The 288,358-nt window shown below is 38.0% G+C and overlaps 3 protein-coding genes and 1 long non-coding RNA gene across 5 annotated transcripts; 2 read left to right on the plus strand and 2 right to left on the minus strand.

The window, feature by feature from the left end:
* Positions 1-61,506: 61,506 nt before the first annotated feature.
* On the plus strand, positions 61,507-180,395 carry LIN28B (lin-28 homolog B). Its single transcript, XM_043593186.1, has 5 exons — positions 61,507-61,591; positions 62,516-62,569; positions 64,909-65,144; positions 118,032-118,216; positions 175,500-180,395. Exons 1-5 carry the CDS (start codon positions 61,507-61,509, stop codon positions 175,867-175,869), a joined length of 930 nt encoding a protein of 309 aa, XP_043449121.1. The 3' UTR covers positions 175,870-180,395.
* A 14,216-nt stretch (positions 180,396-194,611) lies between these two features.
* BVES (blood vessel epicardial substance) lies at positions 194,612-231,824 on the minus strand. 2 transcript variants are annotated; one of them, XM_043592026.1, is made up of 8 exons: positions 231,616-231,824; positions 227,600-227,835; positions 224,537-224,661; positions 221,286-221,473; positions 220,433-220,541; positions 214,522-214,689; positions 213,477-213,618; positions 194,612-198,521 (listed from the first exon to the last, which is right to left on the minus strand). In XM_043592026.1, exons 2-8 carry the CDS (start codon positions 227,823-227,825, stop codon positions 198,397-198,399), a joined length of 1,083 nt encoding a protein of 360 aa, XP_043447961.1. In that variant the 5' UTR covers positions 227,826-227,835; positions 231,616-231,824; the 3' UTR covers positions 194,612-198,396. The 2 variants fall into 2 exon arrangements, with proteins under 2 accessions (XP_043447961.1, XP_043447959.1); XM_043592024.1 differs by lacking the exon at positions 231,616-231,824 and adding an exon at positions 231,015-231,141.
* Positions 231,825-231,886: 62 nt separating this feature from the next.
* On the plus strand, positions 231,887-263,631 carry LOC122489807. Its single transcript, XR_006299011.1, has 4 exons — positions 231,887-232,591; positions 239,221-239,317; positions 245,164-245,260; positions 262,790-263,631. It is a non-coding gene; the product is annotated as an uncharacterized LOC122489807 (long non-coding RNA).
* On the minus strand, positions 248,886-267,579 carry POPDC3 (popeye domain containing 3). Its single transcript, XM_043592027.1, has 4 exons — positions 267,403-267,579; positions 252,112-252,848; positions 250,718-250,826; positions 248,886-249,702 (listed from the first exon to the last, which is right to left on the minus strand). Exons 2-4 carry the CDS (start codon positions 252,594-252,596, stop codon positions 249,421-249,423), a joined length of 876 nt encoding a protein of 291 aa, XP_043447962.1. The 5' UTR covers positions 252,597-252,848; positions 267,403-267,579; the 3' UTR covers positions 248,886-249,420.
* Between the last annotated feature and the right edge of the window lie 20,779 nt (positions 267,580-288,358).

Here is a 288,358-nt window from a genome sequence, read left to right on the forward strand (position 1 = left end):
TAAATAAATGAAAACTGCTTCAACAATAAGAAAATCATTCAATAAATCGTGGTATGTTTACACAATGCAATGTTTTGCGGCCATTAAAAATGGTGAGTATGAAGGGCACCTGGGTGGCTCAGTCGGTTGAGCATCCAACTTCTGCTCAGGTCATGATCTCACGGTTCATGAGTTCAAGCCCCAAATTAAGCTCGCTGCAGTCAGGGCAGAGCCCAGTTTAGATCTTCTGTCCCCCCCTCTCTCTCTCTGCCCCTTCCCTGCTTGTGCTCTCTCTCAAAAATAAATAAATCTTTAAAAAAAAAATGGTGCGTATGAGAAAAGGATAGCATTGATCCCAAGTTAAGGTGGGAGGGGGGCTATGGGATGGAAGTCTAAGTGACAAGGGCCAGAGATCACAGGGGGACTTATCACTGTATATATACCCTTGTAAATCTTTTTAATTTTGACTTCTATGAATTCTTTTTTTTTAAGTTTATTTATTTATTTTGAGAGAGAAAGAGATAGCACAGTGGAGGGGCAGAGGGAGAGGGAGAGAGAATCCAAAGCAGGCTCCATGCTCAGTGCTGAGCCTGACTTGGGGATCCATCTCACAACTACGAGATCATGACCTGAGCTGAAGTCGAGTTACATGATTAACTGACTGACCCACCCAGGTGCCCCATGACAATTCTTATAACAAGAATAAAAATCTCATTTAAAAAAATGTTTATTTATTTAGTTTGAGAAACAGAGAGAGCAGGGAGGAAGAGAGAGAATCCCAAGCAGGTTCCGTGCTGTCTGCACAGAGACCGGTGCAGGGCTCACTCATGAATTAGATCATGAACTGAGCTGAAACCAAGAATTGGATGCTTAACCGACTAAGCCACCCAGGTGCCCCTATGAATTCATTTCTTATTCAACACTGTGAAAATAAATTCTTATTCAACACTGTGAAAATAAACAAGTGAATAATTTAAAACAATAAGAAACAACGATATATACAAAAAGTATTAATAGAGCAGGCACTGTGGTTGCCCCGAAAGCTTTCAGTCTCCCCATTCTTTTATGAAAATCCTTATTTAACTTCTTTTCCAAAGTAGAGGATTTTTAAAATTTTATTAAGGAATATAATTTTACAAAAAAAATAAGGAAAATAGCAAAATAAAACCTAATATACTCATCATCCAACCAATCTTGTTTTGTCAATGTTCTCATTTTTACTCCCCTACCTTCACTCTGGATTACGTCTTTTTCCCCCTCTATGGGATTTTTGTTGGTGGGTGGGGGTGGACCTGGGTATCATCAAGTCCTGGGCACAGGAGCAGGGGTATGGGAAATTTTGGAGCACCCTCCTAGGGCACAGCCACAGAGGAGAGGGGCAGGCGGCTCTCATTGTATTCAGGAGAAAGTAATTTTGAGCCTCTCCTTCCCTTTGTTGAGTCTTGGAAAACCAGTTCTGGGTCTTTGCAGGAATGTAGCTCTGCTTGATGCTCTCAATGGCTGCCCAGGGCCTTGTCCTTCAGAGCTTTACCAAACTCCTTCAGCTTATCCAGGATGAGCTCCAAAGTGCTGGAGATTTGTGGGACTGCCTGGGCCAGGGCTGGGCCTTCCAAAACCAAAGACAGAACCACCACCCAAACCGGGAGTGACAGGATGAGACTCATGGCTGGGCTGGAGGGGCATACTGGATCAGCCACAGGACAGCATGGGGTCACACTGGATTACTTTAATGTACATTTCAGACATTCTAGCATTTTATCTGTAAACATTTCTCATGTATCTTTAAAAGATAAGGGCTCCGGGGCGCCTGGGTGGCGCAGTCGGTTAAGCGTCCGACTTCAGCCAGGTCACGATCTCGCGGTCCGTGAGTTCGAGCCCCGCGTCGGGCTCTGGGCTGATGGCTCAGGGCCTGGAGCCTGTTTCCGATTCTGTGTCTCCCTCTCTCTCTGCCCCTCCCCCGTTCATGCTCTGTCTCTCTCTGTCCCAAAAATAAATAAAAAACGTTGAAAAAAAAAGATAAGGGCTCCAAAGAATAGTTATACTACTATTATTATATATAAAATATTTGCCAAAATACATTGATACTGTCAAATATCCAGACAATGTTCAAATTTTCTCAATTGTCTTAGACATACCTTTTTTAACTGAAGTTTAGTTGACATACAATGTTATATTAGTTTCAGGTGCACAACATAGTGATCTGATAATTCTACACATTACCCAATGCTTGCCACTGATAAGTACAGTTACCATCTGTCACCATACAAATTTATTACAATATTATTGACTATATTCCCTATGCCGTACTTTTCATCCCTGTGACTGATTTTATAACTGGAAATTTGTAAATCTTAATCCCTTTCTCCTATTTTATCCACCCCCCACGCTCCCCTCCACTCTGACAACCACCAGTTAGTTCTTTGTAGTTATGAGTGTGCTTTCATTTTACTTGTTTGTTCATTTGTTTTGTTTTGTTTTCTAGATTCCATATATAAGTGAAATCATATGGTATTTGTTTTTTTCTGTCTGACTTATTTCACTTAGCATAAAACTCTCTCGGTCCATGTTGTCATGAATGGCAAGACTTCACTCATTTTTATGGCTGAGTGATATTCCATTGTATATAGATAGATAGGTATCTTAGATATTTTTAACAATTGGTTTATTTGAATCAGCATCCAAAAATGCTCACATATCATATTTTGTTGATATGGCTCAAAAGTCTCTTTTATTCTATAGGATCCTCTTCTTCTTCTTCTTTTTCTTTTTCCTGAACACTTATTTATAATTTATAATTTCATTCAGGTGTCCATACTTCTGCACAGCCATGTGCTGACTCCATCCCTGAGTCAAGGGGCATGTGGCTCAGGTGTAATCTCATCCCAGGCCACTACTGAGAGTCAATAGTTCATAATTCAGACCAATGAAAAATAAGCTAGCAAGAATTGTCAGGAAACTTCTTCACTTTTCTAAGGAAGCCTCCAGAATTCAAGCACTCGTGCATGCTCTCTCCACACCCCAGCCCCCTTCTCTTTCTCTATTATCATATCTATGGCAAAATATTCCTCCTAAGATCAGGAATAAGGCAAGAATGTTTGTTTTCATCACTTCTTTTCATTATACTAGAATCCTAATCAGTGAAAACAGTATTGGAGTAATTTGATACTCATTTGGAGAAAAAAAAGAAACCCAATCTCTATGTCACATCATAGACAATGATGTGACACATCAATCTGGGGAGGATCATAAATCTGCACACAAGAGCTAAAACTATGAAGCTTCTGCAAGAAAATATAGGAGACTGTTTTCATGACCTTGGAGAAGGCAAAAACTTCTTATATAGGACATTGAAAGCAAAAAAGCATAAAAACAAATATTCGATGCTAGTCTTCAATATTAAAAACTTAAGCTCATCAAAAGATACCATTATGAAAATGAAAATTTCCCATGGGAAAGAATACTTACAAAGCATATATCTCATAAAGAATTTCTTTCTTTCTTTCTTTTTTTTTTTTAAGTAAGCTCTGTGCCCAATGTAGGCCTCAAATTCACAATCCCAAGATCCCCAAGATGTCAAGATCTCAGTCCACCCCACATAAAGAATTTCTATATGGAAAAACTCCTACCATTTAAAATACAACCCAGGGGGATGCCTGGCTGGCTCAGTCAGGAGAGCATTCAACTCTTGATCTCAGGTTTTCAGTTCAAGCTCCACGTTGGGTGTAGAGCTTACTCAAAAACTTTTTTTTTTATTATTAAATAAAAGACAACCTGGTAAATTGAAGATGTTTGTGCTATAATACTCTCAGAAAATAGACATCATCCATGGAATAGAAAGACATTCTAACATCTCTTATGACACATAAAGCTAGTGACTTTTAACAAAGCAAGAGGCTTCTTCTCTAAGACTAAAATGAAATAGTATGGGGATAAGGTATTAGATGCTCTCCTTTCCAGATGACACTCATCCTTAATATATGGGGGAGAATTAGTCCTGGAAAACCCCAGCTGTATGTAGTAAAATAATTTTTTTGAGTCCCGAGATAACACACTACAAATATTAAAAAACATGTACATTAAAAATTCATACCTAACTCTATGAATTCATAGCACAATAGATACCATTCTCTTCCCACATATCATCCATGGGAAGTACATGCCAACATCAGCTATTCCTCATGGATATAAATTGCAAGGTACTAGAACATTCTTGGGAGTAGATTATTGAGAGCATGCATGACATTTAGGATTAAAAATGTATTTGCTCTTGGGGGAGGTGTAAATTATGGGATTTCCACAAATCATATAAATTGTGATTGTGTAAAGTAGGAGATTTTGGCTACGACTAAAATAATTTTTCAGTTTAAAACCTTCATAAAACTGTTACAAAAATTTCAAGGTTTATGCTAATATTAAAAGCAGTGCTATCTCTCCCAATGTGAGGCATTAGGATCTAACGGACAATGCCCAAAATGAGACTCATAGTGAGAATTTAAATTTTTTAAGCCTTTAAAGCATTTGCAGAAGTCTCTGAATTTCATGATAAATGAAATTGAAATCAATAGTCCTATGAAAGAATTTTCTGAATTTCATAGTAAGTTTAATGAGCTCAGTGATCACTTGAGAGCATGAAAGATCATGTTTCCGGGCGCCTGGGTGGCGCAGTCGGTTAAGCGTCCGACTTCAGCCAGGTCACGATCTCGCGGTCCGTGAGTTCGAGCCCCGCGTCAGGCTCTGGGCTGATGGCTCGGAGCCTGGAGCCTGTTTCCGATTCTGTGTCTCCCTCTCTCTCTCTCTCTGCCCCTCCCCCGTTCATGCTCTGTCTCTCTCTGTCCCAAAAATAAAAAAAATTTAAAAAAAAAGATCATGTTTCCTACCAAAAAATAATAGTGTCCAGAAAACCAGTATCATTGAACCTGTGTATATTTGAAACCATTTTACATGTATTGTTTTTTTTCCACTTCAGTAAAATTCTGCCTTTTTAAAACATACAGTCTGGGGTAGATAAAAGATTTTTCTGAATTCATTTCATCATCAGTAACTTAGTCCCAAATTCAATGTAAACAAATATTTACGTGCAAGGTGCAAGGTGGATATACAATAAAGAATAAGCCTTTTTCATTTTACTCTCAAGGAGTTCAACTTCTGGAAAGAATGTTCTGTCATGTAGAAATATGATAGTAACACATGGCAAACTGTGGGGAGCTCTTCACATTGTGTCAAAACTCTGGAGACATGAGGGGGAGAATCATTACCTCATAGAAGGGAAGGAGTGGAATCAAGGAAATGTTCATGCCTGAAAGGAGGTCACATTAATACACGAGGAATAGAAATAAGCAGGACAATCTGATTAACAACAAATAATAACAGCTGATAATTGTTGAGCATTAATCGCTGATTTAGCTGAGGCTTACGGGCAATTGGAGAATTAAGGGTAACATATGTTAGTCAGATTTTAGTTAGCCTTGATAGTGGGTGTGGGAGCTAGAGGCCAGTATCATGAGCAGTGAGAAACGATATAATTAGATAGTAGAAGAGAGTGGCAACAGCTGAATGAGTTAAGAGACCCTACAATTATATAGGCGAGTGGAAACAAAGGACCATATTAAGGTGGTAGTGAAGGAAAAAGATGGATTTGGACCGCCATGGATTGACAAAAGGCAGAACCAAGATCAGCAAGAGTTAAAGATGACTCCAAAGTTAGTGGTGGTCAGGAGTAAGTTCTTTTGAGGGAGAAAATCTTGTTCAAGAGTTAAAACTGGGGCGCTTGGCCAGCTCAGTCGGTAGTAGCGTGTGTGACTCTGGATCTCAGAGTTGTAAGTTTGAGCCCCATGTTGGGTGTATAGATTACTTAAAATAAAACCTTTTTTAATTTGTTTTTTTAACGTTTATTTATTTTTGAGACAGAGAGAGACAGAGCACGAATCGGGGAGGGGCAGAGAGAGAGGGAGACACAGAATCAGAAGCAGGCTCCAGGCTCTGAGCCATCAGCCCAGAGCCTGACGCAGGGTTCGAACCCACGGACCGCGAGATCGTGACCTGAGCTGAAGTTGGAGGCTTAACCGACTGAGCCACCCAGGTGCCCCTAAAATAAAATCTTAAAAAAAAAAGTTGTTAAAACTCTCTTACTATTTATATGCACATGCTGTGTCCTAACTCCAAATCATTAGACTGCAGAATCTAAAGAGCTTTATCAAGGCTTGAGTCTGGAATATGGGATGATCTTACGCTAGACACATTTAATAAATGCATCTGTCATTTAAGTTCCACATTCATATCAGTTGTGTTTAATTTACATAAAGTCACCTTAAATCACCATGAAGAAGAATTGGTTTGTTCAGCATTTCTTCAAGGCAAATCATGGAGTGAAAAGGTAAAAACTCTAATATGCCAGAGTAGACTGGTTTAAGACCGGGAATGGAGACATTCTAGTGCTGGCAATAATACCAGAAAACTGTGATTCATTCAAACTGTAAGGTTTCAAGTTTCTTCATCTGCAAACTGAGATTTATTGATCAGGCCTTTTTCAGTTTCAAATGGCAGAAATGTGACTTCAGCCAGCTTATGTTAAATAAAGAATTTATTAATACAATAGGATTATTGTATTGTGGACTGCCAGAGGAGGAAGCACCATTAGCACTTTCTCTGATCCCTATCCGGTTTATCTTTCTAAAGAACAACCTGAAACATATCACTTTCCACCTCATAATCTATGTAGTTTTCTCCACTTTCCGTAATTTGAAGTCTAAACTCCTAAGAATGGTGTTCAAAACCTGACGGAGTCTGTTCTCAAACAGCCTTTTCAGGGTTCTTTTAATAATTGCCTGCATGTATTGAGCCCTGACTGCAACCAGAATTTGTCCTAAAGGGAAACAAGCTGGGATTAGAATTCATGGATCAACCCCCTACTAACTGTGTGTCTTGAAAAAAACTTCCTTAGCCCCTGGAAAACGTCATTTTCATCATTTGCAAAATGTAAGTAATTATAGAACTGTCTTATTTCACTTATTTCATGCTGTATTTCACAGTAGGAAACATGGTCTCGCATCTTTCAGCTTTCCTTGATGGCTCATTTTCGGACCAGGGTGCAAGGCCAAGCTATTTAAATAGGCTGTTCTCTTAGGAACCATGTGCTTGAGAGATGTAGTTCCCCCCAAAATAAGATCCAAGAAATGCAAAATAATTTGGCCAATACAGAGGATGTGGACTTACTTATTTGACTGTAAAAGTCTGTGTCTGGAAGTAACATCTTTATTTGGCACCTCCTTGACAGCTATTCTTCAAAATGTTGTTAAATTTTTTTGCTTCTTTTGTCTGTACTGCCAGCCTGGCATTTACCTCCTGAATCTTTCTTCATTTTTAGGATAGCCACAACCCCAAGAATTCTCAATTAATTTAATATCTTAGCACTCGTTGCTTTTAGGAAAACAGGCAAGCTGAAGTGATCTAACAAATTGATCCTCCACCATAGCCACGGTGAAAGACTGTGCCCCCTCCCTCACCACTCTCCTGCCCCAAACTGGCCACTGGGGACAGTTAAGAATACTTGATCAGCCTCACCACCCTGAGCCTTGGGAGTCGTGGATTTCCTGTTATTTAAGGAAGAGCAGAACTTGATCTTACAGCTTCATTTTATCCAGACACATATCACAGCTCCAAAGTCCTTATTTAATCTCAGCTCCACCTAATTAACCATTGATTTCTGTGCCCCAACCTGCTTCCTACCTAATGCCACAGTTCTAGTTTAACACCTGCATTTCAACATTTGGGGTAGTAGTTCTTCAAACTACATCTATAACTTAGTATGCCCATAGCATTCACAAAGGCAGTGTTTGGCTTCATATGGAAATCCTGGCAGAAAAACAGTAAAGATTGTTGGATCTATCTTTTCTTCACAATTACTTAAAGTGTGCATACCTGGAAATGCAAATATATAGATTTAGAAACAGAAAGTAGCAAATCTTGGACATTTACCAGTGCTTTCTTAGCTGATCACGAAATCAATTGGAAAGGGCTGATTTTTTTTTCTTTCATCTTCCTAAAAAATCTATACAGAATCTTTAGTTTCTCTCTCTGAATTTCAACACAATACAGCCAGTTATGCTTCCTGGGTCATTGCCAAGAAAGATTTGATGGGGATGGGGGCAGAAAGCAGATAAAGGGGGAAGTGGGTGCTCTAGGGATGCCTGAGAAATAGTCGGGGGAGGGGAACTCATCTGCATTCTTACGTTCAGACTCAGTGACACTTCCTGTTAGAGGATTACATGGCTCTGACCCAGTCATTTTTGGAAGGAATTCCTAAGAGCATGAAGGTAGAAGAAGTCAGATTTTCACTGAGAGACCCACATCACCATGTACTACTTACAATGATACTCAGACAAGTGCCACTAGACTGACACTATTCTATTACAGTTATTCTATTATAATTACTGAATAGCTACTATCCTAGAGCTATACTAGCTAATCTGGACTATTTTTATAATTGGGTTGATTATAATTTCAAACATTTTTAGAAGACATTATCAGACTGTAAGACTAAAAGAAATAGTCTTTTATCTTTTTGACATCTCTTTCTTTCTCCAAATCCCTATTTTACCAACAGATGAAACAAGTGCAGAGCATTGTGCTTCATGCTAAAAGCAATCATGAGAAATATAAGTGTTATTCTAATCTATAAAAGACATGGCAAGTGAGAACTGGTGGTGGAGATAGGGGAGAGGTCAAATACATGTCAGAAGCCAGATTAAGACATGCACATTTTAGGGGAGCCTGGTTGGCTCAGTTGGAAGAGCATGCAACTCTTAATCTAGGGGTTGTGAGCTTGAGCCCCACGTTGGGTGTGGAGATAACTAAAAAAATAAAAATAAGAAACTTTTAAAATAAAGACATGCACATTTGAATTCACTGGACACCTTTTTATTGTTTATCTATTCTGTTCCAGGTGCTGTTCTAGGTACTGGGGGTATAGCAATAAAGAAGACAGATAATATCCCTATCCTAGTAGGGAAAACTGAAAATATGAAAATAAAAATAAATAATATGAGGGGCGCCTGGGTGGCTCAGTCAGTTAAGGGTCCAACTTCAGTTCAGGTCATGATCTCACAGTTTGTGAGTTCAAGCCTTGCGCTGGGCTCTCTGCTATCAGCACAGAGCCCACTTTGGATCCTCTGTCCTCCTCTCTCTCTGCCTCTCCCTGCTCACATGCTCTCTCTCTCAAAAATAATAAAATAAACATATAAATAAATAATATGATATGATATGATATTAGTTATTTAAAAGTGCCGAAAAAACGGCAGAAGGAACAAATAGAAAAGCCATTAAATGGAAATGCTCTTGGTGTTTGAAGAATAACACAAAGCCCAGTGTAATTAGAATATCGTGAGCTTGGGAGAAAGTACAGGAAATAAGTTCAAAGAAGTATTGGGGTAGGTAGACATAGTCTGATGAACCAAATGGTTTGAACCAATGGGGTGATAAAATCTCATGTATATTTTTTTTTTAATTTTTTTTCAACGTTTATTTATTTTTGGGACAGAGAGAGACAGAGCATGAACGGGGGAGGGGCAGAGAGAGAGGGAGACACAGAATCGGAAACAGGCTCCAGGCCCTGAGCCATCAGCCCAGAGCCCGACGCGGGGCTCGAACTCACAGACCGCGAGACCGTGACCTGGCTGAAGTCGGACGCTTAACCGACTGCGCCACCCAGGCGCCCCTCTCATGTATATTTTTAAAATACTTGTCTAGCTACTGAGTAGAGAGGAAACTGTAGGAATGCAAGAACACAGGCCAGGAGGTCAGTTAGGTAACTGTCATAACAATTCAGTAGAGGAATGGTGGTGGCTTGAACCAAGAGTATTTCAGTGAAGGTGGTGAGATATGGTGTGTTTTGAGAATTTGCTAGTGCATAGGATAAGGGGTTTGAGACAGAGAAGTCAAGAGTCTAAGATTTAGAACCTAAGGACTTTGGCCCAAGTTACTGGGTGACTAAAGTTGCTATTTATGGATATGGAGGACACTGGAGGAGGAGCTTGGTGGGGCAGGGAGGAATCAAGAGTCTTTTATGTTTGAGATGTTTATTAGACATCTAAAAGGAAATGTCAAGTAGAAAGCTGGATAGATGAGTCTAGCAATGAAGAAAAAGGTCAATACCAGATACATTCCATTTTTTACCATATTTACATTGTCTACCTCATCAGCATCGAAGTATTAAAACCACAGAACTGAATGAGACTCTTCAGGATATGACTTTAGATAGCAAAATTTGAGAAAATAAGCCATGCAACATTTACAGATAGGAAAGTATAGATACATTTAGCAAAGCAGTCTTAGAAGGAGCAATCAGTGTGAGTTGGTAGACCAGAAGTCAAGTGAAGGAAGTATTTAAGTTTCCCTGAGAGAGTAAGAAGTCTGAAAACTGACTACTGGATTAGGCAGCATAGAGGTCATTTGTGTTCTTGGTAAGGGTAGTTTCATTGGAGTGATGAGTGTGAAACCCAACTGGAATGGGTTTAATGAGAAAGGGAACGTCTTTCCTATATCACTGAAGATAGAGTTAATTTATATACCTCGTTTAAAGGACAGTTTTGTAATAGCAATCAAAATTCAAATGCACATATCTTTGACCTAGCAATTCAACTTAGAATTTATCCTGCAAATATACTTGGATATGTGCAAAATAACATACGTAAAGGTAATTTTTTTAAAGATTATAGTAAAATTTATGTAACAAAATTTACCACCTTAACTATTTTTAAGTGTATTATTCAGTGGAATTAAGTACATACACCTTATTGTGCAACCATCATCACCATCCATTTCCAGAACATTTTTCTACAGAACTGAAACTCTGCACCCATTAAACAGTAATTCCCCATCCCCCGCCCTTCAGCCCCTGGAAACACTGTTCTACTTGCTGTTTCTAGAACACAGAGATGTTTTTTGACTACCATCTTATATAAATTAACAGTGTTAAATTAATTAAACAAGGAAGCCATTAGACTGAGGTAGTTCTAATGCCTCAGCAGACTACCTAAGAAAACCAGATACTAAGCCTGTAAATGTCTCAAGGTTAAGAAATCAAAACCTAAGGACAACCAATCACTAGGCAACTAAGCTTTCCCAAATAAGGAAACCATTTAAGCTACAAATAAGTTCCTTGCTTTGCTTCTATGTCTTCTCCATAAAATGTCTCACCCCTCACTCCTGTCCGTAGAGCACTTCCAACCACCTCCAGTTGGATGCTGCCCAATTCCAATAGATTTTTGCTCAAATATACTTTAAAATTAGAGTACACTTCAATTTATCTTTTAACCGCACCCATCCAACCCCTCCTACCATTTTCTAAATCCTTTATCCTGTTTTATTTTTTTCTTATTATATTTATCTCCATCTGATACATGTAGTTACTCATCTGTCTCCCCCCTCCCCATTAGAATGTATGCTCCTTGAGATCAGGACATTTGTTTATTTTTGTTCGTTGCTATATTCTCATAACCTAGCGTAGTGCTTGGCAAGTGGAGGAGCTATATTCTCATAACCTAGCGTAGTGCAAGTGGAGGAGCACAGGAGGATATTTGTTGGCATGAATGAGGTTCAGGGAGAAAAGCATTCCTATTCTAATTCCTGGTCAACGGATTAGACCCTGACCCTAAGGATGTACATTCTCTAGGTGTTGAGCCTTTAGTCCTTTGCTCCTATTTGTCCCCAACTATCAGTTCTTTTTTTTTTTATGTCTTTATTTTATTTTGAGAGAGAGAGAGAGAGAGAGACAGAGCACGAGTGGGGGAAGGGTAGAGAGAGAGACACAGAATCTGAAGCAGGCTCCAGGCTCCGAGCCGTCAGCACAAAGCCTGACAGTGGGCTTGAACCCACGGACTGTGAGATCATGACCTGAGCTGAAGTTGGACGCTTAACTGACTGAGCCACCCAGGTGCCCCCCAACTATCAGTTCTTGATCAGCACAACTTTTTTCTAAATGCAACCTTGATACAATTTCTTATTTTTTGCCACATTTTAAATTCATAGTCCCCTTTTCCTTCCTCAATGACCTCCTGAAAACTGCTACTTCCAATTCATTAGTGTGTTCAAGATACATGAATATATTGACTACTTCTTCCTTTCTTTCCGTGTTTACTAACACTATTCTGAATGTATATACACTAGGTTCCTAGAGTAGAGACAGATTGTTATTATTCACTTAAAAGCAAATAACACCCCTAAATTGCCCTGTGTCCCAATTCTTTTTTTTAATGTTTATTTATTATTGAGAGACAGAGAGACACAGAGCATGAGCAGGGGAGGGATAGAGACAGGGGGAGACACAGAATCCGAAGTAGGTTCCAGGCTCAGAGCTGTCAGCACAGAGCCCGACACGGGGCTTGAACTCACAAACCGTGAGATCGTGACCTGAGCCAAAGTCGGTCGCCCAACCAACTGAACCACCCATGCGCCCCCAATTCTTTCCCCTAGAGTGATACAACAAAAGCCAGATGTGACTCTACAAACACAAGGCTTGTATTGTAGCAGAGGAATGCTCCCACATGCCAAAAAGAAAAAAAAAAAAAGAAAAAAAAAAGAATCTGGACATATATATAAAAGAGAGAAGAAGCTGTCCCCTTCCCTACTGAAAGTCTCCTTGGAGATGGGATGGAGAGGATCCTGGATTCTCTTATATAAATCTCTCAGACAAAAGACAAGACCATTGTCTTCAGCTTTATAACCCAGGGTTGTCTCTACCTTAGCTTTCACCATTTCCGCCCACCCCCCACAACTGTATATGTGTCTTTGTGAGGAAAATCTCTCTGGAGTCTCCCTGGAAGTCTCTCATTATCTAATTTGTCATAAGTTACCTTTCAGTGTTTGCTGGAACGATGTAACATTTGTTCAAAAAGCCTTGGCTGTGCAGAAACATAAAAATATTTTGTCTACAGCCCCCCACCATCTTACCCTCCAAGTTTGTTAGTATCCACTAAGGACCTTAATCACAAGCATCAGCATCACTCTGGCCAATTTGAGCTGAAGAGTCACTAGAAAGCACACAGCCAGGCTTGAAAAATAGGCAAGGAGGTTCCTGAATAGCAACCAGGGTTACAACCAGGATCACTCCACAGAATGAGTCTGACGTGACTGCTGATGAATGCCAGGCACCACAGCCACACAGCTACTATCAGCTGGATGCCACAGCAGAACTTCTGCTACCACTGCTATCAGAACAATGGATTAGAGAGTCCATTCTTATATCATCGGTTTTCAGTTTAAACTTTGAGGCTGGAGCATCAGATTGGCTGAGTCTGTGACATGTGCTTCTACCCTCACTGCAAAGAAGGCCAGGAAAGTGAGTCTGTCATATTAGCTTCTATGGTGGAAAGTGAGCTCTGACTGTAGCTAAGATTTTATTATGGGGAGTTGCCCCCTCAAAAGAAGGGAGTTCTGATGCTGGGCAGCCACAAAAAAAAAAAAAAGAAAAAAAAAGAAAAAAGAAATATCCACTGTTTGGCTATTTACCTGTGTTCTTTACCTCAGTCTTTATCTATATCCATCCAAATACATAAGCCAGAAATCAAGGCATCATGTTTGAATTGTTCACCCCTACACCCAATAGGTTTCATTGCACCTCACTGACCCTTGCCCCTTATTTCTCCTTCTTTCCCTCCTGGTTTATTGAGGAAAAATGATGTGTAGCATGTATTAGTTTCAAGTGTACAACATAATGACTTGACATATGTATATGTTGCAAAATGATGACTACAGTAAGTTTAATTAACATCCATCATCTCACATAGTTGAAAATTTTTTTTCTTGTGGTGAGGAATTTTAAGATCTATTCTCTGAGCAGCTTTCAACTGTACAACACTATAGTCACCATGCTGTACGTTATGTCCTTGAAGCTTTTTTCTTTCTTAAATTTTATTTATTTATTTATTTATTTATTATTTATTTATTTATTTTTAAAGTAGGCTTCACACCCAGCATGAAGCCCAACATGGGTCTTGAGCTCAAGACCCTGGGATCAGGACCTGAGCTATGATCAAGGGTTGGATGCTTAAATGACTGAGCCACCCAGACACCCCAAAGCTTTTTTGTGTGTGTGTGTAGTATTTTTTTCTGGAAGTTTGTACCTTTTGACCACCTTCATTATCTGCCTGCCCCCCACCAAACATTTCTTTTACCTGCCTTTTACCTCTATCCCATTACCATGGCCACAATTTGAGCCTGCATCATTTCTTCTGCAATATCCTCCTTGGATATTTGCTGCAGTGTCCTACTTGGTTACCCTGAGCTGGGCCTTTACCACCTCCCTCATCAGTCTTCCGCACTGTTACTACACAAATGTCTTCCTAATATTTGATCGTATCATTCCACTAACTAAAGTTTGTCAAGTGATCTTCATCACATTCAGAATAAAGTTCAGACTATTGGAATTGCCTACAAGGCCCTTCTGAGTCCCACTATCAGCTTCATCTTCTTTCAGCATTCTGCTATATGAAACCTTCACTTCAATCATGACAAAATACTTGTTCTTCAAATACAAAGTGCTTTCTCACACATCACATCTATTTATATACTATTGATTCTTCACTGAATGTCCTTCCAACCTCATTTACTTGCTTTGAGTACTACTTCTCCTGTAACACTCAGCTCATGTCTCCCCCTAGATGAGTCAGGGGCTCACCTTCTCTGATCACATAGCTTGTTCTATACACATATTTCAGGCTAATCATTGAATTTGTTTATTTTACTGTCTATCTCCTTCACTAAGTGATTTCTTTGAGGTAGAGTCTTGATGTCTCTATATCTTCATTATCTTGAATATTCAATAAATATTTGGTGATGGAATGAAACACACCACTGGAGGCCAAAAAGAAAAGAATTTCCACTGGACCAGATGAAACTGAGATACTAGATAAGTTTTCCAAAGATATATAGTTAGTTATAGCAAAACAAAAAAATACTTCTCTCTCTCTCTCTCTCTCTCTTTTTTTTTTTTTTTTGTAATGTCTAACCCCAACATGGGGCTCAAACTCATTACCCTGAGACCAAGAGTCTCATGCTTTACTGACTGAGCTAGCCAGGGACTCCAAACTAGAATTTCTTTTAAGTTTTTGTGGTTTTTTTTTTTTTTTTTTGAGTAATCTCTACACCCAATGTGGGGCTTGAACTCATGACCCCAAGATCAAGAGACACATTTCCTTCAGACTAAGTCAGTCAGGTACCCCCACAAAATAGAATTCTTAATACCTAACCCATTACTCACTCTTCTCTACTACAACTTTTATTCTACAAGGCATATTGCCTCTTATGAAAATCTCACTGCAGATTTGATTCTGGAAATTTGCCCTTACATATGGAAGGGGCATATATTACTTTAAGTAGGAAATATTCAAAGATATTGTCTCAAAATCAACTCTTATGAGTAAGAGGCTATATAGCACCTCAGTAAAAGTTACCCAAATTGTATTAATTTCATATACACAGACATACTTTCCATCATAACATACTTAAAAGTCATTATCTCATAACATTGTCAGCTGATCTGCCTTACAGATGTTTGAAATGATGGTTTATGTGAAGGCAAAAATTCTGGTTTTCAAAAAAGACAAGTACTGTATGATATCACTTATGTGGAATATGAAAAAGACAAATTCAAAAGAAACATAACAGAGCAGTGATTACCAGGAGTTGGGTGTAGAGGCTGCTTTTAGGCAATAGGCTTGAGCAATGGTCTTTGTTCTATAACTTTTATTAAGCAAATCAGATGACTGTTTATATTTCTTCCAGTGCTTAGATGTAGTGTAGTAATTGTCTGATCAATAAAAGTAACAGAATGGTGCCTGGCTGGCTCAGTCAGTAGAGCATGGGACTCTTAATCTTGGTTGAGATTGTGAGTTTGAGCCCCACCTTGGGTGTAGAGATTACTTACTTACTTAATCACGTAAGTAAGTAAGTTAGTTAGTAAGTAAGTAAGTAGTGAATACATAAATAAATAAATAATTTTAAAAAGTTAAAAGTAACAGAAAGCAACTGACAGGCAGCCAAGAGCATATGGATGACCCAGAACAAAGTTGTCAGATTTGCATGTGAGACTGTCATTATAAGATCAGAGCAGAATCCACCATGACTAGAAGTCTAATTGCAGCTCAGTACCATAGTTCCTGGAACATTGGAATTTTTCAAGCTGCACAAATGAATCTGCCACCTGGGTCCTCTTCACTCCCATGAAAAAGATGAGTTACCCTACATGAGATACTTAGACACTTTGCTTTTCCCCCTAGAAAATGGCCTCATCTGGAACAATCGTTTTCTTTTGCTAATAGCTTTTCTGCATCCACCTTTCTTCTTTTTTTTTTTTTAATTTTTTTTTCAACGTTTATTTATTTTTGGGACAGAGAGAGACAGAGCATGAACGGGGGAGGGGCAGAGAGAGAGGGAGACACAGAATCGGAAGCAGGCTCCAGGCTCTGAGCCATCAGCCCAGAGCCCGACGCGGGGCTCGAACTCCCGGACCACGAGATCGTGACCTGGCTGAAGTCGGACGCTTAACCGACTGCGCCACCCAGGCGCCCCTGCCTTTCTTCTATAAAAATTTTCCAACTCCTTGGAGCATCTTTCTACTTCCTAGATAGGCTGCTGCTTGATTCATAAATTTGCTTAATAAAGCAAATTAGATCTTCAGATTTACTTGGTTAAATTTTGTTACTTAACAGATGCAATACGTATTTTAAGTAGAGGACTATATACCTATTTAATGACTATTACTAGGCCTCAAATACAGTTAAATTTAAAAACCAATTGAGGGGCGCCTGGGTGGCGCAGTCGGTTAAGCGTCCGACTTCAGCCAGGTCACGATCTCGCGGTCCGTGAGTTCGAGCCCCGCGTCGGGCTCTGGGCTGATGGCTTGGAGCCTGTTTCCAATTCTGTGTCTCCCTCTCTCTCTGCCCCTCCCCCGTTCATTCTCTGTCTCTCTCTGTCCCCAAAATAAATAAACGTTGAAAAAAAAATTAAAAAAAAACAACCAATTGGCAGAAAAACATTGTACCATATAACATATACATATGCAATACAATTATATATTCATAAATTTATACATCAATATTAGTTCATTTTTTAAAAAGTCTACAGGGATAATAGCAAAAAACCTGATAGTGGCATCACCTCTAAGGAGGGACATATATTGAGAGAAGAAAAGTCAAGGTCATATGTAGCAATTTATACTTTACATGTCTCCATATATTCTTAAATTTTTTTCAAAAATATCCCAAGTTGTATTCTGTATTCATCTTGTCAGTTAAAACAACAAGAAGAAGCTTGTGACACAGCAGAGCAGATAAAATTTCCCATGCCCTTAATAGCTCTGTTACAATGACACAATTATATTATGAACATGTTTACATAATACAGTCTACAAGTAATTTAACATGTATCTAGTATTTTATTATATAGATACAGTTTAATTTTATTCAAAAGTCTTTTGTTTCAAACTATTTAAAACAACTTCAAAAACTTTTATTATGGAGTTTTCCAAAAACAAAATTAGATGGCATACAAATAAGGAACCCACAAGTATCCATAACCAGCTTCAGTGATTATCAATTTATGGCCAAACCTGTTTTCCTAAATGAAAACTTTACTTTCTCTACTCATATAACTTCTCTTGGTAATAATCTTTACCTAAGGATAAAGAAGAGATTTCATAAATGTCTGGATTCTGGTCCATTCACTATTCTCAACAACGTTAATTAACCTTTAGAATCATCTTCGATTAATAACATGGTTATTTATCAGAGTTTCACAACTATCTGGGGCAAACTTATTTAAAGTCTAAATCCCCCAAGATTTTCTCTATCCCTATGACAATTCAAAAATATAAAAATCCTGTGCAAGGAACTACAATAATTGTTTTTAAAGCTATCAGCATGCAATGACAGTTAAAGAGTTGAGAAAAATAGAGGAGTTGAGAAAAGAAAATAATTTGGGGAAATGATGTAAAAGTTTTTCCACACAATGTTTTGTCTTAAGCATCTCTTGGTTAAAGGAAAATAAGCTAGGTGGCAGATGCAAGCCCAGTTCCCTATTTTAGTGGCTCCACATTGCATCCTCCTGGAGTCCTTTGCAAATTAAAATAATGTTGTTGTTTAATGCAAGGCAAAGTAGAACTCAGAGGTCAAGACCATGAATTAGGCTGGAGAACTAGGCGAATTAAGTGTAATCACACTGTAACAGTGCAATGGTGATTCAGAACCATGGACAGTGGCACTCTCGCCTCCCTTCTCCCTGTGGTAGAAAGCTTGCTCCTACAAAAAAGCATCTGTTACTGTGTATCTGGAGTGGCTAGATCAAAGGCACAGATCATGCTCAGAGGCCAAATGCACAGGTCAATCTAGCAGCAACAGAGCCCAGGCAGAAGCATGGTGAAGGTCTTAAAATCCAAAGACAGATATGCAGGAATCACACTCAGGGAAATAACAAATGAAATCTGAGGTCAAAAAAGCAGGACTGGAGTATAAGCTAAGGCTAAATACAATAGAAAACAGAAGGCATTCAGGCTTGAGGACTAGAAACAACACTTTCAAGTACAGAAGCAGGCAACAAGGTTTCACAACAGTGCAACTAGAGTTAAGTCTTCTTGCATTTGGATCTGAATTCAACTCAATTCAATTCAATTCAATTCAATTCAATTCAATTCAAGTTCATTCAAATCCACAAGCACTCAATGCACACCAATAGTGAGACAATGGCTTCAGGCAGTAATCCTGGTATGGACAGATAAGAGCTAACAGATTTGCACTGCTCAGAGGTGTGAACAAGATTGAACAGATACTACTGATTACACCTGTGACCTAGGTCTTCTGGAGCCTCAAGGTTTTGACATCTGGAAGCAGTGCCTTACTTAATTCACTATCAATTCTTTTGCACTAACTCAGAGAAGATAAAGAAAAAAGAACAAAAAGAGGGATAAGGTCACTGGGGAAGGGGAAATTGATGCATACTGACATGATTATCCCCACCTTCTTATTAGGTATTTCATTTTAACATTTTTTTTTCAATCTCTCTAGACAAAAAGTGACTTTATATGGACGTCCTTTAGAAAGAAAATGATGTGTGTGTGTCTGCATGTGTGTATGTGTGTGTATGTATGTATGTATGTACATGTGTGTATAAATTGAGAAATTTTGTTTTTATTTTATCCAAAACAGATAAAGGGGTGCCGACACAATTGGGAGAAATAGACAATTAACCACAGTATATAAATACTTTTTCCCACTAAAGAAGAAAGCATCTCTTATTTAAGGGTAAGAGAATCCTTATACTGTCTTTTTAAATATATTAAATAAAGGACAGACTCATTAGATAAAACAAACCAAGAGTATAGTAGGTAAGATTCTTAACACCAGAGGTTCCTTTCTCAGAGATTGATAATGGTGCCAACTTAGTGGGAAGAAATTTTAAATAGAAGTTCAAGAGTTTGGCAATTAAACAAGCCAAAGTTATGGAGGGCCATATGCCCACTTAAATTTGATGCACCATTGGCATAATTATTATGGACGCAAATGTCATTGGGCACTAAGTTAAGTCTCTTCATCAGCCTTTATAGTAGATTTGGTACGATGTGACTACATGGGTATCCCTAAACTTCTTCAGTGCCCCATATGTACTTTTTCCAAAATTGTGCTTTGTTGGTTATAGAATACCTTCCCAGATAAGAGACTTATTCTTTGTTCAGAGATAAACAGAAAACTATACTTCTGCTTAAAGCACATTCAGGTCTTGCCTAATATCTAGGAAGATTAAGGGCCATACCTGGACCACAATGATTTTTCTTCTGTAGGTGCTATTAGCAGATTTGAGCCAACTTCTAGAATAGGGGTCAGCAAACTTCTCTCTGTAAAGGGCCAGATAGTAAATATTTTTTTTTAATTTTTTATTTTACTTTTGAGAGAGAGAGACAGAGTATGAGCAGCGGAGAAACAGAGAGAGTGGGAGACACAGAATCTGAAGCAGGCTCCAGGCTCCGAGCTGTCAGCCCAGAGCCCAATGTGGGGCTTGAACTCACGAACCGTGAGATCATGACCTGAGCCGAAGTTGGACGCTCAACCGACTGAGCCACCCAGGCACCCCCAGATAGTAAATATTTTTAGGCCTTTGTGGGCCACATATTCTTCTCCATCATATATTCTCTTTCATTTTTTAAACTTTTAAAAAAATAATTTAAAAATGTAAAAAACATTATTTTTCTTAATGTTTAATTATTTTTGAAAGAGAGAGAGAGAGACAGAGCATGAGCAGGGGAGGGACAGAGACAGGGACACACAGAATCCAAAGCAGGCTCCAGGCTCTGACCTGTCAGCACAGACCCCGATGCGGGGCTCGAATTCACAATCCATGAGATCATGACATGAGCCAAAGTCAGACACTGAAGCAACTAAGCCACCCAGGCACCCCGTAAAAAACATTCTTAGTTTAAACAGACTATAAGCCAGATTTGACCCATAGGACATAGTTGGCCAACTCCTGCAAGGAAAAAGTTCAGAAGAAGATTAGAGTTGCCTGACCTAAAGAAAGGTGTGGGATGAGGGCACATCAATGAAATCTGAAAAACATAAATAACTTTCTAAAAAAAAGTGACACTCTTTTTTTTCAAATGGCTATGGCCATACCATCTATGATTTTGTTTCGACAACTAAAACTAATTTACCCCTTGGAAAATGATATGATTTGTCCATTCCACACAAGCAATGATGTTCATAAGAGTAAACTACTAAGAAAGACTTCTGGGGGCTCCTGGCTGGTTCAGTCAGTAAAGCATGCAACTCTTGATTTCAGGGTTTTAAGTTGGAGCCCCATGTTAGGTGTAGAGATTACTTAAAAAAAAATCTTAAAAAAAAAAAAAGAAAGAAAGAGACTTCTGACAAATTCACGGGGAGTATTCACTACCCTCCTTGATTTTCTTCCTCATATCAGCTATATAAGCCACAGTTTCAAAGAAAACTTTCTCTCCATATTATGTAGAAAATACCTGTACGTGATATGTCGTGAGGGGGTGAGTATGGGGGTGGGGTGGGTGTATATATACATAACAGGAATAGATAAATAGAAATAGAAATAAAAATAGATAAAATGTATGTGCATTTTGGGGTACCTGGGTAGCTTAGTGGGTTAAACATCTGACTCTTGATCTCTGGCTTAGGTCAGCTGATCTGCCTTACAGATGTTTGAAATGATGGTTTATGTGAAGGCAAAAATTCTGGTTTTCAAAAAGACAAGTACTGCATGATATCACTTATGTGGAATATAAAAAAGACAAATTCAAAAGAAACAGAACAGAGCAGTGATTACCAGGTGTTGGGTATGCTCAAGCCCTGTGAAGGGCTCTTGCTGGCAGCACGTAGCCTGCTTGGGATTCCCTCTCTCCCTCTCTCCCTCTCTCCGGGTCCCTCCCCCACTCACGCTCTCCTGCATATGCACATTCTCTCACTCTCTCTCAAAAAATAAATAAATAAATTTTAAAAATATCTGGGCATGTTTATGTATGTAATAATGAATTCATAAATGTGTATATATAATAAATATATAAAAACACATTTATATATTTCTACTAGTTCATAGAACTACTTTTTCAGGACACTGTTTTTCATACATAATTTCAAAAGATATATAAGGGAACTAAAAGAGTATAATTGAATGAGTAGGAATGGTCACTGCAAGCCATCTAGTTAACTAGTTTTGTTTATCATTGCCTCCCATGCCCATAAAGTACTGGACATACACACTCATATAGCAAAGAGGCCTCCAGTGTCATTAAAAAAATTTTTTTAAGTATTTATTCTTGAGAGAGAGACAGAGCGTGAGCAGAGGAGGGCCAGAGAGAGAGACGGAGACACAGAATTCGAAGCAGGCTCCAGGCTCTAAGCTGTCATCACAGAGCCAGATGCAGAACTTGAACTCAGGAACTGTGAGATCATAACCTGAGCCAAAGTTGGATGCTTAACTGACTAAGCCATCCAGGCACCCTACCAGCATCAGCAATACTCATATATAGAATGAGGAGGGTTCTACACTTGCTTGATAACTGTTGCCAAGGTGTATCACACCCATTTCCACTTAATCAGCTGCTCCTCTTAAAGAAGGAAGTTTTTTTTTTTAATAAATGTATGTATTTAGATTAAATTTACTGTCAAGGAGGTGACACTGCCTGCTACAAATGATTCACATATGTGCTAATTACCTTACAGAACACGGAGCTATAGAGAGATTAGAGTAATGACTTGGATGGATGAACAAATAGGTCAGCTAGAGATGAGTGAACTGATTTGTCTAATATTAGAACCGAGCCCTACAAACCCCCTGCCTGACTAAATCATCCAATTGCTTCTGCAGTTTTAGAACGTAAAGTATGGTTTTAAACCTTTGGAGTTTTTAATTTGCATATGATTGCCAGTCTTTTGCAAGAATTATAGGAGATGTAAATATAATTACATCCTGGAGAATTATAAGAGATGTAAAACCACACTCTCTAACAAAACTGTGTTCCTAAAGGTTTATGATTTGTCAAAAGATTCTCCCATTCTGTAAGGCTTTCATTATTTCCCTAATATCCATCGTAGAAAGGCTCAGAACACGAAAACCCTCAACAACTACATGGGCTGCAGTCATAAACAAATACCAAAATGTAACATAAAGATGTTCCTCCATAATATTTATCAGCAGATAGGACACTATGATTTGAGTAGATAATACAAGGTGATAAGCAGCCAACACAGGGGTTTTGCTGCTCTAGGAGTTAAAAAACCCAGACTCTTAGATCATTTCTGCCTGAAGGGGCTTTGTGAAAGAAGACATTTAATCCCTCAGTGCCTCATTTTTTCTCTTTATAAAATTGATTTCACATGCTAGTATCTATGCCTCAATTAATAGTAAAGTTATGTAAAAGAAGGAAAAAGAGTTCTTTATTTTGTACTTCTCTTTGCCTTTCAAATGCACCCTTCTCAATCTTCAAAATAAAAAATAAAAACACTAGATTCAGTAGTAGAATAAGAAAGATCATTGATTGAATAAAAAGAGAAAGCTAAGCTATTGGGCAATATTATTCAACACTTGTTTTAATTCCCTTAGGCAACCACAGACCATCTCTCTATGTGCTGCCCTCGTATCTCATCTCTGTAATGAGAATCAGGTTGGAGAGTTTAAGTAAGACCAATTTTTACCACCATAGGAAAAATTGAAGGTTACTCACATGATTGGATGTAGTGGGCCCTTACTGAGTCAAAACTAGTATCAGTCGGAAGAGCATGCAACTCTTGATCTTGGAGTTGTGAGCTCAAGCCCCACATTGGGTGTAGAGATTACCTAAACAAACAAACAAACAAACAAACAAATTTAAGCCATTAAAAAAAAACAGCATTTACACGTGTCTGGACCTAATTTTAACTTGCTTTTATTCTTTTCTCCCCTGCCATTTCCTACATCTGCACAGCCTACTCCCCACCACACCCCCTCTGCCACCCAAGTCACACCCCAGAAGCCAAAGATGGAGAAAATAGTATATTGTGTGTCTTGCATGTTTTTCCTGGAGCTCAGATCTATTAATTCCTTTTTTTTAAAGTTTACTTATTTTAGAGAGGGAGAGAGAGAGAGAGAGAGAGAGAGAGAGAGAGAGAGAGAGAGAGAGAATGCACATATGGGGAGGGGCAGAGAGAGAGAATCCCAAGCAGGCTCCGCACTGTCAGTTCAGAGTCCGATGTGGGCTCAAACCCACAGACTGGGAGATTATGACCTGAGCCGAAATAGTCAGACACTTAACCAACTGAGCCATCCATGCTCCCCTCAGCTCCATTAATTCCTAGTGGAACACTCCAGAAAGAGAAGCCACAAAAAAATGCCAAGGAATACACTATATGATACTCTAGGAGCCAAGGGAACACAGCCGGATATAAGCAAGGAAGGGGGCATTTTCCACATTTTGTCACAGCACAGCATGACCTGGCATCATATTTGGCAGCTCTGAAAGCAATGAAAGATGGCACTTTTAACAGATTCAATATTACATTGGATGTGGACAACAAAGGAAGGCACCACTTTCAGGGGCTTCCTCATTCATGCAGCACATTAACCAGGTGACCAGAATTCCTGAGCATGTAAGAGGGCTTCCCAAGCCAATGTGAACATGCCCTGGGCAGTCAGAAGGAGCCTGGAAGCGTTCTGAGAGCAAGTAGGGGCACTAATGTGAAATTCGTTTGATCACTTATTTATGTCCATTTGTACCCACAGGCTGGTGACAACTGAAAATTAGTGTATATGTGTTTTCCAGTAAAATCCAGATTTCAAATATTCTTCCCATGGTATTCAAAAATCATGGAAATGCGGGGCACCTGGGTAGCTCAGTCGATTTGGGCATCTGACTCTTGATTTCAGCTCAGGTCATGATCTCATGGTTCGTAGGATCAAGCCGCGCATGGGGCTTCACTGACAGTGCAGAGCTCGTTCATGATTCTCTCTCCCTCCCCCACTCCCATGCACACGTGCTCTCTCTCTCTGCTCTCTATCTCCCTCTCAAAGTAAATAAACTTTAAAAAATTTAAAAAAAACCACATACATGGAAATGCACAAATTTCATCTCCAAACTATATGCCTGATGTGGGGGGCAGAAATATAGTTACCATATTCATATGTTATCATCAGAGGACAAACGTTTTCATTGATTGCTGAAGTGCCAGCATAAATAATCTATTCCTTTTGCTCAACACTACTAACAGCAGACCTGTTTCTTTATCAGGAGAAAAGGAGATGGAAAGGAAGTTGAGGGGTTAGTGAAGAAGTAAAAATTAGAAGAAATAAGGAAACTGTCTTATGCTTCACATTTTTTTTTTTGAAAGTACAAACTTGGAGAGTTTATATTGTTCCTAGTTTTACTTGTTCCACAGTCTTAATTAGTACTGTTCCTCTGGTTGGAAGGCAGAAGGAAACGGCCCTTTCGGTCTCTGCTTCAGTCCACCTTCCCCTGTGTGTCTCTCAGAGGTCTGTAGTTATGCTGGTGAGATGGGTGGCATGGTTTGGTGAAAGGAACACTGGATTTGGGAATAGGACACCTGGTTTCAGACCTGTCTCTCTAGCTAACAGGCTCTTCGGATGAGGGGGCGGGTTAGGGAGAGGAGTGGCCATGCTTTTTGGAATTTGCCAATTTCCATGATATAAATATTCCCAACATGACATTTCATACCCCCATTCACATGTCACATTCCCATCCACACATTTACTGCAAGGAAAAAAAGAAAGAAAAGAATTCTTTTTACTCTTTGGGTTTCATTATGGACAGTTTCCATTGTTATGTATTGAAGTTCACCAATGTTCTGTAATGTCGGGTCAGCTGTTAATCCAACCTGAGATTTTTTCATCTCAGGCACTGTAGTTTTCATCCCTAGAAATTCTATATGGGTCTTCATTCATTCATTCATTCATTCATTCATTTAGAGAGAGAGCACAAGCTGGGGAGGGGCAGAGAGAGAGGGACAGAGGATCTGAAGCAGGCTCTGTGAGCCCGATGTGGGGCTTGAACTCACCCAACCTGAGCCAAAGTTGGGTGCTTAACTGACTGAGCCACCCAGGTGTCCCTATATGCGTCTTCTTTTAGATCTCCCACGTTTCTACTTAAATGTTGGACACATGGAACATAGTTAAAATAAAAAGTTGTTTTACTGTTTTTCTGTTAATTGTAACCTTTGTATCTATTCTGAGTCAGTTTTAATTGACAGATTTTTCTTCTTGTACCTCCTGCTTTTCTGCTATTTTACACTCCTGACAATCTTAGATCGGATATTGTGAATTTTATTTTGTTGAGTGCTGCATATTTTTTTTAAATTTTTTTTAACGGTTATTTATTTTTGAGACAGAGAGAGACAGACCATGAACAGGGGAGGGGCGGAGAGAGAGGGAGACACAGAACCGGAAGCAGGCTCCAGGCTCTGAGCCATCAGCCCAGAGCCTGACGCGGGGCTCGAACTCACGGACCGCGAGATCGTGACCTGAGCTGAAGTCGGACGCTTAACCGACTGAGCCACCCAGGCGCCCCATAGTGCTGCATATTTTTATACTCCTCTGTATTTTCTTGAGCTATTTCTGAGATGTAGTTGTTACTGGAAAATATTTCCTTTTGGGTCTCAATTTTCACATTTTTTAAGGTGGGGCCACAGCAGCATTTAGTCTAGAGTTAATTATTCCCCACTACTAAGGCAAGACCCTTCTGAGTATTGCACCCAAATTATGAGCTTTTCCAGCTGGTGGGAACAGGCACTGTTTCAGATCATGTATTAGCACAGAATACTATTTCCTCTAATCCTTCCAGATAGTTATTTTTCATTCCTAAAGAGATTTCCTTAATGCAAGTGTTGGTAAGTACTGTGCAGAATGCTTTGGGGGGACCCTAAAGAGTTCTGAAGTAGTTTCTCTCTGCAACTCTCTCCTTTCTGGTACTTTGTCTGGAGAACTCTAGCCGCCTTGGTCTTCCTGGACTCTCAGCTCTATCCACATTCTCCCCCTTTGCTCCTGGCCTTGAACCTTTCTCAAGGAAGGTAAGTTGGAGCCAACTGTAGGGTTCCTTTGTTGTTTCTCATCTCATGGAGATCACTGTCTTTTGTTACCAAATGTCCAGTGTCTAGAAAACTCTTATTTCATGTATTTTGTTGAAGTATTAAAAAAAATTTTTTTCAGGTGGGCAAGTAAATCCATTTCTTACTACTTCATCCTGGCTGGAAGCAAAAGTGATTACCTTCATTTTTGGTATAATTTATTTCATTATAAGTTTATGCAATTTAATATTCAATAATGGTAGTGTAAATTACCTGCCTATAAAATCCTGCAAATTTAACAACTGGCTCTCAACAAGCTGGTATAGGCTAGCATATCTCTGCTTGAGCTTCACTTTCTGCATCAATTGACAAAGACACTATTTTATACAATTTAAGATTACTTCTAGTTTATCAAATCTAAATCCCATGACCTTAAGAACAACAACTCTGGTCAGAGTTATTTAACAATTTTTAAAAACAAAGCACATAAAATAAAACCAATAAATTCTTCTGGATTCAGACTCGGGATTCCATGTACTATACTACTCTTTTTAGTCAAGAGTCTCCTGCCTCTATGCATCCTAAAGCACACTTTCAACCCAGGCCTTTGTCATCTCTAGACTTAAGAAGTTACTGAAACTGGTATTTTTGCTTTTAGTCTTGTTTCTCTTTACTTCCTCTCTCCATGGCATCAAGGGAATGAGCTTTCTAAAAATCACAGATTTGAGGGGTGCCTGGATGGCTCAGTTGGTTGAGTGTCCAACTCTTGATTTCAGCTTAGGTCATAATCTTACAGTTCGTGGGTTTGAGCCCTGCATTGGGCTCTGCATTAACAGTGTGGAGCCTGCTTGGGATTCTCTCTCTCTCTCTCTCTCTCTCTCTCTCTCTCACTCTCTCTCTCTCTCTCTCTCTCTCTGCCCCTCCTCTGCTAATGTTCTTTCTCTCTCTCAAGATAAATAAATAAACTTAAAAAATTTTTTAAAAATCACAGATTTGATCAGATATTTCACAGTACCTGCAGGATGAAGTCCAAGCTCCTTAGGATACACAAGCTTTGCAATAAAATGAAAAACCAAAAGCCAGAAAAAAAAAACTAACAAAATACATCACTCCCAAATCTTATTCCCCTTGGTAGTATTATACAGCATACACCTGTCTTGGCTTCATGGAGGCATTTTGTGCTTTCCTACTCTTTGACCTTCGAGTTGACCATGTGGTCAGATTTAACCATTTGACCAATGGGATGTTATGAATGTGACATGTGCAGAGGCTTGAAAAGAGCCTGCATGGTTTGGCTTGCACTTCTGTCATCACTATAAGAGAGTGATAGCCTTTGTCCCTATATCTTGAGCCCAGAATGAGATATGTGGGCTGGACTCACAACATGAAGCAGAGCTCCCCAGCCAACCCTACAACAGCCAATCTGCCCTTGACCTACAGACCAGTGAGCATGAAAATGAATGCTAATTTTTGTAGGCCACAAAGATTTTTGTGGTTGCTAAGTATGCAGCAAAAGCTGATGGATACACTAACTAGAATCTGTTATGATTCCATGCGAGGAGGTTGCACATCTATTAGCTCATTTAACTTTCTCAATAATCTGTGAAACTGTTTTCTTGCATTGTATGGATGGGAGAAATGATATTTAGTGAGTTTATGTTATTTGCTTAAGTTTACATACTAATAAGAGTGGTGGATATGAGATTTGAACTCAGATTTGTCTTTCCCACTACACACCTTCATTTCCTACTTCTCCCTTAATTTCTATTTTCTGCTTCAGCAATAACATACATAAAGTACCATTTCCAACTCTAGCCTTCGCACATGCTGTGTCTAGGCATATAGTAGGTGTTCAATAAATATTCAGTAATACCTAATGAATAAATGTAAAATGCCTCTCTTTTGTCACCTGGTTAATTCAGTCTTCAAAACCTGTTTTATATTTTTAATTGTTTTAAAGTTTATTTATTTTGAGAGAGAACATGTGTGCATGGGAGTGCAAACAGGGGAGGGGCAGAGAAAGAGAGAGAGAGAAGGAAAGAGAGAATCCCAAGCAGGCTCCACACTGTCAACATGGAGCCCAACATGGGGCTTGATCTCACGAATGGGGAGATCATGACCTGAGCTGAAATCAAGAGTCGGGTGCTTAACCGACTGAGTCACCCAGGGCACCCCCAAACTCTGTTTTAGAGTTTTTTTCTTCACCTCTCTAGTAATTTCCTCCTTTCTGCTTTTCAATCTACCATAGTCAAAAAGTCTACCTATCATACTAAACTGCAATTATCTCATTGACACATTTGTCTTCCCTGCCTTAAAATTTCTCATTGTTAGGGTCCATAAAAATTAATCTTGTATCCCTAGGGCTACTCTGGGAATAGCACAAAAGTAATATGTGTATGTTTTCATTCATTTCATTTCATAAGTGTATCATTTCATTCTGATCATTTGTGATCACTGGAAGAGAGCTAGGCTTCCAGGAAATACCAATTAATTTAAACATTATGATCATCCCTGATGCTATTCACATTCATAAGCAGACATTAAAGAAAAACTTACAACTAGTTACATTTCAAGAGGTTTAGGAAACTCCTTGCCTGTACTCTAGTACCTCCCACTTCTCCTCCATGATCCTCTTGAAAGTCATTGCATGTAGCAGATGTTTTGATGGGAAAGCACTTCTGAATGCCATAGTTGCATGGGAGGAAATATTTGAAAATTCTATTTAATTTGAAGGTTTGAGAATGATTTTTCATAACCAAAAGTATTTGAAGGGCATAGAGTTTTATAAGGAGAAATAAAATTATTTAACGTTTTCAAGTAACTACTTTAAAAAACTTATTACGACAGAACCCACAGAAAAGAACCTGGGAAGTACTTTATCAAACAGGAACAACCACTAGATGTCAGCACTTAAGAACTGTAATCCCACCAATGTCTCTGATGTCGGTTTAATTTTTTTTTCTTTTCAAGATTATGATTTAAGATACAAGATAATTGGAAAACAGGTAAATGTTTGCTTGAAGTAGATAAACTCACATTTAGAAAACAATCTCAATTATAGTGACAATTCTTATAACAAGAATTAACATCTAATTTTTAAAAATTGTTTATTTATTTATTTGGAGAGAGAACATGAGCAGGGAGGGGCAAAGAGAGATTGGGAGATAGAGAATCCCAAGCAGGCTCTGAGCTGTCAGTGCAGAGCCTGATTCGGGACTTGATTTCACGAACCATGAGATCATGACTTGGGCCAAAATAGAGTTGGATGCTTAACCAACTAAGCCATCCAGGCTCCCCTAAAAATCTCATTTTAAGTGATCATTTTGCAAGCCCTGGATGTTCACCAACTGGTACTTTGCCAAAAAAAGACCAGGACGAGATTCTACATGCAAGAATCCCCTACAGGCAAATACCCTAACATCTCAAGAACTGAATAAGTGGGTTTTGAACCTATGTATTTGGGATTTCCTTCAGGTCATGATAGCAAAATGTTCTTCTTCGCAAAACCAAACTAGTTATGGTCCTGCACATACACTCCTATGCCGCTTCTTGCCAACCATCCATCAACTTTTTTCAGTTTCTCCTTTTAGATCTAAGCCATGCAATCACTAAATTTCCTTTGCTTTTGAAGCATATTCAACAAATCAAAATCAGTGCACTGACAGGCCACTTAAAAAGCAAACCTTCATTTGTTTGTTTGTTGGTTTGGTTTTTTCCTAGAACACAAAAATCTCTCGTGGGCTATTTCTGAATAGCATACAAAGTGAGATACACCAAGAGCAAGAAGCAGGCCAAAGGTGTGTCCATAGGGCGGGGTCTGTGAGCCTGTGGCTGAGAATAATGTAAGTCTAATTAGCTGCTTAATGAACCATTATTAAGCTGTCTGGGGTTGAGTGAGGAATGCACACACTGGGCTCAGCTGACTGGCATCATTTTGATCAGAGTCTGAAATGAAACAATAGAAATTTTTAGGCCATTAGATACTTTCATAGGTATTCTCAGAGATGTCTTCCATATCTGAAGTTCTGTGACACATGAGTCTAATTGAATAGCCCGTTTCTTGTACCACCTGTACATAGCTTTAAGAAAGTGAAAATTGTTCTTACCCTTATTTAAAAGTAAAAACATGATCAAACCATACCATGGAGTTAGCATTTCTAGTAGCTGTGTCTCATGACACAGAAGTAAAATAAGGCACCAATATTGCCTTCCATTTCCCACAACTTCAAAGTTTTGTTTGCATGCTCTGAGAATTTTGCCCTAGACTATTACAGTTGATTTTTATACACTAAGATTTTCTTTCAATAATTATAAGATTTATATCCTCCTTTCTATAATTGCCAGAGTTATTTAAACTTAACTGTGTTTATGTGAGTTAAATGTGTATTGATAGTCTTTTCCTACATGACTTGATCATTTATTTTCATTTTATTTTATTATTTTTATTTTTATTTAAAAAAATTTTTTTTTAAATATTTATTTATTTTTGAGACAGAGAGAGACAGAGCATGAACAGGGGAGGGACAGAGAGAGAGGGAGACACAGAATCTGAAACAGGCTCCAGGCTCTGAGCTGTCAGCACAGAGCCCAATGCAGGGCTCGAACTCACGGATCGCAAGATCATGACCTGAGCCGAAGTCGGACGCTTAACCGACCAAGCCACCCAGGCGCCCCTTATTTTTTAAAGTTTATTTATTTTGAGAGAGGGGCAAAGATAGAGGAAGAGAGAGAATCCCAAGCAGGCTCCATATGACAGCACGGAGCCCTATAGGGGGCTCCAACTCACAAACAGAGATAACGACCTGAGAGGAAATCAAGAGTCAGAGCTAAGCACCCAGGCACCCCTTCATTTACATTTTACAGATACAGAAAGAAAAAAGTCCCAAAGTGCTTTCGTTTACTGGGGTGCCTGGCCGGCTCAGTCAGTTGTGGAGTGTGCGACTCTTGGTCTCAGGATTGAGTTCAAGCCCTGCATTGGGCCCAGAGCTTACATTAAAACACACACACACACATTAAAACACACACAGGGGCACCTGGGTGGTGCAGTCGGTTAAGCGCCCGATTTCAGCCAGGTCAAGATCTCGTGGTCTGTGAGTTCGAGCCCCGCGTCAGGCTCTGAGCTGATGGCTCAGAGCCTGGAGCCTGTTTCCGATTCTGTGTCTCCCTCTCTCTCTGCCCCTCCCCCGTTCTTGCTGTGTCTCTCTGTCCCCAAAATAAATAAACGTTGAAAAAAAAATTTTTAAACACACACACACATTAAAACACACACAGGGGCACCTGGGTGGCTCAGTCGTTTGAGCATCCGACTTCAGCTCAGGTCATGATCTCATGGTTCATGAGTTCAAGCCCTGTGTGGGGCTCTGTGCTGACAGCTCAGAGCCTGGAGCCTGCTTCCGATTCTGTGTCTCCCTCTGCTCCTCCCCGCCACTCATACACTCTCTCTCAAAAATAAGTACTAAAATGAACATAAAAATTTTTTTAAACACACACAAGTGATTTTGTTTATTTGTTTCAGTCAAGATTATGTGGTGGGTCAGACATAGAGCTGGGGTTATCTGACATGGTCTTTTCTTATTTTGCAGAGCTCATTATTTTCTTTAAAATCTTTGGGAATCAAAGCAATTATGAAAAATTTTGTTCTTCTGAAGTGTGCTCTTCATCTGTAATATACATCTTCTGCTCCATTCTGTTTCTGTTCCAACATTTCTCTACAGGTACCATGTGAGTATTTCTTATTTATGTATTTATTTATTTATTTTTACCTTTTTTTTCCTAATGTGTATTTTTGAGAGACAAAGAGAATAGGAGCAGTGGAGGAGCAGAGAGAGAGAGAGAGAGAGGGAGGCAGAATCCACAGCAGGCTCCAGGCTCTGAGCTGTCAGCACAGAGCCCAACACAGGGTTCGAACCCACGAACCGAACCATGAGATCATGACTTAAGCTGAAGCTGGACACTCAACTGGCTGAGCCACCCAGGCATCCCCCATGTGAGTGTTTCTTATTATTTGTCATAAACAGTGTGGTAGAATTATCTTAATGCCTTTCCTTATTCATTTGGCGATCGTTTGAATCCTTACCTTAGAATGTGAGGTGAAGTTTCACTTTGATGCTATTTTCCTATCAGTTCCCTAGTTGCCTAAGGCAGAGCGGGTGTAAAAACCTGTGGCAGTAGGTAGCCACAGTGTTAGCGGTTTATGTTAACCACGCCACCAGTGTACGTTTATGCCGAATTATGAACAATATTTTCCTTATTCACTGGGATGTCCTTGGACACTGGTTTGTTCTGTAATTTAAGGGTGAGTTACAGAACTTGGTATGAAATTAGGTTAGCATGACACCTCATGGTTTGTTGCCCATTTCCTTCCTCGCTCCCTCTTTTCTCCCTCCCCTTCTCCCGGCTCTTCTTTCCTTCCTTCTCTTTTCTTTCTTTCTTTCTTTCCTTCTTTCCTCCCATTCTTTCTTTTGCAGGTAAAATTATCCTTTTCTCCATCCAATTGTTTGTTTCTCTGCTGCAAATTTGGTTCCCGATATAGAATCCCCTCTTATCCTGATTAAGGAGCCAGATTGGATAAACTTTTAAATGCTTGTGGCCACAGGGTCTTTTACAAGTGAACCTCTGCATTGGAGAAATTGCTTCAGGAGACCTGGTCTTTGCCTTATTGCCTCCCATGCTTTTAGCTTTGCATCTTCAAAACGGGGGTACAGTGGGTACCTTATTACCGTAACTTACTTTTTTTTTTTTTTTAACGTTTATTTATCCTTGAGACAGAGAGAGACAGAGCATGAACGGGGTTGGGTCAGAGAGAGGGAGACACAGAATCCGAAACAGGCTCCAGGCTCTGAGCTGTCAGCACAGAGCCTGACGCGGGGCTCAAACTCAACAGACCGCGAAATCATGACCCGAGCCAAAGTCGGCCGCTCAATCGACTGAGCCACCCAGGCGCCCCAACTGTAACTTCCTTTTGATGACATTGTATGACCTCAAGTACGGGAATGCTTTATTGATGCCATGGAAAAGAATATGCCAAACTCTTAACTCTGAGAATTCTACTTGTTACGTTATGTACCCTATCACGTTCTAATTTTTTCAATAAACTTATTTCGTTTCCATAATTTTAAGATTAAAGGTTTAAAAAATTAGTCAGCTTTAACATTGCAGCAAATAAAATTTAGAACACTGGAAATTTAAATATGGAATGGCTACATGTAAATAATAAGAAAACACTCCGTAGAAAAAGTAGATAAAATTATGATTAAAGAAATAGCAGTATTGAATTTTTTTTCTAAATGAAAATAAACATACTAGAGCAAGTACATGGGCTGAGGAAGGGAACTAATTTTATTGAAATGCAATGAAAATTGTATTCAGTGTAATCTAAATATCAATTTGAAGAAAATACTGAAGGAAAAGGGGTCCAGAGCTTCTTATTGAATTAACTGACTGACTTCAGAAATGTTAAAACATTTGAAGATGCTAGAAATGCTTTTGCATATAGAAGTGCTCTGATTTTCCCAATTATCACAAAAACTGTTTCAGTTCAGTAGGCCATAGGCATCAACCATAAGCCCTTGAAACAACTTCCCAAGTGTTTTTATGAAACAGTGATTGTATCATAGATGTTCTCTCACACACAGATATTATAATTTGAACCAGACAATTGCCTCACAATGCACTGATTGTTATTTAACCCCCTTCCAAGTCACCTATTCAGCTAAAGAGGGGTGTCTATGTTCCAAGCCCTTGGGGAACCCTGCAGGAACCTAGGAGACTAAGGAATTTGAGCACTTCCATACCACTCTGTATCAGCTGTTTATTTTGCAGCTAACTGCCCCACACTGTTTTGAAGATAGAGCATCACTATAGCAAGGTGGGTGGTTAGATAAAAACAATGTTTTATGAGTTAATAGCATAGATAATATTTTAGTCCCAATCCTGCTTATTATTTGTGTGAAACACTGCCCCAGTTGTCTCATGTTCATGTGTTTTATCATTGTCTGAACAACCCTTGGGATAATCATACCATCCTCTACATCTCTACCCAATGTGGTTTGGCATGGCAATGAGAATTTGCCTGAGCCTCTACCCACTATCAGGACTGGGTAAAGTCTATTCCTTTGACTAGCCCATGTGGCTCATGCTCTTCTTTGGTAAACACCGCAGGATACCGTTACTTAGAAATGCTTTCTGGGCTGTTTTTACTATCATCCTGATGTTGGCACATGTCTTTGCATCTCCAGCCACAATATTCTCCTGGTCTTTGTTGTTTTTGTCCCACAGTGGAAGACAGAGAGGTGATAAAGTGTTTTGTTCTTTTAATGATACTCTTTTGGTCTCCAAATACAACTCTTACTATGAAATGATTCCTCATCCTACTGAAATGTCCCCTTCACGAGGGCAGGCACCAAATCTTATCCGTATTTCTAGGATCCTTCCTGGCACATAGTAAGTCAATAATATTTGTTCAATGAATGGTCCAGGTCCCTCAAGGATTGGCTAGAGAGTACATAAGTGAAAACATTGCCTTTAAAAATATCCTTTCTGGTGGGCTTGTTTTTCAGACAAGATGGCAGAGACTTCTCTTCTTGTTCCTGCTAAGTACAGCTATAAACCCCGGAAATAACAAAAGAGGCAATCATAGGAGGACTTTGAAAGATGAAAAGGGAAAGGCAGACTGGCTAGGGAGCCAAGACTAGAGGAACACAGCGGCTAAGTATCTTAATTAGCCTTCTCACCCAGCAAAAGAAAGCAACCCAGACCCTGTGCCTAACCTAGTAGCAGAAGATGGCCCAGGTAGGCTTATTTCTCCCCTGGATCAAACAGAAGTCCTGCAAATAACACCAGGCAGGCCAAGTGGCACTGACAAAGGGGACAGAGGGGAAGTTCTTCTGACAAGTGGCCCTGGGGAACTACTCTTCATCACTGTGGGCTGAAGGCTTCCTTTTCCCATCTAGAGGCATGGGTGGCTTGGACTGGGGAAGTGCCTTTTATCCCCATAGGTGGCAACAGCAGAGACCAGGGGAGACCCGAGTGGCACCAAAGGAAGCAAGCAGACCAAAATAACACAGCAAAGGCTCCAAAAATTAAACTGTCATTGGAACCACAGTCTACAAGTAGACCATGACCTGCATGTTAAACCTAAACAGAATGACTGCCTGCTAAAATAGAAAATGTACATAGGACCTAGAATTTCCTAACACAACAGCCCAAGTGTCTAGTATACAATAGAAAATCACCTGCCCTACTTACAGCCAGGAAAACCACACCTTGAATGAGAAAAGACAATGAAATGACACCAACGCTGAGATGAATCACATGTTGAAGTTATCTGACATGGATTGTAGAGTAGCCATCATAAAAATGTTTCAACAAGCAAATATGAATTCTCTTGAAACAAATGAAAATGTAGAAAATCTCAGTAAAGAAACAGATGTTTAAAAAACGGAAAAGAGAAAACTGAAAAATACAGAAACCAAAATCAATAAATCACGAGATGGACTTAGTTGTATAATGCAGATGATAGGATAGAAGCAGTAAACTTGAGAACAGATAAATTCACCAAATCTGAATAACAGAAAAAAATAGACTGAAAAGAATACCCTTTCCTTGATGATCAACAAGAAGCTCTTTTGCTCTGCAGTGAATTGTTTCCCCTCCCAATGCATTAAACCCTATTTCCATCCAGCTGGATGGATTTCATCTCCCTTCTTTGTCCTAATTTCATTAGCACAGCGCCCTAGCTTTCAGTCCTAAAACTTTCTTGGGGCTCTTGGGACTCTAAGCAAAATGGCAATTTTGTAACCTGCTTCAAAGTTCACATTGGGTAGATTAACAACCAATGTCACTTTCCATATCCTTCCATCTCCCATCCAACAGGTATTTCTAATGGTTCCTCAGATAAGATAGCATTGGGCTGTCCCATCAGGACTCAGAAGCACAGTCTCCTAGCTGTAATCTATTTATGACAGTCCTGGGGCACCTGCGTGGCTCAGTCAGTTAAGCGACGACTTGGGTTCAGGTCATGATTCCACAGTTCCTGGATTCGAGCCCTGCATTGGGCTCTGTGCTGACAACTTGGAGCCTAGAGTCTGCTTTGGATTCTGTGTCTCCCTCTCTCTGCCCCTCCCCCACTTGTGCTGTTTCTCTCTCAAAAAGAAAAAAAAAAATTATGACAATCCTTTGAGCTCCAGAAGTTAGCTCTGTAAATTTGAAAAGTAAATGCTTATATGTAAATATATAAACTTTTACTGAGATATTATAAATGAGTTAGCTATTCATTATATAAAGTGATGAAATACATAAAAAGTGGTATAAAAGAAACATTTTTTAAGATACAAGTCACATCCCTTTCTGAGTAAATCTGAACTTCTATCAATGACTCCTTAATCTTTGGTTTTCTTTGCTACCTTTAAGAAAAATGTAAATTTTCTACTTACGGTATTTTGAAACTGCTCAGTTATGCCTGCTGTTTCGATTTGTGTGTTCTACTTTGGGAACAGTTTCAACATCTAAAGCCTTACTTTAGCTGTTTCAACTGCTTTGTAACTAGGTTTTCAGAGCTTAGGGGAAGTCTGTTGTTAACTAATTAGCTCTGGCTAATTACTTGCATATTCTAATTGCCCTAGCTATCTATCCCTGAATCCACCATAATCTCTGAGACCTGAATACTTGGTACTTCTCTCACTTGTCAGATTTGGCTTCATTCCGTTCTGAAGCTTGCCCGCAAACCCTCTCCTTCCTGTCTGTCTTCAGACCAGAAGATTAACAGGAAAAACATGGACTCAAATGACAAATCACAAAATGTGACTCCTGCCACTTCCTTCCCCCAAATTCGTGATAAGCTCATTATGGTTATTAAAAAAAAATTCAACGAGTGGGCTTATGGTAGTCACGGCAAGGTAATGTCTATTGAGAAAAGGGAACTGGTAGTAACCACACATAAGCATCTCCCCATGTAAGCCTCTCTTTCCGTCTGATCTACTGGGTTTTATGTTCATATTACTTTGCCTATTATTTTTCCCGAGTTTATATCCTAGTTTAAGGACCTAATTTCTGTATGTCCATGAGTAAACTATTTAATATCCCCCCCAACCAAGTCTCAATTTATGCACTTATAAAATGAGCATTATATTAGTACCGACATCACGATTCTGTGGAAAAGATCAACGGTGTTGATCAACAGTGCCTGGAATACAGTAAGCACTCAATAAGTGTTGGCTATTGTCTCTCTTCTTATTTCTAACATTGAAGTAAGTTGTTCCCATCTCCTTTATCTACCAAGTTACAAACTTTATGAGGTTGGGATGGTCGTGTTCATCTCTGTATACCATTTTGGGAGGCTCTGCCTGAAAGTGATTGACCCTTTTCATGGTTTCTATTGCAACCACCCACATTATCTTTACCATAGACTGTGTCACGCTTCTCTAACCAAAACTCTGCTACATGGCTTCAAAAAAAAAAAAAAAAGTCACAACAGCCTTCTAATTTGGTGGGAAACCCCATACTTTCTTAATATGATACCATCAAATATACCAGGAGGCAGCAGAGATATCCTGGGTCTGTATTTCTCAAAACCCCAATTCAAAGAGTCCCGGAGGATGTGCATTGAGTCTGGACATCTGCATTCTAATAGTCACTATGTGACTTCTTGAACCATGTATTAATTCCTATTGGATGATTTAGCATAATCAATTCACTTAATCATGATTCTATATGATTTTTTGAATCTGTTCAACCAAGGTGAATTTTCAAGCTAGGTGAACCTAGTAGGAAATCTGTATGGCAACATTTTATTTCTGCATATTTTCACAGGGAGAGAAGGCATAGACTAAAGGCAGTAGTCAGAAGTAAATGTTTCTCCCACACTTATTCTACCAGGCCTAGCATCTAGTTTCTGGGGCTAAAGTTGACTAAATTTTATTAGGTCCCCATTTTGTGGAGAAACTTGCCTTCATATGTATTTGTGTGTCTTCTAAATATGTCCCAATACAAAAGCACTAACACCTATACCTGACTTAAAACATGGCTCAAGGCTACTACTTGTCTTTGTTATGGCTCCCTGGGCTTGACATTTGAAGTAGTGATTCCAAGTCAGTGGGTGATTCCAAGGTCTAGATTTGGTGAGAAGTATTAGGAAGTCTGCTTGGTCGTTGTCCTAAGCCTTAGTTTTCAATCTAGCTTTTTTGTTTTAATCTCCATCTGTCTTCTTTCTCTGTACATATCATAACTGGTTCAGAACTGGGAAAAGGAAAATGGAGTATTGTTAAATGCCTTACCAAGCCACCATAAAATAGCGATAAACTCAAGGCACATCAATAAGAAAGTAGAAAAGATTATATTAACTAACTGGAATTAAAATTTTTAAAAATTCTAAAAATAAAAAAATAAAATTATATAACTTTATTTTAAAAAGAGAAACTGAAATAAGAAAAGCAAAATAAAAACAAAGAATATATTTTTAAAATAACTGTAAGTGATAAGAATGGTACTAGTAATTGCTTTTGGTGGTATTCCTGGCAGTCAATTGAAGAGACTGAGTAGACTAAAGTCTAGAATGTTGATCTCTTTCCTCTTTATAATGCTGCCTTTATTCACAGACAAAAAATTAGTATTTGACCATTGATAATACAGAAACATAACTATAAATATACAGATATTGGTCACTAAAGAACTTTATCACGAACAAAGGTAGATTAACTGATGATTCTAACACCCACCTATCAAAAAAGAAAACTTTCATGCATTTTTCAAAGTTAGTATAATTTATTTAGTTCATTGGTGTTTTGATATTGTTTGTTTTGTTTTAATTGTTGCCGTTTTTGTTCATTGGTTCTTGTGAAAGTATCCCAGAAATTATGATTCAGTGGAATTTGAATTGAGGTCCAGGAATTTAAACCTCTACTAAGCTCTTCAGGCAATTTTGATGTGAGTGACCTGTGGAACACTCTTTGAGAAACATGAAGTAAATAGCTTTAGAATCCTCCTCTATAAATGGAAATGATTATGCTCACTTCATGGGTTTCTTATGAGATACAAGTGAGGTAATGTACATAAATGCTTACAACAAAGTCTGGAACTTAGTAAGGATTTGACACATGTTAATTCTTCACCCCAAATCCCTTCCTTTCTGTTTTAGAAATTGTTTTCCACTATACAAGAAGGAAAAATGTTGAATATAATTTCCCCCTACTCAATATGACCACAATAAATGCATTCTGGTGTTCAGCTAGATTTATTTCTGGATAGCTTTACTGACTGTTTAAAACTGGTCTACCACCTGCCTCAGGTTATCATCCATTACACTATGCTCTAATAAATGAAAATCAAGATGGCTGTCACAATATTTTAATACTGTCCCATAATTTGAGCTAACTTGTTTGTCCCTATTTTAAACATGAAATATCACTTGGACTTTAACACTGTCTTCCCATGACTTGATCTGTAGGGCTAAAAGTACAGCAATTTCAGTTATTAAAGTAAAAACTAATAGAGAAAGTGACCCTGGGAAGACCACCAATTGGGAGTTCTTTACCCATCAACTCTATAATGATTTTTTTTAAGTAAACTCTACCCCCAACATGGGGCTTAAACTCAGTACCCCAGAGATCCAGTCACATGCTCTACCGACTAAGTCAGCCAGGTGCTCCAACTATAATGATTTTTTTTTGTTAACCAACCATTTAATACAATCTATGTTTTTTTTTTTTTTCAACGTTTATTTATTTTTGGGACAGAGAGAGACAGAGAATGAACGGGGGAGGGGCAGAGAGAGAGGGAGACACAGAATCAGAAACAGGCTCCAGGCTCTGAGCCATCAGCCCAGAGCCTGACGCGGGGCTCGAACTCATGGACCGCGAGATCGTGACCTGGCTGAAGTCGGACGCTTAACCAACTGCGCCACCCAGGTGCCCCTAATACAATCTATGTTAAAGCTAAGTAACAAGAAAAGGTATTTGTAAATCTGTAAAGTTTTGAGGCATCCTCCATTTTTCTTTTTTGACATTTTAAAATATGTTGCAATGAAATAAAACCAATGTCTTTCTTTTCTCAATAAATCTATTTTTAATGGACAATCCTTAAACTCTTTGGGAATTTTTGTTGGGAGAGAAACCCAGTATCTAAAATTTGAAAGTGTGCTCTAAAAGGTAGCAGAGACACCTTCTTCATGGCTATCACCACCTACAAACCCGATGTGGGGGAGGGTTCTCTAGTTTAAAAAAAAAAAGAAAAGCACTACAAAAATTATTTTATTTATTTATTTATTTATTTATTTATTTATTTGGAGAGCGAGAGAGAAGGCATGAGCAAGGGTGGGCAGAGATAGAGGGGACAGAATTCCAAGCAGACTCTGCACATACTGCAGAGCTCAATGTGGGGCTTGAACTCTTGAACCGTGAGATCATGACCTGAGCTGAAATCAGATGCTTAACAGACTGAGCCACCCAGGCACCCCTACACAAATTATTTTAAACATGGTCACCTAGGTGGCTCTGTCAGTTAAGCATCCGACTCTTGATTTCAGCTCAGGCCAAGATCTCACAGTTTCGTGAGTTTGAGCCCTGCACGGGCTGTGTGTTGACAGTGCCCAGCCTGCTCAGGATTCTTTCTCCCCCTTTCTCTGCCCCTCCCCCACTCACACTTTCTCTGTCTCTCTCAAAATAAACTTAAAAAAAAAACACCGAAAAACGTTTTAAATGTATTGTCTTGTATATTGCGTTTCTGACAAAACTAAAAGCAGATGATTCCAGGTAATCCTTTTGCAGATTAAACAATAATCATACAACAGAACCTTGAATCATATTGCCTCAGTATCTCTTATAATTTATATGTAGACCAAGTTCTGAGTAGCACTACTGAAGGGAACAATGTAAAAAGATGGAGGACCCTGAATTTATCCTTATGTGTATGTCATTCTTCAATCTTTTTATCAAATGGTCAGTGAGTCAGTAATAATTTTAGGTAAAGAAGATGGGCATGATTTGAAGACTAGCAAAGTATTCTCCATCTACGTTCCCCAAATACCACTCCCTACTCCTCCAAGTGACTCAGAACAAATTTGCCTGCCCTGGAAATTCTTCCCCAAAAGTCCTGGTTAGAAATCAAGATAGGAAAACTTGTGTGAGAAGCCACATAAAAATATTAGCCTATGATTATATGCACACAAAGTTTATTCACCACATTAGTTCTCATCAGTGAGCAGGTGGGTCTGGATGAAAATGGAAGAATAAGAAAGAGGCCATGCAAAAATGCTCTGCTGCACTTCTCTAGAAGGTGTGGATGAGTGGGTTTCCACAACCTGGAGACATCATATGACAGAAGCTAACCAAGGATCCGAGGATAAGAATTTCATACCAATTTTGCTGTGTAATAAACCACCCCAAAATGTAGTGGCTTAAAATTTCAAACACTTACTATTTCTTGTATCTCTTTGGGTTGGGTAGGTGATTCTTATTGGGAGAAAGAGTGTAAACTAAAGGCAGCAGTCAGAGGTAAATGCTTCTCCTACACTTATTCTATGAGGCCTAGCATCCAGCCCCTGGAACTGAAGTGGACTAAGTATTTGAAAAAATTTTTTTTAATGTTTATTTATTTTTGAAGGAGCAAACACAAGCATGGTAGGGGCAGAGAGATTGGGAGACACAGAATCTGAAACAGGCTCCAGGCTCTGAGCTGTCAGCACAGAGCCCCTCGTGGGGCTCAAATCCACAAACTGTGAGATCCTGATCTGAGCCAAAGTCAGATGCTTAACCCACTGAGCCACCCAGTCGCCCAGAAGTGGACTTTTACTTAGGTTCCAATTTTGTAGAAAGAGTTGCTTTTACATATATTCATATATATATATATATATATATATATATATATATATATATATATATACACACACATACACATATATATAATTTTTTTAATGTTTATTTATTTTTGACAGAGAGAGAGAGAGAGAGAGAGGCAGAGAGGGAGACACAGAATCCAAAGCAGGCTCCAGGCTCTGACTGAGCTAATAGCAAGAGCTGACATGGGGCTCGAACTCACAAACCAGGAGATGATGACCTGAACAGAAGTCAGATGCTTAACCGACTGAGCCACCCAGGCGCCCTTCAGATATATTCTAAATATGTCCCAGTATAAATGTATGAATGCCGCATCCTTGATTAATCTTTGTTCTGAGATAATTTAATCCATTTAGAGGATTTTGTTTAATTTAGGTTCACTCCAAGACCAATATTTAATCAGCCAAACATTTACAAACTCATATGTTTTACCATATAAGGTGAAAATGCAGATGCCATTCTAAATATTACAAGACCCTAGATTTCTGACTTTATTGTGGCTAGATCTAATAAATTCTTTTCTGCCTCAAGGCAGAATTGGAGAGAACTGGATGAAAGTAGTACAAATATTCATTTTTTCAGTCTATTCTATAGCTATTTATTGTTATACATTTATATAAATTTATTGTTATTATTTATTTTATACTCCAAAGTATAAAAGCAAGCAAAAACACCTATCCTCATGGGGTAAATCACAATTAAATTATAACAGAGGGAAATGACACTACTGACATACCATCATTAAGTCTTGGATTTTATTTTTCCAGAATAGGGATAAATTTCCTATTAATCTGCCCTTTTTCTGTTTTCATTGTGCCCTTAAGCAATAGTGGGGTAGGATTACAGTTGTGCACTGTCCTGGCATCCAGCCTACCTGGCATCCAGACCACCAAATCCAATGGTCTCCAAGTGGGATGAGCACACAAGATAATCCAATAAGGAACGGGAGATACATAATTACAATTGGCTTTTATCCCATTGGTTTAAATTTCTACTCCATATATGTTTAATAATGTACATGCCATATTATTTACAAATGTATATGCATACAATCTATAAATAAATAAACATATTGGAGGTATGTGGTCCAAATTTTTTTTACTAAAGTGGTGCAATACAAAAACCATGGCTCTAACAATTTAAAATATAATTAAACTTTAAAAATGAGCAATGATTCTCTCAGAAGTTGGAGACAGATGAGGAAGTTTGATTTTAAAAAGTTGGGGTCCGGGCGCCTAGGTGGTTCAACTTCCAACTCTTGATTTCATCTCAGGTCAAGGTCCCAGGGTGTGGGATCAAGCCCCATGTAGGGCTTGGAGCTGAGAATGGAGCCTGCCTGAGATATTCTCTCTCCTTGGCCCCCGCTTCTCTCCCCTGCTCATCCTCTAAAATAAGTAAATAAATAAATAGATAGATAGATAGATAGATAGATAAATAAATAATAAAATTAAATGTTGGGGTCTACAGATCTATCTATGACTGTGAATTGTAATAATAAATAGCCTTTCTGCCAAGCATTCCTTTTTTCCTGGTTGGTTTACTTGACAAGACTACCAATTCAAAGGACACTTTACTGATTATTTCTAGCCAACTGCCTTAAAGCCTAGAATTATGTAGAGTCCCTCAAAGTCAGGTATATTAGACATCAACAATTTTTTAGTGATACGTAATTTTTCAAAAATTTTTAGAAATTTATCTAATTTTTTAGGTAACTCATACAATTTAATAAATGCTTATGATTAAAAGAACATTAAAAATATGAAAATGTTCAGGGGCGCCTGGATGGCTCAGTAGGTTAAGCATCCAACCCTTGGTTTCAGCTCTTAGGTCATGATCTCACAGTTTGCGAGTTCAAGCCTTGCATCGGGCTCTGTGCTGACAGCATGGAGCCTGCTTAGGATTCTCTGTCTCCCTCTCTCTCTGCCTCTGCCCTGCTTGCTCTCTATCCCTCTCTTAAAATAAATTAAAAAAATTTTTTTTAATTCTAAAAAAAAAGAGAAAATGTTCAAATAGATAAAATTAGACTAGTATAGGGGCGCCTGGGTGGCGCAGTCGGTTAAGCATCTGACTTCAGCCAGGTCACGATCTCGCGGTCCGTGAGTTCGAGCCCCACGTCAGGCTCTGGGCTGATGGCTCGGAGCCTGGAGCCTGTTTCCGATTCTGTGTCTCCCTCTCTCTCTGCCCCTCCCGCGTTCATGCTCTGTCTCTCTCTGTCCCAAAAATAAATAAACGTTGAAAAAAAAAATTAGACTAGTATAATGAACTACCTTATACCTATTACCAAGATCAACAGTTACCAAGATTTTGCCACATTTCCTTCACTGATCCACACTGTTTCATTTGGGTGGGCGGGCTGTCATTTTTTTAACAATGAGTTTTCAAAAAATTGGAAAAAATTTTAAGAGTGCTTTCCATAGAAGTAGCATCAATAATTTGGCATGCTTCACTGTTTTTATTAAAAATGTTTTTCAAACTTTTTAAAAATAAAGTTTATGAATTTATTATTTTTGAGAGAGAGAGAGAACAAGCAGGGGAGGGGCAGAAAGAGAGAGGAAGACACAGAATCCAAGGCAGGTTCCAGGCTCTGAGCTGTCAGCACAGAGCCTGATGTGGGGGGCTTGAACTCAACAACTGCCAGATCATGATCTAAGCTGAAGACTGAAGCTTATCCTTTCAGGGCCACCCAGGAGCCCCCTTCCTATAGTTTAATATTCTTAAACTATTTTAAAAATTGTTTTAGAACAAGAGAACAAACATGTAAAGAACCTAGTTTTCAGTATTACAACATTTAGCACTTGTAATTCATAAGCAAAAGGACATGATACCTGGGATTTACTTTCATATACTCCAGTCATTTATTTTGTTTTTTAAAGATTACTTAAAGCAATCTCCACATCCAACATAGGGCTGGAACCCATAACCTAAAGATCAAGAGTCCCATGCTCCACCAAGTGAGCCAGCCAAGCACCCCTTATACTCCAGTCATTTAAAAAGGCGGGGATGAGACATAACACACTCAAACTGCATTCTGTTATTTTCTAAACGTCTTGCTAATTATTTGCTTGAAAATTTAAAGGGGTGCATTCTTATGCACTAATTAAAAACCAACATTTTTTTTCTGGGACACTTGGCCAGCTCAGTTGGTAGAGTGTGCTACTCTTGATCTCAGGGTTGTGAGTTTGAGCCCAATAGGCATTACTTAAAAATAAACTCTAAAAATTATTTTTTTTCTGAAACTAATATAATGCTGTATGTTAATTATACTTCAATAAAACAATAAAAATAAAAATACTTTTTTCACACCCGCTATGTGCCAGGCACTATTGCAAGCATTGGAGATAGAATAGTAAGATAGAGCCTATTCTCTCTGGGAGTAATTATCAGATATAATTGCAAGAGTAAAGCAACTTATCAACATGGCCTCAGGTAGAAAAATATATTTTTATTTATATTTATTTATTTATTTATTTATTCTTTTTTTTTTTTTTTTTAATTTTTATTCACTGTTGAGAGAGACAGAGACACAGCATGAGTGGGGTAGGGGCAGAGAGAGAAGGAGACACAGAATCTGAAGCAGGCTCCAGGCTCCAAGCTGTTAGCACAGAGCCTGATGTCAGGCTTGAACCCATGAACCGTAAGATCATGACCTGAGTCAAAGTTGACTGAACCACCCAGGTGCCCCGAAAAACATATTTTCAGAAAGATATTGTCAAGGGCCATACAAAACTAATGCATTCATTTGCCTTTAACTTTCTCTCGTAGCTTTTTATCCTTTCTTAATCATACTAAGATATTCTTTAGCAAGTGCTTAGTTTATCAAAGTTAATTATCTCCCCTTCCTGGCACCTGATATGAAATTATACATTAAATATTATAATGTCCCATTTTTCATTTTTGTGACAGCAGCATGATGCCATGATGATAAATAATTTGAAATCCAAAAAAAATTACCTCTGGATTTGCCTGGGATACCAACTCTAGGTTATGTTTTAATGTGTTTTTTCCATAACAAGTTTATTTTTTAAATGTTTATTTATTCGAGAGAGTGTGTCTGTGTGTGTGTGTGTGCACGAATTGGGGGCAGGGGCAGAGAGAAAGAGAATCCCAAGTAGGCTCCTCACGTCAGCACAAAGCCCTAAAATTCACAAACCATGAGATCATGACCTGAGCTGAAATCAGGAGTCGGAAGCTTAACCCACTGAGCCACCTATGTGCCCTTGTTTTAAAGTTTTAATTTTTATTTTATTTGCAATTCTTCTCAGGGCTTCACACAGGTATTACATAAATATACCTAAAGTCTAATAAAGCACCTAAAAAACACAGTTATTAAAAGAAAATAAAGCCCATTCTATAAATGCATCATTTGGAAGCTCTATTTATAAATTAAAAATTGCCATAGTGCTTTTAAGTCAAAGTATATCATATTTCAGATGGTGATATATAATTAATCACTGTTTTGCATTTCTAGTGATCAATGTCTACATCCTTTTCCACTAAGTTATATTTGGAATATAGTGTAAAGTATACAGCATTATAACAAATCCATTGCAATTGATTGATACAATGGTTATAACTAAGAATTGTATCTAAAAGAATCCTCTGTACTAGTCAGTAATGTAAGAAATACTTTCTGTACTTGCTAATGAAAAAGCATCTTTAAAGTCAGTCACATTCTACACAGACTCAATGGAAAGTCAGGCAGCCATTTAGGGAATTTGCCAAAAGTAGTCATTCTGCAAAATTCTTGGGAGGGGGAGTGTCACAATGGGCTTTTGCTTCTGCTCAGTTTGTCTGCACTTATATCATCCCCAAGCCAGAAACATTTTCTCTAGACCTTGGTTTTCCCTGACTGATGAACCGGCTTGCTGCTGCCCAGCATCAGGAGAGAGAACCCATAATAACCCTAGCACTGGAAAAGATCAAAATTCAAAGTTTTGAAGAAAGGTTTCTACTGAACCCCTATTGCTTTCGCATCATTTTAAAGTTAAAAAAAAAAAAATGGTTAAGTTAAATCATGTAAGTCAGGGACTGTCTGTAGTCTATATGGGATCAGACCAGATCCCAGATCAGAGGCTACGTGTCAGACAGTGGTCGACCAGGACTATTTGGTTCTGCGAGTTATGAAGAGAAACTTCGCCAAGAAAGCACTGTGAAGTCATGAAGTAGGAAACAGTAGGAGAGAAGGCTGTGACGTTTTGGGAAGATACAACAAAATGCATATGTCAGTATTTAGGGCCACAGATCTCTTGGTACTTTCCGAGATAATTAATGTTTGCATTCAATTTGAGGATGAGTAAGTAATTACTGTTTCCGTAAAGTACAATATGGAGTAGTTGACAATAGGTTCCCCAAACTTCTGACACGATGTAGGACACTCAGTGGATCCTGAGATACATACAATGACCACTTGGAACTGCACAGTTAGTAATTTGCTATTACGTGGAACCTGCAGAGTGTGTGTTAATAAAGCGGAAAACAACCCCGGCCGAGGACACGATTTGATACCTTCTTACGGTTTCGCTCCCGCCTCCCTCCAGGCGCACCCCAGAGACCGCCAGCTAAGGCTCTTCCAGGATCAGACGCTGCGCGCTGGGGGATCAGAGTGGCAGGCCCAGTCACTGGAAGCCTTCATGGGAGCAGCAGGCGGCGGCGACCGGCGCGCCCACACCCCGAGCGGGGACGCGCCCTCGAGACGGTAGGAGGTGGCGCGCGTCCCCCGAGGCCCGCGAGGAAAGCTCCACCACCGTGGTGCACGCACGCCGGGCCCGAGAATGAATGGAAAGTTCAATCTCGCGCGCTCGGCGCGGGCAGCCAATGACGCGGCCGGGAGAGGCGGCGGGCAGGTGTGCGCGTGCCGCCGCCTGACGCAGGGCTCGAGCCGAGCAGCCTGCCGCCGCCGCCGCGCCCCGCGGCCCCCCTCCACCCCCAGCCCGGCCCCCTCCTTCCCCAGCCCCGCCACCCGCCGGGCTGCGGCGGCGGAGCGGCGGCGACAGCAGATTCCGCGCCCGGCAGCCGAGCGCCGCCTTTGCTCTCCGGCCCCTCCGCGCCGCGTCCCCCCTGCGCGCCCCCCCCCCCCCGCCTCCGGCTCACAATGTGCTGACCCCTCCCGGCCCCGCCGCGCGCGTCCCGGGTCTCCGGTCGCCGCGCTCCCTCAGGAAGTGACAGACTCCAGGCCCCTTCCTCCGCCCCGTCCCCCCGGACTGAACGCCACACACGTACTCACACCCTCTACCCCGCTCACACCCGGGCTAGCGACGCGACCATGAGGCCCCGGAGGTAAGCAGCGCGCCCCGCGGCCGGGCGAGCGCGAGTGTGGCCGGGGTTGCGCGCGGGTGCGGACGCCGCTCGCGGCCCCGGGTCTGGCACGTGAGCAACGTCGAGGGGAGCTAGGTGCCGAGGAGCAGGAAGAAAGGAGGAGGCGCGAGCGCCAGGGAGGGGAAAGGACAGGGCAAGGTGGGGAAGTGACAGGTCTCGCAGCAAGTTGTCGTGCGGGAGCAGGAGCCGCATCCTTCCTTCGCCGGCCCTGATTTATTGCCCCAGTGCTACCACTGAGATGCGGGCGGTCGATGTACTTCCGGGTTCACACCTTTCTCTCCCCGCTCGGTGCCGCTGGGTCGGCGCTCGGTGCGGGCGCTGCGTCGCCAGCGTGGTCGCCCGGCCTCTCCGCCGCGGTCGCCGCCCGGCGGTCGGAGCCGGCTGGAAGCGGGAGGGCCGGGCGGGGAGGGGGAGCGGGCGACTCGGGGTCGCAACGCTACGGCGCCGGCTGCGGTCCCGGCGGTCGGTTCGCGCGGCCGGAGCTGGCGCCTCGGACACGCGGGGCCGCACCAGCAGAGGGCGTCCGCACCTGCCCTTCCCGCACTCCGCCAGCGGAGCTGCTTTGTAGCGGGCAGGCGTCGGGGATCCTTTTTGCTTCGGTATCGGTGGTGTAAATTCATGAATTAAAACGAAGAGTTTGAGGAGAACGGAGAAAAACGCACTTGGATGTAGGTTGCTTTTGAAACGAAAAAAAGAAGCGATGCATTCGCAGGAGCATTAACCGACTGCTGACTGGAACATCGGAAGCGGGTGCATTACGAGGATTTGTACTGCAAAACTTTTTTTTTTTTTTAATTGCACGTTGGTAAACATTGAATGTTTTCGAGTAACATCTTACAGTATGTATTTAGTGTCCTCATTGCGGAAATTTCTTAAATGTAAGTAATAGTCCGCCATTTTGAATTGTTTCATGTAACACAGACTGAAATCTTAGGTTCCTGTGTTTCCTTGAGTTCCTTTCTGTTCTTTCTGTGGATTTGTTTTCATCCACAGGTTTTTAAGGTTACCAGGTATTATTACAGTTCTCCAGTGAAGGTTTTTATATCTACAGTTGTTAACGCAAGGGAAAAATGAATTATATTTGTTTTATTGTTTTTTTTATTTCTTAGTCACAAACATTGTGGAAGTTAAAATTATACGTGGAAACTAATATTACAATGAATTTAAAACATTTTACAATGTTGTTGGAAAATGTGACTTTTAGGAAATTTTACTCTGATCAAAGAAAAAAAAATCCTCCTCTTTGCCTTCTTTGTCCAGATTATTACCAGAGTTTTACCTAGGTGATGACGCAAAAATGCTTTTTGAAATTCATTTGTTGTTAGAACAAATTTTTAAGTCCAACCATAAATTATGGCACATCACAATTTTATAAAAGATTTCAGGGAAACATTACAATTTAAAATTAAATTCTTGGAAATGTATGCCAGTTTATGTAATTTTCAAAATATTTGTGATGAAATTTATGCCCTTTTTTTTCTGCAGTGGACTTGCACGTATTTGATAGAGGAGTCATACTATAAGTTAAAAACAGAACATATAATAATGTTCCATGTAGATTAATAATTAGACCCTTGTCCATTTGGGGAGAAGTCTTCCCAAATTCTTTATCTCTGAAAGTATGAAATAGGACAATACAGCACGCCTAGATTTACTAAACACCTTCAGGAATTAAAATCACACAGGCCTCTTTCTAGTACTTGGGAGGGATACTACAAATGAACAAAATGCTTTATTTGAGTTTTCTATTTTATAAATAGGATCAGCTAATCATTGCTTGATAGGAAAATGTCAAGCACTTAAGTATCTGGATCAGCTTGTAATGAATGTTGGTTATAAGAACTGTGTACAGGTGCTTCTCTATTAACAGATCTGAAACCTAATGATTCAAGGATCAGTTCTTATTAATCCTTGTCCAGTTGTTGTATCTTATTGTATGTCTGTGCCAAACATCTTTCAGAAACAATGAAAAATTTATTGTGAAATTAATCAGGATTTAAATTAAAAAATCTGTTATGAGGGAAAATACAGTTAACTATACTTTGCAAGTGAAACAGATCGAGTGTTAATGTGGCAGTATTCAAAGTTAGTCTTCAGAATGCCTTATTTTAAAGTGTGTTGCACATGTAAATTCCAGAAAACACCAGGATTTTAGTAAACGCAGTGGATTTATTTAAAGTGTTTTTTCCCCCTATTCACTCTGAAGAAAGAGAAGATTAAACAGATCTTACCTGTCTGATAGTCTGCTATCTGATCATGTTACTCCTTTTGGTATTTATAACACACTGCTATCGAAATTTACAAACCATGATTAAAGGGAAAAAAATTTGTTACTAAATTAAACATATATGCGTAACAGTCCTCAGGTTTAAGATTGATGTCTCTTTAAAATGATTAAAGTGCTGTTCATAACTACCAAATTTGGTGACTATATTAGAAAGCCCCAGTCAGAAAATGATCTATAAACATTTGTCTTGATCCATAGTTGAGTCGATTTTTAAAAAAATGGGAAGTGGAGATTCACACATGGACCAATTTAGAAGTATTTCAAGCTATTGATTATTAAAGAGACACTGCAAAATTTGGGTCACCTAAGGAGTTTTCTTATTTGATAATTTTTAATGGAATCTTATTTCCTCTTAAAATTCTGTAAGTCCACAAATGCCCAAAGTTTTAATGTTTAAATGCTTAGAACCTGTACTTAATTTTCTTGCCTTTTAAAAAGAACTGTATTTTCTTTACAAATAAGTACTGTTGTTGATGTACCACAAGAGAAAAAATAATTTTTAGCTTGCCACTGAGAACAATGAAAATTCTTTACATTAAAAAACTTAGGATTGATTCATTTGAAGATATCTAGGAATATATGAAATCTAGAATCACGTTGGTTTGAGAAACTTGCCTGCTGTGTACGTGTATACTGTGTTGTAGTTCTTGGACACAATGACTCTCTATAAAGTCGCTGACCATAGTGCTGAACCAAGACAGCCATATTGGTCACTGCTAAATCTGACTGAAACCTGTACACAGAAATTATGTAAAGGTTTAAGTAGCATCATCACTGTAGGAAACATATATATTATATTTCACATATACGTTTTTATGTATTCTCTTCACTCAGCTGCAATTGAAATGAGCCAGAAATTGTGATAGAGAAGTGTTATTTCTAAAGTATATTAATTTACTGTATAAAATTGATTTTGAATAATGTCAGTAAAATCAATGGGATCAATGCTAGAGGTTTTCCCTTTCTTTGAAAGCTGCCACTTGCAGATGAAGACAAGATTTTAAAACCAATTTAAGCAGCCAATGATTTCTCTCCAAAACTACACTTATAGTTGATACCACTGTAACTTTGAGTAGGAACTTGATATTTATCATTTTTATTCAGGTTTATATTCTGGCACTATCAAAATCAACATCAAAACATATTATTGGAATTAATAAAGGTAGAAATCACTCATAAAATACATTCTTGGAAACAATAATAATATAAGCAATTTCTAGGTAAAGAGAAAATATAAAATTTGAAATGATAATGATCTTGATTTAGCACTTTGAAGAAATTTTCTATTGTTTGAAGCAGAATGAGCACCAGCGTGTCATTGCTTATAATATTACTATATTCTACATTATATGAAATGAACACTGGTGTGAAACCATTGTAGAAATTACCTGGAAAGGAAAATGTTGTAATACATTTAATATTTCAGTGAAAAGTACTATTTTAGGCATAGAACTTTGACATTATTTTCCTAAAAATAGAATGGGTCAATATGCAGGATCATCAAATTAAGGGTCAAAGGTGACAAACCAGGACAAAGGGCATGCAGCTCATTTTCAAGTAATCAGTTTCTAGTTTTTTCATGGCCGAACAAAAGCTTAATTATATAGAAAAAAGGACTTAGTGTTGAGTGACCAGTTCTAATGGCGGAAAAACATGTTTTAAATTTGTTACATATTTCAAATCACTATTTCTTATTTGTGAATGCAAGAGCCAAAAGGCTTCTTTTATATTTTTTGAACAATTCTTGTATGTAACATTTTTTTCAAACTCTGTGTTTCAACAAAAATATTTAGTATACTGTATAGGATGAAAACACACTTTTTTTTACAATTTTAAAATTTTTAAAAAATTATAAATTTTATCTTTTTTCATTAGTCTCTTGGTAAATCTCCTCTGCTAATTTCATTCCTATTATTTTTATTTAGTATTACATTTATTACACTATTAGATCACTGGCAGTGATGTAAGGGTGAGCAGCCTCTAAAACATTTCTCAATCTTTATTACATTAAAATGTTTATTGAAAGTATTTCAAATGCACCAAAAGTTCTCATTAGGTTGTTAATCTCTTGTGATATAAATTTTTAACATATTAATGTTGTATATTAAAACTCAGAATGTATTATCAAATAAAATTGTCTTGTTAACACTGTAATTAACTAGTGGTATTCAGCTTTATTTAGAGTCATTTTTGTTTATCCTATCAAGAAGCTACTCTGAAGTTTTCATCTTACAGTTTTGGTGGGCCTTCAAAGTGTATGTGATTAGCTTCGATAAGACAGGAATTTTGCCATTATTTTGACTTCTTCAAACCACTGTTGTTTTCATTTTTCTTTTATTCAGTGCAACCTCAACAGGGACTCACCTATGAGCTTTATTATGTAAAACTGTTGTTTCTTATGGTGAAAAATACAGTTTGCAATGGCAAAACCAACTGCTGTGCCTTAATTGTGTTACTACATTCATGTTCAAGTTAAAGAATTGTTTACCAAATAACATTTGTGCCTACATCAGTGCCTTTAAACAATCTTGACAGTTTGCCAGTTGACTTAAATTATTATTCATTGAAATTTTTTAGTTTTCTGGAATAGAATTTTTTTACTGTATTGTATTTGAAGAGAATGCTAGAATTTCTCATATCTTATGTGAAACCAATAAAATTGTAATTTGTAAAGTGGTTGAGAAAGTTAAATTCATCTCTGTGTTTCAGCTGTATTATAAATATTAACCTCTCATGTTAAGGGTTCACATAATGTATTATAAATAAAAAATGATGTATTATAAATTACTTCATAAATATAAAAATACAATTTAAAATGTTTTTCCTAAAGTAATATAAATTTTTTCATTCTCTCAAGATAACGTTCTAAATATTCTAGTAAATGCAAAGTTTCCTGTGTTAACATTCCAATACCTATGGTTTTCAACTGTTTAAAGTCACATGTAAATATTTGTTTTACTTTAAAGTAGATTGTTTTCTTTAACTTCTCTGTCTCTACATGTAGTTAAGAATATAGCATTTTCAGTTTTATCTATAATTAGAGTAGGATTTTCAGTTAAATTACAAAATGATTTCTTCTGATTTTGCTTAGGCAGCGTTTGAATTTAGTCTATTGACTTAATTTGCAAAAAATAATTATAATGAAGGGTTTTAATATATATTAATGTTCCTTTGGATGACAGAGTAAGAAAACATTTTCATAAAGCACACACATTCACTTCCAATGTTGAACTTCTACATCTAATATTTTATTTCATATGTGTATATGTTGTATTTAAGTTATAGCAAATGTAATAAGTATCTTGCCTTAGATTTTACTCTGATACTTGTGTACTGTGTTTGCTATATGATCTTAAGTAGTCATTTGGAACCTTTTCTCTCATATATTCTAAGACAGAAAAGTCATATTGTTGCCTATTTTGCTTTCCAAAAGATGTATTTAGTTCAATGATAATTGAGACATATTGTAAATAGACTAATTGGTGTTGTAAACTATAAAGTGAGTATTTAATTTAGTAAACTATAATGTACTCTACATTTACATTATTTTAGAAAATACTAATAGGAGAAACAATTTGTTATTTAAATATCTTTTTAAATGTTGAGAAATTGTAGTAATGAGAATAATGACATAATTTTACTTTTATGATAGTGAATGTTTTTTATTGCTAAATTACTTTTTGCCACCTTAAAGTAACTTGTTTTTTAGAGGTAAAAGCTAACATGTAAATTGAATTGAAATAAAGTTCTGAGTAACATGTAGTAGCATTTCATTTTTATTTATTACTACTCAATTCTTTGGGCTTAAGAACTTGGCAATTTTTAAAGAAATTACAGTGTATAATGCAGAATAGTAAACACTTTATTTTACATTGAATAGTTACAATAGTGGACTAACAGCAATGTGGAAAGTAGTTGAGAAGAATATGGTTACATATTTTAACAGGAGGAAATATGAAATCTAAGAGTGTAGTGAATAGAGTTTATAAGTTAAGTAATTTTATAATCGTGTACATTGAAAATAAAATTATTGAAATCACTTTACGTGTACATTTACATTTGCAGCAGTCAAATAATTAATTGCCTATCACATTCTCTTTTATAAAAATACGGTTTTAAGAAAATTTTGTATACAAGTCCACTTAATTCATAAAAGGCATCCTAGGAATAGTCAGCCAGGGTTCAGAAATTCATTAAGTCATTGGTTCATTAAAAACTATGTATTGAGCACTAAAGAATGCTAAGATCACAATGATGAGATAAATATATGCAATCCCCTCCATCCCCCACCACCATAGAGCATAGCATCAAGTTGGGATAGGGACCATTTTCATGGGTTATTACAGTCATAATTTTGGTATGGTATTATATGGAGAGGCATTATACTCGGTATGGAACAATAACAAAAGGAGATCTAAGCGGAGATTTAAATGATGAATAGTGATTGTTCTAGTGAAGGGGCAGAAAACCTTACTTTACGATATCACAGTTTTAATTAGATTTTTGTTTTCTAAAATTTACTAAAAATTATGGTATCAAATGAAAATACCCATGTATAAAATTACAAAAAGCTGTTTTTGGAGTAACCATGCATTTAAAGGCTTATTTTTTATTCTTTATCATTACTTCATGTCAAAATACAGTCACCTATAGTAAAGATATGAACATATAATATTTACCTATCTCATTCCTAAAATAGTTATTCAGTAATCATTGGGTAGATAGATTTTAATAACCATATTTAAACTTAGTTCTACTTTCTTTACCTAGTCTTGCTTTTGGAAAGTTTTAAACCGTTACTTAGAAATACATTAATGTCTATCAAATAATTCTATCTTTTTATTTGAAAGGGATGATAATATTAAAATTGTCAGTAACCAAAAAACATCATATGGTAAGTTTGGATAGTGAAAAATCTGAACATCTTTATCACTCAAATTTATAGTGTTATTTAGTAGCTAACTTTCTTACACCATTTGATTTTCACTTTTTTGAGTCTTCTGCTTATAATAATTTATATGAATTATTTGAAAAAAATTTTTGACAAATCCCTATTGACTGTTTTTATATTGGTTTGAACTTCTCCACAACTATAAGCAGATAGAGAGGATTAAGCATCTGCTGGGGCTACTAGAATAGGAAAACATGAGCTAGGGTTTTGCTGAAGTTTATATCTAATATTTAAATGCATGTCCACATCAACCAAATGTACAAAATAAAACAATATAGACTCAATATAAAGGACAGCTCTATTTCAATAAGTTTTAATGAATTTTGTTAACTTTAGGGTCTGTCATTGTCTTCTAGTTGTAAACACAGGATAAATGAAGGATTTAATGTATAGAGGTTCACGTGCCTTTTGTTGACAATATTCCTCTATTCTTTTCAAATCGAACTCAGTGGGATTGTCATCCTTTGTAGGAAGAATCTTGGGTCACCATTCAGTAGAACTTTACACTTGGAAAAGTCTCCATTTCATTTTGAGAAGACAATTAGATTGCACCTCAAAGAATTTACACATTATGTTTTATTTTTCGTGAGTTGATACAGTAGATTGAGCGTGTAAAACTTAGTTAAGGGAAGAAAGACAACCCTGGGTGGTAGCAGGTGAGTGGATGCATGTTCAAACTAATCTATTTTTCCAAACCTCAATAATTATGAACCCAGGATAAAAATAATTCAGTTGCCAGCAGGAGTTTCTCTTCTAATTGCTATACTTCATTACTGGGCAACCTCTTTATTGCAAGTTTTATTGTGTCATGACATCTGCCCATGGATATATTAGAAACATCAGTACTTATTCATAGTTTTGAAACAAGAACTGTTTTTGCTTTTTAAAATGTAGGTTCATACATGTTAGATACTGTTAATTAAATATACTTAATAATTAAGTGTACTACTATTAATTTTTTTCTCACAAAGCATTTGAATGTAATGGACCCAATATGAGTGGTATAGAACCACAATTAAAATCACACAATTTATCTTCTAAAATCTATCTGAAGAGAATTGTCAGTTAAGTTCATCAGTAAAATATTGTGTGTTAGGTTGATTTTTAACTGTGGTTTTAAAAAATGGGATTTTGGAATTACAGTGTAAAATTAAGCTTTAAAAATTTTTTAAACTGTATTGTTCATGAAATTGGCTCATCAACAATTAAGAGTAATCTTAATGGTCTTGTGTAAAATGTTTTTTTTAAACAAATGTCCTTTAATAGGAATGAAAGTCAAGTTTATGCCAATTGGTTATATGATTTTGCTAGGTGAGTCTTAAATTGTTAAAAAAAAGTTTACAGGTCACTTCACAGAGCCAAACACCTAGGCATTTTATTGCTTTCTAATAAGCCATTAAACTGAAGAAGAGGCAATTAAATAGGCAATTAATATAGTACTTACTTGAGCTCTCTGATTTTAGGTTCTTCAGAAGACGATGAGGTCATTCAACCAGGTTTCATCAGCCCCAGGTTAGTCTGTACTTCCCCCCCCCCCCCAATTAAATATTTAACTTGACTAATGTTTTAAAAAGATTACTGGAGACATATAAGAAAACTTGACAGCCTGCATCAATTCTCCACTTTGGCAAGATGGGTACCATATCCTACTGTACTCCAGATGATTTCACCAGAATGGCATGGATGAAGTAGTCTAACTCCTTTTCCTTCTGATTGGTAAACATTTTTCAGGGAATTTTCTTAATTTAGGAAGCTCCATTTATTTTGCTTCTCATGAACATGTACCAAATTTGTTCCTCATTATACTGCAAAAATAAATCACTTGAACTTTCAATAATTTAAACCTACACTGTAAAAAACATATATCCTTTTGTTTACTTAGGTGTACTGTAAAACCTATACTTTTGGTATATATTTTCTTGTATTACTGAAATTAACTGAAAATTTACAATACTTTTCAGTAACAATTCTATTTGATAATCTAGTATTTTAGCTTCTGCTCAGATGAATTTAGTGTCTTGGATCTACTCTTGATTAATACTGTTTTGAAAACACATTTAAGAGCTATAATATGACAAAGTTTGTGAGCATTAATAAGTACAAATGAAAAGATGTTATTCTGTTATTAAGCTTATTAAATATAGGACTGTAGGTAGCAAGAGGAATTAGTAGGGATCAAATTTTTAATGAGGAAGCCACTGAGAGGCTTTGCTATTTGACAAACACTTTGCTTTTTTCTAGAGTGAATCCTTTGACATGGAGATGATGCTCTTAATGAGTATCATGAAAAAGAAGATTCTGGAAAGTTACTACAATACTTTATTTTACCACCCAGTTGCCCCTTACTATTGATTATGTTTTTTTCTCCAGGGGCAGATGGGAGGCAGTCCAGAGACCTTTTTCTTTTCTGTTGGGAAATAATGTTAACACCAATGTGTTAAGTGACTGCAGTAAAGTTTCATGTCTGTGTTTCCTTGTGACTAAAAAAGGGCTGGCCAGGGAGAGATTCCACTTTGACCAAAAGAAAGGTTATTTCCAGATATTACATGGAAACTGAAAGATTTGAACATTGACTGGTTGGTCTCACTTTGCAGATGAGGAAGCTGAGACTCAGAGAAGCTCAATGACTGGCCTAAGGTCATAAAGTCATTAATAGGGGACCAGAACTCTGGCCTCAGTTTTCTTTTTTTCCCTCCTCTTTTTTTTTAAATTGTATTTATTTCAAGTATTCTCTCTACACCCAATGTGGGGCTCAAACTCACAACCTTAAGATCAAGAGTTGCATGCGGTAACTGTTCTAACCGACTGAGCCAGCCAGGTGCCTGTGGCCTCCAGTTAGATGTTTTCTTCTCCACAGATTTGCTTCCCACACAGACATCTTTAAAACCTGAAGATGTCTTCTCACTTGCCTAATCTTTTACTCCTGGTCTTCTTTTCCTTCTCATTTTCCATCTCCCTGTCCTCTTCTCTCAGATAAGCCCAAAGTGATGATATTAAGAGAAATAACTTGGAAACAGTCCACACTCTTATTTCAGCTGATTATTTGTTTTAATGAGATTAAGTTTTGAAGAATAAACTTTGATTCATTGCTTTGGGAGACAGGGAAGGAATTGTATGTTTATGTTATTTAGTGTCATTTCTACAGACAGAATATTCACTGCAAAAGTATCTTTATATTATGGAGACTACATGTTTAAGTTGTACAGGTGAAAAATATGAACTTATTTTTAAAATAAAACATGAAACTTCTTTTTGTGCTGTTTTGGGCAAAATAATGTAATGCTTATTACTGAATGATTTTTCTAACCCAATTGCTGTTCCATTTGAAATCATATAAGGAAATATTGAGCACGTTTCAGAAAATATTTGTTAGGAGTAACAAAAAAATTATATTTCTCCTTTTCGTTGGGAGAGAAGTATGTTAACAGAGTAGGGCTTTTTTTTTCTATTCTTTTTTTTTTTAAACGAAACTTTCTACAAAATGGTGGTCTTAAAATAATGCCCCTTTCTGAATTTAATTGCATTGCTTTGAATACTTTGCTGAAACATAACTGACCAAAAAGAAAGTTGCTTGTTTTTGAAACATGAAGGTAATTTGTCTGGAAAACTTAAAATTTATGCTAATCGGTTCCTGTTTTTCCATAATTTAATTATACCTGGGGAAATGTGTTAAGATATTTAAGGCAAAAGTTTAAGAGAGTTTTACAGCTGTGTAAAAGTTCTCAAATTGGAACAATTGTGTTTAAGCCAGAGCATTTTGCTTCCAGATAAGGAAATTAAATGAGAACGGAATTTTGCTTTTTGGAAACAAAAACAAAATACCCCCCCAATTCTGAAGTGCCTCTACTATAAGACCAGCGCACCCAGGCGAGTACTCTTTCATTTGACTCCGTATTATAAGAATTTGAGGAAAAGTTATTTGCCAGCAATGCCAGTGGTTTGCCGAAACGCAGCGGGTGGGAGGGATGAGAAACACTTTGCCCGACGTGTGGGTCCGCAGTTTTTGAGCAGGAAACCTCACCCCGGGGCCAGAGAGCCGCTTCCCTAAAATCCTCCGAGGTCGCCGCTCCACCTCCTTCCCCGCGGAATTCTTTTCCCGATCCTCTAAAGGCGCATTGCCACGTTTTCCTGGCTTCCCGAAAGGACGGCGCCAGGGGTCTGTCTGAAGACAGCTCCATTTTAGGTTTGGCCAGTTGGGGGAGTGAGGGTGGCGGTGGTGGTCAGTCCCTGGGGGCCTGGTTCCCTCTCCCCCTTGACCTCACTTCTCTTAGGGGAGACTCTGACCTGTCACAGATAAGGGACCAAGTTATAAATTTTATACATCTGGAAGTGCAGTAAAAGTAGTGGATTGTGCCAGGTGTTGCCTTCAAAATAGTGAAGGCAAGGGCTTCTTTTGTTTGGTGTTCTTGGGGCGAAAGGACAAATCTAAACGCCCCTCACTAATGAGAAATCACCAGCCTTCTTTGGAAGGTTTGACTTCTAGAGAGGGGGTGGTGATGTGATGAATAAGGGAAAGGTGACTGGGGAGGGAGGGTAAGGGGAGAGGAAGTTGCTGGGGCGGGAGGTGGAGGGAAAGGGCGGATCCGCGGGCCTGGGGGTCTTGGCGACCCTGGGAGGCTAGCTGGGCGGGAAGGCGCTCGGCTGCGAAGGCGAAGGCGGTGCAGGGGCTGCAGACCCCAGCCCCATTTGCCTGGAGGAGAGCGCGGGTGGAGTCGCTCACCGCAGTGCCACTGCCCCTCCTCCTAGTTTTAAGAAGAACCAAAGCATTGTTTCTGCTGTAATAGAAGTCACTGAAGTCACTCATTGCTTATAGTTGACAACGACGTTGGCTCAGGCACCTCTTTGGGCTCCTTGCATTGTACTCTTAGAGGTAAAAGAAAAAAGAAAAGAAAGGAAAAGAAAACGGTCGATGAAATGTGTACTTCGTTTTTTAAACGAAGAAATCTTAGATTGTCATGACCAACGGGCATGTGATAGGTTAATTCCTTAATTTTTCTCCCCAGTGCGTTGATGATTCTTTGTAGGTACCTGAACTCATTCTTAAAACATTTTGAAAGAACTATGGTAAATCAAACTACTAAACATTTGGCTTTCACAAATATAAAACATGCGTTTTGAGTCAAGCACAGGTCTTTCTGGCACTAAAAACAAGTAGGAAATGAGAAAAAAATTAAAACCAGAAGACTTCAGGAAGGTGACAAATTGGAAAGCATTCTAGGAGATTCATAGGACTATTTTATGTGAAAGAAGCACTCTAAGAGCTTAAAGAGATTATGGTCAGTTTTATAAAAAGGATCTTAGGCTCAAAAGATTGAGGGGGGGGTAGGCAGAAAAGACGAATCTATTGAAATGACAGTGCCATATCCCCAAAATAGTAGTATTTTTCTGTGTGTGACTGTGTCTCCCTTGTCAATTTCCTCCCCTCCTCTCCCTTCTCTTCCTCTTGTCTTTTCTACCCACCTCCCTCCCCCAGGTATGTAAATATATTTGACTTAAATTCCTTGTGAATGAATGTTAGAGGATTTCTCTGAGTTCCCAGTTGGAAAAAGCCTTCTACACAACTTGAAAGGCTGATGTCCCTCTCAGGAAATGAATGAGTCGATAACCTCTGACACCAGTGACCAGTCCAGTGAACCCTACCTTAATTCCACTAATACTGGAGGCCGCCAATCAGGCAAGACTGTGAATCTCCTAACCATACCATTCAGTGTAGTTCAGTTATGGTATTTCACACTTCTAGTATATATTTATATATTGATAGTTTTGAGTTACATCAAATTTAAGCATAAACAAGAACTCAGAATCCACCTATATGTTGTTTCTGATTTTCTAATTAAACTATTTTCTATTTAAAAATAAACAACAGATAAAATATTGTTTACCATAAATGTGTGTTGGTGACAAAACCAAACTATACTGCTCTGTGAATTTTATAATTACTTTCATATAAATAATAGCACCTCCCTTCAATTTACATGAGTACTTTTTTAGATTATTTTTCTGTTACCAGATGTTGATTTTTAAAAGTAATTCTTTTGTTCAGAATATAACAAAACTTATTTTGTTCAAAATATATAAAACTTATTTTAAATTTTTTCTATTTCCTATTATGTGAAATGTTTCCCCTGAAATGCCATCATTAAAGTTACTTCATTATAGGTCAGTGTAATCAGTTGATTTCTACTATTAAAATAGCGCCTAAAAATGTTTTGTTAGCAAATAATTTTTTTTGAGAGCTTGGAGCTTTTGTTACTCTTGCAAAATCATTTGGATTTTTACACTTTTGCTTTCTTCCCCAACCAACTGGAAGGTGGTTATTCTCCCCAAAGTAAATAAAATGAGAAAGCTTTGCCTCCTTTCCCGAGAAACAACAAAAGAAATAAACACGAAAAATCTTTCCAAATTGATCAATCTTGATTGATGCCTTTTACCACAAACAGCTGAAAAGAACATATTTACACACACCCGTTTATTCTGCACTAATTAGAATTTATATTTAGTTGTTTACTATGGGGAGGAGGTGTAAAAATAGGTGCATTCTGTGGATTTTCAAAGCTTTTAGATTCAGAACCCCTACCTTTTAGTTTGTGTGAAACAGTATTAGAGTTAGAGAAGTGTGGGCATGTTCGGAGATCGGGGAGGGGGATTGCGGGTAAGGTGGGGGAGGGTCAACCCGGTAGCTTTGCCGAAGGGAAGTGGTATCTGTACAGTTTCTCCGTAAACTGCTTGTTTAAGAAAATGGGGGGTGGGGTGGGGGAAAGAGTGGTGGTGCATTTTAATGTTTCAGAGACGGGGTATGTTTTGTATTTCAAAGGAAGTGAGGCATTTCTAGTGGATCTATAATATTTACTGTAGTATTCGATGAGGGTGGTGATATTGGCGTCAGCGTCCAGTCATCAACAATCGTTTGAATCAATTTGAAAGGTAAAGGGTAAGCGTTTTGAAACTGGGGCCAGCCAGAGAAGGGATGGAAGGAGCCTAATCCGTTATTAAATTTTCGCTTCTTCGACTCTTCTGTCCATTGGCGGTGGACTTTTTAAATGTCAGGGTCCAATCAGTATGATACGAATTTACCTTTTCTACTCCACTTGTCCCCTTTCTTCTCCCCTCCCCCCGCCCGTGCCCGCTTTTTTTCTCTCTCCCCCCCCCCCCTTCTCTGGCTCTGCTGCAGCCTGTGCTGGCGCTCCCCTCCCCCTCCCTGCCCTACGTCGTCTTGCTCTTGGGGAACAATCGCCACTGATTGAGGTTCACTCTATGTTAGGCTGGAAAACTGGGCTGTTATTTAGGAAGTCATTAATCACATCTCCTCCCCCGGAAAGAGATGGCGGAGAAACCTGTGAAGTACAATTCCCCGTTCAAAATGTACCGAAATGATGAACCAAAACATAAATTGAGTACATGGAAGTGCTAGCGATTTTTCCAGTAAGATCTAATTTTAAACCTAAAAAAATTTCGGGGCACGGTCAGGGAAATGTGTGCTTTGGTCTTATTGTAGGTGTATGTTACTATTATCTCAAGTTTCATGGAGATGTAATTAGGTTTAATTAGGTCCTTTGTAAATTACACATTTTCCTCTCAGAATTGAGCTAAATATGAATTTCTTTGCCCCAAGCAGGTTGACTGTTACGGAGCAGCTGACTTCTTAGGGGAGAAAAAGCGTAACATTGGTTGCTTTATTTAGAGGGCTTTTTCCCCCTAAATGAGATTATTTAGACAGGCTTGTGTGTAAGGCACGCGTGTGCACATATATGACCGTGCCGTTTTTTCTAAATCGACGATTCACAAGGACCCTCCATTGTGTCTAAGTAAAAGCACGAAATCAGCATTCTGATTTATCGCAAAGAAGCGTCCCAAATTGTCTTTAAGATAACATGTTTGAGTTTTTCATGTCCATTCATAAATTATTTTGATGTCAGCATAGATGAAATGGCGATTGGTTATCTCTTCCTCTTGCCAGCCCCTTAAGGATCCGAGGTGAAATTAGTAGCAAGAAAGCATGTAATTGACAAAGTCACGTGGCTCAGGGGGCCAGAAACTGGCGAGAGAAGAGAAAAAAATCAAAAGAGGGAAAGCACATTAGACCATGCGAGCTAAATTTGTGATCGCACAAAATCAAGATGTTAGATTGATTCAGAAGATCACTCCGTTCCAAAGGGAAAGTTTTCATCTCACGAGTTTGGAGCAGAGGGCCCGTGGGGCAACATGGCCGAAGGTTAATTTTCTTTTCTATTGTTTTACTGTGATTTTCTCTCTTCCTTTCTCTCCCCCCCTCCCCCTTTCCCACCCTTCTTTGCCCGTCCTCCCTTCCCCTTTTACCCCAATACTGGGCATTACCCCCACTCCCCATCGCGCAGTGGGGCTTTCTGCAACCTATTGTTATAGATCTCCAAAAATGTTTTGTACCGCCCACACTGATTCACAACTTGAAAAGCTTTCAGGGGGCTATTGTTTGAATTGTTTGAGTGTGATTAAGCGCAGTTTCAGTTAGTGAGCCCGAGAAAACTTTTATACACCTGCCCCCTCCCCCATTCCACCCCAACTTTAATTGAAAGTTATTGGGGGGAGGGGAGTGCACATTGCAAATAACCCTGGATTCACTGCCGCTGCATGTGTATTAACTAGCTCTAACCATCTTCACGATTTCTCTTTTCTCCTCGTGCCCGCCGGAGAGAATAGTTACGCCGAAATTTTCTTTTTGTAAATGGGACGAGTGTTAAATCAGCAATATGCAAGTAAAGTATCGCACGCTGTAATCGTAATATGTGGCCGAAAAAAATGGAGTTAAATGAAAAAGTACACGTATGTACAGAAAAGTGGAAGTTGATGTGATCGATAGAGCAGTGTGGCTCCCTCCTCCCCCGCTTCCCCTTTTAACCCTTTCATTTTAAATATTTTCTGTAGAAGAAAAGAATCAACCTTTATTGGAGTTTCTTTCTGTTTCCTTCCCCCACCCCCCACCCCCAAGCAGTTTTTTTCTCTTTCAGCGAACAGTTTGGGAATACAGACTAACTGACTTTTTTTTTGTCCTGTTCTACTCAGGCGGGGCAGGCAAAGGTGGTGGTGAAGGGCCCGGGAAGCTGCCGGAGCAGGCAGAGGAGGAATCCCAGGTTTTGCACGGAACTGGCCACTGTAAGTGGTTCAATGTGCGAATGGGATTTGGATTCATCTCCATGATAAACCGAGAGGGAAGCCCCTTGGATATTCCAGTCGATGTGTTTGTGCACCAAGTAAGCCAAACTTTTTCCCCCTCTTCTTTTACCATGTGCAGGATTTGGTCAGTAGTTTTGTCAGTGGTCATACGCTGAAAGACAAAATCTTCCTTGCAGTCAGGAGTTAATCCGGTATGTGTATGGTCCCCTTACTGGGTATCTTTTCCTAAACAGAAAATGAAATCTTTGAAATTTCACCGCTTGGCCGCTGGTTGACTTTATTAGCCAGTTCTCCTCTTCATTCGACAGCGAAATTGCTGTAGTGTAGCTTCCGGTGTTATCGGTTACAATATACTTCGTCGTCTGTGCCTAGTGAATGAATGGGGAAATGAATGAAGAAACAGGGATCACTTAAGTTTAAAAAAGCAAACAAACATACTTTTGCTATTGTAGGACACCTTTTAGACACCGTTAGTCACACCAGCCTCCCCTATTATATTTCTGCCTCCCTGGTAGTCATTTGTAGGTTTAAATAAAAATAATTTGATTTCACAGTAAAATAAGATAGAACACTATTGGTCTACCATGGATTTGATGAAATGCCCAAGGATAGGTTGGTTGGTAGTCAGACATTTAGAAATGTGCTCCCTCTTAGGGCATAGGTCCAAGGAGACTGTCTCTTTAAGAAACTGAACTCAAAAAAGCATGTGGCCAGCTGTGGCTCTCTAGCTTGTGTGTCTAAAATGTGCTAGTCTGCCACTTTGGGTAAATTTCCACCATTGCTTATATTGTGTTGTAATTTTTTTAAGATGCTTAAATACCAAACAGAATGTCATTGCTTATCATTTTCAAAAATTTACCCAGAAACAAATAAATTAATACCTCTTCCATTTTTACTCCTCTCTATTGCTTAATCTCATCATAGTAAAAAAAATATATTTATAATTTGCAGGTTTGATTATTGCATTGAAAGAAGTTAATTCTCTGTAATGAATCCTTAGGAGTAAAGGGATTTAAGACCAAAGAGGTTTGTTTTGGCTTGACATTTTAGTATTAAAAATTGAATGAATGGCATTCAGTACCACAGGTTGCCTGACAGATACATGGAGAAAATAGTATACTTGCATGAAAATTATATATTTTATTTGATACTGTATTGCCCCTTCCTGGTAATGTTTACAACCTCCTTTATCCCCAAGGAATATCATCTTAAAATTAAGTATATAAACAATAGAAACATATGAAACCATTCTGTTTTGATCTGTTGTCCTGTGGTGGTTGGTAGCTTCCTGACCTTGCTGTGTGGTGTATGTTTTCCTTTCCTAAAGGCCTGGCCATCATTATTGGCTGTTTACATGTGGAAGGATCAGCATAATCTGTGAATTGAAACAGGGTTTAAATATGTAAATAGTAGTCCATAGACAGGCTACTGGATTTTATGCCTCCTACTTTATATTGTAAAATGAACCTACATTTTCAGCTTTTTCCCTCCCTAGACTGAATGACTTGAAATCATTGACAAATTCATTTTCTCTCAGGCTCTGGCTTTCCCCACTTTGAACCTTCTTTAGGTTGTTAAATTGTTCTTTACGATCTCATAAATTTGTTTTATAGATGAATGAAAAAAAATAGCCCTTTTCTTCTTTGATCACACCTTGTTATAATTTGGTTTTCTATGTTTTCCTTTTAATACTTTCAAATGCTAGACATTTTATTAACCAATATTAATGTTGAGAACCACAAGACATCTAAATTTAAGGTATTTAATGATTATATGTTGGTAAACATATGTATGTCCACTGAATTATGAAATACCCTATTGTGGGAAAAGTTTTATTTATAGATTGTAAACAGTTTCTAGAGTACAACTATAGATTATTAACATTCAATTGCTTTAATCCTCTGTTACAAGTCATGTATTTACTCAAAAACGTATTAAAATGGGGAGATAAAATGTATTTTTCAGAAGGATATATCTAGATACATTCGTGGGAAGAAGTGTGTAAAAAAGTTGATAAAACTTAAGTATTAGCATTTTTGTGATGTAAAAAAAGAGCAGTGATATTCTTTAAATTTGAAATTAGAAAGTGATACTTTAGGGAGTTTTTTTGATGGCTACAGTATTCGTTTTTTGAAATATGTTTCACTTTTTTACTAGGGAAAATTATTGCTTTATTTTTTTCTTCTTGATTTTAGGCTTTGGGAGGAATTTCTGTCTTCTATTGGGACTTACACAAATTGCATATAAATCATATGAATAATTGTTCTGAAAAAGGCAGAATCCTACAGATTGTAGCCAGGCAATTTCAAGTAACAATTAGATGGTCATAAATGATCTGTGCAGGTATCTTGTCAGCATCACTTAACACAATCAGGTTGCAATTCAGGACCATTTTACAACAGTTTTTAAAATACTTTTAAAATCATTCTTTTATTGCCATTTTTACTGTATGAGAATTTTTGAAAGCATACCATATTAATGTATCATTCAAATTAATTTTTTCCCTGTAATGTCTATGTGCTATTTTGTTATGAAAGAATAAGCATTGTAGATAATTAGGAATTTTAAATGTTTAACTGTACAATATCATTATTTTAAATACATGCAATTTCTTTTTGAGTATTCAGAAGTACATGTGTCATTGGATTTTTTTAAGTATTATGAAACATTTTTAATAGTATATATTTGGGGAAATAAAAAAATAATTTTAGTTTAATATAATATTTAAAAATTTATGCCAAAGCTCCCAGGATTTTTTTCTCTTGAAAAGATATTAACTACAGATACTTCAATAATAAATAAATATATAAAAAACATACAATTAAATAGGACTAGCAAAAAAATCCTGACTGCGAAGAACTGCACATCAAAAACAATTTAGTTGCTATGAAATGAAGAGAAGATATGCGTATATATTGTTCAGTTGCTATGAAATGAAGATATGCATGTGTACTTTTAAAATAGAGCTGTACGTTCTTAGTTACATAATTCTACTTAAAGTATGTTTGCAAGAATACAGTCAAACTTTCTTCTAGTCTCTGTAATGTCACCAACTTCTCAAAAATAAACATATGACTTAGCTAATGTACCTTCCCTGTCCTTAATTGTTGATAAATGCAGTGAGGACTCTGCTGTTTGAGGATGGTGTGTGACCATTGGTGGTTTAAAATGTCAGTCTTATTTGACTTCCTAATATTGTGATTTAAATGGTCATATGATTATGGATTGGTAATAATTATATGTATTCTGACACATTAATATGGAAACCTGATAGTGTTTAATAATATTTGTAAAAACTTACAAGAATGTGTAAATATTTTGTGAATTTCCTTAGAGCTTATTGCTTTCGAGTTGTTCCTTAAAATATTTAATATTTAAAATTTGACAGTTTTCATGATGACTTATTTGTAACTAGGGTATATTTGTAGGAATTTCTTACTTAAGAATCCAGTGCAAAACACAGAGATTAGTCTTTCAATTGAAGTAAGAATATGCATACATGGTTAATACAGATTTGTAAGTCTAGGTTACTAGTAAGGTGATGTCATCAATGTACAGTTAGTGTGTAAGTGTTAATAATTAATAACTTCTATTAGTTTATTATTAACAGTTAAAAAAATTGCATCCACAGTTAGATTGTGGGATAACATGTTTAAATTACTTGGAAAGTTCTCTTGTAACTTTTTGAAATGTTATAAACTTTGATAGGACTTAAATATTTGATAGTATTTTAGATAAGTCACATGGTAATTAAAATGAGATCCTTTTGGAGAGGGGCAGTGTTACCCAGTAACTACCTGTTGATGTTTATTATAATTTATGTTTTCTTTACATAAATTTTGATACTTATTTCCAAATAAATATTCTCTCTCTCAATGAGATAAACTTTATTTTGTTCAGGGGAGCTGTACAAAGATAGAATCCGTTCTCCTTACTGCCCTCTCTTCAGCTCACTTGCATAATATTTTCTTTGTTTGTTAGTTATATATTTGGAATTCTTTGCCATCAATTATGGTATACAGAATTTTTAACATAAACGTATTTCATCTATTTCACTACTTATGTAAGAATTTCTTCTCAAAGGGAGTAATTTCAAAATGACTAATTCACCTACCATTACTTGATAGGCTTAAATACTTATTAATAATTTGGTTGGAATTCTTAATTTACCTTTCAAATATGTTGATATTTTCATCTTATGCTATCTATTTCTGGTTTGTAGTTTGATCTTAATGGAAAACACAATTGTCTATATTACGGCGATTTTATATATTTTATGTTCCTTTTATTACTTTGTTCAGAAAACATCTCAAAGTAATGGAAACAGAAGAAATAATTACTGTAACAGATAAATTTAAAGCATTTTTATTAATACTATAGGGTATAAAAACATTTGGAGATTAACAGTTTTTAAATATATGAACATTTGAAATATATGCAGTTCAGTTGATGTAGAATAGAGTTCATGTCTCAGTGATTAATTAATTATACAATTTATGAAAACATTTACTCCAGTGTGTTCATGTTCAAGGATTTTTCGTAGTATTTCATCACCAACTTATTAGTCATCTTTGTTTTTATCGTAGTTTGGCATGAAAACATTTTTCACATGTAGAATAGATATGATTATTATTATTCTTGGGACTCTTGAAAATGTCAGTTTCAAAAATTATTTAGACAAAGTAAAATCTTGGAAATTAAAAAAATGTCATATAACAGAGCTCATTTGTTAGCGAGTTATGTATAATTTCATATTTGAAAATGGTTCCTAATGCTACCAGGTTTTCAAGATGATTTGCCCAGTTGACCAATTTGGAAGAATCCCAAATGAAATAAAGCTATTTAATCATAAAATCATATTTGAAGTCATTTAAATCCAAATTTTATGACTTTTATGGTCTTTACAGATATTGGATACTTCTGATTTTCAAATGCTGGTCCATTTTCAAGACCCTTTTTTGTTTACTTCTAAAAAGATACTTTTATTCTAATTCAGTTTAAATTAGTATGAAGTATGAATTGGGCACATTTAAGACAGTCTTCATGTTAAATAGTATTGATGAATATCAACTATACTTCAATAAAAATGAATAAAGATCATTGTTGTAAGTCTTAGATATTTTCCTCATTTTTGATTTTTCTTTTTTAAAAGACTTCACAAAAAATGAAGGCAATAAATCAAAGGATTGTTTTTTAAACAAATACGTAAGAGAGAAACAGCTTACAAGTATTGTGGCATGACAACTTTAACCTAACTTTGACTGATCTTAGAATGCTTGGTTTTCATAAAAAGTGAACAACTTCTTTTTTGCCTGCATTCAACATGGTAGATAAAAAGTGAGTTTATTGTTGTAAATTTTGTTGTTTTGGGGCAGCAAGGAACCCTTATTATTTAAATTTGCCAAAATTCTTTCTGTTCAGAAATTACATAGATATTGCAGATGGTTTTTTTGTTTATCTTAACTGAGTAGTTCTTTTGGTATTGTGATTAACCTAAAAGTTTGGAGTTAAAAATATGGTGTGCTGTGTTTTTATTTCTAACCCAAGTATAACCTAAGCAAATAAAGTGAGGATATTTCTGATTAATTAAACTGGAAATGTATTACTTTAAGGTATGATATTCTTTGGACTTGATTTGGAACTACATGTGAAATAAAATACTTTCTTATTACCAGTTCTTTATATCTTGAGATATTTCTCACTGAATTTTAAGTAACAAGAAATTCAGTATATAGTTCAGTATATAGTTATTATAGGTTATGGCATTGTAACATAAACAGTCCATAGAAACATAAATGGTTTACATTTTTCTCTAAAATAATTTGATTATAACATCTTCTGATACTGAAAAGTTCACAGTAATATATTTAAGAAAATACATTGCAGATCAGTAAGATACATTTAAAAATTGTCTTTTAATGAGTACTTCTATTAAAAGAGTAACAAAAATATTTGTTATATTGCATTTTGATACATCAAGATTAATCTTACTTTCCATCTAGCAACAAATTGGAAAATTATCTGAAGATTACAGCCTCCTGCCCAGTATCTAAATATTTGACTGTTTGGAGATGCTGTCTAACATAAGACTCATAGATTTAGTCTTATCTTTCTTTCCACAATCAGTGGCAAATTGGAGTAATTAATACCTGACTTTTCAGGATGTTGTGAAGCATAGAGATACTGTCATATAATTTGCCTGGCAAGTGTGTTTAACAAACTAAAATGTAAACAAGTCCTTGTCACAACAAAATCACAGATAGGTTATTTTCAGTGGCATATATTCATAGTAGAAAATTAAATTGGTACCTTCTTTTATGTGCTCTCTTTAAAATTGGGCAAAATGTGTTGTATAATGTTAATAGCTTAATCTCCGTTGCAGTGAACTACAAAGCATTTTATTATAATTTTATGGCATAAAATATTGTGTAATATTGTTGAAAATACCAGGATATAAATTGAGATGTGGGAATGACTTGGTTACATAGATTGTTTTAATAGTTTTATCATGAGATTTTACCTGAGTATTTAGTTGTATATATCCAGTTGTGTATTCTTCAGTGTAAGCTGAGGGAAAAAATACTGTTTTAAGTAGACCTGCTGCAATAATTTAATACTTTTTGCTCTAATACTAATTATTTAGTCCTTGTGAGGTACTATACAGTGGCAGAGCTTCTAGTCAAAAAGATCACTGTTGAAATCCCAGTTTATTGTTTGTAGGGAAAGTGAGTAACCTTGTCAGTGTCTCAGGGTCCTGTAAAGGGAGGGGACAAAACGGTGACCACTTTAGTATAGGGTTATTATGAGGATTAAATGTTATTACACATGTAGAGCATTTAACACTGAGCCTGGCAGAGAGTAAAGGCTCAGTGATGTTTGTTGTACATAGTTAGCATTACTAAGAAGAGGTAGTGTGGTAGAGTAAGGGATAAAGCATCAGAAATGAAGGTTTAGATCTGGCTCTGCCACTTGGTGGTTTTCTTACTTCTGACTAGTCACTTCCTCTGAGCTTCAGTGTTCCCATGGGTGAAATGTGTTCAATAATATTTTTTCTCCCTATTTTTGTGGGTTAGGGTAAAGGTTCATTGAGGTAGTACACATGAAAATAATTTAAGAATTGTAACAATACCAGGTTTTCGTTTTAATCTTTATTTTGAGCACTGCATTTTTATTTATACCCTCATCATAAAAATTATCAGAATTTTTGAAAGATAATAAGCTCATGTCATTTATTTTATTTTTTTTGCCTTGTCTGCTTATTGAAGTATAATATATAGAATAAAATTCACCAAATTTAAGTATACAGTTAGATGAGTTTTGACAAATTATGTAACCACCACCACAGTCATTTCATCACCCCAAAAAGTTCCCTTGTGTCCATTTGTAGTCACCCTGGAAGACAAGAGGTTCAGTTATTCTATATGATTATTGATAGGTCATAGTAACTGGTTAACTCACCTGGCTCTTTTTGTTACCTTAGACCTAAGCTACAATTCAGTTATCAAATACAGTCTGAACTTATCTTAATTATGCAAATTACCTTTTTACTAGTAGTTTCTGTGTTTGTGAAAGTGAGATTAATTAGTATGCATTTCACTGATCTTCAGTCTTAATTTCATTTATCCTTATGGTACTTTTTTATGCAGCATAAACTCATTGTTTACCTAAAGAGCATAATTAGGTTTATTGATAGTCATATTTCTTTTCAGAAATTTAATGAATTTATATCTCAACTGAGTAAACATTCTTAGAGGCGTAAATTGACAAGATGGTTTATTGTATAAAAGTACGGACTTGTAAGAAAATGGTTACTCTAGAAAGTTCCTGGCTCGATATCTATTCAACTATTTTGTTATTGATCACATAGTAGGTGTAAAGCACTTTTGGATGATAGATTTGAGAGTTCTGCTCTCCAGGGGCACCTGGGTGGCTCCGTCAGTTAAGCTTCCAACTCTTGATTTTGGTTCAGGTCATGACCTCACAGTTTCTAGAGTTGGAGCCCCACGCTGGGGCTCTGCACTGACAGTGTGGATCTTCCTTGGGACTCTGACTCTCCCTCTCTCTCTGCCCTTCCCATGCTCACACTGTCTCTGTCTCTCAAAATAAATAAATAAACTTAAAAAAAAAAAAGAGTTCTGCTCTCCAGTTTGCTATATATTCTTTTTATTTTCTTCTTCGCAGAATCTTTAATATGATCTTTCAATTCTCATTCTTTTTATATGAGGTACAAAAGCAGTGGATCATTTTTTTCCATGGACTATTCACTTTCTTTTTATAAATCTAGTTACACAATGTCCATTTAATTTGGGGGAAAACTCTGATAAAACAGTAAATGTTACTTTTCAGATTTTGAGCTAAATACAGCGATTTTCATCAGTCTTAAAATACATAGTTTTCAGATTTCATATGTAAAAACTATCTTTATCAATGCTTAGAATCATTTTATTGTTCTTTTAATAATACACTTAACTTTTACCAGCTGCTTTACCCTTTTGTTATAACAGTCTACTTTTTTTTTAAAAAAAGCCCACTTTCATTTATTACTTTGTTAATCTTAAAGTTGTCATTTATTTCAAAGTCTTTTAAGTGTAATTTGCTAATAACCTTAAGATTTTTATTAAGTTTTATTGTGCTATGTATGTAAAATTCAAATTAATTTTACTCTGGCCACGATTTCTTCATGACTGTTTATTTCCTTAAGCTTTGTAAACAGTTGCGTAGGCCATTAATGATAGTAGCTAGAATGTTCCCAGATACTATATGCTTAAATTCTGTTATCTTAACATTTTCTTCATTCAGTTGAATTCTTTATCCTTAGTTCAGTCTGTAACAGAAGTCTGACAACACAGGTTGTATCTATTGCTTTAAATACTTAGTGATGATATCAGTGATATATTGTGGAGCTTGGAATGAATTCTATCAACTGTTTTTCCAAAGTAGGATTTTAATAATACATCGATTTGCTTATAGTATGGAAACGCTTATACTTGGAGACTAATTCCACCTTCAACAACGTCCTTAAATAGATTAAATGATATTAGAAACACATACCTAACACAGTTCTATGTAAGCCATACATTTACAAAGATAAATGAATAAATTTTTTTCAACTTTAACAAGTGAAAAAAAAATCTTCTCTTTTTGGGACTGGTTAAACTATGAGTCAGAAATTTAATCAGAGTATTGAGTTCATTTATTTAACTCTCTAATTAAAATTTTTAGTTGAATACTAAATGTAAGGACAGTTGGACTTGCACGTTTGTCCCTTTCACTGTTTCCTCCCCCATGCCATTGAAGGATTTTGAATGGTGAGGAATTTGCGCCCTTTGGCTCAGGTTGCAGACCCACTTGATCAAGCCAGAGAAGCTGGGGTCAGAACTATTCATTGCTTATCTTTTCCTTGGGCCACTTGTAAATCCTGCCTTTCTGCTCTGTAAAAAATCTCTTTCTATCAGACTTATAATAAAGCCTGGAGTATAAAAATGGGCATAATAGCTGATGCTTGATTGTGACTCTACGTGGGTTGATTTCACTAATTTAGAAGTTTTTCACTGCATTGCAGCTTATTTGGTGTGTATAATGTTATTTAAATATATGTTCTTTCATAAGATATTGTAAAAGCACGCCGTCAGGAACGAGTGTGATGATATGATATTCCCTCAGGTTGAGATTTTATGCCTTTGAAATGTAGTGATTATCTTTAAGTAAATTGAATTAGTTAATTTCAATCAGATCTATAAAAAAAAAATCCCAAAATATTTATTTTGTTTTCATGTGCCTAATTTCTAGCATTTATACTGACATTTAAAATTTGCTCGAATCAACTATAGTACAAGTTTGTTAACTTTATCAATAATGGTGTGAAGACTTTAAATATAGAGTCAGGTTTAAACAAACACAAAACACTTTGTTCTTATCTCAGCATCCCTTAAAAGTATACAGCTCTAGTTCAGGACCTCAGGACCACCCATCACCCTGGACATTGGATACTCCTATTTATTCAAGAAGCTTGCGAAGTATCTGTGTGCCAGTGGGGGGATGGTGTGTGTATCTGTGTAGGGAATCACAGTTAGGTGATTTTACCCCAACAAAAGCAGCAACATTGTTTATAAACTGAATTATGTCCCTGTAGAATTTTCTAGTTGTGGAAACTAAGTTACATTAAGTGCCTGTTATTTTCTGTAAGCTTTGGTTGCAATTTTCACATTTTTGATGCTTTCAGAAGGTTAAAGTGGGCCCCCATTAAGATTAACCTCAATCCATTACAGCTTTTTGGCTTGCAGGCCCCACCCATTGGCCTTGGATAGCTAATACCAAGCTTTTGTTTCTTCCTGTAGAAAGGAAAGGAAAGAAAACTGTTCTTTCTCTTTCATTGTGTAAGTCATGTGACTTCCCTTTTGGTTAGTTACAGATAGGATGGAAGTGAATCTCAAAATGAATAAGATATCAAAAGTTTTATGTTTGTATGAAATATTTGTTGAAATATTATTGAATTCATGTGTTTTATGCATTAAAATATTTGTTTTTGAACAGCTATACCTCATTTGACATTCATGCTGCTGTTTTTTTTTAGGAAGCCAAAAAAAGATATTAAATAGATTTTTTAAAAATCTACTCATCTTTTTATCTACATTGTGGTAGTTTCTTAGTGTACTTATTTTTCTGTTATCTTTTGGCATCATTTGGGGTTTCTGAATTGTAGCTTATCCTCAGAACTCACAGTGTAAAGAAAACAGGGGTGGTGTTTGGGATGATTTATCAAGGAAAAATTGCTGGTAGGAAAAGAAGAAAGAAATGTGTTACAGGACTGCATGTAAATGTAAGAAGAAATGAATTGGATATATTTTCTCTTGTTCCTCTTCCATTTAATCTCTTGCTAATAATAAGCAGTATAGCTGGCTGTTTGGGAGAAAATGCTATCGAGCTCTTAGGCTATGAATATCAATAGACAAATGTTTTACTATGAAGTTAGATAATATGAGGATAAATGTTGATATTTAGTTATAATTTGGTGATTTAGTCATGATGTTATGATTTAGTGTGAAACATTAAATAGTTAATCTTTAAAGTTATTTTTGTTTGTCCTTAAACTTAAATATTTAAATTATCTTTTAGTAAATAGTATAGCTGCCACCAAATAATAAGTAAAATGTTGGAGACAATGGTAGTTTTAAAAGAGTATCATCTCAAAGATTTTTAAAATATAGTGTTATTTGGCACATATTTCTAAGCACGTTAATACTTTTAAAAGACTTTTGAGAAGAATACTATTTTAAAATCTAGGATGCATTTTTATTTAAAATATTTTATTTCAATAAAATGTTCCAGGCTGTCCTTCCATAAAAAAAGCATTGTTTCTTACATTTTTATAGTGTCATAGATCTTAAAGGACAGTGATATTTAATCCAATGATTCTGTTATCAATCCAGGATGACTTGGTTAATTAGATTTGAAAATATGAAAAATTTGTAGAGATATAGAAAATCCTCTTAAGTTTCTATTAATAATGGTAGGTTATCAGCTTTTCAATAACAGGGATCTGGTATGAAGTCTGTAATTAATGTGTTGGTCCATGCTTTGGTGACATTAAAATTTATAGCAAGTGATTTATTTTGCATGTGCTTTGCAATTGAATATTTCAGTTTCTGTCTAATTAATTCATGTAAATATTTATTGACATTTTATTTAATGTTTCAACTGTCACTACAATTTTGCTTTGGGGAAAAGTTTAGGGTGCCTTTCTATCTGTGATCTTCCCTCATTTACATTTGGGTAGCAAGCTATTCATAAAACACCAAGGCTATTATTAAGTATTTAAATCTAGTATTGATATTTATTGTTGAAATAATCCATTTAGTGTCTTAGTGACACTGTAAGTTTAAAATAAAAAATAAAACCTATGTTTAAAAAATTGCTACTGGGTTTTTTTGTGTGTGTAATACATGCTTCCCCCCTCCCCAAACAAAATTTGGTATTAGAAGGCAAAAAGTCGAGCATTTTCCTTTTATAACTTTCTGGGTTTTTTTCTGCAATAATTTTTTTTTAACTTGTGCAGAGAAAAGTAACTTTTAAAATGATTTTATATGGCATTAAGTGACTTCATGTTTGTTCAAAATAAAGCTCATTTGTGGGATTAATGCCATTTGGGGTATTGTTACTTGTTTTCATGTGGGTTACTGTGACTATATGATTCTGGATTTTCTTTCTCTGAAAATAAACTTCATAGGGCCAAGTAAATATGGGCATTTGTTTCAGTACATATTCTTTATCTTAGTGTTGGGTATTTATTTTTGGAAAGACATTTTGATTTTTTTTAATGTTAACAAATAATGTTTGGGAAATTGTCTTGTTAGGTATTGACCACTTTTCCATCCTTTCTGCCTTCACTTTTAAAAGTATCTGATCACTATTAAACCATTAATCTGTATAAAAGTAATTCAGAATTTCTCGTGATATTTAGTGTTTGATATATATTCAATTACCCAAATTTACAGAATCCAAATGATTTTTGGAAAATCTCATAAAACATAGGAAAATGTTTTCAGAGTGAGATTTTAGTACAATAGAGTTCATTATTTTGACTTTTTTAAAAAAAGTTTAGCTGTAAATTGAGAAAAGAAATTACTGAAATTATTAAAGCACTATGTTGTTCCCAAATTATTCTCTGCCCCAACACATCATTTGATCTGCCACTAGGAATTATGAAGGCCCTGAGTAGACTCTCTTTAGTCTCCTTCTTCCCTTGTTTTTCCCCCCTCCCCCTCCTCTCGCCTATTCGGGAAGGAAGCCTGAGGCCCTAGCTCTTAAAGATACCAGGAAAAAGCAATCACTCAGCACAAAGTGTCTGTCTTTAGCAGAAGTATCATCCCTTGGAGAGGAGAATGGTTGAGAAAAGGTTAATTATAGATAATAAGAGGTTTTTCGAATTTATTCCAAGTCAATTTAAAATTTGGTTTTGGTACAGATGGATATTACTGTAGTTACTCAAAAGGAAGTCTACTTTGTCTGTTTAGGCATTAGCAAAGTCTAACCTAGTCCTTCACTTTTCTGTCTTTACTTAGCCTTGGTTAAATCCTTTATACTTTATCCAATGGCTATTGCCAGTAATTTTCCTAACACTGAGGAGGATGAGTTATAAACAAAAGCAATGGATGGTTAGGCAATATTAACATTTCTAAACAGTTAATGATATTTGTAGTATTTTCCTAAATTTCCAAAGAAAGTGTACATGAAATGTTTTACTCTACGTCACTTGTCATCTGAAGATAATATTTTTTGTGTGTAACATACTCTTGCCTAGAGGAAGACTTTTGAATCCACAAACTGAATCATAAAATAGGCTAGCAATGAAAATAAATTGATACTGATAGATCTAGAAGTGTTGTAATTATTTATTTCATTAGGTTGTTCACAAAACTCTTTTTTTCCCAAGGGGAGTAAAAAATGCAGTCAATGGGGTAAACACTATAAACTGTAAGATTACTGAAGGGCCCAGGTTTCTTCATTGTACTGTAGGTATTTCTGCTAGCACGTTTCCATCTTACAGGGTAATCCCTTACTTAGCTCCACATGCATTTAAGTCTCTTCTCCTTGTTGACCCTGGTTTGAAAAACTTAGGCAGAATGGTAATGGAATCTCACAATTAGCCTAATGAGGATTTTAGAAGTCATAATTTAGGGATGCCTGGCTGACTCAATCAGAGGAGCCTGCAACTCTGAATCTCGGGGCCATGAGTTCGAGCCCCACATTGGGTGTAGACATTGCTGAAATAAATAAGTACTTAAAAAAAACCAACTCATAATTTGTATCAATAGACAATAAAAGTAAATATTACATAATACATAGTTTTTAAGGAATGAACCAAAGATAATTTGAAAATTTTAAATATTATGTACTTAAAGTGCAAATACAAAAATATAATAGCAAGTTATTTAAGGTAACATAAAAATGGTAACTTTAAGCAATCTTTTGGATAGAATAACTTTAAAAATACAGTTAGAATGCACTTACATATTTCTTTCTATTGGTCCAACCCTTCTCCAGATAAACAGACATTTATGTTTGTTTTGTTTTGTTTTTTAGTTGCTTGATATTACTGATAAATTCCCACTACCGTATGCCTGGGGATACACTATGCCATTTGCCACCATTTGATCCTATGTCCCAGTCATCCAAAACCACTGGTATGCACCAGTGCTCCCCTCAACCCAGGCTTCTGTTCTGTCAACACAAGAATACTGTAGCAATGCTGGTAATCATACCTCAGTAACAATGGCACAGAATGGTAACAGTAGTTATCATGTAACTTTTATAGAGTGCTTGCATGTGCCAAGTACTGTACTAAGCATTTTGTATCCATTAAATTTTGACTCTGAAAAAAGAGTTACTATTAATTGTCTCATTTTTACAGATGAAGAAATGATCTTAGAATGGCAGATAGCCTAATTTCATGCAGTTGAACCAGCAGTGTGATTCCTAGAGCAGTGCTCTTAAATCTCTGGGTTCCAACATTTTGTGTCTGCTTAAATTTTATATTAATGTGCTTTTTTTTTTTTAAGTTTATTCATTTTTTGAAAGAGAGAGAGCAAGCAGGAGAGGGCAGAGAGAGAGAGAGAGAGACAGAAAATCCCAAGCAGGCTCCACGCCATCAGTACAGAGCCCAATGTGGAGCTCAAACTCATGAACTGTGAGATCATGACCTCAGCCAGTGTGTGATCAGGCAGTTATCCTTCCCTGGTCAGAGCTGTTTGTGAATTTCTTTAAAGTACTCATTCTCTGAAGCTTCATTGGCTGTTTGTTTTCCGAATAAACTTTAGATTTTTTAGCCAGGCCTCCAAGGTCTTCATGATCTGATTGATTCTACTTACAAATTTTTCTTATCATACTTCTTATTTAAATTGTCTGATTTGCCAGTTAGAATCTGTCACTGTAAACATACCCTGCATTTCTTTATCGTTTCCCCTTTGCGCAGATAATACTGTCTTTTCCCTAAATTCCTCCTGCATTTGCTTTCGGAAAGCCTGACCATCTTTCAGATTCCAGCCCCAGATTCAGGTCCTTCTGTCCTGAGGCCTTTCCTTATTCTAGCTAGTATTGCTGAGTTCCTTATAAACTCCAAAACTCTTTATAAATAATGGGGTCACTTGCACTGATGATCTTCTGTTATATATTCTCCTACTAAATTGTAAGTTCCAAGTGTTCTAAGTGGAATTGTTTTACCAAATTTTGTATTCCCTACAATACATAGGTGCATGCTTTTCATATAATTATTACTCAAAAAAATTTCTTGAGTAATGAAAACACATTACATTAGGGACATCTTCCTCCCGTCTTCCATTGGATAAGAAGATATGGTTTATTTAAAAAAAAAAAGTGGTTCAGCTTATAGGGAGCTAGCTGAATTCATATTGTCCGAAAGAGATATGCAAGCTCACCTCATTTGAAAGAAAATCTAGTGTTCAATTTATAGTCAGTTTGCTTTTTATGTCACTTACATGTTGATTCTACGCTGAGTTATATATGGTAAATGCAGAACACTTTTGGGTTTCTCCATTCCAGCCTTTAGCAGAAAAGATGGTGGCTTCTGTGCTATATTTATTATCATAGTTTATTGCTAAGTCTATAAAGTGTGCGCAGTTTATTGGAGGGGAAGGACTGACCTAATTCTCTTCTTAAGTCCAGAGAACACTGACTTGGATATTCAATAAATGTTTTAAGTGGCAATATCATTAGGGAGATGAAATGATACGAAATGCAAATCGTGGAGACCTTGGAGTGACATAGACCTGGGTTTGAATCCCAGCTCCCGTTCTGGCCAGCTGTTTGAATTTTGTCACATTACCTTACCTCAGATTTCCTATCTATAAAAATCAGGTAGCAGTACTAAGTTTATAGCGTTGCAAGGCTCTGAGTTAATGTATTCTAAGTGTCTAGTCTCATGCCCGAAAGGAGAATAATGGGTATCCTGACTGTTCTCTTTTTGTCTTTGTTTCTTAACTTTTTATTTGTTGGTGTGTTTTTTTTTAACTTATAAAATTGTGTGTGTATGTATATATATATATGTGTGTGTGTATATATATACACACACACATATATATACATGTATATATATACATATATATATATACACACACACATGTATATGTATATATATATATTCTGATATAATGCAGAAAAGGATATCTGGTATAAAGGGATGGCAGGGCCCAAACTTAGCAAATAAATGAGACTAACCACACACTATGAAACTTAATGGAGAAAAGTATAGTTATCTATATCTTAGGTAATAACAGAAGTAAAAAGTATAATGAATGCAAGTCAGTTCCTCAAGTGCAGGATGGGGCTAATCTCTCTTGCTATCTGCTTGTGTGAAAAAGATCTATGGTTTTTGTTGTGGAAACGGTTGGTTGCATAGCCAGCAGCAGTTCCTTCCTTTCTTCCGATCAGAACCCTGAATCTTTTGTTCACGTATTCACCTCTATCTTTCTGTGTCCCTGGGAAAGACGACTCCATCTCTAAGGTAGCTCTTATCTGTCTAAGCACTTGGCATTCTCCTCTGAACTGTTTCAAGTCCAGGAGCAGAGATGAGACCTAACTTGGCTTCTTCAGTAAGGAGAGGAGCAGTTACTTACATTTTACAATTAAAAGACTTACTGTTCTTTTATTTCTGTGACTCTACCTTCTCTCTGCCTCTGTTCTCTTCCCTTGTGTGGAACTTGCACTGGTTACATTTCCTTTTATAGGTACTGAGTTCCGATGTGGAGGACATGCCTCTCTCACCCTTTCCCATCTCCCACTTTCCACCAAATTGGGTTACTCAGATATGAGAATTTGGTGTCTTTTCTAACTCATGATTCTTCTTTATCCTTCATGTCCAATCAGTAATTTTTAAAATAATCTTAAAATGCCACACAACTTCCTGTCATCCATATTGGAGATCTCGATCAGAGTCTTGATAAGGCTGCTCTTGTGTTCCTACCTAGAAGAACATGGACCTGAACGTTAGGCAAATCAGATAAAGAAGCGTTGGCATTAAAGGCAGGCGTCTGAAATGACTTGATGTTAGGATCTTCCACTGGTGAGCTTCTGCAGGTAGATCAGTCCTCAAAGGGAATCTAGTGGTAGGCAGTCTAATCAAGACTTAGCTCCATCAGTTTATTCAGCAAAATTATTGAATACCTCATATGTGAGCTACAGCAGTGAGCAAACCAAAATGAAAATACCTGCCCTGACACCAACTCCCACTCCCCCCTCTCTTTTCTATCTTCTATCTCACTGTAAAAAATAGGAACACAGACTAACCACATCAGGTACAAAATCCAGCATCTTCAACTTTTAAAAAATCTCACGGTAATATTTAGACTCTGGAAATCAATTTCAGGGAAACTGGAACATAAGGAAAAAAGTAAAAGAATGTGTTTTCTTTGGGGGGAAAGAGAAAAGAAAATCAATGAGATAAGTCTAAGTCTGAATTCTAGAACATTCTAAAAATTATACTCTGGGGTGCATATAGTGGTATTTTTGAGGAGATACAGAGGTTAATGATCCATAGCAGGATTTCTCAACCTCAGCACATTGGGTCAGGTTGGACCTTTTGGGCCAGGAAATTCTTTGCTGTGAGGGGCTATCCTATGCTCTGTAGGACAGGTAGCAATATCCTTGACCTCAACCCACTAGGTGCCAGCAGCACACTTCCCCAGTAGCGACAACCAGAAATGTGTACAACATTGCTGCATGGCCCCTGGAGGCAAAATTACCCCATTTAACGACCTCTAATTTAACAACTTTGATAAGTGCTTTATCAAATATATAGTGCTTCATAATTAATATCTTACCATCTTTTCTTAAACAGAAATATAGTCCAAAATTATTTTAGAAAGCCTGGACGTTTGGGATGAGAAATTACCACCAAGTTCATATTTAAGTAACATAATGGACTAAAAGCTAATTTTGAAACATTTTAACCTTTTAAGTTTTAGAATGTTAATGTATTGCATTGTTCTGATTATAGATGTAGTACATATTGAGTATAGGAAATTTAGAAAAAGAAGAATATAAAGACAGTAATAAAAGTCACTTATTTCTGCTTGACTTTTAGTTTTTTAACTCTAATTCTTTTTTACTCCTTTTTCTCCATTTTGTACCTTAAATTTACTTTTTTCATTTACTTTTTTATGCTCTTTGTCTAAAAGTTTTTTTCAAAAAGGGAAAATAATTTTCAATTCCCTTTGTCAAATTATTGCCAGTTATAAATTAGAGGAGTTTAAAACTAATAATAGGAAAAATAGGGATTTACAAATTAATTTGGAAATTGAGAAAAGAAAGTATAAACCTATAACACTATGCATTTGAGTGACAGATTCTAAATAATATTTATTGATGAAGTGTAAATTTTTGGAAATAAGAGTAAATGTAACAACTTACATTATTTCTTACTTTAATCCACTCATAATTTCACAAATCTGAATATGTGATTTTTAAAATTTTTTAAAATTTAAATCCTTTGGAAAGTTTTGTCATTTGGGAAAAGTTAGGGAAAACAATAACAATAACATTAATATGTTTTTCTTTTTTTTCTTAAAAAAAATATTTATTCATGAGCGAGCGAGCGAGAGAGGCAGAGCGCAAGCAGGGGACAGGCAGAGAGAGAGGGAGATACATAATCTGAAACAGGCTCCAGGCTCTGAGCTGTCAGCACAGAGCCCGACCTGGGGCTTGAACTCATGAACCATGAGATCATGACCTGAGCTGAAATTGGATGCTTAACTAACTGAGCCATCCAGGCACCCTTGTTTTTATTTTCTTGTGCAAAATATAGAAAGGATTGGTAGGTGTTTTTATTTTGTTTAACATTTTAGGTCATCATTAAATCTTCAGCTAGTTTTTCAGTTTTATAGGCAAATTAATATTTTTTTTTACCTGATATGGAATTTAGTTCTGCTAACTATAGTTAGAGATGATCTTTACTTCTAAAATATATTACTTAAAATTACTTATAGTTGTCTTAAGTTTAATAAAATGCCATGAAATAATTGTTACTATAATTTATAGATTTATGCAAGTTTTGATGAATCTGTATGTATAAGCAGAGCATATCAACTGTCTTGTCTGTGCCATTTGCAGTTGAGAGAAGGTGAAGTTTTATTTCTTTCAAAAAGGAAGATGTTTGGCCACACAGCAAGGAGGAAAAGCATTCTGGGCAGGGAAAATGCAGGTGTTAAATGGGAGAAACAGCCCTTTGAGTTTAAAAATTTCATATGACAGGGAGTTCCCAGGAGCCCCCTCAACCTTAAATTCCCAAATTGGTTTCAGAGATGCACAAATGTATATATTCCTTTTTATGCACAGGTCATATGCTGACCTAAATTTAAGTGGCAGGTATGCCTTAGGTGCTGTCTTTCATTATAGAAAATAAAAAAGCTTTCTTAAAGGAAAAATTTTCATTTAATACGAAAGGAAACAGCCTTTATACCCCCTTTAAATGTTTTCGCAAGAGTGATTGACTCATTATCTGGTCATCCACGTACTTACCAGTTGTCACCCATGTGTGTTCTCTCTACACAGAAATTTCCCCTCTGTACTCAAGACTGCACTAACCTTTTGTATCATGTCCACTTAAACTGTTGACCGTCCTACTCATTTTCTCAACACAACCACAGCGAACAGACATCCCTAATCTGATATTCATTGTAGTCCTGCCATATATTAAAAGGTATACCTGTTGCTATCATTTTCTGTTACATATTCCATGTTACAGATTTTCTCTTGTCTCCTGGGTGCTTAGCCCATTCTTAAGATAATGCTAATTGGAATTGAGGTTGGACACCACAAGAGGTTCTGAAACATCTTATTTTAGCTAGCAAAAATACAGCATCACAAAGGATGCAGACATGTCCTTCCACACTATAAACTCGCCTCTGCCTGTTTCCTTTGTGTTATTTTTTATCTTTTCTAAAACACTGCTATTTTTAAGATCTTGCACTCATTTTGCTCCTCTTTCCACTATATGTGTGTGTATTTTTTTTCTTCTCTTTTTCAACTTCCACCCCCACTCTCTCTTCCCAGTGTAAAGAGCTTCTGTAGGAAATTGACAATCAGTGTCTTTCTGCTTCAGAGTCTTTAACAAGTGGAGCTGGCTGTTAAGAGAAATTGACCAGGTTCCTGTGATCCTTGTCCGTTTCTCTGATTAATCCATTTTTCTTTACCGGAGAAGCTGCTTTTAACAAAAGAAAAAGAGCTTGAAATTTCAATCGTTTGCCCATTGCTGCCTAGCTTACATATGCTCTTCTTTCTCTGTCACTTTGTTTTTATTATAAACTCTTAATTCTTGGCTTTCAGTTACCTCATTTGTAATGGACAATGAAGAGCTAATTTCACATAGTTCATATATCCTCAATAATCCCTACTAATTCCAATATGTGCACAATTTAATTTATAAAGCTGGTTCCTATTCAAAAGACAATAACTACAAATCTTATGAGTGCATTTCTTTCCTAGCTCTTGTTGACTTTCCTACAAAAACCAATGCCAAGCAATTCCAAAATGCTTAAAAGGAAATCATGCTATCATAGAATGAAATACAGTGAAATCCAGAAAAAACAGGGAGAGTGACTATAATGCTCTTTTAATAGGGATATTTCTTTAAGCATGTCAAGTACTGTTATATTAAGAAACAATTAAAAGAATGTGTCTTCAAGTCATGGGCAAGTTTGAGCAGCCAAGTTAGCCTGAAAATAAGGTTATAAGATCTAAAGAGAAAATTAACAAAGTGGACAAAATGTATTTGGAATATCCCTTAGGTATTATGTGAAGGTGTTTGCACATAGTGATACTAGATAATAGGATTATCATAGGAAGGAGTTAATTTGAATGGCCTTAGGTTCAGTAGTGAGATTGAATGATGGCTAATGCCCCAAAGCATATTTTGCAAATAAGTTGTTCGATGGTGTATTAGTTAAGTGTTCCTTGAACAGAAAAAAAAAAGCCCTTCACTAAGTTTGAAACATTCTTGGTTATACGAATACAGCCTGTTTCTTCATTTAAGATACGATTTTCAATCCCTTATTATACAGTAGTATGCCATCAGTCTCATGGGACGTGGTTCCATGGGGACAAGCGCTGAGAAACTCTTGGCTGATGGCCAGCAATCTGTGTATTGATCAATATTAACATCTTTACTCTTTAGCTCATAATTTATCATTATGTTAAAAGAGATTAAAGATCTTTTAAACATCTGCTAAACATTTTTAGTAATATATTTTTATTTTATAAAACCAAAGACAAATAATATTCAAGACATCTAGTAAAGCAGGAGGTGGGTGCTTGTGGTTCATCATCATATAAAAAATAACAGATGAGTTATAATCAGGGAAGTATTTAGAAAACATCAACCACGCATCTGGGCAATTTAGAGGAAGCGGAAGATAGCTCAAAATTGGTAAATGGTGGTTGTGGTGGTATTGGGAAGCTGAAATTTGGCCAGGGTAGATTCTGTGTCAGATGGAAAAGAAAAAAATTAGTGATACACAGTAGCCTTTTAGGGGGCAGCTTCTGGGAATAGCCTCTGGCCTCCGGTATGTGGCTGGGTTTTTTTTGTTGTTTGTTTGTTTTTGTTTTCTTGTTTTTTCTTGTTTTTTGTTTTTGTTGTTTTTGAGTAGCAGCCGAGTTTGCTTGAAGGTAGCTTACCCCAGTTACCCAGCAGGACAATGTCAAGTGTAATTTCCTGGCAAATGTTGGAGGCCTAGAGTGGTGGTTCCAAGCTTTTTTTTTTTTTTTTTTTTTAATTTTTAAAATTTCTGATCTGCTGCAGATATTTTCCTCAGGTTACATACTTGTTGTGGTCCAGTAACAAATAGCTTACGGACAGTACTGCTCTTTTGACCACACCAACACCGTTATTAGATTATCACCACTTTTACCTTGCTCTCAATTTGAAAATGTCTCACTGCTTACAACTACCTAAAATTCTTCCTACTGAGGATTAGTCTTTTATTCTACAAGTAGAGAAAAAAATTATTTAAAAGTATAAATGCTGTTTCTGTATCAGTGATTGTAATTTTGGTAATTTGTGGACCAGCAAACATTTCAAAAAATGTGGATGATTTGGTAAATGTTTAGTGACTAGCTTTCTAAAAATCATCCTGTGTGTGTTATGCATTTTACTGACATAAAGGATTTAGATAACAATTTATGAATGATAACACATATACAATGCTCTTTATTATAAATTCCATGCAGTCACTTGTTTCTCACAGAATGCTTTTATTGATTATTTTTCCAGAACTCTTATGTGTGTAGCCAAACTCTGATTGCAATTGATGAACAAGTGTAGTTTTTATATGAATGTTAAAGGAGTAACAACACACAAGTTAAACGACAAAGGTGTATGTCAGAACTATTATAAGCGACTTCTTTGCTGAATTGTATTAGTTTTTGAACACTGTAAGAGATCTCCTCAGTTTTTATGATATTTACAATGAAACAGCTATAGACCTAATACGCTGTTACATTTTATCTGCATTTATTAACAGTTTCTTCATCACTTTCCTAAGTATCTAGACAGTCAATGAAATAAAAAATAAATCTCTGGTTTGTAGCGTTTGCCGATTTCCGTGGTGTAATTACTTACACCGTGGCTAGTTTCAAGCTATCAGTGTGATGTCAGTGAGTGTGAAGTTAGGAAGAAATGTACACTGACACACCATTATGGAGTAATTCCACTGTGCAGATTGAATAAATGTAAATAACCTCAGGGTAATATAAAATGTGGCAAAATATTTAGGAAGTAATGAGTTTTCAGTTTGTTATTATTTTCATATAATTGTATATTTTTACAATTTAAATTTTTTAATGTTTATTTTTGAGAGAGTGCAAGCAGGGAGGGGCAGAGAGAGGGGAAGGGAGGATCTCAAGTGGGCACTGCACAGACAACAGCAAGCCCAACACCAGGCTTGAACTCACAGTGAGAGCACCACCTGAGCCAAAGTCAGATACTCAACCAACTGAGCCACCCAGGTGCCCCTACAACTTAATATTTAATAATGACTGTTTTTAACAGCTATCTCCTGGAATTCTTAACAAATTTAACAGTCTGTTCTCTTGGGCTGGTACAAGACAGCCTCAGCACACTGCTGTGTTGCCCGTTTTGCCATGGAAGGACATTTATTTGTAATTACTAATCATCTGTGTTATCTATTTAAAGAACAGACTCTTTTTTTAAGTTTATTTATTTTGTGAGAGAGAGAGAGAGAGAGAGAGAGAGAGGAGAGGAGGAGGGCGAGAGCACAAACAGGGGAGGGGTAGAGAGGGACGTAGAGAGGGAATCCCACGCAGGCTTCTTGCTGTCAGCGCAGAACCCAAAGTGAGGCTCCATCTTGTGAACCATGAGATCATGACCTGAGCTGAAATCAAGGGTCAGACACTTAACCAACTGACCCATTCAGGTGCCCCAATGGGATGTCATCTATCTCTGAATAAAAAAACCCCTAAGGAAGACAACTTACAAGCAATACCATTGTTCTTATTTTTTACATTTCTGTAGTGTTTTAAAAATGTCATTTGAGTTCCTACACATCGGTTTGGACACCACTGTCCTCTGAGTAGTGTAGTAACATGCAAATGAAACTAATTCTCATTTAGTGAATAAGTACCAGTGATCACTAGGATACTTTTGTGTTTTGTAGAAATAGTAGGTTAGCGTTAGTCTTGAGGACTTTTTTTTTTTTAAATTTTTTAACGTTCATTTATTTTTGAGAGAAAGAGACAGAGCATGAGGAGGAGAGGGATAGAGAGAGAGGGAGACACAGAATCAGAAGTAGGCTCCAGGCTCTGAGCTGTCAGCACCAAGCCCAATGCAGGGTTTCAACCCACAGACTGCAAGATCATGACCTGAGCTGAAGTTGGTCACTCAACCGACTTCAGAGCCACCCAGGCGCCCCTGTATTTAATTCTTAAATCCAAGTAGTAATTAGTAAAATAAACTAAAGAGACAACTTATTTTGAACATTACCTAAATGTTGGTTAAGAAGATAAGTGCAAAGATACCTAAACATTACCTAAAAATGAAATACCTAATACAAATGTACAAATGTAAAGCCTTCTGCCAGAACAGTCCAACTAATGTTTATTCAAGAAGAGGGAGTTTCATCAAGGTAGAGGGAAAAGCTTGAAACTCATAGTAAATAAAAATTCTTTATTGAAAAACCTGGCTTATGAAGGAAACAAACAAAAATTTATGGCAAAATTGACTGCGTCCTTGATAATGCAAATATGAACAAAAATGTATGAAAATCGGCCTATGGTTGAATTATGGTATGGCCATTCAATGGAACCATTCATCTAATACTTACTGGACATCTACTTTGTGCCAGACATTTTGCTTAGCGCTAAATAGAATAATAGCCATAAAAAGTCCTTCGAAGCATAACTAATGACATCATTATGGGATGTTAAGTGCTATACAACGTAATTTATTAAATATGATACTAGTTTTGTTACTGATATGGTAAGTTTTAATTTTTTCTGTTTTTTTCTTAATCATGATTAGAAAAAAGCTAAACACCTTCCTTTCTTAGCTACTCCCAATATTTACACTGTTGATCTATAAAACATTGCTGAGTTAATTTCACAGTGTTACATGTATGTTATGACTTGACACGTATTTATAAATTATATTGACAATATTTTTAATATGTTAAACTGCTGTAGGTTATAATGGTGTAATCTGTAGCATAGAATATTTTTCTGATGCTCAGGTTACATGATACTATGTTTTTTCTAAATTATTCAGAGAACAACTCTTTGAAAAAAAATGAAAAAAGGAAAATGTCCTTTTATTCAGAAGTGAGAGCAAAATTACATAGTGTGGTTGTCTTGTAGAAAGTAAAGGCCTGTTATTTAGGTGGAAGAAGGGGAGGGCACAGGAAAGGCACATCACACTTAGCAAGTGTCTAATAAGGGTCAGATACTGTATAACACAAGTTTGTTATTCTGTTTCACTTCATCTTTATGTTCATCTGGATTAGATATTATTTCATTTTAAAATGACAAGATTGGGGGCATCTGGGTGGCTCAGTTGTTGGGCATCCAACTTCGGCTCAGGTCATCATCTAACAGTTCATGAGTTTGAGCCCCACGTCAGGCTCTGTGCTGACAGCTCAGAGCCTGGAGCCTGCTTCGGATTGTGTGTCTCCCTCTCTCTCTGTGCCTCCCCCTCTCACCTTCTCTGTCAAAAATAAATAAATATTTTTTAAAAATTAAAATGAGAAGATTGAAGCTCAGAAGGTTAAATAAATTTGACTGAAGTCAGAACTAGTAATTGCCAGAGTTCGTATTCTCATCTGTGATAGCAGAGCCTTTCCAATTGAATTTTTAGTGGGTGAAGGGAAGTTTAATTGTATGCTTTTAATAGTTGTATAGTTTCAATGGTAGTACTTAAAAGGTCTTTTTTATAACCAAAGTACCTACCCACCCAACATCTGAGGTTGATATAATGGTGGGAGTAGAAAAGGAAAAGAACTTTACAAAATAACATAGACTTATACTCAAAGAAGATCAACAACTCATTAAGGTGCTAAAACTAGATGTTTTAGAGTATGCATTGTGTTGTGTTTCTACAAAGAAATATTTAGTGCTATGCTGTCCAGTATGGTAACTACTCATAAAGTATAGCTCTTTAAATTAATTAAAATTGAAAATGTAGTTTCTCTACTACAATAGACATATTGCAAATGCTCAGTAGCTACATGTGGTTGGAAGCTATCTTAATTGAGCGGTATAGATATAGAATATTTCCATTATCATGGAAGGTCTGTTGGACAGTGCTAACTTAGTTTCTTCATTTTTATTTTATAAGAAATAATTTCAGTTTGGTAGTTGTGAGCTTAATTTTTACTTTAAGAAATTTTTACCTGAGGTCACCTGGCTGGCTCAGTCAGAAGAGTGTACAACTCTTGATCTCAGGATCACGAGTTTGAACCATACATTGTGTAGAAATTACTAAAAAAAAAAATAAACTTTAAAAAATATAAAATTTTAGGGGCGCCTGGGTGGCACAGTCGGTTAAGCGTCCGACTTCAGCCAGGTCACCATCTCGCGGTCCGTGAGTTCGAGCCCTGCGTCAGGCTCTGGGCTGATGGCTCGGAGCCTGGAGCCTGTTTCCGATTCTGTGTCTCCCTCTCTCTCTGCCCCTCCCCCGTTCATGCTCTGTCTTTCTCTGTCCCAAAAATAAATAAACGTTGAAAAAAAATATATAAAATTTTACCTTTCTAATGAGTGTAGTCACACTATAGTTTCCCCATTTATATGGATTAAAAGTAAGTTAGGAATTAATTAAAACATTGTTTATTATCATTTTTACTACTTCAAACTTGATTTTTGCAGTTAATATTTTAAGATTATGTTATTGTATATAGGTGCAATTTCCATATTCATATATGGATATTCATGTATCCATAATGATGTCGTGTGACATTCCATTATATGAGTATGCTGTATTCTTTTTTTTTTTTATGTTTATTTATTTTTGAGAGAGAGAGAGACACAGTGTGAGCCGGGGAGGGGCAGAGAGAGACAGAGACACAGAATCTGAAGGAGGCTCCAGGCTCCAAGCTGTCAGCACAGAGCCCGACGTGGGGCTCTAACCCACGAACCCTGAGATAACGACCTGAGCTGAAGCCAGACGCTTAACCGACTGAGCCACCCAGGCACCCCTGAATATGCTGTATTCTATTATTAATTAATTTTTCTTTCTTTCTTTTTTTTTCAAATGTTTATTTTTGAGAGAGAGCATGAGCGGGGGAGGGGCAAAGAGAGAGGAAACAGGATCTGAAGTGCACTCTGGGCTGACAGCAAAGAGCCTGATGTGGGGCTCAAACTCATAAACCGAGAGATCATGACTGAGCCGAAGTTGGATGTTGAACGAACTGAGCCACCCAGGTGCCCCAGTCAAGTGATTTTTCAATGTGTTTGCTATTGTAAACAATGTTGCACTGACTTCTCCTACAAGACTTTAAAGTACACATATGCAAGAGTTTTTCTAGAGGACATAAGCTAGAAATAGAATTTTTGAGTCAGAAGACATGTACTTTCAACTTTAAGAAATGCTAAGTTATTTTCTACACTGGTTATATCAGTTTGTATGTACTCTGAGATTATAAAGCCGTGTTTTTTTGTTTTGTTTTTAAAGCTTTAACATATTTTCTTCCAGTTTAAGTCCCTGATTTTATGTGTTTACATTAGCATTATGAAGACTACTTTTACTATTGAGTAAGTAGTCATTGTTTAAGTTGTTTATATCAGGATTTAAAAGGTAGGATCTTAAATCTTATGTCTTGTGAGCATTAGCATACATAGCAATTCTGAAAGCAATAAACTGATCAGTTTGAAAAGTTACTCTTTCTTGTAGGATTTTACAAAGAAGTTTTTGTCATTAAAAACTATACCAGTGCTTAATAGAACACTTTTTGTTTTTAACCATACTTTTAGGTGAAGATTGGTGGCAAAATAAAATTTTTCTTTTGCTGTGAATTAGCAAATCAGTTATTTAACTTGTTTACTTAGTTCTGTTTTGTGCCAGGCATAGTGTTAGTTACTTTGGATACAGAGTTGTATTCAGTCATGGGCTGTGTCTTCAAGGACCTTGCAGCTCAGAATAGGAGAAAAAAATTAAATACAGAAGTATATTAAAATGATGTAGATGCTGTCAGGAAAGCTTGTACATTGGAATCAGGAGAATATGCTTGACTTGTCAAAGTGTTAGAAATATTTTATATGAGGTGAATATTAAGCTGAGCCTAATGAGAGAAGAGTGTTTGTCAGACATCTAGAGGAAGTGATTCTCAACAGAGGGAGCATTATACCCAAAGCCTGGCATTTTTTAAGACACTTCAGATCATTGAGTATGACTGAAGGGTGAGGTGGGGGAGAGGCCGAAGGTTTGGCCTTGAACTTAGTGATGATGGGGAGCCACTGAAGAATTTTAATGGATTTTAAGTCATTGAAGGATTTAAAGCAGGGAACTGACTTGAGCAGATTTTTACTCTAGATGGTTTCTGCTGCAGTGTTATATTGAGGATGGATCTGACACAGGTAAAAGAACAGCAGTTCTGGAGAGGTGAGGAGGGTCTTCACTAAGGTGATAATACTAGATATAAACTGGAAGATGAGAGATGTTAAGAAAAACATCAGAAATGTTCAAAACTTGGTAAACTGTTAGTTGTGGAAGGTGAGAGGAGGAAGTATGTGAATTGCTACTAGATTTCTAACCTGGGTGCTTGAGTGGTTGGGAGAGACACAAGGATGGAAGTTATAGCAAGAGAAGGACTGTTGAGTTTTGGGGGGCAAGATACTGAGTTTTGTTTTAGAAAGGGGGAACGTGAGGGCCCTGTGACCATCCAGTTGGATATTCATGTGAGTTTTAGAAGAGAAGTCTGGATTATAGTTATAGACTTAGATAGAAGTCATCAGCTGTACGTGGTTGTGAAAGTGAGGTTGGAGAGCATCATAAAGAAGGAAATAAGGGGGCACCTGGGTGGCTCAGTCAGTTAAGTGTCCTACTTCAGCTCAGGTCATGATCTCATGATTTGTGGGTGCAAGCCCCACATCGGGCTCTGTGCTGACAGCTCAGAGCCTGGAGCCTGCTTCAGATTCTGTTTCCCTCTTTCTCTGCCCCTCCCCTGCTCACACTCTGTCTTTCAAAATAAATAAACATTAAAAAAAATATCAGGGTGCCTGGGTGGCTCAGTTGGTTAAGACTCTGACTTCGGCTCAGGTAATTATCTCACAGTTTGTGAGTTCGAGCCCTGCGTTGGGCTCTGTGCTGACACCTCAGAGCGTGGAGCCTGCTTCAGATTCTCTGTCTCTCTCACTCTCTGTCTCTGCCTCTCCCCTGCTCACACTCTTTTCTCACCCTCTCTCTCAAAAATAAAAATAAAACATTAAAAAAAATGTTAAAAAAAGAAGGAAATAAGTGTTGAAAAAAATCCAGGAACAGAATTTGGAAAATACTAGTAAATAAAAGGAATTAGTGACAATCTGCAGCCTTCTTTATAGTGATAAAAAGATATAAATATTTGGATCCACAAGGAACTTACCATTTTTTTATTATTGAAGTAGATTTGACAAAAGTGTTTTATTAGTTTCAGTTGTACAATAAAATGATTCAAAAATCTTATACATTATTCAGTGCTCATTACAATGACTGTACTCTTAAGGAACTTACCTTTTTAATGAAATTAAGGAGTAAATGTATATATGCTTGTGATGGAAAAATTAACTTACTAACATTAAGTTATTAAGTTAATTAACATAAGTTAAATGCATGAAATGTAATATGAACTGTAGGAGTATATGCTTAAGCTAAAAAGAGCTTGGTGTTAGATCATAAAAAGAGACTTTTTAGATACGTGTTTTGAGGGGCGCCTGGGTAGCTCGGTCCGTTCAGCATCTAACTCTTGATCTCAGCTCAGGTCATGATCTCGAGGTTTGTTGGTTTGAGCCCCATGTTGGGCTCTGGGCTGGTAGCACCAAGCCTGCTTGGGATTTTGTCTCTCTCTCTCTTTCTCAAAATAAATAAATATACCTTTAAAAAAAGATATGTGTTTTGAATAAGATTGAAATAAAAATGAAACCACTGTAAGAGCTAATAGTATTATTAATAATAAACATATGTACAAAATGGCATCAGGAACATACCTGAACCAAACAAAATTGGGTTTATTAACTTTTGGCACTGGGGACATGGCACATGCGGAACCTTGAAGCATCTCAGTGAGAAGGTGTTAGGACTTCCAGGACTTGGGTTTATGTTAAATGATTTGGGGAAGGTCACAAAAGCAGGGGTTTGCGCTATCAAGAGGCAGGAGTAATTCTGTGATTGGGTATCTTAATAATTCTTATCTAGAAGGCAGGAAGAACATAGTGGGGCTAAAACTAGAATTGGTAAGGAAGTAGACGTATTAGCCAGAAAAGGGGAGTGTTTGACCATTTCTTGGTTTGGGCAGTGCTGGTTTTGTCTCTGTTCAGATAAAGTCAGAGTGGCCTTGTATGATGTTGGGTTCTCCGAAATTGTTTATGTTCCAAATATAAGTTATGTTATGAACACCCTGGCATAGCTCTGAGTGCCAAGTCAATTCCCAGCAACACAATACCTGACTGACAGTGAGGGACCAACCCCTGGTTGTCAGGAGCTACTTTTCGCTTTTCGTAGTCTGTAACAGCAGTAAGAGAATTCAGCGAAGCCTTCGTGGCAGAGACAACTGTTGGGTGTTGTTAGGAAGTGACCTAGTAAGTTTGTAGTTGGGATACAATAAGGAAAGTAATTAAGGGAGCTTGGGAAGGGTGGAAACGTAAGGAGAGACAAACCTGGTGAATGGTTTCTACATGATCAACTTTGCATATAGTTTAGGTAGATTCCTGACCCAGATTATGGTATGATGAAATTAGTGTTTGTAGACTATACAATCGCCTTTTAAAATTATTAAATATCTAAAAATGATTTTTTTAATTCTTAATTTTTTTTTAATTTTAATTAAGCTCAGCGCCTAACATGGGTCTCAAACTCCTGACCATAAGATTAAAATTCATGTGTTCTACCACCTGAACCATCCAGCCACCTCTCTAAAAATGATTTTATTGTATTTTATTTATTTAAAAAAAAAATTTTTTTTTTCAACGTTTATTTATTTTTGGGACAGAGAGAGACAGAGCATGAACGGGGGAGGGGCAGAGAGAGAGGGAGACACAGAATAGGAAACAGGCTCCAGGCTCCGAGCCATCGGCCCAGAGCCTGATGCGGGGCTCAAACTCACGGACCGCGAGATGGTGACCTGGCTGAAGTCGGACACTTAACCGACTGCGCCACCCAGGCGCCCCAGTTGTATTTTATTTTTAATGATTATTTATTTATTTTGAGTGAGAGAAAGAGCTCAAGCAGGGGAGGGGGAGAGGGAGAGGGAGAGAGAGAATCCCAAGTAGGCTCTGCACTGTCAGCACAGAGCCTAATGCGGGGCTGGAACCCACAAACCATGAGATCATGACCTGAGCCGAAACCAAGAGTCAGATGCTTAACTGACTGAGCCACTCAGGCACCCTGAAAAATAATTTTAATGAACATTTTAACTTGCCTATAACTCAGAATAACTATTTTCCTTAAAAGTACTTGTCCATATACTTTTTACATTGTTATAATTACTTTTTTTTAATATTCTGAACTTAAAAAAATATTTTCTTAATATACCATCAGACACTTTACTCTGTGTTTTTACCTTGTTTGAAGAGGATCATTTCAATAGTTATCTTTGAGGCCATCCATTTTCTCAGAAAGGGAAAAGCAGTAATATATATAGGAAATAACAGACATTTGGGAGAAAAAGTTAACAAGCATCTGTTACTGATGAAATGGAGTAAAGGAAGAGAAGAATAAAAAATTTTGAATCCCTGAAACTGACAAAATCAAACTATATCTATATGCATAGGTTCTCAGTTGGATGATGTATTATAATAAAATAACAAAAGTTTGTAACGCCCACCAACACTATTTCTACAAGATATCCTGAAAGTTGCAAAATATACCTGATTGTTAAAATGACAGGGTATTTTTAGGTTGAAAGTTTTGTCATGTGTTGACAGTGCTAGAAAATGAGGCATGCCTGGCTGGCTCAGTCACTAGAGCATGCAACTCTTGATCTTGGGTTGTAATTTTGAGCCCCATGTTGGGTGTAGAGATTACTTAAAAAGAAAATCTTAGAAGAGTTAAAAAAAAAAAAAAAGAAGAGAATGAGGGTAGAATTTGCTAGTGGTAAGATGTTCATGCTCATACGGAAATCACAATTTATAATCTGGATACGGCTGGCTTCACATCCTCTAAAAATTAGTCTGAATTAGAGAAGGCTGATACTTCTGGGTTTAAGATGCCTGGCATCCCCGTTAGTGCTGGTGTTGCATCAGAAGGACCACTAGCCTTTCATCCTTAATTTATTCCCTTGTGCCTATTTGATAAGGTTGTCTTCTTTAAATGCTTTTGAAAATACTGTCTTATTTATACACCATAATAAACTAAGAAGAGAAAGGTTCTATTATTGGAGAACCCTGATGGTTGAAAGATTTTTTAAACCTTTTATACTGTAAAATTTTTTTTTTAATTTTTTTTTTCAACGTTTATTTATTTTTGGGACAGAGAGAGACAGAGCATGAACGGGTGAGGGGTAGAGAGAGAGGGAGACACAGAATCGGAAACAGGCTCCAGGCTCTGAGCCATCAGCCCAGAGCCTGACGCGGGGCTCGAACTCACGGACCGCGGGATCGTGACCTGGCTGAAGTCGGACGCTTAACCGACTGCGCCACCCAGGCACCCCTATACTGTAAAATTTAAGTATCTTTATTATCCACTGAATTTGTTTAACCACATATAGAATAGTTTTAGGTATAATTTATAATATAAGTCAAATCATACTATAGCAGAATATTAAAATTAATATAACTAATTCATAGCCTGTGATTTTAAGAAATGTTTCATGTTATAAAACTCCATAAAAAAAAACACCTAGAAATGCTTGAAGTTCATTGCAGTGGACTTTAAACTAGCATATAATTGAAATCCTAAGAGTACTTTTCAGTCTTAAAGCATAAAGTGCAGCTAAAAAAGAGATGTAAAATTCATCAACATTTTATCATTTTATTTAGATTTTTCAATGCTAAATTTTAACCGGGAACATAATTAATAATGAACATAACCCAAATAATTTATCTTAAGATGCTTTACTTTTTCTAAATTTATTATGAGCATAATAGCTTAATTAACTTAAAATACAGATAGTAATAAAGTTATTATTTGTGACTTAAAAATTTTTGACCTTCACCATTTACACTTAACTGCTTTTTTCTCTCCAGACTTACACCAGCTGTGTCATGTATCAACTACATTTATAAAAAATTAATTTGTTCTTGCTTGTTCATTTCCTCTTAGAATCCAATATCATTAATCATTACTGATGTTGACACTTAAAGTCAATTTTATATATAGATTACCTATTACTTATAAAAGTAATGATGGTTATTTAATGAGTGAAATCTTTTATTCCAAATATATTTTAATTTTATGAAGTACAGTTTATTTACTCCACATCAGAGTTTCAGATATTTAAGTAAAGTGAGTATAGTATGTATAAATTAAATATGTACAGATCTTTTCATATTAACTATTTGTATCATTAATCAGGCTTAAATCACTTATAAAAACTTGTTAGGAAATTGGAAGGCATAGTGCAAAGTAAGAAAATTATTTAAAATGCATAGACAAAAGGTTAATGTCCTTGCAGCATAAAGAAGTCTTGTGAATTAGTAAGAAAAACAAGCATCTTTGTTGAAAATGGGCAAAGGACAGGAACATAGAAATTCACAAAAGTATAAATACAGAAATTAAAGAAATAGAACTTTAAGGCAGTTTAAAGCAAGTTATTATTAATATTATTTTAATAATAATACCTGATGTTGTGGAAGTTGCAGAGAAATAGTCTCCGCTGGCAGAGATATATACTGATACAAGTTTCTACAGTATAATTTGGCAATACACGTCAAAAGCCTGTAAATAGAGATGGATACACACAAAGAGTTTTATCATAGCACTTTTTGTAAAACCAAACAATTGGAAACAACGAAATGTTTATCATTAAGTGATTAGTTAAATTATAAACATCCATGTAGTGTTGCCAATTTTTTTTAAGTGATGTTTTTAAACTTAGATTGTTAAACTGTATTCAGAAGTATCCTTGATTTCCTTGGAATTTCTTTGAGGACCACTGGGAGAGGAGGAGGCTGAGCATAGCTCCATTCTGCTCAACCAGAGCAGCTTTGTATCGTTTTTTTAATATAGAAGTTTCAAATGAGAGTGTGCCTGGAGAAAAGGGTAGGAGGTGGTACAGTTGGCTGCTAAAAACATAGCCTTAACGTGTTCAGTACAATGGCAAACAGTGCAATGGCAGTTATCTTGCCAAATGAAAACTAGTAGAGTATAAAATAATGGGTATAGTTGGGTCTCAATGTTTAAGAAAAATTATATCTCCATCATCTATGCATATGAGAAAAATGGAAGTTTATGATAATAATTGCAACAAAATTGTAAAAAAAGTAGCAACAGTGATAGTTTTCAGGTGATTTTTACCCTTGGTTTTGTTTTGTTTTTTCTTTATTTTTATTTTAGAACAAGATTATGAGGAGCAGGGGAAAGGGACAGAGGGAGAGAGAGAAAGAGAGAGAGAGAATCCTAAGCAGGTTCTCCTCCTAAGCAGGCCCCCCACTCAAGGTGGAGCCCGACTTGGGGCTCAATTCCATAACCCTGGGATCTTGACCTGAGCCAAAATCAAGAGTCGACCACTCAAAGGATTGAGGCAGCCAGGCGCCTCTGCTTTGTTTTGTTTTTTAACTTCCTGTATTTCTTTTTTTTTTTTTAATGTTTATTTTGAGAAAGAGAGAGTGTGTGCAAGTGTACGTGAGCAAGGGAGAGGCAAAGAGAGAGAGGGAGAAAGAGAGAATACCAAACAGGCTCTGCACTGTCAGCACAGAGCCTGACACAGGGCTCTGTCTCACAAACCATGAGATCATAACCTGAGCCCAAACCAAGAGTCAGACACTTAAGCAGCTGAACCACCCCAGCGCCCCTCATTTTCTTTTTAAAACATATTTGCAACAAGTAATTGTTATTATAAGTTAAATTGTGATTCAGGATCCCAGGGTGGGGATCATCAGGTACCCTGGGAGAAGGGTGGAGGACAAGGAGAGGTGGGGTAGAGCCAGTTCACACCTTCCTAGCAAGTGTGCCTTCTGCTGAGAGGTCATCCTAGGCTGACACCTAGAATATGGGGCAGAGGGACTTGCATACATGGTGGTACCATTCACACGTGGAGACATCACCCCCTTTAGCAACCATTGTATTTTCACAGTGGTGGAAGTCCACGAAGTTCTGCCAGCAGTTCCTGGTCTGGTTCTGGTTGGGGAGGCACCTGTCTAAAAGGGTCAGTCCGGTACTTCTTGATGTCTTCTGCCATGGTGCTGACTCCTGGAGACACCACTGAAACAGCTCACAGCTCAATATCTGCCCTCTGTTTTGCTTATTTGTATTTTATAAAATGTACAGGTGCTGTGTGTGATGAGGTAGGAGAAAAGCAATAGTCACTACTTATAAATATTTTTATTTTATTTTTTAAAGTTTATTTTGAGAGAGAAAAAGCGTGAGTGGGAAAGGGATAGAGAGAGAGAGAGAGAGAGAGGGAGGGAGAGAGAGAGAGAATCCCAAGCAGGCTCCATGCTACCAGCACAGAGCCCCATGTGGGGCTCAGACTCCAAACCGTGAGATCATGACCTGAGTTGAAGTCAGACGCTTAACCAACTGAGCCACCCAGGCGCCCCATAAATACTTTTAAAATGCTATCACATTTACATGCAAAGTCCCCTTTTAATGTTGGTGTGGTCTAAGATTTACTACATGCCAACTGCCGTTCTAAGCAGTTGACGTACATTAACTCATCTGATTATTATAACAACCCTATTTAGGTATTATTAATATATACGGAGAGCTTAAATAATGTGACCAAAGTCATGTTGCTGATTCAGTCTACCTTGATGTATGTATCACCTCTTGTTTTCAAAGAATTCCATCTTATTAAACCCCAGCTCATATTACTAATTCCCATAGATTTCAGAAATAGTTTATAAGTGGTAGATGTAACAACATACATAGGTATATTGACATGTTTGTATATATTTTGCATTTTGTTGGTATTTCCAATTTTTTTTTTTTATCTCATCTTATTGGTAGCCTTTGACTTGCTGTTACTTCACTCATTGCCACCATCATATGCAGACAGGAAACAAGAGGATCTTCTAAGTTGATCAGATGCTCATCCTTATTAAAACATTTTAGAAACCTGTCTGTGGTAGCCCTGGTCCTGAGTTACTGTGTTTGTTTTTAAGCAAGCTGAGCCCCACGCACATAAGATTATGTATAGTATCTATGTGCTCTGCCTCTGGAAAACATATAAGTCATTTGCCCTTGGAACATACACAAATCACAGGTTTTTATACTTGAGGATGGTGTTTCTTTTGGTATTATTTCCTGGTCCAGACTTCTCACTGTCAGCAAGATTTATGCTTGACTTATTTATGGTAGTAACTGATATGTTGAGCTATCCACATATTCTCTTATCTGTGACCCTGTGGGCCTTCACAGAGGTAGGTGGAAAAGCTGGGAGGAAACTGAGTGCATTTAGAAACCAATAATCCCTATATATGTGCTTTTTTTCAACAGCAGATAGTTCATTTACAAAAAATATTGGTTAGGTTTGATCAGTGTCAGAAAAAATTTTTCAGGATTCTAAGAGAAAAGGGACATGTGAAAGAGAAAGGAAGAATTATTAACAAGGGCAATGAAATATGCTGAACAAATGGATGGAGAATACAGGAGAAAATAAGTATAAGGAAGTATACTAATGAAAATATAGAAATTAAAACAGCATTACTGAATGATGGCCTAATGACCTAATTAGGGAAATACTATAATATCCCTATGAATAAAATTATCCCCTTTCCACATTTTTGATATTAAAATAATCCATATCTCTAACTGGAAGACAGTTTTGTAGACAAGTATTTAAATATTAGAATATCTATATATAGCACATAAATCCATATGTTGTCATAAATTAATGAAACCCTTTCCTAAAACTACATGTGTTTCTTTTCTTTTTGGTTATTTGGTACAATTTGTAGTAATGTAAAAATTATTTTTTATAATAATAGGTGTAGGTGGGACTTTGCCTTACATGTATCCAGTGATTTATCCAGTGAAACAATTAGAGCTGAGTTGTGGAACTTGTTTCATGCCTGGAAAGATCCCCTGGGGCTTTGTGACCCTTCTGTGATCATTGGAGCAGGCTGGGCACTTGAAGAGATTCTCTGATTTTTTTTTTAGAGGACAAGGGTTTGTTCATTCTTTGCCCAACCTTGCACTAGCCATGAAGGTTTTCTCCCCTGGCATATAATATCCTGCTCTCTGATACATAGATTGGAAGATGAAGGTGGTCATGGAGTTAAAAAAAAACATTTCAAAATAATGTGATATGTCGGAGTCATTACTCTATGCTAGTTATTTTACATTAATATGACTGAACGGTAGAGAGATGTAATCTATTTCCACACCTTCTTTGCAAAGTACTTCTCAGATCTTTATGATATAACTCTAAGACTGTGTATCCAAGATGGTAGTCACTAGCCTGTGTGGCTATTGAAATTTAAATTAATAAAAATTAAATAAAATATTTGGTTCCTCAGTTGCACTAACAGTAATGTAAGTGCTCATTATTTGCGTGTGGCTACTTAGTAGCTACCATTGTAGACAGTTCAAATGTAGAACATTTCTATCATTGCATAAAATTGTATTGTTCTGTACTCCTCTACAGGAGATGTATATGTCTTTTGAGGAGGTCATTGATGTTTTATACATGTCTTTTAAAGTGTAAGTTTATTGAAGAGAAAGAACTGTATTTTTTTTCAAGTTGGTCAGAGGTTGTTCTTACAACTTTGACAATACGTTACAATGACAGTAGATTTGCAAATTAGCTAACTTTACTGTGAGGAAAGCTTCATTCAGGTTAATCAGTAATAGAGATTTACTGTCTTAATCTGTAAAAAACTTTTAAGTTGGGCTTCTGGGAAATAGCATTATGTAGTGAAAAAGAACACTCACTTTCAATATAAGAAACATGATCTTGTCCCAGCTTTGCCACTAACTAGTTGTTAGACTATTTTCCCTCCCAGACTTATTTATTTTATAACTGGAAATATATTTTACAGCTGCAGATTTTATAACTGGAAATTTATAATTGGAAATACTTTTTTTTTTTAATTAAGTGAGGTCTGTGCCCAGTGTGGGGCTTGAACTCATGACCCCGAAATCAAGAGTTGCGTGTTCTACCGACTGAGCCATCCAGATGCCCCTGGAAATACCTTTTGATCCCCTTCATTCATTTCACCCATCCCTTCCCCTGCCTTTGGGAACTATTAGTCTGTTCTCTGTATCTGTGAGCTTAGAGTTTTGTTTGTTTTTAAGATTCCATAGATAAGTGAGATTATATTTGTCTTTTATTATCTGACTTCTTTTACTTAGCATAATGCCCTCAGGGTCCATCCATGTTGTTGCAAATGGCAAAATTTCATTCTTTTTTTATAGTTCAGTAATACTCCATTGTGTGTGTACACATTTTCTTTAAACATGCATTTGTCAGTGAACTTAGTTTGTTTCCATATCTTGGCTGTTGTAAATAATGTTGCAGTAAACATGAGGGTGCGTATATATTTTCAGATTAGTGTTTTCATTTTTTTTCTGATAAATACCCAGAAGTAGAATTTCTGGATCATATGGTAGATGTATTTTAAAATTTTTGAGGTACCTCCATACTATTTTCCATAGTGGTTGTAACTATTTACATTCTCCCTAACAGTGTGTAAGGGTTCCCTTTTTTCCACATCCTCACCAAAACTTGTTATCTCTTATCTTTTTGATACAGCCATTCTGACAGATGTGAGGTGATACCTCATTGTTGTATTGATTTGCATTTCCCTGATGATAGGTGATGTTGAGCACCTTTTCATGTATCTGTTGGCCATCTGTATGTCTTCTTGGAAAAATGTCTATTCAGGTCCTCTGTCCATTTTTTAATCAGATTGTTTTTTGCAGTTGAGTTGTGTGAATTCTTTGTATACTTTGGATATTAGCCCCTTACCAGATACATGATTTGTAAATGTTTCCTCCCATTCAGTAGATTGCCATTTCATTTTGTTGAAATGGCTTTTTGTTTGTTGTTTGTTTGCTTGTGTTTTTTTTTTTTTTTTTTTTGCTGTGCAGAAGCTTTTTAGTTTGATGTAGTCTCATTTGTTTATTTTTACTTTGGTGGTCTTAAGACTTTGGGCATTTAATTATCCAAAGTTTATTTGGGATTCAATTTCTTCATCTCTAAGTTGCAGATTTAAATAAAATATTTTTAAAAGTCTCTTGTTGTAATAGTTAATTATGAGTACTTTGTTTTCTCAGATACAACTTTTATAAAAGACCTATGGTTTTGAATGGAAGAGATAAAGAAAAGGAAAAAAAAAAGCGTGATGAAGCTGCTAAGAGAGTCCTGCCCTTATTCAGAATTATTTTAAGACAGAGCATTTAGCTGTAGATATCACTAAACCGCTACCCAGGAATATGAGAAAGATTCTGTTGGTCTTAAGTTGTAATAGCCTATCATAAATATTGCTTTCATCATGTTCATTCCTTCTGCATAAAAACCATGACTAGCTTTGGAGTCACACAGATCTGAATTTAGATAACATTTCTCCGATTACTAGTTGGGTGGCATTGAGTGAGTTATGTAACCTGTCTGCCACAGTTTCCTATTGGATGGATGAAATGATGTGTTATCTTTTAAGAGCTTGCAGCCAATTCAGAGGGATAAACACCTTATTACAGTCATGGTGGGAAAATTTATTATAGACATATACCACGTATCATAAAAACAGAAAAGGACATTATTTAACTGAGACCTGGCCATGGTAGAGAAGGTAGAGAAGAGAGTAGTAGAAGGGTGTTCTAGGGGGAGTAGTATGCTCAGAGACCACCTAGTATTTGAGGTCTACAGCTAAAGCACAGAGAAGGAGTAGAAGAGGATGGTAAGAATTAAGCTTGGGAATATAGGCAAGGCCAGCAAATGAAGGATTCAGAGTTTAAACTTCATGCTGAGCACTGTGGGATCACACTGAAACTTTGAAGCCTGTATTTATGAGAAGGGAAATATGAACATATGGGGAGAGAAGGAGCAAATCTACTTTTGGATGTTCACTCTAGTGGGAATGTGGAGAATTGATTAAAAGCAAAGAGACCCATAGGAAGCTATTTTTTTCCAGTTTAGGTGAGAAACGATGAAGAATTGTATTAGGAAAATGGAAGGAAGGGAACAGATTCTATACGTGTTAAGGAAGTAAAGTCAGTATTAATTGGTTACTGGTTGATGTGGGTTTGAGGAAGATGGAGGTTTCTGTCTTACGTAACAGAATGGATGATGGTGACTTTTCATTGGGTAGGGAATACATTAGGAAGAACTGACTAGTGAGATAATATACTGTATTTAAGGGACTACACCCCTAAGCCAAACTGCCTGGTTTTAAGTCCTGGCTTTCCCATTTACTAGCTTTGTGGCCATGGGTGTGTTACTTAGTCTCTTGTGTTTTCATTTCTTTTATTAGCTTCGTTAAAAAATTGCTATTGAAGTATAGCTGACATGCATTGTTGTATTTCAAGTGTACAACATAGTGATTCAACAATTTTTTAAAAATTTTTTTTCATGTTTATTTATTTTTGACAGAGACAGAGCATGAGCAGGGGAGGGGCAGAGAGAGAGGGAGACACAGAATCTGAAGCGGGCTCCAGGCTCCGAGCTGTCAGCACAGAGCCTGACGCGGGGCTCAAACTCACAGACCAAGAGATCATGACCTGAGCCGAAGTTGGACGCTCAACCGACTGAGCCATCCAGGCGCCCCTCAACAATTTTTTTAATGTTTACTTATTTTGAGAGAGAGAGAGAGAGAGAGAGAGAGAGAGAGAGAGAGAGAGAGAAAGTACAAGTGGGGGAGGGGCAGAGAGAGAGGGAGAAAGAGAGAATCCCAAGCAGGCTGCACATTCTGCACAGAGCCCAGCACAACGCTGTATCTCACAACCCTGGGATCATAACCTGAGCCAAAATCAAGAGTCTGACGCTTATAAGCCACCCAGGTGCCCTGTGTTTTGACAATTCCATACATAATTCAGTGCTCACCACAGTAAATATAGTCACCATACAACATTATTATAATATTATTGACTATATTCTCTGTGCTGTACTTTTCATCTCTGTGACTTATTTATTGAATAACTAGAAGTTGGTATCTTTAACCCCCTTCACCTACTTCATTAGTTTCACTTACACATGAGTTAATGGGTGTAAAATGCTTAGAATAACTTCTGGCATGTAAGCACTGTATGTGTTTACTGTTAGTAGTAGAAGATATGGCTCAGTTCGCTTTTAGACATAATGAAGAAGAGTTGTATATGAAAATATGTAGGATGCAGTTAGATATATGAGACTAGAGCCTAGTAGAGAAGTCTGGGCTGGAGATAACATAAGGGAAGTTATATAAGTAGTAGTTGAAACTAAGGGAATATAGAAAATATCCCAGGGAAAACAGGTGCAGTGAAAAGGCCAAAATGGGACATTACGGAACATCAATAATTTAAAAAATAAGGAAGACAAGCTTATGGATGTAACTGAGTGGGGAGTGAATAGAGGCATAAAGAAGAATATTAGGCTTAGGGTCCCAGATGCCAAGAGCAGTGTGGGAGTGTTTAATGTCAAGTGTTATAAAGCTGATAAATATTATAAGATTGAAGAGTCCACTGGATTTGCACCAAAGAAGGTCAAAGGGTGACCTTAGAACACTTCTTTAAAATTTAGTACGAAGGTCACTTTACCAAGGACTAAGGAATAAATGGATCAGGAGGCAATAGAAATAGTGAGTTTAGATCGCGCTCTCTCTCTCTCTCTCTCTCTCTTTCTTTGATTCTGTTTTTTAAGTTTAGTTTTATTAAAGTAATAGTTTAAAAAAAACAAATAGTTCCATAAGGCTTAGAAGGAAAAAAAGAAAAGCAAACCTGTGCCCCTTTCTTCCTATCTCTTTCTTTTTTATATTTGGAAGCCAAAATAAAATTGTCTAGCTTTTTTTTTATAGTATTTACTGCTGCATTCATAAACTACTAGGTATTTGCCCAAAGAATATAAAAATACTAATTCAAAGGCATACACGTACCCTGATGTTTATAGTAATATTATCTACAACAGCCAAACAATGGAAACAACCCAAGTGTCCATCGACTAATGAATGTGTAAAGAGGATATGGTTTATATATACAGTGTAATATTACTGAGCTGTAAAAAAGAATGAGATCTTGCCATTTGCAACAACATGGATGGAGCAAGAGTATTATGATAAGTGAAATAAGTCAGAAAGACAGATACTGTATGATTTCATTCATGTGTAGAATTTAAACAAAGCAAATGGGAAAAGGGAAAAAAGAGAGAAAGAGGCAAACCAAGAAACAGATTCTTAACTAATAGAGAACAAATGGATGATTATCAGGGGGGAGGATGATGGGGGGGGGGAGTTAAATAGGTGATGGGGATTAAGGAGTATATCTATTGTGATGAGCACAGGGTGATGTATGGAAGTCTTCAATTACTATAGTATTCCCCTGAAACCAATATAACACTGTATGTTAACTAACTGGAATTAAAATAAAAAACTTTAAGGGCACCTGGGTGGCTCAGTCAGTTAGGTGTCTAACTCTTGATTTTGGCTCAGATCATGATCTCACAGTTCCTGGAATCAAGCCCCGAGTCGGGCTGCTTGGGTTTCTCTCTCTCCTTCCCTTTCTGCCCCTCCCTTACTCATTCCCGCTCTCTCTCTCTCGCTTTCTCTTTCAAAATAAAATTTAAAAAACTTTAAAAACTAAAAAAAAATAAAATAAAATAAAAATTTGTATCTTTTACATCACCTCTTTTCCTTTTTTCTTCCTTTTTTAAATTTAAATTTTAGTTGACATACAGTACAATATTGGTTTCAGGAGTAGAATTCAGTGATTCAATCACTTACATACAACACCCAGTGCTCACAAGTGCCCTCCTTAGTACCCATCACCCATCTAGCCCATCTCCCACCCACCTCCCTCCGTCAATCCATAGTTTGCTTTCTTTTTTTTATTATTACTTAATTTTTTTTAATGTTTGTTTATTTTTGAGAAGGACAGAGACAGGTTAGGGGCAGAGAGAGAGGGAGACACAGAATCTGAAGCAGGCTCCAGGCTCTGAGCTGTCAGCACAAAGCCCAACGTAGGGCTCGAACTTTTGAGCTGTGAGATGATGACCTGAGCTGACGTCAGATGCTCAACCGACTGAGCCACCCAGGCACCTCTAGTTTGCTTTCTATCAAGAGTCTCTTGTGGTTTGTTTCCCCCTCTCTCTTCCCTTATTCTTAAAAAGAAAGTTCACAATTTTTGGTTAAATTAATATTTGATACTTTATTGTAGCTACACATATGTTTACAGAGGAATGACAGTATATTGTGATTTCTTTAATTTTTTTTAAAACAGCTTTTATAGTTGATAATTGCCTTTTATTTCTTTATTTTTGCTTAATTTTCTATGTACGTATTATTAACATGTCTCCAGAATTTCAGCAGTACTGGAAGGTTCCTCAGTAGCTTCAAACATCCCAGAACATCTGCCAAATTCTTTTTTTTTTTTTCTTCCCCTTGATGGATCTCTCCTAGAGCTTACCACAGTGTTGGTCTAGTGTAAACCTCTGTTGTTCTGTACAGGCCTGCTGGAGAACTATTGTACCCATGCATTCCTTTACTCTCATCTTGGGAATTTTCTTTCCTTCTTTACTATTTCTGGATCTCATATCTTCATCTTTCTTGGTTCTCCCTGTTTTGATGGAGTACCTTCTTAAATGCTTCTTATAAATGCTTCTTAAGAAAGGGGGTACTAAGGAGATAAAGTTTTCAAGACTCTGGGATAGTTTGGCTAGATATACAATTCATATAGAAATGCTTTCTCAGGGGCGCCTGGGTGGCTCAGTCAGTTAGGTGTCCGACTTCGGCTCAGGTCATGATCTCCAGTTCGTGGGTTTGAGCCCCGTGTTGGGCTCTGTGCTCACAGCTTGGAGCCTGGAGCCTGCTTTGGGTTCTGTGTCTCCCTCTTTCTCTGTGCCTGCCCTGCTCACACTCTGTCTCTCTCTCAAAAATAAATATTAGAAAAAAAAAAAACAAAAAAAATGCTTTTTCATCGGATTTGAAAATATTTTTTTTCTATTATCTTCCAGTGTTCATTGTTCCTGTTGAAAAGTCAGATTCTGTCTTGATTCTTACTTCTTTTTATAAAAGTCCGCCTGTTTTTCTTTCTCCTCAGAAGCTTTTAGGTAGGTCCCTTTCCCCCACCAAACTTCAGTTGTTCTGAGGCTTTACAGTGATGTGTGATGGTTTTTAAAGTAATTTTTTAAATGAGTTGATCTTTTCAATGTGAAAATTTGTGTCCTCTTCTTGGAACTGTTCTCAATAAAGATAGTCTTTTCCTTTCTTAATTCTTTCTTTCTTTAACTCCTACTAGTGGATGCTGTATTTTATTTTAAGCCTTCCACTTTTATTATTACCATTTTTACCTTTGTGCTCTTTTTGGAATTTGCAATCAATTTTCTAACACTCCTATTGAATTTTTTCTAATACTGTATTCAATTTTGAAGAGCTCTTTCTTGTTTTCAGGAGAATCCAAAGTGGTTTTATGGATGCAGTATAATCTTTTATGTATCGGAGGATGTTAATTGCAGTTTCTAATGATTTCTTCTCTCTACAACATCTTATTTCCTCAAGGCTCTTTTTTGTTTGCTTGTTTTGGCTCTTTTCTTCAGTGTGGAAGTTTCTGGTGATTTTTGGCTGCCCATTTTTAAGAGAGACTGAGATGTTTTGTTATGTGACAGTTTTACTAACTAGGGTTTGCCATCCAGCATAATTTTCCTTCCACATACCAACCTGTAAGAAAATGCCAGATATTTTAAGTGTTGGGTATGGCCACAACTCACTTCTAGATTCTTTTTGTCTGTTCCACCCAGGACATTTTAGGTTCTGTTTTGGCAAAAACAATCTGAAATTTTCAGCAGCATACACAGGGGAAGTTTTCTCTCTCTCAGACTACATGTACAATGTGGTCCACAGTGCCTTCTGCTCATGATCCTCATATCAGGACTCAGACAAATGGAGGCTCCCTTATGAAACTTGCTTGTAGAATTGTTGAGGCAGGAAAAGAGAATAGGGCAGATTGTGTACTATCTCTAAAAGCTTCTACAAAAAAGTGTCCATGCCATTGATACTCACATTTTCGTTTGCCAAGGCAAGTCACGTGGCAATGCCTAATTTAAAATGCAGAGTAAAGTGCAGGCCTACCATTTGCCTTGGAGGAGAGGGAAACCAGAATATTTGTAGCATCTGTAATGGTGACCACAGTGGCATTCCACTTATGCGTGTTCTATAATTCCTTTATCCTCTTGCTATTTTATAATATTTGTATCTTCCAAGAATGAGATGTCTAAGTGCCCTTACAGCTACAACACCTATGGCTGTATGACCTAAACACTGCCACTCACCCCTCACAAGTTGTTGAAAATTACTATGTTCGATAAGCATAGTGAAAATAAAAACAATATTCCATAAAAGATGGGAGCTGGTTTTATCCATAGCAGTTTCTTTTTTACAAAAAGTCTCAATAGCTTGACAGAATTCTAAGACATTTTTGTTTCTGTGTTGAATCACTGGCAATATTTAAAAAGTACTTGCATACTTGAATTTATAAATGTCTAATTAGGAGGTTTTAGATGGCCAGATACCTCCGCTCTCTTAAATGGTATTCTTGGTTGAAAATGAACATGCATATTTTTAAATATATCTTAAAGGTTTTTTTAAGTTATTCTATGTTGTCATTAAAAAAATACTTCAAAAAGTCAGTACCCTTTTGTCAGATAAAATTTCAGTTACACTTACAGGTGCCTGGGTGGCTCAGTTGGTTAAGTGGCCAACTCTTGATTTGGGCTCAGGTCTTGATTTCACAGTTGTGAGATGGGGCCACATGTTGGGTTCCACACTTAGCATGGAGCCCGCTTGGGATTCTTTCTCTCTCTCTCTCTCTCTCTCTCTCTCTCTCTCTCTCTCTTTCTGTCTGTGTGTCTGTCTCTCTCTCTCTCCCTCTCCCGTTCACGTGCTCTGTCTCTCAAATAAAATAAAATAATTCAGTTTCATTTCTTTTATTTTGTGCTTTATGTTCATTAATTTTAGTTTTATTGTTGACATTAATTTTGTAAGCCTAATAACACTATAAAAACTGTGTTGCTAAATCTAAACTTTTTCTCTGTCCATACCTCTTTTCCTTCATATTCAATTTAGTAGGTTAATTTAATTTAACTTTTTAGAATTTATTTTGAGAGAACAAGCAAGTGGGGGAGTGGCAGGGAGAGAGGGAGAGAGAGAATCCCAAGCAGGCTCTGTGCTGTGAGCACAGAGCTGGATGCAGGGCTAGAATTGATGAACCACGAGATCCATGACCTTAGTCGAACTTAGACCTTCACTGACTGAGCCACCCAGGCAACCCTAGTAGGTTAATTTTAAATGATATAATTTTATATTCCTACCCACTAAGTAAATTTTAATTTTAATTCTTTGTATTTGAAAGTGACATTGACTCATGTCAGCAATCATGCAGATACCTTGCTTAATTTCATTATTTGAAATACATGAATGTTTGAAACTTTTTTTTAAATTTATTTATTTGTTTGGGGGGGAGCAGAAAGAGAAGGAGAGAGAGTAAATCCCAAACAGGCTCCACGCTGTCAGTGCAGAACCCACTGGGGGGCTTGAACTCACAGAACTGTGGGATCATGACCTGAGCCAAAACCAGGAGTCAGGCGCTTAGCCGACCTAGCCTCCCACGAGCCCCTGAAACATTTTTATTTTCAAAAAGAACCACAACAGGAAGTAATGCCATAGTATTTGCTTGCTCTTGTATGATGATTTTATGCAGAAGTTTTGGGCTACATAGTAGAAACAAGTGAAGAATTCATTATTGTTAGTATAATGGAACTTGTTTTACCCTGAATTTAATGACTCAGCACATTATCTAAACTGTCCTGCTTTTAGTCAAGAAATGGAAAAGTCTAGGGGCGCCTGGGTGGCTCAGTCAGTTAAGCGACTGACTTCGTCTCTGGTCATCATCTTGTGGTCTGTGAGTTCGAGCCCCATGTCGGGCTCTTTGCTGACAGCTCAGAGTCTGGAGCCTGCTTTTAATTCTGTATCTCCCTCTCTCTCTCTGCCCCTCACCTGCTCATGCTCTGTCTCTCTGTCTCTCTCTCAAAAATAAATAAACATTGAAAAAAATTTTTAAAAATAAAATAAGTGAATGGAAAACTCTAGCTTTAGAGGTAGTTGTTTTCATTTCATACATCTACTGATAATTCAGTGAATGATTCTCAAAGTAGTATAACAAAGCATATTATGTGTTCACTTGTTATTAAAGAACTGATAATTATATTATGTGCCTGGGTCTTGCCACATTTGTGTATGTCACATGTGCCCTAGTAGTAATTGCCCTTGTTTGATTTTTTTTTTTGTAAGTGGCCATGAGCAAGCCTGAATCTTTAATGAAAGAGCAATACAGGACTGTAGTATTGTACTGTAAATCAAAAGCACAGATTTTAATATACACACTGAAAGATACCTGTAGAAATTTCTGAAACCTGCACGTCCACACGTAGGGTAACATGTTAGGGTTTCTGCTGACTTACTTTGCAGTATAATATACATGTTTTATATTACAGATTTTAAGGTACTTTAAAAATATTCTTAAAATAGAAATTTGTATAAATTTCAGAATCCTTGAAGCATTTCTCTGAACTCCAGAGTTCTTTAAATTTGTAAAAAAAAAAAAATCTAGTTTAAGCATCACTCTTTTGTAGGGCTTCAGATGGGGGCAAGCAGCTTTAGTTGTGGAAAGCTGAGTTTTTGGTGATTTTTTTTTTCATTGGATAAAATCAAAAAGATAAGCTTGGAGTCTTTATTATATGTGTGGTATGAGAGGTTCCTAATTTTTTGCTCATTTCTAAAAGGGAAAGTGGGCACACTTCCCATTAGTTCATGTTCCCTGGACTTATCCCCATCACCAATCATTACAACAAAGGTGAATATCATTCTGTTCTCAAAGCTAAATCAGCCCCAAGCAGAAGGTAGAAATTGCCTGGGAGGAAAGGATCAAGTATAACTCTTCAGAAAATACTCTTAAAAGGAGAGCAGGATCTGAATATCAATTGTTGCTTTAGTTTCATGATCTCTGCTCCCATATGTTGTTCTCTAAATCACCTGCCTGCTGCCTAATTCAAGCATCGTCCCAGCATTCCAGAGTATACAGTCTGAAATTAATTCTGCAGATTCTCTTTGTAGATGAATATAAGAACTTTATTCATTTTTCTTAATTCCATTCATGTTCATTTATTACTTCTTATTCAACTCTCTGTCTTTCTGTCTGCTCCTCCACCATTCACCTTTTCCCTCCTTTCCAATTATATAAGTAATATAAAATGTCTGATTGTAAGTCACTAGCACATTTAATTTTTTGAGATTTGTTGGTAATGTCCAATATAGTGCCATATACACATTGGTCTTTACTAGATAGATACTTTTATAAATAATGATAACTTCAATTTCAGTTTATTACTTTTTTAAAAAATGTAAGTATGCCAAGATATCTCTTACCCATAGTGTCTCTCTGTCAAAGATATGTTTTTACAATATTTTTAAATGAAATTTTTGAAACATGCAAAGACGTTGATAGAATTTTAATAGTGAACACCATTATATTCAATATCTAGATTGTATAATAATTTTCCTATGCTTGTTTTTTCACATTACTTTGCCCGGTTCTCTCTCTGTGGATCTATTAATCCACTTTTTTTTGATGCATTTCAAAAGAAGTTACAGATATCAATACACTCCCTCCTTAAATCCTTCAGCATGCATATCATTAACTAGAATTCAATATCTTTTTTTGAGGTAAAATTGATAGATGATGAAATGCACCAATTGTAAGTGCACCTTTCAGTAACTTTAACAATGTCTCCACTTTTGTAATCTGAACCACTCTCAAGACCTTGAATATTATCATTCCAGTAAGATTCCTGCATGTCTCGCCTCAGTCTACACACCTACCCCCACGCAACAACTATTCTAATGTTTTCCTACCATAGGTTAGATTGGTGTGTTCTAGAAATTCAAACAAATGGAATACACGGTTTGTAGTCTTTTTGTATAAAGCTGCTTTCACTCAGTATTGTTGGAAGACAATTTTCCCTAATTCTCTCAGATTGCTGCATGTCTTGTGAGTGAGGCAATGGCTCTCCTTTGTTCTGGGCTACCTTTTCAAGGATGTTTGTATAGCAAACAACCCTGGAACACAGAGATAGTGTTTCCTTGCAGAGTAAAGGGCAAGCATACTTACTGCCCATTATGAAAAATTCAGCTTCCCTAAGGTCAGTGTTCCTCTCTTGTAATGCAACACACTGTGTGTAGGTTTCATTTGACCTTATTCCTATCACCCTGTGGGAATAAGGGCTTGTGGAACCAGCACAAAAAATGCTGATTACCTGTTTCTACTACTGCTCTGAATAATAAACATCCTTTGTCTCTGAGTTTGTAGTACTGTGCTTTCTACCAAAGTCCAGAGGATACTGACTCCAATGCAAATTTGTGGATTTTTTTCTCATACCACCAAACAATTCTCCGATACCAGCTAAGTATTCTATAATTGCACTCATTTCTGACACTATCTGCCTGGAATTGTTATCAGATCCCACAGGTTAAGTACAGATCCCACAGGCTTAGTACAAGACTGCTCCCCATCACCCGCTTCAGACATTACTTGTAAGTCCCACCTTGTCACATGTGCTTCTGACCTAATGGCTATAGATTCGAGGTTCCAACAACCTTCTCCATGGGTTTGAGTAATTTGCTAGAGCTACACACAGAACACAGAGAAACATTTTGTTTACTAGGTCACTGCTTTATTATAAAAGGATATAACCTAGGAACAGCCAGGTGGAAGAGATGCATAAGGCAAGATATGTGGGAAGGGCACAGAGCTCCCATGCCCTTCTAGGCACGTGATTCTGCAGTATCTCCACATGTTTACCAACTTAGAAGTTCTCCAAACCTCACCTTTTTGGTTTTTATGGAAGTTTCATTACAAAAGCTACATTGACTTACAAAACTTACATTGAAGATTGGCAATTAAACTCAATCTCTAGGGGTGCGTCAGTGGCTCAGTCGGTTAAGTGTCTGACTCTGGCTCAGGTTGTGATCTCGCGGTTCATGAGTTTGAGCCCCGCGTCGGCCTCTGTGCTGACAGCTCAGGGCCTGGAGCCTACTTTGGATTCTGCCTCCCTCCTCTTGGAGCTGGGGTTGGGGTGGGGGTTGAGACCCATTATCAACATCCTCTGGTAGAGTGGTATATTTGTCGCAATTGATGAACCGATAATCCATCATAATTACCCCACAGTCCTTTGTTTATATTATGGTTCACTCTTGGTGTTCTGTGGGTTTGGTCAAATGTGTGATGACCTCTATCCGTTGTTATGGTGTCATGTGGACTATTTTCACTGCCCTAAAATTCCTATGTGTTCTACCTACTTCTCTCTCTTCACCCTCTGCTCCACCCAATCCCTGGAAACCACTGATCTCTTTACTATCTCCATAGTTTTAACTTTTATACAAAGTCATATAATTGGAATCATACAATATATAGTATAACTAGAGGTAAGATTATGGATGGTCTCAGTCTACAGTCTGGGAGAGGTATTGTAGAATTTTGAGACAGGAGACTAATAGGCTAAGATTTATTCTGAGAGAATTTGTAGATATGGAAGATGTTATGGAGTAAGGAGGAGACTTGATGCTGAAATGCCAATGAAGAAACAATTACAATTACCCAGGTAGGAGATAGTCAATTATTTTTCTATTATTATGAGTCTGAATTGCCTTATATACTAATTTTGGGAAGGAGTAATGTAAGATAGAGTTAAAAAAGTTATTCTTTAAGAATACCATGAAGAATAGCCAGAACTTAGTGGTCTACTAGAGTAGAATTTTACTGTAAATTTGGAGAAACAATTCACTTATAAATGATACCTATCAAAAATTGTAATAATAGAAGGTGAAATACACCCACATACTAAGAACTGTGAGGAAATAAGCGATAGAATTTATATTACATCAACAAAACATGAGCATACGATAGCTCTAGTTAAAACTGCTGTCCCTTTATTCTCTTAATTGCTATAGTTGACCTGTGTATGCTCCACTTCATCTGATTTGATAATCTGGACTTTCTTGACTGGGGAGCGAAAAAGGAAATGAAATCAAAAGAACTATTTATAATTAGTGAGGAGAAAGCTTGGGGGGGGGGAGGGAAGATTTGAAAATACTAAATAAAGCTTTAAAAACAGTAAATTTTTTTTTGTTATTTTAAGGAGTGTAGGCAGTTGTGAGTTTTCCCCCTTAACTTCTGCATGACATCAGACAGCAATAAAGGTGATGCCAAATTGCAGACTTCCACATGAAGGAATTTGAAGCATCAGATGACTGGTTAAAAACCGTGTTTTCATGTGTCCTATCACTTTCACCATGAATAGTCTCCCTTTGCCTTGAATTTTGAAGTGTTGTTTTTATTTGTTCCATGTAATTGTTTGGTTGTATGTAATTATTCAGCTGCCTTTAGAGTCATGGACTCAGGAGGGGCAAAGACTTTCTGGTCCGGTATTTCCCTAAGTGTGCTTGTCAACTGTAGTCATAAACAAACGGCTCTGAGATCAATTCAGTCGGGAAATTGCTGGGTTAAATAAACACAGTCAAACAAAATTTTTATTTAGGGAGTGGAGAGGAGGGGTATGGAATCTCGGAGACTTTAATATATGCTAATGTGATTCATCTAAGGAGAAACAAGGTAGAGCATTTTACAAACTTATTTGACCACAAAATCCTTTTTTCATGGAGTCTTTCTTGGAACCATTCATTGTTCCTTAGAATACACGTGGGGAAACTCAAATCCCTTAAATTTACGGATAAACAGAAAAGAGATGAAATGGCTCTTTCAAAGCTGTGTAGCTGTTTACTTAAAGAAATGGACTTGACCCAAGGGCTCCCATCGTATTTAGTTTTGCTTCCTTTTGCCCCCAAATTCATAAAAGTCTTTGAAAACTACATGATATTCCAAATTAGACCCATAAAATACACACAAAAGCATTTGAAAACATAAAACTAATGATTTAATTATTTTTAGTTATTTTGAATTGGCACATTGACTTTGATGAAAAGAGATCGAAAAAGCCAATTAATATTTGTAACCAAGGTTACACTTTTGCAATCGGGAAACTTTTTCCCCTCCACAGAAAGCCACTATATTTCAAACTGTAAAAATCTATTTCCTTTCAAATTACAAAAAACAAAAACGTACAATAATGTGTATACCAACAAGCTTTCCCACTTTCCGAAAAAAAGAACTGAAGAAAAGAACCTCCTCTCTATATAAATAAACATGTATGTTTTAAAAACTTCTTTACGTAGGTGGTATTATGGTATTCTTTTGTAACTGGAAGCCTGTTCCTCCCACTGCCCTTCACCCATTTCCCCCCAGCCATCAGTTCTATGTATTTATGAATCTGTTTCTGCTTTGTTTGGTTTTTTAGACTGCACATATAAGTGAAATTATACAGTTTTGTCTTTTCTGTCTGACTTACTTCACTTAGGATAATACCCTCTAGGTCCATCCATGTTGCAGATGGCGAGACATTTAGATCTTTTCATGGCTCAATAATATTATATAGCTACACTCTAATCTGTAAAATTGGTTTCCCATTGGTGGACATTAGGGTAGTTGTAATTTTTTTTTAACAGACAGTGCTGCAGTGAATTTTGATATAGGTCTTCTTCTTTTGTTTTTGAACCTTTGTGTGTGAGTATGTCTGTAGGAGAGTCCTTGAAGTGGAATTAGTGGGTCAAAGAATATGCACATTAAAATTTTTGTAAGTATCACCAAATTGCCTTAAAAAATGGTCTTAGTTTATCTCCCATTGCCAGCATTGCAACAGGAAACCTTAAAATGGTGTAACTTTTATTGAACTTAAAAAAAGATTTCATACTTTGTAATGGCTAATAGTGAATATCTTGCTCTATGAATTTGAAAATCATAGAGAAAATTTATAAAACATTGATAATCATGATCTCTCTTTCTCTCTGTCTCCCTCCCCTGCTCTTTACAGAGCAAATTATTCATGGAAGGATTTAGAAGCCTAAAAGAAGGAGAACCAGTGGAATTCACATTTAAAAAATCTTCCAAAGGCCTTGAATCAATACGGGTAACTGGACCTGGTGGGAGCCCTTGTTTAGGAAGCGAAAGAAGACCCAAAGGGAAGACACTACAAAAAAGAAAACCAAAGGGAGATAGGTAATCATTTTACTTTGTTAGTTTATGAGTTTTGTATTTGGAAAAAAATTCTGAAAATTTATTTGTATTTTCTATGTTATTGGGCTTTATATATTCTAACCAAAGTAAATAAAATGCTATTATTGTGTAGTTGAATAAACTCTATCAGGAATATAGGCTACCTTGCAGTTTGAACTCTCTGTGTGCACTATTTCCACCAGACTGTTCTGAGATCACAAAGGAGGAGTCAAGGTTCCCAACAGATAGTGTTGTCCCTCGGTACATCGTAACACCTCACCTGTTTTCTCAAAGGAAAATACATTTATTGTTTCATTTGTTTTTAAGAGATAACTCATATATAAAAAATATAAAAAAATTGTAAAGAAATCAGGAAAAAAGTCATTTGAAATCCTAACCAGAGGTGGGAATCATAATATATATGCAGTATTTTTGAAACTTGCATTTTTTAAATCACTTAACAGTATATCATGTAGCATTTCCTATCAGTCATAGAAATACCTGCATAAATTCCCACTGTGTGAATGTACCAGAATTTATTTATTTATTATTATTTGTGTATTTATTTTTAATGTTGGTTTATTTTTGAGAGAGAGAGAGAGAGAGAGAGAGAGAGAGAGAGAGGCAAAGAGAAAGGGGGACACAGAATTCGAAGCAGGCTCCAGGCTCCTTGCTGTTAGCACAGAGCCTGACGCGGGGCTCGAACCCACAAACTGTGAGATCATGACCTTAGCCAAAGTCAGATGCTTAACCAAGTGAGCCACCCAGGCGCCCCATAATTTATTTATTTTTTGAATGTACCAGAATTTGTAAGCATCTGACTTCAGCTTAGGTCATGATCTCACAGCAGGTGAGTTTGAGCCCCACATTGGACTCTGTGCTGACAGACCAGAGCCTGGAGCCTGTTTCCAATTCCGTGTCTCCTCTGTCTGCCCCTCTCCTGCTTGCACTCTGTCTCTGTCTCTCAAAAATAAATATACATTAAAAAAATTAAAAGAAATGAATGTACCAGAGTTTAAACAAGGCTAATAAACTAATTTGTTAAATTTAAGCTGTTTTGAATGCTTTGACCTCATCAGTAGCATTACAGTGGGAATCCTTATATGTACATTTTTGAAAAATTGTCTGATTATATCCTTAGGATAAATACCTAATAGTGAAAAAATTGGATCAAAAACAGTGCATTTGAAAATTTTTGATATCTAGGGGTGCCTGGGTGGCTTAGTTGGTTGAGTGTCTCTTGATTTCGGCTCAGGTCATGACCTCATGGTTTGTGAGAATTTGTCCCAAGTTGGCTCTGTGCTGACAGCAAGGAGCCTGTTTGGGATTCTCTCTTTCCCTCTCTTGCTTGTACTCTCTCTTTCCCTTCCCCACTCGTGTGTGCTCTCTCTCTCAAAATAAATAAATAAACATTAAAGATTTTTTTTTATTATCTATTTCCAGGTTGCTCTCCAGAAATGATTAGGGCCAACATACAACCCCTTCAAAAATGAGACTGCCCGGGGTGCCTGGGTGGCTCAGTCAGTTATGCATCTGACTCTTGATATCAGCTCAGGTCATGGTCATGGTTCATGGGATGGAGCCCTGTGTCAGGCTCTGCACTGACAGTGTAGAGCCTGCTTGGGATTCTCTCTTTCACCCTTTCTCTACCACTTGCCCACGCTTGTGCTCTCTCTCTCTCTCTCAAAATAAATAAATAAACATTAAAAAAAGTGAGACTACTCATTGAATGATGTCATTTTATTTTATGTTAAGATTTTATTATTTTTGAAGTAAACTCTACACACAATGTGGGCTCAAACTCCCAACCCTGAGATAAAGAGTCACATGCCTTACCAATTGAGCCAGCCAGGTGCCCCTGAATGATGTCATTTAAAAAATATTTTCCAATGGTTTAGGTTAAGAGGTAACAGCTCATTTTTTTTCTTTGCATCCTTTGATTATATTAGAGGTTAAATATATTTTTATTTTTTCAGTTTTTACTTCTATGAATTATATGTTTCGTGTCCTTTTCTCATGTTCCTATTGAGGTGTTTATTTGCTCTTATTGATTTGTAAGTTCGCTTTTTAGGAAAGAACTCAATTTTCTTCTTTCCTACTATGACAAACCCAGTTCTTCCCTACTATGTTTTTCTCTTGTGTGTCTCCTTTACTTTCACACGGCATTCCATTTCTGACACAAGTGTGTGGCGATTTTACCCCCACACCAAACAGTTCTCCACAACACCAGCTGGGTGTCCTACAGTTTAACTCAATTCTGACACATCTACCAGGAGATAGAGTCAGTTCCCAGGTTAAGGGCTAAGTCCCACAAGACTATATCCCTCCACACACTTCAGATGTCATTCCAAGAAGTGGGTCTGGAGGTTACCCACAACTTCTGTTTGGCTGTAAATCAGAGGTTCTCACAACTCCCTCCTCAGGTTTGATTAATTTGCTAGAGTGGCTCACAGATCTGAGGGAAACACTTACATTTACCAGTTTATTAAAGGATATGGTAAAGGATACAGAATAACAGCCAGATGAAGAAAACATAGATTGAGGTCTGGGAGGTCCCGAGTACAGGAGCTTCTGTCTAGGTGGAGTTGGGGTGCGTCACCCTTCCATTGTGAATGTGTTGGTCCATCTGGAAGCTCTCTGAACTCCTCACTACTGGGATTTTATGGAGAATTCCTCACATAGGCGTGATTAATCATTAACTTCATTTTCAGCCTTTCTCCCTTCTTAAGAGAATGGAGAGCAGGGCTGAAAAATCCAAGCTTCCAATCATGGTTTGGTCTTTCTGGTGACCAGCTCTCATCCAGAAGCCACCCAGAGTTGCCTCATTAGAATAAAATACACCCCGGTCACCCAAGGAAATTATAAGAGTTTTAGGAGTCCCGGGTCAGGAACAGGGGTCAAAGACTCCTGTTAAAATAAGAGATGGTCCTATGTTAGAACAAAGGAGACGTTAGAACAAGAGATGATTCTAGTGGTCTTCTCACTTAGGAAATGATAAACATTTTAAGAGTTCCTGCTAGGAACCAGCTAAAGAGACCAATATGTATTTTCAATTTTCTCACATTCTCTTTGTATATTTGTGATGTTAACCGTTTTTGCAAACAGATAAATATCTTTTCAGCTTGTGAAATATAATTTAGATTTAATTATAGTAACTTTTAAAAACAGTTTTAAAGTTTTGGATTTGTATACAGACAAGTCTGTCACTGTGCCCTTGATGCTGTCCAACTTGATTGCTATTTGCCTTTACAAATTACAAAATTAATAATATACTATATCTATCTATATTTTCTTTTTTCTATCTATATTTTCTTATATAATTTTTATTAATTTATCTTTTACATTTAACTATTTCTTCTCTTTGTGTATAATTTGTCTTTGAAGAGGACTATTAGGATCTAGCTTTCCTTTTCTCCAAGTTCATAGCTAGTTATCTCAATAGCACTTATTATTGCCTGTCCATATTTTACCCTGGTTTGAAAAGCCATCAGTAAGACAATAAATTCCGTTTTCATCTGCATTTTTAGGAGCTTATTTTTTATATATATAAAAAAAAGTCCATGAAAATGTGTATACTGGTACACTTACCTGTTAAAGTAGTTTTTCTGCCCCTGAAGAGAGAGATAGTATATATATATATACACACAAAAAAGTCAAGTAAAGAAAAATAAAACAAAGTCCTTTATTTTTCCATGTCTTCTTTACATTTATTTTTTATTTTTTAATGTTTATTTTTGAGAGTGAGAGAGAGAGAGAGAGAGAGAGAGAGAGAGAGAGAGCGTGAGCAGAGAGAGAGGGAGACACAGAACCCCAAGCAGGCTCCATACCCTGAGCTGTCAGCACAGAGCCTGACACAGGGCTCGAACCCATGAACCGTGAGACGATGACCTAAGCCAAAGTCGAATGCTTAACCAACTGAGCCACCCAGGCACCCCTTATCATGTCTTTTAGATAAAAGTTTAACTATAGTTCTGGAATGTTTTACACATGTGCTAGATTGGACTCAGGAAGAGAGGGAGAGTAGTAGAGGTCAAGACTAGAGAAGGAAGATAGCAGGAGATTCCTGTAAGACTGTCAACCATTGTAAGGACTTTGATTTGAAGGAAAATGGGAAGTCATTGGAAAACTTCAAGTTGAAAAGTAACATGAGCTGATTTATCTCCTTAAAAGTGTCATTCTGGCAGTTGTGATGACAGCACAAAGTGGAGGGGCAAGGATGAAAGCTGTGAGATCACTAAGGAGGCAGTTCCATTTATGCAGAAAAGACATAATGGTGGTTCAGATTGGGATGGTAGTAGTAGAGGTTGGGACAAAAACCCTGACATTGTGAACGTACAGACAGACAACAGGATTCACTGTGGTTCAGAGGTGGACCGTGAGACAAAGTAAAACATTCGGGATGACTCCAAGATTTGTTTGGCCTAAGCAACCAGAAGGATGGAGGGACCATTTATTTACCAAGAGGGAGACGACTAGGGAAGGAGCACGAAATCAGAAGTGTGATCTCAGATATATTTAGTTAGAGATTTATTGTAGACATCCAAGTGGAAATCATACATTAAGCAGGTAGATGCATGAGTTTGGAGTTCCAGGGCTAGAGATAAAAACTTGGCAATATTCAGCAAATCGACAATATTTGCAGCCTTAAGACTGAATGAGATCACCATCAGAGTGAGCCCTAGGGCACTCCAGCATTTAGGGATCAGGAATTGTAGGAGGAATAGCAAAGGGCACTAAGTTAGAAGGAGGGAAATAGGAAGAAAACCAAGAGAGGGTTTTATCTCAGAAGTCAGGGAAAGAGGTATTTCAAAAAATCCATTTTGTGAAATGGTGCTGACATGAAATGATTAAGATGTCCACCCAGACTTTTTCTTTTTGTGATTAATCAGCAATTTGTGGTGAGATACTTTTAGGCCATGTAAATATCTCATTCTTTATCAAACTTTCCATTTTTCATTTATTATTTCAATATGGATCATGAATTTCTGGGTTTTTTTTTTCAATAAATTGTATTATGTATTTTAATGCTCAAATTTCCCAGATTCTCTCACTAGGAGCCCCTTCCAGCTGGTTTCTGTGTCCTTTTGACACATCCTATCATTTTTTGAGTATTTCTTACTTATCGGCATAAAATACTTTCAACTCCTAGCCTACAGAGTATTTAAAATAATGGTATTAAATAATTGCTTTGGTTTCCTAAAGTACTAGAAAGCCAGAATTCCAGTTAATTTCTATTTTTTTTTAAAGTATTTTGAGAGAGAGAGAAATCGTGAGTTCCGGAGGGACAGAGAGAGAGAGGGAGAGAGAGAGAATCCCAAGCAGTCACCACACTGTGAGTGCAGAGCCTGATGTGGGGCTCAAACTCATGAACCATGAGATCATGACCTGAGCTGAAGTCGGTCGCTTAACCGAAAGAGCCACCCAGGTGTCCCCAGTAAATTTCTATTTTAAAAAGTAAGCATTGGTATATTTCTGGGTTTTTTGTTTGGTTGAAGAGTTGTTTTTATTTTATTTTTAAGATTGTGATATAGTAAAATTAACTTTTTTCTTTTGATGTATACTTCTGTGAATTTTCACACGTGTTCATGTAGCTACCATCATACTCTGGATTCACAACATTTCCTCATCCTCAGAATTTCCCTTTATCTTTTTTAACTGTGTCTTTTGTAGTCACTCCTCCACCTAAAACTCTTGGCAACCACTGACCTATTCTCTGTCACTATAGTTTTGCCTTTTCATGAATAGAAGTGGAATTGTACCTCCCCTCCCCCAGTTTGATTGAGATATAATTGACATACAACATTGTATTAGCTTAAGGTGTTCAATATAATGATTTCATATATGTAAATGATTACCACACTAAGTTTAAATTAATACCTATACTTCACATAATTAGAATTTTTTTCTTGTGATAAGATTTTCAACATTACTCTTAGCAACTTTCAAATACATGATACGTGGGGCGCCTGGGTGGCTCAGTCGGTTAAGCGGCCGACTTCGGCTCAGGTCATGATCTCACGGTCAGTGAGTTCAAGCCCCACGTCTGGCTCTGTGCTGACAGCTCAGAGCCTGGAGCCTGTTTCAGATTCTGTGTCTCCCTCTCTCTGACTCTCCCCCGTTCATGCTCTCTCTCTGTCTCAAAAATAAATAAACGTTAAAAAAATTAAAAAAAAAACCAAATACATGATACATGTTATTAACTTTAGACCATGTGCTGTACATGAAACCTTAGAACTTATTTGTCTTACAACTAGAAGTCTGTACCTTTTGATCACTTTAACTTACTCCCCCCAGCTCCCAACCCCCACCTCTGGCAACCACCAATCTCTCTGTTTCTGTATGTTTGGTTTCTTTAGATTCTAAGATAAGTAAGATGATATGGTATTTATCTTTCTCTAGCTGACTTATTTCACCTAGCAAATGCTTTCAGGATCCATTCAAGTTGTCCCAAATGACTGGATTTCCATCTTTTTATGGCTGATTAATATTTGTGTGTGTGTATCTCACAGTTTCATTATCTATTCGTCAGTAGATTCTTAGGTTGTTTCTGTGTCTCAGCTATTTATTGTAAATAATGCTGCAGAGTACATGGTGGGGGGTAGATATCTCTTCAAGATAATGATTTAATTTCCTTTGGATATATACCCAGACGTGGAATTGCTGGATCATATGGTAATTCTGTTTTTAAATTTTTGAGAAATCTCCATATTGTTTTCCATTTTGCCTGAAATGATTTACATTCCCACCAACAGTGGGACAGTTGGGTGCAGAGAACCAGGAGGAAGAAGATAGCAATGTAAACTTCCCAAATACTTAAAAAACTGTTCAAAAGGAACTGTGATAAATATAGGACAGCACAATGCAAGTGAAAATAAGGAGCAGCAGTGATAAGGGTCTGCTGTAGATGTGGTCTCCCTTCCCTTCTGTCAGCGCACAAACATTCCCTTTTCTCCACATCTTCACCAATGCGTGTTATTTCTTGTCTTTTTATAATAGCCATTCTAACAGATGTGAAGTGATATCTTACTGTGCTTTTGATTTGAATTTCCCTGATGTTTAGTGATGTTGAGCACCTTTTCATGTACCTGTTGTCCATTATATAGTTTTCTTTGGAAAAATATCTATTCAGTTCCTCTGCCTATTTTTAATCAGACTATTTGTTTGCTAATGAGTTGTATGAGTTCTTTATATACTTTGAATATTAACCCTTCATCAGATACATGATTTGCAAATATTTTATCCCATTCTATAGGTTGCCTTTTCATTTTGTTAATGGTTTCGTTTGCTGTGTAGAAGTGTTTTATTTTGATTTAGTTTCATTTGTTTGTTTTGCTCTTTTGGTCAAACCCAGAAAATCATTGCCAAGACTGATGTCAGGAAGCTCACACCTTATGTTTTCTTTGAAGAGTTTTGTGCTTTCAGGTCTCCCATTCAAGTGTTGAATCTATTTTGAGTTAGTTTTTATATATGGTGTAAGATAGTGGTCCAGTTTTGGGTTTTTTTGCATGTAACTGCCCAGTTTTCCCAACACCATTTACTGAAGAGACTGTTCTTTCTTATTGTATATATTCTTGGCTCCTTTGTCATAATTTTCCATATACATGTGGGTTGATTTCTGATCTTTCTGTTCTGTTTCATTGACCTATGGGTCTGTTTTGATGCCAGTACCTTATTGTTTGATTACTACTCTTTGTTAATACAGTTTGAAATCAGAGAGTGTGATGCCATCAGCTTTGTTATTCCTTCAGGTTGCTTTGGCTCTTCAGTGTCTTTTGTGCTTCCATTCAAATTTTAGGTTAGTATGTTCTATGCCAGTGAAAAATGCCATTGGAATTTGATAGGGATTCCACTGAATCTGTAGATCACTTTGAGTGGTATGAACGTTTTAACAATATTAGTTCTTCCGGTCCGTGAGCACAGAAAGCTTTTCATTTATTTGTGTTTCCTCACATTTTTCCATTAATTTCTTGTAGTTTCAGTGTATAGATCCTTCACCTTCCTGGTTAAGGTATTTCATTATCACCTCCTAAATATTTTATTCTTTTTGATGCAATGTAAATGAGACTGTTTTCTTAATTTCTCTTTCTGATAGTTTACTGTTAGTGTATAAGAACCCAACTGATATTTGTATATTGATTTTGTATTTTGCAACTCTACTGAATTCATTTATTAGTGGTAACTATGTTTTGGTAGGATCTTTTTAGGCTGAATTGTATGTGTGTGTGTGTGTGTGTGTGCATATCATGTCATCTACAAATGGAGATACTTCTTCCTTTCCAATTTGAAAGCCTTTTAGTTATTTTTTTTCTTGTGTAACTGCTTTGGTTAGGGCTTCTATTACTATGTTGAATAAAAGTGGCAAGAGTGGACATCCTTGTATTATTTCTGATCTCAGAGGAAAAACTTCCAGCTTTTCACCATTCTATAATTAATGCTAAGCTGTGGGTTTGTCATTTGTGACCCTTATTATATTGGTGTGTTTCCTCTATACCCACTTTACTGAAAGTTCACATTATGAATGGATGTTGAATTGTGTCACATGTTTCTTCTGCATCTATTCAGATGGTCATATGATGTTTGTCCTCCATTTTGTTAATGTGATATATTTATTGATTTGTGGATTTGAACATCCTTGTAATTCTGAAATAAATCCCAGTTGAAGTGAATATGATCCTTTTAATGTATTGTTGAATTCAGTTTTTTAACATTTTGTTGAGGACTTTGCATTTATGTTCCTCAAGGATATTGACCTATAATTTTCTTACAGGATTCTTGTCTAGTTTCAGTATCAGGGTAATGCGGGCCTGATAAAATGAGTTTAGAAATATTTTCTTCTCTTCTGTATTTTAAGTGTTTGAGATGGATTGGTATTAAGTCTTCTTTAATTGTTTGGTACAATTACCAGTGAAACTATGTAGCCCTCAACTTTTCTTTGTTAGGAGATTTTGTGTTACTCTTTAGTAGTAATTCGTGTACTCAGATTTTCTGTTTCTTCATAATTCAGTCTTGGTAGGTTGTGTGTTTCTAGGAATTCATCCATTTCTTCTAGGTTGTCCAATATGTTGGTGTATAATTGTTCATAGTAGTCTTTTTTGAGCCTTTGTATTTCTGCAGTATCAGTTATAATGTCTCCTCTTTAATTTGTAATTTCGTTTATTTGAGCCCTCTCTTTTTTCCATAGTAAGTCTAGCTAAAGGTTTTTCTGTTTTATCTTTCCAAAGAACTGGCTCTTGGTTTCACTGATCTTTCTGTTGTCTTTTTGGTTCTATTTCATTTATTTACACTCTGATCTAAGAAACTGCCCAATTTTTTTTTTTTTTCAGAGTGGTTGTACTCTTTGGAATTCCCACCAACAATAATATGAATAATAGGAGTTCCAACTACTCTACATCTTTGTCAGCATTTAGTATTGTCAGAATTAAAAAATTTAACCATTCTAAAAGATGCATAGCAACATCTTATCATGGTTTTAACTTTCATTTCCCAGGGCGCCTGGGTGGCGCAGTCGGTTAAGCGTCCGACTTCAGCCAGGTCACGATCTCGCGGTCCAGGAGTTCGAGCCCTGCGTCAGGCTCTGGGCTGATGGCTCGGAGCCTGGAGCTTGTTTCCGATTCTGTGTCTCCCTCTCTCTCTGCCCCTCCCCCGTTCATGCTCTGTCTCTCTCTGTCCCAAAAATAAATAAAAACGTTGAAAAAAAATTAACTTTCATTTCCCTAAATACTACTGATACTGACATTTTTAAATATTTTTGTGTCTCTTTATATCTTCTTTGGTGAAGTGACTGTTCATACCTTTTGCCCATTTTTACTGGATTCTTTTCTTGTTGCATTTTGAGAGCTCTTTGTATAAATTGTGGATACTAGTCCTTTGTCAGATATATAACTCACAGATTTTTTTTTCTGAGTTTTTGGCTTATTTTTCCAATGTCTTAAATATCTGTCACAGAGCTAAAGTTTTACATTTTGATAATAACAGTTATAATCTTTTATTTTATGTCATGTTTATTTGATGTTATGTTTAAGAAATTATTGCATAATCCTAGGTCACAAAGATTTTTTTTCTCCATGTTTTTTTCTTGTAGTTTTATATAGTTTAATGTTTTATATTTACATATCAATCTATGTAGAATTAATTTTTGTATGGGGTTGAGGTTTAGACCCAGGCTTATTTTTTGTGTATGAATAATATGAATTGTTCAAACACCATCTGTTCAGAAAAATATCTTTTTTCTCCTGGAATGTTTTTAAATTAAATTACAAAGTTTAATCTAATTTCTGTCCTTTCAGGTTGAAAAATTACAACTCTATAAAGTTTTTATTACATGGATTTAATATATTTAACAAATTCAAAATTGGGTTCCATCACTCAAAAGAAAGTATTTGTTCAATTTATATATATATATATATGATAGAACCATATTTGTGAGGATTTATGTCTTTGTGGTAAGAAATATAAAATAATTTTAAGGATTTTGTCTTAATTTTACATAAACTGTTTATAAAAGAAAGTGGGATTTTTTTTTCATTCTGTCTTAAAATTCTGCTGAATTTAGCATACAGTTACCAGTGTTCAGTTCAGTAGCAGTGTGTTATCTTGTCTTATTTTAAGTCCTCCACATTTAAATGTTTTTTAAAAAATTCACATGAAATAATTTCTGATTTATTTTTGCTGTTTATTTTTTAGTGTATATTATCAAAAGAGGAGAGATTTAATGACCCCTAAAAAGCTCTCTTTAGAATGAAATGAAGGTGGTTAATATAAAATTTTAAAACTCCATTTTTCTTCTCAAAATCTGGTAACTCTTTATTTTTTATAAGACCACAATTTACTTTGAAGTAAAAGAAGTAACTTCTAACAGAATGAAATTGTGGGGGAAGATAATAGAAGGATTATTTTATTTACCACTGTTTGTTTTTAGTATTTATATGGAATAATCAGGTCAAACTATAGTATGCAATTAAATATTTCATGTGATAAAATTTTAGTTTATATTAACAAATGATTAGTGTATTAGTAAATTACAAATATTAGTAAAAATGATGTGGACTGAAACAGATGGTCTGGAAATCTTTTTATAAAGTTGAAATGATCTTAGTCACTTATATAATTAAGGAATAAAAATACATTTAAGTTTTAAAAACATTTGAAGTGCATATACATACAAGGTAGATATATATAGGATGTATACATGTAGCTTCATTTTTTTATTGTTTATGGTTTCTGTTTTTACCTCCTTTTTCATTCTAAGTTTTTTCTAGGGTAGTGACTATTTTCTTTGTTCTCCTTAACCTTCCACATCTTTGACCCAGCCACACAGTCCAAGAAGTGCTGTTCATAATAGTGCAGTTCTTTTCAACAATGTTGACCTGAAATTTTTAAAATAACAGAAAATAATGCCAATGTTCTATTGTTTTCATTCCACTTCAAGCAATATTTTATATGCATCACTGCATTGACACTTGATTAAGCTTTTTTATTTTCTACATGAGTTGAAGTTTTAATATGTTTTGTTTAGAAAGAAGGTTAATTGTTATGATGTTCAGTATTACTGCTTTTGGCACGGAAGTGTGGGAAATTCCTTCCATTTGATCATATTAAAAAGACTTGTTAACTTATCATTTTTAAGATGCTCTTCATGTAGACTTAAAAACTGATTATGAAATTTGACATTCTTTATAGTCAAGTATTAGAATGGCACATTATGATGCATTTACTTACCATTTATGGTCAGAAAGACCAAGTGAATATAAACAGAAACTCATTATATATGTCTAATTTATTCTCAGCTTGGAAGAGCTAACTTGCTTTAAAAAAATAATAAAAGTAAAAATGTATGATAGTAAAGTTATTTTTACAGGGCCAGAATTTTTTGGTTTTAAATTCCTTAAATTTGCAAAAAGGTTTTGGAAACCATAAGATTTTTTTTTTTACTCTACTGAGGCTTTTCTCATTGAAGGACTGTATATTTTCATTTGTTTATTAAAAAGAAAAAATATTTAATGCCCTCATTCACCTTTAGAGCAAGTGAGCTCAAAACTAACCCTCTTCTATCCTTTCCCCATCCACCTCAGCAGTATAATGTCTTCCTCTCATCATCTTTGTGGTATAACTTAAAGTTTTTCAGGTACTTTATAGTTAGGAATTATAGTGCTGTGTTTTTATTCATTTGGAAATCTACATACCTAGCATCCCTGAAAATAATAAATCTGCTTAAGTTTATGATGCCATTTTATTAAGGGTATCTGTTTTGCATTAAAAGTTCTTCAGTGATTTTTTTCATACTTATTATATCCCAGAATTTGCTCCCAAAAGAAAAAGGAAAATGCCCTTTAGATGCTGGAGATGTTTGAAAACTATAAATCAACAAATTCCAATAAATAACTGTTTCACCCTGATACTTGTGTGATTAGATTTAGGAATTTGCTGTTTAGTAGGTTCCTATTGTGGAAGAGAAATCTCTCAGGCATGAATTGATAGTCCAGATCCTTTGAGGTCTGTCTATTCTGACCTATGACCCCTATTCTTACAAGGTCAACATCTGAGGGCAGGAGATTAAGGCAGTTTAAAGACTGGAATGGTAAATGGAATGGAAAAATTAGCCAGCACATTTTGGGTGCAAAACATCAAAGTCATCAAATAGTTTGCTTATTTTAAACCTGGCTTATGGGCGTAACAAGCTAATTTTACTGGTTTTTGTTGGAATCAGAAAATTTTAATAGCCATAATTGAAGATTCTATTTATACAATAAATTTAACTGTATAGTACAAATTAAGTTCATGCTTTACCTACCTCAAAATATCCAAAAATACAAAAATAATTTGTCCGTTTCAATACATTTTAGTCTTGTGTCTGTCCAGTTTGGATACTTAATTAAATTCAAATTGTAATAACGTTTACTTTAGTTTTTACTCTGAAATAATTTTAGTTTATCACCAATGTTGAATAAAATACATGTGCACCTATGTTGGCTAATAATTTCAAAGTGACTGAGGATTTAATTGTGATTTATACTATTGACTTTTAAGAAAAATCTATTTTTAAAAGGTAAAGGTAGAAAATAGAAGAAAGTAAATTGATTACACAGAAACAGTTTCTCCTTTGTCTTTCTTAGACTTTGCTCTTTTATATTTCACTTTTCCCTCTTAAATGTTTCTTTAATTGTATGTGTTTCACTGTAATTTCAAAATGTAGACTTTAAATTTTAGTTCCTATGTTTTGGTCCCTTGTAAGAAATTCTCCATCACCCTTTATTTCACATTTTTTTGTATCCTGGACAGCTGTGGATTTGTATCTTCTGCTTCCTACTAATGACTGGCAAGGGCTGGAGCTGAATAACTGAACTATTGCATCGAAGTTGCCATTGGTAAAACCAATGGAATACCTGAGTTTCCTTAATTCTTTAGCATTTTTTATTCTACCCCAAATTTTCTTATTGTAGACTTAATTTTAGGTTGGTTTCTCAAGTCCTTTCTTCTTGTGATCATTTTGCCAGAGATCTCTTAATGAGGCAATTATAGTTGTTTCCTTCATTCACATTATCTTAGCAGATGCTCTCCCTGCTGTGACCTCTGTTCAGACTGGGCAGACAATATGCCATTCTCATCACCCTGCACAAGACATTGTGTGAGGCTGAGCTTCATTTGGTGCTGCATAGGTCTCCCAAGATGTCTGATGAGAATGGTCAGAATCTAAGTGGCAGATAATCACAATTTTAGGTCGATTTTCTGATTGCTGTTTTATTTTCAGCAAAATGAACAGTAAATGATGCAGAAAAGGGTATTCATTCCAGAAGCAACTTAAACAATATTTCAAGTAGGAATTGTGGGTTTAACAAGTAACTTTATATAACTTTGCTCCTTTAGACTGTGGTCTTGGTGAAGTGAGATCAAATATTCATAGTATGGTTTCAATACAAAGAGTTACAAGAATTGCCTAATATTTCAAAATTTGGAGGTCCTTTCAAAAAAGGAAATTAATTTAGCCTTTACTACTAACTGTATATTTTTAATGAACATATGACATTGTTCAGAATAACACTTTTAAACTTAAAGCATAAGTCCTCATGTTTATATCTGCTATGGTGTCCACTCTGTTTCTGTGTGAATCCAATAAGGACTAATTAAGATGAAGACTAATCAACAAAAAAATTTCCATCCTTTACACTTGCTAAATCCCTCTACTTGAAATACTAGTGTTAAGCCTCAAGCCTAAGTAACAATCCAGGTAATTATAAAATTGTTAGCAGCCTTGAGCTAGCTTTTCTTTATTCTCCATTAATAAGGAAGTATAAGTCAAATTTCGTTTTGCTAAGTTTGAAGAGCAAGGTTCTTTCAAATTTATACTAGAATTTTAATTGTTTGAAATCTGGTTGAGATAAACAGATCAAGAGTTATAACTTGAATTGTATTCATACTCCAATGAGATTTTCTTTTGTTGGTGTAAATAGGATTACCTTATTTATATAATAATTTATAATATGTACATTTTAATCTGCTTGCACTTATCAGTAAAAAGTAGTAATTTAGTAAGTCAGGTTCTAATTTAGAAAAATCAGATTCATAATTGGTTTTATATAAAGTAATACTTTTAATAGATACATTTTCACATGATGAAGGACCATTTTTAAAGTGTAAGGCCTTTGGATATAAGCAGAGAATAAATATTAAATTTAGAAAATGTTTTGCAAAGGTAAAAAGCTCTTGTGATCATCTTCTCTTAAAAGAAAATCTCAATTCAAATAACCCAGAATTTTGGCCTCTAAAATTTTTCTTTAAATTTAGTCTTGTCTATTGTATGATTATTTTACATATGAATTAATAAGGAACAAAATCAAGTGTTTTCCTTCCTTTTGGGAAAGAAAGAGTTATTTATTGACTCTTAGAGGCGATAGAAAATGTTCAGAATCCCTAGAAATGCTAAACAGTTTATTTAGCCCTTCCATGAAGGCTACAGATATTATTTATAATTTTTATAATTATTTTTAAAACTCTCAGTTTTTCAAGGATCACATATGAAGGACAACTGTTTCCTAGCTCTACTCATGAATTGGGAAAGCAGGATATGGTCACAGAGGAGCCTAATTGCTGAATGCCAAATTTGAACCTGGTCTCTTTAAATTTGAACCTGGGCCTGCCTCCTCATTAGCCATTCTACATGGTCACAGATAAAAACTTATATGGATAGCAGTTTTTTAACAGGACCATTGTATGAAACTGCTATTAAGTCACTTCCTGCTTTTTCCTATTCGGCTGACTCAGGACTATATTCCCTGATTTGAGCATTTGCTTTTAGTCCCCTCAGTTTTAGTAGCCCGTTTAGAGTCCCCTCTTGGGTTTATTATTGAAAGTACTGGAGGTACTACCAATGCAATAAGAAAAGGAAACAAAACTGAAAATCTAAGGATTGAAAAAGAAGAAATGAAATGCTTTGTTATATATAACAGTAGGGTTTTATATCCATAATTATCTACAGATAAGTTAGTGGAATAGTTGGAATAAATGAATAGTTGGAATAAACAAATTTGACAATATTGCTAGTTACAAGTTCAGTACAAGAAAACTGAACTAAGAACAACTGAATATCAAGAATGCAAAAACAATTCTGTACCCCAGAAAGTTCCTATAATTCCAAAAAAGGTTTATTTTACAACTGGAACATTAACCATATTATACTATACTAAGGAATAAATCTAACACAATATGGCAGACTTCTATGAAGAAAATGATAAACTTATACTGAGAGATGTAAAAGCAGACCCAAATAAATGGAGAAAGGTATTTTGTTAATGAATGGAAAGGCTCAACATTTTAAAGAAGGTAATTCACCATAAAGTAATCTACAAATTCAATGTAATTCCATTCAGAATTCCAATAAGCTTGATTCCAAAACTGATTTGGAAGTTGATAGGGCCAATATAACCATATAGTTTTGTAGATGAGAACCAAAGTGTGAGGGCTCTTTCTACCAGATATCAATGTTTGTTATATAACAACCAGGTAGGTATATGGTAATTAAGTGAAGCAGTGGCCCAGTGAAAGACAAAGAGACCTTTGATATATGGCAGAGATGGCATTTCAGATCTTAGAAAATAATAAAAGTATTAGAAATGGTGCTGGGATTGTATCAGTCCATAGAGAAAAAGTAAAAATGGACCCCTACCTCATACCATGTTTAAAGACCTAAAAGTATAAAACAAAACTTTACAACTTTATTAGAAGGAAATATAGGAGAATATCATTGTGACCTTGGGTTTGGAAAAAAAAATGTACAGAAAGCACAGACCATAAGAGAAGATTAAATTAACTATTTCAGAATTTAAAACTTATACCTGGCAAAGGTTTCATTCAGGAAGATAGAACTCTAAGTCTTATGGAAATTGGGGATTTAGATCTTAAACAAATATGGGAGTTGCTAGGGAAGGGAAGAGTGAGTCTGTCGATGAGAGAAATAGTCATAGTCACTAACCACTCTTCACAAACCCTGGAGTAGACCGACAAATCAGACCTTGTAGGGAATTCCAAAAAGCCAAGCACATCTGGTATTGCAGGGGACCTGAGAAAAGGGAGCCTCTGAGGAGATCTATGGAAACTGCTGCCTCTGTAGTTAGAACCTCTCTAGGTTTACAGATGATGGTGGCAGGCAGCTTGCCCGTACAGGGCCAACATCAGGAAAAGAAGCTGGGCATAGAACACCAGATAGAATGAGCTGGGACCCACTGGGCAGATCTATGTCTGTCTGTTAACCGTGTCTAACCACAGTTACCCTCCAAGAATAATGGCTTCTGTTTCATTTCAGCCTTCCACATTTTGTACAAGTTTCTCTTTTTGGCTAACTCTAACCCAGAACCATCTAGAGAAAGAGCCATGACCAAATTGACATACAATAGTCCAGCACCACAATATAAACAAAGTTAGAAAATAGATATAGAGTGGGGAAAGATATTTGCAATGCGTGTAGTTGATGAAGAATTAATATCCAAAATATATAAAAGACTACAAATAAAAAAGAAGTAAAAACTCAATAGGAAATGAGCAAGTAAACAATAATTTATGAAACTAAAATATTCAGTAGACCAATAAGATGCTTAGCATTACTAATTTAAATGGGATACCTCTTTGCTTCCGCTAAATTAGCAGAAATTTCAAAGTCTGACATTATTATGAAGAATGTTATACAGTACTGGTCAGGACTCTTACTTGATACAACATGTTACATTTTTAAAATATTTATTTATTTATTTATTTTATTCTTATTTTATTACATTTATTTTTGAGAGACAGAGCACAAGTTGGGGAGGGGCCAAGAGAGAAGGAGACACAGAATCCGAAGCAGGCTCCAGGCTCTGAGCTGTCAGCACAGGGCCTGACGCAGGGCTCCAAGTCACAAACCATGAGATCATGACCTGAGCCAAAGTCGGACACTTAACCGACTGAGCCACCCACGTGTCCCATGTTTGTTTATTTTTTAGAGAAAGAGTGTGAGCAGGGTAGGAGCAGAGAGAGAGGGAGACACAGAATCCAAAACAAGCTCCAGGCTCTGAGCTGTCAGCACAGAGCCCGACATGAAGATTGAACCTGCAAACTGCGAGATCATGACCCGAATCAAAGTTAGACACTTAATTGACTAAGCCACCCAGGTGCCCCAATTGATAACAACAGTTTAGAGAGCAAACTGGCAATATCTGGTAGAATCAAAATTGTTTATATCCTTTGATTCCACTTCTAGGTGGATTTCCGAGAACAGTGTTTTTTACTATTACTATAACAGTTTTTACTAGTGGGTTGGGGCCCACTAGTAGTTTTTGTTATTAATTTGGTGGGTTATACCAGCATTATTATTTTTAATGAAATATTATAGAATAAAAATCAGAGTGCATTGCATGTAGTAAAGGTAATTGTTTCATAAACTTTTGGGTCATACTGTGCACGTTTGTGTGTGAGTATTGAGTCATAATGCAGAATGTTTTCTCAGTGTGGGTCATGGTCACATGCACACAAAGAATTTTACAAAAATGTTTATTGGAGCATCATTTGTAATAGCTAAAAAACTGGAAACTATATGTCTATTAACAAGAGAATGTTTAAATTATAGCATATTAGGTGGTACTGAGTTAAAATAAACAAATTTGAATTACCTTTATCAATCTGGATAACTTTCTTTTTAAAAGGCCTACTATACTGTTGAATAATAAAGCAAGTTGCAGAGTGATTTATGCAATATTTCATCTTTACTGATTTTTAAAAAGTATCAGGTGAGGGGCACCTAGGTGGCTCAGTTGGCTGAGTGTCCAACTTAAGGGTCTAATCATGATCTCACCATTCGTCAGTTAGAGTCCCGCGTCAGGCTCTGTGCTGACAGCTCGAAGCCTGGAGCCTGCTTTGGATTCTGTGTCTCCCTCTCTCTCTGCCCCTCGCCGCCCCCCCCCAGCTCATTCTCTCTCTCTCTCTCTCTCTCTCTCTCTCTCTCTCTTTCTCTCTTTCTCTTTCTCTCAAAAATGAATAAATGTTAAAGAAAATTTTAAAAACTATCAAGTGATATTATATATTATCTAAGGATCTTTATGTATGATAAAAATATAAAAACATGATAAACCCTTGTTCACAATAGTGCTTACTCTGGGGAGGCAGAGAAGAGAATAGGATTGGAGGAGCGTGTAAGCTGTGTTGAACCTTTTTTTTTTTTTTTCAAGCTATTTTCTGTCCTTCAGCAAGATTCCATACCTTCCTTTTGATGTTTATTCTTTAGTATTATAATTTTTGGTGCTAATGAATTTTTTTCCTCTAGTTTTAATTAGTTCTTGCTAGTATAGAGAAAAGTTATGGTTATTGGGGATAGACTGCTTTGACTCTTCTAAAATATTTATACCTATTACTTCATTTTCTTCTCTTAGACATTGGACTAGAATTTCCTAGACAATGTTGAATAGCGCTGGTGTCAGAAAGCATCCTGTCTTCTAATTTAATGAAAATGACTTTAACATTTCAAATTCAGTGTGTTTGCTATTGCTTTTCAGTGAATAATCATCATGTTTAATTGCTTCTTGCGAATGGCTGCTGGACTGTATCAAAAGTTTTCAGCATCTATTGACATAACTTGTATTTTTGACTTTATTTTATTGATAAAATGAATTACATCTGTAGATGTTATGAAGTTGAGCCATTCTCATATGCCTGGGGGTGGGCAAAACCCTTCTTAGTCATGGTATGCTCTAATGTATCTAGTTTCATAACTTTATTGGCCAGACTCTTTAATGTGTTTTCTTCTTCATGTTTTATTAGCATGGTTATTCTAGCTTTATGTATTAGGGAGTTTTCTGTCTCTATGTTGTGGAGTAATTTAATAAAGACAACAATTAAAATAATGAGCTCCAAAGTGGAAAGTGTAGACTCCAAGGTAGATAAGACAGTAGGTCAGTTTCTTCATACATGGAAAAAATATCACAACTTGTTTTTATATTTATTTACTTTATACTTTTTGTCTTATAATATACACTAGTGCACATCAAATTTATAAATGCAAATAAACATATTAGGATGAGGGTTTAAAAATATTTTACTGGTAAGTATGCATGGTCAGAATAATTTGGAACCCACAGCTTTGCAAAGTGATAATGGAACTAGGCTACAGACCATTTAAGCCCTTGTCGTTTTGTACATTTCCAGAGCCTTATCTTATCTGTTAGGTTTTTCTGCTTTCTGTTGAGTCATATTTGATATATTTTTCTGGGAAATTACTTACTTCATTAGGTTTCTCATTTATTGCCATAAAGTTGCAATAAGATTCTCATATTCTTTTAGTTTCTTCCATATATGCAAGTGAACCTTAATAATCTCTAGCATTTTACATTTTTATTTCCTCTTTCTTCCTATTTACGTTTCTCATAGGTTAGCCTTTTCAAATAATTAGCTTTTATTGTATCTGTGTTTTCTGCTGCTTTTGTTGTTCTATTTTTATACTTTCAGATCTTACTGTATAAAATCTTCTATCTTTGTTAATTTGCTTCTATTTTCTAAAGTTGAGTATTTAACCTATTTTCAGTCTTTGTTCTTATAAATAATGGTTTTAGAACTTTTCCTTTAAGAAAAACTTAACTGTGTTGTTGCACAGGTTTTGGTATAAATTTCTAATTATTTTCATTATTTTCTAGATAATTTAAACTTCCAGTTTAAATTTTCACTTAGCTTCAAGGGTTATTGTTTTTCATCTGACTGGAGATAATAGTGGTTACTAATCTTTCAGGTGTAAGTAATATGAACCAACTCATAATGGCTTAAGGCAATTATTCTCCAGCGTGGTCCCTGGAGCAGTGTCAGCATCACAGGGAATCTTGTTCAGAATGCAAATTCTTAGGCCTCATCCAGACTTATCCCAGGATAGGATCCCAGCAATTTTGTTTTTTTTGTTTTGTTTTGTTTTGTACAAACCCACCAGATAATTTTGTTGGACTCTGAAATTTGAGAACCACTGGCTTAAGGAGGAGAAAAGGAAATTTACTGACTCACTAATTTATAATTCCAGGAATTAGAATAGTTACAGATATATCTAGATTTTAGTGCTCAATCCAAGTGCCAAGGGGGATAGAATTGTGAGCAATTCTAACAAAGGTTTAGGATTGATTTTATTGATCTAAACTAGAATGGAACTCTCTGATTTGCTAGGCTTGAGTCATTTGCCCACCCTTTGAGCTGAGGGGTGAGGTGAACCCTAAAATAGGTGAAAGAATACTTTTGAAAGAAAATCGAGGTGTTATTATGAAAAAGAGAGATTGGATGAGGTCAGGCAAAGACCATTTTTGTTCATAAAACAGTGCTACACCAAAAGAGCCAGTATGCAAACTCTGTTTTCCAGCAACATAAGGAACTTGTGACATAATCGTAAATCAACTTGTTCCTTCGCTGAGAAAGTCTTGCTACAAAAACGTCACCTGTACTAAATAGTCATTTCGTTATCTTCCATTACTTGTTTACATGTTTCTTCTTTTTTTTTTAAGTTTATTTATTTTGAGAGAATGAGAGAGAGCACGAATGGGGGAGGGACAGAGAGTGAGAATCCAAAACACACTTTGTGCTGACAGCAGAGAGCCCAATATGGGGCTCAAATCCACAAACCGTGAGATCAGGACCAGAACCGAAGTCAGATGCTTAACTGGCTGAGCCACCCTGGTGCCCCTATGTGTTTCTTCTTTACTTGCCTCCTTTTTTCCTTCTGGAACTCCTGTTATTCAAGTGTGCTTCGAAATTGATCTTTGTTTCCTCTATCAACAGCTCCCATCTCCCCCGTAAGATTGTTCTTCTTGAACTTACAGAATATTGAGTTCTCAGGTGTGACTATCTCCCGTCACTGTTTTTTCTATTCAGGTTTAAAATTTGAAATCCTGTTTTTAGTTCCAGAGAGCTTTTTTGTTTCCTGTTCTAATCTAATTGGTTTATGTTAAAATTCTCTTCAGAGAATATCAGTGGGAGTCACATTTTCCAAAAGTGCATCTTTCTTCCTTAAGTTACATTGTCCTTATGAGTTACTGGTGTGTGTGTGTGTGTGTGTGTGTGTGTGTGTGTGTGTGTGTGTGTTTCTCTCCAATCATGGTTTTTCTTCACTTAGCAAGAATACAGACCTGGATTTTAGTGTTTCTTGGGCAGAGGCAAATCTCTGAACTGTGGAAGGTATAGTTTCTGCTCTTCTGAGCTGGCAGTAAACGAACTTATCAAACCATGACCCTTCTGCTAAGGGAGATAGGAGGATGGAGGGATGGATGGCCAAGGAAAGAATCTTTCTGTATCTTCCTCTGTTCACTGAAGAATATATTTAATTTACCAAAGGAACAAAAAAAATGAAAGGACTTAAGGATAAAGCTTAATAAGAGATATACATTACCTAAATGGAGAAAATGAAAACTATACATTGTTGATATAAAAGAAAAGTTAAGTAAATCTAAATACATGTATGAAGTCTGTTCTGAGGTATGTTATCTGTGTGTGTGTTTGAAAATGGGATTTCTGTTACTTTTATAATCTTATTTTAAATAGGATTGATTTTATATAGTTTTTTAAGTAGCCACCTTACTAACTTCTTTTGTTAATTTTAATTTTTAATGCATTTATGGTTTCCAAGGTGTAAAATATTTTCACCTACAAATAATTTTACTTCATGTATGATAATTTTAGGCATATCCAATTTTATTGTTATTTTCATTTGGTGAGTTCTTTCATTTTGTTTCTGCCTTTGTTTCTTACACTTCTGGTGATCTTATAAATATTGATCTATATGGGTTTTTTTTCTGGCTTATTTCTTTTAACTCCTAAATCCGTCTGAAATTTAATTTATAACTTTTTATAACATGAAGCTTTATTCTGAATTTTCTCATATGCTGTCTCTTATTTGAGCTCTTTCCAATGATTTGTGAAGTCTCTTATATAGTGATTTCTTCTATATAATAATTCTAGTATGTATGTTTCAGGACTCTCTAATTATGCATAGTTTGTCCTGCCTCTTCTTCCACCAGTTGTTTTAATTTTTATATGTTTGTAATACATTTTTGTACCTAGAAAGCAAATCTCCCTTTACTACCATTTTAAAATATTCTTGTAGCTACTCTCACTTATTTTTCTGGATGAATTTAAAAATAACTTTGTCAGGTCTTCTCATCAATATCAAAAGAATTCCATTGGTATTTTGATAGAAATTGGAGTTATTTTATTCATGGAATTCCTATGGTACAGTAATCCCAGTTTTATAGTTGATAAATCTGAGTACAGTACTATAGGTAGGAATTTATGAAGCCATAAGTCTAATCATATTTGTAAGCTATTACTTCATATAGCATGATCTATTTTTTCATGCTCTTAAGAGTTGAATTAATGTAGTCATTGCAAATTATTTTAACAGCAACAGTTTTTAGTTTCTATCCTTATTTATTAAAGAATTTATCTCTGGTATTTAATATCTTATAAGTAGGTAATAAGCAAAATTTAGATCTATGATATATTAGAAAAGTATTGTCAAGGAAGGGAAAAATAATGCTACAGGTATATGTATTTTGAATAGTCTAAAAGTTAGACTCGTAAGAGTAGTAATAGAAAAAGCAAATAAATAATCTCATCACAGACTGAGAATTATAGGAATACCCGAAGGAACTGTTTGTCTATTCTGTGTATATTTTATATCAGTGAGCCTATTTAATTCTCAAAAACTCTAAATGTGCTTTTTAAAAATTATATTTTCTTTAAAAATTAAAAAAACTGTTATGTCTGCATGCACTTGGACAAGGCTAAAAAACTACCCATTTTTGGGCTCAGGAAGGAAGTGTCTGATGTTCTGTAGTGCATGGCCAGGCTGCTTTTGAAAGTCCAGTTGGTGGAGTGCTGAGCAAAAGCTGGCCAGAACTCAGAACTATAAACCTGATCATGTCTTTTTTTGTCAAATGAGCAATATATGATGTACAATCTAATGCCACTTTTTAAATATATATGTGTATGTGTGTGTATACATGTATATTTTTCTGTTTTCTGAAATGGCGTTTTTATAGTTAGTAATTTTAATTGATATTAACTGAAGTGTTTTAAAATTACTTTATATTTTATATTGTCAGGCCAGTTATAGACCTCATTAATTTTCTTAATTTTTTTCTTGTTTAAGTCACATCACCAAAATACCTAAGAAATGTTGATTTTGGCACTTTATTAGGAAATTAAAGGCATGCTATAAAATATTTAAGACTATTTTACAAATGATGCTGTAAAAGGTATATGAGGCTCACTGAGGCTAAGTAAATATACCTAAGAGAAAATCAAGCGTAGTTGTATTGGAAAGTTGCTGAGAGAGTAAATCTTAAAAGTTCTTAGCACAAGAAAAAAGCTCTGTAACTATGTATGGTGACAAATGTTTACTAGACTTGTAGTGATCATTTTGCAATATATACACAAATATTGAATCATTATTTTGTATGCTTGAAGCTAATATTATGTATGTCAATTATACCTCAATTAAAAAAAAGGAAAAGTGCATTTATTAACAAAAGAAATAGGTATCCAGAGGACACCAAGTGGTAATTGAATTGTTAAGGAATGTTGTGTTCTAGCTCTGTTCCGTTCTCCCAAAGGAGTTTTTTAAAGTTTCAAAGAAGTATTTGTATTAAAAAACAAAACAAAACAAAACAGTAGGCCATGAGACCTATGATCTGAGGTTTTTCTTGACATGTGAAATCCATGAGGACAGTATCTGGTCTTCCTTATTTATCATTGTATATCTAGCTCCAAACACCTAGTGTGGTACATAATAAGTCCTCAGTAAATTTTTCTTGAATGAAGTAGCTGTGACCTTGGGCAATTATCTTTCCCTGTGCCTCAGTTTTCTCATCTGTACAATCATTAATTCCACCAATTTTTGTTGCTTACCCATTGTGTGCCAAACACTGGTCCAGGCAATTAGCATATAGCAGAAAATGAGACCTATAAGGATTTTGCCATTCTGGAGCAAACATTTTAGAGCGTGAGGCAGAAAGACAAACATACACAAATAAATGCATAATGTAAAGTCAGGTAGTAGTAACTGCTGTGAAGAAAAATATAGCAGGGTGAGGTGCCAGAGGTTAACTATAGGACCACTTAGGTCAAGTGGTCAGGAAATGCCTGTGGAGTTGCCATCTGAGCAGAGACCTGAATAAAGAGATAGAGCAAGCCTTGTATAGTTCTGGAGAAAGTGATTTCTATTCAAAAGGATGGACCTATGTATGCAAAGACTCTAAGGCAGTAATGAATTTAGCTTGTTTGGAGGGGCTGTAGGCTGGTAGGTATGGAATTAAGCAACTAATGGGAGAAGTGCAAGATGAGGGTTGACAAATTGTCAGGGGCTGGATTATATGTAGCCATAGTGTCCATGTTCTTTATGAAGTTTGAAAAACACACCTTGGTGAGGAAAGAGCAGAAGCAGAAAGACCAGTTCGGAGGCTGTTACAATAATGCAGACAGGTGAGAGGTGATAATGGCTGGGACAGGGAGGTGAACTTGGGAAGAAGTTGTTGATTCCAGACATAATTTGAATGGACCAACAAGAACTTCTGTTTGACTGGCTTTCTAGCCCGAGGGAAAGAAAAGGATTAGGGTGACTCCCAATTTCTGGTATGAGCAGTTGGGTACAGTTTACTGAGGTGAGGTTGGGGGTAGGCAAAGTTGGAGAGTCAGGAGCACTGTTTCAGACATACTACTTTTGAGCTGTCTGTAGAGCAGAGATGTCAAATGCGTATTTGTTTTGGGGTACCCAAATGGGTATTTGAAGTTCAAAGTAATGGTAGGGACTAGAAATCTAAATTTGGGAGCTATCAATGTATTGACAATATTAAAAGACATGGGGATAGATGAGAGCACTTTGAGGACAGAAAAATTTAGAAGATTAAAAGGTACAGCAAGGAAAGAGTGGGTAGAAGGGAGGAAAATGAGGAGAGTGATTCCTTGAAAGCCTTGTCTGAAAGACAGAGTGATTAACTGTGTTGACTACACTGCTGAGAAGACCAGATAAAAAAAAGCAGCCATTTGGTTTGGCAGGATGGAGTGGTGACTTTAATAAAGGGGTGTTTCTAGTGCTTATAGGCAAGAGAGTAAGATTAGATGACTACTTCCTTATTTAGCAAGAAAAGTCACTTTAATATTCATTTTTATTTATATTCTATGCAGTCTTTTATTCTTAATTTGAGGGGAAAAGGAGAGATTGAAATCAAAACAAAGTATTATCATTTAAAAGGTCACTGGATTAGATGACTTTTCCACATCCTTCATCTTTCAGATTTTTGGTGTTAATATTTAAATTTTCTCAAATCATGTATGTAGTATACATAATACTTCATTTAAAAAATAGTAGCTCAGGGCACCTGGATGGTTCAGTCAGTTGGGCTTCTGACTTCAGCTGAGGTCATGATCTCACGGTTCATGAGTTCAAGCCCTGTATTAGGCTCTTTGTTGACATCTCAGAGCCTGAAGCCTGCTTTGGATTCTATGTCTCCCTCTCTCTCTGCCTCTCCTCCCCCCCTCAAAAATAAACAAACATTAAAAAATTTTAAAAAATAAAAAATAGTAGCTCTGTTTTATATGCTCACAATACCCAGCCATCTAAAGTTAGCATATATTCCTATTTAGCATGTATTCCTATTTATAAACACATTCCTTTCTCTAACCCCCAGTTTGTATGCAGCTAGCTGATTACAAATGTATATTCTTTTTACATGAAGGATGGCATTCTATAACATACTCTTTTGCCCTTGCTTCTTTTTCAGTTTGTTTTTTAAACAAACTTTTCCAGGCAATACATAAACATTATATAAAACCTAGAGATATACACAAGGTGAAAAAGGGAAAAGATCATACTCTTATCAGAGTACCAACATGAAAACTTTCATATGTAGTTTTCTATCTGTGTGTGTGTTTGCATAAGTATGTGTTTGCCAAAATGTACAGTTCTTTTATAAAAAAACCTTTTTTTTAATTTGGTGTAATAACTTAAATATTTTTAGTATTACTTCTGCCTTTGAGTATTTTCCATCAAACCATAATACATAGAATACTGGAAGGCCTAGGAACCTCATGCAAATGTGTAGGCTATGCTTCAAAAAGTTTTGCTTCTTAACTTTATAAATTAGTAGTAGTAGTATCCATCATTGTTGCTTACATGCTTACCAGACTGTATATTCACTACTCTTCCATCTCTGATCTTCATTCTGCAATCATTTTCTTTTTCCCCAATATATATCTTCTCAAATTTTCTGTAAAAACATGTGTTTGTGGCAAATTCTATTGTTTTTATCTGAATAACTCTTGACTCTACTCTTGTTCCAAAAAGCTAGTTTCACAGGATATGCATTTCTAGTTAACAGATATTTTCTCTTAAGTATTTCAAGATATTATTATGATCCTTGGCTTCCAGTTTAAGATCCTTGTTTGCAGTTTCATATGTCTGCCATCAGTTTAATTCTTTTTTTCTTTTCAAGTGATTTTTTCTATCTAGCTCCTTGTAAAATCCTTTTGTCCATTTTTACTTATCCTTCTTGGTATATATAATAACCCCTCTCTATATGTATGTTCAAGTTTTTTTATCCCTTCTGGAAAATTTTCAGCTATCATCTCTTCAAATAATGTCTCTCTTTTATTTTCTCTAGTCTCTTTCTCTCTGTTTCTCTCTTTCTCTATCTCTCTTTGGTTCTCTCTCTCTCTCTCTCTCTCTCACAGCCACACATACATATATGTATATGATGTATGTCGGACATTCTTGCTGTATAGTAATACAGCAACCTTTTTAACCTTTCATGTTTTTAATCTTATCAGTCTATTCTATTTCATGTAATTTCTTTAGATTTATTTTCCAGTTTACTAATCCTACCTTTAGCTGTATCTAAGTTGCTATTTACTAATTCCACTGAGTTTTAAATCCCAACAATATCATTTTAATATCTAATAGTTATATGGAATTTCATATTTTCAAATGTGCCTCAGTATTTTGCTGGTCTCTTGTTGGTTATTTTTTTTCCTTCATCTTTTATTTCTGTAAAACCTTTGTCTCTGTTTTATGGTTTGTTTTTGAATATGAAATAAAGGTTTTGGAAGTCTGAATCCATAGTTGTTTCTGCTGATCCTTACCTCATGGTAGTTTATTTCTTAGTGTCTTGTGATCTTTGATTATGAACTTATACATATTTGATTATAAGCTATGGAAATAATGCTGTTCTAAATTGAGAAAACTTTCCTTTTGAAGGAATTGCCTGGAACTGGGGGTTTCCACAGCACTAATATCAAGGATCCCTGTAACTAATATGAAGGATCTCTGACTTGATGTGGAAGTGAGTTTAGATGCTACTGCCACCATGACACAGTCTAGTCACTTGTTACAGTACTAATATTGTCATTCACCATTGGGACACCCCTGCCTCTCCTGTTTCTTCTTGTTCACTGCTCCTTCCTCTAATTTTGCCTCTAGGTTTATTTGAGGGGCTAATGCCCTTATTTTTTGCAACCCAGCAATGCGTGAAAATGTATGTTTTAGGTACCTGGTGTTCTTTAGGTGCCTGATTGGTCATACTGTTGTAAGCAGAAGTTCCTACCTAATATTCTCTTCAGCTACTTCTGGCCTGCCTTTTAAGTTATTGAGTTTTTAGTTTCAATTACTTATTTCTTCTAATTCTAGGTATTTTATTAATTTTTTAAAAAAAATCTGCTTGGTGATGTCTTAGAGTCTTTGTCTCCTGACCATATTTCAAGCCCTTGTTGCTATTTCTTTAAATCAATGTTTCTCAACCAGCATGGTACCATCACAAAGAAGGTGTTTGGAAATTTGTGGGGGAGATTTTGGTCATCTCCCCTACAAATGATGATCAGTGTTAGGAAAGGATAGTTACTGTTGTGTAGGAATGCTGGATAATTTCAGTGTATGACACGGTATCACAAAACTCACACATCGTCCTGTCTACATTTTAACTTTTGAATATTCATGGCAGCACTCATATTGGTGAGAAACTTGTTTAGAAATATCTGAGCATCAAACTACATTCTATTTTACATTTAAGTACAAATACTTTTTGGTCTGTTCTAATGTACATACTAAATTTTTTCCCCAAAATTGTTTACCATTCAGAAAATCATGTCACTAATAGCTATGCCACTGTTAGTATTTAAGTGACCAATATAGCACATCAGTAGCAGTGTGCATTTGTAGTTGGCATATGTAAATATGTTGCAGAGCAGATTTGAGACTTCTTTTAACAGATTTACATGCAAATATTGTCAAGTTAGCATATACCATGAGCAAGACCTGTTTTAAAATACTCCATATTACTAAAAATACTTCATATTATTGCCATTTCACATGTTTTTATTTTATAATTGAAGTAATTTTTACATAATGAAATGCACATGAGAAATGTATAATTTTATGAGTTTTGATAAAATATGCATCCATATAACAAATACAGCCATCAATATATAGAATATTTTTATCATTCCATGAAGTACTGTGTTCCTCTTTCCAGTAAGTCTATGCTTTCTATATGTAACTGCTCATGATTTCTGTCCCCATTGATTACTTTTGCCTGAACCTAACCTACATTGAATTAATAATGCAACATAGTTTTATGTCTTGTTTTATAAAACATTTGATTATGAGATTAATGTAGTGTATATTATTAAGTCATATTAATTTTAGTTAGAATGTAGTTTTTATATGAATTTACCACAATTTATATATTCCTTTACCTGTTGATAGACATTTGGCTCATTAACTGTGTATTGTTATGAGTTAAGGGGCCATTAACATTCTTATAAAAGTCTTTATGGACATGTATTTTTATTTCTCTTGAGTAATTACATAAAAATGGAATTGCTGAATGTTAGAGTAGTTTTTGAAATTTTGTAAGAAACAACCAGTTGTTTTAAAACGTTTAATGTTTATGAGTACAGTTTGTTCCACATCCTTTTCAGTATTTAAAATTTCAGTGTTTTTAGTCTTCCTACTTATTTTTATAGCAAGTAGTATCTCGTTTTGGTTTTAATTTTCATTCCCATAATAATGAATGAACATTTTTTCATGCACTTTAAACCATTTGTATTTCTTCTTTTGCCTGTTTTTTAAATTGAGTAGCTGTTTTATTTTTTATTTAATTTAATTTTAATTTAATTTAATTTAATTTATTTATTTTTGGCAACTTTCAAATTAGGGCTTTAGTAGAGAGAGATAATACAGACAGAAATAAAGGGGCTGGGTAGAATCAGTTCAAACAATATGTATTTATGCATGTACTTTTTTTTTCAGTTTTTATCTGTGACTATCTTAATTTCTACTTCATCTTTTTTTTTCATTGAGTAGCTGTTTTATAACTGAATTATGAGAATTATTTATTCTAGATACAATTTCATTGACAGACTACATACTGAGAATATTTTCTCTGAGCTTTATCTTTTTCCTCTTCATACCAGTCTTTTGATGAGCAAAAGCTTTTTAATTTTAGTATAGTCTAATTTATCAATTTTTTGATGGTGCTTAGTATATTCTAAGAAATATTTGCCTACTTCAAAGTTATGAAGATTCTCGTATCATCTTTTAAAAGTTCTGTAGTTTTACTTTTTATGTTTACAACTGTGCTTATAAATTAATTTATTTTGGTATGTGGTATTAAGTAGAGGATGAGGTTTATTTTTCCTCCATAAGTTTATCTAATTTTTCCAATGCCTTTTTGATGAAGTCTTTCTTTGTTTCATTCATTTGCCTTGGCATCTTTGTTGAAAGTTAGTTGGCCATATAAGGTGGCATGTTTATGGATTCTTTCTCTTATATTTAAATACCTTGTCTCTCAAAACACCAGTACCACACTGTCTTATTTATTGTGTCTCAGCTGGGGGGTGATATTGCACTATAGGGGTATTTGACAATGTCTGGAGACATCTTTGGTGGTTACAACTGACGGAGGGGTATTGCTACCAGCATCTAGCAAGTATAGACTAGAGATATTGTTAAAAATCTTATAATGCAGGTGGCAGCCTCTACAAAAATTATCCAGCCTAAAATGTCATAGTGCAGAGATTGAAAAACCCTACTGTAGCTTTACATTAAGTCTTGAAATCGTGTAATATCAGTCCTCCAGCTGATTCAAAATTGCCTTGGATATTCAAGTTCCTTTGCATTTTTATATAAATTATAAATTAACTTGTCAACTGGAAATTTGATTGGGGTTGCATTTAACCTATAGAATAATTTGGTGAGAATTTCCTTCTTAACGATTTTGAGTCTTCATATTTGTTAACCTGATATGTAACTATTTATTTAGGTTTTTTCTTTTTCTCGGCAATATTTTGTCGTTTTTAGTATAAAAAGTCTTCTGTACCTTTTAAAAATGTATTCTTGAGTATTTATTTAGATGCTATAATATATAATCTTTTTTTTTCTTAATCTTGAGAGAGAGTATGCACCAAGGATGTGAGAGTGGGAGAGGGGCCAAGGGAAGGGGGCAGAAGGAGAGGGGCAGATGGAGAGGGAGAGAGAGAATCTTAAGCAGGCTCACATGAAGCCCATCTCAGGGCTGCAGGGCTCGATCTCACGACTGGGAGATCATGACCTGAACTGAAATCAAGAGTTGGATGCTTAACCCACTGAGCCACCCAGGTGCCCCTGTATATAATCTTTTAAAATTTTGTTGATTGTTTGCTGCTAGTATATAAAATATAGTTGATTTCTTGACTACTGTATTTACCTGTTAATTCTATTATCTTCTGTAGATCCTTTATGACTTTACATGTTAACAATCATGTTTGAAAATAAAGATAGTTTTCCTTCTCCTTTTCCATCTTTATGCCTTTTATTTCTTTCCTTTCTTTATTGTTTTGGCCTGCTGCACTGGCTAGGGGCATCAGTAACATATTATTTAGAAATGGTAAGAGTGGATATCCTTGCCTCCACAGTCTTTAGGGGAAGGTAATCAGTATTTCACTATTTTTATGATGATAGTCCTTTGTCAGGTTAAGGAAGTTTTCTTCTGTTTCTAATTTCTGAGAGTTTATAATCATGAATGAGTGTTGGATTTTGTCAAATGCTTTTCTCTGGAGATACTGAAAGGACCAGATGATTCTATCTCCTTTTATTCTATTAATATGGTGAATTAATTGACTTTTCTGGTGGTAATACCAACCATTATGTATTTCTGGGATAAACACCAGTTGGTAATAATACATAATTCTTTTTTTATATTGCTGGAATCTTTTTGCAGATATTTTACTAGTGATTTGGGTGTTCGTGTTCATGCAGGATACTGGTGCATAGTTTTATTTTCTTATATTTGTCAAGTTTTGGTATTAGATTATTTAGATCTTATTAATAATTTCTGTCTTCATACTGACAAAGGTTCTGTAAGATTGTATCATTTGTTTAACTTTTTTTTTCTTTAAATGTTGGATAGAATTTACCAGTGAAAGCACTGGGCTTGAAGCTTTCTTTGTGATTTTTTTTTTTTTTTTACAAATTCAGTTTCTTTAATAGATGAAAGGTATTATAGACATCTCCAGGGAAACAGAACCAGTGTAATCTATACTAAAATTTAAGGATGCGTGGGTGGCTTCATCAGTTACGTTTTTTATTTTGGCTCAGGTCATGATGTCATGGTTTGTGAGATTGAGCCCCGAGTCTGGCTCTGCACAGACATCAAGGAACATGCTTAGAATTCTTTCTCTCTCTGTGCCCCTCCCCTACTCACCCTAGCACATATTGTATACAGTATAGTATATTATGTTATAGTGTATACACTACATATGTGCTATATATATTATTATGTAATTGGCTTGTGCTGTTGTGGAGATGGCAAGTTCAGATTTGCAGGACAGGCCAGGAGGCTGGAGACTTGGGGAAGAGTTGATGTTGTAGCTTAAATCCAAAGGCAGTCTGCAGGCAGAATTCTTTTCCTCAGGAACCTCAATCTTTTTCCCTTAAGACCTTCAACTGATTGGATCAGTCCCATCCACATTATGAAGGGCAATCTGCTTTACACAAAGTCTCTTGAACTAAATGTTAGTCACATCTAAAAATGGCCTTCACAGAAACATGTAGACTGCTGTTTGACTAAGAACTGGATAGCATGTCCTACCAGGTTGACACATAACATTAACCATCTTAGAAGGCAATTCAAGGGTGCTTAGGTAGCTCACTCGGTTAAGCATCCCACTCTTGATTTTGGCTTAGGTCATGATCTAACAGTTGGTGGGTTCAAGCCCTGCATGAGGCTCTGTGCCGACAGTGAGGAGCCTGCTTGGGATTCTCTCTCTTCCTCTCTCTCTCTCTCTCTCTCTCTCTGCCCCTCCCTCACTTGCTCTCTATCTCTCGCTCTCAAAATAAATAAACATTTAAAAAAATAAAAAGGCAATTCAGGTTTTGTTTTCTTATGTTGTGTTTTTCAAAGAATCATCCTTTTTTATCTAAGTTAAATGTTTTTTGCATAAAATTATTTATAATATTAGTTTATATCCTTTTAATATCTGTAAGACACATAGTAATTTTCCTTCTTTCATCCCTGATATTGATAATTTGTTTCTTGATCAGTCTTAGTAGGAGCTCATTATTTTATTTATCTTTTTAAATTAACTTTTGGCTTTGTTGTTTCTGTATTGTTTGTTTTCTATGTCATTGATATCTACTCAGTTATTTAATTCATATGACTTACTTTAGGTTTATTTTGCTCTTTTTCTAGAAAGCTTCTTAAAGTAAAAATTTAGATTATTGACTTTTTAAACTTTTCTAATTTAAACATTTAAAGCCTTAAACTTCCCTCTGGGTGCTGCTTTAACTGCATTGCAGAAATTTCAACGTATTTTGTTTTCAATTTCATTCCTATTATGATTTCTTCTTTGATCTGTGTTATTTAAAAATGTGTCATATGATATCTACAATATTTTGGGAGTTTCTGTCTGTCTTATTTATTTCTAAGTTTAATTACATTGAAACCAGAACACATATTTTATAGAATTTCAGTATTTGAAATTCATGGAGACTTCTTTTATGTCTATTATGCTATTGTGGACAGTGTTCACTGTGCACTTGAAAACAATGCATATCTGTATCTATTGAGTGCACTCATCTATAATGTCTTTTAGTAATAGTGTTGCTGAAAGCTTCTATAGGTTTACTGATATGTGTGTCTACATGTTGTATCAATTACTGAGAAAGGGATGTTAAAATCCAACTGTAATTGTGAGTTTCTCTCTTTCTTTTGAGTTCTGACAGTATTTGCTTCCTGTTCTGAAACTCTGTTGGTTAGCAGATAAGTTGCATTCACAGTGGGAATATTATGCTTCCTGATGGATTGACCCTCCATGTTTACAAAATTTCCCGCTTCTTCTATATATATTTCATCTTGAAGTATCTTTTGTCTGATACTAATATAGCAGCACCAACTTTCTTATGATTATCGTGTGCAGGGAGTACTTTATGTTTCCTTGTAATTCCAACATATTTATGACTCTACATATAGTGTGTCTCCTATAGTCAGGATATAATTAGATCTTTTTTTTTTTTAATCAAACTTGACAATCTCTACTTTTTAATTGGAGAACTGAGTCTATTTGTATTTAATTATTGATACATTTAGATACAGAGCCTACCACTTTGCTATTTGTTTTCTGTTTTTCTCATTTCCCCCCCTCTATTCTTTGTTTTCTGCCTTCTTATTGGTTAATGATGTTTCATGTGCTATAAAATGTAAGAACCTAACAAAAGTATAATTTCATTTACCCCAGGGTCATCTTTTGTCACTATTGCATTGTACATTTACTTCAACATAACTTACAGATCCCACGAGTTAGTGTTATTAATTTTGCTTCACCTTGATATATATCTTAGAAGTACTTAAGAGTGGAAAATAGCATTTTATGTTGACGTACATATCACCCATCTCTAGTCCTCTTTACTTCTTTTTGTAGATGGAAGTTTCTGTGTGGTAACATTTCCCTTGAGCTTGAAGAAATTTTGTGTTTATAGCATTTCTTCTTGTGGAAGGCTGCTGGCCACGGGTTCTCTCAGATATCTTTATTTCACCCTCATTTTTGGAAGGCAGCTGTGAGATCACTGTACCACCAGTGTGCTATCTTACCCACATTTTTGATGGATATTTTTGATAGGTTCAGAATTTTCAATTGAAAGGGTTTTTTTTTGTTTAGCTTTTGTTTGTTTGTTTGTTTGTTTTTACTACTTTGAAGATGTTGTTCATTTATCACCTGGTCTCCATTATTTCTGAGAAGACATTAAATGTCATTAATTTCTTTGTTCCATGTTGTATATTTTTACCCCATCGTCTCTTCTCCTTCTGAGACTCTAATTCATTTTTAACACACCATTTCCTATCACCCCACTGTCACAGAGGCTCTGTTCATATTTTTTCCTTTATTTTGTCTGTAATCAGTTTGAATTATGTTTTTTTGTAATCTGTCTTTAAATTTATGGACTCTCGTTCTGCAGTTTCCATGATGCTGTTATCTAATCAGTGCAATTTTCATTTTAGATATAGCTTTCTGTTCTAGAATTTTCAGTTGACTTATTTTTATTGTGTTTAGTTTTTCCTGCCAAGATTCCCCATTTTTCATTCATCACGTCCTTCTCTTTTATGTAGTTGAACATATTTATCATAGCTGTTTTGAACTCTTCTATTTCTAACATTTGGATCTTTTCAGGGTTTTTTCTGTGGAAGACTACTTTTTTCCTTGAACGTGGGTTGTGTTTTCCTGGTTTTTTACATGTGTAATAAGTTTTTGTACTGTATGCAGAGTATTGGGACTGATAAGTTGTAGGGAGTCTGGGTTATTATCTACTTTACAATGCGTTGAGTGTTATCTGGCAGGCAGTTGAATTACTGGTAGATATTTATTCTTCCAGCCTTGTTTTTATTCTAGGTTAGTGTAAATCCATTTTGATTTAAGGTTCAGCCCTTCCTCTAGGGCATGGTCCTTAATTTCTAGGGCATGAGCTTATTGGGTTCTCAACTGAATGCCCAAGGTGCTGGGTTTAGAGTCCAGCATGGGCTCTCCACTCTAGTGGGTAGAACTCTATAACTGTCAGTACCATGTGACCTTGGGTAGACAACAAACAACAGCCTCTGTCTGCTATGCTTTGTGGTCTCACTCTGTGTATGGCAGTAGCAGGTGCTTTTTTACATAGCCCTCTTCTGCCTAGAAGTCTGTGCCATGAATTCCAACTGCTTCATAAACCATGAGCTCAGATCTATATCTCTTGGGCTCACCGACACCACCATGCTGTGCTTAGGTTCCATCTCCTTGACCCTTTGTCCTGAAAGCCTACACAGGCCGAAAGTGGGTCAGACATGGCACTTACTTTAAATGTTTTCCTTCTGTAAAACATCACAGTTTTCCACTGACTGTTGTCCCATCCACTGCCTATTGCCTCGTATATCTTTTCCAGTTTAATAGTTGCTTACTGAAGAGCAAGTCTAGTAACGATAAGTCTGTCATGGTCAGAAGCATACTAAACCTATGTATTCTTAATTTTTTTATATAATATGGAGGTGAAATATCTATATTGAAAAATCACAGGGGCACCTGGGTAGCTCAGTCAGTTAAGCATCTGACTCTTGATTTTGGCTCAGGTCATGTTCTCACAGTCATGAGATTGAGCCCCATGTGAGGCTCCGTGCCGAGCATGGAGCCTGCTTAGGATCCCCCCCCCTCCCTCCCCTCCCTCACTCATGCTCTCTCTGAAAATAAATGAATAAATATTGTTAAAAAAACAAAAATTGCAGGTAGAAATTATTTATTTGTGGGTTACAAGTTGTTTTTTCAGCCTTATTGTGATACTGTTTCCAGAAATGATTGCTTCATAATGTCTTTTTTATATTTTGTTTTCCAATCTCATCAGCTATTTTTCTCATCACCTATTAAAAGATATGGTCTCCAAAGTTTTTTTGTATGTATGTATGTATTTATTTATTTATTTATTTTGAGAGAGAGTATGAGCAACTGAGGGACAGAGAGAGAATCCCAAGCAGGTTCCATGCTGTCAGTGCATACAGGGGCTCAATCTCATGAGCTGTGAAATCATGACCTGAGCTGAAACCAAGAGTTGACGCTCAACTGACTGAGCCACCCATGTGCCCCTCCATGGTCTTTTTTTATATGCTTGATAATTCCATTTATATCTCAGCCTGTGGTAAAAATAAAAGGTACATGGTATGTTTTCTACTGTACTTCATCACTACCATCTACTATGTTGCAACATGGGGAATTAATAAGACACTACACTTATAAGTGAGGTCTGGATCATTTGAAGAATGTTGTATTTTCTCATTTTTAGATGGTCAGTGTTTATGTTTTGACGTGTTATGCTACTTTAAGGTGCCTTTCCTTTTTCTTAGTGTATATTGGTATACTCACACTAATTTTTATTCTAGTATTTCCTTGTACCTCTTCTTTTTTATTTTCATGTATTTGTATGGAATGGCTTTTCTTACATCCAAATTTATTTACTATAGACAATTGCAAGCAGTGTCTTCCAGTGTGGTTTGGTTTCTGCATTTTTTGTTAAAATATGTTATTTTAATAGATATAAAATATTAATAAGTTATTAATATTTATTATATTATGTATTATATACATTATAATATGTATTATATTACAAGTAGATGGTAGTGATAAATATTATAATAAATATTTATTAATATGATAAAATATTATTTTACTATAAATTACTTTTTTATATATTATAAAGAATATATATTATATATGAATTCATGTGTGTGTATGTAGATTATATTATTTTAAATTTCTTTCAGCATACAAGTAGGACATTAAAATATTTATTATAAAATGTAGACGTGGCCTGAATGTTAAGAACCATTGCTTTAAACATATCAAAACTTATTTATTTTACAGTCTGAATCTGATCAACCCAATTTCTGAAGTCTTTGGGTCTGACTCTACTGTCTGTAGTTCATGGTGCCCTATTTTCTTTTGTCTTTTTTTTTTAACATTTTTTTCTTTAACGTTTGCTTATTTTTGAGAGACAGAGCGCAAGCAGGAGAGGGGCAGAGAGCGAGGGAGACACAGAATCTGAAGCAGGCTCCAGAGTCCAAGCTGTCAGCACAGAGCCTGACACTGGGTTCAAAGACACAAACTGCAAGATCATGACCTGTGCCAAAGCTGGATGCTCAACTGACTGAGCCACCCAGGAGCCCCTCTTTTGTCTTTTGCAATTTTTTTAACCAGTCATATTTCATGGACTTTTTAAAAAAAATTTTTAATGTTTATTTATTATGGAGAGAGACAGACAGACAGACAGAGCATGAGCAGGGGAGGGGCAGAGAGAGGGGGAGACACAGAATCCGAAGCAGGCTCCAGGCTCCGAGACGTCAGCACAGAGCCTGACGTGGGGCTCGAACTCACAAACTGAAATCATGACCTGAGCCGAAGTCGGTCGTTCAACTAACTGAGCCACCCAGGCGCCCCTCATGGACTTTTATATGTAAGAATTCTTTTGCTCCTGGCTTAAAAGTTGCATTTTTTCTAGAGATTTTTTTGTTTGCTTTCTCATGTTCCTGGAGGCACTGTTACAACTGGGAACCATTTTATAATAAATTCTCAGTGTATGCTATATGCCCACTTGAACTGTGACACTATATACAGTCTGGGTTATAGTTATCAGTTCTCAAGGGAGATTTGTTTTCTCTTCCTCTCAGCACCATGTTGGGGGTAGAAAAGTTTCCATGCCATCCCCGTCTTCTGGGCAAGTTTATTTTCATTTATCTTTACACTGTGAGTGCAATTTGGGGGGTTACCAGCTCTGTGGGACAAGATCCTCCAATAAGACTCCCAGTGTCCAGACAGGTCCTGGACTTTGTTTCCTGACCCCTGTGCTCCCTCTGACCACCTCCTTACATGGTCAAAGCTTAAGGTTGACAGTGTTCTCTGGTGCCTCCAGGGTGAGAGTCTGTTTCAGTGCTCCACTTACTGCCCTAGTTTCCTGCTTTCACTTCATTTTTTATTTCTAAGCATTCCTTACTTTGTTGCCTGATCAGTAATGCGTTTCAAAAGATGTTTTAAAAATACTTTATCTAGTATTTTTAGTTGTTTTCAATGGTATGGTCAGAGTATTTTTATATGCTACTTTGAAAGGCATATAACTCATTGATTTTTTTCTTTTGTATGATTGAATTTTTATTTTTTGTTTTTGCTAATTTTGAGTATTGGAAAATGTCAGTTTTCTTTCTATATTTGTGAATTTCCTGTTTGTGTCTTTTGAGTGCTTTTCTATTGGACTCTGGTGATTTTCAAAAGAATATGACATGTACAGCTTTGGAAAGGGCTTTCTGAGGAAGTGAAACTCCTCAGAAGACCTATTTCCTAAGATATGCATGTTGGACTTTGAGGAAGTTAAGTTTGATACTGACACTGCAGTTCAGTTACATTCCTTAATTCTTTTGTATGCAATGTATGTTTTACCTGAGGCTTCTTAATACCTCCGGCTTGCTAAATCCATCAACCTATTTTAATACATCTTATTTAATCACTGTCAAACACTTTCTCTAATACCAAACTGCAAAATGCATCATCTTTTTTTTTTTAAGTTTTTTAAAAAAATGTATTCCTGAGAGAGAGAGAGAGAGAGAGAGAGAGAGAGAGCGAGCACATGAGCATGGGAGGGGCAGAGAAAGGGAGAGAAAATCCCAAGCAGGCTCCACACTGTCAGTGCAGAGCCAAGACAGGGCTCAGAGTCACAACTGTGAGATCATGATCTGAGACAAAATCAAGAGCTGGAAGCTCAACCGACTGAGCCACCCAGGTGCCCCCCATCTTCTTTTTTAACTAGGGCAATGCCTCTTTTCTTGCTTTCCTACTACCTCTCTGACCATTCCTTCTTAGATGCCTTTTTCTTCCACCTGAACGTTATTAAATAGAAGTATTTCTGAAAACTTTGTCTGCATTCCTCTCTCACTCTTCACAGTGTGTTGGCTGACCTTCACCCCCTGGCTTTAACAACTGTCCTTTCAGTCATGCCTTTCAGATCTGTGCCTTCCAAGTTCCAGACTAGTGTCTCCAAAGATGCGCATCAGAGAATAGTTAACTTTTAGTTTTCTCCATTAACTACTTCTTTGAAAACTCCCTAAATAGTGATCACTCACACTTAGCCAGAAAGTAAAAAAGACCTTTCAGAAGATGACTAGATAAAGGGAAACTGAGTTGATTTTGGCGATTTTTGCCCAGTAGATGTGGCTTCTGCCATAGGGTTATGTGATAGCTCAGTGAGTGCCTGTTACTCTGTAATATTGCCTAGAGTCCATGACAATAATATTCAGTACAAAAAATATGTTACGTGAGAATTCATGCTTTTATTTCTTACATTAATCACAAAACACCTCTCTCACTTTAATGATACTGGCCTTTTGGTACTAAATACTCTACTTTTCACCCTTGGGCTCCAACAGCCTATAATAGTTTCCCTTTTCACTGCTTTTATTCTTCTATTACACATTTAAAAAAATAATAATACAGCGTGGGGCACCTGGGTGGCTCAGTCAGTTGAGCATCTGACTCTTGATTTCGGCTCGGGTCATGATCACAGAGCCGTGGGTTTGAGCCCTGTGTCGGTCTCTGCCCTGAACGTGGAGCCTGCTTAAGATTCTTTCTCCCTCTCTCTCTCTGCCCCTTTCCCCTGCTGGCACACCCTCTCTCTAAAAATAATAATTAAAAAAATTATACAGGGTGGCTGATTTTATAAATTTTTTTTCATTTATATTAATTGAGGTAACACTAATATGGTTATCACTGGTTGGTGATTGAGTAGGCCAAGTGCACTGATGGATATACCTGAGGTATCAGCATGACCAGTGTTTGTTGTGGCATAAAGATGGAGACCTGGGGCCTATCTCCAAATGGATAAGAAGTTGAGGAAACTGTTCATAGGGTTTAAGAGAGTAAGCTTTATGTTTCCATTTTACTTTTAAAGGACAAAAAGACAGTGAAGATTTTATTTATTTTTATTTGTTTATTTATTTATTTTGAGAGAGTATGCACGAGCGCGTGTGAGCAGGGAAGGGGCTGAGCGAGAGGGAGAGAAAGGATCCCGAGCAGGCTCCGTGCTGTCGGGGCAGAGCCTGATGTGGGCGCTCCATCCCATCAACCGTGAGAACATGACCTGAGCTGAAATCAAGAGTTGACCACTAAACTGACTGAGCCACCCAGGCACTCCAAGACATTGAAGATTTTAATAATTTCCCTTTAAAAATGTTTGTTTATGTATTTATTTTTGAGAAAGAGCATTCATGCACACACCCCGGTGAGGGGCAGAGAGGGGGGTGACAGAGAATCCTAAGCAGGCTTCAGGCAGTCAGCACAGAGCCTGATGTGGGGCTCGAACCCACAAGCCATGAGATCATGACCTGAGCCGAAGTCTGATGCTTAACTGACTGAGCCGACTGAGCTACCTTTTCCCTTTTTTGAACCAGTGAAATAATGTAATAGTAATCACTATAAATGCAGTGATGAATGATCGAACTTCTAGGAAAATCCATCAATATTGGAAGAGACCAGAAAGTAGGGTCGAAATGGCCTTGAGGAGATGAGTTGAGTTTTAGATTACAGGAAGACAACAAGTGGGAATAATTTGTGAGTGATCAGCATTCAGAAAATAATTTGTTAAGGGAAATGGATCAGATTTTCAAAGGGAAGAGGGTAGACAAGCTTGGTGAATCCAGGAAGTTACTGAGAATAAGATAGGAAAATAATGTCAAAAAACTAGGGGGTAAAACAACAAAATAGAGTATCCTGAAAGCCAGATAAAAGAATAGTTTATAGGAATAGTGAGCAAATTCCCCATACATGAAACTGTGTGATACACAGATTAACATATTTATATAATTTTCTTTTTTTTATAAAGTTTTCTGATAAGAGATTATTAAAACAAAGGAGATATGATTTTTAAGGACTCCAAAATATAATGCAGAAAAATACTGAACATTTTTAAGTGACCTACGTACAGGAAAATATGTGTGGCATCTGCAACAAAGTAAATGAATTTACAAGTATTTCATCAAAATGCAAGAGTAGGAGATGGTAAAGAAAATCCCAGTGAAACAAGGAGTATTAAATATAACTTAATTATAGAGCATGTATAAATATGCAAAATACCATTACTAGGCTGTTTAGTTTATTCTCTTTACCGTTTTGGAAAGCAGAAAGTACTTTAAGCTTTTCCTGTTACTTATTTTTGCTCTTCCTCCTCCGCCCCCTAATTCATGAGAACTTCAGCTCTTTTACCATTAATTATCTTACCATGAGTGGGGTGGAAGTGCTTTGGATATAGAATATCCAAGATTAGGGAAAGAGATTGTACCTACTATTTATATAGAGCTTTGTAGTTTGCAGAGTATCTTAAAATATTTATCTCATTCAAGACCAGAGGCAATCACATGAAGTAAGTGGGAATTATTATCATTTTTAAAAAGGATTCCTGGATGATGAAACTTATTTACGGATGAGGAAACTCAGAGAGATTAAGTGATTTATCATGGATCACTGCAGTTGTAGGCTGAAATCTTGGGCTCTCCATTATTAGGTTTGTGGTCATGAACAATGTATGTATCAACTTCAAAACTCAATTTTTTCACCTATAAGATGACAGGGTTTTAAAATAGTAAATTATAAAATATATTTAATATTTTCAATAATCTTGGTTTCCATTTTATTTTCCAAGTTACCCAACTTGCTTTCCTAAACGTATCTTCTAGTTATCCACTTCTATCTTCTTACTCATGCCACATATATTCTGGCATGTTTTTCTTTCATCTGTATAAACCTTACTCATTTTCAATAAATTTTACCTAGCTTGTTTAGCCAGGCCAACTTCTTTATAAAACCATTCCTATTCTCAAAGACTGTGATTATATCTTCTCTTGAAAACATATAACACTTTCTCTTACACCATTTATCAAATTCTACATGTTATTAGACATCAGCACACCAGGAAGAATAGTCATTACCATTTACCATCTGAGTCCAAGAAGCCCTTTTAAAAACACATTTTGAAGTCATTTTACAAATAATTTACAGATACAAAAGTAAAGGGATGTTGTGAAAAACAGCAGTATTAAAAATTACAGGAAAACCCTTTATTTCATATTTTTTTTTGGTGTGAAGATATACATATCCAAAATAGGCAATTTCCTTTTAATACAAGTAATTGCTAATGGATAAGCCTGGAACACACTCATCTTATAAATATTGATCCAGACTTCAAATGTATTTGTAAGAGATTCCAGCTTTATATTACCTCTGGTTCTTGCACTTATATCCTCAAAATGCAATGCTTTGAAAACTTTCCTGGCTCCTAGTTTTGTTGAAGAGAGGAAGGTCGTTTTCTTCAGACTGTAATAGCAAAACATCTTCATTTTAGATATTGATTAGAATGATCAATCTTTTTTCATTTCTATGCTATTTATCTCCTTTCAGTCAGTGCCTTCAGCATTTGCCTACTTATGAACCATAGCAAGTAAATTTCCTAGTACAGACTTGATAAGAGGTGAAAGAATACTTTTAACAGAAATTTCTGGTCAAAAAAATTTTGCAGGATGATGCCCTCCTCCCTGTAGAATGACTAACTGAACAACAAATTTTATTGTTGTCCATGGAAATATACTGTTCACTCAGCTCTTCTTCAATTTGAGAAAATATACGTAGGGTATTAGCTTGTATAATAGCTCATAATCTGAGGTTTAGTTTATATAGTTAATTTTACCTTCATTATTCGTCTGGAGTACTGCTGTCTGGTTTTTGGTGTTTTGTTTTGTTTTGTTTTGTTTGTATTTGTGTTCTTACTCATCCAACAGTTGTAAAACATCTTTTGTCATTTTCTTCTCTTTGCTATTATGGACAGAAGATGAAAAATTCTGAATTCTCAACGGTGTTCAGTGAAAGGTTAAAAAGAAAAAGACTACAAAAATTCTGTCTTCTGAGTTTGGGCAGTGCAGTAAGAAAGCTGAAAGATGATGAGATACTGATGATTTATTTCAATATTTTATCATCCTTCTGGATGTATTATATACATTATTTAAAGAATTTTTTCAGTGAAAGCCTTACCTTCAAAATGGTATTTCCCAGTTATCAGATAATTGTTAAGTTGCATAATTAATAGAATATTATGGAGGCAGTGCAGAATCAGTTAAACTGATTAAGTTCTGTGCAAACAGTTTTGAGGCAGTGAAGTGATGATATATATAATCTTGATTCCAGATGAACATGTCGCTTAATTGATACTAGGTTTATGAAATTAGAGAAGATTGGGGCTATTGAGTCTGGATTTCAGAAGTCCTCTGTCCCCCCCCTTTTTCCCCCCCATTATCTGAGTTCCTTCTGGTCTCAGTTACCTCTCCTCCCAGCTTGGACCAGCTCATTTCAATGATGCTTTTACGAGCAAAGTTACCCCATCCTCCTCCTATCTTTTACCAGCATCCACCTTACCAGTAGCAACTCTAGATAAATTTGGGTCTCTTCAGACTCCCATTGCCTGCTCACTACCGGGCTGGTGAATATTCCTTGGTGAAAGTTATAAAACCAGGCTGAGCTGCTCATTATAGGGTAGAGAGATTCCAAGATCTTTGTTCAAATTGGGAGAGAATCAAGAGAATTCAAATACTAACACCGTCTTGCAAGGGAGATAGAAAGTTAGTTAGTATTAGAGCTAAGAAGAAGAGCCAAAGATTCCTGACCTTTGTTTCAGTGTTTTCCACCATAGTGAGTTGAAAAGTCAGCAAGCTGAGGGGGAAATTATATAAAATATGAGATAAGAGAAAAAGCATTAAGGTGGCATGAAGGCCTGTATGGGAAATATTTTTTCTCCCCACCTGCCAGCTTTACTGTGGTCTAATTAACAGATAAAATTATAAAATATTTACAGTACATCATGATGATTTGATATACGTATGCATTGTGGAAGGGTTCTACCTGTTCAGTTAACTACCACATTCATCACCTCACATATTTATCTTGCTTTTTCTTTTTTTGGCAAGGACATTTAAGTTCTACTCTCTTAGGAAATTTCAGTTATACAATACAGTGTTATCAACTATAGTCACCATATTATCCATGAGGTCCTCGGACCCTATTCATCTTATAGCTGAAAGTTTGTACACTTTTACCACATTTTCCCCACTTCTCCCTGCCCCCAGCCTCAGCAACCACTTTCCTATTCTCTGTTTCTAGGAGTTTGACTTTTTTTTTAATTCCACATAAGTGAGATGATACAATATTTGTCTTTGTGTGTGTGTGTGTGTGTGTGTATACACACACACCACATTTTGTTTATCCATCCACCAGTGAACGTTTAGTTTATTCCTATGTCTTGGCTATTGTGAATAATCTTCAGTGAACATGGGGGTGCAGATGTCTCTTTGAGATAGTGATTTCATTTCCATTGGGTATATACCCAGAAGTGGAATTACTGGATTATACGGTAGTTCTGTTTTTTATTTTTTTGAGGAATACCCATGCCGTGCTCCACAGTGGCTGCACCAGTTTACATCCCCCCCCCCCCCCCCCGCAGCAGTGCACAAGGATTTCCTTTCCTCCACATTCTTGCTAATACTTGCTTTATCCTTTATCTTTTTGGTACAGCCATTCTAACAGGTGTGAGGTGATAACTCATTGTTGTTTTGATTTGGATTTCCCTGATAATTAGCAATGTGGAGCACCTTTTCAGGTACCTGTTTCCCATTTATATGTATTCTTTGGGAAAATTTAAATTTTTGTATTACTTTAAGCTTATTTTTAGCTAAGTTGAAATTCCTGGAATTATGAAAGAGCAAAATGTTTCAAGGTATAGGAAAAATAAGATCACTGAAAATAAACACAACAACTAATATTGGACTCAGTAACCCTGAGGACTAAAGTTAGTTGTGCATTTATTTTCTCTCTTTTCTAGGTCTTAGGTGCTTAATGAGTAAAGTCAGAATGATGTCGTAATGATCTTTGCATCTCAACCAGTGGCTTCTGTGGTTGTGTGTTTACTGTATAAGAATTAAAGGATAATTTTCAAAAATGGTAATATCATGACTCTGATACAGATATAAAATGAACAAGGGTTAAAGATTTTGTTTAATTCAATTAAATGAGGAAAACAGGCAATTGTAATAACCTCTTCAAAGGAGAATCTAAAGAACAGAACAGCGATGTGAGGCTCGAGCTCACCCTTTGCGCGGGGCTCGAGATCATGACCTGAGAGATCATGACCTGAGCCAAAGTCAGATGCTTAACCCAATGAGCCAACCAGGCACCCCAACAGCCATTTCTTTTATAACCATGGCTATGTGTTCACAGGGTCACAGACTTTAAATGTTCCATAGGGAAACAAGATTCCTTAAGGGATCAGTGACCAGAGAAAAGATCTTATAGATGCCCTAGCAGCTTGACCATCAAGCTTTAGTCATGTAAACAGCTGGGTAACATGAAGAATGCTGCAACCAGTAAGGAGGAAAAAAGAAGTCTCCATGAGGCCAAGGATACCTTACATGGCTTTACGTTAAGTTTTAATTTTCAGGATGAGACTTCTACAGAGAGGATGTAATATCACCGTTTTTGGAGGTTATCTAAACAGTAGCAATTTTCCTTATTCAGATTTCACCTTCCTACCTACATGGTGAACACTTGAAGAACTGCTGGTTCTTTGCAAAAGGCAATAAAAGGTAGATAGTCACAGGAAAACCAATTGGGCTGGAGGGGAAGTGGACAGAGAGCATCTACTTCGCATCTGTACCTCATCATTTTCCTCAGCAGTGGCTGGTGCTGGAACAGGAGATCAAACTTATTGATCATTAGAAGCCTTTCATTGGTGATTTCAGCAGAATAGTTTTAACTCTTGATTCCCAAGTAGTTATAGAGATGGACATGGTTTAGCACAGTCTACTTTTGCCTCCTGCACATGAATTAATCTTGAGGATACATTTCGGTCAGATCACACCAAGCAACGTGCTCTAGAACAACAGGCCCTCTATAAATACGTTTAATGCTACCCATATAAACATTGTCAAAATCGGAAGTTTACATGTAGTTCTTACTAATTCAGTAATATAGCAGTAACTCATTGTTAATGTTAATTTATTAATACAACAATTGGAAAGTGTTTAAACTCTCTTATCTTCCTAGAAACTCAAATACATAGATACTTGCACCAAAACAAACAAACAAACAAACAAACAAATAAACATCGATACTTGCACCAAAGGTAACTCAGTCTCAGAAACTTCAAAGCTTTCAATAACCCATTTGGCTACATAATAAAAACTCACTTGACTAAAACTAAGCATTTTCTTTTTTTTTATTTTATTTTATTATTTTTTTTTTCAACGTTTATTTATTTTTGGGACAGAGAGAGACAGAGCATGAACGGGGGAAGGGCAGAGAGAGAGGGAGACACAGAATCGGAAACAGGCTCCAGGCTCTAAGCCATCAGCCCAGAGCCTGATGCGGGGCTCGAACTCACGGACCGCGAGATCGTGACCTGGCTGAAGTCGGATGCTTAACCAACTGCGCCACCCAGGCGCCCCAAACTAAGCATTTTCTAATCTAGCCCTCTTATTGCCTCCAGCTTGCAAACACCCAGCATAAATCTGAAACTGTTATCTAACCTTCTCCTGTGTAGTTCATCACTCATGTCACTGAAATTGATTCTTGACCTCTGTACATCTCTCTTTCCTTTGAAATTTCTCATGCTGTCTCTTCCTTCTATATTTTAACAGAGAGAACTTTGACAAAACATGAGCTAGTCACTTTTATTTTGTAGTCTTTGTTTATATACCTTAAGGTATTTTTATTGTGTATTTGAATTCTTTTGTATATTGTTTTGACGTTTACATCCATTTCTCTAGATAACAAATTACTGCTTCCCATATCAAGTAATCATGATGAAACTACTCTTAGAATTGCTTGTGCTTCTGGCAACATGTTTAATAGTAAAAAAAAAAAATTCAGCATACACATAAAGAGAAAGGTATCACTTCAGAATGACTTGTAAAATAACATCAGCATAAAAATAAGGCTGGTTTACAGAGCCAAAGAAAGAAATCATGCTATGTGCAAGAAAAAAACATTTATAAAAGTTGACACAAAAACAGTAGTGGAATTGTATTCGTCCAGGCTGAACCCATGCTTATTTACAGCAGCTGTCACACCTCTGATGCTAGTGATGTGAAATGGTCTAGTGAAAAGCAAGCAGCCCTGGGGTTTTAACTTTTCAGGAAGACTGCTGTAATAGATAAATGAACCAGCATTTTCAGATTGCATATTATAACCTGATTCTCCCATCTAAGCAGACACCCAATTTTGACCATTTCTGGTTAAATATTGAATGTCTTTCTTTTCCTTTATATATGATACCAGCAGTAACCTAAACATACTCCATACCTAAAGGTTACTGTGACCAAATATGGTAGATAAACTGACCTTGGTTCTAACAAGGATGAATTTAATCTGCCGTTTGGAGAGTTGGCAACGCTGCCACTATAGAACTGCTTGTGGCATGTGCACGTGTGTGAGTGTGTGAGTGTGTGTGTGAGACAGCGAGAGAGAGAAAGATTGTGAGAGACAGAGAGATAGAGGTCCTGAGCAGGACACTCTCCTTACTTGGGTTGGATCATAAAAGCAGTGTTGGCAGAATGTCCACTGCATGTGAGGATTGGGTCCTATTTCATAACAGACTGCTTTTACTCCCAAGAAATTGGAAAGCATTAAGTTATCTGTGTTTAAGTACATCTTTCTCCTTGTTTTTTCAACTTTTCCATTAGCCAGAACAGATTACCTGTCTGGAATGTTGTTTGTTACCCACAAGAGAGATAGCGTTTGTATTTCAAATACAGATTTAACATATGACCTGGAATTCATTATTATGCTCCTTCTCAAGCTATGGTACAAAGTAGCAGACTCTGAACAAATGATTATTGTTCTGTGGGATTGCCACAAAATCTACCAAGTACTTCTGCACATAATGGAATGAAATACCAAAATGTCTGGCTTATAATTATACCTGATTGAAGTGCCCTTACATGAAAAAGGCTTCCTTTGTGCCTATTTCTCCTATGATTTCCTTCCCCTTCCATGTCCTTCTCTCTCTTAAAACTGCTACGTGTTCTGTCCCTGCTTTGCTTGAAACCCATTCATCACATACCTGCCCCCCACATTTTCCATCTTGTCGTTTTCATAAGATGATGAAAGGTTGGCAAATAGAGCTATTACTATATTTTAGCTGGTTTTCAAGGTACTTTGGTGCATTTTTGGCTGGCATTATGATATAGACAACAGACCATGGCATTAATCAGAGTGAGTGTCCCAAAACTAACAAACATGGCAGCCAGTCTGAAAAGCAGTCGGAAGACATCAAACAGCATAAAATATGTACATATATAAATCTTACCATTCAGCTATTTACATACACTTCACTACTATCTAATACAGAGTTGTGCTGCTTTTTTTTCAATGTTGGAAGTGATTTCGTCCCAAATGATGAAGGTATGTTTTTATTTTCTTCTTGTTTCCAGTGTTAGTCTTGAGACTAAAGATCATCCAATTTTCATTACTGTTGATGAAATTTTCTTTAATAAAACATTGTTATAATCTGATCCCTAGTTCTCTGAGATATAATTGAAAAAAATTTTTTTTAATTTATTGCCCTGGGAAATTTGTCTCCTTTTCATTCTGGAAATTTATATTCTTTAGTCTGGATTTCCTTTTTAATATTATTTTTCTGATATTTTTCTCCTGCACATAACAGATAGTCTTAAGTGCTTTCTTTGTTTTTCATTTCAATTTATGAAAATGATTACATAGGTATCACAAACAGTTGAACTCACTAAATAGGCAAGGTATCTAGATAATTTCCCATCATAGAACCAGGTGATAAAAGAGGATAGAATAGTAGTTGGTAAGTAAAAACTACCCTCTGAACTCAGTGCAAACCCCAGATCAGTTTAGTTAAATGTTCTGGAAACTGAGGTTCCGAGGATGCCTAGAGTATTTATTTCTACCACCAGCAGTTTTTTTATTTTAGTTTATTTTTTGTAGTAATCTGTACACCCAACGTGGGCTCAAACTCAACCCTGAGATCAGGAGACATGCTCTTCCAACTGAGCCAGCCTGGCACCCCTCCACTGGCAGAAGTTTTAGAGTTTTGAATTCCCATTAGTTCTGTGCCACAGCAGACTCACTCTTACTCTCACTAGAAGCAGGCAACATAGAGCCATCCAGACACCTGCCATTTACTGTGCACCAGAAAGAACTGAATGGAAATTACACTGACTAAATTTTGCTTTTTAAAAATAATACTGAAAACCGACCCTTAGGGTGGTGTAACTAGCCAGTTTTCTTTCAGCCGTCTATCACCTGAGAAGATTTCAAAAAGTACCAAGGCCGGGGCCTCCGCCCTCAGATATTATAATTTAATTGGTCTGGAGTAGTGCCTGGGCATAAATATTTTTTTAAAAGCTTCTGAGATGGTTCTAGGACTGCTGGTATACAAGTTCACTGTTGGATGATGAGCATTAATAATGAAGGTCAAATTACAAAATGGAGATGGAAGTTTATAATTGCTTTTTTTCTAATTACACAAACAATATATAAATTCTTTATTATTGTTTAAAAAAGAAACTGTATGGGGCGCCTGGGTGGCTTGGTCGGTTAAGTGTCCGACTGCAGCTCAGGTCACGATCTCGCAGTCCGTGAGTTCGAGCCCCGTGTCGGGCTCTGGGCTGATGGCTCAGAGTCTGGAGCCTGCTTCTTATTCTGTGTCTCCCTCTCTCTCTGCCCCTCCCCTGTTCATGCTCTGTCTCTCTCTGTCTCAAAAATAAATAAACGTTTAAAAAAATTAAAAAAAAGGAAACTATGAAAATTAATATAAAAATGAAAGTCCCCCTTCACATTACCTCTCTTCTCCTCAGATGTAACCCCTGTTAATTTATGGTTTATCCTTCTAGTAGTTTTTCCATGCATTTAAAAAAATGCATACAATTACTTATAACCATGTACAGTGTTTTTGAAGCATAAGTTGGATTATACTATATTTGTGTGTTATCTTGCGGTGCTATTTTTACTTAATTTATCTTGAGATATTTCCATGTGAATACATACAGATCTACCTCAGTTAAAAATAATATTGTTTGGGGCGCCTGGGTGGCGCAGTCGGTTAAGCGTCCGACTTCAGCCAGGTCACGATCTCACGGTCAGTGAGTTCGAGCCCCACGTCAGGCTCTGGGCTGATGGCTCAGAGCCTGGAGCCTGTTTCCGATTCTGTGTCTCCCTCTCTCTCTGCCCCTCCCCCATTCATGCTCTGTTTCTCTCTGTCCCAAAAATAAATAAACGTTGAAAAAAAAAAAAAAAAAAATTTAAAAAATAATATTGTTTTACTTCATTTCTTTTAATAACTGTGGTGTTTCTCAGTGTATGTGGCTTCTAATTTCTTTTTATTTTCACATATTTACAGCTCAGTGGTAGAGAGCATTGACCATAGCAGACTACCTGGTTTTGACTATAAGCATTTATTATTATTGTTAGTATTCTTATCATTTAATTTTTCTATTTTTTTACCTATATGGGCAGCACTATATTAGAATACATTTATTTTTCTGTAATGTTTATTGATTTTTGAGACAGCACAAGTGGGGGAGGGGCCAAGAAAGGAGGACAGAGGATCCAAAGCAGGCTGTGCACTGGCAGGCTGACAGCAGCAAACCCAACGTGGGACTCGAACTCACAAACTGCAAGATCATGACCTGAGCCGAAGTTGGACACTCAACAGACTGAGCCCCCCAGATGACCCTACAATATATTTCCAATACAGTAAAATATTTCTGTAAGCAAATTTTTAAAGAGTTAGCACTGTTGGGTGAGAGGATATATGCATTAACATTTGAAATGTACTGTCAAATTGCTCTCCAAAAGAGGCCCTCTCAATTTACATTCACTGCAACCAATAGAATCTCATTCCAGTATTTATTTCAAGGCCTAAACAAATCATTCATGTTGTAATATGACTTCTTGGGATAACTAAAATGTCAGGGTCTTTATTTTGACTGGAATTTTATTGAGTTGGTTTGATAGCTCTGATTATAACAGGTCATCCTGAAGTTCTGACTTCACAGCCTTAAACCTATGGTTAAAGAAAATGGAAAAATTATTTATTAATTTGTTAGATAAAACTTTTCAGCCTATGCAGTACAAGAGGCATAGAAATAAAACTGGGCATTGGCATTGAAGAGTCTGGACTGGATTAGCTCCAACCTTCATTGTATAGGTGGGACCATTCAAAGAAGGGTGTTCATATCCACCCCCCATCATAGAGATAGAGCAGTAACCTAAATCTCAAGAAATAATCTACTTCAAATCTGTGTGTGTGTGTGTGTGTGTGTGTGTGCGCACACATGTGTACAATGTAGATGTTGTAGTACCTCATAGGGTTTGGGGGAGGATTAAATTATATATTTGAAACCTGTTGCACAGTGTCTCTGGAACATAGTAAGATTTTAGTGAATTGAACCTCATTATTATTTCTATTGTTATTTTAATTCTGTTAACAGTGTGTTCAATCCTACTCTGTATAGATCATTTTATTTTTAGCATGAGTTAGAGGTACCTGGGTGGCTCAGTCGGTTAAGTGCCAGACTTCGGCTCAGATCATGATCTCACAGTTTGTGAGTTCGGGCTCCGCATCCGGCTCTGAGCTGACAGCTCGGAGCCTGAAGCCTGCTTCGGATTCTGTGTGTGTGTCTCTCTCTCTGCCCCTCCCTTACTTGCACTCTGTCTCTCTTTCTCAAAAATAAATAAACATTTTAAAAATTTTAAAAAAACAAATGCTTATTTTTAGCATGAATTAAGGTAATTTAGGGGGATACTGGCTTCTGTATTTCAGAAGATACAAATAATTTTTTTCTGGTGTTAAATATGTATTTGTTCCAGAAGAATCTTTTTAAAAATCACAAATCACCACTAACCACTACTTTTTATAATCTCAATGTTTTTACCCACTGTACTTAAGAAAAATATATAAAAATTAACCTTACTAAAATGTTTTATTGCTTAATTGGCTTATAGTCTTAACAGTCTAGATATAAGAATGAAATACAAAGAAACAGATTCATGTAAAGAACAGATGCTTTAATAGAGGTCAGAAAATGTGTGCTCTATAGAAAGGCCTTTCTGACTCTGTGATTCATCAAAGTTTTCTAACTCTCCTCTTGGTATGTTGGGGCAGATCCTGTGAAGTGAATAAACTATACCCAGTATAAGTTAAGAATGTGTGGACGCCTGTATCGAAACAAATTGGGCCTTCTGGAAGAAATCTGTGTCTCTTACCCTCAGGAGATACAGGGTGGGCAGATTGCTTCCAACAAAAGCTACATGCCTTTTCTTTAGCTCTCTTGAGTTCTTTGATGGCATTTCTCCTATCCACCTCCCTCCTACTGTCAGACTGGTATTGAGCAATCCCAGGTGTTTGGGTTGGTCAGCACACAGTTGGATTAGCTATCAAGTATTCAGTCGTATTAATATAGAAAACTGTAGATTTGAATGTCATTGGTATCATTTTCGGATTTTAGTTGGACTGTATCAGGATAAACAGTGACAAGCAATCTCTTCAGACTCAATTATCCTTTCTCCAAGTTAGTTTCTGGAATTCTTTCTAATCTGTGACTTCTCTGGTCTCCCATTTGGAAATTGTATTGATCGTTTTCCACAGAATTCTTTTCCAGGGATTTGTATGTCCTCTTTTCTGCGTTCACCCCTTCTTCCTGCCCTATACCTTGCACTTTTTTTTCCACTCTATTCTTTCTCTCTCCTTGATACCACTGTACTTACTGTTGTTCAGTATTTGTTCCTGAGAAGCTTACAGATCACTGTATCCTTATCTTTAATGCCCCTTCCAACCCCCCAAAATGTAGATTTATTTTTCCATATAAATTCTGTTAGTTAGTTAGTTAGTTAGTTAGTTAGTTTATTTAGGAGGAGAGAGCAGGGAAGGGGCAGAGAGAGAGGGAGAGCAAGAATCCCAAGCAGGCTTTGCACTGTCAGCACAGAGCCTGATGGGTCTTGATCTCAAACCATGAGATCATGACCTGCACCAAAATCAAGAGTCAGACACTTAACCGACTGAACCACCCAGGCACCCCTCCATATAAAGTCTTATTAAATTAGCACTTTGAAATACTTAGAAGTGCCTAAGTTATATTTTTCAAATTTGCCTTTTAGGCAAAGCTGGCTCTATGTGTGTGGTGTCACCCCTCTGCCCAACTTTTTATCACTTTTGGGATCCAGGGGGAACATACGATTGGTGAATTATTTCATCTAAGGCATTGAGGTATCATTTAAAAATTAATGTCTATATTCTAATCTACTAGTTTTCAGTCGGATTCTGTTCTATAACCATTGTTACCATTATCATTTGAAAATATAATTAACTTATTCTGTGGTTAGATCCCAAAAATGAGAATTTTTCTAAGGGTCATAGCAGATCTAAATTCTGATTTTAGGGGCGCCTGGGTGGATCAGTTGGTTAAATGTCTGACTTCGGCTCAGGTCATGATCATGCGGTTCATGAGTTCAAGCCCCACATCGGGCTCTGTGCTGACGGCTCAGAGCCTGGAGCTTGCTTCGGATTCTGGGTCTCCCTCTCTCTCTGCCCCTCCCCCGCTTATACTCTCTCAAAAATAAGCAAAACATTTTAAAAAATAAATAAATTCTGATTTCAGAATCAGAGTTCTAATTTTGATTTTGAAATCCTCACTACTTTGCATATGTTTTGATTAACTTATTAACTAATGTAGTTTTTTGAGCTTAATTTATTAAGATCCACCTAATGACATTTCATAATGTAATAAAATATTTGTAAAGCCCTAAAGGATTTCTTTTTATTTATTTTGCCATTGAATGTGCTTCTATCCTACTATATCTATTGTTGGCATTCTCGTTTCATTTAAAATTTTTAATCTTATTTTGATAGTCTTTTAAAAAATTGGCTTCAATTTGATTGTTATTTTCCATCTTAAAAAGCATCTTAAGTAAGAGGTAGTATTTGTAGAATGTGCTAGCTCAGTAGAATTAAAGTATTTATAATTTTATAAGAACTTGATAGTTTTAAGACTAATCTGAACATTTTTATTTTACTTTATGTTTAATATGTGAGAAAATGCCCGATGTGCCATTGGTTCATAGTTTTATAAAATACTTAACCATGAATGATTTTACTTTTTATGGTTGGCTATCAGAATGTATAATGAAGTGTGATTATAGTTTTCTTCATATATAGTCTTTTGCTTGTGGATCTAGGTCTTTATATTAAGCATGTAGCCATACAAGGGCACACATGCCATTTTCATTCTCACATCAAATGTAAAATTCATTCAAACTAACAAAAGCAAGCTGATTTGGAGAGGTGTGGACAGTGAACAAAGGAGACAAGTACCATGTAGAGCTTGTATGGAGAGTGTGGTGTGGTATCATTTGTGTGCTAAAAGGTAGCTGAATATTTCCATTTTGGTGTCAGTCCCTTGGGAAGGACGGGGTTTCATAATGGGGTGTGATCTGCCCTCTTAGTAAGAGTGATTGACATTGAATGATTAAATAGAAGAGGAGAATAAATACCACTCCTCCCCTTTTAAGACTAAGCACATATACACTGAATGCAAATCTTTTCAGTGTAGAAGACAGTCTGGCCTAATGATAGCACATACTGAAAAGCTAGGAGAGTGAATTAACTGAGCAGATCAAAATGCAAGGAAACCCAAATTATATAGTGTCCTTAAAAATAACTTTTAAAACCTGAAGGTAATGGTAAATGCACATACAGAATATGATGGAAGACCCCATTTGTAAAAGTGGAATCCTGACATTAGCTCTTGGTAAATGCATGGGCAGAATGGTTCCCTGAATTGGATAACACAGTGCATACCACAGTGACTGATGAAATTGATGTGTCCACAGGAAAGCATGTTCTATTACTGAAGGCTTTAACCTATTTTCTCCTCTTCCACAATGAGTTCCTGAGTGGATGTTATTCTCAAGGAAGTGCATTTAATTCAAAAGAAGATATTTAATAGAAGGGCAGATTTAATTTAATTTAAGAATTCACTTATCTGTAGAAAAGAGAACTCTGTGGGAAAACATTATTATAAGTGATATGGTTATATATTTCAAAGATACCATTTTTAGTGTGTTATTTGGGGGACCTGAACTTCAGTCATTCATTGGTAATATTATTATTATTTAATTTTTCCATTATCTCTTAGAACACATGGCTAAAACAATTTGCATCTGGATCATAATATTTGCTTTATTAATTTATTATATTAAGGTGTATAATTGCACAAGAAATAATCAGAAAAAGTGGTTTCTTGGTTCTTCCCTTAAATTTTTGAAAATATGATGCACTCCTTTTCCCTGGGATACTTGTTAATTATTGCAAAGAATAAAAGCCCATCTTGTGAATCCATTATTCTAAAATCTGAAAGGTAATATTGGTAACTGAAGAAACAGTCCATAGTTATCTTAGTATTTGCCAGGTAAAAAACTAACCAAACAAAAAACACCCTCTGTGACTTGTCTCAGAAAATAGAATACTAGTGCTCAGTAGGTTAGTAGGAGCTTAGTTTGTCTTTGAAATATATGGTAGTATAAGTTGTTAAGCTTGCTCTCCTTTTGTTCCCCCCCCCACACACACAATGTAATCAATTATAATTATTTTATTGTCAGTATAGTCTTAAGTTGATGCTCACAGTTACCACTTATTTGCTATCTTTTTAAAAAATTTTGTGACCTATTGTTTGTGCTTCATATTAAGAATTATGGGGTCATAAATGTATTTAAAAATAAATTTAAAATAGAAAGCTCTTAAAACATTTCATTTGGAGACAAAACAAGCAAATTCTATACTCAACAAGTGGATTAAAAACCTTTATAAATGTACAATATTATGTTCTTTATATTTTTTGAATGTAATATATTCAAAGAAAATCTGACGAAAGCTGAGCAAATATATGTCTCTCAAATAATTGACTTGTTCAGCTTTTAATTTTTTTAATGTTTATTTATTTTTGAGAGAGACAATCTAAGTGTTTAGAAGCTTTCTTCTATAGCTTCTTCTGATTCAGATACTTACTATATTGCTCTAATATCACTTCATAATTTGCTAGATATCACTCACCATAGACATCTGACTTCTTATATATCAAATTTCACCACATTACTTAATATGTACAAAGGAAAAAATTCTTCCAGTTCAGCTGGTTTCCACAGTCAACATAATTAACACCCAAAGAAATGTTAAACTAACAAAATTTAATTTGGTCTATAATTTTCTCAATTGCTGAGTGCATTGCAGTGCATATTATTATGTTAACAGCTTTATTTTTTAATGGACTTCTTTTTAAAGCTAGCTGGTCATTTTTTGTTGACCATTGGCTGCCCTCTAGTGGACTACAACTGTTCTTTTAAAATGACCTCTCAAACCTAAAAAAAAAAAAAAGTCATTTCTGTATGGAAGTGTGACTAGTCTTTCATGTTTTAGTACTCTTGTTTTTCATTGACTATTATGCTTAGCACAATTAGCTTTATAACTTTGTTAGAGCATTTTGCCAAAGACAGTCTTGAAAGCAACTGGCATTAAAAATAGCCATTCCATACTCATTAATAAGGACATGTTAAAAGAGGCTGATCTCATTGATAGTGTATTTTGGCATTTTTAAAAACTGTACAATGTGTTTTATGACCCGTGCTCCCTGCTTCTAAGACGTTTTCCTTGTTCTTGTTGCAGATGCTACAACTGTGGCGGCCTTGATCATCATGCTAAGGAATGTAGTCTACCTCCTCAGCCAAAGAAGTGCCATTACTGTCAGAGCATCACGCACATGGTGGCCAACTGCCCACATAAAACTGTTGCGCAGCCGCCTGCCAGTTCTCAGGGAAGACAGGAAGCAGAATCACAGCCATGCACTTCGACTTTTCCTCGAGAGCTGGGGGGAGGGCATGGCTGCACGTCGCCGCCGTTTCCTCAGGAGGCGAGGTTCGAGATAGCAGAATGGCCAGGCAGGTCATCTCAAGAAACTTCCCTGGCGAAGTCCTCTGCAGTGCCGGAAGAACCAAGCAAAAAGGGGCCTTCCGTTCAAAAAAGAAAAAAGACATAACCCTCCTTCTGAAATGTTACCGATTTCTTTCCCCAGTTGGGAAGTCTACCTCATGCAAGTACAGGGGAACAGTATTTCACAGCAGCAGCTGATTTGGGATTTTTAACTACTGTTGAGGAACTGTGAATTTTTTTAAACAGACAAATCACTCTAAGCAAATTACATTTGAGCAGGGTGTCATGTTTTATGTGACTCAGAGAATGAAATACTATGTATATCTATATGTGCATGTGTGAGAGGGAGAGAGCCTGAGTCCGTATGTGTGTGTGTGTAGGAGGATTTTCTGTAGGAATGTAGACATATATATAAAGCGGGTTCGTCTTTATATATGTGTGTATAGAGATACAAGCACACACCCTCCCTCACAGAATTGGACATCCCCAAGAATTGCAAACCCATATGAAGCATTTTAGATGGTTTCAGAGATAATCCCTGGAGATTTTTCTTCAAATACCACTCCCTTTATATTACATGAAAATAAACACATGACTGTTACCTTTTGTGTGAACCAAAGGCTACTTCAGATCTCAGAGCTGCCAATCATATGGTACTAAAAGTTTTAAGTCATCAGTTCTCCCAAGTATGGGATTGCCTCTCTTTCCTGATGTCTATAGAGGGTCTCCCCTACCCCAACGCCCTTTGAAGGCAGTACCTTAACTCCATATGCCTCCGACTGCCATAAAGCTCTTTTGAATCTGGGATCCATAACTCCAGAAAAGACGATGAATGTGTAATTACTGTGCCGATATTTCGATGTTTTTAATTCATGTGTTTTGACTGTAAATTAGATGCCTACTAAGAAAAATGAAGGGGGAGGGCAATGTACAAATGTAGTGACTTGATTGTTTTCCATGATGTTTTGATACCAGCTCATTATCATCTTTCACATGTCGTGAAGTTTTTAAGGGATTGTGGCAACAGCAGCTTCCCTTGACGGAGTCAGTCCGAACCATCGCGTCGAACAGGGGGGCCTCCTCGTTTACTACTGAAGACCTTGGAGGAAAACTCCAGTCGTGCGGTGTTGGTGTGGTTTTTTTTGGTTGTTTTTTTTTTTTTTGGTGGCTTTTTTTATTCCCCCTAGAGAGTTATCTAACTTGTCTCTAAAACCAGACAGCACAGGTAAGAATATAATCCTGGGGTTGAGAACGAAAAGTAAGTGGATGTTCACAATTGCCCACTACGGTTGCCCTACAGCAGCGTGGGGTGGCAGACAACTAGAGTGGCGTTCCTGGGGCGGAGTGCGGAGCCTCTCCTAGGGAGAGCTGCAAGGATTTTCACACGGTGGCATTGATTTTACGGAGGTTCCCTCCATTGCTCATGCTGGAGTCACCTGCACGGCGGGTTCAGGGCGGACGTTCAGGAATGGGGATAGAGACGCTTCTCAGGTTGGTCCCCAGTTAGGTTATTAATAAACTGGCTGGGGACCAGTCCTAGTATCAGTCCCTTTAGGTTTCAGTCATTAAAAAAAAACTGTTGGTGTCCTCCTAGTTCTATATGTTATGGCTAACTTTCTGAAACATCTACAAGAAGGTACCAATTCATTATAATGCTTTAACATGGGCAATAAACAACGTTTTGTGTGAGCCTGTTGGTGTAAGCTCAGATAATCAAAAAAAGAGAATAGCATGAGTCCATTGAGACCTGTTCTGCTGAGCAGCTCTGCCCCCTCCCCAACCTATCCTGGCCTGGGGGATGTAGGCATTTCCTGCTGCTTCAGCAAGCCAGCATCAGGAGAAAATGCCACAGGCTGGGTTGACGGTCCTTTATAGCTCAGCTTGAATTCCGTGACAGTGTTTGTGAGATTCTCCGTGGTTTATATGTCCGTGTGCTGTGATGCAAAGCTTACCTTTGACGATATTGAATGTGGTATATAGCTGTAGAGAAGTACTTCCTTGCCTTATGTGAGGATTGTAAGCTTATTTAAATTATGTAGACAAATCAAAGTGGCATTGCTTAATTTTTAGCAGGCATAATAAGCAGGTTAACAGGAAGAATGCAAAACATGGTAAGTCACTTTGAAAATTCAAACCAAAGTTCCTTGACCTTATAGAAATAGGAAATTATGGACTTGAGAATTGGACATTCCCTGTTTACATATAAAAAGTTCAGAGCTGAGATCAAGATTTAAAAAAAAAGCATTTTATAACTGGACCTTATGGGTGCAATTTAAAGTCATTTTAAGCATCTTACCAGACTGAACTAAGAGCACATACCAAACCTATCTTATGGTTAAAAGCTGGGGTTTATTTTTTATATAAAAATATTATCATTATTACATAACATACTCAGGACAAAGAACTTTGCTCAGGGAACATACCATATAATGTTGTTGTTGTTTCTTTACAGAATGGTCTACAGTCCTGCTTACTCAAAACAAACCAAATAACTTAGACCTTTATATAAGTATTATGTACTGATGCTAGTAATAACTACCTCTGAGTTTGACATAGATCAAAATTTTCAAATATCAGATATCAGCTTTCCTATTTTTATTTCCCATGCTCTAAAGCAGAATTCCAAACTCCTTGCATATGTGAATATCACTGATGTGAGCACAGTGTCCATTCACATGGGTGAAATACTCTGTTTACAGCAAAAGGCTACCTCATAGTTGATGCATAGCACACCTTTATGCTGCTCCAGCCTTACAGTGGCTGATAATTCTCTGGTACAGAACCTTTTAATCTGTGTTATAGATAGAATTCACAACTACATGTTTCTGACAAACACTTGTGAATAATGAAGCATCTCATTTAGTTATTAGCAACGTCTCCGGGCATTTCCTTGAAGTTATCATGTATTTAATTTAAAGACTTATGGGCACCCTTCCACTTAAGCAAAAATACAGAAAACACAGAAGCAATCTTGGACATAGCTGCTTTGCCCAGAGGTCGGGGTGGGAAGGGGTAGCAGGAGGAGAGGTTGGTGTATGAGTGTATTCATGCTGGGCAAAAGTGTAAAGGATGCCAATCTCCATTTTTGTGTCTGTGCTGCCCTAAGGCCAAGCTTATTTCAGCATTACTGTCCTAGGCACATAACAAACTAGCACTGGCTTGCCAAGGAGTGAACATAGAGTAAACGTGCAATGCCATTTCTAGCTACTGAGGAGAAGGGTCTGTGTGAAGCATCAGTTTACAGGGGTTACTAGTAGGTTGAGCAGGAGGACTGTAACTTAGTTGCCCCTTGACCTCACCCCCATGTCAACACAATTGTAATTCCTAAGAAAGATGCACTTACCAGTCTCTTAGCCCTGAGAGCTATTCATTGCTACATGGCAGATTATAGTAGAAACCTTTTTATACTTGCATTTCTAGTCTTTACTGGAAGACTTTGGATGTATTTTTACAACTGAAAAATTTTAAAAGATTTTTACCTGCTTATAACTTGGAAGTCTGGCGTGCAATGTAGGGAAAAAGATCAAGAAACATCAAAGTATTTAACATCGTTCCATCTACAAACATAGGATTTTTAATGCCAATATTTTGAAATATTCTGGCTCAGTTTTGTTTTGCACCAGTGTGGCCCCAAGTTACTGCTAGTTGTATTTAGTTTGTGAATAGAAGCCCATAAGTGTTAATAGACTTTGTAACATTCACTGTAAGATGAATTATACAGGACATGGGAAATCTCATTAAGTCTTAAAGTTAATTTAAATTAATTTATCTGTTTTCTCTAAGAAATGTTTATCATAAAATATATATGTGTATTTCCCCTTTGGTTATACAGTTTGGGAAAGTGTGTACAAGTGCAACTGACTTTAATTTCCTAGATGTCCTAATGAGATTTATTTGTTTTAGAAAAGAACAACTCGTGAAGAGCGTCAAGTTCTGTCTTAACCTAGCTGTCAGCAGCCTCTTTTAAGATGTGGTGGTTGTGTGATCTGTGTCATAGATGTTCAGTTAGAGTGTGAGAGGTTGACCTATGAATCGTTTTTAAATTTTATATTTGGAACAAAGCTGCGAAGTTATGGTAAAGTACTGTACTGTGAGAAACTATTATGCTATTTAATACATCTGTGGCTTAACACTTGTGAGTGTCACCAGCTTGAAAATGATGGTGTTGACTACCTCTTGAATTACTTAGTGTCTGTCAACCACTGGCACCCACCACCAAGCTGGCTTTAATTAGTATGTGTTGCTTTTTGGTATTAACAACTCTAACCATCCTAGAGACCAAAGTGAACACTGATTTCTGTATGTCTTTAATATGGTGTTTTACCTAGTGTTTTTAACTTATCATGTGTAGTGTTTAGATTACCTCATTGTCCATTTTGGCTCATGTTGTTTACAAGTGAAAATAACAAACACTTGAACTATGTGTGTTTAAAGGACAAAAAAGGAGTAGATGTTTGGAATGGCATTTCACTCGTGTAATCATCTTGATGGACTAGAATACTGTTTGCCTTTCTGCAGACCACGGACTTTATATTCTCATTTCATGCCTGATGTCTTATTCTGTCAATTATGGATATTTTAAGGTTTAAAAATTACTTGATTAAAAAATAAAACATATAACATTGGCATTTATGATGAGTTTGGGAGATTTTTCATGATTTGTATGATCATTCAATTAAAAGAATGGATAAAAGGCCAGTTAACTAGTGTTTACACCAACCTGAACATAAATAGCTTTAACTTATCTTCAGATATCGGTGATTATAGAAATGGAACTTATGACAATACAGGTGGTGAATAAATTCAGTCTAAACGAATGAAGAGAGGTAGGTCCTGTCATCATAAGGAATCCTCCTGTGTTAGCGAACATGGGTGATGCAGGCTTGTGAGTCAAGATACATACTTCATGTGGTCGTGAAAAGTGGTCTAAAAAAACAAAAATGCTCAAACCCTTGGAGAAACCATCTTAGACTTTTTCCTCAATAAGTTTAAAGTATTTAAAGAAGACAATCAAAGCCAGGTTATACCAGGACCAAGTATCTAAAATGTGAATGCAGATTATCAAACTATGTATATAGTATTGGCACATTATGAAAACAATTTGATAAAACTATTGTGTTCTATAAATTGACCCCGTCTGACAATTAAACTCATTTTCATTTCCGTTCTACACCTGGATGCTTCACTTTTTCTTTCTTTGTGTGTGTGGGGGGCGAGTGGGGGGGGTCTTACTATGACTCTTTTTCCCCCCCTATGGTAATAAAACACATAATTTACCATCTTAATCATTTTTTTTAACATTTATTATCAAGAGACAGAGCAGGAGCATGAGAGGGGCAGAGAGAGGGGAAGACACAGAATCCGAAGCAGGCTCCAGACTCTGAGCTGTCAGCACAGAGCCCGATGCGGGGTTTGAACCCACAAACCATGAAATCATTGCCCAGAGCCAAAGTCAGACGCTAAACCGACTGAGCCACCCAGGCGCCCCCCATCTTAACCATTTTTTTTTTGTTTTTTTAACGTTTATTTATTTCTGAGACAGAGGGAGACAGAGCATGAACGGGTGAGGGGCAGAGAGAGAGGGAGACACAGAATCAGAAGCAGGCTCCAGGCTCTGAGCCATCAGCCCAGAGTCCGACGCGGGGCTCGAACTCACGGACCGCGAGATCGTGACCTGAGCTGAAGTCGGACGCTTAACCGACTGAGCCACCCAGGCACCCCTCTTAACCATTTTTAAATATCCAGTTCAGCAGTGTTATTTCACCTTGGTGCAGCAGTGATTTCAGGATGTGAGGGTCTCTATCATGAATGTTCATGCGAGAGTGATTGTATAAATGTGTCGTTGGTAATTATTTACTTTCATGGGTAATTCTTATTTACAAGTGAATCTTTGCTACAAAAGTAGAGTTGTACTTTACCATAAAGAATATGGAGAGCCTTGAAAGATAATTAAAATAGTACATAATCCCACCACCTGGAAATAACCATGAATATTTTTTCTTAATTTTCTTCTGATTTCTTTCCAATAAAAATACAAAGGTTTTTAAAATAAAATTAGGAGGGGCGCCTGGGTGGCGCAGTGGGTTAAGCGTCCGACTTCAGCCAGGTCACGATCTCGCGGTCTGCGAGTTCGAGCCCCGCGTCAGGCTCTGGGCTGATGGCTCAGAGCCTGGAGCCTGGAGCCTGTTTCCGATTCTGTGTCTCCCTCTCTCTCTGCCCCTCCCCCGTTCATGCTCTATCTCTCTCTGTCCCCAAAATAAATAAACGTTGAAAAAAAAAATTAAAAAATAAATAAATAAATAAAAAGAGAAACAAACAAAAAAACCAAAACAATTTTATGAATGCATCATAGGTCAACCGAAGCACCCAGGAACCTTTCAGACATCCAGCTTTGAAAGAAAGGAAAAGCACAGGCAGCGAGCACCCCATTTAGCCTCAGCGTTTCCCCCCAGGGCACCTCCAGCTACCTGAGGTGCCAGAGAATGATAAAAACCCAAAAGGAAGTGGCCGTCTTTCTGAGCTGAGGAAACAAATTCAGGACTGTCAAAACAGAAAATGGAGAGGCAAATCCCAGAGAGGAGGGATCACAAAGAAGCGATCTTTCTATAGAGTCTTTTCAAGTCATTGAGTAAAAAAGACTCCACAGAAAACCACAGCTGAGATCAAGGCCACAACTAGGAGGAGGCAAGAGGTGCCCAGAGTAAAATTTAAAGAGGTGCTTATGATAGAGTGTTACCTAGCCCTAAGCACCTCCCTTGTCTCACCCTAGTCCAGCCCCTGGCTGGGAAGCTAATGAAGTTAAAGGTGTTCTCACCAACTAGTGCTAGAGAAAGAGAGATTGAATTTCAAGCCTCGTAAATGGGCTTTGGTAAACACCTAGGCTTGGTGTCCGGATTTCAGAAGGGCTAACCCCTAGGAATAATGGTCATGTCCTAAGAGTACAGTTCCTACACTAGGGAAAGGGCAAAATTGAAGTAGACCAGCCCTAACAAAGCCTAAAATTAACCCTGCATGGACCAAGGTGACAGTTGGTACATCACCTACCTACCAAAAGAAAACAACCCTCCTTGGAAGAAGATAGCATCCAGAGCCTCTACAGATTTTCATCTAGAAAGTCTAACTTGCAATTAAAAAGTATGAAGCATGCAAATAAACAGGACCATTTGGCTAGAAACAGGAAAACAACAGACATCAAAACACACAGGTAATTCGGCGACTGCAAGTATACAGGGACTTTAAAAATAACTGGTAAATAGAGAAGATAAAAAGTCAAACAGATTTTAGAACCAAAAATTATAGTAACTGAAAATAAGAATTCAACAGATGGGTGTAACAACAAGTTGAAAGCAACAGGACAAACGATTGAAGACAAGTCAATAGAAAGAATCCAGATTTATGAACAGAGAAATTGTAATGGGGCAATATAGGTGAAACCCAATTACAGTGCTCTTTAAAAAAAATAGCAACACAGTTGATACCATTTCTTTTAAATGGAAATGAAGAGGACAATAAATGCAATGCAGCAACTAGGAAAGGTAAAAATTAAGAATTTTTCAAGATAGGGGCGCCTGCCTGGGTGGCTTAGTTGGTTGAGTGTCCCACTTTGGCTAACGTCATGATCTCGTGGTTCATGAGTTGGAGCCCCACGTTGGGCTCTCTGCTGTCAGTATGGAGCCCGCTTCAGATCCTCTGTCCCCTCTCTCTCTCTGCCCCTCCCCTGCCTGTGCTCTCTTTCTCAAAAATAAAACAAATATCTAACAAAGAATTTTTCAAGATAAAAAATAGGCTTTTTTGTTTACTGTCTTATTTTATAATGGGGAAATTGACAATATAGCAGAAATAATGAATGTGGAAAATCTACAGGTGTTGACAAAATTATTACAAAGTTGTTTCCTTAACAAAATTATTACAATGTTACACAGCCTTGCCTTCCAACTTTCTCGCTAAAATGGTAGCTAGAAGACCTGTTGGACTTCTGCTCTTTGTTTTTATCCTTGAAGGTGGATATCTTTCACACCTCATTGTGGGTTTGAAACCTAGTGAATCTGATAATAAAACAGAGAGGCGGAAAGACAAGATAGACTGATTCTAATACCAGGGAAAAGCAGCTCTTTGCCTTCATACCTTAATAGCATCTTCTCATGATCTGTCATTTACCCTTAAGGATACCAAGTGCACGTTTGAAGGCAGAGGGAATCCCATGAGGAGAGAGATGGAAGCTTCCAGAAGATAGCCTAAGAATGGAACTACTTTCATGAAGGAACATGGGGGACAGGAGTTCTCACCATTTCTTTTGGTTGCCATTTTGAAGGGCTCTAGATTTTAGGGAGGGGGGAGCACAAAGATAATTTTCGTATGACAATAGAGCTCCCTAAACCATCATTGAGAAGCTTGGGCTTCAGGCGACCTGAATATTTATAAATGGTTAGCAACACACGAGCACTTCATGCTGGAACACCCACGTGCTGGTTTTGGAGAAGCCTGGTTCACTACATTTGTCCTCTCCAGGAAGTTACTGGGGAAAAGAATATAGTGCTTCACTGATAGGACACTGACAAAATATAGGGAGTCCAGTATGCTTCCTTTTCTTTTTTGTAATAAAGAACCAATGTAAGGTCCATTCAGAACAATAGAAGGTCCCAGAATCAATCGTAGGCTTTCCTTATGTATACACAGAATTCTACATTTGTACTACCTACCCATTTTTGCATCTTATACAAGCTGTTCCTATTACAGTCTATCATTTTGTGATAGATTCTGGTCCTGTTTTCTTGTTATTTTCATGAAATTGATTTTTTTTCCTCTCAAAAACTATGGGTTCTCTTGTCTGCTTTACTTACTAGAAACAACTGAAATTTAAACGAAAACCTTTTCCTGCTATTCATACAATTTCTGTCATCTTCAATTTAGAAATTAGCATATGTCACCCTTTATAATCCCCCCACCCACCCAACACACACACACACACACACACACACACACACACACACTTTCTGAAGTGGTTTCAAGTCCCTGGAAAATAGTCAATATTTCTGAGGTTGTGTGTTTCTTAAAATATCCACTTTAAAAGTTTCTTATCTGGGATACATGTGTGTACTTTGTTTCTAAAATTAATCAACATTTTTGGGGGCACCTGGATGGCTCATTTGGTTGAGTGCCTTGATTTCAGCTCTGGACATGATCCCAGGGTTATACCAACTCCAGCCTTGGGGGTTTTGCTAAGACCCTAAATGACATAGTTAATTTTGCTCTTTTGTCAAGAAAACTGGACTCCCACCTAAGTATGATGGCAGCCGCAATGCTGCAAAGCCAGTAAAAGCAAAGACAGCTTAAGAATCAAACCATGTTTACATTTGAATTGGTTCAAATAGATGTATTATTGATATGTGGTCTTTCTAATCATGTTTTCTTCTAGAAGTGTGCCCTCACTATTAGCATGTCAGATAGTTCAAGTTCTATTTATCACTTGTTTCACTTAGATAACCATGTCCCATATTCAGGTCGTTGCAGTGATCTCTCTACATTGGCTCTTCAAATTCTCTTATTTCTTTGTGAAAGTAATTCTGTGCAAATAATTTACATCAGCTAGCCCAGATATAAATTTAGCTACTCCTGTGGTAAAGTTGCTTTTTCCACTCACCCAAAGCAATCCATTTAAAACAACATAATCTAATTGTGATCATAATATACTTTCTCAAGGTAGAATATTTGGAAAATACAAAGGAGGGGCTGAAATATGAGGAACTGTTGAAGCATTCTGGAGGTGTCCCACAGGCCTCTCTGTTCCCCTATGTTGGCATTTTCTTTTTGTTTATAAATACTGTACAACATTTATAAACTGATGAAACATATCAGATTTCTGGGGAAAATTTAACATAGAACCAAGTGGTTGGAAGACACCCCAGAATATCATTTGGCCCCATATTCTGTCCTCATCTAAAATTACAACAGATTATCCCAAGTAGTTTAGTCCCAAAATCTGCCTAAGATTCCACATACTCCATTAGATCCCATCACAGTGTCTAATGTTCCCACACAAACCCAACCCTACCCAAAAACAAAACAGAACAAGCAATAATAAACTGTGGGCCAAGATCTAATTATTTAAGAAATCTCATTTGAAAGTGCAATGTTAACAACCTACAGTGTGGGGCACCTAGGTGGCTCGGTCAATCAAGCGTTTGACTCTTGATTTCCACTCATGTCATGATCTCACCGTTCATGAGATCCATGTCAATGCATCAGGCTCTGCGTTGACAGCATGGAACCTGCTTGGGATTCTCTCTCTCCCTCTCTCTCTGCCCCTCCTTCAGTCGCTCACTGTTTCTCAAAATAAATAATAATAAACATTTAAAAAAAACCCTATAGTGCTTCTTCTTCTTCTCCTCCTCCTTCTTTTTTAGAGACAGAGAAAATGCAAGCTGGAGAGAAGGGCAGAAGGAGAGAGAGAAAGAATCTCAAGCAGGCTCAGTGTTGAAGTGGACTCAAGGCTCTCAATCTCACAACTGTGGGATCATGACCTGAGCCAAAATCAAGAGTCTGATGCTCAAGTGACTGAGCTACCCAGATGCCCCATACAGTGCTTCTTCTTAATTAAAAATTATTTTGTAATGAAGCACTATGCCAACTAAAATTTTCACTAGGGTGTAAAAGATAACCCACACAACTCAGCACAATCTAAACAGCATGTCCTAATGAAGTCCATGGTACAATGGGTCTGTGGAAGTGTAAAGGATGAAAGTCGAACTTTAAGAAACCACAGAACTGTATGCAGTTCAATGATTCTGTGATTAAAGACCAACCATGATGCATGTCAGTTGCTTCACACTACCACCAGAGGGCACTCTTAACTAGCTTTCTGAAACAGTTTTACATTGCTTCATAGCAATTACTGGATTTCTCAATATTTCATATGATTGATAAACTTACCTAGGAAAATTTCTCCCAGGAAAAATATGCAGTTGTAAGCGATGAACTTATGGGCTTTTATGCAGAAGACAAAGCCTGCCAATGTAGAGTTCATGATGATGAAGGTATATTGATACTGGTAACTTGTCTAGGACAAAATCTTTTAAGCATTTCTAGGCCCTTTTGTCATAAGAAATTTCAAAACTGTAAGCACACATACTGCATTAAACATACATGCTATATTACTAACCCATAAGTTCCTCCCCACCTTCCAAGCTATAAGAAATACAAGACTTCTAAAATTTTTAGTTAGGATTTTATTCCTTAAAACTTGGATGTTGTTCTTCTGAGACATTTTAACAGGTCTGTTCCCCCATTATCTGAGAAGAAACTTATCTTGTTATAATGCTCACATGATCACACTCAGGTGTTCTGGGTTTTGGATTTGAATATTTGCACCTAGAAGCAAGGACAAATTAGATACAAGTTCCAAGAGAATTTCCAGGTATATTTTAGTGAAGAGATATTTCCTCTTAAGCTTCCACGTATGTGTCACTGGTTAATATAATAATAGCTTTCATTTTTATAGTGCTTTATAGTTTCCACAGTGCTTTAAGTATTGGGTTCTGACAAAGCCATTCTAAGGTAAAGATTGCAGATACTACTATTCCTATATTGCAAGGGAGTAAATGCTCAGATCACATGATCAGGCTTGGAGCTAGAAGAAACACCTCAGAATTCAAAGCGTTCTCTCATCCTGCACATCAGAACCAGGCAGGAAGCTTCCTTGTGACTCTGTTATTATTCAGGAAGCTACAGGGAGCCAAAGAAAGTGACCAAGGGAGCTTAACGGAGCAAAATCACACAACAACAGTAGTCAAAGGGTACAAAGTGCCAGTTATAAAATAAATAAGTCCTGAAGGCGTAATGTACAACATGGTGAGTGTAGTTAATGATATGTGCTGTATATTTGTAAGTTGCTAATAGGGTCAATCTTTTTTTTTTTTTAAGTGTATTTATTTATTTATTTTGAGAGAGAGGGAGAGGGGTCAGCGGCAGAGAGAGAGGGAGAGAATCCCATGCAGGCCTGCACTGTCATTTTATACCCTGATGCGGGGCTCAAACCCATGAACCATGAGATCATGACCTGAACCAAAGTCGGCCCCTTAACTGACTGAGCCACCCAGGTACTCTTAAGAGGGTCAGTCTTAAAAGGTCTCATTATAAGAAAATAAATGTGTAGCTGTGTGTGAAAAAAAAGAATAAGTGTTTTAAAAATGAAGGTTTGATATACACAGAAAAAATAAAACGACCCACCATTCAGACTGCCTACATTTGCTTTGGTCTGAATGTCTCCATCTATGCCACCCACATCTACCATTCATTCCTGAAACCACAAACTAGCCACTGCTACTCCTTTATGTTTGCTAAAGCAGAAAGCCAGACCAGGAAAGCGTTTGCCTACAATATCTGGACCAGCCTGCAGCTGTACCCAAATCACCTGCGACGCCTGGACCTTCCTCCAAACTGGAGATTCTCCCATTTACTGCCCACTGAGTCATCTGCAGAGCTTTTGAGAACGCCCAGAGGAATTACATCAGAATCTCCGATGCCAATGTGCAGCAGGGTTAAGAACCACTATTCTGGCTATACTGAGTACCTAAGAGCTCCTGGAGTATTCAAACTTGTTCCCTAAGCGATTTTTTAAATAAAAGATTGAAAACTATTGGTCTAGAGGGGGGAAAAACAGGTTGTGTTTTACTGGAAGCCATTGGGTTGTGAATGAGAATACTTGGATTTTAGTTTTTCTTGGGCTCAATTTTCCTAGGCATAGTCTCCTTATCTGCTAATAAAAGATTTGTACTAGTTAAGGGGACATCTAAGTGTGGTTGTCATAATGGCAGCATCCACACCATCGGGGAACTTGCTAGAAATGTAGCCTTCTGGGCCCTTCCCTAGATGGGAGCCAAACACTGGTTTGATTGGTGGAGCCTTTAAGGAGACTCCGGATGGCTCTGGTGCCCGCTCAAGTGTGAGAACTTCTGGTTTAGTTGAAATGTACCTACTCTATCTGCTCTGAAATTCTACAGTTCTGTCCCCTTTGGGGGAAAATCTCAATCACCACCATCCGAGAAGGGCTAAGAAGGGGTTTTTCAGCAAGCTGCCAGCTTTGATAAGAACTTTCAAGAACCCCTTTCAATAGTATAAAAGAAAACATTAAATGCTTGCTGATGAAAGGGCCCAACACAGTTGTGGGCATGGATAATGCTACCATGATTTCAACCAACACAGCATTTGTGAATGACAGGGCAGGGATGGGACTGCCCTGGATAGGAAGGACACCCAGATGGTCAGGCTGCTGCTGAGACGTTGCCTAACCCCCCAAATCATCCCAACCAGAAAAAGAGTCCTAACTCAGCTGGATGATGCAGGACATATGTAGCAAGGAGATACCACGTCAGCCTTTAAGGAGGACACACACTTGAAATTATGGACAACAGAGCTAGAAGAGTCCTCATCTGGTTTAGCCTCATTTTACAGATGAAACTGAGATCCAAATAGGTGACGTGACCTGCCCAATGTCCCAGCAATCAAACGGCAACAGGAATAGAAGTCTCCTGAGCATTTGAGGACTCTTCCTTCTCTCTCTCTGGGGTCTATATAAACTTCTTTCCACTCTTCCTATTGTCAAACTTGGCCATACTGTGTTTCACGCATATCCATCCCACCCGCTCACAGTTCTTCGATGGTCACCATGGAGAGACGAACAAGATCATTAGTTCAAAATAATGTGTTAAGTGGGGGTGTCTGGGTGACTCAGTCAGTTAAGCGTCTCATTCAGCTCAGGTCATGATCTCATGGTTCGTGAGTTTGAGCCCCACATTGGGTTCCGTGCTGATAGCACATGAGCTTGTGTGGGATTCTCTCTCCTTCTGTCTCTGCCCCTCCCCTGGTCATGCTCTCCTCTCTCTCTCTCTAAGTAATAAAATAAACTTAAAAAACTAACATGGTAAGCGTGGACACAGCTCAACATATTCTTCCTTCTCTTGGAGTAGAACCTCATGGAGAGCACCATTTAACCTCACACTGGTGTCTTCCACCTACAAGCCACCATAGAGAGGTGCCTACAACCTTCTTCCCCTGCCTACTGTTTTCTAGGGCTACTTTCTCAAGTCTGGATGGACTCTTCTCTTGCCCCAGCCAAATGTGTCCAGGAAGACTGCAGCCTGTGAATGCTGGGCTCTCGGGCGTTCATTATTTCTGCTGTAAGCAGAAGGGGCCATGGTAACTGTTCTCTGCCCTGCTTGTCCCTCAGGTCCTGCTGGCACTGACCCCTGGCTCTGTGGTTGCCAAGATTCCAGAAACCTTAAGGATTAGACTTGACAACCAAAGGAAAGAAGGAAAAGGGAGGAGAACATTTACTGAGCACCAACTACCTGCTGGGGAAAGGTCTAGTGTACATGTGAAGACAGGGCAGACTTAAAAAGCTTGACAACTTGCGTAAGATCACATGGTCAGAGACAATGTTCAGAACTGCTTTTGTCTGACTTCAAATCCACGTCCAAGGAGAAAGTGCACCACTCGGGCCAGTGCTTTCGAGCTCCTTTGAGCTAAGAGGGAGGTTGAGGTGACAACAGAGATAAGAAATCTGTTTGGCATAACATGTAACTAAGACCCACATTTTCACATAAAGGATAGATTTTTTCCTTAGGATAGATTATTTTGAAGGTCAATATCGGTTTTTTAAATTAATTTTATTTTTAATTTTTTACATGTATTTATTTTTGATGAGAGAGAGAGAGAGAGAGAGAAAACACAAGTGGGGGAGGGGCAGAGACAGAAGAAGACACAGAATCCGAAGCAGGCTCCAGGCTCTGAACTGTCAGCACAGAGCCTGACACGGGCTCAAGCCCATGAACCGTGAGATCATGACCTAAGCCGAAGTCTGTGCTTAACCGAATGAGCCACACAGGTGCCCCCGGTTTATAATTTTTCTTAAAAAAATATGCTTCCTGTATAATGTACAAAAAAATGTAAAGTATTATAATTATTCTTACCAACAAAACATATCAGTACTAATAAGGAGAAGCATTAAAAGAGATCAGATGAGAATAACAAAAATAGTGAGAAGCACACTGAAAAAGTTTAGCTAGGGGCCCAAGGTAACAGAAGCCATTTTAAGAGAAATGAATTCAGAGCAGATGAGTATCTGGTAATTCTGTTTTATGTGCAGTGTGGCTGGCCCTTTGGAGATTAGAGCCTGAGGTTTGTCCCCTGCCTGAGCTCCTTCAAAGGCACTGTGTTCCCCCCAGTCAGCCTCTGCAAAAATGACATATTTATATGTAACTACTAACAGACGCGAGTCGGTCTATAAGTTTTCATCATCTGTGGGTGGATAGCAGGAAGTAAATGGCTATAATCATTTTCGCCTCAAGGCTGCCTTCCTTATAAGAACCGTTTTATAGTTGTGGGACTTCCATTTATCAGATGTGAGGTAGCATAGCTTGGTTCAAATCACATTTTGTTCTGTTGGCCTGTCACGCAAGGAGTCAGCATAAAATCCCAAGCCACAGTGTTTCTTCTCCGGAGAAGGCCCTGGAGCTAGCCCCGTGATGCAAGTCCTACAGTGTATCATGCAGCCAAGACAAGCAAATAGGGGAAGAAGCATAGAAAGCCTTAGCTAAAAGCCGAAGGAGAGGAATTTTCTCATGACAGGAGGAAGGAGGAGGCCAGGACAGCTTCAAGTCAGTAGGGATACCTTCGTCCCTAGTAAACAGCAAGGAAAGATTAATGTAGTGTCTAATCTCCAAGATCCAGGGGGGCAGTGACCAGGAGGACACCGATCGAGGCAATGTCGGCACTGTGAAAATGGCCCCAAAGTGCAATGAGAACAAGGCCTAGGAGTAGAGGCCTTGGAAAGACACTACTTTTCCTAGTTGTCAGGTGGAACTAGGAACGTGCCCAGGGCAAGCACATGTCCTTGGATCCTGCCTGCTCCCATGTCAGCTGTGGAGCCTTTCTATGGAGAGTGACAGTTTATCCCCAGGGCACTGCCCACGCAGGAATGGTGGTCATTTCGGGCGGACGAGCCAGTGTGTGCTGAGCTCGAAGAAGGGTGCAGAGTCACCGCCCTGGCTAGTGTGCAGGGGAGGAGGGATTGGACCTGGAAGGGCTTGGTGGCCCCACTAGGAATGCAGGCTTTTCTCTGCACACAAGGAGGCTCCATAAGAAAGTGCTCGTTTCTGTTTGCAAATTTTCAAGTTACTCTGATGGTTAACACAAAGATTGGCAAAAGTGAGGCCCCAGTCAGAGAAAGACATTGGGGCTCTAATGCAGGAGCCAGGGGACAGCCACACAGGCCAGGTGTGGAGGCGCTCAGAGGATGGTGATGCTTGTTATTGTATTTAAACATAATAATAGGGGCGCCTGGGTGGCTCAGTCTGTTGAGCGTCTGACTTCGGTTCAGGTCATGATCTTGCGGTCCGTGAGTTTGAGTCCCACGTCAGGCCCTGTGCTGACAGCTCAGAGCCTGGAGCCTGCTTGGGATTCTGTGTCTCCCTCTCTCTCTGCCCCTTCCCCCCTCACACTCTGTCTCTCTCTCTCTGTCTCTCTCAAAAATAAGCATTAAAAATTTTAAAAATAAAAATAACAAAAACCTCATTACATGTTATTATAAACATTTTTCTTGAAAAACAGATATTTTACACAACAAAGCAAAACAAAAAAAAAACAAGAAGAGCATTGTTTTACACTTTTGCAAATCTCTTAAAAGTCTGACTTAATGGAACACAGAGCTGGATTTTCACACCTGCTTTTGCGTCATTTTGCTTCATTACATGAAGACAGTCTGGCCTCATGGAGGAGTATTTTAATATCCTTTAGAGATACTTGTGGATATTCTTGATACTCAAGAAGTGATCGTTTTTAAAAAATATTTATGTATTTTGAGAGAAAAGGAGAGCACAAGGGAGGGAGGGACAGAGAGGGGGGAGGGACAGAGGATCTGAAGTGGGCTTTGCACCAACAGCTTCAGTGCTGATGGCAGCAAGCCCACTGCAGGGCTCGAACTTGTGAACTGTGACATCACGACCTGAGCCCAGGTCAGATGTTCAACCGGCTGAGCCACCTAAGCACCCCAAAAAGTGACAGTTTCTTAAAGGTTAGTTGTAATACAGAATCTGAAACCGTACCAATGACCCCTTTCTGCTGTTACAGTGGTTGAGACTGCACTTGGAATGGATCTTATATCTACATGATATTTTGCAACATCCTGCATGGTCACTTAGAAAATATTGGTTTAAGGGCACCTGGGTGGCTGAGTTGGTTAAGCGCTTCACTTTGGCTCAGGTCGTGAGATCACGGTTTGTGAGTTCGAGCCCTGCATCAGGCTCTCTGCAGTCAGCATGGAGCCTGCTTTGGATTATCTGTCTCCCTCTCTCTCTCTCTCTCTGCGCTGCCCCCTTGCTCTCGCTCTCTTTCTCAAAAATAAATAAACATTAAGAAGAAAAAGAAAATACTGGCTTAGTGAATTACACAGATTTCTAAATATTAATACATCTTTTCAAAATAGAAGATCAAAAAGTCCCATTCATCACACACACACACACACACACACACACCTTATCAGAAAAATCTTTATGTATTGGGAAGCTGTCAAGCTCACCGTGCTATCTTTGATTCAGAAATCTGTGTCTCCAGCCCAGACCCCTCCACTGAGTTCCAGACTGACTTAACCAACTACCTACTTGCTGAGGCCCCTCAAACTCAGCATGACAAAAGTATACTTAGTCCTTCTCTCAAACCCAGTGCCATGCTATGTCCCTAGATAGGGAATCACAGTAGCAACTGGAGGCATAGATCTTTGAGAAGCCCTCTCCCTCATCACATCTGCTCCCTTAAATCCATACCCAAGGCCTGTCAAGTTTACCTCATGATGCGCTATACCCACATTTGTCCACAGGAAACCCCTAAGTGGACACAGATGGAAACTCTTAGGTGCCACATCACAGACTTAGGAAAGGGAAAGTTGCCCCAAACTTAGCTCAGCAGAAGTTCGGGGCTCGGCACCTGACTTTAGGTTTAGGTGACGTGGCTTATTGAGCAGCAGAATTCATTCCTTTTATGGCAGTATAAGATGCCCCTTCCATTTGGATCTGGTCTTGGGGCTGATCAGGACAAGTTTTTGGGTGCCAAGGACCTACTACGAAGGGCCAAGAGATGGGCTCTCAAATTCCCATTCCAATTCCTAGGACAGACGAGGGAAGACAATGTAGGTTCTTTCAAGAATAGGATAACTGGTGGGGCACGTGGGTGGTTCAGTCAGTTAAGCGTCCAACTTCTCCTCAGATCATGATCTCACAGTTCGTGAGTTCGAGCCCTTTGTCGGGCTCTGTGCTGACAGCTGGGAGCCTGGAGCCTGTTTCGGAATATGTGTCTCCCTCTCTCTCTGTCCCTCCCCCAATCATGCTCTGTCTCTCTCTCAAAAATAAATAAATATTAAAGTAATAACAGTAAAAAAAAACAGAATAAGAAGACTCGTCTCTCTTTCCCACCACACAATAGATCCAGGGGTGATTTTCTGCCTTCTTCATCTGACTCCTGTTGTTAAACCTTATGAAACTAGAAGAGAATGTTCAAATAAAGGGGAGGAAAATGTTAAAATCTGTATATCCCTATAGCAAAACTCTGAAGGCTTCTCAATTGCTGCATCTAGTCAACACTGTCATGCCACCTCTTTTTGTGGCCAAAGGGAGCCAAGATGGCAAAGCTTTGAAATTAAGTGGAACTGACCCAAGACCACCCCCTTTGTACATCTGCTCAGATTCCTAAACCAGAGCAAATCCCACGACCTGAAGGTAACTGAACCAATCCTCGCCCGTAGGCATGGAGTCAGAGCAAACCAACTACATGTAAGAGGAATGAAATAAAAAACATGCATATTTTCTAAGTAAGAAATTTATTTGATCAAATGACAATATATGAAGATATTTCAAACCAGAAGGCTCTATTCGGACAAAATGTAAATTGATTATAAAGTAAATGGCATCAATGTAAATGGCACCTAAAAACAGAAAGAGCGAGTTTCCTATAAACGTGTCTGTATAAAGTATTAATAAAATCCTCGTGTACTTTAAAACTAGGTTGCAAGTATAACAGAATAACCTGTAAATAGTACTTAAAAGCAGGTTTTTAAAAGGACACAATATATCGTCACACACAAGGTATTTGGGGCTTCTATGAGAATCGAAGAAAGGCTGTCAGTGAGAAAACGTATGTATCATAACTGGAGCAAAACTGAAGCCGTGACCACACTGCAACCTTGAGTTCCCTACACAGTATTCTATCCTTTCAGGTCCTCGGGAATTTGAATTGAACAGGTGAGAATTTCTAATCACTCTGGTTGGGAATCATGAGAAACAGAAATTGGGAAACCAGGGTTGGAAAAAAGGAAGGGAGGGGAAACCGAGGCATGGCAAGGTCAGAGGTTTCTGCAGAGAGGCTTTAGAAATGTCCAAAGAAATGGATAAAAGAAATAAATAACTGCGACCCCTTGAGGCTGCACTGTGGGGTCTGCTGGGAGGAAGGCACCGGGCAGGACGCGGGCATGCAGGGACTGACCTGCGTGCCGAGTGCTTGCTGGGCACTACCACACATGCACCGGCATCACAGTCTTCCCTGGAGGCTGGAGTCATTGCCTGGGTGCACCAGGGACAAGGCAGAATGTGTAGGTTACAACTCTCCCCGAAGACTTTTTCTGGCATCCAAGAAGCCCCATCTTTGGGGCCATGACAGGACCCAGAAGGCAGGAATTAGCAGCTCCGAGTTATAAAATCAGAAAAGCTTCAGACGTGTGGAAGGAGAGCCAAACATGAAGAAGGTGGCATCTGCCAGTGCGTGCGAATTAGCAGCAAAGCACAAAGGTGTCCAATGACGAAAGGACAATTGAACTAGATAGAGGGAGAAGTGGAAAAGATCTCAGAAAGCAACAGTTGGTAACTGACCATTATATAGCACCCATTATTACTAATTTAAGATACATAAACATCATTGAGTTTCTATCTAGTATCTCTGCTATTATTTTATAAATAGAAATATGAGGGCTTTCAAAACATTACAAATGACACATATATTCTGGTATAAATGTTACACTCCTGATTCATACAGTGGACTCGATGCTACAATTAAACATAGTAGATTTGGGGTTATATATAGAACAATTTTTGCAGATCATTTTCTGAACCTTGGTCACACAGCTAAGTGGACACCAAAAAAACACAGGAAGCATCTTAGTGGTGGTTTTGGCAGCAAACATGTTTTTTTGTCTATGTATTTATGCCTTATACAAAGATACGCTTGTTCACTTGTACAAATGAATTCAAAGTCACCCATAGGAGATCTTACACTTAACACTGTTCTGTTTTCTTATCTTGCTTCTTTGCTATCAAGTCTATGTGGGAGGGCTCCTCAGTGGCTTGCGTCTCCTTTTCCCCAAGCCTCACTGTCTTGAGAGGTGTGTATTTAAAAACAGTTTCATGTTTCCCATTCAGGCTAAGTGGCCCTTTTCAGATTCCTAAGCTTGAGATTACAATCTTTGTTTTCAATAACACGGATGTATGTGCACGCGCCCACATGGATTTTAATAAAAACAGCAAATGAATTCACATCATCTAATTTTTTCAGTGTGCCTTTAAAAATGTTTGTTTCCAGCTTCACAGGAAAAAACCTCTAAACACATGCAGGTTGATCATGAGAGATGACCCTTTCCAATGTCTGAGCTTGACCAAGTGAGATATACCTGAAGATGGGTCAGGCTAGGGAAACCCCAAGGTTCTGTGAATCCACAAGAACATTAAAAACACGGCCTCAGCAGAATCTAAAATTACTTTCTATTCAGGGAAGGATGTAATTTCTAATTACTCTATAGAGTGATTTTGTAAATGAGTCTTAGGCGTGTATAAACTAAATGGTCTACATGACCTTACTCTAACAGTTAGAGGAAAGCAGTTCTAACGCCATTACATTATAGTTATCCACACATGTGATCTCGGGCACCACAAAAAGACTTCACCCGAATGAATCTTTACAATCTTAAAGCCAAGGCTAAGTCGTTCATCTGTGCTTCTGTTCCCCAAAATAAATTCATAATGTAGAAAACTGACGAGGCCACTCTAATAGGAAAGTGAAATCAGCCTTTCTACTGTGATGTTAATAAATCAACATTTGATAAAGACGTTAGGAGCCAAATTCCCAGTCTGTGGAAATCTTCTTAGTGAGTGGCCGAGCATGTAAATTTAACTCCAGTGAAATTACTGAAACAATTAGCCTCAAAAAAATGGATTTAGGAAAATGAGGTGACCCCAGACTAGCTTATCTACCTTCTCTAACAGAAATCACCTCTTGGCAAGAGATGTTGTTTTTGGCTCAGCTCACTTGAACATAATTTCATTTGCAATTTTTCTTAGCTATTTAATATAACAGGGGACTGACTCAAGTTGGTTCTGGTGGATAAAATAAAATCAACATGATGTATGACATAGCATAGCCAATCAATGGGCTTCACCCAACTGAGTGCCACAGTCACACTGCCCTGTTTGACCAATGATTTCAGCAAACTTCTCATCTCCCACCATAAACGCCACTGTTTCCTGAAACATGATTCTAGTAGAAAAGAGAGATCTGGAATCAAAGCCCTCACTGCAACATCTAGGTTGGGTGCCCATCGCCTGGCTGATGGGGAACTTTCTGCCCCCAAAGCTGTGTTCACATTTGGAACCCTGGCACTGGGTATCTGGCAAACATTTTAAAAAGACATCGATTGCTCTGGAGGAACAGTCTGAAACCTCAGAATACCGACCAAAGAATAAAAATTCCTCCTTCAGTCACCTCACTCTGTAACATTTGCTTGGCCACTTGACTCCCTACCCCGAGAAAAGCATTCCCCACACCAGGGTGTGTGGGACAAGATGGCCCCAAATCACAGGTAAGTCGAGTTTGGCCATAGGTCAAACTGAGCTCAGAATCCTTCCATCTGCTCTCTTTCCAGCTTTGGGTTTCAGACCCGATTATAAATAGCATGATATAAGGGTAATGTGCAAAGTCTGAAGAGTTTTGTTCATTATGAAGCTATCTACACAATGCTCAAATAAGTAAGGGGATCTAGTGGAGTGATGTGTCTGACTTGGGAGGGGGAAAAACAAAAACGAAACACATAAAAAACACCAGTCAAATCACATCTTTCTTTAAAAATTTCCAGCTAAAAAATCAATTGAACAAGGCCTGAGAATCCCTGCTTTCTAATGCCGTCTCAACCTCGGTTTCAAACTTACACTTTCGTTAAAACTATCAAATAGACAACCCCATTGCCACAGTGGAGAAAAAAACGTGAGGAAAATGAACCACAACTTGGAGAAAGTAAGTGAAAAGGCATTTGCATTGACAGAGTGCTAAGTCAGAACAATAATATATCTAGAAAATACTGTGAAAATATATATCTCAAAATAGAACTAGGTTTAGTCAGAAGGCTCAGTAAAACAACTGCTTAAAAAGCTGATCAATAAAAAGGAGAGCGAAAATAACCTTTGCAGGTTTTGACCTTTCCTTACTTTCCTACCCACAGACCACCAGTGCTCAAGCAGAGTGATCAATGAGTCATGAAGAAGTGCTGGTATTTTTTAGGATCTCTTCAAGACAGTTTCCATCTTGGTAACTTGGCCCCGCTGTCTGATCAAGGCAACTGATGGATTTTGAATGTATTTGGAGACGCGGGCTCAAAGACCTCATCGTCATCTTCCACCCCTTCTTCTATTGGTTTCATCTTGGCAGAGCCCCGCTGGTGTGGGGATGGCACATCTGTCAAAGACACAGAGAGAAAAACCACTTAATGGACAGCCTGCCCTGATGTTGGTGTGATGTGTCAGTTATTATCTCCAAGTGGAAAGTAAAATTTCTGGGAATCTATAGTTGGCACCGGGAATGCAACTTCTCTACAGATTGTATTTGGGATTCAATATTTCAATACAACAATGAGGTCAAGAAATGATTCTCAGTCATGAGAACACGCGTGGAATGGATTCCACTACACATGCTTGGATGATATGAGCTTCTCAAACACACGCAGTTTCCAGTGGGCTGCTCTAATGTCTGATTAGGACTCAGAATGCATGTTTCTGCATTAATATCATACATGGTGACTTGAGTTCCTCAAAAGCTGATATAACTCCTAATTTCCATAAAGAATAGTTCCATCCTGAAGCTATGGAAGCTAACACCATCTAGGGCACCACCTAAAACAACAGTTCTTGCTACCACCTTCCCAGTCACTTCCTGGACTGATATGGGAGAGGGAGAGGAGGAAAGTAGATGAGAGGAGAGGGTGACAGGGACAGGGGAAGCAGATAGAAGAAAATACAATCTCAAGTAGCAGATGGGGCAGGGGCATCCCTAAAGCCTTGTAGGATGCCCTTACATCAAAGGAGCTAAGTAACAAACAACTCAGGAGTGCCTAGGTGGCTCAGTCGGTTAAGCATCCGACTTCAGCTCCCGTGGTGATCTCGAGGTCCATGAGTTCGAGCCCTGCGCCCAGTTCTGTGCTGACAACTCAAAGCCTGGAGCCTGTTTCAGATTCTTTCTCTCTCTGTCTGCCCCTCCCCCACTCACGACCTGTCTCTCTCTCTCTCAAAATAAATATATATATAAAAAAACAATAGTCAGTCCCTCATTTGTCCATGCATTTGTCAAATGTTCATTGAGCATTTACCACATAAGAGACACCATGAATGATGCAGAAAAAAATATGGTTTCAGAGTAAGAGTAGAAGTTACTACAAATAGGTACATAGACTTATCAAGGTGCTTAATGGACAACTCCCAGGACAGCATAAACTCCCTTCCACACAGTTTCCAAATTCAATGTCAGGATTTGTTGCATCAGGGTCTCATCGGCCCCACCCACACTCGTGTGGCCCTCTTGCTGTCCTCTAACGGGATGGAACGGATGGAACGGTATTCTGTCAATTAACCAATGCTGAACTCTGGCGGGCTGTGAGGTTGATAATGGAAGAACAATGGGTGAAACCTGACTTTCCAAATAGCTGGTATAGAGCAAGGGAGGATAATGGAAACTTGCTAAAACAGGAAGAACTGCGGTAAGAAATTTATCAAGATCAGCTGTTAATCCCTGGCAAGAGTCAGCAGCAGACAATAGGGCTGAGGAGGAGGGGCGGGGCCAGCAGAGCCACACAGCACAGGGGCAGGCAGCATGCATAGTGGTCAAGGCCCAAGGATCAGAAAACACGTCTGGGTTCAAAGCTCTGCTCTGCTCCTTCCTAGATGTGTGACCTGCACTCCATTACTAAGCCTCTCTAGGCCTCAGTTTCCATTATCCGTAGGAGGGGATATTCCCAGGACCTGCCTCATGGCGTTGTTGGGGGATGAAACAAAATAATCATGTGATGTGCTCAGCAGGTGCTGGGCACACAGAGAATGCCACTGGATGTTTATTATTAACTGCACAGTCCCAGTCATGCACTGGGGAGATGCCACTCCCAACAGCCACATCATCCAACATAAAAAAGATATTAATTACACTGGGCTGGACTTTGGTTTGGCTAATGTGTTTGTTGGACATACATGGAAACTTCATTTTCAAGCATTTACAGTCAATTAAAATACTAAGTTTTCTGAGCACCTAGCTCAGTCAGTAGAGTGTATGACTTTTGATCTCACGGTTGTGGATTTGAGCCTCACATTGGGTGTAGAGATTATTTAAAAATAAAATCTTTAAAAATAATAAAAATATGGAGTCTTTTGAAAGACAACTGCTGACATACACTGTAGAAAATAAGCCTCTATTAAAATGTTCCAGAACACAACTCTGTCATAGAGCAAGCCCGGCAGAATCTCCCAGGCAAGCTCTTTTTATCCTTTTTCATGCAGAGGACAACACAACCACCAAACATGAGCTTTAAATGGCATGTATATTCAGATGGCAATGAATGTCTGAGCTTCAAGTGTGAGCTTGGGCAAGTTACTTCACTTCTCGGTCCCTCAATTTCCCCATCTGTACAATAGGAATAATGCTATTAATCTACTTCATATGGTTGTTAAGAGGACTAAATGGCTTAATATAGTATATTAACTTGTATAGTATACATACAAGTAATAGTAATAGTAATATAGTATTTTAACTTGTATATAACGACTTGTGTAGTTCTTACATTAGTGCCTGGGATGTAATAATCACTTTGTCCACTTGTAAGTCAATAAAATGAGTGATTAATATGGTCTTTGGAGGAGAATGGCCTAAGGTAATTAGAAAACTTGCTAAAATTCATTATTGCCTCTAGGAATGGCAAATGAAAAGAAGTGGCTCTTGTACTCAAATAGGGGTTTGTGTTTCTCAATCTAAACTGTCCCGAGGGCAGTAAAATTGTCTTAAAAAAACTGGCCATGGCCTTCATCGTATGTCTAGCTTTAAGTAATGATCAAGCCTCATAAAACATTAGCTTAGGCTGAGTTTCCACAATCAGATCAAAACTCTCAGAGCAGGGGTGCCTGGGTGGCTTAGTTGGTTAAGCATCTCACTCCTGATTTCTGCTCAGATCATGATCTCATGATTCTTGAGTTTGAGCACTGTGATGGGCTCTGTGCTGATCCACGGAGCTATTTGGGATTCTTTCTCCATCTTTCTCTGCCCCTCCCCCACTCCCAATGTCTCTGTCTCTCCCAAATAATAAACATAAGAAAAATTTTAAAAAGATAGAAACCAATACTTCTTTAAAAAAAATTTTTTTTTAAAGACTTATTCATTTTTGAGAGACAGAGAGAAAGAGAGCACGAGTGGGGTAGGGGTAGAGAGAGAGGGAGACAGTATCTGAAGCAGGCTCCAGGCTCTGAGCCGTCAGCCCAGAGCCCAACGCGGGGCTTGAACTCAAAAACACAACATCATGACCTGAGCCCAAGTTGGATGCTCAACCGACTGAGCCACCCAGGTGCCCCATTTAATTAAAACAAAAAAAATTTTTTTAACAAGAAACCAAGACTTCTGATTGATACTACTCCCATAATAAGGCAGCTTCTTCCTACGGTCTCATTCTTGTCACTCTTTCTCTCTCTCTCAAAATAAATAAATAAACTTAAAAAACCTCTCAGAACAAACAGCAAGATGGCATATCTAAGAGTATTAACCAAATCAATAATGTAGAGCATGCGAATGTAACTGTATAACACACATAACAGAAACACACCCCGTGTGTTTTGACTGGGGAAGTAGGACTAATTGATCTGGTTTTTAAGCCCATCTATCAAACCAGGGGTGACATTCTATAGCATCCTGTGGCTGCTATCTACACGTGGGCCAAAATGTTATCTGCCCTCTCAGCTCCATCACCAACCGGTGCATTTTCCTACTGAGAGAGAATAAAGAGGGGACCCAACACAACTGGAAATGACCTGGTGAAAACCTTCTGAGAACTTTCAACTTCTCTGTGAAAGACTTTATTTGGTCCCCACTACATTCGCCTCAGCCAAGGAAGAGCTGGGGTGCTTACTACATAGCATTAAGAAGACAGTAATGCCGGAGTCACCCACAGTCCTGGGGTGACACTGAAATGTGTCCAAGTCGGGCCTCCTTCCCCTTCCAGTCCAAGCTCTGGCAAACTCTCTGCTCCCCAAATCCAACCCACCCTTTCCATGTTCTCCTCTTGCTCTTCTCCCTACCTGGAATGGCCTCTTCACTTCCATCTCTACCTGTCAAATTCCTATCCATCCCTCACAGTCAAGGTCAGACCCCACGTCCTTCCTCTGGAGTCTTCTGTAATTCCTTGTGTGGGGAGAGTCTATTCTCTAGAGAGCCACAGCCCTTCCACATTCTGTATTTCTTTGTGATCACAAGTACGTGCCTCTATCCCTTACTGGAAACCAAGCATGTCGAGGGCTGTAGACGTCTTCCCTCCTGCAGAAGTACCCCACACATAGCCAGGTCCTTGATGATTACTTAGTACAGGAGAATAATTACTTAGGACGTGAAACTCCACATGGGGCCTTCAGAAGGCTGATCCTGAGGATGAGGGAAAGATACACGGCCATCACCTTTAATGATTGATGGGTCAATTTTCCACTACACCAGTGGGGAACCACCAGCATTCCTCAAGCGCAGACTGGTCTCTTGCTACAGTAAAACCACACTATGAATGACTATATTCTGTGTCAGGATCCCTGAGGCAAATCATTTTCATATAATTGACTCAACAACAGTGCTTATAGCCCAGGTTATAGCACGTGCTTATAGCATGGGCAACAGTGTATATAGCTTGATTCGACAGTGCTCACAGCATGGGCAAGAGCACCATCCCCTCAGGTAAACATCAATAGGCTTGGTGGTATCATCACCTGCCACAGAGTTTTCATACAATCAGCAAGAAGAGCCCCTGAATGATGACAAGGCACTAGAGGCTGGGTTAAATGTTAGGGAAATAAAAATGGATCGGGTGGGATCTCTGACTCGATATTATTTTATTTCTCAGGAACTCAGTGCGCTTTTCAGAGCAATTCATGCTCACCACATCCATGCTATTTTTCTACTTTATACTCAAAAGGGAAAGTGAGGACAACCCGGACAGCCCGAGAAAGAAGAGTGGGGAGGCTGCTGTGGATGAACACCTTCCTCACCAGCAAGTGAACCCCTCGGCACAATCAGATTCTGACAGGATAAACCAGGTGGCCCTAACAGCCCTGCTCACATTCTTTTCACAGGATACTTGATAGACTCTCATTTCAGGCTTGGTGGCTGGGTTGGCGCCCACAAGCCCCTCTGGTCCTAGCACCGACCACGGTGCCCTGGAGCTCTCCCATCACCGGCAGGTGCCTGGGAAGGCAACAGGAATTCAGCCTTCCTTGTAGCTGCTGCAGGCTACCAAGTGCCAGCCGGACGCCTGAACCCTCAATAGGAATCAGGGTCGCAGAGAGAGTGCCCATGCTTTGTCCCAACCCCAGTTAGCCTGAGCCTCTTGTACCACTGAGGGCCAAGGGTGATGTTCACCCGGTCTAACTGCAGATGTGTCACTGTCACGGCCAGGAGAAAGGCAGGCTTTAGGGAGCAAGGAGCTCACCTGCCCTAGACCTGATGCTCTCTGACCTTGGCAGGAGACCTGCTGTTCAGTGGAAAGACTCAGTCACCATTACTATGCTGCTAGAAAGAATTTCTTTGTCCACTAATAAGTTCAAATCCAATCTGGAGTGTGAACAACAACAAAACCCCTAAAAACTATTTTAAAAAAACAAAAACAAAAACGAGGGGGGGGGGTGGTATTCTGCTTCAAGGGAACTATCTTAACATATCACAAGTTGAACATTAATAAATTCTTTCTACAAGTTTGCTTGGTTTTTCATTAACTTTATGCACTGATGTATCATCAGAAATTTGCCCAGAAGGCCCAACCTTACCTAGAGGTAAGAATGTGGGGAGAGGAGAGAGGAAGAAATGGAGCTTATCTTCACTTAAGTGCTTTTTCAAATTACTTTTGCCCCTCAAGGACATTACTATGAGGTACGTGACCTCTGTACAATGCTTTACTTTTCAATTTATTTCAAATTCTAGACAGGCAAATCATTCCATATCCATAAATTTTCCAGAAAACTGATTTTTATCCTTCTTCCATTAAAACCACTTTTACAGCTGGGAGACAGAAGTGGTTAACTACATCCTTTGGATTTTTTTATAATTAAGAAGAGATAATTAGCATTATTTTCTGCTATTAGCTATAATCATCTTCTACTTGGCTCTGGGTGCCAGTTAACACAATTTATTATAAAACTATGTAAAACAAATAGTCTCAGACTGAGTTGCAATCCAGATTTATCTGGTGTGAAATTGTTAAACAGTTATGTCAAGAGTTGCTGTTGCTTGGGGATGTTTCCTATTGCACCCAGTGGCAAAAAAATCTTATGTCAAAAAGACTTCTACACCCCTTCCGTAGATCCCAGTGCACCGAGAAGGCACAGTCAGTGGAGCAGAACTTCCTCTGAGCCGTGCACCACTTTCAATGTGTTCAGCTGAGAGAGAGAACGGCAACATCAGGCAGCAATCCTGAGAAGAAGAAAGAAAAACTCAAACTCAAAAATAGGGGCTTTGAGCAAATGTAGAAGATGGAGGTTTAGAAGAGCCCTGAACCAAACAGTGGCCCCTTGCACTCATGCCAGATCACGGCGGGTGACAACACTTGTGGAAGATTTGGATCTGGGAGGCAGTCTTTCCTCAGCAGACCTGTTCAGATAGCAGTCAGGGCCAGATCCTAGTTGAGGAGGACAGGAGTTTGCACTGAGGTCCACTGTGTATCCTGCAAGTATAAGCACGTCATGGGGCTTAGCCTGCCCCACCAGACCCTTTCCTGTCTAACATTCCCAAAGTAACACAGGAAGCCTTTTTACATCAGGACCAGGGAGATCTTACGTAACAATCAGTCAAATTCCGGTATCCAGAGAAGTGAAAAATTAGGTAAGAGAAATTCCTTTTGACAGAATTCTGTCCTTATTAAGCTTATTCTACTTCGGTGTGCTTCTAATTACATGAGGACCTGAGGGAACCTCTTAGCAAGTCAAAGTAAACAGACATATTTGTTGTTCTTAAATTCAGAGTGAAGGTCACACCTGTTTCAGAGAATGAATAAGCAATCTCAAGTTTGCTTTTCAAATAAACAGAATATCATGATATGAAATTTGTCAAGTGACTTTTCTCTCTGCTTAAGAGTTTTTAAAAAGAGAGAACACTTTTGTAAACTATCTAATATAATGTTATACGACTTTTTTTCCCTTTCTTCTGTTAACTTTCATGACATTTTCCTCGTTCCTTTCAAAGTGTTCTTATTTTTATTATGTTTAACCATCTGGCCAACTGCTTTAGCAAGTAATTAAAAACCTTACAAAGGGTTTAGAATTTTAATTAGATTATACAATTTTTGATGAATGGGGATAGGGAAGGATTTAATGGTTTCTTTGCTAGAGAGAATTATCATCCTGTTTCTTGTCTTGCTTAAGTATATCGTAGTATTTTTTTAAATTGAAGGATTGTGTTTGGATTGAAACTTTCTGAACAATAATGATGAAGGTTAGTATGGCTTTCATACCTAATTTCCCTTACAGAAACTCAACACCAGCACTGAAAACTCAAGCAAAGAAGTGTACAAATTATGGCAGATAGATCAAAGGAGGTTTCCATGAAGTTTTTTCTGGCCCAAGTGATCATTCCCAGATCAATTTCTAACTACTCACATGGGTGGTCAGGGCCTTGAGCTGCACGTTGTGAGCAGCCAGGGAACAGTGGAAGTCCTGTAGCCCCTTCTTGCTCACAAAGAGAAAGCTGTAACATCATGGTGATAGTGGATAAACTCAGAACAGGAAAGGCAGTTCCAGGATGGCACCTATGCATAGACCCAGGGAACAACCAGTCCAAAATGAGATTGGGAGGTTCTGTGAGGAAGGTGTCTGAGAAAAAGGTACACAGAATTGATGTACTGAGAGAGTAGAGATATAAGAAAAAAAAAAATACAAGAATGAGGAAAAAGAAAGGCAACTAGAAATATCTATAAAGACAGAAAGCAGCATGAAAAGGCATGGTTCAAATGTGAAACACCTACTCAGACTTTAAGAAGTAAATTGGATTTTAACTCAAAGACAGAATGAGCAAGAAGCTAGAAGATACTAGGGATATGGTGAATAAAATGGCCCCTAAGCAAGGCAATACAAAATCTTCGGGGGGGAAAAAAAAAGGAAGGTCAAAGTATGAAGTAAACTGTGATCGATTTATATGCTGTGTGGGAAAGGAGAATCCATTTGAACTTGTTATTAGAAACAGTCTCCTTTGAACAGGAATCATGAGATTGAAACCAAAAAGAAAGAAATGTAGTCATAGCCCACTATTTGGTTCTAAATAAAGCATAATAAAGTCAACACTGTTTATTTGCTTAAACCTTGCAAAAGAAATCACAGAGAAAGCAAGGAAGACCTTAGAATGGTTAAGATGGTAAATTTGATGTCATATATATTTTATGACAAAAATATTTAAAAAAATAGATAACAGAATATATTTGTTATATTTAGAAGTTAAGGAAGTTTTAGAAATGTTTAGTGTTGAGAAGTTAAGGAAGAGACTCACAACAATGTAAAGGTAGAAGGGGAAAGAATAAGAAAGGGTAGAGATGCTAATGTCCTCACCTCTAAAAATGCTTCAGAGAGAAAACAAAATGGAGGTTTAAGTGTATCATTTACTGTTACAAAGGTATATATAATAAAAGAATAAAAACTAGTGATATAACCATATTGGGCAGATGGGCAAAGGGAAGTTAAAAGTGAGCTCAGTTAGGGGTGCCTGGGTGGCTCAGTCGGTTGAGTGCCCGACTTGGACTCAGGTCATGATCTCGCAGTTTGTGAGTCAGAGCTTCCTGTCGGGCTCTATGCTGACAGCTCAGAGCCTGGAGCCCGCTTCGGATTCTGTGTCTCCGTCTCTCTCTGCCCCTCCTCTGCTTGTGCTCTGTTTCTCTCTGTCTCTCAAAAAATTTTTTTAAAAAGTTAAAAAACATTAAAAAAAATAAGCTAAGTTAGATTAGTAGATAAAGTTTAAGTGGATAAATCAATAAATAATAGGGCATTATTTAGCATTTTGGACAAATACTGTTCCAATGTGATTGCTCCTAGGGAGCAAATAGGTTGAAGGGAAGCAGTTCTTTTCTTTGCAACATTTTTTTTTAAATTTTACTATTTGTTGGGGCGTCTGGGTGGCTCAGTCGGTTGGGTGCCCGGCTTCGGCTCAGGTCATGATCTCGCAGTCCGTGAATTCGAGCCCCGCGTCGGGCTCTGTGCTGACAACCCAGAGCCTGGAGCCTGTTTCAGATTCTGTGTCTCCCTCTCTCTCTGACCCTCCCCCATTCATGCTCTGTGCCTCTCTGTCTCAAAAATAAATAAACGTTAGGGGCGCCTGAGTGGCGCAGTTGGTTAAGCGTCCGACTTCAGCCGGGTCACGATCTCACGGTCCGTGAGTTCGAGCCCCGCGTCGGGCTCTGGGCTGATGGCTCAGAGCCTGGAGCCTGTTTCCGATTCTGTGTCTCCCTCTCTCTCTGCCCCTCCCCCGTTCATGCTCTGTCTCTCTCTGTCCCAAAAAAAAAAAATTAAAATAAATAAATAAATAAATAAATAAATAAACGTTAAAAAAATTAAAAAAAAATTTACTATTTGTTATCTGTGTGTGTATATTAACTTGTTAATTTTTAATTTTTTACTAAAAGCTGAAAAATGTGCAATGGTATAAAATCACTTGGCTGTCATTTTACAGATGCGAAAACACTGTGTGAGGATAGAGGGCAGCGAATGGATTGGTGATGACAGGAGTTCAGGAGTCACAGAGCATGGTCCCTACTGGCTGGGGGACCAAGAAGCCAGAGAGAAGTGTCCAATTTCTCAACCCTAAGAGGGGAAAACACCACACCAACCTGATTGGGCGGTTGTGAAGATGAGATGAGAGCATGTATGAACATGGTCAGGACGTGGCGGCTGCCACAGCAGTGGGTGAGTACCCCTAAACAGATTATCTCTCCCAAATGGATATGGATATTTGTACGGTAAAAGGCAAAACAAGAACTTACAAAAAATTCAACAGGTCTTTGTTTTGGGGCTAGCCCAGTGACCTTGAGCCGGTTACTTAACTTTCCTAAGCTGCTCTTTACTTATGTACAAAGTGGGGGCACTGCTTTTCTCTAGCCCTCTCGGTGGATCTGCAAACTGTTCCCTGGGTATTCCTGCTGCCTGATCATATCTCCTCTCTACCTCTCCATAAAATTCATGGAAAGCTTGTTGTTTATATGTGCAGAGCTGTTCATAAGGGGAATGGAACACAAATTGAGTTGAACAGGTTATTTCATGAGACCAGCCTTGAAACTAAGAATTCTGTATCAGTTTTTTGTAACTTTCCGGGTAAATGAATGGGTAAGATAGCTGAAAGAAACTCATCATGTCAGATATGTTGCTAGTCTTTGCAGATAAGAACATTAACCAGATGCAAGCTAACTTAAAGCAAATTTGTGCAAGTAGGTCTTATGAAATTAGTAGATTGTCCAGAACACCATGTTGCTATTGATAACAACAAAACAATCTGAAAAGACTTGTTCTCAGTAAGAAATATCTCTCTAAATATGTTGTAGTATCTTTAAAACTCCTAAATTTATAAAATTATATTACATTATTAAAATTATAACTTCTGAAAAAAATACACGGTTTAAACTAACAAAACCTTTCAAAGACAAGTTCCAACAGACTGCATTGTCTATACTGCCTCAGAATTTAAAAAACAAACACACAAACCAAACAATAGGTTATTTAACCCCAATTAACAAAAACAAAGTTCTACAACTTTTAAGGAAGCATAATATGCTCTCCTGTTGCCATGACGATGCCTGTGCTCAGCGTCGCTCATCAGCGATGGACCTGCCCAGTACAATCGATCTGTGTGTATGTGTTTTCTACACCACGTAGGGAGCTAAGCCTCATAAGGAAGAGAAGATGGTGAGGCACGCTGAGGAGCACTTGATCCATGAGCAGAGAGAAGAGAGCTTCTATCCACATGAGGGCATGACATCCTTCCCACATGTCCTGGACGTCTTGTTTTTTCCTGTCCTTCTTTTCCCCAATCATGAGACAAGTAAATGAAGCAACAGGAAAGTGAAAACAAGTTAAGTTAATTGGATTATGGGCTACTGAATGAACAGGTAGGAAGCATTTTTTCTCAGACTATCTCATTACTTCACTTTCTTGTCTTTAAAGGATCATTTGAAGTGGAAGGCAGAATCTGTGTGGCAGAGTCGAGATCTTGCTCTGGACTTAGCATCATGTGACATGTGTAAAAATAGAGCGCAGCGTAAGAAATGGGATCAGCTGCAATTTTGTTTCGTGCCTTCACAGGAATCTATGCCGGCCTGCAGATCCACCTACCAGTAGATGGGAAATACAAGAAACATCTTAATCACCACCACAGGAAGGCAATCAGCAAAATTACAGGCTGTGGGGAGGGAGTCCTACTCCTCACTACTTGAAGTAGTGAGTAGTTCGGAGACCAGCCACATCAGCATCGCTGGGGCTCCTGTTAAACATGGGGATGCCAGGCCCCACCCCAGTCTGCTGCAACAGAACCCCTAATAAAATCTCCAAGTGATTCACATTCACATTTACATTTCAGAATCAATGTTCTACAGGACAATCAAAACAAGACAAAACAAACCCTCTGCCCTGAGTGGCAATGACCCAAACAGCAGTTGCTCTGTGGCGTCCCAGAGTGAGGAGGACACGGGTTTGGAGCAGCACCCTGTGTGCACCTGAGGGAGAAAGCAGTCCCTTCATCATAGCCAGAGATTTTGGAAATTGTTAGTGCTGCATCTTCTAGCAAAAGCTAGGATACGTCTCTATGCAGGATTACAGTGAAGACTACATGTGAGTATGTACAGAGAGTACCTGAAAAAATAATAGCTACTCTTGTCCACAAACATTTGCTCCCTTCTCCCCTCAGCATTCACGAAGCAGCCAGGACTGCTGAGAAGCTGCCATAAACGCCCCTTGTGCATGGCAGAAACCCGGAATGATAAGAGCATAGTCATTTGTTTTAGGGGCCTCACGTTCATGAAGATCTACCACATGCTCAAAAAGTGGAAAATTTTGTTATTTCAGCCTAATAGTCTTATGAGATTGGTACTGTGTTCTTTGTTTTACATAAAATGTAATCTGTAATCTGGAAGAGTAGATGGCATAGTGATGGGTCTGGCAAAAAGAAGGCCAAAACAAAACAAAACAACAACAAAAACCCAAAAAACAAAAAACTCACACTTCAGGAATTCTGAGCTAAAACCTAAGAAGCAGAAACTAGTTTTTGATAAATTACATGCTAGGATGAATTAAATAATTCATAGTATCAATGATGTGGTCGAGTACTAATGTGTTTCGTGAAACTGCGGGAAGTAAAGCCAGGAAACTCAGAACAAGGGTTGGTCAAAGGAAATTAGGTATGAGCGTGGCTTTGTTGTGCAATTCACATACACTCATGTTCAAAAATGTGCTCACACATGTAGCTACATACATTTGTATCAATATGAAAGATTCTGCATAATAAATATGAGGCTAAAATAAGCAACTTAAGCAGGTTGTACATATTTCTTTTTCTAATGCTTATTTATTTTGAGAGAGAGAGAGTGTGTGTATGTGCTCACAAGCAGGAGGGTGAGAGCAAGGGAGAGAGAGAGACTCTCAAGCAGGCTCCATGCTGTCAGCACAGAGCTGGCACAGGGCTCAATCCCAGGAACCACGAGATCATGACCTGAGCCAAAATCAAGAGTTAGATGCTTAACCAACTGAGCCACCCAGGTGCCCCAGGTTGTACATTATTTCTAATACAGTGAAAAATAACTAGACAAGGGGCCTGAGAAGTAAAATGCAATCCTGCAATCAAGGAGAACACACTTCTGTTCAAACACAGAAGTACCAATGATCCATGCAGGGAATGGTGGTTGTTTTTTTTTTTTTTTTTTTTTTTTTGATGTTTATTTATTTTTGAAAGAGAGACAGAGTGAGAGGCGGAGGGGCAGAGAGAGAAGGAGTCACAGAATCCGAAGCAGGATCCAGGCTCCGAGCTGTCAGCACAGAACCCGATGTGGGGCTTGAACTCACGGAGTATAAGATCATGACCTGAGCTGAAGTCGGACACCTAACCGACTGAGCCACCCAGGCGCCCCAGGGAATGGCTGTTTGGATTAAACTCATGATTCACTAGAAGGAAGAGGGAAGGAAACAGACCAGGAGCTGTGGCCAGAACCAAGCCTGTGATGAGATATGATAGCTCATGTCAGGTTGGGAAGGTTATGTGACTTGGAGACACCAAGTTCCAAAACTAATAATTACTACAGTGAGATTTGAACCCAGGTCTGTACGTACAACATGAGTGATCAATCCACCTGGAACGTAGATTTCTGGTGGCACAAACAATACAAATGTTAATCTCAAACACATGTTTTAATTCTATTTAAACAACATACTCTAGATAAACATTTTATAAAATGTTATTTTACTCCCCAAAGATTTAGATTATACAATAAAATACTACAGAAAAACAAAAATTTATTAATTATTATTATTTAATTCCCTTTCTGCTGACATTTCATACTATAGTAATCACTATACATGTAATTAAGACGGGTCCATTTGAAAATGCTTACTGACCGCCTAACTGTTTCAACAAGCCAGATAATGCATTTGATATGCTGGCAGATTGCAGAATTTGGTCAGCCTCAGTCAGTACTTGCAAAAGTTACTAGAATAAAATAAAACCATCTCCCGTTTTCCACTTGTATTACTCCTGAAATCTCCTTTTGGTTCACAACACATTTCTGTGCCTAGACTTTGCTTTGGAAGCTTATGCCTACATGGCTTTGTCAATTCCAGCCTCTTCTGACCATGCAATACTTCAAATCCTTAACCCAATTTATCTAAAGCATCCAAAGTTACAAGATCGTTTACATAAACATTTAGGGATTGTTGGATGTGTACCTGTATCTCCTTAAAAGTTAGTTTGGATTAACACACAACTGGAAATATTAATACTTCTTTAGTTTATGCAGTGGGAGAATCTGTCTGACTTGTTGCTACTTGAAATGAATTTGTTCACGAGGCACCTGGGTGGCTCAGTCGGTTAAGCGTCCAGCTCTTGGTTTTGGCTTAGGTCATGATCTCATAGTTTGTGAGTTCTAGCCCAGCATAGGGTTCTGCACTAAGTGCCCAGGGCATGCTTGGGATTCTCTCTCCCTCGCTCTCTGCCCCTCCCCTACTCATGCGTGCACTCTCTCTCAAAATAAAAGTAAACTTCGGGGCGTCTGGGTGGCTCAGTCAGTTGAGCCTCGGACTTCAGCTCAGGTCATGATCTCATGGTTTGTGAGTTCAAGCCCCACATCAGGCTCGCTGCCTTCAGTGCAGAGCCCGCTTCGGATCCTTTGTCCCCTTCGCTCTGCCCCTCCCCTGCTTGCATTCTCTCAAAAATAAATAAAAAATTAAAAAATAAACTTAAACAAAAAGTACAAATGAATTTGTTCAAAGTTCTTATACTATCAGTTTTGGGATAATCCTTACAATAATTTTAAGCATTAATTTTAAGCACTTAATTCTTAAAATAGTTTCTCTCATTTTACTTATTAATCTTCAACACCTGTGTCTTAAAATGTTACTTACTTAAAATGTTTTAAAACATTTTTAATGTTTCCAGTCTTGGAAAACTTGCCAAGGTGGGTGGGTATGTGAATGAGGTAACTCACAGGGGTCATGAATGGTCTCCTTCATCCTCAGGAATATTCCATAACCCGATCACCTGTTAACTCTTGGTGCTCACACTGATAACCAGTCAGCAGCAAAACATCCAACAGCTACTTCCTATCATCTTTAACACATTGCTGGGTCTAGGCGTTCACTTACATGAAAATCATGAAAACAAAATAGCCGAATATCCAGCAAACCATATGGACTCTTTCACATCATTCCAGTGAACCCGTATTTAAGAAGGGTGCATGGCAAAACAAGTGAACAATTTCTGAAAACAGGACTAAGAGTTCTAAAGTTGGATTTTAGCTGATGTGTGATATGCAAAAGGAAAAGCAAGACAAAATTATTGTTTTTATTGATAGATTGCCAAATAGTTACTTGCAAAGTTATTTTTCTGACCAAAGTTGTCATTTGTCTATTTCCAATGACATCCAGCAGAGTCCTGGAGTATTATCAGTTTGAGGTAACTTACGGAGAGAGGACATGCTGGAGGTGCCCCGAAGAAACTGGTGTAAGCCATCTTCACTGTCACTGGAGCTGGCTATACTGTTCCTCATTTCTAGCATGGAGATCTGTGTGCACAGGCTGAGCTGGTGTTCCAACTTTTTGGCCTTCTACAAAACAAAGTTTTAAGGTTTCAGAGATCTATGGGACTTAGGTCATACATTCCCTGTAAACAGCATTTATTTTTCCTTGAAATAAAAACTACCTGGTATATAGTAAGTGGCCAAAAAATGTTAGCTATGACCTTTATCATAAGCTATTACTATACATACATTACAAAAATTTAACATACTCAATAGCTTATTTATTAAACTGGAAAACAATAAGCACCAACCTAATTTGATAAAGGGCCTAGACAAGATGACTTTAAGAGAGCACACACCCATATGCATAGTTCCTGGAGAACACTACTTATCACAGAAACAACATTCTACAATGTCTCTTCTGTCATCATTTTAATTTCCTTCTAAGCAACTGTGGGGAAATGAAGATCAAATTGCAAATTTTTGAAGATCCACTCAGCTCTGAAATTCCTAACTGGATTGCCACACGTCCCCTCTCATCCCTCTCTTGTCACTTCTAAGCCTTCTGGAAAGGGGGTTGCCCAGGAGGATATATAAGACCGGAAGACACCAGGGTTAAAAGGCGAACTTCCTGTTCACCCAAGTTTGTGAGTGTTTCTCAGTCTGCAACCTTCCTGCTGCCCTGCCTTCCCTGGCTCACTCTACCCCACATACCTCCCTCCAACTCGCTTACCATCTTCCTGAGACTGATTGACCCTTTATGAGAGATCAGCACCACATCACCAAAAATGGAGGTCCCTGACATTTAGAGACACCTCACCAGGTAATGGCAAATATAATAATTACAAAATATTTCCACGCTCTTGAAAAATGATTCCCCTGAAGGGTCTCTAAATTACAAGCATCCCCACTTCACTCATAATTAATTAATGAAAATTCAGAAAAAATATATGCTGCACAAAGTGAGGTACACCTTAGAAAACCACTTACTTTATCATTTAAGGTAGGATCATTCAATGAGTAGAGCTTATTGGTAATGTCTTTTCCTATAAGATACCTAAATATTTCATATAGAAATGGTTCTGATTCCAGAAAGTAAGTTAATCTTTCTCTTGACCAGCATAAAAATCTGCAGTTATCATCTGCAATGATGGTGACCTGCCCAAGAAACAAACACAGAAAGAAAAAAGTACATCTGTGTATATGAATTACGACTATAATAATTTTGGGGAAAGGAAGAGTAGAATAAATTAGTGGATATTATTAAAGGAATGATTTATCATATTAGTTAAATTAAAATAAGATCTATACACACAAGCTTCTATAATTACTATAAAATCACGTTTAAAATCGTTAAAAAACCAAGAATTCTGCAGACGAAAAGCAAATTCTCCAAGTTTCATTGTTGTGCTGTTCTGTGAGGTCTGGTGTCAAAAGCACTGCCACAGAGCATACTAGACTAATGTTACAACTAGATATATAATTTATGGTTAAATATTTCTTTCCATACTGATGATTACAACAGAGGTTTAAGAATACAGCTTCAAGCAAGAGAACTGAGCTAAGATTCGTGAGTCAAGTTACAGATGAAAGATATCCCGCCTAGCCAACTCTGCAAACAAATACTAGTGAATGAGAAAACAGAGTCTTGTGAATTGGTTTTAGGGTCCAGGTTGTTACTGCGGAATATGGCTACTGAGGGTTCTTCTCTGGGTCCTTCTGTCAGAGGTAATTCTCGAGTGTGACCTTTCAGGGCTAGCTCCAGGGTATCGGGAAACCATACCTTGTTCTTGAGCATTGTTCCACAGCAAAGAGGGAAACACTGTAACTGCACTACATACAGCTCAAGTTTCTTTAAATAAATCCTTTCTCCAGAGTGAGGGGTTAAGCCCTCACAACTCAGTGTCAGGAAGCCCATCCCCCCATGGCAGTCCCCTTCCATCAGTTAGTACTCCTCCTCTGAGCTTCATGGGGCACTCATATCACCAAACCCACACTCATCTGTGGACACATCTGTCTCCACCAGGCACTCTGAGGGCAGGGACTATGCATCTTCATGTCTGAATGCCCAGCGTCCAACACAGAGTGGTGCTCAGTATACATTTATTATATGAAGAAATTAACAAATGAACACAAATAGTGTGGAAGGCAACAACTATTTTTATATCCTCAACATTAAACCCAATGCCTGTCCAGGTCAATTAATAAAGGGTTTTTGAATTGACATGAAATCATACCTGAGCATCAGAGCAAATATTTCCAATTTCCCCTTGGTTTGTCATAAAATTAAGCATATTTTGGTGATGAGGTGGTATTTATGTCTACTAAGATAGAAAATGGAAAACCCAGCTTCTCAACTAATACTAATAGCTGAAATTTGACCTTTAGCAAATTAGAGGGTTTAGCTACTTTAAAAAATGGGTCAATATTCCTAGAAAAAAATTTGCATTTATTTATCATATTAAAAGTAGGAATCTACAAAAACCCAATACATTTGGATTGAAGAAATGCATTACCAACTCTATGACTCCGTGAGACACTAAATTCTACTCTTTCTTTCAATGTGCATTACGTACTTACTTTATGCTAGACACTGTTAAAGGCACTGACATTACAACGTGAACAAGAAAGACAAGATCTTTGCCCTGGGAAATAAATAAAGAAATATGATACCCTCAGGCGACACTAAGTGTTTTGACAAATACACAACTGGGGAAAGTGGTAGAGAATCTCCAGGGAATGACAGTCACACATAATACCACTCACTTTATACATGCATTGTACTTTTAAACATTTAGGTGCTTTTACATCTATAAGTGGATCCTCAAAATTGTCTTTCAGATAAGCAAGTAACATTCTTCTTCATTTTTCAGATGCCAGATGAGAAGACCCAAAAAACTTATTGACGAGCACGTTACCTAGTGATGAAGTGAGTACTTCTGACTTCCAGCCCTGACATGATTTTCCCACCAGACCAAACCCTACCCAATGTGTCCAATATTTATGAACACAATCACATTGAAAGTAATTTTGTTAAGTGACCACAGGGTCGGCTCAGAGCCCATCAAGAGTTCCTCATACAAACAACCGTTGAACACAATGTCATGAAGCCTACACTCTAGTGGAGGAAGCTAATGATATGTAAAGATATGTGACAAAAAAAAAGAGTTATAAGAAGAGAAGGATAAGGTCAAGGCAGTACTGAGGAGTTCCCAGAAACACTAAGAGATGGGTAAATAAATGGAGGGCAACTAAATAATATTCCACAGGAGTAATTAGAGAAGGGTGGACAATGGTCCTCACTGTAGCACAGCCCTGCAACTGAGCACTGGAGAAAGGGTTAGGAGTTGGAGGTGCCTTTGTTTGGCAAAGAGGTCATCCGGACTTTGGAAAATATAATTCATGTGCAGTGGGGGAAGAAGTTAAAAGAGGAGTTGGAAGTCATCCAAGAGAAGACAAAGGAATTGTACCCAGGTGATGTTTAATACATTTAACTTCTCAACCATTCCGATAACCTCAAATTCCCACTGAGGCAATGACACTTCTGATACTATCATTTGCTTAGCAAATACATTTCTTACTGATGGTTGAAAAATACTGTGAACCTGTTTACATTGTTATTAAATTTAGACTTAATAACACTATTCAAATAATAAGCTATACTTAGAGAATGTATGAGTGACTTACAGATCTGTAAGCAAAGGCATTTAATTGGATGTGGGTAGTTAGTATATTGACTGAGGTCATTTTACATGATGGCTGATGCTTCATTTCTGCCAAATAGACATTTGTGTTTAATGATTTCCTGCCACAAGGGCCAAGTAAAACATATTTTAATGAGGAATTTCTATAAAGCAATATAAGATTTTTTAAAGCTTCCGTAAAATAAATTTGCTTCTTAAGTCATTAGGGCACCTCAGCAGTGCCATGCTTCAGTTCTTGTGAAGAAATAAAAGCAAACAGGGCAATGGAAGATACAAAGGGATTGCTTTCAGGGAGAGAACTGGACTAAGTGTTTTCAGTTGGTTTTGTCCTGATTATTTCAAGGCACTAGGCCTGTCCCTCACTTTAGACTGTACACCCTCACATTACACAAGAACAAGGGTGTCTGAGGGAAATACCGAATGTGCCACAATTGGAAACCGCAGTCAGACAATATGATGGATGAATATTCTCAGGGAAGAATGTGTTATATTCTTCATGTATTGTATCACATTTCACACATCAGGAACATGAAAATGTCCTAGGACTGGTCTGTTCAGCCAATGCTCAGAGTTCTCATGAGTACCAAAATACAGTAGAGTCAAAGCTTGTAGAGTAAATTGCTTCACAGCTTAACCAAAAGATTTACTTAATACAATAAGGTAAGATTTGATTTAAATACAGGTAAAAATTTAGTGTTCCTTTATTTCACAAAGGCTTGGATCTCCAAGACATCCTCCTTCCCTTCAAGTCAATAAAGCTTTGATTTTCAGGCTTCCCAGCACAGGACGTGCAACTGACTACAGCAGAGCAATAGTGGGACACAGAACACAAAAGATAAATGTGAAAATGGTAAAGCTCACTTGATACAAAGCAACTGCACAAAGAGAAAGAAACTAAACACCAAAGACGACCTCTACCTCTTACAAGAAAGATACCCAAGATTCTATCAATAGTTCTAAGCAGCAACTTTGGTGTGTAAGTACATAATGGCTGTAAGCATCTGTCGAGTACCTGTGAGTTCAGAACCTGTTTCTCATCCCTGTCACTGTGTCTGTCACAAGAGTCACACGTCTACCCAAATAACATTTTTCTGTGCAATCTCAAGAGACAGACATTGGGTCCACTTGCCTTTCTTTTCCCCTTTAACCTTAGTGAAAGGTACTTTGGTAGTAGCCCTACCAACGATGCATTTTAAGAAATACAAATTTGAGGGAAGTTTTGTCAGGATACTTTTAATGGTTCAGATTTAAAGAAAAATGAGATTAGCAGGAAAAAACCATGTAGATGGAGAAGTTGACCACTGACACTCTCAAATGTCCTCTGCTATGGGCACAGGTAGTGAGAGGTTGCAGCAAAGTTCCTCTGGGAACTTGCTTCACAAAGAAGCACTATATATTCCTACACAGACGTGCAGCAGCTATATTTACTCTTGAGTATCTGCCAAAGGGAACATTTCGTAAACAATCAAAACACAATCTCTCCCGAGGGCTTCTTATGATGGAGTCTGCTCCAATTGTACAGGGCACAGTTTCCATGATGCTACAGTAATTTCTTTCCATTGACCAATCAGAAAATGCCATACCACATTCCATGCAGACAAGAGATGACTGGTGTTGGAAAGGCTGAATAATATCCTTTACCAGCTACAGTACCTCGGTTTTGGTCATATTTTGGAAACTTCACAGCAATTATCAGGAACATTTCTCAGCTAGCAAATCCTAGTCCCTGGTCCCCAAGAAGAAACTGTAGCTAGGGATTAGAATTCCTTTTTTTGTTAACTTAATTAAAATATAACTTGAAGTCCAGTGGAAAAGATAGTACATGTTCATATCCCTGGATTCTCAGGGAGCATTTGCTTCTAGAAACAAATGGGTTTCAGTTTCCACCCCCTCGCCAAATCCCAGTCTCTTCAGGGTATAATGAGACTGAGTCACTGTGTAATACCACTTGCTACTATACACAGAGAAATGGATGAAACAGATAAATACACAGATAAGTGGGCTTTGGAAGAAGAAATGTAATAAGGGCAGAGGAAAGAAGGAGAGAAGAAATAAGTGGCCCTGCATTCATTTGTAGATGGTGGTGATTAAAGATACAGTAAGAACATTTAAGTCTCAGTGGACAGCTCACCCTCACAAACACAAGGTGAGAGTGTAAATTCGGGAAGCCACGATATAGCATTAGCTTTCTACTTCTGTATCTTAAGCTCAGCCACTTAATGAACTTATATGAGACCTTGCAGTAAATACACATAACTGTACCAAGTTGTGTGGTTATGCAGACCTGTTACTCAGGCAGAATGAGAGTGGGGCAGGGCTGAGACCATTGTATATAAACTAAAGTAAACTGTATGTCTGTAAATCTTCCCTTTATCTCCATGTGATCTCCCAAATTGTATGGAGTCTCAAAATGAAACTCAAAAATAATACTGGTCATCAAGAAACACTGACATTTCCTCCCTCAGGTGATAACATCCCTTCTATTCCATTTCCTACCTATATAGATTCACCCTCTTGCTCATAAGCATCCCTATTCCACAATTTATCTACAGGCTAAGATCAAAGGATACTCTCACCCATTTTCCTGGTTACTTTCCTATCAATCAAGAGGGGAATAAAATAGGAGGGCTGGACACTTACAGAAAGGATGAAAACAAACTGCCACATAATGGAACAATTTTTAACTATGAAGAACTTCATCCTTTGTCCCTAAAATATTCATTAAATATGAAATTGTAAAGCGACTAGGTTATTTCATAAGGATTAACAGGATATCTCTAGGGCAAAGCCAGTTTCTCTTTTTTCCCAATAAAATTTTAACCAATTACATGTTTTGGAAACACTGATTATCCACAACTGATATTTTCCTTTTTTCTCATAATCAAAGCACTCGATGTTTTCTATGAAAAGTTATAAAAATTCAAAGAAACAAAAAGGAAGAAAATAAAAAAGTAGTCAAACTCACAACCCAGAAATAACAGTGTTAACACTATGCCCAAAGTAGGATATATCTTTCTAGAGCTCTTAATGCATGTATATGCACTATTTTGTTTAAGTTCTACAAAAATGGGATCATGCTATATACACCATATGATAATCTCTTATTTTTAATTAATCACTTTTCTATTAATATCCTTCGGATTTTGAATGAGACATGAACTAGCTCCAATCTTCTTAAAAATCATGCCAACACATACCTGGAATTTTTCGCCTTTGTGCATCTGAGTTGATCTAAATTCTGGTGAATCTATAAAGGCACAGGGGTAAATGTTATGCAGAAAATGTCCTCGATAGGAAACCTTCATTCTGATAACAGAAATTCATGTTAATAAATGCATAATATTTCATAAATAACATGATGATCCTTAATCTTATAGTATTTTGTACTAAAGTTTTAAAGACTCCAAAGATGACAGACACAATTAAAAGCACTTTCTGAAACGCATAAATATTTACTTCAAAATAAATTTCATCAACAAGAAAAAAAAAAAAAGGACAGGTTCCAGTACTGAACACACACATGCCTTCCAATGGTTATTACTGCTTGTTTAGCTGGAGTGGCCATAAATTTATCACTCAAACTCAGATACTTTTGAGAAGGAAAGGATTGGTATTAATAATTATGCCAGAAAAATACACACTGGCTCTCTCCCCAGAAGACTGATATTTCTAGAAGTTACATTTTTGTGATATTCAAAAGATAATCAAATCACCTCTGAAACATGCACAAGCTTTTGGAAGTTTAATGCCCAACTTAAGCCTACGTCAATTTTGATTCATTAACTTTAAAAAAGGGTCAGTCAGGGTTCAGAATATTCACAACTGAAAATCTTAACATCAACAAGAACTGGAGTAGTCAATTCTACGTAACTCTAACATGTTGCTCTGTAGTATTCTAAAACGCAGTTGTAAAATGGAATTTCAGCACCAACAAACTCTGTGACCGTTTCCTCCATTAGCTGGTATCATTCCTCTCTAGTCATTCCCTTCCCAGGGGACATGAGAAGACTTAGGGCAAACTGGACATTTCAATTTCCATAGACCACTTACTTCCCCTTCAGGAGAATACTCAGACGGTCATCAACGGAGGTTTTATCCTCTGCAGCATAAGCCTGGCCCTTTTTTAAGGTTTGGATCATACAAAACTGGCCAGTTAATCTTCTGAACAAATCTGGAGGCACACGGAGTGGTTCGAACAATCGGCGGTAGATGCCACTGAGTTCCTTTTCAATCTTTACCTGAAACACAGCAATGACCACATGCTGTAGTAACGCAGCAACACTGAAACATTGGCTTCTGCAGTCTCAGTACGGTTTTGAGAGTAAACACGTCTTCAACAAACACCATGGCCCTGTATTTCAGTACATGGAATCTTATACAGAGACTAAGTGGTGACATAAGTTTAGATGCTAAAAGGGCACTTTTGCAGTTAAACAACTCCAAGAGCATATGGAAAAGATTTGCACTATTGATCACATCTCCTCCTAGGCGCTGGAAAGCGGCTGGGGATGTTTTGCATGTTATCACAACATGTACCTTCCCAATCTTAGCACTTCCTGTAAGTAACACAAAACCTTTTTGTCTTTATAACAGCTGTTTCACAGAAAGAAATTACATGAACTTTTAAATATTGTAGCAAAAAAAGAGAAACACACTAAATAGGAACCAACACAGAAAAAAAATTATGAAAATACATACAGTAAGCATTTTATCTATATGTATTATTTAATGCATCAGCATAGGAGAACAAATATTCACAGCTGCAATCATTGCTTCTGATTTATTTATTCTGAAGCAAAGTGAAGACAGTAAAAGGGTTTCAGTGTAGCAATTTCATCCTAAGCTACAATACTTCGTAGAATGAAGAACCTGCCAATTAACTCCGACTACTAGAGAAAAAAAGGGAAGAGCAAAACGGCTCAGTCACCTCTGCTGTCAGTCAAGACCCAGATCACAACCCGTATTTGGGCCCAGCATTAGTCTGGGAAAACTGTAAAGCATGTGAATGAACTTTGGGGTTCAAATGATCATCCATCCCCAAGAAATCTACGGCAGAGACAACATGGAGCTTATAGACCTGGCTGATGAGAGCCACTCAGATGTCACTATAGCCTTTGCAATGCTCTTGTCGTGTTCCATTTCAACAAAGAAACAGCATTTACATTAAAAAAAATAAGTTTATAATCTGAGAAGACACAAAAGCACAGATACTGTGTGAATGTGTTACTTGATGCTACTACCTCATGTTCAGAACTTGGGATTCCAACAAGTTCTGATATTCAGAAATTACAACCCTCATTATTACTACCATCTACCTCCTCCACTTCAGAGATCTAGTAACGAGTGTCTAAGATAATTTAGTCACAAATACGTCCCACTTTCAGGATACATGGTAGCCAACGTGGTATAGCAATGAACATATGAACTAAACAAATCTATTGACTCATATTCAGCATCTGGTCATTCTGCAAGTGTTAGCTCAAGTCCCAATTCCTTCATGAAGCCTTATTAATTCTTGTGAAAGCACTCACTCATCAAATATTTTTTTGAGCACTTGTTATGCGACAATCATGGTTGACAGACACATGGAATACAACAGTAAGGTGGCAGATGATGTTATTGTTCCCAACTATGTGCTGCTCCCATCCCCTGTAAAAGGATTATCCATCCCCTTACCCCCACCTATTCCCACATTATCACGCTTGGCCACGTCATTTGCTTTAGCCAATGAAATGTGAGCAAAGGTGACATATGCTCCTTCTGAGCAGAGGTTTTAAGAGACACTGGGTGTTTCTCTTTTGTTCTCTCATACTTTTCTCTCTGCTATGAGAATGTATATCTAAATGGAATCTGGTGCTTCAGCAGAGACTCTGAGATGAAGCCACAGAGCAGAATCACAACTGACACACAACTGCCAGAGTCCACGTATAAGGTGCGTGAGGAAAAAACAAAACAAAACAAAACACCTGTCACTGTTACTTGCCACTGAGATTTTCAGATTGTGTATTACACAGGATAACTTAGAGAAACCTAATATGGTAAGCAAAACAGACTGGGTCACAATGACGATGAGGTTACAGTCTAGTAGAATGCCTATTACATACAGCATCTGTATCATTCAAATTATAATTTCCTGTGAAATGTCTTGTTTTGGAATAGTTTTCTGTGTACATGTTTGGCTTCGAACATGTACAAGTGCTGTATCTTTTACCTTACTGGATAATTATGTGTAATTTGAATACTTAGTAAACACGTATGGAGTGATTTCTAGGAGCCATGATGTTTTCTTAATTCTATTTACATCTCTTTGTCTTAGAATGACCAAGGAAACACAAGATAAATCAGAATTGGGGAAAAAAAGTTAAATACTAAAGCTAAATATAGTGTTTTGGCATCACCCTCCCCAAATGGCGATTTCCTTAAATGAGTATTTTGGGGTAATGAAAAAAAATAAAGTCACCATATTTAAAAAAAAATAGCATGAGGGGTGCCTAGGTGGCTCAGTCAGTTAAGCATCTGACTCCTGATCTCAGCTCAGGTCATGATCTCACAGTTCCATGAGGTCAAGCCCCACATTGGGCTCTGTGCTGACAGTGTGGAGCCTGCCTGGAATTCTCTCACTCTCCCTCTCTCTCAAAATAAATAAATACACTTAAAAAAAATAAAAATAAAAAATAGCATGAACTATTTGTAAATCATTAGTATTTTCAAGGCAGTTGCCTATAGTTGATTTTACAACTAGGCAAAGATATTTCCAGGTGACATTTGAGTGTCAATAGACAAAAGAAATAATGAAGTTATAGGACTAAAATGACGGAGAATATGGACATGTTCTCTGATGTCTAAATTGCCTTAATGATTTAAAGAATTTAAAAAACTCCTATGTAAAACAAATTTCATGGTATTCAAATATTTCACTTTATATATAAACAAAATCAGAGAAATGATATTAAAGGGACCAAAGTTGTTTGATGTTCATTCTTAAGTCTGAACAAAGCATTTTAAAAGCTTTTTGGCTTTAAAATCCCTTCCTTAAGAGGTGCCTGGGTGGCTCAGTTGGTTAAGTGTCTGGCCTTTGGTTTCAGCTCAGGTCATGATCTGATGGTTTATGAGACCAAAGTTTGAGAGACTGAGCCCAGCTGTCAGTGCAGAGCCTGCTTGGGATTCTCTCTCTCCCTCTCTCTCTCTGCCCCCCTCCATCACATGTGTAGTCATTTTCTCTCTCTCTCAAAATAACTAAATCAATTTTAAAAATAAAATAAAATAAAATCTCTTCCTAATTAATTAATTTTAGTCATTACCGGTCTTTTCTTGTACAAAAGATATGACAGATGCAAAATGTTGACACCCAGGAACACAGAGTTCCAGATCATGATATCCAAGGCACATCGGTAGAGAGTGGCCCAGACAATATAAAGGGTACATCCTGTTGAATAACAAAGTTAACATGTTAGATGATTGGCATAGCATCAGTATGTAGCTTAATAAATTTTTTATCCTCTGTATACAAAAATAATCAAGCACATTTCAGAACTACCTAGGCCAAACATCACATTAACTTCCATTTTGTTTTTTGTCTTGTTACCACAAAAGGGAAATGTGCTCTATTGTGGAAAATTTATATAGCAAATATTTTTTAAAGGGAAAAATCCCCATAATTCTACTACTTAAAAAAAACCACTGTCGATATTTTATACTTCTTTACAGTGTTGATACATTTTTACCTGATGGCAAACCTACCATCTATAAAATTTTGAAACCCACTCTTTAACTTATTTTGCTTACTGTGGTAATTTCCCTATTTTGTTAAAACTCTTCATATACATAGTTTTCAATGACTGTAACTAACTAAATCCTAATTTATCTAAACATTTTCCAACTGATAAATAGATGAGATTTTGGGGGTGTAATTTTTGATACATCGCCAAAACATATTTCTACATTAAAAATTAATGTGTTTTTTTGTTTTGTTTTGTTTACTATTTTCTTAGAGTGGATTACCTAACAGTAAGTCAAGGAAATGAACTTCACAGCTTTTGATGAGACTAAAGAATTGCTTCTCAAAGGTATATAGACATTTGCAATCCTACTCGTCAGGAATGCTACTCTTAAGTTGACAATATTACAAAATTTGAAGTCTCTTCATTTGATAGTGAGGAATTACATATTTTATTTGATTTTGCATTTCCGTGATTATTGGTGAGCCTGAATATTTTACCAAATATTTAACCATGTAAATTTTCACTTGATGATTTTCCATTCACCTGTGGAAATCTTGCTTTTTCTTATCAATTCTCTTAATTTAGGAAAAATACCCATTTTCTTTTGATCGATGGATGGTGGGAGAGTCAATATATAATTTGAAATAAAATGATCAATATGATACAAATATATCAACAACATATACGCACATAAAAGCTAAACACCCGCATTAAAAAGTTGGTCATTTGCAATTTTTATTTCATCATAATGATTTGGGACACCTGAATAGGCCAAAATGTAAAACTTCATAAGTTCTTTAAAAAATATTTCATAGCAAATGTTGTTGAATTTTAAAACACTATTACTTAAAGAAGACAGGGAAGCATAATGCTTCAGCTGACTGGGAACATGAGGATCTGAATTACAGTCCTGGGTTAGCCACGTTCTCTCCATCTTAATTTTGGATGAGTCAGTTAACTTCTCCAGGTCTCTTTGTTTATTAAGTGTCGGACTAGATGATTTCCTTGGCCCGTCCCACCTCTAAAACTGTGTCTTAAAATTTATAATTAGCTTTTGCCTTTTTTGCAGGGTGTGGTTTGGTTTTGTTTTTCATTCAACACTCTGCAATGCCTGCTGCAATCCCTGCTTTACTCAGAGGTTACAGCCACAGAAGCCCACAGGCCACCTTCTAGCTTCCCTTCCAGCCTCTTATTTTATCTGTCTATCTATCTATCTATCTATCTATCATCTACCTATTTTGAGTGTAGTTGACACATAATGTTACATTAGTTTCAGGCGTATAACACAGTGGTTCAACACGTTTACACCTATATATGTTATGCTGTGCTCACCATAAGTGTAGCTGCCATCTGTTGCCACACAGCATTATTACAGTATCACTGACTATATTCCCTATGCTGTGCCTTTTATTCCCATAACTTATCCATTCCATAACTGGAAGCCTGTCTCTCGCTTCTAGGCTTTACTTTGACCATTCCTTGTAATTTTTCATGTATTTCAGGCATAATGAGCTACTCTCCACTCCCCCTAGATATGATGAACTTCCCTCTCTTCTGTGCCTTTTCCTGGATACCACACACACTCACACTCCGAGAAATCCTGTTCATCTTCCAAAAGCCAGCTCCAATGTCATCTCCACAGCGTGACCTTGCTCCACCTTCCTGCTGAGGCTGTCACCCTCTCCGTTTCTCCCTGGCACTGGGTGCACATGTGCATCACAGCCTCCAACACCTCACATGTGACTGTCCATCTGTGTCTCCCAGCCCCCCAAAAGTATCTTTTTCAAAAATGGACACTGCCTTCTTCAGTCTTTACCTGACACATTACAGGTGCTCAAAAATGCATCTGAATAAAAGAATCATCAAGGAAATAATCACATAGAGAGCAATTTGTCAAAAATCACTGCCTAAAATAATAAATTCAATTGTTCTGGTATTTTGATGTGAATCTGTTTAACCTGCTTCATCAGGATTATTGGAGCTCCCTCAAAAGTTTTATTTGAACTATTGTGTCTAGGAAACTGCTTTTGTTTCCAGTGTTGCATTACAGGTAATAAGTAAAAGCTTATTCAAATAATAGTGCTTACGACTGGATAGTACTTACTATGTACCAGGCCTGTTATAAGTCAAATATCGCACACACACACACACACACACACACTCTCTTACACACACACACAAACACACACACACACACACACACACTCGTTTAATTCTTCCAACAACTCTAGGGGGTAGTATTATTTTTACCCTTATTTGGCACATGGGAAACTGAGGAGTAGAAAAGTTTAAACACCTGCCCTAGTGTTAGCCCTACACAGTTAGCAAGTGGTGGAATCAGGATTTGAATTACACAGTCTGCTCCAAAGTCCACACTCCTATATACAAATGGGTTTTTTGATACCTGGAAAATCTAACAACATAGAAAACATACATGGTCTTATATAAAATAAATATGGAAAGATATGGCATGTAAAGGCCTACCTTGCAAGTTACCTGATACATGTACTGCTTATTTGCTGACGAAGATTTATATTTCTGGTATGCTACAGACCTGACAAGGAACAGTCTGAAGTCCCCAACACTGAGCCCATCTGATGCCAGTTATACAGAACTTAAATACATCTCAGTCAGGTATCTTACCTATAGTTAACATCCCCCTAAGAAGTATCATATGAAGATGAAGACTAGTTGGAATAACCAACCCAATTGTGAAAAAAATATTTGCTACATGAAAAACTAGATGATGTATCTCTCTCCAGTTTTCACATATGGTCTCATTGGAAGGCACAGGTATGACACTTTCTAACTCAGGTGTAAAACCTATTGCAGTTGATTCTGTCAATGGGCTTGACTCGGTATAATTCATCTTGAAAACTCTGTGAAAACAAAGAAACAAAAGGACAATCATAAAAATGGCAGCTGTATCTTACTACCCCTATAGGTATTATATCAAAATTATTTCTGTGAACTAAATATTGGTAAATAGACTTCTTTGGTACTTATGAATTGAAGCCAGGTTTGATCCCCACCAGTCACACACTAAGTGTATCCATTTCTTTATCTGTTAAACGATGATAATAATACCTCATTTAACTTTCTACTAAGATGAAATGAAATATATAAAATATTTAGCATAGTGCACAACTATTCACTGATATGTATATCTGTATATAGACATACATGGTGGGGAGAGAGGAATGAGGAATTAATTTGTCTAAAAGGCGATCACCAATATTCATAAACCATAGCAATTACAAAGTTTTCTATCACATTCCCACTATGACACTGATTCTGAACACAGAAAAAGTAAATGGAAAAACTGATTTTTTAAATAGTTTCCAAAAAATTAACACTCTCATATCTTTTATTTGAAGGCTTAGGATATTGAGGAGGCTCTATTTTTAACGGTCATTAAGTCATTATATCATACACATATACATTCCATATTATACTATATGCACATAATAAATACATTACTAATCACTTATACATACACAAATATAACATTTACTCCTTTCATCGTCCAGTTTAAGTCTCTACTTTCTTTCCCATAAAAACTCTACTTGATAGCACATCACAAATTAAAAAGTAGTAAACTTCTGGTTTACTTCTATGTAGGAGAGGTAATGAACATTCTTTCAACTATTTAATGTAAAAATCTATAGCGAATACATTTCAAAGAGTATACATTTTACACATGCTTACATAAACCTTAACACAAAGTGGCACTATTTCCTGACTAAATTACCTGTCCTCCTTCTCTGGTACTTAAAAAACTTTATCTATTATTAGTTATACAAATTGGTCCCTGACAAAAACCATGTAGGTTTACAGATTATATTAATTATCCTGTTTCAGAAATAGAATTCCAAATGGGAACCAAAAGTATCTTTAAATTTCATTCTAATGATAAGTATTTCTTTCCAAAATAAGGTCATATAATTAGCCATACATTTCCAATCATTTTTTTTTTATCATACCAAAGTACAGGTTTTAGGTGGTAGAATAATTAATTGGTATAGGTTGGGCATTCTGAAAGGATGTTATTAGACAAATCTGAAGGAATTCTACCTTCGTTAATATGATAAAAAAACATACACGCATTACAAACTATGAATGAAATGATCAAGTCAATTAAAGATCTCTTCATATAATTCTGACATAGTTCAAAAATATAAGAGAAATAGTTGACTTAGATGTTGATTTTCTGCAAAAAGGAAAGGAACCACAAAAATCCAACTACTTTCCAAATGTTTGAATCAACAAAAATATAAGCCTATTGGGGGTGAGGGGCATGATTATTTGAATAATTCCATTTATATGACGTTTGCTTTTAAGACCAAATCAGAATTAATCCTATAATTTCTGCAGGAGGGAGAATGAAATTAAAGGTCCTCTATCACTCATAAGCTAGTGTCAAGGTCTGCTTATGCATTAGCATTACCTAAACTAATAACCACATTTCTTCTTTTTTTGTAAATGTTTTTTCATTTTTGAGAGACTGAGAGAGCACAAGCGGGGGAGGGGCAGAGAGAGAGAGGGAGACGCAGAATCCGAAGCAGGCTCCAGGCTCTGAGCTGTCAGCACAGACCCTGACATGGGGCTGGAACCCACAAACTGTGAGATCATGACCTGAGCCAAAGTCAGATGCTCAACCAACTAAGCCACCCAGGCGCCCCTAATAAGTACATTTCTATGGCTTCCACCTCCATTGTCCTATTTGCTTTTCTAACTACCCTGTGCTCTCTATGAGGCAGGGGTGTTGTCATATTCATCTACGTATACCCAAGGCCTAGATTCTGTAGAGAATGCCAGAGCTGAAAGCCATACAGAAGGGACACAAACATGACAAACACTTTTAGAAATCATTTTCAGTCTCCCCAAACCTTAGAAGTAAAGACAGGAAAGTGTCCAGTGTTCCTGGGACTAAGAGAGTCAGGTTCTATACCAAAAGCCCTGGGGAGCCACAGAAGTCAGGGGAAAGTCATTTCCGCTGCTTGGGTCTGCCTCTTCCTGGGAACAGAGGCGGCTGGACTAGATGGACTTTGAAACACTTTCAAGTTTTAATAGCCTGAGGCTCTAATACACATTTATATAATAAGTTAGTTAAGACATATTCCCCCTCATATCCACCCAATTATACCTGTAATGCCAACTAGCTCAATTTCAGGCTTTTAAAAGTTCTTCAGGTGGCAATAAAAGTACCAACTTCTGCTCCAAGAGCAATAATAGGAAAACTATGATCCACTGATGCAAGAATCAGAAAAATAACAGGAATTTTTAAAAGGTGGGATCACCCTACAACATATTTTGATGCTCCACACCTTATTTAAAATGTATATTTTTAAATTCTCTCTATTTATTATAGCTTATAGAATAACATTGTATAATACATTTATTATATAATTTATTATTTATTTGTGCATTTATCTTTACATCAATTTTGAAATGCCAGTTACCTGTTGTCAATAATATTGATTAGACCTTACTGGTTTCAGCTTCTTTTGATCACTTTTAATGGATTTAAGTCGTTAACACTGAACTAGCCTTCTACAGACAATGAGTCTAAGGAGGAAGGCTAGACTGGTAAATTGGTAAACGTTCAGATAAATTTTGACTGAGTCAAGAGAAGTCTTCTTTCTTCTATTAGTTCTTCAGAGTCTAATTCCCTTAATTACCTGCTCTGGTAAAGTCCTGTTGTTCTATTGATTTTCAATAGCTACGTGTCTGCAGTATTAAACAGCTAAATGGTGAAACTAACATTAATCCTTCACCAAACTACAAAAATGAAAAAGATAGCAGCAATGAACAAAAGTCGTGCTGGCAGATTTAATCCATTCTGTAAATCGAACCGAACCTTTGCACATTTTCGGAATGGCAAAGGGCATTACGCTGCCAAGGGTCTTTTCGCACATATTCTTAGGTTAAGGCAAGCAGTTTCTGGGACGTGTCTGGCCAATAACACGTTCCCCAAAGCCTCAGAAACGAGGGCGCTGGTGGGTGGCGAGATTCACGGGTTCCCCAGCCATCGGTTCTCCCCAGGGAACCCGCTCACCTCGCTCAGTGTCCACTGTTCTCCTTGACCCGAACTCCGGGGCCACGCGGGGTGTTCAGTGAGCACCGCGCCCCACCTGGCACTCCCAGCGCCCGGCCAGGACAGGCCACACGGTGCGCCTGGCTGCCCGCAGCCTCCGCGTGAGAGCGGCGGCCCTACAGCGGGCGAGGACGAGTCGTGGTGGGTTAGGGGCCCGGAGCCCCGGAAGTCCAGCGGGGAGCGGAGATGCCCAGCTCACCAAGGGCTTGCCCGGGCCAGAGCGCGGGAACCGGCACCGGAAGGGGCTCGTGCGCCAGGGGACGCTGGCGCTGCCAGACCCATGTTGCAGCAGCTGGCACCTGAGGGTCTGTGGCCGTGAACCCCAGACGGGGGAGAAGGGCCGTTTCCGAGACCAGGGAACCCCACGAGGGCCCGGCCAGGGAGAGGGCGGGGCTCCCGGCGGCCAGGCTGGAAAAACCCGAGCGCCGCGGGGGCTGATAAAGTTGCTCCCAGTAGAGCAGGGATCCAACTTTCGCTTCCCGATTTAGCCCCGGGAGCTCGAGGCTGCAAATATCCGGGCGCGCGGGGGGAGCCGGCGGCAGCTACGCCTCCCGCTCCTTACCTGGCTCGTCCCTGGCACCGAACCTGGGCGGCGCTGGCCAAAGTTTGGGGCGACAGCGGCAGGGCGCGGGGGACGGCGACGCGGCGGCTCGACGGGCGCCCGAGGCGACAGCCTCGGCAGATCGCGGGTCCGGAGCCTCCTTGGCCGGTGCCGGGTCCCCGCGCCGGCAGCGGCTTTGACTAAAATAGGCATCGCGACGGTGGCTGCCCGGGCTGGGGCCGCACCGCGCACGCGCCCGCCGCCCCGGCGCCCCCCGGCGGGCGGAGCCCGGGGCCTCGGCCCGACTCCCCGCCGGGCTGCTCCAGTTCCACCGCCGCGTCTGCACCGCCGTGCTCAGTTTGAAACACCCGCTTATTTCTTTCCCCGTTTCCTCTCTACTTCTCAATTCTGTCCTTGTTTGGGCATCACTGTGGAGGGGGGCGGGGGGCGGGCAGCATCTTAGGACCAGCGGCGTTGGTGGCTCTTCTCCTTGGGGATAACTCGTGAACTCGAGCAGTAGGATCCCAGCAGGGAGAGAAATCAGGATAAAAATGAGAACTAGAATTTCATTCCCATCCAGGTCGAACGACCCACACGCATAACTCCTTTCTGGGACACTCGCTCGCATCTCAGCACCGGCAGGAAGGGCCGGGAGAGCGCGCAACTCCGCGTCTGAGCCTCGCGGTGGAGGCTGGCGGGTTGGCTCACACGGACGCAGGACACCGCCCTCCGGGACGCGGGTCGGAGCAAGCCAGCCTTATTGCTGCGGGTACCACGCGGGAGAGACTTTTGACACAAGCCACGTTTGGTTTCAAAGAAAAGAGGGTACTTACCCGAAATTTGCCCTCCCATGGCGGTGCAGGGCCCTCCGCTCAAAGCGGAGCTCCACCCGAATTTGACAAGTGAAGTTGGTAGACTTGGGACCATAAACTGGAAAACAAGATATGAAAGTATGCTCCAATCAATCTTTACTGTTCATAGAGGACAACCATTTGGGGTAAGAAATGCAGGGCAAATTAATGAAGAGTTGGCATGGGGGAGGGGGTGGAAGACAAAAGAGGACCGTTTGGTGGACCTTCAGTTTCCACCCCAAGTGTCCCATGTTGGGACAGAATTTGTGCCGATTATTAGAGTAGGAGGCCGTTCATGCGTGCCAGACATGATCTAAATATGAAAAAGAACACAGGTACATTATAAGGCAAGTACCTGGAGGTTCACACTTGCCAAATCTCTCCAGTGACGAGGCAGGGCAACATAGTGTCCAAGATCTTGGGGCGCAGTGCTGGACAGGCCGGGTTTGAAACCTGCCTCTACCACCAGCTGGCTGTGTGATCTTGGAAAGTTGCTTAACTTTTCTGTGCTTCAGTTTCCTTTTTTGCACCATGGGGATGGTGATGATGATGATGACAGTGATGATTGCACCTGTATCTCATCGGGGGCTTTGAGGACTAAATGACTTAATATATGTAGAAGGCTCAGAATGGTATGTGGTACACAGTGAGTTCTACCTATATGAATATACATTATACTGATAAAGCTCCTCTAACAGGTCTGAAATTTGTTATAACTATACAAGATTAATTTTCAAGGCTACTTCCTCAGAGTCTGTTTCTTTCTAGATGCTCCGCCAGCCATTTCGTAGCTACGACTGAATACATTTTAAGGTGTAGATACAATAATAATTGTGCACAAAGATTTTGCATGGATATGCATTGGAGGATGGCTTATAATAAGGAACATTGGGAATAACCTAAACTCTAATCATATGGAACTAAGTAAATTATAGAACATCCAAACAATCTTGTTCTCAGCAGCCTAATAATGATAATAATATAATAATAATAATAATAATAATAATTTGCAGAGGGGTGACTGGCTGGCTCAGTCAGTAGAGCCTGAAATTCTTGATCTTGAGATCATGAGTTTGAGCCCCATGTTGGGTATGGAGACTACTTAAAAATTTTTTGTAGAAATATTAGAAATATACTAATGTCAACTAGTTATATAGAACAGAGGTTGGCAAACTGTGGTCTAAATGCCCAGCCCACTGTCCAGTTTTGTACAGCCCATGAACTAAAATGACTTTTACATTTTTAACAGTTGAGGCAAAATTAAAAGAAAAATATATCATGATGTGTGAAAATTATGTGGAATTCAAAGTCAGTGTCCGTAGAGTTTAATCGGAAACCAGCCATCCTCATTCATTTATGGCTGCTTTTGTGCTACAAAGGCAGCATTAAGGAGTTGCAACAGAAACTATATGACTCTGCAAAGCCTAAAATAGTTACTTTCCATTTCTTTATTGAAAGACCTTACTATTCTCTCTTGATAAAGAGCATACTTTTGTGCCAGGCACTGTTATAAGTGGTTTGGGTATATTAAGCCATTGTATCCTCATAATGGACCCTCTGAAGAAATAGTTGCTATTATGATCTCCATTTTATAGATGGGAAACTGAGGTTAACAGAGAGGCAGAGTGCTTTGCACAGGGTCACACAGCGAAGGAGAAGCTGAGCCAGGATATGAACCAGACAGACTAGTTCCAGAGCAATCACACTTTTGTTCAATAGCTACAAGTTTCTGCCACCTTCTGTATCTAGCTACACTGCTTCCCATGGAAAGATGTTGGATAGAAAAAGGCTAAGTTACAAGAGTATGTAGAATATTACAAGGCATCCATGATGATAAACCCTAAAATACTTTCATTCCTTACCTCACAGTAGTGAGGTTGTAAGTGATCTTTCATTGTTTTCTCCTTTCTTCCCTTCCTTCCTCTCTCCTTCTTCTTCTTCCAACTCCTCCCACTCCTCCTCCTGCTTCTCCTTCTGCTAAATTTTCCTCAATGACTATTATATGGTGCTTTTATAATACTTTAAAAACATATTTATTAAAATAGTAGAGCCCATGTTCTGCCTTTTGCAGATGGGAAGGCCAGACTCCGGGTATGGTTATGGAGTCATCTGCTATAGGGCACACTCATTCCTTACCTTGCACAATAAAATGCCTGTAAGGCATTTAGATCATATAAATATTGTATATTTTTATGAAAAGAGTGGTAGATTCAAAATCATAAGACTTGAGAACTGGCATTTGATAGAGTCTGTGTTTTTTCTGAGTATGTGTTCCACAAAAAGAGGAGACTGAACGAAACCTAAGACCCTCACTATAACCCATCTAAGGATTAAAACATGATTTTATATTTAAGTTTCTTTAAAAAATTTTCAATGTTTATTTTTGAGAGAGATAGAGAGCACAAGCAGGGGAGGTACAGAGAGGGAGACACAGAATCCGAAGCAGGCTCCAGGCTCTTAGCTGTCAGCATAGAGCCCCATGCATGGCTTGAACTCATGAACAGTGAGATCATGACCTCAGCCAAAGTCGGCTGCTTAACCGACTGAGCCACCCAGGTGCCCCTGTATGTAAGTTTCTTATCACTAACATATGAATACTAGTTCTATAGAATTTAAAAGAAGAATTCTAGGCACAAAAGTTGGTTTGGGGAATGCCTTTTAGGCTCCCTGGTGTCTTCATGCTGTGGAGAAAGGTCAGATTGAAAGATTCTGAGCACTATTTGAAAACTGATATGATGCAAGGAAGTAACTTGCACAGAAGTATAGAAGGAAAAGCACACAAGGCGTAAGTATATGTATATGTATACTGTCTCCTCTGCCAAAACTCTGGCTAACACAGCTTAAATTGACATAACTGTTTCTCCCTTTATTTCTCTATGGGCATCCTAGTCTGCTTTTACTATTTGGACAAAGCCTCGATGAGATATCAAAATTCAGACAGAATAAGTTTTGTGAAAATAAAACAAGACCTCAGGGAGTCACTGGTTTTAGAAATGCATAGCCTTATCTATCATATCCATGTCTGCCATGGTTGACATCAGTGTAGACTTTCTTATTGTATGGAGACCATTGCTCCTTCTGTCAGGTCTCGAGGCAGACAGTTCTGATCAAACATGGATTATTAAACAAAGACTCAATTATATTCTTTCTATACCTAAGTTCCTCTCATTAAATGTTGTATTAACCTTTTCATTGATCAGTTTGACAACCAACCTGATTGACTTTTAAAATTTCTTTCTTTAAAAAAATTAATAAAAAACTTTTAATAATTAATAGACTTTGTTTTGTTAGAGCAGTTTTAGTTTTACAGGTGATTGAGCAGGTCGTATAGAAATTTTCTATACACCCCCTTCTCCCTTGCTCACAGTTTCTCCTGTTACTAACATCTTGCATTAGTGTGATACATTTGTCACAATTAGAGAACCAATATTGATACATTACTACTAACAAACTTTACATTACGATTGTTGTATAGTCCTGCGGGTTTTGCCAAGTGTATGATATCATGTATCCACCTGTGACATAATAAGAAATATGTATTTGGGTTTTTTTTCCTAGTTCCTCATACAAAGCTTCTAAAACCCTTATATGTAACATCCTGAGACCTAGGGGTTTTAGGGGCATCTTTTGTTCTAATATTTAGTCTTTGACCCTCAATTCCTGACATAGCACTTCTGAAACCTTTGTGATTTCCTGAGGGATGGGGATGATAAGACCATCTTATACAGAGCTCCTAGATCCCTTAGAATATCCCGTGTGAGAGGAGCATCTTTTGTTCTAATGAAATGACTCTGGGTAGACTCCTGCATAGCTTCTGGATGGGACCTGGTCACCAGCAAGACCCAAGCCATGATTAAAAGCTTAGAACTTCAACCCCACCCTCCATCCCCTGGGAAAGGGAGAGGGGCAGGAGACTGAATGAATGATTGATCTTGCCTACATGATGAAGCCTCCATAAAAATCCCTAAACTAAGGTGTTTGGAGAACTTCCAGGTTGGTGAGCACATCCACATACTGGAAGGGTGATGTACCATCATGCCACAGGGACAAAAGCTCCTGCACTCAGGAAACTTCTGGACCTTACCCTGTATACCTCCTCATCTGGTTGTTCATTTATATATTTTATTATATCCTTTATAATATACCAGTAAATGTGTTTCCCTGCATTCTGTGAGTCATTATAGCAGATTATCAAACTTGAGGACAAGGTCATGGGAACCCCAATTTATAGCCACACCAAATAGATTTGTGACCCTGGGGCTCACTGCTTGTGATTGGCATCTGAAATAAAGAGATATTCTTGTGGAACTGAGACCTTAACCTGTGGGAACTGCACTAACTCTGGGTAGTCGGTGTCAGAATTGAATTGTAGGACACCCTTTTGATGTCTAGAGAGTTGGAGAAATGGTTGGTGTGGGGAACACCCATCCCCCCCCCCACACACTTGGTGTCTAGTGTTGAGTAGAAGAAATAGACTTTCCTTTAGTAATGTCATGAACCCACCATTACAGTATCATACCAAATAGTTTCATTGCTCTCCTGTGCTCTAACTATTCGTTGCTCTCTTTCCTCTCCTCCCTAACTCCTGGCAACCTTTGGTATTCTTTACTGTCTCTATAGTTTTGCCTTTTCCAAAATGTCATATAGCTGGCATCATACAGAATATTGACTTTTCAGACTGGCTTCTTTCACTAAGATATATGCATTTAAGGTTCCTCCATGTTTTTTTTAAGTCTTAATAGCTCATTTTTAAAGTCACTGAATTATATTCCATAGGATGGATGTACCACAGTTTATCCATTTACCATTTTATGAGTATATGGTTTCTTTCAGATTTTGGCAATTATGAATAAATCAGGGCACCTGGGTGGCTCAGTGGATCAAGTGTCTGACTTTTGATTTCGGTTCAGGTCATGATCTCATGGTTCATGAGTTCAAGCCCAGCGTTGGGCTCTGCACTGACAGTGCGGAGCCTGCTTGGGATTCTGTCTCTCCCTCTGTCTCTGCCCTTCCCCTGCTCATGCTCACTCGCTGTCTCTCTAAATAAATAAATAAACTTAAAAACATTTTAAATTATTAATAAGTCTGCTATAAACATTTGTGTGCAGGTTTTTGAGTGGACAAGTTTACAACTCATTTTGGTAGATATCAAGGAGTGCAATTGCTAGATTGCACAGTAAGACTATGTTAGCTTTATATGAAATTGCCAAACTGCCTTCCAAAGTGGCTGTGCCATTTTCCATTCCCACCAGCAATGAGTGAGAGATCTTGCTGTTTCACATTCTTGCTAGCATTTGGTATTATCACAGTTTTTTATTTTAGTCATTTTAATGGGTATTTTTTTTTTTTACTTTTTAAACTGACTCAGTTGATTAATTTGTTCAAAATTAATAACCAAACCGGTTATGCACTGAACAGGTGTTTTATATCCTGGCTAAATAAAAAACAAAAAAACATGTCAAAGCGAAGGGATATGATCTTTCATATTATTGCTGCATTGTTGCATGACAAAGCTCACAGTCTTAAGAAATGGTTTAAACAGTGTCTAAGTATTTCTAAATTCATGGAGAAGCTCCATAAAAAGAAGTTGGATCACATTTGATTCATCAAAAAATGAGCTTTTACCCCAAAGGTAAAACTACTAAATGAAAAGTGACCCAGAACTTTAAGAAGACAGTGAATTGTGAAGGCAGTCAAAAGCGGTGGGGGCAAGGATTGGAATTTTGGAAACAGCAGCTGGATTTGAACCATGGTTTTATATTTAATAAGCTGGGTGAATTCAAATCATTTATTAAACTTTTCTGAGCCTCAATACTTGCCTATAAACCCAGGAAAATGATTCTTAGTTGACAGGATTATCTTGACCTTTAGAGACCATGTTTTTGAAAAATGTCTGACATCAAGTTTTTGGTAGCTTAATTGTACATTTTTTCCTATCCCCCTGATAGTGCTCTGCACATGGAACAGGTCCAATAAAAATTATTAGAATTTCAATCATCGAAACTCCCTAGCCTGATGAAATAATTGAAATATCTCATGAACACATGAAATAGCTAAGAGGTAGTTTTATATTTTTGCCTGTTTTAAGTAGATGGAATATAGCACACATACAAGACTGATGTTTCAAACAAAATTTGTAAACTGCAAGACTTTGGCACCTGCTAAAATTGCCAGTGGTTTGGGGTTTCCCTGGAGTAGCCAGAAATGAGATATTGGCTTCAAAAGCAAACTCATGAAATATGCAGTAGTATAGATTCTAGAAACCGGGCACTTGGCAGAGCTAAGTTACAGTAATTTACCATCGTGGGGTTGGCAGAAACATGCATACAGTGACTGTAATGTCAAAAACTAGAGGCCTGACATTCCTTCTGTCTATTCTTCCTCACGTCACTTTCCTTTTAAACTAGAAGAGTTGCATTTGTGAATTATTTGCTTTAAATATTAACAGCAACAAGTAAAGGCCCTAGATGAAACATGTCATAGGATTTCCTAATCTTTTGGGAAGTTATTTCAAAGAGAATGAATTTATTATAAGGAGCTAAGTGTAACAGAATCATAGTTTTTTAAAAAGTGTGAAAAAATGATTAGAGAAGTAGTTCTGAATTCACAATCGATTCCCAAAGAAACCTCAAACCGGGGCCCAGGTTGGCTTCTGAAAACAAAACTGGGCCTTGGGCCTGGGCAGATACCCCAGAAGAGCAGTTTCAGAAGACTGGTTCCAACTACCGTGACGACCGCTCTTGTGTTTTGTTCTTTCCCTTTTGGGACTTTCTAGAAATTCACAGACCATTGAACCTTGTCTCTGAATTCCCAGTTCAGCACCTCTACTTTTAGAGAAGAGAAACACAACTCTGAAGAGGACACTTTGAAAGGTACTGTTTTTTGTGGTGTGTAAATAACTTCTTTATGAGAGGCATTTGGTGGTTATAAAGGAAAAGTTGCTAATGATAGAAAAATAATTTCTGGGGGTGCCTGGGCGGCTCACTTGGTTAAGCGTCTGACTTCGGCTCAGGTCATGATCTCATGGTTCATGAGTTCGAGCCCCACTTCGGCTCTGTGCTGACACCTCAGAGCCTGGAGCCTGCTTTGGAGTCTGTGTCTCCCTCTCTCTCTGCCCCTCCCCTGCTCATGCTCTGTCTCTCAAAAATAAATAAATGTTAAAAAAAAAAAAAAAAACCTTGGGGCGCCTGGGTGGCGCAGTCGGTTAAGCCTCCGACTTCAGCCAGGTCACGATCTCGCGGTCTGTGAGTTCGAGCCCCGCGTCGGGCTCTGGGCTGATGGCTCAGAGCCTGGAGCCTGTTTCCGATTCTGTGTCTCCCTCTCTCTCTGCCCCTCCCCCGTTCATGCTCTGTCTCTCTCTGTCCCAAAAATAAATAAACGTTGAAAAAAAAAATTAAAAAAAAAAAAACCTTAAAAAAATAACTTCTGGCAACTCTTGATAACAATGTCATTCGTGGTATAGGTAAGATTTTGATGGACAGTGAAGCCATGCCTGACTTTTAATCTATATCTGGTGAAAGCGGAACTTCAGTCATAGAGTTTCTACTGCGCAGTATCATTCTGTTATGTGATTAATCCTCAAAAAGGGCTAGTTTTGGAGGCAAATGTGAGGTCCAATAATAGCCAGCCTGGTAATTGACATCAACTAGAAACAAAACCCAGAGCAACACATTATGAAGATGGAATAATAAAATAAAGTTGGGAATAATGACCCTGCCATCCGGCATTAATTGATTTGCAAAAGCACTCAGAGTTCTCGGGAGAAAAGAATCATATAAATGCAAATTATTATTATTACTACTACTTAAATTGTTGTCATCAATTCATGAAAATAAGACACTTCCTGAGTTTCATGCATATATAAAACCTAATAAAATATTTGTGATCCCACTACCAGCAGTTTTTATCATTTGGCATAAAAAATGGTAAACAACATGAAATATATGTTTAGTCCAAGATCAAAGATATTCGGTACAATCTAGAACCACACGAAATGATTACGATGGTATTTGACTTGAAATCTAGAGACCCTCACACACTTCCATGGGAGAAATGGTTGTGCTTTGACAAGGTAAGGATTTTAGAGTCACTGTGCCTCTGAAGTATGGGAAGGATAGAAATACTTTGGATAAGCACATTTTCTGACAGAACACCAATTTGGTTTACACACCATGTACAAAACTATTCTTATGCGGTTGTAATGCATGCCACCACAAAGGGATTTCTTAATTTTTTTTTTACATCAACGGCACTGTTTCAAGCTCTCTGAAGAGAAGTATAATGAATATATTATAAGCTCAGAAAATGGCATCTAAAAGCAACAAAGCATCTCAAAGTGACTCAGGAAATCTTGCAGATTACTTCATATAACTGTTTTAATCAACAAATAAAACTTCAGTACCTAGAAAATTTATGTTGAATAGGGAAAAAAATCTAGTATAAAATATTGCTATTAATGACTATTAGAAGATGCCATATGATGAAATCATTAAAAATGCCTTGGAATTTGGTACTTACATTATTAATGATTAATGTGTGGGTATGTGATTCTCATGTGTTTCAAAGTGAAATTACAGAAACATTATTCTGCAGAGCAGTTAGTCTCTATCTCTGTTATGGCTTTTGTTGCTTGCTATCTTTTGCCTATCTATGTACAAGTCATTTCTTCTTCTAAGTTGTAAATTTCTGGAGGGTACGAAGTGTGTCTGATTAATCTTTCACATCTCCATGGTACTCAGCACGTGATTTCCATGTACTTGGAACTCAGTAATTATTGGTTGATGGAATAATTGAGTGCATTTGTTTCAAGTACTATTATTCTCCAATAGAGGAAAGACTAAATATTTAAAAACGTTGATATTTGGAGCACTTGGATGGCTCAGTTGGTTAAGGCATCCAACTTCAGCATGGGTCATGATCTCGTGGTTTGTGAGTTTGAGCCCCACATCAGGCTCTGTGCTGACAATTCAGAGCCTGGAGCCTGCTTCAGATTCTGTTTTCCTTTCTCTGCCCCTCTCCTGCTTGTGCAGTTATTAATTTTATTAATAACTTAAGTTATTATGAATGGGGAAAATAACAGAAGAAATATATACCAATATGTTAATAGAAGTTGTGTTGGAGTCATGGAATTATTGTCTTTTTTTCCCATTCCAATTTATTTATAATATGGTCACATTATTTTTCTAATAAAAGGCATAAATAACCACAAAATGACGCTTAATGTTCTACTAGACTAGATCACTTTATTAGAATTATGGTGACCTCTCTGCCATAATAATGACACTTCATTCCCCTGCCCACCCTCATACTTCCCCCGCTACCTTCCTCTCCTCCGCCTTCCTGTCTAGCTGCTTTATGACGGGACAGGAACAAGTTGGAAAAGATAGGTTTGGAAGGAGGGAAAGAGATGGTGGCTTAACCCTGAGATGTATTCATTCATTCATTTAGAAACACTGAATGGTTTAATGGTGAAAATTGCCTGGGGTCAGGGTGCAGTGGAGGAAGAAGGCAGAGACATCAGTGTCAGAGGCAGGGGCAGGACCAGCCATACTCTTGGGCCATCAGCCCAGAGTCCTAGAGACCAAGGGGCCAAACAACATTGCAGTCCGTCCAGAGAGGACTCGGAAGGCAGAGAGAGGCTAAACATGCTCCTGCTCTGCCGGGGTGCCTTGTAAACTTGCTTGTGCACCTAGAGCAAGGAGAGAAGCAGAAAGGCCGATGGAATTATTTTAAATGACTGTTTAAAATGGGAAGAAACTGGGGCGCCTGGGTGGCGCAGTCGGTTAAGCGTCCGACTTCAGCCAGGTCACGATCTCGCGGTCCGTGAGTTTGAGCCCCGCGTCAGGCCCTGGGCTGATGGCTCGGAGCCTGGAGCCTGTTTCCGATTCTGTGTCTCCCTCTCTCTCTGCCCCTCCCCCGTTCATGCTCTGTCTCTCTCTGTCCCAAAAAATAAATAAGGGTCAGGATCAAGAATTTTCTGCCATCACGGGGAAGACGGTATGAGAACAGGATGAAGTCAATAACAGGCTAAAAGAAAGGTGTGTTGGGGCTCTTGGGTGGCTCAGTTGGTTGAGCGTGTGACTTTGGCTCAGGTCATGATCCACTGTTCATGAGTTCAAGCCCTGCATGGGACTCCGTGCTGACAGGTCAGAGACTGGAGCCTGCTTAGGATTCTGTGTCTCCTTCTCTCTACCCTTCCTCTGCTGGCTCTCAGTCTCTCTCTCAAAAATATATAAACATTAAAAAAATAAATAAAATAAAGGTATGTTTTGCACATGTCTGATCAATGTTTTCTCATTTTATATCTGCTGCATATTTTATTCATTAAAAATAATTTAATGAACACTTAATGGTTTTTGCACAGGAAAAGTATAATTAGAATAAAAGTTTGGAAACTGGCTTCAAGAGTGGTTAGAGGAGCTCAAACTATACAAACTCTATTTTTGAGAAACGTGAAATACAAAAACTGTTATCTTATTTAATGGAATTACTCTCAGGGGACACAATAATCCTTTGCATGTTTCTAACACCAAGAGTCTCTAAGCTAAATCAGCTTGCAGATTTTCAACCCATAGAGTGATCTTGGAACCTGAAAACTAATAACCGTGCATGGCTCAAACTCCCTTCAACAATATCAGCGGGAAGAATGTGGCTTTGAAATCATGTAAAGATATGATAGTTCTGTATCATGCAGAAAAAAAATGACATGTAGGAAAAAATGATATTATCACAGGTCTTTAATTTTATTTCTTGAGAAAACTGTTGATGGCACTGCATAGTTGAAGTCCAGTTGGCACGGGGAGTCAGTGTTAAAATTCAGATATGGATTCAGGGACAGATGCAATTACTTTCCCTCTACTCAACAAATATTTACAAAGCAACCACCATGTGCAGGCATGGTTCCTAAACAGATATAGACCAGTGGGGGAGTTTGTAAAGAAAATTCTTTTTTCTCAGAAAAATAGATATTGTGCTCATCCATTGGCTAAACTTTTATCTCAGATGAACCAATTTATAGCCCATAGTTATACCCTGTTCTTCAGAAACGTCCACCAGAAAATATCTTTTGTATCTTGGGGACCATACTGGCTACTATTTGAAGATGCTTCATTTTACAGAGTTTCACTGTACATAAAGTTTTATTCCATCTTAGAAAAGAGAGAGTGAAACAGCACTACAAGGGGACACTAAATGAATTTACCTGTAAGTTGGGGAGCTGGTGCATCAAGCCCTCTCCGTAAATTTCTGGTGAGATCTCAAATGAGACGTGGAAATATCTGAAGTGATATTGGACAGATTCAAAATTGCAAGGAATTTATTTTAAACTGCATCAAAGAATGTTGGCCATGCTCTTTCATTACATAAACATATAGCCATTTTAATAGAGTTATATTTAATTACACATTTTACTTGTAAACCACACTTAGCTCAAGCTAGTTGCTGATGTTTCTGAAGAAGAAAGGTTCATGTTTAGGTAACAGTCCCTGGACTATCACCAACAAATACAGCAGATGTGTAACTAGCATTTTGGCTTTGACTTTTCTTTCAGTTCAGATTGGGGGCATTTTAGTTGTCTTCAAATCACTCAGCGCCATTGGTCAGTGTAGCATGACAAATGCAAGGACACTGATTTGGAAGAACTGGCTTAAGTTGAGTGTCACCATTTACTGTGATTCAGCCTCTCTGCTCTTTTTCCGTAAAGTGGGATTCTCCCAAGAAACAAGCAAATGAAATCATATGTAGGCATGCTGTGTACACTATGAAGTGTTAAACCAATGTAAGATATTGTTTTGTAATTGTATAATTTGGGAGATAATTTTATATTGAATGAAAGTGGCAATCACAAGTTAGAGGGTTCAAAATATCTTGTGTTATATCAAGTGGAGCTAAAATCCTACCATAAAATTATGTAAAAACAAATAGTTTTGGAATCCAATAAATAAAATTACATTTATTAAGATCACTAATGGCTGAATTGAAATAGAGTAATGGGAAAAATTATACTTCAAGACACAAATGATCAGTTCTTCAGGGAGGAAAAAAATTCCCTGTCGATCTTTAATTGCTAGCAGATTTTAAAACTAGTCAAATTTAGCATAATAATAAAGCTTCAAATTACGTTGAAACCATGCTGATGTTATATGCAAATGCACAATCCAGCATTAGAATGATGGTAATACTCACAGTGAGATGACTGTAGGAGCTAAAGTAATATTTTGGTCTTGCCACATCTTTTCATTATTGTAAGATTTTTTTGAACCTGAAATAATATGCAGTTCTATCAAATTAAACCTATATTTTATTATCTATAGGATACTGGTGTATCCTATTATTTGTAATTTTTATTGTTATATACATATTGAAATTTTGGTAGAATGAATGAAAATAATGGAATTGGGCCCACTGATGGCCCACAGTTTAGTAAGCTGTCATTTCCTAAAAAATATTAATTTGGGAACACCATTTCAGAAAGATAATTTCTTCTATAACCATATGTAGTATAACAGTGTGGAACCCAGTTGGTACAATCCAATACCACATGTATATTTATGCCCTTGGTCAAACCAGGAGTCTCAAGTATATGATGTATAATGTATTTCTCTTATAATTTGTACTGTCTGCTTGGTATGTTTTTCTTATGGCTCTTGCCAGCTTAGCTGGGGGATTCCACTTCGTAACTATTCTGTCAAATCAATTCTGTCCTTCTGCTTCTGTGCAGTGTAACAAAATGACATCCAGAGCTTATCCAGATGAGCAGAGAGCAACTGAATTGCCTTCTGCTCCTTTGTTGAAGAAGAGAGAAAATTCTTCAACCAGTAAGTGCTGAGAGCGCATCATACTATGCTTTATGGTAGATTAATTACACCACCATGAGTTCCTAGGGGGTGCAGAGTCCGGGGCAAATCATATGGGTGCTTTTGTACAGAGGTCAAATCAAGTTCAGACGAGGAGCTCTCGGGGATAATGAGAAGCCTCCAAATATCCGGTTGAAGTGAAGGCTGTACAAACTGGGAACTTTTTGGCGACTGAGATGAAGGTGTTCGTGGGCTCATTTTAAGCCACTTCTTTACCCCCTCAGGCTACTTCTCAGGGTCCTTCCTGACCACAAAATTTAGGACAGAAAATCCCAGCCACCCTAATTCCTTTAGGTCACAGGGACAACCCCTGCCCAGGGCAAGCTTCATGGGCACACAAAGGGCGTCAGACTTGGAAAAGCCCTGCACTTGGTTCACTGGTCTACTTTCTTGGTCTTAAAATTCTTAATACTATACATATACAAATCTCGTGTACAAAGCCATAAAGCATTTTTAACAAAAGAAAACAACCAGTTCCTCATCTTATTATACTTTTACCAGTGATAAATGAATCAAAGGAATTTAAGGCTGGAAACAATTAGGCTGAGATTACAATGAGCCCAATTTTTAATAGAAATTAAAATTTAAATGCACTGTGATATTGCACTTCAGGGGTACTTTTATATATATATATATATATATATATATATATATATATATATATATATATCTGGCTTCTTCTTTCCATCTTTGCTGATCAGAGGATTTTGAGATAGTAAAATGTGCTTGCTAGACTTTCCAAACCAAACATGTTGAGTATCTATATAGAGGTTACTCTAGAGTTTTTGGTATTTTGTTGTTGCTGAAGTGAGAACAACAGAGTGTAAACCAAGATATTGGATAATAGGTTATCTGTTCCTACCGAGGAGGGCTGGTTCCAGCCTGACACACAAGTGTGAAGATGGTGATGTTCATCTCTGTACCTCCTCTTTCAACATCCCTTTATCCTGTTCTGTTTGTATTCCTTTCTCCTCATCCTAAACATGGTTGGATTTCTGGATAACTCATTTGTAAATTCTTCTTCTCCCTTCACCAACACGATTTGAGCCAAAAATTTACATCCCATTTCTGTGTGGCTTTGTTCCCAGTGGACTTTCATGGTTAGATAGCATTCTGATAATTAACCCCTGCTAAGTTATCTAGCTGGTACTAACTTAAGGTGTGGATTCTCCTTGGGGAGCTCTGGACTTTAATATTTGAGAGCCTTCAGTTGTACCTAGCAGAGGGTGGCTATTGTGTTTGCTTGTGTGATGGCTGCCCATGATGTCTGTGCATGTCTGGGAGGCAGAACCCCTCTGACTATTCTTTCAGCTCATGCTGAACTTAATGAGCTCAGTAGCTCATCCAGACTAATGATTCAGACCTTGTCACATCATCACACTTAAGGCAGATGCTAATGTACAGAAAAGTAACGTACTTTACATAACCCCAAATACTTCTTCCCTCACCCTCCTTGCTGACTTTGCCTCCTAGGTCACTGAGAACGTAGAAGTAATTATGAGAGAACTTTCACAAGCTCCCAGTACATCTCTCACTTGCCAGCAACTGTGCTCCCACTTATTTTCTGCCTGCTCTCCTTCCTAATGGTTGATTGTCCATGTTCCTATTTAAGGTCACTGGATCCTATTATCACTCACTTGTTCAAGGTCATCCCTCCAGCAATTTACCCCTCTTTTCTGGACCAGGCCCATCAGTTTACAAATATACTATTATTTCTCTTATGTTCAAAACAACAACAACAAAACGTCCTCTTTCTTGACCCCACTTCCTGCTCAGGAAGTTTCTACTTTCTGTCACATCAAAACAGCTTGAAAAGCTTACTTATACTTGCTCTTCCCACTTCTTGCCTCTCATTTCCCCTCAATCTACTTTAGTCGAGTGTTTGTTCCCAATCACTCCACTAAAATTGTTCCTGTCATGTTCACCAGTGACCTCCATGCTGCTCAACCCCGGGGTTTATTCTCAGCCTTCATATCACCTGACCTGTCAGCCACATTTGAGACAGTTCACTGCTCCCTTCTCCTTGAACACTTTCTTCACTTGGCTTCCAGGCCCCCAACGCTCCTGATTTTCTTCCTACCTCAGTAGCTGCTCCTTCTCGTGTCTTTTGCTGCTTCTTCCCCATATCCCTGTCCTCTGAACAATGGAGCACTCCAAGGAAAGGTCCTCCAACATTTTTTCTTCTGAATCTACACTTGGTCCCTTGGCCATCTCAACTACTTTCATGGCTTTAAGTGTCATCTGTAGGTGACATACTCCCCAAATCTTTCTCTCTAGCCCAGACCTTTCTCTAGAACTCTAGACTCATCCAACTATTTATTCTACATCAGTGTCTCGTAGTAGGCATCTTGTGCTTAACTTTGATCTCCCCTTTCAAGTCCACTCTTGTCCCCCTTTCCCCCAGGCTAGTCTTACTAGGCTAGCCAATGTAATTCTATTGAATAGGGCAGATCACACCATGCTTCTAGTTAAAATTCCCCAGTGACTTCTGGTCACTTTCAGAATAAAAGTCAAAGTCCTTACTGTGACTTGCCCAATTACCTCTTTGCCTTCTCTCCCTAGTGCTCATTCCGCTGTAGCCATCCTGGCCATCTAGCTGCTCCTGCTCATGTTTAAGGGTCTCCTCGTTTGCTCTTCTCTCTGTTTCCCACCGATTGCTCATTCCCCAGATGTCTGCATGGATTCTTCCTCTGCTTTTTTTCAGGTCTTTGTTCAAACATTACCTTCTCATTCAGGCCTTCTTTGACCATCCTATTAAAATTACAGTGCTCCTTCCCACCCACCTTCCCTAATTTATCTTTAGGACACTCTGACTCCAGCCTTTTCTGTTTTATTTTACTATCTGGTTCTCTCACCCCAAGAATGCAAGTTCCATGAGGGATGGAGTCTCTGTTACTTGATACATCCCTAGTGCCGTCAGCACCTAGAGCCATTGTAGGTGCTCAATACATATTTGTTAAATGCATGAAGATTTATCTTTCTACCTAACAACATGGCCTGCACATGATCTCCAGAAAACGAGTTTTCCAAAGATAGGGATCAGATTTGTGACTGAGGATCTGTTAGCTCTCTTTACAATGCTGAAGGGACTGCTGTAAGGCAGACTCCCGTATAGTTTTCGTTGTTGTTGTTGTTTTTACTTTGAGAGAGAGAGGGAGAGAGAGCAGGGGAGAGGGGCAGAGGCAAAGAGAGGAGAGAACCTTAAGCAGGCTACATGCTCAGCTTGAGGTAGGGCTTGATCCCAAGATCCTGGAATCATGACCTGAATTGTCACAACCTGAGCCAAAATCAAGAGCCGGTCAACCGACTGAGCCTCTCATGTGCCCTGGCAGACTCCCATGTTTGTGTGGTGAACAGAGCATTCACTGTGAGTCCCTCACTATCCAGCCAAACCACTTACTCCTGCCCGTTCGGCTAAGCATGTGAAATTGAAATACCACAGAACGCTTTTACTATTTGTTCATGGGTATTCTTTTTACTCAGTAATTATCATGCAGCTTTGTTTTTCATGAAATGCCTTGTTAAAAATATGTTATTGTAAAGACGAAGCTGATAGATTACTGCAGCAATAAAGTAGACTTCAAGATTGACATGTTATCATCTCTTGCATTTATTCTACTTTCCACTCATATTAAATAACTTTACATTTAAAATAAATAATTGCTGCCCACCACAAGATTACATCTTGCTTTCCTCAGAGGCTGTAGCAAAAAGTGAATTCTGGAAACACTGATGTGGACGGTGGCAACCTGCTATCATGCTGAGAGTATGTTCTGGCTGCTTCTTGAGAAGCAGTGCCTAACTCAATAGGGCAAGACATAAGATTTGAATAAATCTGAGGAAATATTCAAGAACGCAAAATTTCATTTCCCAGTTCTGACACAGAAAAGGACAAACTTCCCGTAGTTATTCATCCCCCCCCATTTATTCCAATAAGAAATACAGAGAAATTTGTAAACTTTATTCGCAACGCAAAAGTTGAGATGAATAAAGCAGCTGGCAGTGGCACCTTGCCTCAGAGTCTGAGTTATAAAAATACTGGTGAGCACAATTCACTGTATTTCATTTGGGGAATGATGAAGAGAGTCTTTTTTATAATTAAAAAACTTCACACTTCCAAGTCATTTATCACAATACGGTCTGGAGTTCCGGAAATGTTCTGTCAGGGGTGATTTGGGTAGTTTTGGACTTGACATTTGATAGAAGTTGGGTAACCGAATATCGTAGTGGTATGTTTTCCCTGTATATACTCTGTCATTCAAGGCATAGAGTTTATCTGCAATGTCACTTCCAATTAAAACTGAAAACAGGCGGGAGATGTAACGATGCTGAGCGAAGAGCAAATATAATTTCTTTCTCCTCCAAGACACATATCGACAATCAGTCTCTGCTGTGAGGGTCACCTACGAAAACGTAAGGCCACAGAGAAGACAAAGATTAGGAAGCAAGACAAGTTCTGCCACTTCTTTTTTGCCCCAGTTTTAAATAAATTTCACTGGCTGATTTTTTAGGTTAAAAAAGTTCACTGACCCACAATATATGGTAAAAACAGAGAAAAACTACTATATATATTTATACTACATATATATGTACATATATATATATATATGCACATATAATTTATAATGCAAACAATCACAATGTTGTGCCCATTTCCAATTTAACTATTTTAAAACCTGCCTTTTACTAAAGTGAGAGCTACCTGATGTGAAAAACTAATAAAGTTGGCTAATGGTTAGAGAAGTATTTCCAAGTCAGCCCCCCAAACTGCAGACATTTAACTCTAATTGTTTCTACAGTACAAAGCACAATGTGTTTACCTATTCTGCATATGTATATGATTTTATATTTGTATACACACATGTATGTTGCATGTATTAATCAATACACCATAATAGGTAGAATCCATTGAAATGATTACCTTTCAAAAGTACCAGACACAGTAGCAGAGTAGTGACAGTAAGGTTGCCACTTTTTTTCTCTTTTCTTTTTTGCTGGAGAATAACTGAAATCTATTAGCATTTAAAATTTTAAGCATCACTTACTTTGTAATAAGGGCAGACTTTTAAATTCTTGGTGTTTTTCTAAACCGTCAAAATGGCAGTGTTTACAGTCAAATCTCAATTAATCATATTTTAATCCCCATATATGCAGTTAAGCAGAAGAAAATTTAAGAATATCTATCATAGACTCCTTTCTGTCATATACAATGCCCATTCTTCTTTGTGTCACTGGACCTGTACAGGGACAGTCATCAGCAAGGGTCAAACAGAACCGGGAAGTCGTGTATCCTGCAAAGTACATTCCAGAGTTGGGTATAAATTATTGCTCTGTCACTTGCTGTTTTGTTTGTTTGCCTGTTTTTAAACAAACGTTTGGGAGAGGCAGTGTTCACTGTGGGGCCCAGTTATCCCTTACCTGAAAAATGCCTTCCTCTGTGGGTCTCAGGGAGTCCCACTCGGGAGAATCCAGGAACTGAAAGGGGAAAATGTAATGCAGAAATTCGCCGTCAACGGTCACTCGAATCCTACCCAAACACAAAGAACATCACTTATGAGAGAAGGAGAAAGCAAGCACATGATTGGGGGCAAGTGCAGAGTGCAGTATTTCAAATCTCTCATAACCTTTTTGCCTTTTAAAATTTCGTAGGATGAATCTTAAACTCATGCATGCTAGTAAGTGACAAAATCTGTAAGATTCATGGACTGATATTCCTCACACAGTTAGGATTCTGGAATATTGGTGAAATTCATCAGAAACTATGTCACGGTGTACCTTGATGACATGGGCCCATCTGTGTGCATACGTTATACTTCCAGAAAAAGTTTCAATGCGCTCAGTCAGATTTTACATTTAGTAGAACACTGAAGAACATAAAGGAGTACTACTGTAAATGCCTCTGTAAACTAAATGTTTACACTTCTTAAAGACATGAATCATCACATTATTGTTTCCTCCCCCAAACTTTGTTTTCAAAATTTACATACAAATATAACATATATGTGTATATATATATATGTATGTATATATATACATATATATACATACATACATATATATATACACACATATATACATACGTATATATATATACATACATATATATATACGTATATATATACATACATATATATGGTGCACCCCCTGCTTGTAAAAAGTGGACAATTCTATAATTCTCCGAAAAACATCGATCATTATAAACCTTAAATGTTCTGTATTACCTAAAAGAGCACCCTATCAGAGACTATTTAAAGTACTTTGCATGCCAACATAAGTATTCTGTTCATTCAAGCTGGCATCATCCTCTTCCTGACCCTCTGTGATTACCTTGGAAACAAACAGCACATGCAGACAAACCCATTTGTTCATCTTATTTCTAAGAAGAAATATTGGGGCGCCTGGGTGGCGCAGTCGGTTAAGCGTCCGACTTCAGCCAGGTCACGATCTCGCGGTCCGTGAGTTCGAGCCCCGCGTCAGGCTCTGGGCTGATGGCTCGGAGCCTGGAGCCTGTTTCCGATTCTGTGTCTCCCTCTCTCTCTGCCCCTCCCCCATTCATGCTCTGTCTCTCTCTGTCCCAAAAATAAATAAAAAAAAAAGGTTGAAGAAGAAATATTAAGGCTCTAGATTATATCCTGCTTCAAGTAAATAACAGCATGCCCTCTAAATGCCTACGTATGTGTCATGGGGTTTCTCGTACCTCCCTGTGCCACATATTATCCTCTGTTGAGATGGAAAAGTGCAGCAGAAAGAAACACCAGCTAGTAACTAACAGAGGAAATAACTGAGATAGAGCAAGCAGCAAGAGTACAAACCTTCCCGAAACAAGAAGGGAGAGCTTATCAATGGAGGTTTTCCCCTGCATGGCGTAACAGTGTTCCTTTTCCAAAGTAACCACTTCAGAGCTCAGAGCAATTGTTCTGAAGACAGGCAAAGAGGTCCCCAGAGGCTGGAAAAGGGAGCTGTACAATAGCTGGAATTCGCGAGAAAAAGTTATGCTGCGAACTTGATAGGCAATGTGGACAAACTGCATGAAGCAGATGACGAACAGTACAAAATTCCAGGAAAATATGTCGGCTGCACAGACGTCGACCCAAGCCCAGACGGCAGAGCAGAGAAAACCCAAACCCAGCAAACTGAAGACGTAAAGGAGCCCAAAGAATCCACTGCCACCCATGAAACCTACTACAAATAAAATACTGGCGAGATGATAAATGGCTCCTTCGGCCTCTTCCTTCCAGGTGCTGCAGATTGGGTGCTCATCTATTAGGTTCTTCCATAAGCTTGAATTTCTTTCCATGGCGGTACTACTGTCTGGTTCACTTTTCCGTTGACGTCGAATGATATCGAAGCAAGTAATTAAGTCCTTCACTTTTCCATCATCAGAGTTTCGCAAAGTCTTTAGAAAACCCGCGAAAGCCTGGGCAATGGAGTTGTAGTGATTAAGGGTTTTGTGTGTATGGATCTTGAGAAACTAAAAATCCCATGCTAGCTTCTTTAAGTTCGTTTGGGCTCCTGATTTAGATCTAGTCCACAAATGTTTTGTGGTTTCCTGGACAAGAAAAAAGGAAGGATCTAATTACACAAAAATCGAGAGGTATATTTAATGAATCACCAGCATTCAAACTGACACCCTATTTTCTGTGAAGTTGGAATATTTTAAGCATGAATGCTGTCAAATGTTAAGTTTCTAGGATATAAAATTTATATATTTAGGGTTATGCTTAATAATAATAACAAATTATTTACAGAATTTTAGTATTTGTTAGAATTAGCTACCCACATATTTTCCTAGGAAACTAGGTGCTATAATCAACTAGTCTTCATAATAATAGCTCGGTGTACCTCAGAATCACTTATGACAGTGACTAAAAATACAGATTCTAGGCTGTTTCCAGGCATATTGAGTCAGAATCTCTGAGGGTGAGGCCTATGTGTTGGTATTTTGACAATGCCCCCCACATGATTTTGATGTATCAACCCATGGCATTTCATGGACCACCCTTTGAGGGATAACTGTTTGACAATGTTATTTTCTCTTTACAAATGAAGAATTCAAGGCTCAGAGAGGTCAAGTAATTTATCCCAGGTCGCACAGTGGTTGGGGTAGAGCAGAACTTCAGCACATAAGATCCAAACATGTGGCCTCTCATGAAAGATATTTTAAGTTAGGCACTGTAAGGAGCCCTGATAAAACAATAAACATAAGAAACACATGATTAGGTGTTGGATTTTAAGAGCATAATAGTAGACTATGAATATGTTTAATGAGTTAGATAAAAAATATTTGAGAAATGTAAATTCAGTTCTACTTTACTGTGTTAGAGCCTGTCTCAGGTCAAAGGTTGCGTCCATGTAACTAAATAAATATTAAAATTCCTGCTACTTACACATTTATTTACCAGATGGTCAAAAAATGTTACCGACTTGTTCCTCTGTGCATATATTCTCTACCCTTTGAGCCATATGGTAAGAATGCTAATGTGTGATCTGAGTCAGGAGGGATTTAACCAGGATGATGGAGCTGTAGGATGTGCATCATTTACCACCAGGTTTCTTAACAATAAATAGTTTCGGTGTGAAGCATCCATTAGATTGAATTTTTAAGTCATAATAACATTCAGAAGCCTTGAACTTGAGTGCTATATTTAGTGTTTTTATTTTGGGGCTAGATTATCTCCAGAACACCTGTTAATGAAGTATCAGATAGCACAGATCTTGTCTCGTAGGAAAAAACAAAACAAAACACATAGACGTGAAAATGACTTAGCTGAAGTAAAAAAGGGAACCGTAAGTATGATCACCAATAGGACTGGAGATAGAAATAAAGGAGCCGCTGTTGTTGGTTTTTCATCTTGGACAGTGATTCTTTTCTCAGCAAATAACGACTTTAAGAACACTGCCAGGTGAATCATTACAAAAAGAAAAACCAACAAAACAACAAACCTATAACTTACACTGTTATTTTTACTTAAGCTACTTTCCAAGGCACTTTAAACATCCTGTGGCCCCTAATTACTGCCTCCCCCTGTCACTCTGTGAGATGATGAGGTTCGGGGCAGACCAGCACCCTGAACATGTTTAATTTCTCCTCTTTAAACACAACGCAAAATAATATATACTACTGGATATTCACAACAAAGAAAACAAATTTTTAAACACAATGAGCAGTGAGAACGGCAAAATACCAGACTGCAAATGTCAGTCTCCCTGCTGTTTTACTTTTAAAATGAGGGTGTTTTAAATTAATCAGTTCCTCAGGATACCAAACGTAGCCACTAAAGCCAATGTTAAAAAGCACTGCTGGCAGGGCTCTGAACTTCGGCTTGAACTTCCTTAAAAATTTATAATCCTCAACAAAAATGTTAAAATGATGCTAATGGAAAAAGGCCATGCAAAACCCTTGTGGCAATTCCGAAAGGAGCTTATGGGAATCTTGTGCCCTGAAGACCCTGACTTGGGGAGATAGATTGGGCCACCTGCATTCCAGGACCGTGACCCATTATGATCACAAGCACCGCGCTTCCGGCCCTTTCCAGTGGCTCCTGTTTCTAAAAGCTGCTACCAACCATCCTCCTATCCTTGACACTGTATCGCTCAACTCAGAGTGCTGACTTGCCCTGATTAAATTACTCCACACCCAGCCTTTCTCCACATGGTGTTTTTATTCAGTCACCAACACAGATGTATTTTATTAGAAGAGAAAGAACTGACAGGGGCAGGTGACGGGCATGAGTGTTCCTCTGACATGTGCCAGCAGTACTATAGGAACGCTGAACATGATTCATCAACCAGCTGCCTGCTTGAAAGGCCTGAAGGCCTTAAGTCATGTTTTTGGGTAAATAAATGCCGAAATGCCAGAGGGGCAAGATGGATTTCTCAGGCAAAAAAAGCCCATCTTCCCTGCAAAAGAAGCTAGCGCACGGACATACAAAATGATGGAGGCAACATTAAGTGCAAATAAACACAGCAATTCCAACCTGCCACTTTTCTACTCTTTAAATCGTATGGCCCTGAGTTATAAAGGAATAAGGAAATTTAAAGGAAGGTACAAGGGTGCTACCTGAAATGTGACATAAGCTTGGTGCCAAATGATTAAGACTAGCTCAGAAATTGCACGTATCTGTTCAGAACTCGTACATTTATTATCTCATTGCATCACACTTGTTGCCACGAGAGAAGCAGAATCTAAATCATCATGCCCTGCTTACAAATGGAAAAAGCAGGCCACAGGATTGTCTGAGTAACTGGCTTCAGGCAAAAGAGGCAGTAAGTCACAGCAGCAAGGGAAAAGACCCTCTCCACTCAGCTCCCTGCGCTCTCCACCAGGAAGTGCAGCCTTTTAAGGCTGTGATCCTGACATGAATGTGTTGGGAGACAGTGGGATATTCCGTCAGGACGGGTTTGCCAGGAAAATAATAATTCTAACAGTGAATATTTAAGATCTTCCGTATCCACTCGCACTGCTCAATCCATAATGTTTAGGGTAGAGCCAGGGAAATAGACATGGAAAGCCGCTCATGAAATAATTTGCTCTATTATTCAACATTGACTGACCGCCTCTCCTAGACTCTGAAATTCTTAAGGGGCAAAGACAAATGGTTTTGTATTTCTGATTCCTGGCATGCAATGAATGTTGATTGAATATGCTGGTTTCAAGGTGCAAGGACTCTGCCTTCTCCGTTCCTACTCTCTATCCAATTTAATGAATGTTGTAACATCTTCTGCCACCCAGGGGAAAAGAAGCAGGGAATATTTCAACATCCAAGACAGTTCAGTACAGAATCACTAAGGAATTGGGACACTACTTATTTAAATGTCTGGCACAGCTCCAGATTCATAGGGGAATCCTTTCGTCTTCCTACAAATTGAGTTCCTTTAGAGCAGCTGAATACTTAATCTGATTAAAAACAACAACTCTCATAGCTAGTGGTATTGAGTTAGTGTTGGTTGCTAGGCAACTCAGAAGATAAAAATTCCATCAATATTCTACCAATTAATTGGAAGAGGTCCTAACTTTGGCATGTGTTTCATATGCAAAATCATAATTTACTTAAAGCTGGTTTTCTCTACTTCTCCTCAAGGAGGTACATTTACTCAGGACTTATGTGCCAGACATACTTAAAAACTATCTCATTTAATCTTCACAACAGGGGCGCCTGGGTGGCGCAGTCGGTTAAGCGTCCGACTTCAGCCAGGTCAGGATCTCGCGGTCTGGGAGTTCGAGCCCCGCGTCAGGCTCTGGGCTGATGGCTCAGAGCCTGGAGCCTGTTTCCGATTCTGTGTCTCCCTCTCTCTCTGACCCTCCCCCGTTCATGCTCTGTCTCTCTCTGTCCCAAAAATAAATAAACGTTGAAAAAAAATTAAAAAAAAAATCTTCACAACAAGCCCATAAGAAAGGTATTATATCTCAATCTTACAGATGAGGAAATTAAGACTTAGAGAAGGTAAGTAAATTGTTCAAGGTCACACTGCTAATATTGGTACTCAAATTCCACCCAGTTCTGCCTGATTCTGAAGCTCACAGTCTACACCACATTTATTATTCTGCTTCCACAGCACCAGGATTTAGAAAACATAGGCATTAGTTTCCTCCTTGCCACCTAGGTGAACCCAGGCATGTTTATTCATTAGTAAAACAGAGGTAATACCACCTATTCTGTCTACTCTGACGGGTGTTAGAAGATTCAAATGAGAAAATCTATCTTAAAACTTCGTGGCAAATTTAAAAATAATATAGACATGGAATCACTGTACTTGTTGCTTATATTTTACAGAGCTGAGCCATTCGCAGAATATAGTTTTTAAAAACTTTCTTTCACCCAGAGGATTACAATTGAAGACAGACATACAAATGTTACTTTTGGCTGCTACCCAACTTTACATTTTAAATTCTAAATTTACTCATTCCTGCGGGGGCGATCTCTTATTCTTCTCTGTGTCCTGACCTCCTACTGCTGGTAGATGTAGTCCCATAACCAGCCCACCCTTGAGTCTTTACTCTCCCATGGCCAAGAGGCCAGTCTCTGGAAGCCAACAATAATCTGCTACCTATGATTAGTGTTTCGGGCTTCCCAGCAGGTATCCTCAAACCACTTACATCAGAATCACCTGGGTGGCCTGGTAGACTATCCCTTCCCTGGCCCCATGCCAGAATCACTGAGCTGGGAAGGACCTGGAAATACACCTTTCTAATAAGCTCCCAGTTGATTATTATGCACACTAAACTTTATTCTACATTCTACCTTTATTCTACATTGTTCCTGAATGATTTCTGAATTATTCTTGCTTGTTTGCAGGACCTCAGCTTTGTTCATTCCTGGCTGTGCTTCTATGCTGATTACTCTGTGTGTTTTTGATCCCTCACTGTCTGCCCAGGGTGGTAGTCCTGGTGTTAGGGCACCATTCTGTGTCTAGTGTGTTCAGTTAGCATTATTACTTAAAAGAAAGGTTCTAGTCTTAGCTGTGCCCCTAAATAGCTGTGTGACTGTAATCTTTCTAGACCTGTTTCCTCATTGGTAAAATGAAAGAGCTGGACAAAATAATGTGAGGTCCCTTTTAGCTCTAAAATAACATGACTCTAGATGATAAGGAATGGGAGACTTTTTCTAGCATGAGTTAAAATACAGAGCTGAGTGGTAGAACTGAATTAAGACTGTAGATCTTAACACCAGGGTTGTGAGAGGGGCCCCACTCTCAAATTGCTTACTTAATTACTTACAGCCTGTGCTGGGGCCCAGGCACTGGCATTTTCTGATGTACAACCAGGGTGAAGAACTATCAAGGGGGTTGAATGAGAGACACCAGAACATTCTGTGGAGCAAAGGATCTAATTTTAATTTGCTGTAAAGGCACATTTTCTCCTTCTGTGTTCTCATTTGCATGCTTTGCTCAGGTGAGGAGGCATTTTCCTTCCTCAGCACTCATCATTCCAAGAGGGCTCCAGGCTGGTGGATATTCTGCAGTAGCCTTTCCTTAACAGGGTGGCCTGAAGTGCACCTTCTAGCTCTGAATGTTTATGGCCTTTATTACCTGTCAGCATGGTTTCCATCACATGTTATATTGACCATTATATGTATTTCCTTTTTAAAGCATCATAATTTGTTTATTCTTTTAGTCGGGGTACATATTCAAGTAATTTTCTAAAAGAAGTAAACATAGTATTTTATTTTATTTATTTATTTATTTATTTTGAGAGAGAGTGTGTGCACGCTAGCACGGGCAGGAGAGGGGCAGAGGAAGAGGGAGAGAGAATCCTAAGCAGGCTGTGCGTTGACAAGGCACAGCTTGAACTCACAAACTGAGACAACATGACCTAAGCTGAAATCAAGAGTTGGACGGACACTTAACTGGCTACCCAGACACCCCAAACATTTTAAAATATCAGCTTTAATGTTTGGTTATTTTATGTGTGTGTGTGTATGTATGTATGTGTATATACATATATATAGAAATATATATGGAATTTCCCTCTGTCTAGAACACAGCGAGTCCTCAATAAATGTTCATGGACTGATAAGGACAAAAAAATGCTTGGGTATAAAAGCCGTGTTCGGAATACAGTTTTGGAACAAACAGGAAGCCCAGGTGAGATCTAACCAATACCTGAATCAATGATTTATTTGTTAGACTAGAAAGAAAGGAAAGCATGTATTATACTATGAGGAAGAAGTGACAGGAAGAAGTGTTTCTATTGAGATAGAGGAACAAAGAAGGGTTGAAGACCCTTTGGAATTGTAAGAGATCCCAAAGTTCAGAAAGAAATTAGAGGAAAGGGGAACACGGTTTTATCCTCAAGTAACCTAATACTCTTGGTCTAGCAACATAGTTCACAGCAGAAGATAAGGGGGAAGATGGAAGGATCTTTAGCAGTTACTATTACGCAGAACAATGCTTAAGAAATACTGGGGTTGGCAAGATTATCTAGAAAGTGAGTGCAGAGAGAATTGAGAGTTGAAATTAAATGCCCATGATCAGAGGGCTTAGAACTCTAGAGGTGTGCTGTCCAATATGGTAGCTGTTAGCCACAGGTGGCTGGTCTGAATTGAAATGTGTCATACACATGGATTTCAAAGCCTTAGAGCAAAGATAAAGAATATGTCATTAATAACTTTGATCTTGATTATATGCTGAAATGATAATGTTTTAGAAATGGTCGGTTAAATAAAATATCAAAGTTAATTTCGCCCTTGTCTTATTTTTCAATGTTGCTACTAGAAAATTTAATATTGTGGGATGCCTGTGTGGCTCAGTTGGTTAAGCATCCCACTATTGATTTTGGCTCATTTCACGATCTCATGGTTTGTGGGTATGAGACCCGCACTGGACTCTGTGCTGACAGTGAGGAGCCTGCTTGGGATTCTCTCTCCCTCTCTCTCTGCCCCTCTCCTGCTTGTGTGCATGCATTCTCTATCCCCATCTCTCAAAATAAGTAAACACACAAACAAACAAATAAATAAATAATACAATTTTTTGAAAAAGAAAATTTTAAATTACATATGTGGTTCACATTATATTTCTCTTGGACAGTGCTGGTCTAGAGCCTCTCACGTAACAGAGAAAGGAAATGAAAAAGATTTGGCATGACACCGTGCAAACAGTGCATATGTATAATGTATAATATAAGTGCATAAATATGGAAGAATTATCTAAGATTAAGAACAGAGTTGATATAAATGTAAATGATATTGGCTACAATATTCATATGCTACAGTCATCAGATGTTATCCATGGCATAGATATCACCATCTGGTTTCTGCCTACATAGGTGGCCAACCCCACTATAGCTCTTGGCCTCTTTATCCTACCAAGGAAGTCGCTACTTTTTCCTCTTGCCAAGCAATTCTATCACAGTTTTATTTTTCGCTGGAAATCTCAGACAGATAATCTCCTAAATTTCATAGTGGAGACTGAATTGTGGCCTTCTGGATTTCATAGGGTCCATACCAGCCTTTGCTTTCATATAACATATGAGTTTCTTCATGCACCATTAGGCTCCTTACGCTAGAGTATGCCTTTGACCTTCCATACCAATGAGAGGTTGGCTTCTCTTGAGACTTGAGAAAATTAGAAAACATCCCTACAGTCTATGCTGGACTTCTCTGCTTCTCACGTCTTATCTAAAGTCCATTGATTAACTCCATCTGTGTCTGATTTCTCACGTTATCACATAGGCAGAATTGTAAGATGGCACTCAAGATTCCTATCTCATTGGTGCACACATGCTATAATCCTTTATCCTTGAGTGTGGCAGAACCTATGAATGAGATGGGACAGATGCTTTCTTGATTAGATAACATGATACAGTAAATGATGCTGGAATAGTCACCTGCGATTATATTAAGTTACATAAGACTGTAGAACAGGAGAGGGACTGAAAATTAGAGATACATGTTCCTACTGGCCTGGAAGAAAGCAAACACCGTGTTGTGAACTGCTTATGGGAGCAACAAGACAAGGGATGGTTGGCAGGCTCTGTAAGCTGAAAGAAGTCCCCAACTAACAGTTACCAAGAAAATGGGTATGTCAGTCTTACAACTGCAAGGGGCTTAATTCTGCCAACCATCTGAAAAGCTTGGAAGAGGACCCCAGACTCTAAAGGGGAGTGCAGTGTGCCTGAAACCCGGGTTGTAGGCTTTCAATGCCCTGAGCAGAGGATCCAGTTCAGCCATGCCTGGACTCCTGATCCACAAAAACTGTGTGATATTGAGCGCCCAGGGTAGCTCAGCTGGTTAAGCATCCGACTTTGGCTCAGGTCATGATCTTGCAGTTTGTGGGTTCGAGCCCTGCATCAGGCTCTGTGCTGACAGCTCAGAGCTTGGAGCCTACTTCGGATTCTGTCTCTCTCTCTCTCTGCCCGTCTCCCACTCACACTGTCTCTCTCTGTATCTCAAAAATAACATTAAAAAAATTAAAAAACAATAAAATAAAATCTAAAAAAAATCCAACCCAAACTGTGTGATAATGGATTTGTGGTGTTTTCAGCCGCTAGTTTGTGGTACTTTGTTACGAAACAGTAGAAAAAAAAAAACAAAAAAAAAAACCACACACACACAATTATGAGTACTCACTATGTACAAGGCTTTTCATTAATCTAATAATCTACATTTTAGATGGAGTTGGAATACAGATCAATGGAGCAGAAGACACTCAATCCTGGCTAGATTTAAGTCTGGACAATCAGATAAGAACAGTAATACTTTTAAAGAATAGGGTGTGGAAAACAAGACCCTGAGAGATGCCCTGGGAATTACATTTATTCACTGTGGTTCCCAGGACTATATTATAGGTTCTCCCTTCATGGAATCAGATAGCCCCAACACTATAAAGCCTCTGGTCACATGGGCAATTTCCAGAATCATTATGTCATTCGTTCACAACCTCTAGAATTCCTGGAATACCACGCTTCCTTGGGTGACTTCCAGCTTCGTCAGTTCTTGGTCAACTTGAGCCATACATATGGACTTGATGTCTACAGACAGGGCAAATACTTGAGGTCTCAGACACATCTGGAGAGTCACACTCAAAAGACAGACTACACTCAGAGAGCTCTGTAATTCTTCTAATTGTGTGACTCCGCCAAGTTCAGAGGAGTTGAGCAATGGGAAATTAATGCAGTATCTAGTTGCCATCTCCTTTAACCTCATTTACTGCTATTACTACTACTATCACCAGCATCTAACAGTAAACCGAACACTTACTATGTGCCAGACACATTTCTAAGAATTTTAAAATATTATGAATATTATAATTTAAAATATTAAAATATTAAAAATATTAAAATATTATGAATATTATGAATTCCCACGACTTTTTGAAGTGTACAGCTTTATTGTTCCCATTTTACTGATGAGAAAACTGAGGTACAGGGAAGTTAAGTAAGTTGCCTAAGGATACACAAGTGATGCAGCTCAGATTCACTCCCAGGCAGACATGCAAATAACGCAACCATTTGCCCTTTTAGCCACTGTGACACACTGCTTCATGTACAGTTTGGAGTCTAAGTATCTGGACTTACTGGAACAAATCAAACATTCTTGGTTTCTCCCTTCTGTTCTAGATTCAATGAACTTACATATCTTCTTAAGAAATTACAATTTTTGAGCAACACAGATGGATGGGAAGGTGGGTCCTATGTTGAATCACTGTGTCCTATAACTGTTGATTTGAAGAAACAACAGTAAACCGATTCTTCTCACGTATGTCATTTGGTCCCTTGTAATAAACAATCCCCGGGGTGCCTGGGTGGCTCCGTCAGTTAAGCATCCGACTCTTGATATCAGCTCAGGTCATGATTTCTTGGTTTGTGAGATCAAGCCCTGCACCGAGATCCGTGCTGACAGGACACAGCCTGCTTGGGATTCTCTCTCCCCTCTCTCTCTGCCCCTCCCCCCACTCTCACACACACGCTCTGTTTCTCAAAATAAACATTAAAACAACAACAACAACAACAATCTCCATGCTCTGCTTCAAGCTCTTCTGACTTCTCCACAGGCTAGAAATGGCATGAGCAGGCCATCCCTTTCTGAGCAGCTGCTACCAAGTCAGGCAGAAGTTCACCGGAGATTCCTGATGAAAACACAAGACAAGCCGGACTCATGGATCCATGAAACAGTCTCCCCTTGATATGAATCAAAGGTAGACACTTCCCCTTCCCTTTCTTCCAAGTGACTTATATGCAACAAATGAACTCACTTTTCTTATGTTTATTTAGTTCAGGTCCTCATGTTTCTTCCTGGCAAACATGCCTATCAAGTTCATGTGACCCAGCTAAATGGCTATGGTCATTTTTTTCTGGCTAAATAAGCAGGTGGACCACACACCAGGGTCAGTGATGTTTGAAACCAAACCACCCACTACTCGTGCGAAAAGGAGCACGTGTGCAGGGTATGGTGATTTCCTTTCAAGGTGTTTACATGGAGACAGGAGCTTTCTCTTTGACTGTGGGAGACTGTTCCCTGTTTGGTCCTGAATCCACATGCTCCTTAATCTTTCCATTTCTTCTCTTTCTTTCAGCCTTGTTATTGGCTTTGTAATACTTGAAGTTATTCCAACCATAGAGGTCGGCACTGTCGACATTGTGGCACTGCCTGTGGATAAGCAATGTGGATTATTCCCTTATTTCTGCTGCTCAGGAAATACACAAATTCTCTTGATTCTTTCAGAATGTTTGATTATTTCAAGTTTCTCTTCAATATTGAAACTTTCCTTTTGCATGCACTATTTGACATTATGAATCAAGAGGCTTAGACATTCTTGGTATGCTAAAGGAGTGTTTTTTTTTTTAATTTTTTTTAACGTTTATTCATTTTTGAGAGATAGAGACAGAGTGCGAGTGCGGGAGGGGCAGAGAGAGAGGGAGACACAGAATCCGAAGCAGGCTCCAGGCTCTGAATGGTCAGCACAGGGCCCGACGCGGGGCTCAAACCCACGAACTGTGAGATCATGACCTGAGCCAAAGTCAGATGCTTAACCAACTGAGCCACCCAGGCGCTCCAAGGAATGTGTTTTTATACAGAAAAGTTCACAGGTGCAAAGGAATAGCAAAACACAGGATAATGTGTGGTGAACCAAGGTAGCTGCTAGATGTTTCAGGTATATGTGTATTTGTGTTTTGTGTACTCCTACCTAGCTTAGGTCAACTGGCTATAGCTTAATGCGTCCACCTGGTATTCTGGCTGAGTAAATGATGCATGAGCAAGCACAAAATGTGTGCTATGCTCACATTGTTCCCTGTGATTTCAACTGCATTGGCATTGATGCTTATTTTCAAAACAAACATAATTGTGTCATCAACTTTCAAATGGCCAGGAAAATATTAGGAATATGCAATAATTCAATAAATCCCTGCCCTCCCGGAGCTTGCATTTTAGTGAAATTCAAATGTTGCTACAATTTAAGCCTACTCTAAATTATGAGATCTATCTTAAATAGCTAAAAATATCTCTGATATGCAAATAAAATTAGGCTACTTAAAACTCATTTAAAGTCAGTTGATGCATACTAAATTTTTAAATAAATACTGTACTACATTTTAGGAGATCGTCTAAAGTCTTAAAAATCAAATGCAAACAAGCTTGTTTTTTAGAATATCCACCAAAGATTGAAAACAAACAAACAGGCAAACAAACCCTAGAACATTGTTATGTGTCCCTGGAGTAGCACGTAACACATTAATACATATGTATTAATTAATACATGATCGATATCCTTCTATTTGTATAAATGAAAATAAAGACATAGAACCATCTTAATGTCAAAGATGATGATTTCTGGATGGTGGGATACTACTTTACTTTTGTCTTTGTATATATCTGGATTGTCTTCATTCTTTATAATAATTTCATAAAACAATAAGGTGATTTTGTATTAATTTGAAAATTTTTAAATACAAAAATCCCAAATAATTAAAACCCAGGAACCCAACAACCAGAAGTAAAAAACATCACTGTCCTTTAACAAATCTTTTTTATAATAAAAAAAATTTCACAAAAAACTGAAGATCACCATGACTATTCTCAGGTACCATTCTCCACCCACTCACTCCTTATATATAATTGTGTTTACCCTTCCAGTCCATGCAAAATAATTTTAAAATTGCAATTTAAAATGAAATGCAAGATTAGAAATGTATTTTATGTGTTTTTTCCCAGATCCATACTTAAATTTTTTTTCTGATGAATAATTTTAAACATATATAAAAACAGAGAAAATACTATATAATAAATCTCAATACACCCATTACTCAGATTCAACAATTATCAAGATTTTGCTACAGAGTTTTTGAAATTAAAAGCAAAAACTGTAACTACTGTTTCATACTATAGTTTGCTCAGTCCATAAACACAACACCTACTGAGGGAGACAGGGAAAATGATGATTAATTGTGCTCATACTATGTGCCAGGCACTTTAAGGAGTCACAAAAACTGTGCAACTTTAGTAGTTGTATCAGCATTGCTGGGAGTGAAAAATGAGGCTCAGAGCAATGAAGATTTTTGCATAGGCTCAACCAGTTGATTGTCCTTCTAGAACCCATTTCATGGTGTGTGTAAGAGTCACCAGAGATTATGATTCTGTTGAAGAACACAAAATGAGAATATCTCACTTTGGGTCTGTGTGAATCAATCCCTGTATTCTTTGGGTTGGAGGAGGATCCAGCATTGATGCAGGGGCTTTAAGTCAGCAACTTTTGGTTTTTTATTTAATTTTTAAAAATACCTGTTAAAACTTTTACTTTAAGACATTTTCCTATAACTACTTAGATAAAAGAGAGAAACATTTCCCCCTTTCCTTTAAAAAGTCAAATTAATGATTCAATATACTCTTGTAAACTCTTACTCTCTATAGCTCATAATCACTGTTGACCAACAACCACAATCGGGAAAAACAATTTCAACTGCAATTTGCAGGCTTGCAGATCTATCATGGAGATTTCCAAAGCAGTTTTGAAACTTCTTGCCTGCCATGTTGCTTACGTGTTGTTACACTCATACATTACAGCAAACACTTCATAACCATCCCAACCATTCTTGAGCTTGATTGACTATTTTAAGATAAGCAGATGTGAATGCTCCAGTGGGTCAATGCTATTAGTCAGTCTTGCCATAAGAAGCATAAGAGTTTGGTTTTCCATGACACATTTTTATTTAATGGCATGGAATGTCACCGTTTAGAAGCACAGGATGCACAATGATTCAGCTATTTTGAGACACTGTGGAGACTGCAGAAACTCAAGTATCCAGTGCCTCCCAGTTTATGTGTATAAAATTTTAGGACAGAAACTGTCTTACTCTAGATTGCGATTTGTATTTGTATCCTAAACTCTCCAGTTTTGAAGGAAGGAAGCCTTAAAGATCATCTGGGATCAGCCAGACCTCTTCATTTTGCACATGTGGAGAGAGAGCCAATTTCTGTTTTATTTATGTCTTCTTTCATGTAGTCCTTGTTTGGTTTTCTTTTGCCACAAAGAACAATGCCACGTTACTGTAGTGTACTGTCACACAAGGGACATGAGCATGCACCAGTCCCTGGTAACAGAAAAGAAAACAGCCACCACCAAACCTTAATATAAGCAGAGACCAAGAATTTTTCAAGGCTGCCATAAGATGCAATTGCTCTGTCCAAGCTTACAAATTCAAAATACCTAACTACAAGAGTTAGAATAAAAAGTCTGGAAGGGAGACTTCCCATTCTTGCCGCTGACTAAATAAAAGCAAATTATGTTCAAAAGTGGGCTTCTAATTCTACTTTTCCATTTATTATTCACATGTAGAACTTTGTCACTTTTTGCAAATGTCTTCTGGCTAAAACCAAAAAAAAAATTTTTTTTTTTTTTGCCATAGTCCCATTACTGTGCCTTTAATCTTTTTCTAAAATACAGACCCTCAAAATGTATTATACCTCTGTAAACGACCTTGGTGGTGGGGTAATTTAGTGGTTTTGTTACCCCCCCTCCTTTTTTTTCTTTTCTTTTTTCTTTTCTTTTTTTTTTTTTGCAAGGAGAATCCCCAAATAGAGAAAACAGGTCAGCGTGACCTTTGATGAGGCAGCTTTCCAGTGTTCCCAATTCAGTGTGAAAACACTGACCCTAGTCGGGCCCTTTGCAGACGAGGGACAGGAACTCCCTACCGCTGCACGACGTCCCCAAGGTGAAGCCTAAGACGGTCAGGGATCCCCTTGGACCAGCTTTTCTCCCTCGGAAATGCGGTCTCTTTCCTTGGGCTCCAAGGTGCCTGGGGCAAGAGTGGGACCAACAGAAGATCCGGGGCAGAGACTCGCCCCCAGGGCAGACGACAGGAGTTCCCAGCGGCCGGCGCGCGCGGAGCCCGCAGCAGCGGACCCTCAGCCGGCGGAGCTGCGAGCGGCGCCGCCCGAACTCCCGGGCTCGAATTGGCTTGAGCGGGGCCGGGCGCGGAGGGGCGGCGCGGAACACAGCGCGGCGAAGCAAAAGCGCTCCCGGGGGTCGGCGGCCACACAGCCCACACCCCGGGGCGGGGCCGGGGTGGAAGCCGCGCCAGCAAAGTTGCAGCGAAGCGCGAAAGGTGCGATGGTGCGGACAGCTCCCGGGAGGCGGCAGCCGACGCGCCCCGTGGCTCCCCTCCTTACCTTTCCTTCCCCGGCCCTGCGCCGAGCTCCGGCCTTGCGCCCTCAGAAGTTTCCCAGCCGAGCACGCTGGGCCCGGCTGGCCGGCGCCGAAGCCCCGAGCGCCCGGCTGGCGCGCTCCTCGCCGCCCACCCGGCCGCCGCCGCCCGCCCCGCGCCGGGACGCACAGTGACCGCAGCCCATTCCGGTGCGGCGCGGCGGCGCGGGCGGGGGCCGGGCACGGGCGCGCGCCCCGGGGCGCAGGGGGAGGGCGGGGGCGGCGGCGGCCGGCGCGCTGGGGCCGGGGCGCCCGAGCTTCCCGGGAGCAGGCGGCGCGGCCACCAGCTTGTAGGACTGCCGATAGACCGGGCGGCCGTTGCGGACCAAAGTTTGCAAAGACGGGTTTCCCTAAGTGGACACTGATCACGGTTAGAAAATAAGCCTAGCATTCGCTCTTCTACTAGGCAGAGAGCGTTGGAATTGATGACTGGGATGAAAAGCAACTCTTTGTGTGCCCTCTCCTTCCCGCACGCCCCACCCCCCACACCACAAACAAGATGAGATAAATGACCACAGTGGGGATGGAAATTTGGGGTGTATAGGACAAAGAAAGGTTAATTTCTTTTTTTAGAATCAAGTTTATTTTGGGGCGCCTGGGTGAAGCTTCGGACTTGGGCTCAGGTCATGATCTCACGCACTCAGGTGATGATCTCACGGGTTTGTGGGTTCGTGCCCTGCATCAGGCTCTGTGCTGACAGCTCAGAGCCTGGAGCCTGCTTCAGATTCTGTGTCTCCCTCTCTCTCTCTGCGCCCTCCCTGCTGTGAGCTCTCTCTGTCTCTCTCAAAAGTAAATAACATCAAATTTTTTTTAAATAAAAAATAAAATTAAGTTTATTTTGAGAGAGAGATTGCAAGTTGAGGAGGGCCAGAGAGAGAGAGGGCAAGCCACAATCCTGAGCAGGCTCTATACTATCACATGTCAGGGCAGAGCCCAACTCTCATCTGACTGAGCCACCCAGGAGCTAGGGAAGGTTAGCTTCTTGATTCAAATCAGTGGGCTTCTCAAAAAAAGCAAATGGGTGAAAAGCATAGACAACCATAGAAGGAACAATTTAAAAATACAAATGATTTTTTTTAAATTTTTTTTTTAACGTTTATTTATTTTGAGACAGAGAGAGACAGAGCATGAATGGGGGAGAGAGAGGGAGACACAGAATCGGAAACAGGCTCCAGGCTCTGAGCCATTAGCCCAGAGCCCGACGCGGGACTCGAACTCACGGACCGCGAGATCGTGACCTGGCTGAAGTCAGACGCTTAACCGACTGCGCCACCCAGGCGCCCCATAAATACAAATGATTTTTTAAAAAAGTTCAAATTAGTATTAAACCAAATGCATGCAATTTAAGGCAAAGTTCAAATGTATTTTTCCTCCTATGAAATTAGTGAAGTTTTGTTTTGTGTCGGTGATCAAACCATAGGGTGGTCCGTGAGGGGCCAGCCAAACACATAACTTGCATAGGGATTTCTGGTCCCTTCTCTCGGCACCCTCACTTGCCCTTCGTATAACCACAATGGGGACAGTCATTCCAGAAACAAACATTTGCTGAATAATCAATGTCTCTTTCTGTCCCCAGAATAACTGCAAAAGTAGTTAATATAAACTGTAAAATTAACCTCCTTTAACTGTGCTGAAAGTGAGGGTAAAAAAAAAAAGCCATATTCCTACACACTATACATAGTTAGAAAGCAGTCCACTGCTATGTCTTTGCTCTTACCTTCATTCTAGAAATTTACTCAGAAATGTTGAAATAATAGTTGGAACTGGATCTAGTCCAAGATTTCAAATATGTTTATATATTTGAAATATGGCCAGGGAAGTGAGAAGGTCACAAGTTTACCAAATGTACTCTGGGCTTAGACTTCACTTCTTATTTGGTGTTGCACATCACATTTTTTAAGGATTATGTTCGATTTAAAAACTCAGAGGCAGCAAGGATGTGCTTGTATGACAGATGCTACGGTGGCCCCACGATTCCCGCACCTAATGGTTTCACACCTTTGTGGGAGCCCCTCCTTTTGAGTGCAGTTGGGACCTGTGACTCACTTATAAACAATAAGTATAGCACAGGTGATGGATGTCACTCCTGTGACTCATTTACGTTACAAAAGACTCTCATTAGAGACTGCCATCTCTGGCTTGATGAAATAAGTGGCCTTGTTGGGGAAGTCCATGTAGCAGGAACTGTAAGTGGCCTTTAGGAGCTAAAAGCAGCCTCCAGCCAATAGCCAGCAAGAAGTCAGGGCCTTCAGTTCTGCAAACACAAAGAAATGAATTCTGTCAACCATCTAAGTAACCTTGTAAATAGAATCTTCCCCAGTCAAGCCTCCAGATGTGAGCGCAGACCAGAGGATACCTTAACTGTGGCTTTGTGAAACCCTAAGCAGAGGATCCAGTTAAGTCGTGCCTGGACTCCTGACCCACCAAAATTGTGAGTTAATAAATGTGTGCTATTTTAAGCCATTCAGTTTGTGGTAACTAGTACAGCTTATATGTGTTGTTTAGATATTCAGCATGTTAGTACACATGGTATTGTGCCTTCCTTGGAAAATTTTGTGTTAAATATTGCTGCTCTTTTGCATCCTGATTTTTCTGTTTATTATTCCTTCACATACATATCCCTGCCTGGATCTTCATTGCAGAGTCTCTCTGAAACAAAAACTCCAATGAAATGATATCCTATAGATCAAGCACAGGTCTAGGGCTCCCTAGGATTTCCAGCTGCATTTTTTTTTTTATTTTAAAAATTTTAATTTAGCGTTTATTTATTTTTGAGAAAGAGAGAGAGACCGAGAACGAGCAGTGGAGAAACAGAGAGACAGGGAGACACAGAATCCAAAGCAGGCTCCAGGCCCTGAGCTGTCAGCACAGAGCCCGATGCAGGACTTGAACCCACAAACCATGAGATCATGACCTGAGCTGAAGTCAGTTGCTTAACTGACTGAGCCACCCAGGTGCCCCTTTCCAGCTGCATTTCTACTTCAGAGATTATGTGTCCACAATCTATAGGTTTCATCCCTTCAGGTCCTTTGGGATATTCTCTTGGCTAAGCCTCTGAGGCTGGACAGAACCACAGTCAACTGAGCTCATGCAACTCAGAGTTGCAACAGCAGTGTGAGGAATACTGTGATAAAGAAATTAGGAGCAGATTAAGTACTGAACCAGGATTCATTTAATCCACTTACTCTGGGAAAGCTTTAATAGGAGGCTTCCAGAGTCTTCCTCTTTCCTCCTCCTTGACCTCAAATTGTTCCTCTTCTGAACCTCAGTCCCTGAGATTTGTGCATTTGCTTGTGAATTGCCCCTGCGTCCAGATGTGAATCCAGCCTGGTCTGTTCACCAGCCCTGCTTCTTCCTTCCTCCTTTCCTCCCTCCTTCCTTCATTCCTTTCATCTTTCCTGCCTTCTTTCTTCCATGATTCTTTCATTTTTTAATCCCCATATAATTGTGCATAGTTCTCTTTCTCTATATCCTCTATATCCCTTATTTGCTTTTTATTTTATGAATCTTTCATTTTACAAGTAATACATTAAGAACGTCATATACTAATGTATATATATTGTGTGGCATCAAACTACATTTGTCAGCTCTCTTTCTCAGACAAAGTAATTGGAGCTTGTTTTTCCTTTCCTACATAATCATTCTTTAAAACTACTGCATGATTTTATCATATTATTAGTACATCACAATGTATCTATCCCCTTAACAATGTTGACCTTGTTGCTATTATAAGCAAATAGTGTGTGCGTGATTCCTTGGTCACATGAGTGATGATCTGCCCAAGGTAGATACCAGAAGTGGAATTCCGAGTACGATCATTTTATGTTTTAATTTCTTGTATTGAGGTATAATTGGCATATAACATGATGCTACTTTCAGATGTACAGCACAACGATTTGATATTTGTTTATTTTGTGAAATGATCATCACAATAACTATAGTTAACATCATCACCATACACAGTTACAGAATTTTTTCTTAGGATGAGAACTTTTAAGCTTTACGGTCTTAACTTTCAAATACGCAATAAAGTGTTATTAACTGCAGTCACCATGCTATAAATTACTGTGTCCATTCTAATTTTATTAACTACTGACAAATTATCCTCCAGTGTGGCCCCGGCAGCTTACACTCCTACCAACTATCTCGGAGAGAGCTCCTTTGTCCATTTTCTTTTTGGCACAGCCCCGCTGACACTTGATATTACCCGACTTAAAGATTTTTGCTCTGGCTCTCCTATTTCTTTTCTCCTCTCTATTTTCTCATCCTTTTCTTCCTCCTCCTTTTCTTTCTTTCCCTCTCTCATTTTCCCCGGCTCTTGTTCTCTCTCTCTCTCTTTTGCTCTTTTGTTTCCTCTTTCTTTTTAAACATTTTATAAATTTAATTTGTAATCTCATTTATTACTTAATGAAGATCATGAAAAGATGTGTCCGCAAATGTTCATTTACAAAGTCATTGTCAAAGGCTGCAGCATATTCTGTTTCACTGTGCCACCATACTCTGTTTTAGTTGGGGTAAAGTACCCATTACATAAAATTAACCATTTTAAAGTGTACAATTCAGTGGCACTTAGCACCCTTACAATGGTATACAACCACCACCTCTATCGCATTCCTAAATATCTTCATCATCCCCAAAGAAGTGGGTATGGGGACCCCATACCCACAGAGCAGTCACTCCCCATTTCTCCCTTCTCCCGGCCCCTGGCGACTACTAATCTGCTTTCTGCCTCTAGGGATTTACCTATTCTTGATAGTTCCTACAAATGGAGTCCACAATATGTGACATCGTATGTGTGCTTCTTTCACTTTGCATAATGCTTTTGGGGTGCATCCCTGCTGTAGAGTGTATCAGTACTCCATCCTCTTTATGGCTGAATAATGTTCCGCTGAACAGATATGCCCCCATTTGTTTATCCACTTACCAGCTGATGAATATTTAGGTTATTTTCACCTTTCGACCCTGGAGAATAGTGTTTCTATGAACATTTGTGTATAAGATTTTGTTTGTGAATATCTGTTTGTAATCCTTTTGGATTTATACCTAGGGTAGGAATTGCTAGATCATATGGCAATTTTTTTGTCTAACTTTTTGAGGAATTGCCAAACTCTTTTCTAGAGCACTTGAACAATTTTACATTTCCACCAGCAAAGTCTGAACATTCTTATATCTCCACATCCTTGACAACACTGGTTATTTCCTGTTTTTTTTTTGTTTTTGTTTTTGTTTTAATTATTCTAGCAGGTAGGAAGTAGTGTCTTGTTTTGAAATGTATTCCCCAATGACTAATGATTTTGAACATCTTTTCATGTGTTTTTGGCCACTTGCACACCTTCTTTGGAGAAATGTCTATTCACGTCCTTTGTTTATTTTTAAATGGGTTGTTTGTCTTTTTGTTGTTGGGTTGTAAGAGTTGTTTCTATATTGCAGATAATGGATGACCCCTATCAGATATATAATTTTCAAATAATTTTTCCCATTTCGTGGAATCTTTCCACTGTCTAAATGTGTGTGTCTATTGTGAGGCAGGGGCCCAGTTTCATTTTTTAAAAGTTTCTTTATTTGTTTTGAGAGAGAGAGGGCATGAGCAGGGGAGCGACAGAGAGAATTCCAAGCAGGCTCCATGCTGTCAGTGCAGAACCATGAGATCGTGACCTGAGCCCAAGTGGGACGTGTAACTGACTGAGCCACCCAGGCGCCCCCTAGCTCAAAGCACTTCTTAAAGATGTCTAGACTTCACCTTCTTACTCTTCCAGTGCTCTTCTTATAGAAAGTCCTCGAGGCTTCTCTTCTGTGTGCACATGTCTGAGTCAAGGCTGTCAGAGCTGCTTCCAGAGTTGAAAGTAGCAATGTTTTTAAGTGGGTAGGAGCCCACGAGGCCCTTGGGCAGCAACAGCTGGGCTGGGGATTTGGTCAGGAGAATAGGAAACATTTTGAGGTGCAGTCCTGCAGAGTGAGCCATCCTGAGTAGCTAGATGACCCCTCAGCACCCATAAGAAACCTCAATCCTTTCTGTTTCTGTCTGAAACAAGTGCTGTGTGGTGTGCATAGCCTGTTCTTTAGTTTGTTTTTGGCTTTTTTTCCCCCCTTTGTTTTTCCAAAGCTTTGTGAGTCATCTCTGTTTGAACATGCTGCTGGAGTCAGTTCCTTGAGAGATTTGAAAACTCCAGCTTTTAGGCAGAGGTCACATCTTGTCGAAGAAGTCTGAACATTTTTCCACCCAGAAGCCCTTAGGCTCTGTGTTTCATAGTGGGAATACCTGCTTGGAGGAGATTGGGGATCTCTGAGGCATTCAAGATTCTTACAAGTTTACTGAACACTGATACCTGGAGAGGCTCTGGTTAGTTTAGAATTTCCACCTTGAGATATTTCCTGAGACATGAACAGTGAACTTCTGCATGTCCCAGTGAGGCCCAGGCAATTTTCAAAGTTTTACTCCTCATTTCAGGATATATCCTTATGTCTCATTAAGAATATGCCATCATTATCATTATGTAAGTTTTTTCCTGAAGAAGACCTAAAATCAAGAAATTAAGGATATAAATGAACAATAGTTACTTTTTAAACAGTAAGTGAAACTTATTGCTGTAAAGGTTACAGTTTGATCTAGACTGTCATTATGGAGCTGATTAAAGAAACGTAAACATTGATCTATGAACGCATGGGTGAGAACCAACTGTAAGATATTCCTGTTCCAACTGACCAAATAAAAAATTAATTGTATTCAATTATATCTCAACAAAAAATTTAAAAACAATTGTAAAGAAAAGAAGGGAGAAAATGACAATAGTCAATACATGAAGAATAAATAATAATAAAGAAATGTATTTAAATGTTCCCTTATCAATTGAATTGGTTCAGATATATTCATTTGCCAACTAGACACTTTTTCTAATGTTTATTTATTTTTGAGAGCGAGAAAGACAGAGTGTGAGTGGGGTAGGGGCAGAGAGAGTGAGACACAGAATTGGAAGCAGGCTCCAGGCTCTGAGCTGTCAGCACAGAGCCTGATGTGGGGCTCAAACTCACAAACTGTGAGATCATGACCTGAGCTAAGCCAGACGCTTAACGACTGAGCCACCCAGGTGCCCCACCAACTAAATACTTTTTAAAGTATCATAACCATTCTAAAAGAAAGTTCTTCTGTGCATCCTGTAAAGACGATAAATAGCTATAGTTAGAACACAAATCTTAATGTCTAGGTCATATAAGCAATTGTTCTTTCCCAGCAAATTGGATAGCTAACTGCTGTCCAACCTCTATTTCTTCTCCTTGTGTCAGAGAGGTTCTTAGAAAAAATATGAGGTCAGCAGTTGAGGTCCAGGTCAGCATTTGCGAAGAGGTCTCATTCTGCTCCGTGGCAAAATCCCCACACTCAGCCAGTCTTTGTGACCAAGAGCAAATGACTGGGGTGGCACTGCCATTTATGGGACCTGGGAAGAACTGAGGTTTTCTTGGCTTGGTTCATGGTAGGGGGTAGAGACCAGAGTTGTCCACGTCTGTCTGTGCTCCTCAAATCACTATATCCGTTGCAAATTCATTCATTCAACAAATATTTATAAAGTACCACCCTGTGGCACTGCTCTGGACACAAATGGGCTGTCTCCCAAATCCCGCACTATGGCTCTCTGGTCCACTGTCATGGCATGGCCACAGTTTGAGGTTGGCAGCTCATTCCAAAATCCAAATTCCAAGGAAAATATACTCAGGAAAGCAAGTAAATTAGCCTTTAAACATATTCTGCTTACATCTCATCTTTTTTTTTTAATTAAAGTTTTTTTTTTAATGTTCTTTATTTTTTGAGAGAGAGAGACAGAGAGAGAGAGTGCAGGGGAGAGGCAGAGAGAGAGGAGGACAGAGGATCGGAAGTGGGCTCCACATTGACAGGCTGACAGCAGCAAGCCCGATGCGGGGCTTGAACGCACAAACCACAAGGTCATGACCTGCGCCAAAGCTGGACACCCGACCAACTGAGCCACCCAGGCGCCCCCCATATTTTTAAACCTGACTTGAATCACTTGATATAGTTGCTTTAAAGTATGGGAATAGTGAGTGGGGCCTAATTCTGCCTTATAGGTGATAGTGGGATTGGAGGCACAATGCAAAGAGAAAAATTTATTATGTATAAGTGTCTCACCACAGCAAGCCCTCTGGTAGGCCTTGTTTTTTGCTATGGTTTTAATTAAGAAAGCACATTTTAAAATTCAGTAGCCTTAAAGGATTTTTAAATTACAAATTATCTCTGAGTTCCAGAGGAGAGAATTAATGTTAAGAGTTAGTAGAGAAATGGAAAAACACTGAAAAATATAAATACAAATAAAAACACCACCAACTAGAGTGAAAACAAGATGATGGAAATGTGGATTCCTCTTTAATGACTTTAGATTTTGAGGGGATTCTTTTTCAGTATTTTTCTACATTCCATACACAATTCTGTTTAGAAATTATAGATGAAAACTTTATTGTTTAGATGTGTGGGTCTTTCTTATTATACTTTCATAAAGTTTAGTAAAATGTTTATATTGGCATGTTTAATCATGACACAACCATGGGGCGCGTGGGTGGGCCATCCGAGGGCATCCCACTCTTGATTTCAGCTCAGGTCACAATCTCACGGTTCATGAGATTGAGCCCCCTTGGAACACACAGAGTCTGCTTAGGATTCTCCCACTCCCTCCCCAGTGTGCACTCTCTCTCTCAAAATAAATAAATAAACCTTTAAAAAAAACACAATTACATGACTAATGATTGCAGAATGATAAAGCACAGTAGACCTTCCCAGAAGGTCATCAAAATTAAGTGGGGCTGAAGCACAAACTCTATAAACAGTTCTGAAATTAGACTGATAAATTCTCCATTGGCCTGGTGATTAGGTGTGGTGGGCCATTGTTGAATTTTCAGATTAGCAGAGGCTAGAGGGACCTTAAAGATCCAGGGCTTATCATTCATGTTAATTTTTGTTTCTTCTTAGATTTTGTTTTGTTGTGTTATGTTTTGTTTGTTTTGGGGGGGTGCAAGTGAGCAAGGGGCACAGAGAGAGAGAGAGACAGAACGAGAGAGAGGGAGAGAGAGAGAGAGAAGCAGTGCTTGCCCAAAGTGGGGCACGGGCTCACCCGATGCAGGGCTCAAGCTCATGAACCATGAGATCATGACCTGAGCCAAAGTCAGATGCTTAACCAACTGAGCCACCCAGGCGCCCTGTTCTTAGATTTTAATATTAACCATACCTCCGAGGCTGTCATTAAGATGATAAACTGATCTAGCTCATTTCGATGTAGTGTATCATTAGATTTTTTTTTTTTTGGCTTTTTTTCCTTTCTTTCTTTTTTCTTTTTCTTTTGTTTTGCTAAAGAAAGGGGGGAAAAAATCTGACTCCTTTAAAGTGCCATACTGGATTGGACCTGGAGAAAGTGTCAAGGATTTCCTGTCCAGGATTGCTTTCATTAAGTGAGATGATGCAACTCAAGCCCATGGCACAGCATCTGGCACGCGAGCTAGTTCATCATTACCACTCCTGCTCTTATCCATGTCGCAAACTGTTATATATCTAAGTTTTGTAAAGAAAGATATATGTAGTAAATATATGGTCTTCTTTATAGTGTTTATCTTATTTTGTACACTTTTCTGCTTTTTTTTCTTTTTTGTATTAAGTATATTGTATGTATAATATGAAAAAAAAAGCAATGAAAAGGAAAAGAACCCTTTAGAAAGAACAAGACCACAAGAAAGGATCCTGGGGCGCCTGGGTGGCTCAGTCGGTTAAGCATCTGACTTCAGCTCAGGTCATCATCTCGTGGTTTGTGGGTTCAAGCCCCGCATCGGGCTCTGTGCTGACGGTGCAGAGCCTGGAGCCTGCTTTGGATTCTGTGTCTCCCTCTCTCTATGCCCCTCCCCTGCTCATGTTCTGTCTCTCTCTCTTTCAAAAATAAATAAACATAAAAAAAAAAAAAAGAAGAAGAAAGGATCCCGCCTTTATTGTGGTCCAGCAATTTGAGTAAATGGTCTCTTTTACAGGCCCATTTATACAAAGGTGAGGGGCTGCTCTTGTGGCCTCAGGTAGATGGGACCAGCCCTGGGGAACATTCCTCTGATTGTGCCCTGCTGACCTTCCTCAGACAGGTAGGGGCTTACGAGGTGTGCCTTATATACTTCGTCCAGGACTGGAGGGTAGGTGTGGGTACTCTCACTGATGTTCTTGAAGCCCTGCACAGGAAACCAGTACATTAGGCTGGTATCCATGGGGCTGCCTGTAGAATAGTCACTTTCCCTTGAAATGAGTGTCTGAGTCTCATTTCTCCATCATTAAATGAGAGGAAGACAGTAATGTCTGGTTCCCCTTCAGAACAGCATTCCAGGAATCGGCTGAGTGATATCTGTAGCTAGCCTCTGCCAAAAACCTCTCAGAGTCTCCTACAGCTCTTAGTCATGCTCCCAGTGGATTCCTAGAACCATGAGATGGAACAGAGCTCAGGAGGCCCCCATGCAGCCCTGTCTTCAAGGAGGGCTGCCACCAAGCTACATAGATGTCCCGGCTGATTCCTCCTCAGCTTCCCTGCATGAGTTATTTGTCTCTAAAACCCAGTGGAGTCAGTAATGTCCTTTCTATCCCTTCCTAAATCTTTCCACTCTTAAACCGAAGCCCTCCTGGGACTTTTTTCAAACCAGTTCCTTAGTCTTTGGATTTCCTCCAGCTTCTTTGTATTCAGTTCAAGTTGAGGAGATCCAAATGCAGTGTTTCCTCTAAGAGATGCTAAGTAGTCTTGAGCAGAGTAAAGGACAATTTGTCTCCTTCACTGCCATGCAAGAGTGATTCTAGGCAGAGAGAACATGTAGAGGGAAAATAGGGGCTTCTGGATCCATGGGAACTGAGAGTAAAATTCTGTTTCACAGTCTTACCTGCTGGTGTCCATTGGCGAGTCATTTACTTTGCTTTGCCTCAGTTTTTCACAGGCAAAAAGGAATTACTAATACTTCCTAAGGTTAACTGTGAGGAGTAAATGAGACAGTATATGTTAAGTGCTTGGTTTATGTTGTACATGTTTTTTATACAAAACTGACTTAAATACAAACCAGTTATTTTATCTGGTTTTCAACAGAAGAAATGTGATCTGTTCTAGAGCCTGGGAAAAAAACTATAGTGGAATTACTGAAAAACAAAAACAAAAACAGAACTGTCCTGTATATTGAGATATGTTCAAGAATAATTTTAACTATCTTTATCTTTTCACCTTAAATGCTGACTTTAAAGTCAAGCTCCATGATAAGATCCAACTTCCCCAGCTAAGAGCTTACCTTACAGGGGTGTCTGGGGGGCTCATTCAATTAAGCGTCTGACTCTTGATTTCAGCTCAGGTCATGATCTCACAGTTTGTGAGTTTGAGGCCCACATCGCTCTGTGCTGACAGCACAGAGCCTTCTTGGGATTCTTTCTCTCCCTCTCTCTCTCTTCCCCTCCCCTGCCTGTGCTGTCTAAATAAACAAACAAACAAACAAACATTAAAGAAAAGAGCTTACTTTACAATTGCACAGTTCTCAGCAGTTTACAAAAAGTTGCGATGACCCATTTTTTTAAGCCTTAGTGATTTTGAAACCATTGCCCCAAAGATAACACTTACAGTCTTCAAGGAGGGATAACTTGATTTAGAAATATCTCCTTTAATCCCCAGAAATCCCTGTGAAATAGGAAGAAAAAAAATAAATATGAGCCGTGTTTGAAGTAGTGAATGCATAAGAGATAAAAGGCATATCCCCAGATTTTTAGGACAAAGTAAAAAGTTTGTTGCAAATGAGTCAATGTCCCTGAGATCTAATAACAAACAAACGAAGAAGGAAACAAAAGTTAGGATCTTTCCCATATGTCCATCAAGATAAATAACAGGTAGCAACTGCTATTATAGGACAGGTGCTACTCTAAGCAGATTGCATATATTGGGGTATTTAATCCTCCTATGAATTTATGAGCAAGTATTGTTTCCATCCTCACTTTCCAGAGAAGGAAGCTCAGGCACAGAGATTAAGTAGTTTTCCAAAGGTTTATAGCACATGTGGCAGGGCTGGATTCAAACCCTCTTGGGCAGTGGGTTCTAGCAGGCCACACCTTTCGCCCCTGTACCACATTGCTTCTCTCTAGTGTTGCTGGCTGGGAACTTCTGGCACAGCCCTGACTTTATCCCTAACCTGGGGAAGCAGCATAGTACAGTAGTTAAATGCACATACTTGGGTGTCAAAAAGATTCATCTTTTAATCCCAGCTCCACCACTTAGTGGAGAAGCAGGAAGCGGCAAGCAATTGCCTTCCTGGCTCCCTGCATCTGAAACTGTGGCTGGTGAAGAAACTGAGGTTTAAAGGATTAAGATATTTAGAATAGAAACTATGTTCCATACCCAAACACTGAGTTGTTTTGCCACTTTCCGAGTCAGCTTGCTATAGTCAAACCATCATGCGTTCAGAAAGCTTCCTGGACATCAGCTGTCTCAGATGCACTAAGTGGTTTTTTTGTTTTTTTTTTTAATCATCTACTAAGCATACATGGATAAGGCAGTGTGAATTATGGAGAAGATTCATGTATTAACACTTTGAGTTACGGCTAATTCAAATGAGATAAACTCTTATTGTTTCCTCCAATTTGCTGCATAATCTTCATTATCACTTCCAACATAGTTACAATGTGCATGGAATTAGTTAAGCAGCCAGTAGGAATAGCGACCACTTGGTGGGTACTCAACTTTGTGCTAGGAGCTTTACTTAAACTATCTCATTCAGGTTCTCAATGAGGTTGGTAGGTATCTTGATCCTTCTTTGTTGATGGGAAATTGGGGCATAGAGAGTCTCCAGCAGATTGCTTCAGTTCCCAATGTAGCCTAAAGTGATGGCGGCATTGTAAAAACCTTGAATCATTCTGATGCCCATGTGTGTATATTTTACTGCAATCCTCTGCTGCTTCCCAAAGAATAGATAAAAGCCAGGCTATGTTTATAGCTTCTGGCTTGCTACGCTGTGACTTTAAAGGTCAGTGTCTAATATGTATCTAATACCTCTTTTGTTACAAAATTTGCATAATTGTTGATGCCCCCTTCTAAGTATCCTGCACCTCCATGTTAATCTCTAATCTGGCAGATTCCATTGTGTGATTCTCACTAAAAAATACCTTCAAACTGAAAAAATAAAAACAAAACAAGAGACCAAGAGGTTTATTTATGGTTCTCTCCAACGCTATTATGCAGAAAGAAAAATCAGGTGACACCTTTCTTCAAATGTGGACAAAAGATTAGCTCTGATCAACTCAGCCTCTGGCTCTGAGTTATTTCACAGTTGCAGGGGCAAAAATTTTTGGCTCGAGGTTAATCACATTTGGATGAAACATCGAGCTTTATAGAAATCGTCCCCAGATTGTTGTTCTCTTTCTGGCATATTAATACAACTAATTCATTAGAAGAATGAGCAAAAGCCATTCTTGCAGCAAAGCAGGGCTTCCTTTGATGAAACAGAGCATCGCCACAAGCTGTTCTCTGGAAGCCGGGGAAGGGCTGTATTAGTCTGTGTTATGCATGTTTTGCTTTTGAATCCCGTGGCCCACAACAAGTACATGATGGTAATAGATGTTTAATGCAACAGGGAAACTAGTTAGAGGACAGCAGTTCCAGGCTCTTCCTGGTTCATCTTTCACATACATTTTTTTTTCTAAATTACCAAAATAACACACTCAGAGACATATGCACATTCACACACCATTTCAGGCCATATGAATTTCTTCACTAACCAAAATGGATGTTTGAGAGAAGGAAGCACAAGTGAACCGATCCGCAGTTCAACGTTGTTCCCATTTCCCCTCCATCTTGGAGGCACGCAGACACGAGTCACATCTGGTTTTCAGGTGTGCAGACGGGCAGTGGCACTTCTCTGCTAGCACTGAGCTGACACAGGAGACTTAGAGAGGAAAGATGGGTGGTGAGGGGTGGTGAGGAAGGTTGTTCCTCCTTGCAGTCTTTCAGGAAACCCCAGTTTCTTATGGAGCAAAAGAAAACAGAACTTGTCAACATGCATGTGGCCCTATGACACATTCCTAGAAGATAAGTCTTCCAGCAAGGTAAATTTTATCAAGTATATATGGTGCATGATTCTCCTGATGAATTAGGATTATTGGCTTAAAGAGTACATTGCAGGGCGCCTGGTGGCTCAGTCGGTTGACTGTTCGACTCTTGATTTCGCCTCAGGTCATGATCTCATGGTTGTGGGATCGAGCCCCGCATCAGGCTCTGTGCTGGGCATGGAGTTTGCTTGAGATTCCTTCTCTTTCCCTCTGCCCCTGCCCTGCTCTCTCTCTCTCTGTCTCTCAAAACAAAACAAAACAAAAAATAGAGGTACCTGGATGGCTTATTCTGCTCAGGTCATGATCTCACGGTTCATGGGTTTGAGCCCCGCATCCAGCTCTGTGCTGGCAGTGCAGAGCCTGCTTGAGTTTTTTTTTCTCTCTCTCTCTCTCTTTGCCCCTGCCCCTCTCATAAGCTCTCTCTCTCTCTCTCTCTCTCTCTCGCTCACACACACACACACACACACACTAAATAAATAAACTTAAAAATAAATAGATAAATAAACAAATAAGTAAATAGTCAGTTGATCTTTGGGACTAGAGTGGACAGCTGCTCTCGGGAAGCTATATTAATTCTTAGGTACAAGGGTGCATTATTTGTTCCTGTGGAATAAGGTTGACAAAAAGGTACAGTTATGTTCTAGGAGGGACAAGAGAACTGGGCCAGAGTCACAACAGGAGGGTATGACAGGTAGAGTTTGTGACAGCTGCAGGAAGGAAACAAGTGAAGTAGGGGCTCAAGAAGATACTCAAATGTAAAATTATCCTTCAGATGGTCCTGGGTATGAAACTCTTGAGTTAATTCTGCTTATACCATATAGAAAAACAAGTTTGGATCAGACAAAGGAAGAGTCAGGAGAATTCATCTCAACGGCTAAAAAACAGGATTATGTAGACTACCTCTCAATTGTGGCTTAAAAAAAAAAAATCCACACAGAATGGCTGGTTATTCAGCTCCTTTGGGATTCATCCCCAAAACTCTTTTTTTCTTTCTTGATCTGCACAGAAATCAATTTAAAATGTTGAATTGACATGTTAAGTACCAATCTCGAATTTAACTGAAACTATTTCGTGCCTTCCTGAAGCATAATAATCCATTATGTTGTTTTGTCTTAAACATGGAAGAGCAAAAGAGGCAGAAATTTAAAAAAATAAATAAAAGCTTTTCTCAAATTTTTTTACCATGTCAAGAACAAAGGAATGAGGGAAATTGAGATTTGTAGGATTTCTGGTTAGTACTTGAGCTACTTAAGAAAATACCTTAGGAGCACCTGGGTGGCTCAGTAGGTTGAGCATCTGACTCTTGATTTTGGCTCAGGCCATGATCCCATGATCTCAGGGTCATGGGATCAAGCCCCGGGTTGGGCTCCACACTGACCGTAGATTCTCTCTTTCTCCCTCTGCCCTTCATCCCCGCTCATATTCTCTCTCTCTCTCTCTCTCTCTCTCTCTCTCTCTCTCAACAAAACAAACAGAGATACCTTAAGTTGGGTGAGGCCACACAGGAAACCCCCCATTATTTTGTGCCCTTTAGACACGATGGGGCTCCCTCATAGGAGATCACCATGCCCCATCTGAATTCACTGAAGTGACAGAGTTTATGTCAAAATGTGCTCCGAGTAATGTATGTGTCCCTACAGAAACAGCCATGTTTCTGGGTGTGCTTTGCCCTCCTTTGGCTCTAGCCTCTCCACCCCATGCTGGGAAAGGCAACCAGTGAGTGAGGCAACAAGGAAACATTCCATTTGCTTGTGGTAGTGGAGTGAGTAAGGGAAGGAGCTGCCCCCTCCATTCAAAGGAGCCTCTCTTAAAATGTGAGAACTGTCTGCTTTCTATGGAGCAGAGGATCTAGACCAATTAGACATTCAGTTACCAAGGCTTTGATTTTCATCTGTTTTCAGCCTTACCATAATCCAGTGAGGGACGTGGGAGCTGGCCAAATGGAGTACAGAACCCTGCTATTTATTGACTATGAACCATGAGCTGGGTACTCTGCTAGGACCATGCATACAAAGTAGCTATAAAGAGGTCCCTGTTCTGAAGGGAGTGGCATGCATTCTAGGGGGTATATAGTGGGGAAATTGAGACCGGAAATTGCTGTTAGTATTGGTATCCTAGAAAGAGGCTGAGTTTGGACATAAGGATTCAGACTGAGCAAGAAGATAGGGGGGTTTGGTGTTTTTCACCCAAGGAAAATGATTAGTTATAGATGTTTTAGTCTAAAAAATATTTGAAGTGTGTACAAAGATAAACTACCATGTATTTTCCCTAAAACATATATATAAGAGGGATCCAAGTTATCTAAGAAGTTGTATCAAATTTATGTTGGCAATGCTGAGTTCACTTTTAAATGCTTTTAATTAACTAATAAATGGATCAAAATAATATTTACAAAAATATATGTAAGCTATGGTTTCATCCCTGGGAACTTAAAAAATTCTGTTATGAAAAGTGTCAAGTGTATACAAAAATGAAGAGAAGGATATCATGAACCCCTGTACCTCCATCTACCTTCATCAGCTATCAGTATACGGCCAGTCTTATGACCCCCACCTATTTCATTACTTTAAAGGAAATTCCTTCATATCATTTCCTCCATAAATAATTTAAAATGTACCTCTAAAAGATAAAGACTTGTCTTTAAACATAATACCAGAATCAGATCTAAAATTAATCATAATTCCAGGGGGCGCCTGGGTGGCTCAGTCGGTTGAGCATCCGACTTCGACTCAGGTCATGATCTCGTGGTTGACGAGTTTGAGCCCCATGTTGGGCTTTGTGCTGATGGCTCGGAGCCTGGAGCCAGGTTCGGATTCTGTGTCTCCCTCTCTCTCTGCCCCTCCCCTGCTCATGCTCTGTCTCTCTTTGTCTCGAAAATAAATACACATTAAAAAAATTTTTTTTAATAAAATTAATCATAATTCCTTAATATCAGTGTCTAGTTTGTGTTCCAATTTACCTAGAGACCTTTATCACAGATATGCATATTGTTGTGGTGTCCTAATGCTGCTTGACAAACTGCTCCAAAATATGGAGGCTTTGAAAAAGAACCTGTTGTTATCTCTCATATAGGAAGGTTTTGACCATCAAGTCAATTTCCTTAGGAGGATTCAGATATTTCATTTATTTTGAGTCAGTCTTGGTAAGTTTTCATTTTCTAGGAATCTGTCTATTTTACCTAAGTTTTAAAATTTGTTAGTGTACAGTCACTCATGATACTCTTTTGTTATGTCTATAGTACCTATAGTTATGTCTCCTTTTTCATTCCTATTATTGTTTATTTGTGCCTCTTTTTTTCTTTATCAGTCTTAGCAGAAGTTTGTCAATTTTATTAATCATACTAAAGAACCGACTTCTGTTATTTGTTAATTTTCACTATTGTTAATTTGTTTTCTGATTTTTAATTTCTGCTTTTATCACTATTATTTCTTACCTCCATATTTTTTTTCTGGATTTATCTTGCTATTCTTTCACTAATTTCTTAAAATTTTTAAAAATGTTTTATTTACTTTTGAGAGAGACAGAGCATGAGGAGGGGGAGGAGCAGAGAGAGAGAGAGAGAGAGAGAGAGAGAGGGAATCCAAAGCAGGCTCCAGGCTCTGAGCTGTCAGCACAGAGCTTGACGTCGGGCTCAAACCCACAAGCCATGAGATCATGACCTGAGCTGAAGTTGGATGCTTAACTGACTGAGGCACCCAGGCACCCTACATTCACTAAATTTTTAAGTTGAATTCTTCATTCACTAATATGTGGCCTTTTTTTCATTCCTAATAGATTCAGCAAAGGTTATATATCTCTCCATTGTTTTAGCTGCATGCCAAAATTTTTGATATATAGAATTTTCATTATTATTTAGTTTTAAATGGTGCCTAATTTGTTATAATTTCTTCCTTGAGCAATTATTTAGAAGAGTATTTCTTTATTTTCAAATATAGGATATTCCTGGTTATTATTTTGTTGCTGGTTTCTAAGCTGTGAGTTTGTCTGATACCATTCCTTTGAAACTTGTTGAGACTTACTTTATGGTCTATATGGAGTTATTATTTTTTTTTAGTATTTATTTACTTTTGGGAAGAGTGCAAGCAGGGGAGAGGTGGAGAGAGGGGGACAGAGGGTCTGCAGTGGGCTCTGCATTGAAAGCAATGAGCCTGATGTGGGGCTCAAGCTCATGAGCCGCAAGATCATGACCTGAGCTAAAGTCATATACTCAACCAACTGAGCCACCCAGGTGCCCTAAATGGAGTTATTTTTTATTACATTTTTTTTTCCATCTTCTTCCACTCATTGCCAGTTATCTTTGCAATTTCCTGGGAGGCAGGGGATATTTCTAGTTTATCCTTCCAACGAGGGTATACCGTTTGGGTCCTGGGTTTTATCTCTGTCCCCACCCCCCAGCTCCAGAAGGCTGTGCATACCAAGGCTCCTGTTTACCCACTTCAGTAAAAACCTGCAAGATGAAAGCCACATCAATGTTCCCTCCTCTCTGCATGCTCCCCTTTCGTTTTTTGACCTGAGTGTTCCTTTCAGTCTATTCTAGCCAGTTTGTCAATGCATTACAATGCAGTATCATTCAGTACTTTTTATTGGTCATGACCCTCATCTGCCATACGTCCATTAATAGAAGTCTGTACTAGCATCTTCTTTGATCACTGTCAAATTCCTGTAACATGCACTAAGTAACATGTTCAGGGAGCTGAAGGCTTTGCCATGTCCTAAGACAATCCCTGGAAACACTGTTAGGGAAATATTTTAAATAAAATACATAGAGTAAATGTTCTCAAGTATTAACCACCATCTCATAAAGGAATACACACTGAAAAGAGAGAAAAGATACTTAAAAAAATTTTTTTTAACATTTGTTTATTTTTGAGAAAGACAGAGCATGAGTCGGGGAGGGGCAGGGACAGAAGGAGACACAGAATCCAAAGCAGGCTTCAGGCTCTGAGCTGTCAGCACAGAGCCCGATCTGGAGCTTGAATTCATGAGCAGTGAGATCATGACCTGAGCCGAAGTCAGATGCTTAACTGACTGAGCCACCCAGTGTGCCGAAAGGATATAGTTTAAGTTCCATTCAAAATCATAAAAAATATAGCCAATAAATCCAAAATGACTCCTCATGTTTCCCAAAAAGATACATAGAAGAATTCATAGCAGTGTTTTTCCTACCAAAAATGGAAGAAAAATGGGAATGCAAGCTGGTGCAGCTACTCTGGAAAACAGTATGGATGTTCCTCAAAAACCTAAAAATAGAACTACCCTACGACCCAGCAATTGCACTATTAAGCATTTATCCATGGGATACAGGTGTGCTGTTTTGAAGGGATACATGCACCCCCATGTTTATAGAAGCACTATCAATAATAGCCAAAGTATGGAAAGAGCCCAAATGTCCATTGATGGATGAATGGATAAAGAAAATGTGGTGTACACACACACACACACACACACACACACACACACAATGGAGTATTACTCGGCAATCAAAAAGAATGAAATCTTGCCATTTGCAACTACATGGATGGAACTGGAGGGTATTATGCTAAGTGCAATTAGTCAGAGAAAGACAAAAATCCTATTACTTCACTCATATGAAGACTTTAAGAGACAAAACAGATGAACATAAGGGAAGGGAAACAAAAATAATATAAAAACGGGAGGGGGACAAAACAGAAGAGACTCATAAATATGGAGAACAAACAGAGAGTTACTGGAGGGGCTGTGGGAGGGGGAATGGGCTAAATGGGTAAGGGGAACTAAGGAATCTACTCCTGAAATCATTGTTGCACTATATGCTAACTAATTTGGATGTAAATTTTAAAAAATAAAAAATAAAATTTAAAAAAATGGAAGAAAAAAACCCAACAAATACCTATCAATCAGTGGTAGGATAGATATATAAATTGTGCACAGTAATAAAAATGAACAAATTGGAACCACAGGCAACTATAGAAATGAATCCAGCAAGGTTGAATGAGAGAAGCTCAACATAATAGTATATAAAGTTGTGTGGTTCTCTTTCTATGAAGTTCAAAAACAGACAAAACAAGTTTATTGTGTTACAGTTCAAAGTGATTGTGACCCTTGAGAGAAGGCGAGTGACTGGTATGGGCACAAGGGGACTTCTGTGGGTCTGACCATGTTCTAGTTCTTTATCTGAAAGCTTGTTACATAGATGTGTTCAATTTGTGAAAATTAATTGAACTGTCCACTTTTTATGTGTGCACATTCCACATATACACTTCAATAAAATTTACGTTACAAAAAAAAAATCCAAAATGAAACATAAAAAGCCATGAATCAGTACCTGATACTGCTCTGGTTTAAAAAGAAAAAAGGGCTGTGCTAACAAACTGTTACCATAATGAAATTTTAGTTGTTTAATGACTTCTTCCAGAAAGCGTGGGGCCTTGATCTTGGAAAGTGGGAATAGGATAAGTGGAGATACTTTTCCTTTTAAGCATAGAAAAACACTGCTTTCCCCAACTAAGTTACACCGTTGAATTCTGGAACACTCTTCTCATTTGGACATCAGAGGTCAGAGCTGTGGTAACTGATCTTTTATTTTGGTTATTAATAATATTAGAATACCGTCAAATCTCAAGCCTGGTTCTAGGTTGTTTTTATTTGATTTCTGCAATGACTCATCACCTGAGTGCAGTGATCTCTCTGGGAACCCTAAATTATTCCTCTGCATGAAGCACAAAGAAAGATCTAAGTGGCTTCCCTGCCCTGCCCTGGCCCTCTCTGTAAAACCTTTGCCACCAATAAAGTGTCATCATTTTATTAAGAAAGGCAGTGGGTCATTTCATCCTAGATGTCTCAGGCTAGAGAAA

The sequence above is a fragment of the Prionailurus bengalensis genome, chromosome B2, assembly GCF_016509475.1.
Source record: "Prionailurus bengalensis isolate Pbe53 chromosome B2, Fcat_Pben_1.1_paternal_pri, whole genome shotgun sequence".
In the NCBI taxonomy this organism is placed as follows: Eukaryota; Metazoa; Chordata; class Mammalia; order Carnivora; family Felidae; genus Prionailurus; species Prionailurus bengalensis.

Bases quoted from the DNA above. Each gene is read 5' to 3' on its own strand.
- LIN28B (XM_043593186.1), top strand. From the start codon at position 61,507: ATGAATGAGTCGATAACCTCTGACACCAGTGACCAGTCCAGTGAACCC. The intron at 62,570-64,908 runs GTAAGGTGGGGG...TTCAGCGAACAG, and splicing joins ATCGGGGAGGGGGATTGCGG to TTTGGGAATACAGACTAACT. The intron at 65,145-118,031 runs GTAAGCCAAACT...TGCTCTTTACAG, and splicing joins TCGATGTGTTTGTGCACCAA to AGCAAATTATTCATGGAAGG.
- BVES (XM_043592026.1), bottom strand. From the start codon at position 227,825: ATGAATTATACCGAGTCAAGCCCATTGACAGAATCAACTGCAATAGGT. The intron at 224,662-227,599 runs GTAAGATACCTG...GTTATTCAACAG, and splicing joins TAGGGGGATGTTAACTATAG to GATGTACCCTTTATATTGTC. The intron at 214,690-220,432 runs GTATGTGTTGGC...TTTCTTGGGCAG, and splicing joins ACAAAGGCGAAAAATTCCAG to GTCACCATCATTGCAGATGA.
- POPDC3 (XM_043592027.1), bottom strand. From the start codon at position 252,596: ATGGAAAGAAATTCAAGCTTATGGAAGAACCTAATAGATGAGCACCCA. The intron at 250,827-252,111 runs GTTTGTACTCTT...GTGTTTGGGTAG, and splicing joins TCCCTTCTTGTTTCGGGAAG to GATTCGAGTGACCGTTGACG. The intron at 249,703-250,717 runs GTAAGGGATAAC...ACGTTTTCGTAG, and splicing joins CAGAGGAAGGCATTTTTCAG to GTGACCCTCACAGCAGAGAC.